At 36.7% G+C, this 288,358-nt stretch overlaps 2 long non-coding RNA genes across 3 annotated transcripts; one reads left to right on the forward strand and one right to left on the reverse strand.

Moving 5' to 3' along the window:
• The first annotated feature begins 40,958 nt into the window (after window positions 1–40,958).
• Window positions 40,959–42,127, forward strand: LOC123383378. Its single transcript, XR_006593067.1, has 2 exons — window positions 40,959–41,022; window positions 41,423–42,127. It is a non-coding gene; the product is annotated as an uncharacterized LOC123383378 (long non-coding RNA).
• A 966-nt stretch (window positions 42,128–43,093) lies between these two features.
• Window positions 43,094–196,149, reverse strand: LOC123383380. 2 transcript variants are annotated; one of them, XR_006593071.1, is made up of 4 exons: window positions 196,023–196,149; window positions 120,116–120,192; window positions 58,521–58,594; window positions 43,094–43,190 (listed from the first exon to the last, which is right to left on the reverse strand). It is a non-coding gene; the product is annotated as an uncharacterized LOC123383380 (long non-coding RNA). The 2 variants fall into 2 exon arrangements; XR_006593070.1 differs by lacking the exon at window positions 43,094–43,190 and adding an exon at window positions 53,762–53,853.
• Between the last annotated feature and the right edge of the window lie 92,209 nt (window positions 196,150–288,358).

The raw sequence follows: 288,358 nt of genomic DNA on the forward strand, positions 1-288,358 counted from the left end.
ACAGAGTAATCCAAACCATAAGGAGGTATCACCTCATACCTGTTGGAATGACCAGTATCAAAAAGACAAGAAACAACAAGGGTGGGTGAGGATGTGGAGGGAAGGGAACCTGCATGCAGTGTAAGCGGGAATTTAAACTGGTGCATTGTGAGGAAACAGTATGGAGATTTGTCAAAAAATTAAAAACATAAATACCATATGACCCAGTAATTCTACTGCTGGCTATTTAACCAAAGAAAATAAAAATTCAATAAGATATATTTATCCCTTATTGCAACATTATTTATAGTAGCCAAGTTATAAAAGCAACCTATGTGTCTTATTGATTGATAAATGGATAAAGAAGTGACATATATAATACATCTACACAATGGGATATTACTCATCCATAGAAAAGAATAATATCTTGCCACTATAACATGAATGGACCGACAGAATACTGTGCTAAATGAAATAATTCAGAGAATGACAAATACCGTATGATTTCACTTATATACAGAATGTAAAAAACAAAACTAGCAAAACAGAAACAGACTTATAAATACAAAGAACAAACTGGTGGTTGCTGGAGAAGAGGTGGGAAGGAGTGGACAAAACAGGTCAAGGGGAGTCAGATTACATTCATTTATAAAATAAGTCAGAGAGATGAAAAGTACAGCATAGAGAATATACACAATAATATCCTAATAACATCATATTGTGATGGATGGTGACCATACTTATCATGGTGAGCACAGAGTAATGTACAAAATTTCAAAACACTATGTTGTACAACCTGAAACTAACATGACATTGTATGTCAACTATACTTCAATAATAGCTTGTAAAAAATGCTATTAACGAATGGCATTCTTAACAATACAAAATAGAGAAAATAATTTTTAAAAGTCTAAGCACTTTTCAAATTGCTCCTTCTGTGCTGGGCCCCAGGGCAAGTGAATCTTCATGCACACTTTTTAAGAACGGTATCTCAGTTTCATACAGCCCTTGGGGTCTCCTGTACATAAATCTGGTTTTCAAAGCTAGACATTTTGGGGGGCTCATCTCTTTAGTGCAGGTCCTAAAAGTTGAGGTGCCTGATATACGACATGGTACCCTTTCTCCTCAGGGAGAAGCTCCAGATTTGTGAGATCCCTCCTGAGTGTGTGTCACTATGCCAGGGGTATGGTTTGTGATAAGACCCTTTCTCTGCATCTTCTGTCTTGATGTGACCCTGTTATCATTTGTTGTGAAGCAGCTGTTCAGCTTGTTTTCAGGCCTTTTTCAGAGGGAATTTTGCATATGTAACTGTACATTCAGTGTGTCTACTGGAGATGAATTCAGGATCTTCTTATGCTCTCATTTTCTGTGTACTTTGTATTTTATCGATATGAGATGATGGATGCTAACTAAACCAACTATGGTAATCATTTTACAATGTATGGAATTCAAACCATGCTATATACGTTAAATTTATACAGTGATGTATTTCAATTATTTCTCAATATAACTTAAAAAACTTCTCGAGTAAAATTAAAAATTTTGACTTCTTCAGGTTTTCTGGCCTCTTCCAAAGTGATTTTTATTTGTTTAATGTTTATTTATTTTCCAAAGAGACAGAGACAGTGCAAGTGGGAGAGGGTCAGAGAGACAGGAGACATAGAATCAGAAACAGGCTCCGGGCTCTGAGCTGTCAACCCAAAGCCCCACGTGAGGCTCGAACTCGTGAACAGTAAGATCAGACCTGAGCCGACATCAGACGCTTAACCAACTGAGGCACCCAGGCGCCCTTCAATGTCATTTTTAAAGGTTTCTTTAAAAAGATGTCAAAATTCCTTTGCATTCAAATTTTGTTCTAAAACAATCTAAAATACACTAAGAAAAAGAATTAAGATTTCTAAGATAACTTCTTAGAATTAAGCTTTATCTTATAATGCTAGAGTGTGTGATAATGATTCTACAAACCTATCTACTACTTGCCTCCATTCATTGTTCGTTCATCCTTTTCCACAAAAATAATGAAAGCACACAGAAAATGATGGGAGAACTGAGCTTAAAATCTCAGAATTAAAGGAGCAAGAGAAAGCAAAAGAACCAATTTCATAAATCAACTATAAACTGAAAGAACTTCTACCTTTGAATTTCTAAAAGAAACCTATAAATATTTAATGAACATTTATTAATTAATCCATGTAAATACATAGATTTAGGGTTAAAAAAGCTGTTAGGATATTTCAGTTTATTGTATCAAATTGCTAGAATATAAAGTTAGCGGTCAGAAAAATACTGAGACAACAAAAAGGAAACAGTGAAATGGAGAAAAGTTTCTAAAAACCCCTTATTTTTATCAAGATTAAAAGTACGAAGCAGTGAATGTCATTTCTATAGAGTTTATTGAAAATGTTCACATAATTGCCAGGTTCTAAATTGTGATATTTGCTATTCTGATTTTCTAGATAAAGGGTAGTACAGTGCATGGAAACTGAGTATAAGGTATGGACAAAACGAGGTCATTCATCTCACACAGTAATTATTCCTAAACCAAGAGCTCCACTAGGGTATTCCCTTTGCAGCAGAAGGGTCATTTTATCTTAAGGTCATGCCTACCTAAATTTTCCCATTCCCTGATGTTAACATCAATAACCCATGCTGGGATTAATACACCGTACCTTCCTAAAATAACCTTCTATTACAAGGTTGGATAGTTTTCAAAACTGCCTTCAATATCAATCTTATGTAATGATGAAAACACAAGGTTAGAAAGTTTAGGTTTAATATGAATCTCTGAGATTCTTCTTCATAACAATATGGGATGATAATGACTCAAAATAATGGAAGAATCCATAGCTTACTATTGATTTCGTCAAACTACAGATAAAATATGTAACTCACAAATTAGGCAAACTCTTCATGGACAAATAGCTCAGCCCTCAGCTTAATTACTGTCGTGGGTATATAAGTAAGCTTGTCGAAGATAGAGTATGGCTTCAAAATTTTGTTTGACTGTATTGTAAAAATGGTTTACTTCATCTTATCTACATAATTATGTATCCCTATTTGGGGAAAGGTATACTACCAGTTATTCTTCATATATAAAAGTAAATGTTACTTAAAACATGCTAGGATAGCAATATAGTGCAATGCAAAGAGAATCACATTTGAAGTAAACACATTTGGGTTCAAATCATGGTAAGATTTTAGAAACGGTCATTATTCAAGTAATTATAACCAATTTGTAAAGGTTATAATGATAGGTCTCTCACAGTACTGATGTGAGGATTTAGTGGGACTGCCTACATAAATCACGAAGCAGGTAATGGTGCTCAGATACCTTGTTCTTTTTCAATCTCATCAGTAGCAGTGTGTGGATTGTTTGAAAGGGTAAATGTGTGTATGGTATTTAATAGCCACAATAATTTAGAATTCAAGACTACTTTTTGAAATGCAGGGGCAGTCTAAAAAGTTCAAAGTGAATTGTGATTAGGAATCCTTCATACGATGTCAGTTCAAGTGAGAGAGAACATATCATCTTCAAATGATATTTATATAGAAAAATATATATTATATCTCATCTGTTTATGAACACAAAAACAGAAATACATTATATATACTTTTTTCTTTTTTTTATATGAAATTTATTGTCAAATTGGTTTCCATACAACACCCAGTGCTCATCCCAACAGGTGCCCTCCTCCATGCCCAGCAGCCACTTTCCCCTCTCCCCTACCCCCTATCAACCCTCAGTTTATTCTCAGTTTTTAAGAGTCTCATATGTTTTGCCTCCTTCCCTCTCTGTAACTTTTGTTTTTCCTTCCCCTCCCTTATGGTCTTTTGTTAAGTTTCTCAGGATCCACATAAGAGTGAAAACATATGGTATCTGTCTTTCTCTGTATGACTTATTTCACTTAGCATCACACTCTCCAGTTCCATCCACATTGCTACGAAAGGCCATATTTCATTCTTTCTCATTGCCACATAGTATTCCATTGTGTATGTAAACCACAATTTCTTCATCCATTCATCAGTTGATGGACATTTAGGCTCTTTCCATCATTTGGCTATTGTTGAGAGTGCTGCTATAAACATTGGGGTACAAGTGCCCCTATGCCTCAGCACTCCTGTATCCCTTGGGTAAATTCCTAGCAGTGCTATTGCTGGGTCATAGGGTAGTTCTATTTTTAATTTTTTGAGGAACCTCCACACTGTTTTTTCCAGAGTGGTTGTACCAGTATTCATTCCCATAAATGTACTATTTTATTCATTACATTCTATATGACACATACATTATATAAAACGTATTCCATACAATATACTGTTATATACTAAATATATACTATTCATGAATATATATTCACTCTGTAGTATGTGATTTTGTTAATATAATTTTTTATCACTTGTAAGTTAATAAGTCATGTACATTGTATTACACATTTATGATATATTACATGTTTGTGTGTGTGTGTGTGTATAAATTTGTGTGTGTGTATAAAATAACCCCTTACTGCAGTTACTGCTCTTATTTTCCCCAATTAAAAAAGGATCTTTTATTGAGTGAGAAGGCCTTTTAATAGATTTTCCAAGAGTTTTATTACTAGCTGCCATGCGTTAGGAAAATTAGGTTGAAGTTTCTTAGAAGTAAAAATAATATCAGAATAGAATTTTAAAAATTATAATATAGCCCAGTGACATAAACTAATAGAAAAGTGTGTTTATTATTTGAAAACCATAGTTCGGCTTTATATGGTTTTATTTTATCTCTCTTATTTTTTTGTCTCTGATTCCAAATTTTATATGTGATTTTAAACAGGAGTGGTAGAATAGAATACCCATTTGTGTATCAAAGGTGATAACTCTGTGAGCATCCTATTTGAATCACTTTAATATTACCAAGTACTCTCTGTGATTACAGAACATCTAGACAAATTTAGTTTTATGAACACAGATTTTGTGTTCCTAAAACAGTAGGTAGTGATAAAGTACTCATATTTTTACTTTATTCTTATTCAGCCATGAAATCGCACTTTTGATATTGTAATGTACAAACTTATTATAACTTTTGAAGAAAGTAAACTTTGTTTTGTTTCTTTAGCATTGTAGTCGTAGGCTTTCATAATGACCCTGACTCTAGGGTCAAATATTAGCTTTCTGTCTATAGAGACGACACTACAATGTATCTAAAATTGGTGAATATAATAAAAACTAATGAAAAGCCAAATAGTTTTTCCAAACTACTGTAGTTATCAGCTCACAAAATTTCTCCCGTGCATCTCTGCAAACTCACACCGAGTACAAAGGAGGGAGCCAAGTGAGGTAGGAAAAGCACAGGCTGAAGAGTCAAATGGACCAATGTTATAGTCTCATTCTGGCACTTAGAAGATGTGTGACTTTGATCAAGTCATATCCTCTCTCTAAGCCTCCGGGTCTCTTAGTTTGTTTGTTTATTTGTTCATTTGTTTTTCTGCAAAATTGAGATAGAGCTTACTGGAATATTTTAAAGTATAAAGTATAAAGTAATATTTTAGTATAGAGCCAGGCCTATATTCTGGAACTCATAAATTGCTGTACATCCCCATCTTACTTTGCAAGAGCCTTCCATCTGGTCTCCTTGCCTCTAGTCCTCCTCAGTGATCCATTTTTTGCTGAAACTCCTTACTCTACAGGGAATTCTTAATAAAGTTGTACCAACCAGCCAGAATCTAACTTTAAACATTTTTCCCCTCACAACAAACTTTACATTGAAGTACATAGGCCTACTCACTTTTCTTTCATTCAGGTAGGCAGTCATGGCCCATGCAATTCAGATATAAATACTGAGAAATTCCCCAAAAGGAATTTATGAAAATAAACTCTATGTACTAGCACTATGCTAGACACTAAGAAATGATAAAGATACATCAGAAATAAATTCTGTTTTCAGGGACAGGCAGATTTCTAGTTATGAAGGATAGGTCTTTTCTTTTAAACCTAATTTTGTTTTTAATTTGGATTATCTAGGACAGAAAATCAAGTATAGTTGAAAATTTTCCAAATGTTGGTAATATTCTAATTATCCAGGCCTCCGTTCTATTAATCTTAATAATATTAAAAGCAAGAATGTTTGAAGGGTTAAGCTTGATTGTCCCTTTATAGTCTTTAAGTCAAAAAGCACAGAGTTTAACATTTATTTCACAATGACAACCATTGTAAAGCAGCAGCAATGACAAGCTTTCAGCACATGGTAATGTAAACAATATATGCATGAAGCTATATAGGTTCATAAAGACATTGTTAAGTGCAATTAAACTCTTATTAAGTAATTTGCTCCATGTAATCAAAAACAACAGAAATAAAAGAGAAAAATTAAAAATTTACAGAGTTAATATTCTGACCTCTGAGATATAAATACAGCGGGAATACTACAAAGGGAAATATTGTTTATAAGCATGTGCTGTTTTTAAATGTGTTACCAAAAATTGCCATGTGTGTGACAACACTTGGGTGGCAGAGAGAAGGAAGGCAGAGTGCAGAGGAAGCTTATATGTATATATTTTGGATGTTGACAATAAATAAATTGAAAAGCCAGACTTATTCATTATAATATAGATAAATTACAAAGAAAGTTTGGAAAGTGAATTCTTAACTCTTGCCAGAAATATTGTAAAATGTGTCCAGATTGCTCCAAATTAGTAAGAAGATTTGTTGGAAATACTATATTGCCTTTCCATATGCTGAGGCTGCCCTCTTAGCAGCTTAACAGAAAAAGGAGGCAGCATGGAAATTTGGGTTAAAATTGGCTATTCAATTGAGGCCTGTATTCTGCTTATTTCCTTGTCTTCCAGGACTCTGAAATCAGTTTAAAGACTGATATGCCTTCTCTGCTAATGGAATTCTACTCTAGTCCTTATTTGCTCCTGGACCATGTAAAACCATTTTTTAATAGCACCTTGGACATTCTCAAGTGCAGCTTTAGCTTTTACCATCTGTGGTCTCTAACACTTTTTTACCTAGACAGGGAGCCTGAAGTGTACAAGAGTCAGGCCTATGTCCCAAGGAAGTTTGCAATCTCTGAGGACTGCGCCAAGGTAAACCTGACAAAGGGATTAAAAGTCAGAAGGGTAATAGAGAGCTCATCTAGACTAACTACTGAACAAAACCAGCACCTCCATTTACAGATTTCAGGAAGATGATAAACTCACTAGTTAGTTTTACAACTAGTTTTACTAGTTGTACTTTTACAGAGAGGACAAGTTCAGTTCCTCATTTCATTGTTACATACCTTCAGTTACTAGAAGACGCTAGTTTATGCTGAGCAGTAATTATCTTTCCTGTAACTTCTACTCTTTGGTAGTATCTTGCACATCAAAGGATTATTTTCATCCTCTGTATTACATTCTCAAGTAGTTATATTTATACAAACAGAAGCTTGTGCATTAACATCTCATATGTTTAGCATCAGGGAGTAATTTGGAATCAATACTATGTTTATTCAACTTTAAGAAAGTATTTTTATATAAAATAGAAATTCAGGCTCTTAAATAGAGTATTCTGAACATAATTTATATTTTGCTCAATGGTTGTAGGTGATCACCATTATTAAAAGAAATTGTTGTGTTGTGTTTTCATATGTGATACCTTCAGGGTTTATGCAAGTTGGTAGAAAAATTTGTCCCTGTACTGTATGTTCTTAGGATGTTTTCCTTTGGGACTTTGTAGATTTCTTTCTGTAGATTTTTCCCTTATGTGTCTTAATAACAGATTGTGAGATCTTGATCCTGCCACTGTGCCTCCCTCTAACTGTAAGCGTGTGTTTCTAATCTTACGTGACTTTGGAAATTAGATAGCCAGATTCATTACAAAGTTATGTAAAAGTGTCTCTGAGTGAGACTTTCTTATAAATAAAATATATAACTTAAATTCATGCTGCAGTGGACAGACTCTGGTCCCTTCCCCTTCGTATTAAAGCCTTTGTGTATTCCCTCTCTCTTGAGTGTGACCACAACCTCTGACTTGCTTCTCAACAACTGAATATGGCAAAGTAGAGAGGATGCCACTCCTTTGATTAGGTTACATTAGTAGGACTGTGAAGGGATTTTGTAGACGTAAATAATGATGGTAAATTGGTTGATTTTGAGCTATCAAAAGGAGGGTTGTCCAGGATGGGCCTGGCCTAATCAGGTGAGATCCCTTTCAAGAGGAACTGGACCTTCTCTGACGTCAGAGACTCTCAGATGCTGGCTTTGAAGACACATGCTGCCATGTTGTGAGAAGGGCTATGGTGAAGACCATGTGACAAGAAACTGCAATTAACCTCTGGGATCGGAGGGTAGCTGACAATCCGCAAAACTGCTGAGACTGTCAGTCTGAGAACTGTGGAAAAATGAGTTTTTCCAACAACTTAAAGGAGCTTAGAAGCAGATCTTTCCTCAACGAGAGTGCTGTCCCACTGAAACTGTAAGATAATAAATGGGTGCTAGTTGAGGTTGCTGATTTGTGGTAATGCATTCAGTAATAGATAACTAAAACATAGGTGCTCTAAGCCATTCATTTTGTATGTACAGAGAAACTTTTGGTCATTTTCTTATCCTTTCGTAGGTTCAAGTTGGTTAACTCTATCTTGACTGATTAGAGCATTAATCAAAATATCTAATATGCACATGTATGTTGTACAGATGAATGTATGCATATTAGGTACCTTTTTCAACCAAAATATATGCCATGAAAACATGAGGTTTTTCTGAATGTGCCTTACTTGCTTAAGGGAATATATATTGATGGAGTGAAAGCAAAGAGGCTCTTTCAGCACAGGTATACATGGGTATATGGCACCTTATATAAAGGTACTCAGTAATACTGAGGACATAATGTAAATAATAACTGAATTTAGAATACATAAATTATGTCACAAATTTCATTTCCTACGAAGGCCCAGCATTTTACTACATAAGTGAATCTGGCCATGGAATAAAGAATAAATAGTGGTGGAGACTGTGGTGAAAATGTCCCAGCCCAAACAAGCAACTATTAGCCCTTAGCCCTATGTGAACCCAATTTCTCCAGATATGCTAGTTTTTCAAAAAGAAGGTAAAAATTTAGATGCTCATGTGGTATCTCCATATTTTTAAAAGGTGCTTACAAAATGCAAATTTTAAAAATAAACAACTGTACTGGCTATCCATTTGTGACTTCAATTAAAATTAATAACTTCTATGCAATAATCATGGAGCATACATGTCTAATTTCCTTAGTACTAATGAACATGTCACTGGACTACAGAAGGTCCACATGGGCTTTTACTGATATTTTAATGAAAGATACAATATTCTTTGCCTTTTGTTATTCCCATTTGTGTTTTATTTCCATTGGAATGCATGGGTAAATCAAGTTTGTGTCTGACAAAATTTGTCCATTCTCAATTTAGTATTTTGGTGACTGTAAATGCAGGGACGTGAGAGGGAATTAGTAGGAGCAATGAGAAGAAAGATAAGTTACATTCTTTAAAATTCCTTATTCAGTTCTAGAAAGTGATGGTCTACACCTGACTCTCCTTTTCTAATAAATTTTTATACTATATGGAACTCCATATTAATGGATTTCAGACAGCAGTTTATAAGGAGAGGATAACCTATGCTTCTTGAAGTCTTATTTGCTCAGGGCTTAAATGGTATTAGAGTAACAGTAACTACTTGTGCTTCTATAACCCTTGCCACAAGCTGCTATTATAGCCATCCAGTCTACTACAAATTTCACTATCTTCCCCTACTGCAAGTTATATATGGGAGTTCCATATAGCTGTTTAATGGCAGCTCATGCAAAATACCCTGTCAACCAAAGAGTAGCTTCCAAGTCCTTCCTCTCTTGCTTCAATGGCATCTCACCCTAGGCCCAAGAACCCTACTGTTATTTGAACACACATAAGCCATAGTTACTATTGTTACCTCCCAGTGCTGGTGCTCATACAAATCAGTGTGTTCTAGAACTGGCACTGTGTCAACTACACAATGATTTATATGTACCTTGAGTTCCTCCCTGGCATGGTGTTCCCCAAGGAGTGCTTAGCACTTTGCAAACATCTTATGCAGACCTCAGTTAGTGCTTAACGTTTCTCTTGCCAGAGACCTGAACTTCTGATCTGTGAAGTTTGAGTAAAGCCACCCCCCCCCCCCCCACTGGAAGCACCAGCCTCACCTGGGATCTTGTTAGAAATGCAGAATCTCAGGACCTATTCTGAAACTGTGGGCTCAGAACCCAGATTTTAACAGGTGATTTGTGTTCATTTTAAAGTCTTCACTAAAGGACCAATGCTGGAGACAGATATACTAGCATCCTCGAAATCTGTCATAAATATGTAACCTCCTCCTACAACCTGTATTCCCCTTACCCCTTTAGATCACCCAATGTCTTCCAGAATTTTACAATCAAGCCTTGTGAAACAGAACTTGCATATCTTTTTTCACTATACAAGGTCACACTGGAAGCTGTTGGATTTTTCACTAGAAACTTCCCTTTGTATCTAATATAAAATTGAACATATTACCTCCCATTATAATTACAAAACCACCTTTTATCTCCTTATAAATCCCCATGAAGAAGATTTAAAACACGCATACCTTTTAATCCAGCAGTTATACTTCAAGGAATTCATCCTGAACATATACTCACCTAAGTGCAAAAGGATATAGGTTCTTGATGATCACTGTAACAGATTGTTCATAGTACTGACATCTAAATATTTAAATGCTAATCAATCAGGAACTGGTTAAATAATTATATATCCATATAATCTGTGCCTTTACAAAGTATGAAGAAAATGTGCATATGGCCAATAAGGAAGGATATCTAATAATTAAGGATCCCAACCAAGTTATAAAATTTTATATTGCATGCTGTCATGTGAATGCCGTACATTAAATGCATGTCTGCATGTATGTGTTTTGTGTGTATGTACACAGAAGCTATATAATCATCGTATCGTGGCTTACCTAACCTCATTTTCAGTTCTCTTCCATCCTACCTGCCTCTTCTGTGGAGGTTGCAAAAGATAAAATCGATTTCCCAGACTTCCTTGCAGCTTAGGTTACTCCCTTGCAGCTAAGGTTGAGCATGTGAAACTGCTACAGCTAGTGATCTGTATTCAAAAATCTCCCATTGCTGCCTCTTCCTTTTCTTTTACCCTGCCTGGAATACTACTGTGAAGCCTGGAGGTGCAGCAGCCATTTGGCGACCATGAGACAACAAGCAGGAGGACCAAACCCAACACCACAAAGAAAAATATTTTTGAGTCTCTTATGGCATCTTCAGACAACACCAGCCAACAAACAGAAGTTTTTTTGGCTAGTAGTAGTGGTGGCGGTGAAGGGGCATGACAAACAGATTCAAGTGTTAACTCTGGAAAGTGGGCAGAGGCACTATTTTTACTTTTTAAAATATTTACTCTTGGGGCACCTGGGTGGCTCAGTTGGTTGAACGACTCACTTCGGCTCAGGTCATGATCTCTCAGTTTGTGAGATTTAAATTTAAAAAAAAAAAATTTACTCTTTTTTGATGTCTGAGTTCTGGAGTCAAAGAAATGACCCACAAACAAACATAAACTGATTTTAAAATGTAATTAAAGTCAGTGAGTTTTATGCATAGTTGTTTCAAGCCCAGGCTTAAAAGAGAATTGTTTTTTCACAAAATTGTTTTTGGTACTTATATTGGATGGATAATAACAGAAACAATTTAATATGTCATCCTATAACAGAGTGGTTGCTAAAAGGACAAATATAATTACATTAGTGATCACATGATTTAGGTGACAAATAGTTACTCATCTCAGAGAGAGAGGAGATAATTTCTCTTGTTTTAAAGAAAATTAGTTAACTATCCCTATTTATACAAAATGATAGTGACAGGGTTGAATGATTGATAATGCCCTTCACCTTTTTGTTTTTGTCGCTTCTTGATGTTTAGAGAAAGAAGAAAACAAAACTCAGAAAAAACAAGAAGTATTTAGTGGATTGGTCTTCATGAAGCAGTTTTTTAAAGCAGAGGTCACAGGGGGCAACTGGGTGGCTCAGTCTGTTAAGTGTCCAACCTGTTCAGGTCATGATCTCGCAGTCTGTGAGTTTGAGCCCTGTATTGGGCTCTGTGCTGACAGCTCAGAGCCTGGATCCTGCTTCAGATTGTCTCCCCATCTCTCTCTGCCCCTTCCCCACTTGTGCTCTGTCTCTCTCTAGTAAACATTAAAAATTAAAAATAAATAAATAAACCAGTGGTCACAGGATGTGTTCATGTGTAAGAAAGGATTAAGTAGATGTGGATTGCTTGAACTCTACACATTCTCAAGAAAGGCCTGTTTTTAGGAATGGCCCATGGCTGCTCCTGGCAGCTGAGCTGTGAGCTCTTGGAATGTTCTGCTTGGATCATTTTGACCCAAGTTTATACAAACAAAGTGATTTATAGTAAACACTTTTTTTGCTCTGGGAGTGTGGAGTCTAAATAGCTGAGGTCAGTTATTCAGGTACTGCATGCCCACATGACTGACCCCTGATAAAAACACTAGACATCGAGCCTCCAGTGAGCTTCCTTGGTTGACAACACTATGCATGTATGGTCACATCTTTTCAGGAGAATTAAGAATATCCCATGCCAGGGGTGAAGTAGGGAGGGATTCGGAAGCTTGCCCCAGCTTTCTGCTGAACTTCACCTCCTAAGCCTTTACCCTTTGTTGATTATCATCTATATTACTTTTACTATAGTAAGTCGTAATTGTGAATACAGCAACTTCTTAGTCCTGTCATTCCTTCTAGTGAATCATTGAGCATGAGGGTGGTCTCAGACACCCCTGACACAGTTCCTTAAGTAGCCAGAGCTTTAAATAACTACAAAGTTGATTGATGATAAGTCGTTATGAACTTATAAATAGCCCCTGAAAATATCATTATATTCTGGGAAATCAATGAAGATATAATGGCATATATTTTAAAAATATATAAATGTGTGGTAGAACCAGGAGTCAGCAAGTAATAATTACTGAGAATAATATCAATTATGTTTTCTGAAACTTTAGTTTAACTCTTTTTTAATGTTTATTTACTTTGAGAGACAAAGTATGAGTCAGGGAGAAACAGAGGGAAAGTGGAAAACAAAGATCCCAAGCAGGCTCCATGCTGTCAGTGCAGAGCCCAATGCAGGGCTCAATCCCACAAACCATGAGATCATGACCTGAGCCAATTCAAGAGTTGGATGCTTAAATGAGCCAACCAGGCGCCCCTGATTTAACTCAATAAAACATTCAGAAAATAATTTTATGGGAAAATACATTATTCCTTTAGTGATTAATGTCAATGGTAAGTAAAAGAGAGTCTTTGTTCAAGGTAGTTGAGATCATGAGTATTTCCAGACCTGCAGATGGCCAACAGGTAACATGAAAAGGTACTCAGCATCACTAACATCAGGGAAATGCAAATCAAAACCATGATGAGCTATCACCTCACACCTGTTAAAATGGATATTATCAAAAAAAACCCAATGTGCACATGGGTGGTTCAGTCAGGTGAGCATACAAGTCTTGGTTTTGGCTCAGGTCACAATCTCTCAGTTCGTGGGTTTAAGCCCTGAGTCAGGCTCTGTGCTGACAGAGCAGGGCCTACTTGGGATTGTCTCTTTCCTTCTCTCTCCATCTTTTGCCCACTCACACTCTCTCTCTCCCTCAAAATAAATAAACTTAAAAAAGAAAAAGAGAACTAACAAGTGTTGGCAAGCATGTGGAGAAAAGGAAATCCATGTGCACCATTGGTGGGAATGTAAACTGGTACAGCCACTATGGAAAACAAAATATTCCTTAAGAACAGAACTGCCATGTGGTCCAGCACTTCCACTTCTGGGTATTTATCCAATACAAAATGAAAACACTAACTCAAAAGATATCTGTACCCCCAATTTCACTGCAGCATGGTTTACAATATCCAAGGTGTGGAAGCAAACATGTTCATCAATGGATAAAGACAATGTGGTATATACACACAATGGAATATTACTTATCCATAAAAATTGAGGACATCATACCATTTGTGACCACATGGATGGACCATGAGGGCATTATGCTAAGTGAAATAAGTCAGAGAAAGACAAATACCATATGATCTCACATGTGGAATCAAAAAGAAAGACCAAAGAAGCTCACGGATACAAAAATAGATTGGTAGTTCCCAGAGGCAGGAGTGGAGGTACATGAAATGGATGAGGGGGACAAAAGGTACAAACTTCCAGTTATAAAATAAATAAGTCATAGGGATCTAATGTACAGCATGAGGATGATAGTTAATAATACTGAACTATGTATTTGAAAGTTGCTAAGAGAGATCTTAAAAGTCCTCATTAGAAGAAAACAGTGACAGATGTTACCTAGACTTACTGTGATCATTTCACAATATATGCAAATACTGAATCATTACATTGTACAAATGAAACTAATATAAAGTTATACATCATTTTTTCCTCAGTAAAAAAGACAATAGGGCAAAAAATTTAAACTGATAAAACTGTGCCTAAATGAAAAATAGTTTCATAACTAGTCTGAAAATAAAAAAGGCTTAAATCTTTTAATTTTCTAAATTTTTATGCTGCTGACAATCTCTTTACTTTTGTCATTCATATATATATATATATATATATATATATATATTTAGCGAGAAAATCTTAAAATATGGATAGTGTGAATATTAAGAGTATCTTCCCCTTAGCCTAATAAAATTATTTACTTGTTATTTTGTTTGGGATTTATTTATATTTCTATCTGGCCTTGTTCCAAAAAGTTTAGCAGTTGGTTAAAACATTTGCAGATTCTATTTTTACTCTGAATGTGGGGAAGCTGAGAGATATGATCCTTTAATGAAAAGTATTAAAATACTTGGATGGGCGCCTGGGTGGCTCAGTCACTTAAGCATCCAACTTCAGCTCAGGTCATGATCTTACGGTTCGTGAGTTCAAGCCCCATGTCGGGCTCTGTGCTGACAGCTCAGAGCCTGGACCCTGCTTCGGATTCTGTCTCCCTCTCTTTCTGCCCTTCCCCCAGTCATACTATGTATCTCTCTCTCCAAAATAAATAAACATTAAAATAGTTTTAAAAAATAAAAATAGAATACCTGGAAAGAACACTACAATACTGGTTATAAACTATAGAAATAAATAATTTTCCAGCATGTTCTCAAAGGCTGGTATAAAACAGAAGCTTATAAAGTATTATTTCAGGAATCAAAAGATAAGGGGTCAAAGTGTATGAGTTCATTTAGTCAACGGTTATTTCTTCTGTTCCAGCTGTGTGCCCAACCTTTCTCTAGCATTAAAGATACAAGAAAAAAGATTTTTTCATCGTGGAATTTACATGCTTTGGGGGGGACACAGTCAATGAGTAACTCTTCAAGTAAATATATCAGATGTTGCAAAGTGCTATCTAGAAAAATAAAGGAAGAAAGAGGTTTAGGGACATGGTGATGTGGTTTTGCAAATTTAAATGACGTCAAGATACACTTGCCATGTATATAAATCTTCAAAGTCCTCATCAGAAGAACATCTGTATATACAGTGATGGATGTTAGTTTACTATAATGATCATTTCACATATATTGAATCATTACATTGTACACCTGAAACTAATATACAGTTATATGTCAGTTATTCAATAAAAAGACAGACAAAAGTGATATATATATATATATATATATCCATAATACATATGCATAAGTACTTGTAAAGGTTATCAGAAAATACAGTGTCACCTGAAATTACAACATAAAGTCTGTATCATGAGTCAGATCAAGTTTGGTATATGATTTGCCAGTAAAATCATATGAGAATAAAGTTAAAGAAACATTTTTGGAATGGAGGTAGAGAAGTATTGTTTGTTAGATAAGTTCACTGCTTTTTTGTGATGATGTATGCAGAGACAGCATGAAAGCATCTCTTTTATAAATCAGACCAATGTCAACACATACATCCTCAAATAACAACTATATTACAACTGAATATTTTGAAAAAAGAAGTAATTTTGTTCAAATAAAATTCCTAAATGGACCTACCTACATTGTTATTAAACTGAAAAACATGAAGTACATATCTGTTAAACTGCCTTCTAAAATGGTGCCTAATGCTCCCTCTTCCACCTCCCAGTGTTTATGTCCTTGTATAACACTTGCCCTTTGTGTGTGGGGTTGAACAAAGTGATTATCTTTTAACAGAGTATAGCAGAAGAAATGGCATATCACTTCTGAGATTAGGTTACAAAACTGACTTGTGTCTTACTGGTACTCTTTTAATCTCACTTGCTCACTTTGATAAAGTAATGTTATGAGCTATCCTACGGAAAGACCCATGTGGTGAGGAACTGACCATAGCTTCCATTCAAAATCCAGAAAGAGGAGCACCTGGCTGGCCCAGTCAGTAGAGCATGTGACTCTAGATCTCAGGGTTGTGAGTTTGAGCCCCACGTTGAGTGTAGAAATTAATTAAACCAAATCCAGAAAGAAACTGAGGCCCTCAGCTCAAAAACCTTCAAGTCAGTCAGCCCTGCCAACAACATGGAGACAGCCTGGAAGTGGATAATTAATGCCCTAGTTTTGCCCTGGGATGACTAAGGCCCCAGGTGACAACTTGATCACAGCCATGAGAGGCTGAATTGGAGGATTCAGCTAAATCATGCTCAGATTCCTAACCCATAGAAAAAGGAGATAATAAATGTTCTTAGGTCACTATGTTTTGGGGATCATTTGTTAGGGAGCAATAAATGAGACCTCACTATTTTCTGATATTTCTAAGGCAATATCTAATTTCTTACACCTGGAAATTTAATACAGTATTTCTACTGGCTATTACAGTGATTCAAAAGATCACTGGTTAAAAGCAAGTTAAGCCTAGCTTAGAATTTGTTACATGAATCAGTAATTTGGAGCCTGTAGCTCCCACTAAATGACCCAATCAAGATTGGAATATTAAGTTACAAAGTTTAAACTATTAAACTGTACGATTTTTGTCATCATTTTTTATTAAATGCTTCCTAAAATTTCAGTAAAGAAGGGGAGATTAGCACAGGAAGAGAGATGAATTGGTAGAAGACTTTTCACCTTGTGAGGTCAAAAATAATAACTAATAATTTATAATAGTAAATTAATATATTCTAAAATTATAATTCTATAATAATATATTCTATAAAATCTATAGGAAAATTCATTTTGAAGTGGACACACTGAAATAATATTGTGGTGTTGAAAAAGCAAAGAGGAATGATAAAATAGTATATATACGCTTACAGACTGTTGAAGACAGAGGATGTGGAAAGATTTTTCCTGACACACACCACAAAAGTGACCATGAAAGCTATAGTAGTATTGGCTACTTTAATATTCACACAGTGCCTACTATTTTAGACAAATAGCGTTTTTGCATTCTTATTTCCAAGATTCTTAACCTGCCTTGCAGCCTATGCCTGTTACCAGGGAAACAAATTGGGCTTTTGCACAAAATACAATCTCTCATATAAGGTAAACATGGGATTTGCCATTCATACTATGATTTATTCATCCTCTGTATTCACTTATGTCTTCTTCTGACCTATGATATTTTCCAAATAATAGAAGACCCAACTGCTACTTTCATTTAAACACTAGCCTCTTGTCATCCTTTCTCCCTCATGCCCTAGTTTGGAACAATCATTAGTAAATGACTTCAGTTTCCCAAACTCATCATTGTACATTATTCACAAATGCCAGGCCAAGACATGGAAACAACCTGTGCACATGAGTGGATGAATGGACAAAGAAAATTGTGAGAAATATTTTCCAACCTCAAAAAAAAAAAAAAAAGAGATCCTGCCTGCAATCTCAACAATGTAAATGAACCTAGAGTACCTTATGGTAAGTGAAATAAACCAGACTCAAAGAAAAAAAAAAGCTGCATTATTTCATTTACAGGTGGAATCTAAAAAGAATCAAATACAGAGAAGTACACAGTAGAATGGTGGCTACTAGAGGTGGGGAGGTGGGGAAATGGAGAGAGATAGGTGAAAGGCTACAAAGTTGTAGTTATGTAAGATGAATAAATCTAGAGACCTAATGTACAGTATGATGACAATTACTATTGTACTGAACACTTCAATTCTTCTGAGAATAGATTTCAGGTGTTTTCACACAAAAGAATTCTAACTGTGAGGAAAAGACAAGCATAATTAGCTTGACTCTAGTAATCATTTCACTATGTATACCAAATCACGTTGTACACCTTAAAAATATACATGTAAAAAAAATAAATCTTAAAACTTATTTTCATTTCCAAAATAACCTATATTAAACATACTTTAATTTTTTCTGGGGTCATCATCAGTTTTCTAAAGTCCTGCTGAGCTTCTGTGTGGGATGCATGAAAATTTATAACATCAACTGTATTAATTTTCTATGGCTGCCATAATAAATTGCCACATATTTGGTGGCTTAAAACAACATACATTTGTTCAGAGTTCTGGAGGCTAGAAGTCTGAAAGTACTACCAGTAGGAAGAAATCAAGGTGTTGAGGGGGTCACACTTTCTGGTAGCTCTAGGAGAGAATCTGTTCCTTGCCTCTTAAAGTTTCTCCTGGCTGCTGGAATTCCTTGGGCACTTCTAGGCTTGCAGCTACATCACTGCAATCTTGGATTCCACAGTCACAATGCTACCTTCTCTTCTATGTCAAAGTTCCCTCAAAAGGATACTATGGCGCTTAGGTTCCACGTGTATAAACAAGCATAATCGCCCCATCTCAACATCCTTAACTTAATCACATATGCAAAGATTCCTTTTCCATATTTACAGCTTCCAAAGATTAAGACTTAGTATCTTTAAGAGCTGTTATTCAGGCTACCACATCATCTTGATATTATAAAATAGTATCCTTTAACAACCTGATCCATCACACACTTACATCAGTGATTAAAAAGATGGAATGGGAAGATACAAGCTTTAAAATAAGTCTGGCTTTCATCAATTCATGGGGAAAAATGAATTCCATAAATGGAAGCGCTTCATGGGAAACACCTGTATTGAAGGTCAAATCATTACCAATTTAAATACCACAATTATTTCAACTGCTGAATCAGTGCCCCAAGGACATATTAACTGGAATGAACCAAGACCATGAGCTTCTCAATTGCTAAATTAAGATCATCGACTTTTATCAGAATGCAGACGCAAACAGGTAGCTTCTTCACTCTCAAAAAACCCACACTGATTAAACAGTATTAGATGTAATTATCTCTGTATTAAAAGGCAGCTGTTTACATTCACCTTTTAGTAAGTCATGTCATGATTCACCACACAATTTCTTTAAATCTAAATTTTCCATCAATTTTATTTCTGGTCATTATGATAATATATTATTGACTTTTGTAAGAAATTATCAATGGTAAACTTGATGTCTCCTTCCATATTGAAAAATGATTTCAATTTTTCTTAAGTTTAAATTATGTTTTTCCTGAGACTTAAGATATTTTAAGACATTTTCCTGCAGAATTTTTAAAGAGCTGTCCACTATCTTCTAAACCTGTAAATATAATATCTGCATCCAAATGTATAAAGGAAACTAGTCTACTACGATTTTTATTGGTACTGTTTTATTATATTTTTGTTTAAATATTAGCCTTGCTTCACAAAACCAGGCAACTTCAAACTATTCTATGGTCTACAAATTTTAAATGACATCTGAATCATCTTTTTTCAAGGTGAAGTGTTAACTGATCCAATACTGTTATTTCAAATAATACATTAATAAGTTTTCAATGTCTTCCATGACAATTTTTTAAACAATTTTGATAATTTATGTACTGTTAAAAAATAATCCACTTCAGGGTGCCTAGATGGCTTGGTTAAGCATCTGCCTCTTGAATTCAGCTCAGGTCATGATCTCATGGTTCATGACTTTGAGCCCAACATTGGGCTGTGTACTGGTAGCATAGAGCCTGCATGGGACTGACTCTCTCTCTCTATCTCTCTCTCTCTCTCTCTCTCTCTGCCCCTCCCCTGCTTGTGCACGTGTTCATTCACTCTCTCTCTCAAATAATAAATAAATAAATAAGGGCGCCTGGGTGGCGCAGTTGGTTAAGCGTCCGACTTCAGCCAGGTCACGATCTCGCGGTCCGGGAGTTCGAGCCCCGCATCGGGCTCTGGGCTGATGGCTCGGAGCCTGGAGCCTGTTTCCGATTCTGTGTCTCCCTCTCTCTCTCTGCCCCTCCCCCGTTCATGCTCTGTCTCTCTCTGTCCCAAAAATAAATAAACGTTGAAAAAAAAAATTAAAATAAATAAATAAATAAATAAATAAATAAATAAATAAAATACACTTCATTTGGTTTGTCAAATTTCTTAGTTTTATGTCACATTATTCTATAATTATTTTAAGCTCTGCATACAGCTAAATTTTCTTTCACGTGTGTGTGTGTGTGTATATATATATATATATATATACTTTTTTTTTATTAGGCTCATGACATATTATTCTACTCTATGTGGCAAAGGCACAAATTGGAATTCATCTTGCTAAAGCCTGGGTAAATGCCCCAGGCTTTTAGATGAGACCTCTGAAGGACTACATTCTGGAAGTAATAGCAAAGGAGAAGAAGACTAACTTGTCCAAATAAATCCAGTCTCAAATAATCTGAGATCCTCTGGATCATGGTAATAAATATCTTCTTTCTTGCAAGAAGAAAATTAAATTATTCCAGTAGTAAGATAACATCATCTAGGGATTATAAGATTTGTTACACATTATATCTTGAATTTGATCAAAATTATCAGATATGTCTACCCATGCAGTGGAGCACTATTTATCACTAAAAAAGCTATAGACCCATTAAAAGAAATGGGGGAACTTTGTGGGGTTTTTTTTTCCTTCCACGTTTTTATTTAACTTCCAGTTAGTTAACATACAATGTAACATTAATTTCAGGTATAGAGTCTAGTGATTCATCACTTACATACAACACCTTGTTCTTATCACAACACCTGCCCTCCTTAATACCAATCATTCATGTAACTGGTTTCCCCCTAGCCCTGCCCCTCCTCCCCTGCAGTAACCCTCAGTTTGTTCTCCAGAGTCTGTTTCCTGGTCTGCTTCTATCTTTTTCCCCATACATATATGTATGTATGTATGTATATACATACATACACCACATCTTCCTTATCCATTCATCAGTCAATTGACATTTGGGCTCTTTCCATAATTTGGCTATTGGTGATAATGCTGCTATGAACATCAGGGTGCATGTATCCCTTTGAATCAGTATTTTTGTATCCTTTGGGTAAATACTTAGTAGTGCAATTGCTGGATCACAGGGTAGTTCTATTTTTAACGCTTTGAAGAACCTACAGAACACTTTGAAGAACCACAGTGGCTGCACCAGTTTGCATTCAACACTAGCTCCAGCTGTACCCCCAAGGCAGCCCCAGTATAACACACTAGGACATCCCTGGCCCACAGCCACTTCAGTTCCAGTCATCCTACCAGAGCATGCTGAGCACAAAGCACTAGAGGACCCCCAACCCATGCCTGCTTCAGACCCCACTGTCCCACTAGGGTAGCCTCGGCACAGAGTGCCATGAGATCACCCAGCTTGGCCCTCTTCGGCTCCCGTGGTCCCACTGGGATGACCCTTGCACAGAACACCTCATAATCCCCTAGCCCTTTCCTACTTCATCTCCAGCTGTCCTACCAGGATGCCCCCTGTGCAGAGCACCCAAAAGTCCCATGCCTAATACCCACTTTACCTCCAACCATTTCACCAGGGTGGCCCCTGTGTGGAGCACCTTAGAACTCCCAGCCCATACCTGCTACAACTCCAGCCAGCCAGCCAAAGCTGCCAGACACATGCAGTCTACACAAGGCCACTCATTCAAGGCTGGGAGACGTAGATGTTTCACCCAATCACAAAAAGTCAAACAAAATGAGGCGGAATACAAAGTAATGGTCATAAAGATGGTTACTAGAATTGAGAGAAAAGTGGGTGAACTTAAGGAGAACTTTAACAAAGAGTTACAAAACACACACAAAAAGAGGTAATCGAAATTGAATAGTACAACAAATGAAGAATATATTAGAAGGAATCAATAGCAGATTAGAGAATACAGAAGAACATATCAGCAATCTGGAAGACAGGAGGAAGGAAAGCACCCAAATGGAGCAGCAAAAAGAAAAAAGAAAAAAATAATAAGGTAGGTTAAGAGACCTCTGTCACAACATCAAGGATACCAGCAATATATTATAAGGGTCTCAGAAGGAGAAGAGAAAGACAAAGGGGTGGAAAATTTATTTCAGGAAATAATACCTGAAAACTTCCCTTAACTGGAGAAGGAAAAAGACATACAGATCCAGGAAGCACAGAAAGCCCCAAATAAGATTAACGTAAGGAGATACTCCCCAAGACACATAATAATTAATATACCAAACATTAAAGATAGAGAATCTTAAAAGCAGCAAGAGAAAATCAATTAGTTATGTACAAAGGAAACGTCATAAGGCTATCAGTGGATTTTTGTGAACAGAAACTTTGCAGATCAGAAGGGAGTAGCATGGTCAAAGTAGTGAAAGAAAACAAACAAACAAACAAAAAAAAAACACAACTAAGAATTTTCTACCCAGCAACGTGATGATTCAGAATTAGAGGAGAGTAAACGAGTTTCCCAGACAAAGAAAAGTTAAAGGATGTCTTCACCACTAAACCAGGCTAACAATAAATGTCAAAGGGACTTCCTTAAGTGAAAAACAAAAGACCATAATTAGAAGAAAATTGTGCAAGAAAAAAATTTCACTGGTAAAGACACACATATAACAAATGCAGCATATCACTTATAAAGCTAGTAGGAAGGTTAACAGACAAAAGTAGTACAATAAATTCTATCTAAAACATTAGTTATGGGATTCACAAAATGAAAAGACAGGAAATATGACAACATATACATAAAATGTGGAAGGGGAAGTAAAAATGCAGTGCTTTTAGAATGTGTTTGAACTTAAGCAAATATCAACTTAATGTAGACTTATATACTTATAATGTTATATATGGGCCTCATGATAACAACAAAACTAAAACCTCTAATGTAGACACAATAAATAAAGAGAAATGAGTCCAAGCATAACCCTAAGGAGTGTCCTCAATCACAAGGACAAAGAACAATGAAGAAAGGAACAAAGAAGAATTACAAAAAACAGAAAACAATGAATAAAGTGGCAATACATACATACCTAATGGTAAGTGTTTTAAATTTAAATTGTCTAAATATGCCAGTCAAAAGACACAGGGTGACTGAATGGCTAAAAAATAAAATGTATCTGTATGCTGCCTACATGAGAGTCATTTCACGCCTAACGACATACAGACTGAAAGTGAAGAGATGGAAAATATTCCATGCAAATTGAAGTGAAAATAAAAAGCTGGGTAGCAATACTTGTATCAGACAAAACTGACTTTAAAACAAAGACTGTAACAGGAGACATTGGAGGGTATTACAGAATGATACAGGGATCAATCCAAGATGATAGATGGTAAATATCTATGAACCCAACAAAGAAGCACTTAAATATATAAAGCAAATATTAACAGACATAAAGAGGGAAATTGACAGTAATAAAATAAGAGTAGAGGACTTTAACACCCCACTTATATCAATGGATAGATCATTCAGACAGAAAATCAATAAGAAAACAGTGGCTTTGAACAATGCATTAGATCAGATGGACTTAAAAGATAATGTACAGAATATACCATGTAAAAAGAGCACAACAGAAGGCACATGGAACATTCTCCAGGATAGATCACATAATAGGACACAAAACAAGTCTCAATAAATTGAAGAAGAATGAAATCATATCAAGCACCTTTTCTGACCACAATGGCATGAATCTGGAAGTCAATTAGGAGGGAAAAAAACTAGAAAAAATACAAACGAGGAAGCTAAACAACATGCCACTCAACAACCAATGAAGACATTAAAGAGGCAGTCAAAAATATCCGGACACAAATGAAAATGGAAACACAACAGTTCAAAATCTTTGGGACACAGCAAAAGTAGTTCTAAGCATGAAGTTATAATGACACTGGCTTACCTCAAAAAATAATAAAAATATTAAATGAAAAATCTAACTCCACATCTAAAAAAACTAGAAAAAGAAGAAACAAGGTCTAAACTTAGTAGCAGGAAGGAAATAAGAAAGATCAGAGAAAAATAAATGAGATAGAGACTAAAAAAATAAAAAAATATTAATGAAACTAAGAGCTGGTTCTTTGAAAGGATAATATTAATAAACCTTTAGCCAGATTCATAAAGGAAAAAAAAGGAAAGAGGACTTAAATTTAAAAAATCAGAAATCAAAGAGAAGTTGCAACCAACACCACAGAAATACAAAAGATTATAAGAGACCAAAATGAAAAAATTATATGCCAAAAAGTTGGACAACCTGGAAGGAATGGATAAATTCCAAGAAACATACAATTTTCTGAGATTGCATCAGGAAGAAATAAAAATCTGAACAGACGAATTTCTAATTTCTTATAATAAAATTGAATAGCTAATCAAAAAGCTCCCAACAAATAAAATTCCAGGACCAGATGACTTCATATGTGAATTCTACCAAACATTTAAAGAAGAGTTAATATCAATCCTTCTCTAACTCTTCTAAAAAATAGAAGAGGAAGGAAATTTTCTATGTTCACACTATGATACCGTCATTATCCTGACAGCAAAACTAGACAAAGAAACTGCCAAAAAAGAAAACTCCAGGCATATATCCTGAATGAACACAGTTGCAAATATCCTCAACAAAATATTAGCAAATCAAATTCAATATACATTAAAATGATCATTCACCACAAAAATGTGGTATTTATTCCTGAGATACCAGGATGGTTCAATATCTGCAAAACAATAAACATGATACATTACCTTAATTTTTAGAGTATCGGCAAGACTGACAGCTTACTGTTAAACAGAAACAGAAAAATGTAGTGAAGATAAACTTGAGTGAGCTACTTAAAGTCCTGAGAGTGTGTAAATGCTACAATTGTGTGACTTTAAAAAATTTCCTCCAGGGGCACCTGGGTGGCTCAGTCGGTTAAGCATCCAACTTTGGCTCGGGTCATGATCTCACAGTTCGTGGGTTCGAGCCCCACCTCAGGCTCTTTGCTGATAGCTCAGAGCCTGCAACCCGCTCTGGATTCTGTGTCTCCCTGTCTCTCTGCCCCTCTTCCAGTCATGCTCTGTCTCTTTCTCTAAAAAATAAGCAAACATCTAAAAAAATTTCCTCCAAAAGAACAAAATGAATGACATTTATGTTTTAAAGCAATCCAAGACTTAGGGGAGTATGGGGTTAGAAAATGTTCATTCAAATATTACTAAATGGAATTATTTAAGCAGAAGAAAAACGATTCCATACGGATGGAAGTTCAGTAATGCATAAAGGAATAAAGTGCTCCAGAGAATATAAAGGGACATTTGAATGAACATCAGTGTTTTCAAAAGACAGAAGTGTATTTCTTTGTTGCATCACAAAAGTGCATATGGGGTAAGAACTGCAAGGCTGGTAGGCAATTCCATGGATCCCACTCTATCTTTCTGCCCCATGACAACCAACATTTCGCAAACATTAAAATGAATGAATTAATCCATTCATCACACCCATGTTCTTTCCAAGATAAAGGAGGGATGAAAAAATTACTTCTCCCTTGTACTAACTGGAACAGAGCATTAACCTGTCCTAACTAGAACAAACAATTTTTATTTATGTCCCATTGACCAGAACTTGGTTATAAAGACACATTCGGCCATAAGGAAGGTGAGAAATGTAGTCTCTATACCGGACAGCTCTGTGCCTCACTAAACATCAGGGCATCTAGTACCAAGTTAGAAATTGATAATAGGCTGATCTGGGGGAACACCTGGCAGACCTGCAACCCAACTATCCATGAACTTTCTTTCTATAAAATCATATCAACCTATTTCCAAGAGAACATACTCAAAAGTACCATATAGTTACTACATCTCAAAATCCAAGCTCAGTCAGTGATAATCACCTTTTCCCTCAGATTCATATCTGGTATTTACTTTCTAGACATGTTTCATGACCTCTGATTATTTACTATAAATGGATGCAGTGTTAATAGAACTAAAATGAAGTTCCCATTCAACAATAGGAAAATAAGAAACACAAACTAGTCATTGATTCTTAGCCATTATCAAAATCAGCAGGGCAGGGACTACAAAAATTGCATATCATAACAGTGCAGTGGCTCCAAGTCCCCTTGGGTGTCTTCTCAGAGCACTTTTTTTCTCTATTTTCCTCTACGGCATCTGTCTTTTCCCTTTGGGGGCTCTTTCTTTTCTTTTCTATTATCTTCCATGGCCAAATTTGAAGCATAGTGGGAGAGCTTTTGCAGCTAGCTTCATGCTGGTGCAGCTTCACTGGCCTGGGGATTGCTTTATGGGTTAAACAGTTACAGCATGTTTTCAGTCCTAGCTTGTATTTTGTGTTTGTTTTCTTTTAACATTTTATAGTAAAAAAAAAAAATTTCAAAACTGTATGATTTCTGGCCTATTTGCTATAGGCCAGCTCCAAATCTAGACATGTATTTAAGCCTTAAGACTCTAGTCTTTTATTTACTGGCCTCCAAATTATTCTCAACCCCTGTCACTCTGATTAACAGTATGGCTATTAACAGAGTGGCTATGTGAAACCCCAGACTTTGATAAGAAGGAAATATCCTTAATCTTCTCCTTGTTTAAAGGTTCACTGCCCTTGTGTCAGTATATCCTTCTAAAGCTACCCTTTGGTACTACCCCTTATACATAATTTTATTTTTCTAATATGTAAACAAATTCTGGAAAAAAATAACTTAGGGCTTTTTAATCTTCAGGTATTCCAGCACTTTCTATCTTATAACACTTTAAACTCCATGTGTGGTTTCCAACTCATGGTCTAAAATAACTACTGAGCTTTAGCCATCACATCTGCATCCCAGCCAGAAGAGACAACTTTACTGAAAATGTAACCTTGAAGTTAGAAAGCCATTGAAGATTCTATTATTTTTTAAAAATGGGAGCATCAATGAGCACTGGGGAGAAAACTAGCAGTCTTTCCCACTGTTACCCTTTGTTTTATGTTGTTTTTTTTTTATTCCTTTTTAATATTTATTTTTGAGAGAGAGAGACTAAGAGTGTACACATGAGAGGGGGAGGGGCAAAGAGATAGGGAGAGAGAATCCCAAGCAGGCTCCGCTCTGACAGCTCAGGAGCCCCACAGTGGGGCTCAATCCCACAAACCATGAGATCACTACCTGAGCTGAAATCAACAGTCAGAGGCTTATCCAATTGAGCCACCCAGCTGTTGCACTTTTTTTATTCTTAATTGATCTAATAGAAAATAGTTTCTTCGAAATTATAATAGCAACAATGTATTCAATTGCATGTGCTATTACATGTAATCAAATTTTCCCCATTCTACTTATTCATTTCATTTCCTCTGTTTTGGTTTTTCAGTTAATAAAATTCTACATTTTAATTTCACCTTATCACTAGTAAAAGCTTTATCAATATTGTATTTAAAATACATTGTTTTTCTAATTTCTTATGATTTTTACTTTCTCAACCTGGTCATTTATTCTTTATTTTTGAGTATTCTTGATTAACAATAAAGGCATTTAAAGTTTAAGTGCAGCTTTTGCTGTTTTCAGTATATTCTGGTATGAAGTGTTCTACATTATTTTACAGGTACTTAGTAATTACCCTCCTTATATTTACTTTTTGATAAAATAGTTATCTAGGAGTATATGTCTTCACTTCAAAGTTGCTAAGAATTACAGGAAACAGATATACATGGGAAGAAAATATTTGTAAACCACACATCTGACAAAGAACTGGTATTGAGACTACATGAGGAACTCTTCAAACTTACCAGTTAAAAACAAGCCAATTAGAAACTGGGGGAGACACAAAGAGACATTTCACCAAAGCGGATATGCATATGGCAAAAAACTCAATACTATGTGTCATTAAGGAAATGCAAATTAAAACCACAATGAAATTTCACCATATACTTATCTGAATAGTGAGAAAAAAAGCCCCGAAAAGCATAAAACAAAAAATAAACAATGACAGCACCAAATATTGATGAATATACTGAGAAATTGGATTACTCATACATTAATGGATCACTTACACATTACCACTGCTGGTGGGAATATAAAATAGCGCAGCAACTCTGGAAAACAGTTTGGTAATTTTTTTATAAAATTAAACATGCAACAATCATAGAACTCAGCAAATATATTCATGAACATTTTTACCCTAGAGAAGTAAAATCTTACAGTCACACAAAAATTGCTACACAAATGTCCATCAAATCTTTATTCATAAAACCAAAAATTGAAATAACCCAGATAACTTTCAATGAGTGAACAATTAGACTGTGATCGGTCTATACCATGCACTACCACTCTCTAATGAAAAGGAACAAATTATTGATAGGCACAACACTTTGGATAGATCTCCATGGATTTAGCTAAATGAAAAAAGTCAATGGCTAAATTTGCATAATATAACAGTCCATTTAGATAACAATCTTGAAGTGACAAAATTACTGAAATGGAGAACAGACTTGTTGCCAGAGAATAAGTATAGGTGGGGTTGAGAAGAAGGAAGTATGAATGGTAACAAAAAGACAGTATGAGGGATCCTTGTAATAACGGAAACTGTATCTTGACTTTATCAATGTCAATAACCTGATGATGATATTGCACTCCAGATTTGCAAGATGTCATAATTGGGACAAACTGTGTCAAGACTGCAAGGGATCTCTCTGTATTTAATTTCTTACACTTACATATGAATCTACACTTATCTTTAAAAAAAAGCTTTAATTTTAAAAAGGCAAAGAATTATCCTGATGAAATTTTCATCCTGCAAAGATAGTAAAAGTTATATAAGGTCTATAAGTTTAAGGCTGTGCACAGCATGATGGTTTGATTTACATATATTGTGAAATGATTACTACAATAGGTTTAGTTATTCTTCATTTCATATAGATAAAATGAAAAGAGAAAACTTTTCTCCTTATGATGAGAACTCTGAGGATCTACTGTCTTAACTTTGCTATATATTACGGAAGTAGCTATAGTCGTCGTGTTGTACATTATACCCCTAGTACTTATTAATCTTTTAACTGGAAGTTTGTGCCTTTTGATCACTTTCCTCTAATTCCCCTTTACCCCACCCCACCTATGGTAACCACAAATCTAATCATTTCTTTTTATTAGTTGTTAGTTTGTTTTTAGGTTCCACATATAAGTTAGATCAAACAGTATTTGTCTCGGGGCGCCTGGGTGGCGCAGTCGGTTAAGCGTCCGACTTCAGCCAGGTCACGATCTCGCCGTCCGTGAGTTCGAGCCCCGCGTCAGGCTCTGGGCTGATGGCTCAGAACCTGGAGCCTGTTTCCGATTCTGTGTCTCCCTCTCTCTCTGCCCCTCCCCCGTTCATGCTCTGTCTCTCTCTGTCCCAAAAATAAATAAACGTTGAAAAAAAAACAGTATTTGTCTCTAATTTATTTCACTTAGCATAATACCCTCACGGTCCATCCATGTTGTCACAAATGGCAAGACTTCCTTATTGTTTTTTTTTTCACAGGTGAGTAATATTCTATTTATATATACCACAATATATACTATCTATTTATTTAGCCAGTCATCAATAGACACCTACGTTGTTTTCATGGAAGAAGTAAAACTTACCACTATTTGCAGATGACATGATACTCTATACAGAACACCTTCAAGTCTCCACCAAAAAAAAATGCTAGAACTAATACACAAACTCAATTAAGTCACAGGATACAAAATTAATGTCCAGAAATCTGCTGCATTTCTATACACCAATAATGAAACAACAGAAATAGAAATTAAGGAATCAAGCCCATTTGTAATTGCACCAAAAACAGTAAGATACCTAGGAACAAATCTAACCAAAGAAGGAAAAGACCTATACTCTGTAAACTATGAAACATTGATGAAGGAAATTGAAGATGACACTAAGAAATGGAAAGACATTCCATGCTCATGGAATCAAAGAACAAATACTGGTAAATGTCTATGTTACTCATGTCTTGACTATTTAATACTGCTGTGAACAAGGGGATGCAGATATCTTTTCAGATTAGTGTTCACATTTTCTTCACAAATATTCCCAGAAGTGGGATTGCTGGATCCTATTAGCTCTATTTTTTAATTTTTTGAAGAACCTCCATCTGTTTTCCACAATGGCTGGACCAATTTATATTCCCACCACAGTGCACAAGGGTTCCCTGTTTGCCACATTCGTTCCAGATAGTCAAACTATTTAACATGATATACAAGGCCCCTTATAGCCTGAAATCATCAAATTTTTCTCCTTTCCTGACATCCAGTCCACCAAATGACTGATTTTTCTCTCATCAAGGTAAACCTTTTCCCTATCATTATTTCTTCCTGGAGTGGTACTGTTCTTGCCCATCTCCCTAACCCATTTTCCTACTTAGCTTTCAAGACTTATTCAAATGTTATTACTTCCTCAGTAAAAGTCTTCTTCAGGCACCCTAGGAAGTAACCAACAGTTGTCCTCTTTTTCACTGCGCTCCTATAGCATTCTCCACATTGTTTTTATGGCTTATTACTTGGTACTAAAATGATTTATTTGTATGACACTCCTAATAGATTGAGGGCAAGGGTCTTGTCTTAATTTATCTTTGCGTATTCAGGATATAATTTAATGTTTAATTCAGGACTTAATAATTAATTGATTAGTCCATACATTGTCTCAGGCATCATTTTGAATATCCATGTCTTATTTAGTACAACCATACAGGTAAACGGTGGAACTGAACTGAATCTTTATTTTGCAAACATACATTTCAATCAGTGATTGCAAATGATGTTGGTTTTCTACTACCTCTGTTGGACAGCTAGTTTCTTTCTAGAGTATGCTTGAAGGTGCCACATCTTGATGAGAAGGTGAAAAGTACTCTGTTTAATCAGTGATGTTATGGATATGGGGAGTGTGATAGTTGGAATTTTGCAAACAATTTGCTATTACCAGTCTTGTTTTCCGAGATTTGTCATATCAATTTCTTTTATGTTGTATTTGTGTTTTTACAGATGCCAAATCCAAGAGACAGAAGAGAGAAATACAGCTAAGAATTTCTGATCAAAAATATGTTTAAATTGAATTTTTCTAACATGTAAACTATGCATATGTTGGAAAACACGCACAGAATACACATTTTACAATCAAATTGTGCTATAGTCATTTCTGTTCTTATGTGATTGATCTAACATCATAAAATTCTAAATGATTTGTTACCAAGTGATGGTTTGTGAAAACAGAAGGTTTATTAAAATAAAAATTCCTAACATTCTTTTCAAAAGTACAAGTAGGAAAAAGAAACCAAGTAGAAACCAAGAAAATGACAAGAAAAAGCATGGCATGCCCATAGATTAGCAACTTTTTATAGTCATTTAAATGCCATAAGGATGAATTATTTATAAATACTCAAAATCCCTTATCTGTAGGTTTTTCAGTTTATATTCCCTTGATTCACTGCCTAAAGGGAATATGATAGCAAAATAGTAAAATCCCTGGATCTACGGCCATGCAATAGTTCGCACAGATAACCTGTGCATTCCTTATGGGTAATATGGACTTCAATGGAAGTCTCAAAAGACTACCTCTTGCGAGTGTTTCGATTTCCATCCACTTACTTCACAATCTAAGTTGACAACAAAATGTTATCTCTTCAGGAATATTTAGAATGTGTCCTTCCATTTAACATTTGCTTTTCTTTCTTGCTTTTTTAAGTACAACTACAGAAAATGGAGAAAATCTTCAAAAGCAATGTTTTTAGTTATCAAAAAGTAAATGGAAGGGTACTTGACAACATTCATAAATTTGGACTAAATATTAAAAGGATACGGCCTCTAAGTGAAGAAATATTTATAATGGAAAGATTAAGTGAGGCTTCTTCTTTGTCATTTCTTCAAGTAAAATATTAATTTTGAAATCCACTCAATTCTCAATCATATAGTATGTAGTAACCATTTAAGAAGTACCAGTATTGTTCATAGTACTATTCTATATAGTTAATAGATGTTTAAACCAATTAAAAATGTATAAACAATGTAAAAAGTAGCTGTATTTATAACTGGTTCTCACCTAAACATCCTCCACATACCCAGAAGCCTGATGGAAATTTACAAACTGAACATGTTTACAATCTGCTGACCTCAAGATTTCTGTTTACTCTGAGGTCTAAGGCACTACCCTCATTACAATAAAATGTGAAATTCCTATTAATAAATTTGCTATTTCTGCCGAAACAACAATCACAAGGATATGGTATTTAATTATATTGAAATAATCCAGGATAATATACTAGACTGAGTCTAGCTATAAATATGCCTTCATAAATACATTAACACAATCTCATGGCTTGTTTTATTGGCCTATCTAGCCGTGACCTTGGAAATTAGAGAAAATGACCCCAAACTGATCACACCCAAAGCAAATAGTTTTTGATGGTAAGAGAAAAAAAATGAAGCAATAGGCTATGCCTCTGAAAAGCAATCAAAGTATGATTTTTTATAGAGGTAGGGCCATGAATAGTCCTGTTTTGAAAACTGGATAAGTATTACAGAACAAATTTGCATATGCTTGCAAATTTTGCATATTTGTATACATTTACCACACGTCTTCTAGTATGTATTTTCTAGGCTAAAAGGTGACTGTGTTAGCACTATAGTGTAGTAAATAAACTTTACATTTGATTTAATATCAAACCTTACAGGATATTACATCTGGGAAAAACATTTCACATTATTCAATCACATTCTCCCATTCTACACATGGAAAAATTATCTTCACATTGCCCTTATCCCAACAAAGACCATTATTGCAGACATAATGGTCTGCAATTTTTTAGCAGATATAAAACATGAAGATAGCAACAGACATGAAAAAACCTTAGTCTAAATAAATACCCCTTCAAAAGGTTTTTGTGATATAGTACGTATCAAAAACATCTCATTAAAAGTATTTCTCATTTATAATGAATTCAACATTCTTTGTTACTGAATTTTACTCTGGGCCAGGCACAGTGCTAAATTCTAGAGATTTCGTGTGATTAAATCAGAATTTCTTTTTTCATTTAGCTCAGAATTTAGAGAGAAAAATAGACTTCTATCCCCTTATGATTTTTCAAAGTGCGATGAGAATTCAGATGATGTAACATTTAATTTCATAAAATGTATCTGGTAACCTTTATTGCTTTATGATGTGCAAAAAACTTTCACATACATTCGTGAAATTCTCACAACTCTGTGGAGTTGGTACTATTGTCATTGCAAGAATTATAGATAACCAAGAATGTGATTTAAGAATAGACATATATGAAATTGAGAATACCACACGCTTATCAAGAAAATAATGTATATTTAACAGAAAAAGAAGTTTTTAATTTCTAAGAGGTTTATATCATTAAAAGTTTAATTAATATTATACCATATGAATTATGACATTATTTTTAGAAGGCTATTTTCTACTAAAACAAAGAAATCTCCAACAATTATCAAGGCATTGTTATTACATTCTAGGAAATGGTTAGAGAATGGGGTTTTAGTTAAACTTAATTACCATTTAACTAAGAATCCCCTGTGTGTTAAATAGAACAGCCTAAGGCAAGGACACTGATGCAAAGCTATGAGAGCATGTGGCCCAAAACTCTCTCATGAGTGGACAATTATATTGCTTGCTCTCGCAAGTTATTTCTTTTTAGAAATATAGCACTTACCAACCACAAATCTTTAATATACTGAACACAGCATCAACCACAAAGTTGAAAGAGAGGTCAGAAATCATAAAGCTTAAGTTATTGCTTCTGGCATTCTAGCAGACTAAGTAACCTGAACAAAACCTTTCAGTAGAAAAAAAAAAAAAAACGCAAAAACAAAGGCACTGGAGACAATATTTAAAAATATTTTTAAATACATCCAAGAATTGAAAAACTGGCCAACAAATATCCAGAGGCCAATAAAATAAATGTAAGCTAGAACTGACAAGAAAAGTAAGTTGAGGGATGGCTTTCAACTTCTTAACACTTGACCAAAAGGTCATCTTGAACTTTGGTTTTCAGATCCTCTCAAGACCCAAAGGAGAATAGGCAAATCCTAGGAGTCAGCCAAGTTGGGGTATCTAATAGGAAATAACCCCCATATAGAGCTAGGGCTCAAGGAACTATACCTTCAAAATAAGACTATGCTGGCAGGAAGCCAGCTTCCCTCCCCACTCCCTGCCTCAAGAATGAAAGAAAAATGTCCCACTGAGCTCTGGCATTGAATGCAGGGAAAGAAAAATAAATCCTCCTTGAAAATTTGTAGCCAAAATCCAGCCCTTATGTGCATTTGTAACCTGAATTCCCCTACATGAGTAGTCTGAAAAATCTCTAACCAAGAATTTAAGGGGTCCAGAGCTGGTAAAACCTCCTAGGTAGTCTGCAAAAGAAAATGAAAATGCTTTTTGGATAAGCTCACCTAAAACCCAAGTTTCAAAGGATTTCCAGAGGTAAAATTTCTAGAATTATGAGCTCAAACTCAAAAATGACAAAACGCAAAATGAAACAAAGAAGGCATCAGACAGTGGAGTCGGACCTGTTGATACTCCATACACTTGAATTATTACAAAGAGAACAAAAATAAGTATGATCATAGATTTAAAAAATAAGTGATTAAATGAGATAAATGAGGAAATATAAAAATGAACAGATCTAAAAATATCTGTATTTAATGTGAAGATTTAAAAAATATAATATTGAATATTAAGAGTTCAATAGATGGGAAAAACATGCTTGATAAAATTTAACATCAATTTTTAATTTAAAAGTGATCTCAAAAAAAGAATAGAAGGAAACTTCCTTACTTCAATAAAAGAGAGCTCCAAGATTTTTACAAATCCTATAGTAAAAATCACAATAAATGGAAAAACATGAAGACTGTTGCCTTTAGATTCAGGAACATGATATGACTCTTATTTACACGTTATACTGAAGTTAAAAGCCAGAATAATTAGCGAAGTAAAATAAATGATTAGAAAGGGAAAAACAAGATTACTCTTTTTCTCTGATAATAGCACTCTGTTTATAAAGATCACCATCTACAGATTTTTTAATTACACATAAGAAAGTTTCTAAAATCCTGCTTGATAAAAATATAAAAATCAGTTGCATTTTTAAACAATAAGAGTAAGCAGATACAAAGTGGAACTTTTTCCATTTTCACATATATATTCAAAGTAGAGCATACACTTCTATCCACAGTTAAACAAATATTAACAGAGTAGAGAACCATATAACTAACGTTTAGTCACAAAGTAGAATATGAAAGACCCCTGCTTAGCTTAATAACACACCCCCACCCTATCTTCAGTTCCGTAACGCCTCACTTGCAGGGCTTGCACTTCCACCAGTTGACAAACAGGATATCTGCAGTTAGACATCCGTACCCTGGGAGAGCTGTACCCCCCACCTTTCCCTACGCAAGACAGGAACAGGTTTTCACATAAATAACGATGACCGCTTTCATCTCGCTTCTGTAAACCTGCTTGCGCTCCCAAACCGGAGGTCCCCTGCCGCTTCGCACCCGGGCTCCAAGTTGCATCTGCCGAGAGAAACTCCATTTCCCAAGCTTTCCCAGGACGAAATTACCCCCAACCCTAACCACCACCGAGCAGAGAGCCTACCACCAGCCTGTATGCAAATGTAACTCAAAATGGTATAAAAGACCTGTAACCCCGTATATCGGGGCTCTCCCGCTTTCCAACACTGGGGAGCCCTGGTGCACCAGTAAAGACTCTCTGCCGACGTCGGAGTGCCGTGTGGTTCTTTGCGCCAACTCTCATTCCATAGGGCTTAGGAGCTTGGCTCCTAACATTTGGTGCATTGGCCGGGAAACCGAGGGAAGGCAAGAGAACCCCGGCCCCGTCGGTGGATGACTCTCCGGCCCGGGCCACTGACGGACTGACTGAAGACAGACTTCTGTGCCTTTGTCTACACACAGGTATTGTGTTCTATGTTTTGTCTCTGAACTGTGAATTCTGAGGCCGGCCGGCCACCTCAGTAGGAGTGTTGAAGGAGGACAGACGTGTCCTGAACCTTCACACCCCAGCCCCGAGGGACGCCTCGGTGGTGTTTGTAGGGGAGAGCTGACAAGTTCGTCAGACTCCCCAAATCCGTAGGCAGGCCTCCCCTGCCATCTGAATCTGAATACCTGGCCGCGGCTCCTTGGTTGTTGTCTAGTCTGTGTTGTCTGGTCTGTATCGACATTGTAGTCATATTCGTGTGTGTGTGTGTAAGTGTGCGTGTGTGGACGCGTGGACAGGACGACACAGCCATGGGACAGACACTGACTACTCCTCTATCTTTGACTCTGACTCATTTCTCGGACGTCCAGGCAAGAGCTCGCAATCTATCCGTTGAGGTTCGAAAAGGTCGATGGCGAACTTTTTGTTCATCGGAGTGGCCCACCCTATCTGTAGGGTGGCCCCGGGACGGGACTTTTGACCTCTTTGTTATATTACAGGTTAAGACAAAGGTAATGGATCCTGGACCACAAGGTCATCCAGATCAAGTGGCCTATATCCTCACCTGGGAGGATCTCATCCGGAATCCTCCGGCATGGGTGAAACCCTTCCTTCCTTCCTGCCCCACTTCTCAGTCTACCCTCCTTCCCCTGAAAACCTCCAAAAACCGAGCCTCAACCCAAACTCCAGATCCGCCCAAACCGGTTTTTCCCGATGAGTCCCAAAGGGACTCCCTCCTCCTAGACGCTTTGTCTTCGCCGCCCCACGCCCCCGAAGAGACTTCACCGCCCCACAACCCCCTCTTACTACCTCCACCCTATAATTCACCCCTGGCCCCCGTCTCCGTCCTGTCCCCGGTGCCCCCTACTTCCCCTCCTGCCTCCAGTTCCTCCTCCCCCTCCCCAACTTCTTCCCCCGCCTGTACGTCAGCCCCATCCTCTACTCCAGCCCCACCCGATCTAACTCCCCAGACCCCACCTCAGACCCCCCGCCTCCGTCTCCGGCGATCGCGATCGGACGACCCGAACGGCCCTCCCACTTGGCAATCTTCCCTGTTTCCTCTCCGGACAGTCAACCGGACTGTCCAATATTGGCCATTTTCTGCATCCGATCTCTATAATTGGAAAACTCATAACCCTTCCTTTTCCCAAGAACCCCAGGCCCTAACCTCACTAATAGAGTCTATCCTCCTCACACACCAGCCTACCTGGGACGACTGCCAGCAGCTCTTACAGGTCCTTTTGACTACCGAGGAAAGGCAACGAGTTCTCCTGGAGGCCCGGAAAAATGTGCCGGGGCCTGGAGGTCTTCCAACTCAGCTTCCCAATGAAATAGATGAAGGGTTTCCCCTCACCCGCCCGGACTGGGACTATGAAACGGCTCCAGGTAGGGAGAGTCTCCGAATCTATCGCCAGGCTCTGTTGGCGGGTCTCAAGGGGGCAGGGAAACGGCCCACCAATTTGGCCAAGGTAAGGACCATAATCCAAGGAAAAGAGGAGAGCCCCGCAGCCTTTATGGAACGGCTTCTAGAGGGGTTTCGGATGTATACTCCATTTAACCCCGAGGCTCCAGAACATAAGGCTACCGTGGCCATGTCATTCATAGATCAGGCAGCGTCTGATATAAAAGGAAAGCTCCAACGGCTAGATGGGATTCAAACCTATGGGTTGCAGGAACTAGTTAGGGAGGCAGAAAAGGTATATAACAAAAGGGAGACCCCAGAAGAAAAGGAGGCTAGGCTAGCAAAAGAGCAGGAAGCACAGGAGGAACGAAGAGATCGAAAGAGAGATAAACATCTAACAAAAATCCTGGCAGCTGTAGTGACAGAAAATAGAACAGGAAAGTCAGGGGAAACGAAGAGGCGGCCCAAAATAGAAAAAGACCAATGTGCCTATTGCAAAGAGCGCGGGCACTGAATCAAAGACTGCCCTAAGCGCCTTAGAGACTCAAAGAAATCTACCCCCATACTCACCTTGGGCGAAGAGAGAGAGTAGGGGCGTCAGGGCTCTGGAGCCCCCCCCGAGCCCCGGCTAACTTTATCTGTAGGGGGGCATCCCACCACCTTCCTGGTGGACACAGGAGCTCAGCACTCGGTCCTAACCAAGGCAAACGGGCCTCTGTCCTCTCGTACCTCTTGGGTTCAAGGAGCGACAGGAAGAAAAATTCACAAATGGACTAACTACCGTACGGTTGATTTAGGGCAAGGGACAGTGACACACTCTTTTCTGGTAGTACCCGAATGCCCATACCCCCTTTTAGGACGAGACCTCCTAACCAAGCTTGGAGTTCAGATCCATTTCTCCAAAGCGGGGGCCCAAGTGCTAAACCGGGATGGCCAGCCTATCCAAGTCTTAACTGTGTCCTTACAAGACGAACACAGACTTTTTGAAACCCCGGTCACCACTAACCTCCTCGAAGCCTGGCTGCAGGACTTTCCCCAGGCCTGGGCAGAAACGGGAGGGCTTGGTCGAGCCAAATGCCAGGCCCCAATCATAATTGACCTAAAGCCCACGGCAATGCCTGTATCTATCAGGCAGTATCCCATGAGCAAGGAGGCTCATATGGGCATTCAGCCACACATTACCAGATTTCTAGAGCTTGGGGTCCTGCGACCTTGCCGCTCACCTTGGAATACCCCTCTCTTACCAGTGAAAAAAACCTGGTACTCGAGACTACAGGCCTGTCCAAGACTAAGGGAGGTCAACAAAAGGACTATGGATATCCATCCTACGGTCCCCAATCCCTATAACTTGCTCAGCACCCTGAGCCCAGACCGTACCTGGTACACAGTACTGGACCTAAAAGATGCATTCTTTTGTTTACCCTTGGCCCCCCAGAGCCAAGAACTGTTTGCTTTCGAATGGAGGGACCCTAAAAGAGGAATCTCAGGCCAATTAACCTGGACCCGCTTACCCCAAGGGTTCAAAAACTCCCCCACTCTCTTTGATGAGGCTCTTCACAGGGACCTAACTGACTTCCGGACTCAACATCCAGAAGTAACACTACTCCAATATGTGGATGACCTTCTTCTGGCCGCCCCCACAAAAGAAGCCTGCATACTAGGTACCAGACATCTGCTCCGGGAATTAGGAGAAAAAGGATACCGGGCATCCGCCAAGAAGGCCCAGATTTGCCAAACCAAGGTAACCTACCTGGGGTACATACTGAGTGAGGGGAAAAGATGGCTCACCCCTGGGCGAATAGAAACTGTGGCTCGCATTCCGCCGCCCCAGAACCCCAGAGAGGTACGTGAATTCCTGGGAACTGCTGGGTTCTGTCGCTTATGGATACCTGGGTTCGCTGAGCTAGCCGCCCCCCCTCTATGCCCTCACGAAAGAGAGTGCACCCTTCACCTGGCAGGAAAAACATCAGTCAGCCTTTGAGGCCCTAAAAGAGGCCCTCCTCTCCGCCCCGGCTCTCGGGTTGCCAGACACCTCCAAGCCCTTTACCCTTTTCATAGACGAGAAACAAGGAATTGCCAAAGGAGTTCTAACCCAAAAATTAGGGCCCTGGAAGAGGCCAGTAGCATACCTGTCCAAAAAGTTGGACCCTGTGGCAGCGGGGTGGCCCCCATGTCTTCGTATCATGGCAGCCACTGCTATGCTGGTCAAGGACTCTGCCAAATTAACCCTTGGACAGCCACTAACTGTTATCACCCCGCATGCTTTAGAGGCCGTAGTGCGGCAGCCACCGGACCGATGGATAACCAACGCACGCCTAACTCACTACCAGGCCCTCCTACTGGACACAGACCGCATCCAATTTGGACCTCCGGTTACCTTGAACCCTGCCACGTTGCTACCGGCACCGGAAGACCAACAGAGCGCACACGATTGCCGGCAAGTACTGGCTGAGACCCATGGGACACGGGAAGACCTTAAAGATCAAGAGCTCCCAGATGCGGATCACTCTTGGTATACGGACGGGAGCAGTTACATCGACTCAGGTACCCGGAGGGCGGGAGCAGCGGTAGTAGATGGCCACCACATCATATGGGCACAATCACTACCTCCTGGCACGTCTGCCCAAAAGGCTGAGCTGATAGCGCTCACCAAGGCCCTAGAGCTATCCGAAGGGAAAAAGGCTAACATATACACAGATAGCCGATATGCCTTTGCAACGGCTCATACACATGGGAGTATTTATGAAAGAAGGGGCCTACTAACCTCAGAAGGAAAAGAAATTAAAAACAAAGCTGAAATCATTGCATTATTAAAGGCCCTTTTTCTTCCTCGAAGAGTAGCCATAATTCATTGCCCCGGGCATCAGAAAGGACAAGGCCCAATTGCAACAGGAAATAGACAGGCAGACCAAGTAGCCAGGCAAGTCGCTGTGGCAGAAACGTTGACCTTGACCACAAAACTTGAAGAAACCGATCTTACGACCAACAAATATGCTTACACCCCAGATGACCAGGAAGAGGCAAAGGCCATAGGGGCTGTACTGAATCAGGACACTAAAGACTGGGAAAAAGAAGGAAAGATAGTCCTTCCCCGAAAGGAAGCCCTGGCAATGATCCAACAAATGCACGCCTGGACACATTTAAGTAATCAGAAGCTGAAGTCACTGATTGAAAAAAACTGACTTCTTAATCCCTAAGGCAGGCACCCTCATAGAACAGGTAACCTCCGCCTGTAAGGTCTGTCAACAGGTAAACGCTGGGGCTACCCGAGTGCCAGAAGGAAAACGGACTCGTGGTAACCGCCCAGGAGTCTATTGGGAAATAGACTTTACTGAAGTAAAGCCTCACTATGCGGGGTATAAGTACTTATTAGTGTTTGTAGACACCTTTTCAGGATGGGTAGAAGCCTACCCCACCCGACAAGAAACGGCACACGTGGTAGCCAAGAAGATTTTAGAAGAAATCTTCCCCAGATTGGACTTCCCAAGGTAATCGGGTCAGATAACGGGCCGGCCTTCGTTTCCCAGGTAAGTCAGGGGCTCGCCAGGACACTGGGGATTAATTGGAAATTACACTGTGCATATAGGCCCCAGAGCTCAGGACAGGTAGAAAGAATGAATAGAACAATAAAAGAGACCCTTACTAAATTGACCTTAGAGACTGGCTTAAAAGATTGGAGACGCCTCCTATCTCTGGCCTTGTTAAGAGCCAGAAATACACCCAACCGTTTCGGGCTCACCCCATATGAAATCCTTTATGGGGGACCCCCCCTTTTTGTCAACCTTGCTCAATTCCTTCTCCCCCTCCGATCCTAAGACTGATTTACAAGCCCGACTAAAAGGGCTGCAAGCGGTGCAGGCCCAAATCTGGACACCCCTGGCCGAACTGTATCGGCCAGGACATCCACAAACTAGCCACCCATTTCAGGTAGGAGACTCCGTGTAAGTCCGGTGGCACCGCTCTCAAGGATTGGAGCCTCGTTGGAAGGGACCTTACATCGTCCTGCTGACCACGCCCACCGCCATAAAGGTTGACGGGATTGCCGCCTGGATTCACGCATCGCACGCCAAAGCAGCCCCAAAAACCCCTGGACCAGAAACTCCCAAAACCTGGAAGCTCCACCGTTCGGAGAACCCTCTTAAGATAAGACTCTCCCGTGTCTGACTGCTAATCCACCCTGTCCCTGCACGAACCCAAAATGAAACCCCCAGCAGGAATGGTCTTTCTGTGGGTCCTCACAAGCTTGGGGGCGGGAATTGGAGCTAAAATTGTCAAAGAGGGGAACCCACATCAGGTTTACACCTTGACTTGGCAAATCTACTCCCAGAGTGGGGAAGTTGTCTGGGAGGTCCAAGGTAACCATGCGCTTAACACTTGGTGGCCCCCACTTACCCCTGATTTTTGCCAGCTGGCAGCTGGACTAGACACTTGGGATATCCCCCTGGTTTACCACTTTAGTCTCCTCCCTCATGGGCCCCTTAATACTCCTACTATTAATACTGGTGTTCGGACCCTGCATCCTTAACCGCTTGGTACAGTTCATAAGAGAAAGACTCTCTGTCATCCAGGCCTTGGTTCTAACCCAACAGTACCACCAACTAAGACAATTTGATGCAGAAAGGCCAGATACAATCGAATGAAAGGTTTCATTCGACGCCAAAAGAAAATGGGGGAATGAAAGACCCCTGCTTAGCTTAATAACACACCCCCACCCTATCTTCAGTTCCGTAACGCCTCACTTGCAGGGCTTGCACTTCCACCAGTTGACAAACAGGATATCTGCAGTTAGACATCCGTACCCTGGGAGAGCTGTACCCCCCACCTTTCCCTACGCAAGACAGGAACAGGTTTTCACATAAATAACGATGACCGCTTTCATCTCGCTTCTGTAAACCTGCTTGCGCTCCCAAACCGGAGGTCCCCTGCCGCTTCGCACCCGGGCTCCAAGTTGCATCTGCCGAGAGAAACTCCATTTCCCAAGCTTTCCCAGGACGAAATTACCCCCAACCCTAACCACCACCGAGCAGAGAGCCTACCACCAGCCTGTATGCAAATGTAACTCAAAATGGTATAAAAGACCTGTAACCCCGTATATCGGGGCTCTCCCGCTTTCCAACACTGGGGAGCCCTGGTGCACCAGTAAAGACTCTCTGCCGACGTCGGAGTGCCGTGTGGTTCTTTGCGCCAACTCTCATTCCATAGGGCTTAGGAGCTTGGCTCCTAACAAATACTGTCAGCAGTGAAGCAACCCCTTACATACCCCTCCTTAATCATAACTACTTCCTTCCCCCTAAGTGTCAACACTGTCCTGGTGTGGAGCCAGGATAATAAAATAATTAAAAATAGAATTAAAATAATTATAATATAAAATATATAAATTATGTATACAAATATAACTAAAATAATTAAACATTTTAAAAATATTTTTTTAAATTAAAAAATAATCAAAAAGGTAATTAAAATAATTCTCTTATTTTCACTAGTTTTAACATATATGTAGGTATGTGTAGACAATATAAATTAGTTTGCCTGGTTTTCCTCTTTATGCAAATATAATCATATTAACAAATTCTTTCATGTTTTACCTCTTTTGTCACGGTATCAATAAGAAAAGGATAAATAATTCAGCTGAAGAAATGGGCAACATACCTGGAGAGGGACTTTGCAAAAGAAGAAACTCAAGTAATGAATAAACCTATAAATAATCAGATGATCAGTCTCATTACTAACCAATAAAATACAAATTAAAAACATGAGATGCCATTTCATACCCAACATAGTAGGGAAAAAATATCAAGCATATGTGGGGATATGAATTAACTAGAACCATTATGTACTGTGGTGAGAATGTAACTTGGTATAACCACTTTGGAAAATGAACCAACTTTATAAAGTGCAACTGGAAATGCACATATTCTGTGTTCCAACTTTTCTACTTTTAGGTAAATAACAAGTAATAAGCAAGTAAATTCTTGCTTCACTAACCATGATGTATTCATATAAATTGTTCTTAGCAGCACTGGTTTTAGAGCAAAACTTAGAAAGAACTCAAACGCAATAGTAAAATACATAATTAAAATAATATATGAATTACAATATACAAATACTATACAATTGAATACTATACAAATACGACAAAATTTATGAATTATAGTTACAAATCATGATGGTTAATATCAATACTAACATTTCTGGGCCTCAGACTCTTTGTCTATAAAATTAAGGGTTTTCATAGAAGAGTGATTTGTACTGTCCCTTTCACGCAAACTGAAAAAAAGATCCTCTAAGAACAAATTGTTAATCATAATAAAAACAGATTCATTAAAGAAGAATTCAGGATGTATTATCAGAAGTTCAGTGATATCATTTATGTAATTTTTCACTGAACCCTCTTTTTAGTGGGATCTTTTGTCTGCAGATGGAGGAAGAGTCTACAGTGCAAGGTTATGCCCATGCAGAATACTGGCCAAGGTGGGTTAAAAATGTAACTCGTCACAAGATTTTACCAAGAAATGCTAATCATTAGAAAACCATCTCGAGGAAGTGTCTTGTCAGGAGAGAAAATCTAAGTCCAAAGCTGAATAGAACAAGAGTGCTGAGAGGACAGAGAGGAGTTGATGAGTAACATGTGAAGAAGGTAATCTCAAACACCCTGTATGCTTTTGTCGAAATATACTGAAAGAGGAAGCTCAAAGTCTGAGTAAGCTCGTCTTATTTCTGTTAGGCGTTTTTCCTTATATTGGAAGAACAACACTACACATCTTACATGACTCTATATAAATAAAATCAACTAAATCCATTTGAGAGGTTGGGGTGGGTAAGGGGAAGGATTTTCACCAGCATTACAAATTGAAAATTAATTTCCAATTACCTCTCCATTTTTTTTTAAATTATTTTTTAATGTTTATTTATTTTTGGGACAGAGAGAGACAGAGCATGAACGGGGGAGGGGCAGAGAGAGAGGGAGACACAGAATCGGAAACAGGCTCCAGGCTCTGAGCCATCAGCCCAGAGCCCGACGTGGGGCTCGAACTCACGGACCGCGAGATCGTGACCTGGCTGAAGTCGGACGCTTAACCGACTGCGCCACCCAGGCGCCCCAACCTCTCCATTTTTGAGAAACTGATTACATGATCAGTAGCAGAGGGGAGGCACTAGAATAACATAGTAACATGGAGATTATATTTAAACAATGGAACAGGGACCATTGCAATAAAATATCTGCTTTCTCCTTTATGATTTTTTTTAAAGTATTTATTTATTTATTTATTTATTTATTTATTTGAGAGAGAGAGAGAGAGAGAGAGAGAGAGAGAGAGAGAGAGAGAACACGAACACACTAGGGAGGGGCAGAGAGAGGGAGAATCCCAAGCAGGCTCCGCACTGTCAGTACAAAGCATGAAGTGGGGCTCAAACTCACGAACCTTGAGATCATCACCTGAACCAAAATCAAGAGTCAGACACCTCTTTTATGACTTTTAATCAAGTATCAATAATTGTACATTCAGGTCAATTTGATTCTTTATACTAGGACACAGGGATCTTTGTAACCTTACATTCTAAGGAATCTCTAACTCTATTTCTCAGCTGCTGGCGACTAGATTACCAGGCCATACTTCATTGCTTTGCACCTACAACCATCTTTGACCTTCATCATTGTGAAAGCAGTTGGTTTCTCTAACCTCGTCATTCTCTCTCTCATTCCTGGGTCCAGACCAAAGAGGTGATCTTCGAATTCGCCATTCTGGACCATTTTTGTAAAGTGATGATGGTCAGATCAAATTATATAAAATCCTGTACCAGACACCATGATGTATCAAGTCTAATTTACTATTATCCTTATCCTAGGTAGACAGTATAGATATAGTAATTCAATATCTTCATCTCTGCAATAAAACACTGGAAGATAAAAGCCAAATTTAAGTAAAAAATAATTTAATATTTAATTTTTCAGGAGTGTTAAGTTAATTTCCCCAAAGGCAGAGACTGAGATGGGAATTCTTGAACAAGTAATCTAGGGAGGAGTGTTCTCAGGTGAAAGGAAGTTAAGGAAGCAGACACAGCAAGTAAAATAAAAATTAAAAAAAGCAAGAATGTGGTTTAAGCTGGAATCTACATTGAGCATGAAACTTACAGGGAGTCCTGGAACAGGAACTGCACCACAGAGTAGGTACTGCCATTTGTATGCCCATATCAGGCTGCTTTTGGGTATGAGGGTGGCACTAAGTTTAGGAGAGTAGGTTCATCTCTCCAACAAGATGAAGGCAAATCTTCAGAGACAGGCCAGCTATAAATGTTAGCAGCCAAAAGTAACAGCAGCTGAAGGGTAGGAGCAATAGCCAGACAAAGAGGATGTTGATATGGTGCCACGAAGGTCTACTAGAAGCAGAAAGAAATTTTCTAGAAACACTTTCACTGTTTACTGGACCATGGAATTGGTATAATAAAAGTGGCCAAGTTTGAATTCTGTACAATATATTGCTTGATACTTCACAAGCATATTTCAATTTATAAGAACAAAAAAGACTAGATTTTTAGAATAACTTCAGTTTAAAACCAGATAGAATCTACACTTTTAGGGCATAACTTCTAGTAAGATTGCACTGAGTAACAATACTTGTAAACTGAATCACTGACGATTGCCAAGTGGAAGAGACTGTACCAATACAAATTGCAACATTTTGAAAGAGTTGACAGAATAATGAGGATTTGCAACAGTTTAAGATTCTTGTATAATTTCTGAAATATTTTATTTATAAAACACAAGTAAATCAAATTTATCTGACCAAAAAAGGGGAAAACTTCAGGAAGAGAGGTATTTCCTCTGAGAACTCTGAATAGAAACATGTATCTTTTCTCTCAAAAAAAAAAAGTCTAAAATCAACATTTATCAACGATCCCAAATCACATATAGTTTTAAAACCACCTACTAATGATAAGTTTTGTAATCATATATGAGCAAAAGAAAGCACTAATTATTATACGTCAACTTAAAGCGAAGCAACAATCTTTGGCTGCGGCTAAGGCTACAGGTGCTACCCAGTCTTACTGCAAGGAACTTGACTCAGCAGTTTTCCTTTCCTCCTTCCTCATGTAAATGAGTGTGGTCATCTTGCCACACACCTAAGTTAAGGTCTGGGAGATTTGCACTTCCGCTGTTTCTGACGACACCCTAAGCACTGCTCCATTCTACTGTACTCACTTCCACACATTCTTGAAAACAGTAGTAATTTCATTGCAAGGGGAAAGTGGAGGGCATCAATATTTGTTGAGTGTCTTTTAGAACATAGGAAATGTATATATGTTTTCACCAAGCAGTAACTTTTCACATCCATTATCTTTTAAAATAACCCTATAAATTGTATCCTGAAATAGGATAACTCGAAATAGATCATAGAGTTAAATGTAAAATTCAAAGCATGTAATTTCTAATAAGAAACATAGGATAAACCCTAGTTGACTTTGGGTTTGGTGATGACTTTTTAGATATAATACCAATGACACAATCCATGAAGAAATAAATGATAAGCTGGACTTCAGTAAAATTAAAAATTTTTCTCTGTGAAAAGTAACATCAAGATAATACGAAAACAAGCCACAGACTGGGAGCAAATATTTGCAAAAGACACATCTGATACAGGACTGTTATCAAAAATGCACAAAGAACTTTTAAAACAATAAGCAAACAACCTTAAAATGTGCCAGAGACCTCAACAGACCCCTTACCAAAGAAGATATACAAATGGCAGATAAAGATATAAAAAGATGCTCCACATCTGGAGCACATGGGTGGCTCAGTTGGTTAAGTGTCAGACTCTTGGCTTGGGCTCAGGTCATGATCTCATGTTTCCTGAGTTCGAGCCTTGCATTAGGCTCTGTGCTGACAGTGCAGAGCCTCTCGGACTTCTCTCTCTTTCCCTCTGTCTCACCCCTTCCCCTGCTTGCTCTCTCTCTTTCTCTCTCTCTCTCAAAATAAGTGAACTTACAAAAAAACTTAAAAAAAAAAAGATGCTCCACATCATATGTCATCAGGGCAATGTGAATTAAAACAATGAGAGAGCATGAAGCACACCCAGGAATGGCCAAAATCCAAAGCACTGACGACACTAAGTGCTGATGAAGTGGAATATCAGGAATTCTCATACATTGCTGTTGGTAATGCAGAATTGTACAGCTACTTTGACAGTTTGGCAGTTTATTACAAAATTAAACATTGTTTTACCATACAACCTAGCAACTGCACTCCTTGGTATTTACCCAAAGGAGGTGAAAACCTATGTCCAGACAAAAACCTGCACATGGATGTTTAGAGCAGCTTCATTCCTAACTGACAAAATTGGAAACAGTCAAGAAGTCCTTCAGTATGTGAATGAATAAACTGTGGTAAGCCCAGAATGTTTTCAATATTAAAAAGAAATGAGCTTTCCATCTGTGAAAAGACATGGAGGAATGTTATATTCCTATTACTGAGTGAAAGAAGGCAATCTGAGACTATATATTGTAGGATTCCAACTCTAGGACATTCTGGAAAAGGTCAAACTGTGGAGACAATAAAAGGATCACTGGTTGCTAGGGAGAGGGGAGAGATAAATAGGCAGAGCACAGTGAATGTTTAGGGTGGTGAAAATACTCCGTATGATATTATAATGATGAGTCTATGTCATTATACATTTGTCCAAACTCATTGAATGTACAACACCAAGAGTGGACCCTAAGGTAAACTATGGCCTTTGAGTGATTATGATGTATCAATGTAGGTTTATGCTTGGTAAAAAATGTACTACCCTGGTGAGTAGTATTGATAATTAGGGATGGTATGCATGTGTATGGTCAGGGGGTATATGGGAAATCTCCATTTTACTCAATTTTATTGTAAACCTAAAACTACTCTAAAAAATAAAGTCTTAAAAAACTTAAAAAGTCCTATTTAAAGAGGAACTTTACATCCCTTAACAATCAGTTTCTTCCCTAGCATTTCTTTCGCCAATGTGAGTGTGTGGGAAGAGGAGCTGTTTTTCTTAAAGGCTTCTAAATGATAATTTTTTCTAGCTACAGATTTTGAAAAGCATTTAAAAGCAGTTTCCTAGTGTACTCTCCTGGATGACATCTTTCTCTTGATGTAGAGAGAGGAATGACTTTCTTAAAAAGTATGTTTTTAACCAGTTGCTCTCCCCAAGGCAAAAATACCTCATTCTCATTTCTTTTCAGCTTCCAGCCCCTTTTCACCCTCCATTTTTCCCAAGTCTTTCAACATCACTGATACAATTTCCCAATATTTTATTAGGTGGGCTGGATGAAATGAAATATTTTATTCTATATTGCCATCCATTTTGAAATTATAAAGAAAAATAGGGGCCTGGGGGGCTCCGTTGGGTAAGCATGATCTCAACGGTTTGTGGATTCAAGCCCTGCATTGGGCTCTGTGTTAACAGAGCTTGCTTATGAATCTTTGTCTCATGTTCTGCCTGTACTTGCTTGTGCTTTCTCTCTCAAAAATAAACATCAAAAAAATTTTAAAAAGAAATGATAAAGAAAAATATTCTAGGTAATAAAACTCATTTTTTTTCTGGGTTCAATTCCATTGAACATTCTAATTAACTCAACCATTTCTGTTTTCCTTCTTTTTTAAAAGAAACACAAAAAGCACAAATCCACATGGTTGGATATAGAGATATTAAGATTAAAAATGGATGTGCTTTAAGTGTGCAACGATTAAAAATAAAGAAAATAAACAGTGTCCTGGAGTTTTACTGTAACACCCAGAGTACCAGGAGAGAAGTGTGATATTTACTACGATCTTTCTTGATATTTCACCTAACTGTATAACATAATTTGAATTTCCCAGGCCTTGTTAATAATGCAGGAACCTCATATTTGTTCATAAACTTCTTTCTGAAGAGTTCAAATCTCTTCCATAACATTTTGTCTAACCATGACAACATTCTACTCAGAAATCTTAGTTATTTATTTCTCCCCAGTGCTACAAGTGAGAAAATGAGACCTAAAGACTAAGGATATCTGACAGCCTGCAAAGTTGTTGAATCAAAGCTATGATGCATCACTTAAGTTCCAAACCAATTATCAAATCAGCTTTGATTCTTTCCTAGGTTAAAAGTTAACATTTAGTCTTTAGAGGGTGAGAAACTTACTCTTCTTTCCATGACTGGATATAGCTTCCTGTGTCAAACAACTAAAAACAAGGCAAAGTGTGTATTTAAAAAATGGTTTAGACACTGTATAGCAGTATCAGAGAACAATGATCCCTAAGATAAGGAAAACCAATGGGATAATACCCTGAGTGTACCAGCTTCCTACCAAGAGAAAGTTTCCTGGCTATAACACAGGGATTGAGAGCACTTGCAGAATGCAAAGGCCACCATGATTTGAGGAGATGGAGCTAGAATCTGGTGATACTAGGGCAGCGAGAGTCTTCAGACAGTATACCAGAAGGGAAGAACTTCACAAAGAAATTCAGAGACATGCAGAAGGTCCCCAAGTCATCTTCTAAGTAGAGATCGATGCACATACATGAGGAATTATCTGAGGTCAGGCAAAGACCTGTTCAGAGACAATTCTCTATGGGTCTCTTCATTAGTCTACCAAGGTTTGCATAACAAAATACCCAAACTGGGTGATTTAAACAACAGAAATTTATTTTCTCACACTTCTGGCAGCTAAAAGTCAGAGATCAAGGTGCTAGCAGGCTTGGTTTCTCCTAAGGCCTCTCTCTTGATTTGCACATGGTCCCCTTCTTGCTGCATCCTCCCATGGTCTTTTCTCTGTGCATGTATATTCCTGGTATCTCTTTCTCTTCTTTTAAACACATAAGTGATACTGGATTAGAGCCTTACTCTTAGGACATCATTTAATCTCTATTATCTCTTTAAATAGATATAGTCCAAATATAGTCACATTAGGTATAAGGGCTTCAATATATAAATGTTGGGGGTTCATCATTAAGTCTGTAACAGTCTCTTCAGGTCTTCCAAACAGATTCACTAACTGCCTCTGTTAGGCATTTTGAGGAGGTTTAAAGAGTGAACTGTCTTGTAAGACAGAAATAATGTCTCCCTTGGAAGTAAAGGAAAGGTATACTTATTGTCCAGTACAGAATATCTAAATTCACCAAACTTAGAGTTCGCCTCCTGTAATGTAACCTAGTGCATGTGCCGTAGTCACCTGTTTCTCTGTACACTGTGAGAATTGGGGCTCAGAGAGGTTAACTGTGTTCAGGATCTTACAGCTCCTGACAACATTTATGATACTCTGGCAGCTAAGTCATCGGCTTGAAGTAGAACAAACGCTCAGATTCTTCACACATCTTCAAAAGAACTACCAAAGAGAATTAGAACAATCGCCATATCTCCCCAGGGCCAGAAATAGTTTATGGTCCTACCAGTCAAAATGGAAATCTGTAGGGTTTAGGGGAGAGGACTCAGAATAACATGGATACAATAATGGAGAAAATTTAGCCTTAGATGAAAGACTGCTCTAGTCCCAACTAACAATGCTTAAAAGCCTTGAAAAGATCAAAGAATTTCAAAGTAATTTAAGTGCAAGTCAGAAGAAATTTCCAAGAAAATCCAGGGCCTGACAAGGTAATATTTGGCATTTCTGACATTCAAGAAAAATATGAGTAGGCTTGCAAAGAAACAGGAAAATATTAGCCACAAAAGGAAAAAAAATAGATCAATGGAACACATCCAGAAAGTATACAAAATGTTAGAATTATGAGATAAGGACTCTAAAACAGTTATCATAACTAATGCCAAATGTTCAAGAAGACTGAAGAAAAATTTAGCATATCAAATAGAGACATGCTTACAGAAATTAAAAATGCAATATCTGATGCAAAAAAATACATTACATAATATTAAGAGATTAGCCACTGCAGAAAAAACACAAACAATAGTGAACGTGAAGACATCCTGTAGGAAGTGTCCCAAATAACACAGAAAAAGACTGAAAAAAAATGAGCAGATTATCACTGAGCTGTGGTACAATATCAAGTTATCTATATATAAATGGAGTCCTCAAAAGTGAGGAGGAGTAGGGTGAACAGAAAAAGATATATTTGAAGAAACAGTGGCCAAAATTTTTCTAACTTTGAGAAGTATAAACCCCAAATCCACAAAGCGCAACAACCCATAGGCAAAAGAAATATCAAGAAAAATATACCATGGTACAACACAGTCAAATTGTATAAAACCAATGATAAGGAGAAAAATCTTAAAAGGAGCTAGAGACAAAAAAAGACATTGCATACAGGGGAACAAAAGTAATAATTACAGCAGAATTTGCACGGGATTCAATGCAAATGAGAAGACACTGGAGCAGCATCTTTAAAGCAATGAATGGAAAGAAGGAAGGAGGGTAGGAAAGTAGGGCATAAACCCTGAATTACACACCTAGCCAAAATATCTTTCAAAAACAAATCTGAAATAAAGACTTTCATACTTATAAAATCTGAATGAAGTAAGTCCCCATCCAGACTTGCATTGCAAAAAAATGTTAAAAGAATTTGTCAGGTAGGATGAAAATAATACTAAATAAAAATCTCTATTTCCCCAAAGGAATGAAGAGGACTAGAAGCGGCAAATACAAAGATGCGAAAAATTATTTTTTAATAGTCTTTAAAATATAATTGTCAATTAAAGGCATTAATGATAATAATAATAATAATGTAGGGTGTCATTTACAGCATATATAGAAATAAAATCCATAAACACCATAGCATAATGACTGAGACGGGTAAATTTTTGGAAGGTTCTTATACCATAGATGAAATACTATAGTGTTAACTTAATGACTAGGATAAATTATATGGAGATATATATATAGACACACACACACACACACACACACACACACACACACACACACATATATACACCCTATAAACCCTGAAGCAATCACATAAAAAGAAGAAACATAGCTAAATAGCCAACAAAGGAAATAAAATCATAAACTCATTCCCCCCAAAAAAAGGAAAGGAGAAAAATAAGCAAATAATTGATGCATGTAAACACAAATAGAAAGATGGTAAATTTGGGGCGCCTGGGTGGCGCAGTCGGTTGAGCGTCCGACTTCAGCCAGGTCACGATCTCGCGGTCCGTGAGTTCGAGCCCCGCGTCGGGCTCTGGGCTGATGGCTCAGAGCCTGGAGCCTGTTTCCGATTCTGTGTCTCCCTCTCTCTCTGCCCCTCCCCCATTCATGCTCTGTCTCTCTCTGTCCCAAAAATAAATAAACGTTGAAAAAAAAATTAAAAAAAAGAAAGATGGTAAATTTAAACCATCAACAGTATCAATAATCACATTACATTAAGTGGTCTAAATATCACAATAAAAGATAGAAGACTGAATAGTGTAAAAAGGTAGAGTAAACCATAAGCCAAACCAAGAAATCCACTTTGAATATGAAGATAAAAGTAGGTTCAAAGTAACAACAAAAGATATATTATACTAAAACTAATCAAAAGGCTAGAGCAGTTAATACGTGAACAAGTAGATTTCATAACAGAATATTCTTTAGGGTGAATAAGAGGCTGCTTTGAATACTATATCCCTGAAGAATAACAAAATGTGGTCAATTACTAACTCAACTTTGAATTCTGGTCACTATCCTTTTTCTTTTCTGACCTTTATTTTCCTCAGATGTGTGGTAAGGGATTTAGACTAGAAGATTTTTAATTCTTGTATGTTATTAGAAGTCTGGCTTCTTAGCAAGTTTTCCACTACTGAAAATTATCTAACTATATGAAAACTCATGGATAATGCCTTTGATGATATTTATGAATGGTATAAAATATGGCTGTTACTGTCATGAAATCTCTTATAAAAGTGGAATTCTAAGTTTTTATATCAGTAACCACATTTTTTATAAAAGTTTATGAACTACTGAATAAAATAAAGATCTTACAACAACTCCACGGGAGTTTTGCTGGTGAGTCCAAAAAAAATTGAAAGTCCAATTAAATATTTAAAAAAGTGTTCGCTTTTAAATTTATACATTGCTAGGTAGACCTAGAAGGAGATGAGGAAAACCTGTTTCAAGACTAAGCAACAAATGGGATATCAAAGATACACCCTCAACCAGGCAGGATAAATTGTTCAAATGTATTTTAGCAGCTGCTAAAGCAACTAGAGATACAGAGGAGATAAAACAAAAGAATTTCAAATGATCTTATGAAGACTAATTAATAAATTGTATGGTTTTAAGGTTATATATTTCTGTGAATTCCAGCCTTGTCGAAGTTCTTAATTTTTCTTTTTAAACTTTTAACACATCAGGGAACTGTTATCTTGTGTCCTGGTGCTCTGCCCATCTCAAAGAACTACCAGAAAGTCCAGAGCTATTTCCTGGGGAAAAGTAAAACTCATGTTAACCAAGTGCAAGTCAATTTCTAGTTAAAGAAATGATTGTTCTCGACACTGGAATATATATCCTAATTGACTTATGGAATTGACTTGGCAGGCTAAAAAGTTTGAAGTCAGAGTGACGGATATGGTTGTGTACTGAGAATAATGGTTCGGAAAGCAGGAGACCAGTCTTTGTTACGATAGTAACAGTTATGGGGGCCCTGAGAAGTTGCTCAGCATCTCCTGGCTCAATTTCCTTGTTTATACACAGGGGAAATCATTCCTGCCCTGGCTATCTCAGAGACCTTTTATACGGATCAAATTATACAAATTCTATAAAGTATTTAAAAATAGTAAATAGAATAGAAAGAGAAAAGGGGCAATAACCAGTGGAAATTATTCGTGAATTATTCTAAGTATTTTAAAGGTTATAGTGCCTAATATTTGATAAATTTGAGATGTATCACTTATTTTTATTATTTTACCACTTCATTATTTTACCATTTATTATTTTATTATTTAAACCACCTTTTGAATTATGTAAGGAAAATAGGTAATTTTCTAAAAGAGAAACTGAAAAAGGGATTGTCCAAGTTCAAACTTAATTCATAATATAGTCATCAACCTATCTTCTGTGTAAGAAAGATACCTCCCAACAATTTAAGGTGCCCAGAAAATGGAACAAACTATCTGCTAAAGGAATAAGTTCCATTTCTGTAAATATTATAAGAAGGATTATTCCTGCCAAATAGGGCCAAGTCTCAAAAAATGCTAAAGACTCCTAGGGCCTAGTGATTCTCCTACATAATGGGGTTTGGCCTTGATGTGCTGGCAAAAGCAAGATTTGAGCAAAATGTGGGAAACAGAGGAAGGAGAGCCTTGCACAAGTCTGGAAAAATTCTGGTTAGATGCACTAATGGCAGTCTTAAGGTTAACATAACACATATACATACACACAAACATACAACACATGTTATGTCAGGGTAATCTCCTGTTTCACCCTATTTCAAACATCAAATTGTATACATTTCAATGTCAATGGTTTTTTTTTAAATAAAAAGTCACATTTAAATTCCCACATCTGTGCATAATCCAAACCATGAAACAGATCCAAGGTTAAGTATAAGATATTTACATTAATTGAATTAGAAAAATGTTCAGCAATTATATTTCAGAGGAAAAGCAAATATTCCCTAGAGATATACATTCTATTTAGTTTTTTTTTTAATTTTTTTTTCAATGTTTATTTATTTTTGGGACAGAGAGAGACAGAGCATGAACGGGGGAGGGGCAGAGAGAGAGAGGGAGACACAGAATCGGAAACAGGCTCCAGGCTCTGAGCCATCAGCCCAGAGCCCGATGCGGGGCTCGAACTCACAGACCGCGAGATCGTGACCTGGCTGAAGTCGGTCGCTTAACCGACTGCACCACCCAGGCGCCCCACATTCTATTTAGTTTTAAATACCACTTTACAATTTACAAACTGTCGCAAAAACATTGAATTTTTCACTGAGTTTCTAAGAAAGATAGTAATATATGAACGATATTATAAAGATATTTATAAGAAAGATACTAACAATATATTAAACAACTACTAACCCTCACAAGAACCCTATGAGGTAGGTACTATTCTTATCTCCATTTCAAAATAGGAGCGTGGGTTTTAGGGAGATTAAAGTATTTGCCCACAAGTCACAAAAATGGAGAAGCCTGGATTTGAACTAACTCATTTAGAATCAGATCATTGCTGTATGCGATGGCTGTGTGGCAGGAACCATGGTAAGGAATTTGCTTACATGGTTCCATTTAATCCTCTATAACTCCATTAATTCAGTAGTATTATGATCCTCTTTACAGATAGGCAAACTGAGATTAATGAGATCTAGAGTCTCCTAGCTAGGATATTGAAGATTTGGGATTCTCCCCAGGCAGTCTGACTCTAAAGCCAATGTGTTTAATTCCTGCACTCTACTGCTTTTGCAAAGTAAGAGAGGTACTTAAAATGACTTGTGCATAGAAATACTATAATCATCTTATCCTTTATCACAATGCAGGAGCATAAATCCTTCCAATTCTTCAAACTTGATTCTATTTTTCATTTGTATTGAGTTACTTTCTTAGGAATGTGGTACACGTTACGAATTTTAAAAATATCCATTCACTGGAGCCTCATGTTAGGTTATGTGGACCTAAGTTCCCTCAACGTGTGAGTGCAGTACCCTTTTAGATAGAGAACTCTGTGCTGTTAAATCCAGCCACACAGTAAAAACCTCTCCTACTTAAAGGGGGGAAACCCCAAAAAATTAGACAATGAAAAGACAAGTAGACTGCAAAAAAATGCATTCTCACAATATTACTTATGCTCATTTCACTTTTTCAAAAACAGGAAGGGGCTACAATTTGGTAACATTTCCTGAAAATCCCAAACAACGGTTTATCTAGTACTTGCTTCTCCTAAAACGTCTATCACACAAAATCTCTTCTGTGATATTCCTGCCAAAAATGCATAACCTGAAACTTAATCAGAAGGAACCATCAGACTAACTTAAATAGAAGGGCATTCTACAAAATAACTGCCCAGTAGTCTTCCAAAATATCACAATCATGAAAGGCAAAGAAATCTGAGGAAGTAAGTGTGCTAGATTAAAGAAGACTTAAGAGATACGACAACTTAATGTAACATGCGATTCTGGACTGGAACATGAACTAGGGTAATTTTTTTTTCTAAAGAAGATTTTGGGTCAACTGGCAAAAATTTGAATCAGATCTATGGGTTAGCTGATAGTATTACTTCAGAACAAATTTCTTGATTTAAATAATTGTGCTGTGGTGATTTAAGAGGTTGTCTTTAAGGAAATAATTAGAGGTAAAGAAATGGTATTTTTATAAATCTCAAATATTTCAGAAAAAAATATATCCAAATCCACTGTTTTTACAAAACCAATTTTACATGCTTTTACCCTCTATTAAATTATACATGGATTCAGTGGATGCCAAGAGCCAGTTTGTTCATTTTTGAAGGATTGGGCATGCATTAGCATTTTAGAAAACATGAATAAAATATTGGAAATGATGTTTCCTATATTCGCTTTAGGGAGAATCTGGTTTGGGACGATTATTACTCTATAAGCCATATGTGTGGCTTGAAACCCTCTTATATCTAGAAGTTGGCTTGGCTTCTGTAGGTCACATGAGAAAGGTAGGTCTGATGATAGGCAATCAACACAATATGCCTGTCAGTTCTCAACCTTGTCAGCTCTAATCCCCAGCATTACTGGTCACTTCTTAGCCAGTCCTGAGCATCTTGGAAGCCCAGGATGTAACGGACTCTGATCCCTTGGTGAGTTAGACTCTGTCACTATACTAATTTGCATGTGCTTTCTACCACATTGCAACTCTCAAGTTCTTGAAACTCTCTCTCTATGACCTCAAACTAACCCATGACATACTGTTTCCAGGAATATATGGATCCTCAGATTAAAAGAGGCACATTCACACTCCCAACCCTCTATACTTCTACTTTTAAAATTGGAAAAATTAAAAATTTCCACTTTCATATTATTTTGATTTTTTTAATGCTAGATTAAGCCTTAAGCCCTGATGGTTTCTAAGGGATAGCTTTTTGGGAGAAATATAGCATAATTGATCAAATTAATTATCATCCAAGCAACATAAAAGGAGAATATTAAATAAGAAGCTTACATATTCTTATATATTATAATAATAAGTTGATTTTTCCTGATTCACCCTTGGGGATGAAAATCTTTTCTTAAAATAATCCTCAGATTTGTTCACTATAAATTTGATACCCCATATAATGTGAGCATTGATGAAAGAGGATTTTAAATACTTCCATGATTTGTCACTGGGGGAAATACTCCATTTTACAATATGCTGTACAGTGCAAAGCCCTTAACTGCCCTTACTTTGAAAACCAGAGATATGGTCATCTAAACTCCTCACTGATAAGGACCGTCAAAAGACCAATAACTAAAAGCAAACAATAAAAAGCTAAACATAGACACAGTCCATTGAAATGCCTCAAATACACAATAATTTATTATTTCAGTATAAAGCTTTACTGTTTGTAAAAGTTTTCACCAATGTTTTCTATAACTCAGAAGCATCCCTTAACTCCATGACCATTCCAGCCTCCACATCAGGATATCTTTCTTTTTATTCTACCATAGTTTCTGAGCATTATATATCCCTTATACTTTCACATCTAGTAAATTGTGCTATTTTGACCCCTCAACCTATAATTCCTTCATCAATTACAACCTCCCAATTTCCTGGTTTCTGCCAAATTCTTATCTGCCTTTTAAGCTACAAGTACAATATCAACTTCTCACTCACAACCCTCTCAGTAAGTTAAAATTAAATGTTGTCTCATAAGCACCCCATGGCACTTTCACAAATACAGACTACGGAAGATCTCACATGGCTTTTAATAATATTAGGTTGATGTGGTAGTTATTTTTACATGTCAACTTGGCTGGACTATCGCATTCAGATATTTGATCACACATAATTCTACAAGTTTTTGTAAAGACACTTTTTTATGGGAGATTAAAATTTAAATCAGCAGACTGTGAATAAAGACTACCATCCATAATGTGGGTGGGCCTCATCTAATCAGTTGGAGGACTTAACAGCACAAGACTTACCTCCCGCTAGGAGGGAATTCTGCCAGAAGCCTTCAGACTTGAACTGCTTTGCTTTTCCTCCCTTGTCACTCCACCTAGACAGAGATATGAATATAAATATATACACACATCTTACTGGTTCAGTTTCTTTGGAGAACCCAGACTAAACTAATATAGCAGAGGATACTGGCATGCTTTATTTTGGTTCTCTGCATTTTTCTGCATCTATAAATTTTTCCGTAACTGCAATCCCACTGATAGTTAGATATAAAAAAATTCAGAGGCCTTCTGTTAAATTGGATGCACATACTGTAAAATGCTATGATCTTATTGTGTCTTTCATCATTTTTTCTTTACATGAGACTCTATTTTCAAGCATTCTGTAAAGAACTGTATTACTTATGTTAAACAAAAAGTTACATTCAGTGACAAAAGCATCAAAAATCCCTTTAAGTGAACTGGAGATTCCATTTATCTCTAGGGCTCCATGCACCCTGATTTGAAGACAAGTGAATAAATACTTGAGGTCAGCCATTTTGGAAAGTCAATAAGAAATGAGAAAAACTATGGTGAACTGGAGAATGTATACCGCATCAACAAACGGCATTAGCTATAGGCCCAGTAGATTATAATTACAAGTTTTAAAACTATGTTAGCCTCTTATTTTGTTCAAAACATAAGAATTTTAAAATGATGACAACTAAGTAAAAAAATAATAATAATAACCACTTTGCTTTCCAAACAAAGAAACCACTGAGGACTCTGGTTTCTGGCCTCAGGCTGATTCTCTTTAAAAACTGATTTAACTTGTCAGAAATAGATTGATTTTAGTACACTCCACTGAGAATATCATCTTTCAGAATGGTATTGAATACTTATACATGTTGACTATGATATGAATTTCAGAGGCAGAATTAAAGAACTCCACATATCTATTGATGAATGATAATTAACTGCACTTAAAGCAGAGTGGTTCTATGATAATCTCTCTCACTTCAGGCAATTCAAGGGATCTTCCAGCTAAAAATTACTCATTCACATAACTCTAGGCTATTTTAAAAATATATATGAACAATAAATTTAAGAAGTATCAAGGAGATCTCTTGCTGACATAGTTCATTTAGATCAGTAGTATTCTAAGGGGGCCTGTATCACTCACTCCAGGGGAACATTTTAGGTTATCAAAGTGATAGGGGTGGAAAGCTACCAGAATCAAGTACACAGAGGTCCATAAATGCTCCAGATTATACCAAATGTAAAGAAATATCCTGCCCCTCTGTGACTTTCAAACACCCCCATGAATGTTCATGAACACGAAAAGCCTCTTTATCTGTGAGGACAGATAACCTCATCTCATTTTATAAACACAAAGCACTTTTGGAAAGTTTTAAAATAACCTGAATTTTCTGGAAATCCAACTTCTAGGTTTATTAAGGAAGGGTGTGCTTTGCTCTCCAGAATGTTACCAAGAATTTCTCAGTATTCCCAAAAATTATGCCAGTGAAGTCATTGCTGCTTATAGTATTTGAGTAGCCCACATTACACATCTATGTCTATTGGTATGAACAGCTGTGACAAGTCCATAGACTCTATGTAGATGACATACAAGTATGTGAATATTTCATCATGTCTTCTAGAATAGTCATACCTAAGAATTTACATAATAAAAATATCTTTCTTAAAAAATAAAGTGTTTGGTATTTAATGTCTCCTTTATATTACAGCACTTTTGAAAATTTATGTCAGTAGGTCCTATTACCTATTAATTTTATTTCAAGATATTAAATGAGGCATTAAAATATTAATATTAAAAGAGACTGTTAGGTCCAATTGAGTTGAAAAACACTAATTTAGAATATATCCTGATTGATGAGCCTAATCCATATTCATGTCCTCAAGGTGAGAAATACAGCGCAGTCATTCCACCTCTGAAATGAAATGTTTTCGTTTTGCCAAATTATGGACTTATCACAGAGTGGAGCATCATTTCATAAAACTTTGTGAAAGCTTTCTTGTTTAAAAATTCAATGACTTGATTTCCCACCTAATTTTTCATAATCATCGAGCAGGATTTAGTATACTTATTTTACCACTCTTCACTGTTATGGTTTGTGCTGTCTCAAAAAAGAAATAGTAAAACACACTTAGAGCACTCATGAAGCATTTTTAAAATTTTGTTTCTGTGCACACCATTACTAAACAACCTGTTACTAATGACACTTCAAACACTATTACAGCCTGTTAGCAAAATCAGATCCCTGTGAGCTACGGTGCCGTCCTCTACTTTTAGACTGTGTACAAGACACTTGGCATCCCAGGCTTAAATTGTTAAACTCTCCTCTCAGTGAGATCTAACTAATAATCCCATTCTAGGAGAAATAGAGAAGCCTTTTTATTAATGATTTAAGAAGGGATAAATTCTCCTTTAAATTGACCTTCAGAACTTTTTGGAAGTTCTACCTGGAGGTGAGATGTAGCTATATGCTTATCAAAACCACTTAAAGTCAGTCATCATCTTAAATGAAGCATGCAGCTTCTGAAAGAAAACAAGGGGAGTGGTAAATATAGAAAGGGGCCACACACCTGGCCAGCCAGATGAGCTAAATTAATTCTGGATGAATCAACAGGTTGAGGTAGCTATAACACAATTTCATCTGCCAGAAATATCTTCCTACAGTGTCATCTCAATCTACTTAAGCTATTCAAGTCTTCAGTAGACATTCTCCTCATTATGTTGTTATGCTCTTGAAAATCCAATTAGAATGCAGCATAATAAACAAATGACCAACAAGTAAATGAATGAAGATATTCTCCCTCCATCTTTTGCTTTCTCAGGGCTACCACCACTGCCCCAGTAATTTTAGACAAGACTATAGCTCTCATTTCTTTCTAATCATTTCACATAACATCTAGTTCATTCCTGTTTTCATTAGCTATTTAAATAAAAAAAGTACCCTATCCCATTTCCCCCTTTAAATGTATTCTCTGGCATCTCCAAATAAATCTCATTGTGTCACTTGTCTGACCTACAAAGTCAAAACATCTTCATCTGACATTATTGAAAAAGTTGGAATGGATGAGTTAACATACTGAAACAGCTTTAACACATTATTTTCATAGTCTTACTGAAATGTAACTCATATACCATAATTCATTTAAAGTACACAATTCAATCCTAAAAGAGACCTCATACCCATAAACAGTCAATCCAAAACCTCCCTCCCCTACCCTAGCCCTAAGCAATATTAATTTTCTTCCCGTCTCCATTAATTTGCCTACTGTGGACATTTCATGTAAATAAGTCATACGATAAATGGTCTTTTGCAACTGAGTTCTTTTACTTAACATATTTTCAAGATTCCTCCAAGTTTTAACAGGTATTGGTACTTCATTTTTACAGATAATCTACTATACGGTTATACCACACGTTATCCATTCATTAATTGATGGAAATTTTGGTTTCCACTTTTGGCTCATATAAACAGTGGTGCTATAAACATTCACGTACAGGCTTGTGTGCGGACACGTTTTCATTTCTCTTCAGTATAGGCCTAGGGTATGTTGCTAAATCATATGGTAACTACATTTAACCATTTGAGAAACCACCAACAACATTCCAAAGTATGTGCACCATTTACATTCCCACCAGCAATGTACAAAGATGCCAATTCCTATACATCCGTGCCAAATCTTGTTCCTCTCTTTTTCCTTATAGTGATCATAAAGGAGTTAAGCGGTTTTGATCTGTATTTCCCTAATGACTAAGGATGTTGAGCATCTTTTCATGTTCTCATTGGTTTGGGTACACCTTCTTTGGAGAATTATCTATTCAAGTTCTTTTCTCAATTTTAAATTGGGTTATTTGCCTTTCTAATCAAGTTGCGAGAGTTGTTTATATATTCCATATACTAGTCACTTATCAGCTATATGATTTACAAATATTTTCTCCCATTCCGTGAATATTTTTCTTACTTTTTTGGTGATGTCCTTTGAAGCAGAAAAGTTAATTTTGATATAGTGCAATTTATATTTTCTTTTGTCATGTGTTTTTGATATCATATCCATGAAATCATTATTTACCCCAAGTTCATGAAGATTTATGTTTTCTTCTAAGGGTTTTATGGTTTTAGTTCTTACATTTGGGTCTACTATCTGTTTGGAGTTAATTTTTTTGTGGGATCTTTGTAAGATGCTGTTGAATTTGTTGTGAGTTAATTTATTATATGCTTTATTTTAAAAATGGTCATACCAGTGGGTAGAGAAAATGTAACAGCGAATGCAGCCTCCCTTAAAAAGTGCTAATTATGGTGTGTCACCATTCAGTGTTTGCCTTAAGAACCCCAATCCGGGTTTTAATTTTCACTGTCACAGATATTTTTAAGGATGATAGTGGCCACTAAGTTCCATGTCCTTTATATGGCACATTAAGAGGAATCCTTGGATGTCTACATGACACTGGGCAACTCATCCTTTGGACTTCAATTTCCTCATTCATGAAATGGTGACATAATAGGGCTCTTAAAGGAGTGTAACAGAAAATAATAAAAAGCATGTAAAGTGTCCAGAATTGTACTTGGTACATAATAAGCATATTAATTCTCTTTAACAAATACCGTTCTTGTTGTGTTAATATTATTATTATTATCTCATTTAATCCCCACAACAGACTCTCTTGCACCAGGTTGTGCCAGTTATGAAAACAAATACAGTAAAACCTTGGTTTGCAAGTATAATTCATTCCAGAAACATGCTTGAAATACAAAGCACTTGCATATCAAAGCAAATTTCAAGAACCATTGGCTCAGTTGTGATCATGTGATGTTCAGTGTCACATACTACTCATACTGCATGACATCGCTCGTTTACCAAATTAAAATTTATTAGAAATATTTGCTCATCTTGCGGAACACTTACAGAACAAGTTACTCACAATCCAAGGTATTAATTGTATTTCAAAACAGGTCACTGAAAACAAAGACCTAGATGCAGAAGTAATAGAGAGGGTGACAAAAGGGCAAGGTGAGGTAACCCAAAGAATAAAAATTAGTCAACTGCTGCCAGTTCTAAAGCTGGAGGAATAAAAAGGCTCAGTTATGTTAGGTGATCTCAGAAGATACAATTACCAATAGAGCTTGGAAACTTGGAACAGGTGATGTCTGAGAGGCTATCCAAGCAAGGACAGGAAACATGGAGGAGGGGGCGACCCTAGAAAGGAGGGCCCCAGTGGAAATGGGACTAGAGAAAAGAAAATATTCTGGTGTAATGACTCCTCACTCCTGTCCTCCAGTGTCCTGACAGTGGTATCCATTGGCTAAACCTAACCAGAAGGAAGCCCCGCCCCCGCCCCACCTCCAGGAAATGTAGTATACCTGGGAAAAGCAGTATGCAGTAAAGGGCTGAGAAGAGATCTGAGCGCAAACAAGCAGACATCCAGCACAGAGGCTAAGTATGTGTTAAGGATCTTGTCTCCTATGACTGCAGAGTAAGGATTCGGCCTGGGAATTCTCTTTTCACCATAATATAAAAACCTCTCTAGAATGCTTAAGAAAAAAGCACTGGAGGATGGCTGGCATAATCCCAGGAACAGTAATTTGACAGTAATTAATTTAGTAATTTAGGTGGCAGTCTGCTTTCCCTTTAACGGAGACTCAGATTGTTTCACTAGTCCTAAAATCATACAACTACATTGATTATTTCTGTCACTGCTTGAAAGAGCCATTATTCTAGCAGTGGAGAGACAGAGAGAGAGATACCTTGAGTTTAGTGAGTTGATTGTTTTACTCAGTTTGTGGTATACTGTCCCACACAAGGACCCAGTTTTGTGTCTTAATTGGTTGAATAATTGAGTAATACTCCCTTTTCTCTACACCCTACTCACTTTTCTCCTCTTGCCTTCAGTCACCATTTAAATTGTTTTACATGTTTCTTGCAAAATGTACATTGCTTTATGTACATTGCTTTATGTAAACACACTTGTTAGTGCATGTAAAGGTAGTAAGTTTTAGTTACCATTCTGCTTAATTTTTTTTTAACGTTTATTTTTGAGACAGAGACAGAGCATTATTTTTGAGACAGAGAGAGACAGAGCATGAACGGGGGAGGGTCAGAGAGAGGGAGACACCGAATCCGAAACAGGCTCCAGGCTCTGAGCTGTCAGCACAGAGCCCGACGTGGGGCTCGAACTCACGGGCTGTGAGATCATGATCTGAGCCAAAGTCGGCCGCTTAACCCACTGAGCCACCCAGGCACCCCATCATTCTGCTTAATTTTTATCACTAAACTCCATCCATGCTCTTAAGATCTATGTAAGTTGCTTCTTGTAAGTTGCTTCGAACCTCTCATAACGTTTTCAGTTGTGTATCTGCAGTGCTTTACCTGAACACTCTCTCAGAGATACACACGCAGATTGCCTGTGTCTCCCAGGCATACAATCGACACTTCAATAAACATCCCGCACATATACTCTCATGTGCCTTGATGAAAATTTCACTGCAGTAGAAACACAGTCACAAAATTGCTAAACCTTAGGTATATATGTACATATGTGTATTTATATACATATATTTATATTTATACATATATACATATGCATATATAAATATGTATATGTATACACACAAACACGTATATATTTAATTTTACTAAGCAGTGCATAGTGCTTCCCTGAATGGCTGCACTGGGCTACAGCTTCAAAAGTAATGATGAGGATTTCTAGGTCCCCAAATCTCTGACTGCACTTGGCACAATCCAGCTTTCTAGTTATTGCCCGTCTAACAGCTGTAGAGTGATCCCGTTTTCTTTCCATTTGTATTTCTCAAACAATAATTTAGACAATCTCACCACAAGCTTGTTATTTTCTTGGGTTGTCTCTTTAGTAAAGTGCTTGTAAAAATCTTTGATCCATTATTTTCTGGAGCTGGAGTTCTATTTTCCTGCATTATTTGCAGGAGATCATTTTATATAAAACATAAAACACGTTTTGATTTTAGACATTACAAATCTATTTTTCCATTTTTTAACTTTGAATTAAATTTGTCTAACGTTCTTCACTGAAAAAGAACAGAAATCCTTAACTTTTATACAAACTCATTAAATTTTGCCTTGTGGTTGGTATTTTTGAAATTTTAAAAATGTTTGCTTATTTATTTTTGAAAGAAAAAGAGGACAAGCAGGGGAGGGGCAGAGACAGGGAGACAGAGAATCCAAAGCAGGCTCCAGGCTCTGAGGTGGGGCTTGAGCTCACAAACTGTGAGATCAGAACCTGAGCTGAAGGCAGGTTCTCAGTCAGAACTGACTGAGCCACCCAGGCGCCCTGTAGTCTTGAAATTTTAAGGAGTCCTTACCTCTCAATCATACCCTGATGCCTTTTCTATTAACATTATTGTTGTACCATTCAAATTTTGGCCTGTACTCTAGTTACAATACACCTCTCGCTGTGGTGGTAGATAATAATCCAGTTTTATTTACTCCATATAGGGATCTCTTTGGCCCACCACCATCTTTGAAACAATCCATTTTCCCCATCGATGTGTGTGACACATGTATGAAACTCCGATCCACGTCTGTTTCTGAACATACTTTGGTGTTTCATTTGAATTTTTTCTTGTTTTGACAGCGCACTCTATTTCTATGACTTTGTTTTTTATCTTAATATCTGGCATGGTTAGTCCTCCATCCTTACTCTTATTTTTAAAGATTGGCCTAGTTATTCCTGAATTTTCATTTATCCATACACTTTTTTAAGGTAAAAAATGAGTTCAGCAAGTTCCTCAAACATTATACTATAATTTTGATGGGTATATTATTAAATTTTTGAATGAATTTGGGGAAAATGGGTATCTTTACAATATTTTTTCATCTCAATCAAGAGCATGGAATATTTTGTGTTCTGTTAGTTTTAAACTTCAGCTATAAAGAGCTATTTTTCTTAAACTAATCCCTATATTATTAATGACAATGTGTTCTGGGGCACCTGGGTGGCTCAGTCGGTTAAACGTCCGACTTCGGCTCAGGTCATGGTCTCACGGTCTGTGAGTTGGAGCCCTGCGTCGGGTTCTGTGCTGATAGCTCAGAGCCTGAAGCCTGTTTCGGATCCTGTGTCTCCCTCTCTGACCCTCCCCCATTCATGTTTGTCTCTGTCTCAAAAATAAATAAATGTTTTTAAAAAATTTAAAAAATGACAATGTATTATTTTATTAAATATTCTAATTGGTTATTCCTCATCATTTTTATGGAATAATCTTGTTATCAGCAACATAGCAGGTGAACATTTTAAAAATTCTTAATTCTGATAGTTTGTGTGGAGTCTGCCAGTTTTTCTAGGTAAATCATTTATCTACAAAAAAAGTGTCTATTTTATTGTTCTGTATTCCAATCCTATTTCTGGTTTCCTTCTCTAATACTGGCTAGGTCTTCCTATCCTAGATTAAAATGCAGTAGTGATAATAAATATACTTGCTTTGTTCCAAATCATAAAAAGAACACATTTCAGTTACTACAATAAGTGTAATATTTGCTGTAGGGTTAGAACACAAATTTACCAAGATAAGGAAGTTCCTTTATATTCTTGGCTTAATAGAATTTTCTATTTTAAATTGATGAAGAGCTGTATCAAATATTTATTCTATACTGTTTAAGATAATTGTATAAATCCTTCTTTAATCGACTTATGTGGAAAACAATATTGATAGATTTTCTGAATTGGGGACATTTTTGCATTTCTTGGATAACCTTACTTGATGATGATGATAATGATTATTATGTATTTTAGATAGAGAGTGTGAGTAGAGGAGAAGGGCAGGTGGGGGGAAAGAGAATCTTAAGCAGGCTCCACACACAGCATGGAACCCCACTTGGGGCTTGATCCCATAACCTTGGGATCATGACCTGAACCATAATCAAGAGTCAGATGCTCAACTGACTCAGGCACCCAGGTGTCCCATGTTTTATTATTTTAATAAGGTATTAGATTTAATATGTTGGATATTGTCATCTATTTAAGAGATAGGGAAATTCTTCTATGTGATTTTGTAATCAACATTATATTATCTTCATAAAACAACATAGGCACAAGTGCTCCTGTTTTTGTATTCTGGTCCACGAGAAAGGAAAAAAAATAAAAGATCCCTGACCATTGGTAGGACTCACACGTAAAACCATCTAATCCTGGAGCGTTTTCAAAGAAGTGGGTTTATCAACTTCCCAAAGAATCAATTGGTTTGATTCTTATTTACCTAGTGAAGTTCTTCTCTGTTTCTCTTTGCACCAATTTAAACATTATATATTTTTATAGATGATATACTTCACATCTTCAACTGTATTTGCACATGCAGTTATGTTATTTTCTCAATTATTTGTTGCATACAAATTCTTTATCTCACTTTGCATTTTATTTACATCCTCTTTTTGTTTTGACTATGTTACCAATGGTCTATTTTATTAACCTTTTAAAAGTATAATGTCTGATCATGGTAATTTTCTGTATTAATGTTAGTCATTATTTGATTTCTACCCTTATATTTTCTTTTATATATTGAAGTATAATTAATATGCAGTATATTATTTTATAATACAGTGATTCAACAATTCTATACATTGCTCAGTGCTGATCACATTAAGTTTACTCTTAATTTCCTTTATCTCTTTCACCCAGCAGTGTCTACAATAGCCAAGCTATGGAAGTAACCCATGATCTTTTCTCATTTTAAAAAATGTGCGGGGCGCCTGGGTGGTGCAGTCGGTTGAGCGTCCGACTTCAGCCAGGTTACGATCTCACGGTCCGTGGGTTCGAGCCCCGCATCGGGCTCTGGGCTGATGGCTCAGAGCCTGGAGCCTGTTTCCGATTCTGTGTCTCCGTCTCTCTCTGCCCTTCCCCCATTCATGCTCTGTCTCTCTCTGTCCCAAAAATAAATTTAAAAAAATGTGCAAGTTTTCCGTGATTTTTTTACATTAAGTATTTATTCTATTGATTCTGCCATTGAATCAATGGCTTTAAAGGATTTACATTTATATTACAAATTTTAGAACATATTTATACTATTCCTTTTTTTTTTGTTTGACTTTGTCCTTTACTTTTACACTTTCTTTCATTTTTATATTGCTCTTTGTGTTTTCTGGGTTTGTTTCAAGTTTTTATTCAAATTCTAGTTACTTAACATGTAGTGTAACATTGGTTTCAGGAGTCAAATTTGGTGATTCATCACTAACATGTAACACCCAGTGCTCATCACAGGTGCCCTCTTTAATACCCATCACCCATTTAGCCCATCCCCTGCCTACTTCCCCTCCAGCAACCCTCAGTTTGTTCTCTATAATCAATAGTCTTTTATCATTTACCTCCCTTTTTTATTTCCTTTCCCTATGTTCATCTGTTCTGTTTGTTATATTCCATAAATGAGTGAAATCAGATGGTATTTGTCTTTCTGTTGGGTAGATCAATATTTCTCTTCTTGGTTTAAAATTTAAATATGCTACCATGAAGAGATATCTATACCCTCATTTTTATTGCAACAGTTTTCACAACAGCCAAGATATGGAAACAATCTAAATGTCCCTTAATGGATAATAAAAATGGGATATCTATACACAATAGAGTATTATGCATCCATAAGAAAGGAGGATATCCTGCTATTTGCAACAACATGGAAGGATCCTGAGTACATTATGCTGAGCGAGCTAAGTCAGAAAGAGAAAAGTACTGTAGGACATCACTTACATGTGGCATCGAAAAAAAAAAAAAAAGAACCCATAAAAAACAGAACAAACTGGTAGTTGCCAGCGTTAACAGAGAATGGGAAATGGGGAGGGAAGACATTTGTTTAAGGGTACAAATTGGAAACAAGTGGTAAATAAACCACAATAATCTAATGTACTGTGTGATAAATAAAGACAACAAACAATATTGCACTACAATTTTGTAATGTGATACATATGGCTACAAAGGTAATATTATAAATATAAATGTATCAAGTAACACACTGTGCACCTGAAATTCAAGGTTACAGGTCAAATATATTAAAGAAATAAATAAAATTGAAGCATTCTGTTTTGCCCTTACATGTTTGCCCTTTGATTAAGATGCACGGCATATTTATTTAGCCCTACTGATATTTAAATTTTTAATGTTTATTTGGAGCACAAGCAGGGAGGGGCAGAGAGAGAGAGAGGGAGACAGAGAATGCAAAGCAGCCTCCAGGCCTTTCTTTTAATTCTTCTAGAATTTTTCTTAGATACAACTCATTTTTACCAGATATTGATTTGCCCATGATTAACATACATTTTTTCACTTTCTCCCAAATTTGTTTAATTATAAAAAAGCATTTGAAACCAGTTTTTGCATTTCACTCATAATTACCATGGCAATTTGGTCAAAATGTCCTAAAAAAGACTTGCCCTTGCAAGCAAAATATAGTACAGAAGACAAAAAAATAAAATCCTTTTTTGTTTCCAGAATTTCTTACTGTACAAGGGAAGGATGTATCTTGATATAATAAATAAAGGGTTAAACTCTCTCTGAAAAGTCATAAATTTTAGGTCTTCCTTTTCAACAGATGAATTCAGCATCCTTTTGCAAAACTTAAAAAATTGCAAGAACCTTTTATTTTAGAATGACGTCAGAACTTTCACCAGAATACGAACTGAAAGTTTAACTTCAATTTGAAGATGTGGCAGAATTTGTTTTAATAGGAGTTTTAACTGAAGTAGGTAAATTGAAGTAGTCATCAACTAAGGGCTTATACGTTACCAATTCAGGATCCTGAAATAATCATATTGTTCAAGAAATAATCAACCTTTAAAATTCAGGAATGTGTACAGATACAGCAAAATCACAAGAAGTCCACGGATATAATTACACTTTTTAAAAAGAGTAATTTAGAATATATCTATTTTTTATCAGTTTGAGAGACATAGTTGAATAATAAAATATGTATCTGAGGCAACAGGGTGTAGATGAGAACTTTATTTTCTGATCAATTTTTCTGTGCACTTAAAATTTATTTAAAGAATAAAGGTTATTAACTTTTAAAAACTAAATTAGTGACTGGCATCATCATGCCAAATATCTCCACTAAAACTGGACCTAAAAATATCCTTAAAATAATTGCATTATCCACTCTGCAAAGAAACACAATAGGACAAAGCGATTTAATAACTCCTTCACTGATCTGTACACATTAGAGTGCTCTTCCTTGGAAGAGGGATTACCAGTATAGACATGAATCTTCCTTTGTTCAGTATGCACAGATTAATGACTATATGCTCATTCATAAAATATTTCATAAGAATAATTATGTGACATTACTCTGGGGATTCAGAGCAAACTGTAATGGTCATAAAAGATACCTGGAATCAGTTAAATTTATAGGTAACAATCTAGTGCAGAAGCATTCAGTACCACTAGGTATTTCAACATTTATCATTTCTTTTTTAATTTTTTTAAAGTTTATTTATTTTTGAGACAGAGAGAGACAGAGCATGAGTGGGGGAGGGGCAGAGAGACAGGGAGACACAGAATCAGAAGCAGGCTCCAGGCTCTGAGCTGGCAGCACAGACCCCAATGTGGGGCTCGAACCCATGAACCGTGAGATCATGATCTGAGCTGAAGTCGGACGCTTAACCAACCGAGCCACCCAGGCGCCCCTCAACATTTATCATTCCTTAAGTAAAACTCTGTTAAATTACTTCCACAGATTAAAGTTCTCTTAGTATGCAGCAGCTTTAAATAACCTCAACAGAATAACCAAAATCTAATACTGTTAACCCAGGCCCCACCAAATTTAAGGACATAAGATTATTCTGTCAGTAACCTCTTGGACTCAATGCTCATTATGCTGTACATATTCAATAGTTTAAAAAGGGCTTATTTTCCAGCTTCAGGAAAAAGAAGTAATGGATTTAAATCCCATATCCACCATCTGGGCTCTAGGTTTTCCTCCTTCACACGGGAGGTTGTTGGTGTCCGGGGGGCTACTGCCTGTTTGAATCCCAGCCATAGTGTTTACCCAACAAAAGTTCCTGAACACTCTTGAGCTGTGATTTCCTTTTCTATTAATAGTAGCTGACACTATAGTTATACAATGTGCCAAGAATTCTTATGGATTTTGACCTTGATTCTTATGGAATTTGACCTTCATAATAAACCCATTCTTATATCCTATTTTTATTCCCATTTTTTTAATAGTGGATACCAAAGCACTGATAGTAAAGTTTCTTGCTCAAATCACACACTAGGTCAGTGACTGGCACTGATACTGAGGGAGTCTGATTTCAGAGTCAGCGTAAGCTTTCCTACAGGATTGCTGTGAAGATTAAGAGACATCAACTCTTTAAGCATTTATGAGTTATAGGTTTTCAGTAATCACTGGATAAATGTTAACTACTAATCAAGTATAATAATATGTGTTCAAGAGATGGGAGGGTTAGGCCTTAAGTTTAGACTTTTGATGTAAGAAAGTATGTTTATTCATATAGGCATATAAGTTTACATCTTTCATGTGTTTTTTTACAATTTCATGAGAAAAATGAGTGGGGGAGGGGCAGACAGAGAGAATCTCAAGCAGGCTCTGTGCTGTCAGCACAGAACCAGATGCCAGGCTTGAACCTCAAAATTGCTAGATCATGACCTGAGCCAAAACCAACAGTCGAACACTCAATAGATTGAGCCACCCAGGCACCCCTAAATTTTCATCTTTCTTTGCAAAGATATTAATTTCTTATAACTAAGAATTTAAATTATACAATGGTTTTGGTAACCATTTTATGACTTTTTTTTTTTTAAGAGAGAGAGAAAGCACAAGCAGATGAGGGGCAGAGGGAAAGGGAAAGAGGATCTTAAGAAGGCTCCATGCCCAATCCAGATCCTGATGTAGGGCTCAGGACTGTGATATCATCATCTGAGCCAAAACCAAGACTTGGACGCTGACTTGACTGAGCCATCCAGGCACCCCACATTTCTTCATTTCTTTAAATTTGTAAGATACATTAAAAAATGAAGACCCAGACAATGAAATATGATTTGGCAATAGAAAGGAATAAAGTGCTGATCCATGCTACAAGGATGAACCTCACAAACATCATACTGAATCAAAGTAGCCAGACACAAAGACCACATATTGTATGATTCCATTTATATGAAATATCCATAAAAGGAAAATCTATGCGGACAGGAAGTAGATTAGCAACTGCCTGTGACTGGAGGTGGGAATGAGAGTGCATGGAAATGGGCATGAAGTTTCTTTTGTAAATGATGGAAATGTGGCACATTGTACTACAACCTAATTTTATTGTGGTATTTAGTGTATTTTATGGTATGTATTTTTATATTCCAATAAAGCTATTAAAGAATATGGAAGTAACCTAGGTCTCTCTTTTCCTCTGTGAGCACCCATAATTAAATACTTGAATGCCCTTAAGCAATTCTCTTTTGTTTCCTCATTCTATCTAGGCTACTTCCTTATCTTTTTTTGTTTCATTTTTAACAGTTTTACTGAGGTATAATACATAAAAACTGCATACTTAACACATACAATTTGATGAATTTGAACATATGCATACACCTGTGAAACTATCACCCGAGTTAAGGTAATAAACATATCACCTCCAAAAGTTTTCTCCTGCCCTTTGTGTAGTGTATGCGGTAAGAAAACTTAAAAACAGATCTAGCCTCTTTAATTTTTTAAGTGTACATTATGTTAACTATAGGCACTATATTGTACAGCAGACCTCTAGAACTTACTCTACTTGTACAACTGCAGTTTTAAAATCACTGAACAGCAACTCCCCATATAACCCTCCTCCTAGGCCCTTGTAACAAACATTCTATTCTCTGCTTCTTTAAATTTGACTTATTTAGTATAGTTCCTATAAGTAAAAGCTCTATGTGTCTTCCAGGTTTATTCATGGTATTATATATGGCAGAATTTCCCCTTCTTAAGACCAAATAATATTCCATTCTATGTGTATACCACATTTTCTTTATCCATTGATCTGTCAATTGACTTTACTTCCTCATCTAATATTCCTATCCTTGATGACTGATACCATGCCTTTTTTAATCATTGTATTTCCACTAGGCACTTTGCAAACATCTGTTTAATAAATGAACAAAGGGGGTTCGTTTTTTTTTAATTTGAGACACACACACACACACACACACACACACACACACAATCTTAAGCAGGCTCCATGCTCAATGTGGAGCCCAATGTGGGGCTTGATCCCCCAACCCTGGGATCATGACCTGAGCTCCAATCAAGAGTTGGACGCTCAACTGATCGAGCCACCCAGGAGCCTCAAAGGGTTACTTTTCTTATGGTTCTATATACTTAATACTTTCATCAATAAGCCCTGAGTGATTTTTCTTCATTTTGCACATGGAAAAATAAAGGCTGGGGCAGGTGAACTCAACAGTATCAGATTATGTAATGTGTAAATATTTGCAGGCAGAATTTGTCCTAAGAATGATGATTGTGTCTAGAGTGTATCTGAACAAAAGCCTTAAGTGTATCTTTTTTCCAGCCCAGAATTGACATACTCTGCAGGAAAGACACATATCCCTAATTTAGTCTAAACTTCTGAAGGCTGTTCAGTTTGACTTTAACCTTCCCTGAAATGCAGAAGCCACTTGTCTATTACAAGCAGTACTATTTCTTTAATTTCCTAAGTCTGACAGAGGCTTTATTAGTCTATGTCTGATCATGAGCCAAGGTCAGCATCCTTCAACATCCAAACTAAAGACAAAGTGACACAAGTTCTAAAAGAGATAAAAAGAGAATTATAAAGCATCCATGTCCTGAAAATGCTGATGCAGATTTCTTTAGTGCTTTTTTAAACAAATGTTAAAATGGTTTAGGAATTTTTAAGGAAATTAGCCAGAATTTTTGGCAGCTTTGGTTAAGAGAGTAAACTTCTGTGGAAGGGTAAGAATAAATGTATAATGAAATATAGACATTTCAGCTCTAGGGTATGGATGGTGAGTATTTACATCACTTGGAATTAAAAAAACCCTCTTATCTCTGTAGATATATAAAATTGGGCTTTTAAAAGAAGAAAAACTATATAGTTTGGATGTGAAATAAAGTAAGGATTAATGTAACAATTTACAATCTACCCTTCTATTAGGGAAATCTCCCAAAATGAGAATTACAATCTTTATTTAGAAATCTAGCCCCATGTGTTTTTTTCTACCTTAATAAGCTCATCTCAACTATTTTTTAAGTACATTTGAAAAGCTAATACCAAAACAAAGAGATAACTGAGATCAACAAAATAAAGTGGTATTTCCAGAACTCTAGGTAATCGAGTAATCCAAACAAGGTGGTAAAGATAAGGTTAAGAAACAAAACTTCCTTGTATTTCACCTATGTCAATAAGAGGGGTGACTCTACATGTTTAATGAAACCCAGTAATTTGACAAAACACAAAGATTAAGTCCTGTTAATTATTACATCAAATCAGCTATTTGTGTTTTTGATCAAATTCTTCTATGCCTACAAAAAAATAAATGACATCTATTCTTTCAAGTAACTTTATATATGTTAGCCCAATGTTCCAGAATCGGCTGCCATAAAATCATAATGCATAACCAGCCAAGAATGATATTTTCCTTTTTGGTGTTTCTTGAGTACATACCTCCTGTATCACTTATCATCTAGTCTTTGCAGACATTCTTTATATTCCTGTCTAGTTTTATTACTGGTTCTTGTACAGTGATTTCTCATCCACTGTCATGACTTAGGCCCAGTCTAGATTGACACTTCCTATTGAAAGGGACTGGGTATTATATTTCTGAGGGTCCTCTACTGCCTCAAAATCAGGTGCTACACACTTGGCAGGCCATCAATACTATTTGCTGAATGACTGCAGTGAAGTTTCTGGGCTGAGCATTCCTGTTCAATTGCCTGAGACAGGGTAACCTGATGCTGCAGCCCTTTTATACTAAGACATATCTTCCATTCCTAGTTGCATGTTCAAGAGAAAAGTACATTCTTGTTTTTTGTTTTGCTTTACTCCGATGTTTTTCTTGTTTAAAATCAAAGAAATTTACTTTAGATATTTGCTGATTTGAAAAAAAAAATGTATTTCTCACACACTAATATGAGAAAAACTAAAAATTCTAATACATTTCAAGCCAAATTAGAAACGTGACTTCTCTGTTTTCTTGAGACCTACTTTCAGACTTTAATGCACATTAACTCGTTCATTTCTCTATCATGGAAATGATGGAATTAAATGTTTTACCCAGAAGGAAATGTCATTTGTAACCAATTAGGACCTTAATTTGTGAATTGTTTTGTTTTACATTGTCTAATTTCAAAGTATTCATGAATGTGAGCTCTAGAAATTATGTTTTCAATAATTGCTTCAAGTTTCTTGCTTTCTAGAGTTTGAAAGATGAATAGTCATTTTTGTTCATAAATACATATTTATGTAAGTACATTTAATAAGGACTTATAAATATTCTAGTAGAAATACTTATGTTTTTAAAAATATTTTTTAATGTTTACTTTTTGAGAAAGAGACAGAGTTCGAGTGGGGGGAGGGGCAGAGAGAGAGGGACACACAGAATCCGAAGCAGGCTCCAGGCTCTGAGCCGTCAGCCCAGAGCCCGACACGGGGCTCAAACTCACAAACCATGAGATCATGACCCAAGACAAAGTCAGACGCTTAATCGACTGAGCCACCCAGGTGCCCCAGAAATACTTATGTTTTAAAATTATTGGTATACTTTAAGTATCTCCTATTTATACAAGCATGAAATTCAGTATATTATCACAAATTGAATATATCATCAATAAAAACATCAATGATTTCTACCCCTTAGAAGTAGATGAACTTTTTATTAAATTTTAATTAAAAATTATGTTAATAAGCCGTTGTTTCAAATTCAATAGTCTGCCTTTTGAAATATTTAACATGTATTTATGAGAACATATGAAATACCTTTTCGCTTTAAACATTTTTTTTTAAATATTTATTTTTGAGGGAGGGGTAGAGGGGCAGAGAGAAGGAGACAGAGGATCTGAAGGGGCTTCAAACTGACAGCAGACGGCCTGATGCGGGGCTGAAACCCATGAACCTGGAGACTGGGATCTAGGCCAAAGTCGAACCCTTAAGCGACTGAGCCACCCAAGCACCCCTCTTTTCCCTTTTTTGAAATGAAAACAATCTTTAATCTTTGTCTAAGATTTGTATAAGTCAGAAAGGCCCTCAGAAGAGACAAAAATTATAAAATGGCAGTTTCTTTTTTTAATTTTTTTTAACGTTTATTTATTTTTGAGACAGAGAGAGACAGAGCATGAACGGGGGAGGGGCAGAGGGAGAGGGAGACACAGAATCTGAAGCAGGCTCCAGGCTCTGAGCCATCAGCCCAGAGCCCGACGCGGGGCTTGAACTCACAGACCGCGAGATGGTGACCTGAGCTGAAGTTGGACGCTTAACCGATTGAGCCACCCAGGCGCCCCTAAAATGGCAGTTTCTATATCTCAAAGTACTAATCAAGTAGGTATAATTTTAGTAACTGACAGTTCAATAGACGTACTAAGAAAACATGAAACTTGGCTTACTTCCTATTTATTTCTATCTGTGTTTATTTATAATTTGGAGTGCATGAGCATTTTAATACAAATACTGAAATATGAGGCTTTCACAACTATGTTATGATAAACATGAATTATTAAATACTGTGTCATATTACATTACTTAATGTTTCTCCTTATCTAACCGAACTATAAATCTTTTAAAGGCAATGTATCTTGTACTTCTCCATTTCTCACAGTTTTTTGCATGAGCCAATGTTCAATATCTGTTGATTTGATTTTGATCACAAATCTCACAAGAAAAATTTTCTCTTATTTCATAATGAGGATGAATTAGTAGAGAATGTGTCATTAAATAATGAAAAAGGTTTTTGTCTTCCCTTTAATTTGCTAAGGTATTCCTCCGAACAGTGTGACAAACTATTGAACAATGTAATTATGAGATCTCCATTTAGAATGAGGTGAAATTCTAAACTGAATAAACATATTATTCTGAAAGCATTATGCTTAATTCTAGGTGCCATAATATATGAAAGATGCCAGTCAGATTGACAATGAATCTCAAGGGTTGTTGTGAAAGCCAAGGAAAACAAAGAAATGAAGAATTCTACATTTTCTAGCATGATGAAAGGCAGTAATACATCCAAGTATTCAGAACAATCAAAACTTGGCAGATGAAAATAGTTCTTTAAAGCAAGAGTATTAATACCACCACTGGATGTGTATTTCTACCCCTATCCATGGCTTTGGCGTTTGTGATTATTACTTAACAGATGAATACACATGCAATAAAGATGACTTTGGAATAATAAGAAACAAGGATTTGTGCAGAGAACCAGGATGAAATCACAGACTGGCACTATTACAGAACCTTTATTTCCAGAATGCAAATATCACATCATTAGCTTGTAAACACTGCTAATACAATGCTTTTAAACTTGCATTACTGGACACTGGGTAAATATTTTTGAATGAATTAGACGTATTAATAGATTCATTCTTCTCTGTTGGTTTCACATGTGAACAATTATAAAACCATCTCTAACTCATGTGCCTTTCGATGTGTACTGTAGAAAATCCTTTAATTATAAAATAAATGCCATGTATGCACACATGCCATGCACACACCCTCCCATCATATAATAAATCAGTGCTAATTACTGCAAGAAGTAATACATTCATGAATGTTAGATGTAAAATATTGTCCTTTCATGTGGACAAAAATATTAACTCATCCACTTAATTAAAAGCCCATATTTAATGCATGTGCATCATTTGACAGTTTGCACATCCATTCATTCTGAAGAGATTTACCAGGTGAAGATATTTCATAATATGTATTAACTTCTAATGGGAAAAAGTTCCAGAGAAAAATTACCCCCAGAGTATATCTTTAAAAGTCATTATTAAGACATAAATTTATTTATAACAGGAAATGAATTTGAGTTATAAATATTCTTTCAAGGATGGGGAAGTTTATTTATAGCTTTAAAGTTTTTTAATACTCAAGTCAATTCATAGTTCAAAGGGGAATTTAACAAAAAATATATGAACGGACTTAAAAAACATCCATACTCCTAGTCAGCAGATCTGATTCTGAGTTCTACCTAGTTATGTGACATTGAGCTTATATTCAAACCTGTTAAACTTCATTTTCTCACCTGTAAAATGGAGACATTCATAACCCCTATGATTTCTGCTTTTTCTCAGGTTCTCAATAGTTCTGGAAATAGATCAAGCTTTCACTAAACATAAGACAAAAGGATGCTGGTCCCTCAAGATAACTTCTCTTTGGGGCACCTGGGTGGCTCAGTGGTTAAGCATCTAACTCTTGATTTCAGCTCAGGTCGTAATCTCGCGGTTTGTGGCATTGAGCCCTGCACTGGGCTCTATGCTGACAGCACAGAGTCTGCTTGGGATTCTCTCTCCCCTTTCTCTCTGCCCCTTCTGTGCTCATGCTCTCTGTGAAAATAAATATTTTTAAAAAGGTTAACTTTTATTAATTTTTCTTACATGTGATGCTACATTTTCAACTAGCTTTTCTTTAAAAAAACTTAATCATAAATGCAACACACATGTAAAAACTGCATGAAAAGTCACAGATCAATTATGTGCCATAAAGCAAGTGCCTATGAAACCACTCTCCAGTCCAAATTTAGAACAGTATTGCTACCCAGATGCTTCCTCTTGGGCCACATGTTACTCTACCTTGCTCACAGGTAATCACCCTCCTGATTTTCATAACAATTACATTCATATTTTTCTTTACACTTTATCAAATCTAAATGCATCCCTACATTTTCCTATACTTCAAAATTTATATTCATGTAATTATATATCATGTATTTCTGGATCTGCCTTCTTTAATTCAATACTATATTTGTGTTCCATCTATGTTTCATGTGTCTACAACTCCCCTTTTCATTACTTCATAGTATTCCATTGAATAAACATGCAGAAATTCAGGTTACATCCATTCTACTATGGATGACTGTATCCATTTACTGATACGATGAATAATGAACATTCATGTTCATGTGTAATGGTAGTCATGTGTGTACATTTTTGTTAGGTGTGTTTCTAGAGTAGAACTACTGAGTAATAAAGATAAAATATTTCTCCCAGTCACTAAGACCAAAAATGAGAATTCTGTTTTTTTCTGTCACTTTGCTAAGATATTACACTATAATTTTAATATTAGCTATTCCTGGAGTACATCAGCATTTCATATGTAAATTTGAATTTCCCTGATGACTGAGGAGTTTGAATCCCGGGCTAAATGTTTATTGGCCAACTGGATATCATCTTTCAAACACATTTTTAAAAACCTATTCTCTAATTAAAATGATTTTCTAATTGTTTACTGCTGTCCAAAGGGGGAATCAAAGACCCCAAAATTCATGCCTGTTGGTCTCTGGCCTTCACTTCAATCAGATATCTTTGGCCTTCAAGAAGGTACGTTCAATAATTTTGCCCTGTATGTTATTTTAAGTTAGGTAAAGTTTATTTTTTAAAGTGTATTTGTTTTGAGAGAGAGAGAGACAGAGAGACAGAGAGGCAGTGTGTGCTGGGGGGGAGGAGAGGGGCAGATAGAGAAGGAGAGAGAGAATCCCAAGCAGGCTCAGTGTTGTCAGGGCAGAGCCTGACCAAGGGCTTGATTCCATAAACCGTTAAGCACAAATTAATTTTAATTACCTACTCCACCGTTTCTAGAAGACTGTTACCTCATTTGTTACATAGCAATATCAATATAAAGAACTTGCAGGATCACACATCATTTTCCATCTTGTACCATACTAAATCTACTTTATTTAAGGCCATCCTGTTTTCCCCAGTTTGAAGCTCCTATATTTCTGTACTCAGTATCATGGAGCTTCCCAGCTGCTGATTTTTCATTCAATACGTGACATCTACTAAAGCCAACCAAAAGGAGAAAAGAAGCTCAAAGTAGAAAGGTTACTAGAATCAAGCTTCTATCAATATTTCTGTTCTCTGGGCCAGTTGTTTTCCCTTCTCTATGCCTGATTCTTGTCAGATTTTATTTGTCAAATAAACTCACCCTACTTGGCTTTAAATTGGGCCCCCTCAACACAGATCTTCAATTTTTTCCTTCCCTCAATTATCCACAAACATCTTGGAACCATCTTGCTTCTCAAACATTCCAAATATTTTTGTCTTCTAGCCCTTCTAGGACACTGCCTTCAGTTCTACTGGTCCATGAAACCAGCTCATTCACTTCACTCTTGACATGCCCATGTTCTGACACGACACAGACACTTACGGTGTTTAAGTCCCCTAGTCTGACATTTTGGTGGTAATATATTGTCCTAGTTCCATCTTGCATTTCAGAGTTCTTTTTACTCCTTCAATTGTGTTTCTTTCTTTTCTCATACCTTAAATGTACATTTCTCTACATACCAACTCCTTTGAATAGCAACAAGGCCAGAATTCAGTCAATTATTTTTCTACTACCTAAACCTGCATTCAAAGTTCAGATTTCTTCCAAAATTACAGCTAATTCTAATTGCCAGTGGGTCACAAAACCCAAAACTGTTACATCACTTACATTTCTCAATTCAGTATTTTAATGCCATCATTCTTCTTTCTCATTGTCCCTCAAGATTGTAATCTGAAAATCTTAATGCTATTTTTTTAACATCCATTTTTTTTTTTTTTTACTTTCCACACACACTACATGAAGTAGAGTGTGTGAGCTAGAGTTTTTATTCAATGGTCCATGGAGTTATGGGGAAATGACAATCTCTGAATCCACAGGAAGAATGCATTATTTTGTATATATCTATGTGAATTTATAAAGAAATACCATTAGTTTTTATTAGTTTATTAAAGGATTAAGAACCAATGTTTCAGATTGTCATCACCTTATACTAGGATTATTGTAGTAACCTTTGGCTTAATAGGCTTATTCTCTAAATTTGGCTGATCTAAGTGATAAATCTTTAAAGAAATATTTTCATACATCCAATATTAATTCATTCGTTTAATAAATATATAGTGAGTATCTCCTATGTACCAAATACCATTTAAGGTTCTGGGTCACATTGATGAACAAGATAGAAACAAAATTCTTCTCACAGAGCTCACATTTTAGTGAATAAAGAAAAATCCAATCTATTAATAAACAAAGAATCAAGAAAATATCCATTAACCCTATTTGCTGTCCATGTAATTAAACAGGAAGATTTCACAGTTACTGGGTAGCTATGTCCGAAGAGATGGTCATGAAAAGCTCTTCTAAGAACCTGACAGCTCTAAATGAGAAGAAGCAAGCCATGTACAACCAAGGAAAAGCACCCCAGAGGTGTGCGTTAACATAAAAGCTGAAAGGTGGTAATGAACCTGGGATTTTTGCAGGAAAAAAAGAAGAGGCCAGTTTTGCTAATGCACAGTGAGCAAGAAGGCAAAGTGGGGATGAGGTCAAAGGGATAGGTAAGAGCAGATAATTTAGGATGGTGGAAATGAAAACCGAGTTTGGATTAAGGGTAAGCATGATGAAAATTTAAGTAGAAGACATGGAATCTGGTTTATTTTCTGTAAAGAAAAAAAGGATCTTGACAAAAGTAGAAGAGAGGCAAGCAAAGCCGCTAAGTTGATCATGGAGGTCAAGGTGCTGGTCTCTGCAAAACCTACACTATTTTCCTCTTGGGTCCCTCTGTGTAGTCATGGTGATGCTACCCATGCTTCATGTGTCTCCCCTCGCTTTTGCATACATAACCTCCTCTCCTGTCACCACAGTGCCACAGTATTAAACCCATTACACAAACAGTATTAAGAAAAGAAAAACAGGGGTGCCTGGGTGGCTCTGTCGGTTGAGCTCCCGACTTCGGCTCAGGTCATGATCTCACAATTCATGGGTTCGAGCCCCGCATCAGGCTTTGTGCTGACTGCTTGCTCAGAGCCTGCAACCTGCTTCAGATTCTGTGTCTCCTTCTCTCTCTGCCCTTCCCCCGCTCATGCTTTGTCTCACTCTGTTTCTCAAAAATAAATAAATGTCGGCGCGCCTGGGTGGCGCAGTCGGTTAAGCGTCGGACTTCAGCCAGGTCACGATCTCGCGGTCTGGGAGTTCGAGCCCCGCGTCAGGCTCTGGGCTGATGGCTCAGAGCCTGTTTCCGATTCTGTGTCTCCCTCTCTCTCTGCCCCTCCCCCGTTCATGCTGTCTCTCTCTGTCCCAAAAATAAATAAACGTTGAAAATTAAAAAAATAATAATAAAAAAAATAAGTAAATGTAAAAAAAATTAAAAAAAAAAAAAAGAAAAACACCAGAATGGTTGAGACTTACGTTGAAACGATCAAGTAGCCAAGTGAATTGGTTATTATTTACATGATGTGTTCTTTAAATTATGTCATAGCTTTAAGTACATCACAGAAAGAGTCTGGCCTCTATATTATTCATACTAATCCATGTATTCGGCACTATGGTAAAATATAAAGTTCAGATTTTTGAAGTAACCTATAAAAATAACAGTCAAAATACTGTTTTATCCTAAAAATGCTGATTACATTGTAAAAAAGAAATATTTTCAAATCAGTATTAATCAATGTCATTTTTAAAAGCAATCGTACATCATGAGTCATGATTCTAATTGTATGGAAACGGCCATTGGCTAATCAACAAGCAGGAATAAAGTAAAATGTTTTGAGTATCAAACTGATCTGTGCTAATTTGTATCACTTCTACTCTCCCTCCTCAAATACCATTCTCTTCTTCATGTTTCTTTAGATACCATCGTAGCCCCTTTTATTTCAAACATCAGTGCCCAATCTTGTCTCTAAACATATTTTTAAAACCATGTTAGCTATCAGCCAAGTTTAAATACTGTTTGTCAGAAAGTGATACAAAACTACTGAGGAAAATAACCACCATCGAACTCTTCTAGTATGTGCATTCTTAGCAGAGGGTCATTATGACATTTGTCATTGGAGAAATGCAAGTTCAACAAATGCGTTTGTTTTTCTTCTAATTTCTAGTTAATCTTTTTACAAAGAAAAAACTTGTTAGAATCCCTTGGCCAAACTGGGGCACCAGGAGGGCTCAGTTGGTTAAGTGTGTGACTATCTGGGCTCAGGTCATGACCTCACAGTTCGTGAGTTCGAGCCTCACATTGGCTCCACTGCTTGGGATTCTCTTTCCCTCTCTCTGCTCCTCCCCTGCATGCATGCTCTCGCATGTGTTCTCTCTGTGTCTCTATCTCGCATAAAACAAACAAACAAACAAACAAACAAACAAACAAAAAGGTCTTGGCAAACCTAAGGCTTAGAATGTCCTTAAGGCATGCATCAGGCTGAAAAGTTAGTTTTATGTAGGTAATATTTGCACATTATCTTGAACATACAGAGGGAAGATACTAGAATAAGTGAAAATTCCATCAAATTAACATCAAACCTGAACATTCCTGACTCCTACATGCAAACCAACTATCTCAGATAAAATTCAAACTGGGGCACAGTTATACTGAACTTGTGATTATCAGAAATAACCAAGTTCTACCAGTAAAACATCATTTCTCACCTCATTCACTTTCCAACTTCTTGAAAGTTAATTACATGTAATACAACAATCCCACTTCAGGTTATTTATCCAACATAATTGAAGCCTGTATCTTCACAACATGTTAGCACTCCCACATTCATTGTCATACTACTCATAGTAGCCAACTTGCGGAAACAGATGAATAGATTTTGTTTTTAAGTGTGGTATATACATACAATGTAATATTATTTGGCTTTAACAAGGAAGAAATTCTGACACATGTTACAATATGAATGAAACTTGGGGGCAATATGCTAAGTGAAGTAAGATCTAGAAGGACAAATGCTGCATAATTCCACTTATAGGAGGTAATAAAAATAGTCAAATTCACAGAATCAAAGAGTATAATGGAGGTTTCCAGTGGCTGGGAGGAGGGGAGAATGGGGAGTTTGTAATCAATGGGTATCAAGTTTCAGTTTAAGCAAGATGAATAAGCTCTAGCGATCTACTGTACAACATCGTGCCTATAGTCAAAAATACAGCATTAAACACTTAAAAATTTGCTCATCTCACATTGTGTGATTTTTGCAGTAAAATAAAAATACTTATCCCCGTATAAAAATTGACCATTGTCATAACAGTTATTCCTATGGTACATTGGTTTTAATTCTAATTCTATTGTTTACTTATTTCATTATAGTTACTAGTTCATATGCCTGTTTTTTCCATTCAGACGAAAAATTTTGGCCATTACATTTTATCTCAATCGTCACAACATCCTACTCAGAAACAACTGTGATCCCATGCTATATATTAAGAAAGCAAGGCTACTTCATCTAGCTGTCAAGAACAAAGAGGAATATAAATCTATTCTCTCAAACTCCAAAGCCATTTTGTATTCACTCTTCTATACCTAGTAGTCCTTGTGGTAAGAACTCTTACCCAGACGGAAGGAGGGACTTACATTTGCTTTAAAAGTCCCTTAACACCCTCAACCTATGGGTCTAGAGGTCATCATTTAGGTGTTATCCTAAGTTTCAGAGATAAATCAATCCTGCAGTGTTTTATATGAGATGCAGGGGGAAAGTTAGAAAACTGTATTATGCAACCTACAGAAACTAGGCTTCATCATCTCTTCAGTTATCATCAATTGAAAAAGTTGCTTTAAACTACTTTTCAAGATGTACTTGTGATGAGTGTATGACAAATGAATTACAAACAGAAAGGCACTGGGGCACGTGGGTGGCTCAGTCTGTTCAGCCACCGACCTCGGCTCAGGTCAGGATCTCGCAGTTTGTGAGTTGAGCCCCACATCGGGTTCCGTGCTGACAGCTCAGAGCCTGGAACCTGCTTCAGATTCTGTGTCTCCCTCTCTCTGCCCCTTTCCAGCTCATGCTCTGTCTCTCTCTGTCTCTCAAAGATGAATAAATGTTAAAACAACAAAATCAACAACAGAAAGGCACCTTCCTGAATAAAGAAATTAAAATTGAACACCAAAAAAATTCAATTATGTCAAATGATAGGAACATTTCTTTAAAAATCATATGTTACATGAAATACAGAGTTCGGCTTTTAGAGCAACTTCTTTATAATCTTTATAAAGATTAACTGTCAAGACACTATTTTTGCCTTAAAAATACCAGTACATGTGCATATACAAATGTAAAACAGAAAAGATTCCTAGACAATATTAATCAATGTCATTTGTTAAAAAAAAAAACAATTGGTGCACATCATGAGTCATGAATGTAAATTTATGCAAACTGCCTTTGGCTAATAAACAAGGAGAATTAAAATAAAAATGTACTAAATGTCAACTGGATCAATGATAACTAATTTGTATAGATTTAAATTATATCTATCTACCTCAGGCAATCACCAATTTCTTTATTAACTGTGTTGGAACATTTTTGAGCAATTAGAACTCAATTGCTATCAAATAGCTAAGATTTTAAAATGGCATTTAAAAATTACATGCTTGAACATTGAGAAGAAATTAAAATCCTGTTTATTTCTGATTGCTTATTATACAGGTCAATGAACATTTTCTGAGTTCAATTTCAATAATTTCCTGTGGTATTTTCTAACATTCTTGAAATTTCTAGGTTTTAAGAATGAGGGTTAAAAAAAACTGCTCCTTTGCTGCAAAACCATATTAACAGGATTAATTCCTATCAAATAAAACACTGACTATAAGTATATTGTCTTTACTTGAAAACTCCAGAGATCAAATTAAAGAATCCATTTGATGGAGAAATGTCCAGGTTAATTTTCTTTCTCTAAATTTCTGGAAAAAAACCACGAGAGCATGTTCTATGTCATGCACAAGGGAAGAGATCTTCTAAGACCATCAATGTTCTCTGCTGCAATCAAGTTCATTAAAAAAAAAAAAATCAGTTACATCTATACCACCCAAATCCAAGTAGATATCAGGACATAAGTGGTTTGAAAGTTTTAGGCTCTAATTTCCTATGAAAAATTTCTCTTCTTTCCCATAAGATTCTCTTTCAGGGCCAGTATTTTTATGCCTCAATTCAAGAGGATGGTTCCTGAGATACACTCTTATTCCTTGTAAATCATGAAGAGATAGAGGCCAGCATCTGAAACCTGACCCATGACAGTGTCTCACGTATCTGTGGTGAGAGCTGACCATAAAATTGTCTTTCTATTGCAAAGAAATGATCAGTGAAAATATAACTTTAAAACCAATGCTGTTTAGATTTTCACCTCTTGAAATTGAAAACTAGGTAAAAGATACCAATTCTCCCTTAGAAAACAACTTAACAAAGGTTTTAAATAGCTCTCAACATCAAGGAGACAATATGATAGTGAAGAATATACAGATGTGAAAACCCAGAAGAGTTAACGGAGCTTTCAAAGCTCCATTTTCTCATCTAGAATAAGTATCTGAAAAATTAAGCTGCAATTTTGTTAACATCACAGGGCAAAAGGAAAACACAAAGCCCAGGACCTTCCTAATGTAGGACTCTGACAATCCACTCATTGAGAATAAATGTATACATATGTATGTTTAGGTATGCTTATATAAAAGCAAAATGAATGACAACAATATTACAAGGAACAGGAGGAGAAAATTTGGATCATTTTCTTACAGTAACACACTCACACACCCCTGAAGGTGTCTACTGTTAGTTCAAAGTAGTCTAGTTATAAATGTATACTGCAAACTCTAGACTAACAACTTTAAAAAGCCAAAAAAGTATAATTGATATGATATGCTAAGAGAGGAAAGAAAAGGGACTTATATAATATTCTTAATAACACTAAACAAGGCAGAAGGGTGGAAGACAAAACTAGGAACAACAAAGGAAACAAATAGCAAACAGTAACAAATAGATACTAATCCAACTATATGAATAAATACTTTGAATGTCAATGGTCCAAATGCATCAATTAAGACACAATGCCAGAGAGGATGAAAAAAAACAACACTTTATATTGTGTACCAGAAATCCACTTTAAATATAAACATAAATATAGTGTAAAAGTAAGTGGATGGAGAAAAATTTATCAGGCTAACGCTATTGAAATGAAAGAAGTAGAGATATTAATTTCAGACATAACATACTTCAGAGCAAGAAAAGTTATCACCCATTATGAGGGACATTACATAATGATGGGGTCAATTCTCTAATAAGAGGTAACAATCTTAAAATGTATGCAATTAACAACAGAACATGAAACAAAACCTGATAGAACTGCAAGAATTAACACACAAATCCACTATTAGAGTTGAAGATTTTAACAGCCATTTCTAAAAAATGGACAGATTCAGCAGGCAAAAGTCTAAGATATATTTGAACTCAATAACAAAATCAATCAACAGAATGTGGTGGATACCTATACATTACTTAGTCCAACAACAGAACACAAATTCTTCTAAAGTTCACATAGCACATTCACCAAGACAGACCACATTCTGGACCATTAAACCCAACAACTGCATAAGAATGGAAATCATACAATCTCAATCCATAGATCACAAGAGAATTAAACTAGAACAGCAGAAAGGTAGCTGCAAAATCCAACATCACTGGAGCTTAAACAACATTTCTAAATAACATATGGGACAAAGAAATCTCAAAAGAAATTTTAAAATATTTCAAACTAAAGGAAAAGGAGAAACAACTTACCAAAATTTGTAGGATGCGGTGAAAGCAGTGATTAGAGGGAAATTTATAGCATGGAATGCATAGGTTAGATGAGAATAAAGATCTAAAATCAATCATCTAAGCTTCCCTTTAAGAAACTAGAAAATGAAGAGCAAATGAGACACCAGTAAGCAGAAGAAAATCAGTAATAAGAGGGGAGCTTAGATGTTGCATAGTAAGAGGACCCTAGCCTCTTCTTGCCCCTTGAACACAAGATAAATATCAAATCCTTCTCAATACCCCAGAAATTAACCTGAAGACTGACAGAACAAACTCCACAACTAAAGGGAGACAAGAAGTCATATTGAAGAAGGTAGGAAGTACAGAGATGTGGTTTGGGAGAGAAATGGATCACTAGTGCTAAGAAGGAGAGGGAGCCCCGGTGGCAAAGAAGGGAGGGGGGAGATGAAGAGAGGGGAACTAATTGGGGGGAATGCAAACTGGGGCAGCCACTCTGGAAAATATTATGGATGTTCCTCAGAAAGTTAGAAATAAAACTACCCTATGACCCAGTAATTGTACTACTAGGTATTTACCCCCAAAATACAAAAATACTAATTCAAAGGGATGCATGCACTCTGATGTTCATAGCAGCATTATAAACTGTAGCCAAATAATAGAAAGAACCCAAAAGTCGATCAACTGATGAAGGATACAGAAATTGTGATACATGTACAATGGAATATTACTCAGCTGTAAAAAGAATGAAATCTTGCCATTTCTGACAACAAGGATGGAACTAGAGCGTATTATGGTAAGCAAAATAAGTTAAAATGAGAAAGATAAATACCATATGAGTTCACTCATATGTGGAATTTAAGAGGCAAAACAATTACAAGGGGAAACAGAGCGGAAAGCCAAGAAACAGACTCTTAATTTTAGAGAACTGATGGTTACCAGAAGGGAGGTAGGGAGATGGGTGAAATAGGTGATGGGGGCTAAGGAGTGTACTTGTTGTGATGAACACGGGGTGTTGTATGGAAGTCTTGAATCACTAAATTGTACATTTGAAAGTACTATCACACTGTATGTTAACTGGATTTAAAGGAAGAGCAGTAAAAAGAATCAGAGAAGAAACCAATCAAATTAAACAAAAGAATCCAAAAGAGGCAAATAATAAAACCAAAAGCTTGTTCTTTGAAAAGTATGTAAAATTGATATACCTATGCCATGCTAATAATAAAGGGGGGGAACACAAATTACTAATATGATGCATGAAATACAGACCTCACCAGAGATTTCATGGACACTAAAAAGATAATCAAGAAATAACGGAGCATCTGGGTGCCTCAGTTTGTTCAGTGTCCGACTTTGGCTCAGGTCATGATCTCGCGGTGAGTTTGAGCCCCACTTTGGACTCTGCTGCCAGTTCAGAGCCTGGAGCCTGCTTTGAATTCTGTCTCCCTCTCTCTCTGCCCCTACCCTGCTCATGCTCGCTCTCATGAATGAATAAATGTTAAAAAAAAATTTAAAGAAATACTATCAAGTACTCTATACCCTCAAATTTGATTATCTAAATGAAATTGATCACTTCTTCGAAACAAACAATATTCCAAAATTCACTTAAGACATAGAATTGAAGTTATTTTATTCACACAAGAGGGAAAAGACAATCTGAACAGGACCACATTTGTTAAATGAATTGAATCAAAAACAGACTGCATCAAGCCTAGATGGGTTCACTGGTGATTTCTACGAAATATTTAAGGATGAAGTTCTATCTATTCTCTACAGTCTTTTCCAGAAGATACTGGCAGAGGAAATATTTCCTAATTCTTTGTATGAGGCAATACATCAACAAATGATGTTGGATATCCACATGCAGAAAAAAAAAAGAATCTAAACAAAGACCTCAGATAGTTTGCAAAAATTAAGTGAAAATTGATTACATCCCTAAACATAAAATGCAAAATTCCTAAAAGAAAACATAGGAGAAAACCTAGACAGCACTAAGTGTGGTGAGGATTTTTATCACCAAAGCTATGATCCATGAAAGAATGAATTAGTAAACTGGACTCCATTAAACTTACAAAGTTCTGCTCTGCAAAAGACAATGTCAAGAGAATGAGAAGACAATCCAGACTGAGAAAAATATTTGCAAAAAACACTTTTGATATATGGCATTTATCCAAAATATAGAAAGAACTTTCAAAACTCAACACTAAGAAAACCCTTATTAAAAATGGGCCAAAGATCTTAACAGACACCTCACTGAAGAAAGTATACAGATGGCAAAAAAGCAGATGAAGACATGCTCCACATCACACATTATCCGGGAAATGCAAATTAAAACAAGATACCACAAAACACCTATTAGAATGGCCGAAATCCAGATCACCGACAATACCCAACTCTGGTGAGGATGTGGACCAACAGCTCATGCAGTGCTGGTGGGAATGCAAAATTATATGGCTGCTGTGAAAGATTGTTTTACAGTTTCTTTAAAATTAAACATACTTTTTACATGCAATCAGTAATCATTCTCCTTGGTATTTACCCAAATGATTTGAAAACTGATGTTCATATGAAAACCTGCACATGGATGTTTACAGAGGGTTTTTATGGCAATTCAAGTATTCTGTAGAATACCAGGATGGTGGATAGTGTTATTATATATTTGTTACAATTCTTAGAGTGTACAATACCAAGAATGAACCCTGATGTAAAATGGGGACTTCAGGGTGATAATGCTGTAGCAGTGTAGGTTCACCTACTGTAACAAATGAGATGATGATATGGGGTGCGGGGCGGATGTGCATCTTTGGGAATAGAGAGTATATGGGAATTCTCTGCACTTTTTGCTCAATTTTGCTGGGAACCTAAAATTTTTCTAAAAAATAAAGTTTATTAATGAAAAATATTATTTGATCAAAAAGAATATATGAGAATAAATATTTTTAAGGCTGACTTTTTTTCTGTGGGGAGGAGTATGGATATAGCCAGATAGCAAGTGACTCCCCAAAATCAATCAATAAAATGTATTCACATAAAAAACTGTCCATAGGAGGGGCGCCTGAGTGGCGCAGTCGGTTGAGCGTCCGACTTCAGCCAGGTCACGATCTCGCAGTCCGTGAGTTCGAGCCCCGCGTCGGGCTCTGGGCTGATGGCTCAGAGCCTGGAGCCTGTTTCCGATTCTGTGTCTCCCTCTCTCTCTGCCCCTCCCCCGTTCATGCTTTGTCTCTCTCTGTCCCAAAAATAAATAAACGTTGAAAAAAAAATTGTCCATAGGAATTTATTTTTGTAGATATAGTCAAGAAATATGCTATATTTTGTTAAATGTACTTATTCTTTTTGTATTGTAGTCTTTAGAAACAAGAATGACAAATAGCTTCTTATAAAAATCAATGTCTAGATCATACACATATACAGGAAAATATCACATAAGTGAGAATAATCTGAATTAATAAATCAACAGCACAAACCAAACCACAGAAATTTGAGCTACTGAAATTAATTGGAACTCCATATTTACAGTAGAAATGAAATCCAAGTTGCAAAATATGGACAGGAAATTCTAAAGTGTTGGAGTAATTTTGGAGAAGAACTAAGTAGATATTGCAAAAACATTAAATGTAATGAATGAAATAAAAACTCAATGTATACTTTTAATGGTAGATAAATACAACTTAAGACAGAATTAATTACTAGAAAAATATCCATAATTCATCCAAAAATATAAAAAAAAGGAAGGAAAATACAGAAGAGGCAGAGTTACAATGACAAGGCCTACCTTACATTTAGTTGATGTCCCAGAATGAGAGGAGAGAAAAAAATGCAGAAGAGAAACTTCTGGGACATAATGGCAAATAGCCAAACCTTATGCAAGACCCTAATCCACAGTGAAATATGTATCCTCCAGTGGGGAGATAAGTTAAATGGGTGATGGGTGTGAAAGAGAGCACTTGTGATGAACACTGGGAATTGTATATAGGTGAAGAATCACCGAATCTTACACCTGACACTAATGTTACACTATATGTTAACTGATAGTTAAATAAAAATTTGAAGAAAAAAAATTCACATCCACAAATATTCACAGAAACACTGTAACACACTCAAACAGAAAACACCACAAATGTCCATCAAAAGTAGAATGCATAGGCAGTGCACCCAGCAGTCCCCTGGATCTGTGTCTTGCTTCAGCAGGACGGAAGAGACTCGGGGAAGCCCCTTCTACCAGTCTCTGATCACACTCCAAAACTTTTTCCAGGTGCAACCTTCAAAGCCATCTTTGCTGCCACCCTCTGACTCCAGGATCAGCCAACACCCAATTTTGAGCTTAGCTCCTCAATACTGATCAACCACGAGCTCCCTCACTCATATTATTCCATGAAAGTTGGAGGCCACCCACAACTGCCTAGTCAACATGCAACTGCAGTCTTCCTACACTTACCTTTCTTTGGGCTTGTATTTCAACAGGGACAATGTGGCTCTGGAGGCCGTGGGCCACTTCTTCCACAAGTTGGCTATGCAGAAGCAGGAGGGCACAGACCATCTCCCGAAGATGCAAAACCAGCCTGGCAGCGTCCTCTTCCAGGATGTGCATAAGCCTTCCCAAGAGAAGTAGGTAAAACCCTGGAGGCTGTGGAAATCATCCTAGTTCTGGAGAATAACCTGAACCAGGCCCTTTTGGATCTGTTTGCTTTGGTTCTCTCTACCGAGACCCCTATCTTTGTGACTTCCTGCCCACTTCCTAGATGAGGAGGTGAAAAGCACGAAGAAGATGGCGACCACCTGGCTCACTTCTGCAGGCAGGCTGGCTGGCCTCCAGGCTGGGCTGGGTGACTATCTATTAGAAAGGCTCATCCGCTGGGTGTCGGGATGGCTCAGTTAGTTAAGACCCTGACTCATGGTTTCAGCTCAGGTCATCATCTCACGGTTTCATGAGTTTGGACCCTGTGTTGACAGCATGGAGCCTACTTCATATTCTCTCTCTCTTCTCTCTCTGCCCCTACCCCCACTTGTACTATATCTGTATCTCTCAAAATAAATAAATAAACTTTAAAAAATAAAGAAAGGCTCATCCTCAAGCACAACTATGAGCCTCTGACGCCCAGCAGCCTTTGAAGGGACGCTCTGGCATCACCCTGGTGCCAAGGCTTGTGCCTGAGCCTCTCCCAGCAGCCACCAGGCAGCTTTGTAACCACCCTGGAGCCCTTTCCCAAGCTGTGGACCAAACGGAAAGCAAGATCTTTTTTTAGAAAAAAACAAAAAAGTAGAATGCTTAAATAAATTGTGCATAAGTAAATTGTAGTATATGCATTCAGTGAATACTACAAAACAATAAAGACAGATTTCTACTTTAAGCCTCAACAATTAAGGATCTTATAAACACAAGGCTAAATGTTAGAAATGAGACCTACAAATCATACAAAATGATGAGACAAAAAATAAAAAAAAACACGAACATTTTGGGGTGCCTGGGTGGCTCAGTCCTCTGAACATCTGACTTTTGATTTCAGCTTAGGTCATGGTGTCACAGTCATGGGATTGGTCCCTGCAGTGGGCTACATGCTGGGTATAGAGCCTGCCTGAGATTCTATCTCCCCCTACCATTCATTGTCTGTCTGTCTGTCTGTCTGTCTGTCTCTCTCTCTCTCTCTCTCTCTCTCACACACACACACACACACACACACACACACACACACACACACACACAAGAAAATAGAAAAACAAACAAAATTTAGTTTCATACATGGCATGAAATCACAAAGTAAGTAGGTGTTTTAGCCAGCAGGGGGTTTCACATCCTCTCAGTGCATCCCTTTGGCCCCTTCCATGGCCATGTCTCCTCAGACCTCTTCTGCCAGCCCCTTACACTTACAACGATGAAATCACTGGGTTCTACTCCTGAAGCCAAGACTAGACTGTATGTTAACTTGAAAATTAAAAAAAAATTATTTGCCATAAATAAATAACAATGTTTTAAAAAAGGATCAAATCTGATTACATTGGGTCCACCTGGACAATGCAAGAGAATGTGTTTAAGATAACCTGTAACTTTTATTCCCCTTTACCACGTATCATAGCATATTCATAGTCTGACGCTGGGGGATTAGGAAGTAGGGGTCTCTGGGATGGTGGTTATTCTGACTACCGATTGTATTATTTATTTAAGTTTTGAAACACATTTTTATGTTATCAGGTTTCTTTTAAGCTCACCTAAAGCCACAACTTGAAGTTCATATTCAAAATTGATGTAAAGTCCAATGGCAAATTTCATTACTACTCAACCAGTGGGGCTTTACACATTTACTTTGACAATATGGTAAATACATTTAGTAATTTTCTTTTCCAGCTTCAAGTCATATATAAAATGCAACTAAATAGGTAGATATTTTGTAAAAATACAGTGAAACTCTGGCAATATATATTATTCCTTCATTATCATCAAATTCTGATAAAAGATTTTTTTAATATTTTTCTTTATTTTTGAGAGAGAGAGCAAGTGCACACTCATGCGGGAGCAGGGGCAGAGAGAGAAGGGGACAGAGAACACCAAGCAGGTTCCATGCTGTGGGCGCAGAGTCTGACACGGGGCTGGATCCCACAAACCATGAGATCATGAACTGAGCTGAAATCAAGAGTCGTAGGCTTAACAGACTGAGCCATGAAGGCACCCCTAATATAGACAGAGATACATGTGTTGTTCTCAGAGTAAGTTCTTTACAGTACCAGCAAGTTGATTTAAAAGGTAACTGCCACGTTATCATTTGAGACTTTCTCAGTTAAGCATTGATTAATTTCCTACATTTATAACACATGAAAACTTGTTTTTATTTTTCTACACGTGAACTGGAAGTATTACAAGTATTGTTTTTTTCTTTTTTGGGGGGGGGGGTGCCTGGGTGGCTCAGTTGGTTAAGCATCTGACTTCGCCTCAGGTCATGACCTCATGGCTCATGAGTTCCAGCCCCACGTTGGGCTGTGTTGACAGCTCAGAGCCTGGAGCCTGCTTCAGATTCTGTGTCTCCCTCTGTGCCGTCCCCCAATTAGTGCTCTGTCTCTTACTCATAATAAAATATAAATAAACATTAAAAAATTAAACATTGTTTTCTGTTGTTGTTAAACTTGAAATACTACAACCAAAACAATTACTGGACTGAATTTTTCAGACCATCACATTCTTGAAGGTATTTCTCTATTTTTAAAAGTGGGGAGGTTCTGGCTAATATAACTATTTCACATCACTTATAAGACAACTGAGGTACAGAGAGACTGATTTCTAAACCCAAAGAAGAGTTGCTAGTAGATCTGGGATTGCAGTTTAGTCAATAGCAGTTAAGGTCATACAAAATGTGCTAGATCTTTGGTCATTTGGCAGTGCTTTGGCAAAAGGCGGTACTATATGCAGAAATGGCCAACATAATCCTTTCTTAAATGAGAACAACTTGTCTATCCATCTTCCTATCCATCTCTTCTTTCCTGGCCCCCTCCTTCCCTCTTCATTACAACGCCTAATATCATCTACCAAAGTTAACTAAGCTTTTGACAACATATGTACTCCAAACTTCCATTAAGATGATAATGTGCGTTTGTTTAATTCTTTAGAAAGAACTCAAAGTAGCCTACCCTTTCTTCCATCTTCAGTACTGCTTTCCTTTAATGTCAAAAATTACCTTATTTTAACAGAGAAACTACTTTCCAGTTAGTATACCAAACTGTCAGTGTATGGAAGGCTTTAGGAATTTCCCAACTGCTTTAAAAAGTACATTTTGGGAGTGCCTTTAATCCTTACTGACTTATGCATTCATTCAATAAATGTTAATTGCGCACTTACTACATAAGTCACTAAGATTTAAGATTTTAAAAAATAATCATTGGAATAACACTTAAGAACCCATCTCATTTCGGAGTTACAATCAAATGCACTTTATCTAAAGCTTTTTTCACAGTCTATGATTTTTCAGATTATGAATCACATCTCTAATTACTAGAGACTTGTCTCTAATTAATTACACCCTGAATTTCTACATAAAAAACTATTAATTAGCATAATCCTAAATTTGAAATGTCTGATATTCCCAATTCCTTGATTAGCATTTTTAAATGCCTTTTTATACATTTGTCTCACATTTAAAATTTTATCACCTCTCAAATAAAAATCTTGGTTTGAAGTTGACTTAGAATTCCAATTTGACAATCATTTTCTTCTTGATCATGAACTTCTTCATCTGAATTTCACATAATTGAAATAATTGCAAAGATCAGAACTTAAATATACACTTAATTTTTGAAAAATTACATTTCTTGAGTTTGCATTTAACTGTTGTTCATGCTTTACTAAATTATTAACAGAAGACAAAAATAAATGTATATATATTTGTATGGCAACACGTGTCCCAAGTTCTGTTGTTTACAATCTGGGTCATGGTAGGCTGCTTGGGCTGCCATAACAAAATACCACAGACTGGGTGGCCTCAACAACAGAAATTAATATCCTCACATTTCTGGAGGCTAGAAACCCAAAATTATGGCAGGATTAGTTTCCGGTGAGAGTGCACTTCCCGGCTTACAGATGGCTGCCTCATCACTATTTCCTCACATGGCCTCTCCTTGGTACGTGCATGCAAAGATAGAGAGCGAGAGAGAGCGAGAGAGAGCGAGAGAGAGCGAGAGAGAGCGAGAGAGAGCGAGAGAGAGCGAGAGAGAGCGAGAGAGAGCGAGAGAGAGCGAGAGAGAGCGAGAGCGCGGGCGAGCGTGCGTGAGCGAGCAAGAGAGAAATTTTCTAATGTCTCTTCTTATAAGGATGCTAATCCTGTAAGATCAGGACCTTACCATTATATCTCATTTAATTTGAATTACTTCTTTAGGGCCCCATCTCCTAATACAGCCACACTGGGGGGTTAGGGCTTCAGCATGTGAATTTGGCAGGATAGAATATTCAGGCCATAACAGTCAACTTAAATAACCATATGTAATGGTAATTCATCTTCTAGTGTAACCTGGAGCTCTATGTTAGGAGTGCTTTCCTGGTCAGGAAATGCAGGGATACACACAGGTACCATAAGCCTTTAGGAGTTACACTTCCTCCTAGGATTCTCTTAAAACATCCCTGGAACAGAAATTCATTCAGTCAGTTGTAGACATAGTTTGTTAATGAATTATAGCCCAATACAAGGTCTCCTACAGAAATCTATGCTTTTTAAAGTAGGTCTATCTAGGAGCCATTACTTTCTGGATGTAATCTATGACAAACACAAGACACCAAAAAGAAGGTGACACTGTCTTTTACATGAAGAGTTTCCAAGTTTCCCAAATTTGCTCCAGCTGTACTGGCTTGAGTCCCAGACTCCAGAGCCTTTTATGGTAACAAGCAAGCTTTTAAGGTAGCTGTGATGCACAGTAGTTCTGATTCCAAACAGGTAAGTACTATTTTGTGGGACCAGCAAGTGAAGGAAGTAGGTACAGGACACAGGTCTGAGACTCTGGTGTGGCCGAGGTCAAAGAGGCTCCACTCTTTTCATCAGTTAAGAAGGGGAGGATGGAGGTGGATTAGGGAGGAATTTAGCATTGCAGCCAATATCAAAAAGATGGCCATCTGTAGATGTTTTCTACAGACCACACCAAGTCCTTTGTCAGGTTGGGTAACATTAGAACTATTTTATGTACAAAGCCCTGGGACTCCATTTGGGATCAAGGTCCCAACTGCACTGTGTTGCTGTTGCACTTGAGTTGGACTCAGGCTTCACGTTCAAAACAGGAAGCGTACCAGCTTAATGGGCTGAAAGACCTCAGCTATGAATTCCATATTACAAGTGGAGTGAAAATGGCACAGAGTGAGGAAAACTTTCCCAAAATAACATATTCATTTTCCCAGAAATCTTACCAGAGTCGCACTGTGATTTGTCTTGTTAGCCAAGCACGAAAACCTAAGGAGATTATATTGCCCCTACTGAGAATCTCAAGCATAATGTACTCTCTTGTAAGTGCAAGGGCAAGAAACAGTGGATTAAGATCCTAAGTTATTGGTTGCTACTTCCCTGAGCAGTTTTCCTTCCATGATGAGATTTAAAGGAATTTGGTGCTCTAGTTTTTGAGACTGGAGTCGGTCAGTTGTAGCTGGATTCATTACCATGGGGAGGCACTGTTGAGCTGTCAGATCTCCTTGGACTCCGCCTTTCAAGGATGCTGGTGTGTGAACCTAAGTTCTGTGTTGGGAGCCCAGGGAGTACCACAGTACAATGAGCAAGCTGCACCCCACATAAACAAAAATCATCAACGGCTAGAAGGCAGGTCCTAGCAGAAGACCCTTGGAACCGTTCTTTATCGTCCCACATATATCTCATCACTAAACAAAAAATGAGCACCAAATGCTAAGGATTATTCTAGGCACCGGAGATGTGTCTGAACAAAATCTATCAAAATTTCTCTTCTCATGAAGCTTCCGTTTATAAGAAAAAAAATTCTTTGAACCTAGAAACTTGGTTTTAAGAAAAAACACTCATACTGGAAGCAAGCAGTGGATTACAGGGATGAGGTTCAAAAACCAGGGTTTGGAAGTAGGTTAGAGTACCAAGAACGTTCAGAAGCATCAAGTATTAAGGGATGGACTGAAAGATAAGAATAAGATCAAAAGTGACTACACAGCGAAGACACACAAGGTGGGATTAGTGAGATCAGAAGGCAGAGCCAGGATGGAGACTGAGAGAACATATACAAAAATCCGTGTTTTATTTAACAACTATGGCTTTACCATGAGCACGGAGGATGTTATTAAGAGCACCTATCTCATTTATACAATATTTAAGATTAAGTTTTATGTTAATACCAAGCAGCTACAGAAAAAAAAAAAAAGTCCTGGCTTATGATCCCATACTTTGAAATGTTCCCAGAGCGAGTTCTAGCTTTAACTGTTCACCTTTATTTGTTCTTCCATTTTAATTGAGTAGCTCGCTATATAGACAGAAAGGCTCTACAGTTTGTCATGGGATTTATTAGACATTCCTTTAATTGTCAGTCTCTCTTTCTAAACGGTAAGTTCTTAAAGAAAAACTACCTTGAGGTCATTATCCTTATATTCATTCCTGCAACCCATCACAATGCCTCATTTCCTATTAGGCAGGGCCACCTTATATAGTTGTGCAGCTTGTGCACTGCACAACTCCAGGAGCACCACACATACGAATAGGATGTAAATGGCACCCCTGATGTCACACAGTGCACAACTTCACAAGCATTTATGGTTGCCCTGGACCTCATCAGTGTTTATTAATGAAAACGTTTTTACTGCTTACGATTTGTTGTCAGATGTCAAATAAATATGCCAACTTGTGACACACTTAAGTGTACGTGGCAAGCACAAAGGCATTGTATAATAAATGAAATGGATTTCTATTTTAATCTTAGACTAAAAGAGATAGCTTTGAAAATTTGTGTTGATTACTTAATGAAGTGACAGAACAAGAACACACACAAAAAAACAGACTTCTAGTTTGAGAATAAATGGATTCCAGTTTCCTATGAAATGGATGATTTTAAAAATTGGAACTTTGAATATAGTTAAATTAGCAAACTAGAAGATTCAGTTACCTGGGTGAGCAAAAAGTCTGAGATTTTTTATTTTAATGGAATGCGGCCTCCTTGAAACATCCCCACCAAGTAATCTTAAGAGTTAGATATGCTTTGATAATATAGCCACCATTTTTTTCCACATCATACAGGTTATAAAGGTAATATACTTTTTTCTCCCCTAATGATCTTCAGGTTCCCTGTAACAGATACAAATTAGCAATCAAACCCAAGTGATGAGTGTCCATGTGTAATTTAACAAACAATAAGCCTAGGTGAGGTGACTGAAAACTCCATCAATTCGATTTGTGCAAGAACTTTTGCAAATTTTGATGTCTTAATTTTTACCTATGATTTCTTGCTCTTTTGATGAGTCTCCAGTTTGTGTACACTGTGAGCATAGATGTATGTGTGTGTGTGTGTGTTTAAAACAGTAGTCAGATGTAGACTATTAGTTTGTATCCAGTCACGCTGTCCATCAATGTTTATATCATCTCAAAATGAACACTCATGATCCTTTCTCAACTGTGACTATAAAAGGTAACTTAAACCCTTGCAATTAAAACAAACTGAAGTTATTTTATTCACCAACACCATGCCTGTTAGAACAACTTGACATAGGGAGCTTTTGAATGTGGTGTCCTCAATGGTCTATAATTGATGTCATTGAAGAAACATTTAAAAAAATTTTTTAACGTTTATTTATTTTTGAGAAGACAGAGACAGAACATGAGTGGGGGAGGAGAGAGAAAGAGGGAGACACGGAATCTCAAACAGGTTCCAGGCTCTGAGCTGTCAGCACAGAGCCCAACATGGGGCTCGAACTCACAGACTATGAGATCATGACCTGAGCCGAAGTCAGATGCTTAACTGACTGAGCCACCCAGGTGCCCTAAAGAGACGTTTTAATATGGCTGACCAGTCACAGGACCTGAACATTTTGAATGCAGGACTTTCTTTAGTGAAAAAATTATGAATGTACCAACTGCTATTATGACTCTAGAATTCCATTTAAAGCAGATACTTTTCAATACCAGTAGAGAGAAATTTAATTACTAAAGCAACAAAAATAACTGGTAATAAAAAATTGGACCTCAAAGCAAAGACCACTTGGGACATTGGTTACACATTTAGACCTGTGCAATCAAAGCCAGAATAAAATCTCAGGTGGATGGAGCTGTGGCAGACGTGTGATTATTAGACAAACTCCCAGGATAGTCCAGCACATGCTACATCTTGAGAACCAGTGACTTAGAGAATCGTTTTCTAGTTCATTTAATAGTTTTATTTAGTTCTTGTGGCCTGAGAAGTTTGGACACCTGCTTTCTAACATGAAAATATTAAAGAGGCCATGGTATCTAAAATGAGATTCATGTTTAGCTCTGTTTATGTTATATTTAGGCATGTTCACTAAAATGTTTGAATTCAATTTCCAAAATAAGAGTCATATTTCAAGAATGAGGCTTCACTCTACTTGCAAGCTAACAAGTTAGTCAGCCAGTTTCAGGGATACGGGTAGACAGGTGACTACTGGCTCAGCGACCTTGGGAGACAGGGGTGGGGAGTGGGGGTGGGGGGTGGGGGGGTGGGGGGGTGGGGGGGTGGGGGGGTGGGAGGTGGGAGGGTGGGCGGGCTCTCCTGGATGTTCAGGTGGGCCTGGTGTAATCACATGAATCCTTGAGAAACTTTCCTGGCTGTGGTCAGAGAAAGAGATGTGAGGATGGAATCAGGGCCGGAGGGCTACTAACTTGCTGGCTCTCAAGATGCAGGAAGGAGGCCATGATCCAAGGAATGGAAGTGTCAGCCTTTAGAAGCTGGAAGAGGGAATTAAATTAATTCCTCCCTGCAGTGTCCAGAAGGAGCATTCCCTGTTGATTTTAGCCCAGGGAGACCTGTGCCGGTCTTCTGACCCCTGAAGTGTAAGATAATAAATATGTGTTGGTTTAAGCCACTAACCTTGAGGTAATTTTTTAACAGCAATGATTGAAAATTTATACAAGCAGGAGCCAGAGTCTCAGCAATTTTGTGCCAAGTCTCCAAAGCTCCAGTTCTCCAAGGGCAACACAGAGAAAGCCAGGTGATACTCGCACACACAATGGATTCCTTACAGGAGAAGAATCCGGAGTTTAAGGAACCTGAATTCTTTGTAATGAGAAGTAAGCAAGCCTTTCACTCCACAGGGAGACACTATGCCTGTCTCTGAAGGCTGTTTGCTCTACAAATACCCTTGAAAAGATTCTCTGAAACAAAGGGCAGTTGGTGTTTCACTGGCAAGGTTCACAGCAACACAAGAGACCGATACACAATGGTTCTTCCACACGAGATGCCATCCAGATTCATTCCTCATGTGTTCTTTAAATACAGTTTTCATAATCCAAACTGAGTAACTGTGGACTTTTGCATAAATAGGTGATGAAATTGATAAAGGTTGATACAGCTGCATGAGCAATGTCTGCTAATGAGATTTAAAAAATAAAACCGGCTATTATAAAACCAAAATTAACACAAACATATTGTTCGTGTTGTGATATTACACATACACCAACACATAAACATACTGTCATTATTGAATTTGCTACAGGTAAGGAAATTTCATTATTGCTGCTCTCGAACTTTTTGGACTGTAAACTGCTTTTCCACTTGAAACAATTATTTTTATTATGGAATTTTTTAATACTCTGAAGTTTTTTAGTACTCTATCATATTATGGCAAAAGGAGACTGTGCTTTTTTAGGTAAGATCTATTTTTCTATAAAACTTAGAAACAGATTTTTATTGGAATCTTGGTTAAATTGGCACGAGATGCAAAGGGATTAGTATAAATTGCATTTTCCAGTCAAAACAGCTGAAAATACCAGTGTATGATCAACTTTCTTGTCCTTCTCGACTTGATAGGCTAAAATGAACCCTAATTACTCATTTAAAAGAAGTACTTTACATCTTCTAGATATTATTAAATGAAATATTATCTACAAATGGAGATAGTTTTCAACAGCAGTAGAAAATGTATGGAAACATACTGGATCCCACAGTTTGCCTCATAAACATTATAGTCACCATGGTTACTATTATAATCCCTGAATCACAAGGTCCTCTATTCTGCTCAGGTTAGCCAATGTTTGTGAAATCTCCTCTGTGTCTCCTATCAAAATACACTCCCTTACCCAGGTCTGCTCCTGAGGATGTCCAGGAAGCTCCAATTTCATCTCAGAACTTACAGAACATTCGATTTTGCCATTTGGTCTCTCTGAAGACTAAAATAATACTCAAGAGAGCAGTTTAAACACTGACCCTTAATCCCTTTAGAAGAGATGAAAAGGGTTATGCTTCTGAATTCTAGTTCAGATACCGCTTCCCAATTCCCACCGTGCTGCCTGTTAAGCTGTTGCCTCTCAACCTCAAGCATACCCGTCTGTATTCTGCTTTGTGGAGCTCTGGCTGAGACTGGAGACCCCACTGCTCCAATTCCAGCTGCTCAGTGTCAGGCTCTACCAAGAAAGAGTTCCCTCAGGAGATCGCAGGGCTCAACATGGGAGGGAGAAATGCGGCTAGAAGAGGCGAGGCGGAAGAAACTCTTCTGTGGGAACCCACCTTCCAGCCTCTGTATCTGAATATAATAACCTCTTTCTTTTGTCCCCCAGGAGTAAGGATAGCAGCTACTTTCTGTAGCTACTACCCCTCTGAGTCCCTTTTTGGCTTTTTCAGTTCTCTGATAATTTAAAAATATTGATTACTTTAAGTGCTTTCTTTTAAAATAACTGGTGGACTTTTGCACTCTGGCCCCTGACTGATAAAACCCTTACCACTCACGTTAAACATCTCAGAGTTAACTCTGGGCACAAACACCTAATATCTTGGGGGAAGCAAATTCCAGATCACATAGCCCTTGTAGAGCCCACATATTTTTAGTTGATACAAGGAGTCACGTGTTCAATAAAACCTGAACGGAATACCAACATTTTCTGAGACACCATGCTTAATGAGAGGTGAAATCTGCTCTCACGTAAGTTACATCCAGGTTAATGATGGAGGCAATACCAGAAAGGCTAACATGTGGTAATACTAAGTTGCTGACAAAAGCAAAAGAAATCGTAATAGCAATATAGAAGACACATGAGATAATAAAAGAGACCACTGAAGACTTCTTTTAGAAGTCTGACCAGAAAGTCATCACGCAAAAGTAGAAGCAATTTTAGGAAGAAAGGACCATGTATGTCCAAGCCAGGAGGTGTGCAAAAGTATGGCCACTGAGGAAACTGAAAATCATTCCACATAGGTTACAGGCAATAAGGCCTTGCTAAAGATGAGGATAGAAATGTGGACAGGAGCCATATCATAAAGAGACTGCTGCCTTGCTGAGAAGTTTGGCATACCAACATACTTGTTTTCTCAAAGCAACTTTTTAATCAAGTACAACATATTAACAGAGAAGCATACAGATAATAAATATAAGGCTCAGATTTTTAGAAACCAAACACACCAATGTAACAAACACCCAGAAAGAGAAATCAAACTTTATCAGTACATTCAAAAGACCTCACCTACACCTACCCACTCACTGTCCCCATCAAAGGAAACTGTTATCTTGACCTAATACCATGGGTTAGCTTGGGATATTTTTTAAATTTTATAGAAGTTAATGAAACAGTGTGGAACTCCTTGTTTCTAGCTTCTTTGGATCAACATTACTTATGGGATTGATCCATGTTTTGTATAGATTTGTTCGTTCTCATGGCTATGTAGCTTTCCACTGTATAAATATTACACAAACTATTTGTATTCTATTATTGATGGACATTTTTTTCCAGTTTGTAGCTTTTAAGTAGTGCTACTATATAAACTTATGCTTAAATATACTTGTACACATGTATGTTCACCTTCAGTATATGCTAACAAAAGGCTTGTCCTAATTCACATTCACACCAATGTTGTGAGAGCTCTATTTACCCCACATACTTGCCAATACTCACAGCATTCCTTTTTTTCCTGTTTTTTGCATTTTAGCCACATGACAGGTCTTTGGTTATATCTCATGATAGTTTTAGTGTGTGTTTCCCAAATGTGTAAGTTTGGGCATATTTTCATACTTTATTGGCTATTTAATTTGGATATCCTCCTTTATGAAGTGATTTTCAAGAAATTTCCTATATATATATATTATATATGTATATATAATATATACATATATATGCATACATATCTAAGTTATACATATATATAACTTAAGTTATACATATATATATAACTTACAAAATATCACCCTTAACATCTAAATATTTGATTTTATAAATACCTATTGCTACTGATTTCGTATTTGATTACGTTGCAATCATAAAATATAACTTGTATTTTAGTCATTTGAAATTTACTAAAACTTGTAGTATGGCCCAGAATGTGTCCAAGGGCATGTTCCACATGCGCTTTTTAAAAAGGTATGTCCTGGGGCTCTTGGTTGGCTCAGTTGGTTAAGTGTCTGATTTGGCTCAGGTGATGATCTCATGGTTCTTGAGTTCGAGCCCCACATGGGGCTCTCTGTTGTCGCACAGAGCCCACTTTGGAGTCTCTGTACCAGAGTAGTACCAGCAAAGCTTCAGACAATCCCACCCCAATGCCTGGAATGTGCACAGTCCATACGGATTGTCCCCTGTGACTCAAAGTCTTTGATCAGGCATGAAATATAGAACCTTACTATAATTAACACTTGGTTGTGGGTTGCCCACGTTAACAGGCATACTCTGTGGCTCTCTACAACTGAGGCAAAATCTGAGTGAACAAACAAGTGAGGGAACAAATTCTTCCTTAAAGAGAATAAGGAACCCACCTTTATTCCTTTGCATCCACCAATATTCTTTAAATCTGCATTCATACAGATATTTTGTTATGAAAGTTTGCTTCATGTGTTTTAAAGCTCTACTGTCATATATAAACTTATTGTTGAATTGGCCCTTTTATGATTATAAACTGAACTCTTTTATCTCTTTTATCATAGTTCTTGTTTGGAGGTCTACTTCATTAGTCTAGCCACAGCATCTTTTTCCTACTTAATGACTGCATGGTATTACCTTTTTTCAGTTCTTTCATATCAACCAGTTTTTTGTCTTCAAATTTAAAATGTTTGTTTCCAAATTCCATGTAGATTTATCTTGGTTTTTTTAATCAGGTTGCAAATCAATTTTCTGAATTTTTAGAGCATTAATAATTCATTTAAATGTTGCTATGGCTGAATTTGAATCTACCATGTTAATATTTGCTTTCAATGTGGCTTCTATATTATTTCTAGGCAGATCACCCTATTCTAACCAGAGACTGAATATACTAAGAACAGGTTGCAGTTTTCATGAAGTTCCATCTCTCACTGCTCTATGTTCACTTTTGGGAGTGTAGCCTGGCACAGATCCCAATTTAGAGGTGAGTGGGTTCACTAAGGAGTCCCCTTTGCTCAGTCCTGAATTCCAATTCCAATTCTCTCCTCTCAGCACTGTGAAACAGATATAAACTCTGATCTTCTCTTCTTCAGTGAGACAAAGTATTTTTCAAAGATGAGCACACCAATGTATCCTATCCCATATGATGTGCTTGCAATTCAAGGCTGACAGCAAGAGGTAAAATCCATGTTGTTTGAATCTGGGCGAGCCTGCTTCTACAGGGGAAGTGATACTTTATCACTTCTGTAACTAAGTCATAAAAGGCAACATGACTTCCTTCCACCTGGCCCTTTGGGGATATTCTTCCTTGGAACCCAGCCACCATGCTGTGAAGGAGCCAAAAAGTCACCTACAAAGGCCGTAAGAAAGTGTTTGGGTCACAGCTCCAGTAGAGATTCCAGACAATAGCCAGAATCAACTGGCAGACACTTAGGTGGTGATGAAATGAGCTTTTGTATTATTTCAGCCTCCAGTATCAAGCCGGCCCAGCTGACAATGAGTAGGGCAGAGACAATCTGTCCCTTCCAAGCCTTGCCTCAATAGCAGCATCATGGAAAATTAAACATTGCTGTTGTTTTAAGCCACTTAGTTTTGAGGTGGCTTGGTACTCAGAAATAAATCATCTCAACATGCACCTTTCTGTTTAGCTTTTTAGCTGCTGATACAATATGAACAAATGCCTGAAGAAGACTGTCAAGTGCTACAGGTCACTAGTGTGCCTCCATTTTCACCAGGATCTCAGCCCCATAAATCCTGCTTCCAGAACCCAATCTTTGTTTCTCACGCCCCAGAAGGTTGCCAAACTCTGTTGGCTTCTCTGCTTCTGTTTTCCAGGGGATGGGAGGGGGAGGTTGCAGCCCTGACCCCGGGACATCTGTTTTTCTTTCTTCCCACCTTTACTGAGGCATAATTGAGAAATAAAGTTGTATACGTTTTGCTCTACTTGTTCATTGTGGCCTTCTGACAGAATTCTCAACCCTTTGCCCAGTGCCAAGAAATAGCAGGTGCCACAAGAGGGAAAGGAGCTTATAAAATGTTGGCTTACCTGTCTGCACTTCCCTTTGCACAGGGATCTTAACTGTTTAAGTGGATATTTCTTATTTATGTTTCAGATTTTTTTCTGGTTGTTATCAATACCAACACTGGCCTCCCACAATTATTTCATCAGAAATGAAAGTGGAAGCTCATAGTGCATTTTTCAAGATCTCTCTAGTGTTAATACAGAGAATGGATTTGAGGGAGACCAACCTGGAGTAATAGGAAATAATCTGCGTGATAAATGATGATGGACAGAGCTAAAATTAAACCATCAGGGCTAGAAAAATGTTACAAATATTTAATGAATTATTAGGGCATGTACTTTGCAGTGTTTGGTATGGGTATAAGTAAAAAGGAAGTATTGGGGAGCTTTGTAGGATTCTTGCACGAATACTGGGGTAAAGGGTAAGGTCTTTCACTGAGAAAAAGAGTATTTCACGCCATACAGTGATACACAGAGTTACTGTGTTAAATGCCATTAGGATATTTAGGTGGAGATGATTAAGTACCAATGAATTAACAATTCAGAAAAGAAACCTCGACTAGAGATAAGAAGATAATTGGGAGATCACAGTGTATCAGTATTATTTTAACACACTAAGTGGATTAAAACCACCCAACAAGAATGCAGAGAGAAGAAAAAAGATGAGCCCTGGACAGAACCAACTTGCTTTGGCACCCGTTGGAAGGAAATCAAATAGAATAAAACCAAGAGCATTGATTTCATGGCTCTACTTCCCTTAATTTTCCCATTTATCTATATGTTTCTCCAAAATAGATTTAAATGAATGTATCCCAAACTGTAGAACACCCTTTTTTTGAAATGAAAAGAGGGGAAAAATTTGAAAAGTGGTATCAGTCAAAGGCAAAGGGAATAGTTTCCTGTGGCTCTCCGTTTTAAATAACATAAAATGACTAACATAACTTGGGTAAACCATTACATGCGCATATTACAAGCCATGGTTATGATCTTGATTGACAGGGAAAATCAAACACTCCAGAAAGCACACAACCATAATTTCACTGGATTCATTAGAAAAAAGCAGAGCTAAGTTAATAGAAATTTCATGAAATATAAAGAGTGACAAATGTAGGAAGAATGTGTGACATTATCAGAAAAGTTTATCACTTACAACTAAAATTAAAGCTTTTTGAGAAATAACAATATAATATGTACTCCTCACTGTAGTCCAAAACCTCAACCATATGTTTTTAACTACTTGATGACAAATACATTAAATGCTATTTTAATTCTGTTCACATTGGGACATAATAATTCAACAGGTTATGAAGATAAAAAAAAGTACCATTTCTAAAAAAATAATCAAAACAGTATGAGATAAATGAAATAATATATACATTGTATACTGCAGACATATTTGTTTCTTAACCTATTATCCATTCCTTCTCCTTTTGAAAGTAGGGTATTCCTGTTCCTTTAGACAACCAAAGCTGCCCACTTAAGTGTTTCTCGAATTTTTAACCTTACATTAGTTCTAGAAAAGAGCAAATGTCCTGTGCTGGCCTACCAGTGTACTACATATTTCCTGCCACAGATTTTGGTTCAAGAATGCTCAAGTACCCCAAAATGAGAATCAACTACATTGTTTTTGTGGAACATTAAGTCAGAAATATTTCCAGTGGGGCTTCAAAGTGGAAATCGGTAAGCCTCGAGTTACTGGTGTTCATCTTGTTATGGCCTCCAAACATCTCAGTTACCCAGGACAGTATGAGCTTATACTTGCAGTCTCACTAACATTAGTAATAAGACACTGTCTTGGTTCGAACAATCAATTATATACTAACTTTATTCTTTCAAGGAAACCTTCCTAGGAATAAATTTTAAACGGAAAAAAGGACACTTGAGAGATGAAAAGCAATCCCAATCTAGTTATCACCTGCAACCAGGTCTACCCTTGGAGTTTTCGGTTATGTGTAATAAATAAATAACTCATTTTGTAATGGGGTTTAAAATGAATTTCTGCTACTTGCAACTGAAACAGGAATGATTGTTACTATGTGCTATTTTAAAAGCTTGCTTAATGACAAGATAAAGTATACATGTATAAAGAGATTTACTTATTACAAGTGAGTATCCCAAGGAGAAGAGTCTAAATCTTCTTTATTCTATCAAGAACCCAGAGACACTAACCATTCTTCTGTTATGACCCAATCACTAAATCCAAGATTAAGTGCATTATTTATTTTTCAGTGATTTGCAGGAATCTTTGGGCTGAAATACCATTCTTTTTAACTATCAACATTATTATCAACAACCATATTCATCTTTCAAGACTTATAAAATAAGCTTGTGCCCTCAGGGATGCCTATTTGAACAGTCAGGTTGGAGAACACAAACTCCTTTGTACCTACATGCAGCAGACTTCTGTGGCCTCCACCATGACACTATGCTATTTCTTAATCAGTTTTATTGAGGTATTATTTTCCTATATTCAAATCCACCCATTACAAGTGTCTAGTTCTGATAAAATGTATACATTGTTGACAAATGCATACAATCATCTAACTACCACCACAGTAAATATGTAACATACCATCTCCTCTAAAATTTCCTCCAGCCCCTTTGCATTCCGTCTCCCACCTCAGTCCCCAGCAATCACTGATCTTTCTGTTACTCTGATTTTTCCTTTTTTAGATTTTATATGAATTGAGCGAGAAAACATGTAGGCTTTTATGTCTGGTTTCTTTCACTACACGTAACGCTTTTGAGAGTCCTCCACGTTTTTCCATGTATCAACCCTTCTATGTGAATATTATTTTACTGTATGGATGGAGTGGAATTTGTTTAACCATTTACCTATTGATGGACAAGTGGGGTGTTTCCAATTTTAGAGTATTTTACACAAGAGTGATTTGAACATTTGAGATTACATCTTTGTATTCACGTGCTTTTTAATTCTTCATTGGTTAATACCTCACATATGGTATAAAAATGTACCATACAAGGGAAACGTCAGAATAAAAAGCTTCTGCATAGCAAAGGAAACAATCAACAAAACTAAAAGGCAATGGATGGAATTGGAGAAGATATTTGCAAATGACATATCAGATAAAGGGTTAGTATCCAAAATCTATAAAGAACATATCAAACTCAACACCCAAAACACAAGTAATCCAGGGAAGAAATGAGCAAAAGACATGAAGAGACATTTTCCCAAAGAAGACATCCAAATGGCTAAAAGACACATGAAAAGATGCTTGACATCACTCATCATCAGGGAAATACAAATCAAAACCACAATGAGATACCAACTCATGCCTGTCAAAATGGGTAACATTAACAACACAAGAAACTGTAAGTGTTGGTGAGGATGCGGAAAAAGCAGAACCCTCTTGCACTGTTGGTGGGAATGCAAGCTGGTGCAGCCACTCTGGAGAACAGTATGGAGGTTCCTCAAAAAATTAAAAACAGATCCAGCAATTGCGCTACTAAGTATTTATCCAAAAGATACAAAAATACAGATCTAAAGGGGGTACATGTTTCCCAATGTTTATAGCATCATTATCAACAATAGCCCAACTATGGAAAGAGCCCAAATGTCCATCAACTAATGAATGGATAAAGAAGATGTAGTATGGATATAAAATGGAATATTACTCGGCCATCAAAAGGAATGAAATCTTGCCATTTCCAACAAAGTGGATGGAGGTGGAGGGTATTATGCTCAGTGAAATAAGTCAGGCAGAGAAAGACAAATACCCTATGATTTCACTCATATATGGAATTTAAGAAACAAACACATTAACAGAAGGGAAGAGAAGGAAAAATAAGATAAAAATAGAGAAGGAGCCATTCAAAAGGTATTCTCTTAAATACAGAGAACAAACTGAGGGCTGCTGGAGGGGTGTTGCATGGGGGATGGGCTAAATGGGTAAAGGGGATTAAGGAGGGCACTTGTGGCAATGAGCACTGGGTGTCATAAGTGATGAATCACTAAATTCTACTCCTGAAACCAACACTACACTATATGTTAACTAATTTAAATTTAAATAAAATTTTGGAAGAAAAAAAGAAACCCAGTATGGATTAAAGACTGGAACATAAGACCAGAAACCGTAAAGCTCCTAGAAGAAAACATGGGCGATGAGATGCTTGACATCATTCACTCTTAGGTATAATTTTTGGATCTGACTCCAGAGGAAATGACAACAAAAGGAAAAATTAACATATGGGCCTAATCACACTAATAAGCTTCTGAACACTGAAGGAAGCTATAGACACAATAAAAAGGCAATATGCTGAATGAGAGAAAATATTTGCAAATGCCCTCTGCTAAGAGAGTAATATCTAAAATATATTAAGAAATCATACACCTCAATATCAGACAAAACAAAAGCAAAAACAATCTGATTTTAAAAAATGGGTAGAGGATCTGAATAAACATTTTTCCAAAGAAGACATCCAGATGGCTAACAGGCACATAAAAAGATGCTCAGCCTCACTCATCATCAGGGAAATGCAAATGAAAACCACAATGAGTTATCACCTCACACTTGTCAGAGTGGCTAAAATCAAAAAGAGAAGAAATAGCAAGTATTTTCAAGGAGGAAAATGGGAACTCTCATGCACTGTTGGTAGGAATGTAAACTGGTGCAGCCACTACAGAAAATAGCACTAAGTTTCATCAAAATATTAAAAATCGTACTGCATGATCCAGTAATTCCCTTTGAGTATTTGTCCAAAGAAAATGAAAACACTATGTCAGAAAGATAGATGCGCTCTCATACTCACTGCAGCATTATTCACAGTACCCAAGATATGGAAACAGTCAAAGTACCCATCAATTGATGAGTGGATAAACAAGATTAAACACACACACACACACACACACACACACACACACACACACACACACTCACACACACAGGAGTATTATTCAGCCATGAAAAAGAATTAACTCTTCCCATTTGTGACAATGTAAATGAACCCTAAGGGTATTAAGCTAAGTGAAATACATAAGAAAGATAAATATTGTATGGTTTCACTCACATGTGGAATCTAAAACACAAGACAGATAAACAAACCAACTCATAGATGCATAGAAAAGATTGCCACAAGGCAGGGGGGTTGGGGATGGGCAAAATGGGAGAAGGGGTCAAGAGGTGTAAACTCCAGTCATAAAATAAACAAATCATTGGAGATAATGTACAGCATGATTATTATAATCAACATTATTGTATTGTATATTATGTAACTTTATATAGTGACAGGAAAAATTAGACCTGAGATCATCTTGCAGTGTATACAAACATCCAACCATTATGTTGTACACCTGAAAATAATATAATCTTATATGTCAATACTTCAATAAAAGACCTGTTACTTGTCAACTTAAAAATGTGTAATTGTAAGCTGAAGGGAGTTTTAATGTTATATCCTCTGTAAAACAGAAAAATTAAAGACAAAAAAAGAAAAAACAATTTATACTACCATCATTGGTTAAAATAGTATTTAAATATTTAAACTGTGAATTTTCACTGTAGTTATGTACAAAGAAAAATTTAAAAGAGTGCTCAGGTTCAGTGTATTGTAGTTAACATCATTTATATTCCTTTATCACTATAATTTTGCCAAATAAATGTACATTAGAGAAAAAGAAAGAAGTATCTTATAGTTTATAAGTGATTTTATTCTACTTAAAATTTTTGAGTATGGTCAACACACATTACATTACTTTCAGACGCACAACAGTGATTTCACAAGCTTATACATTATGCTGTGCTCACCACAAGTGTAGCTACCATCTAAAGGTGACTTTATTCTTTATCTAGTTCACTCTTTATGATGATATTTTGGTTTTGGTTTTGCTTCTTTAACATCATTTTATAAAGTATCAGTTTTGTGGTCAAATATTCCTAACACTTTTTTTTTCCTAACACTTCTTTGATAATTGCATTGACATGAGTCAATAGTATGCCTTTACTGATCTAACAATTGGGCACTTACACTGATTGGGTAAATCAGAGAGGGCTGGGGCACCTGGTTAACTGAGTCCATTTAACTTGGGACTCTTGGTTTGGGCTCAGGTCATGATCTCATGGCTTCATGGGCTCGAGCCCTGCATTGGGCTCTGTGCTGGCAACGCAGAACCTGCTTGGGATTCTCTCTTTCCTTCTCTTGCTGCCTCTCCCCCACTTATGCTGTCTCTGTCTCTGTCAAAATAAATAAACTTAAAAAAAATCAGATGGGGCTTACTTGTCACAAAAGGAAATCTGTGTAGTCACAGAGTAAATGGCCAAGTTACCTGAACCCAAAATCCATACCAGGCAGATGTACCCTAAGGATGAGAATATAAGTCAGAAGGTCCCTTTAGAGATTATGTAAGCCAAAATACCCTATTTTATGACCAGTTTTATAAAACTAACTAAACCTGCATGTAGTTATGTCTGCATATGTAAGGAATATAAATTCATTTGGATCAGGAGTTCCTCATCAAACTCAGTTATATAATATACAGCAAGTTCACCGTGGCCATTACATTACAGGAGTAAACATTTCTGCTACTCTTAGGTCCAGCAAATAATTACAGCCATGTCCAAGAACATTCCTGAATTTTGTATGCTATGTAACTACATTAAGGATCAATTATCTCTGGATGTCATAAACCAGCCCTGAGACTTTATCTGTAGCACATCCTGAAATAGGTTATCTCAGATTTTCCCAAGGTTTTAACAGTATACCTTCAATTTTTCCTACTTCAATCCCGAGTCTTCATGTTTTGAAAGTTTTTCCTCCCAATGAAGTGCTTGGTAATAACTTGTTTTCTAAATTTGCTAACACTCAAATAGAAAAGCCAGAGTTTCAAGTAAGCTGAGATAACCAGTTAACAGGCAGTATGGAAAGACATCCAGGAAAAAAAAAAAAAAAAAGAAAAACAAAGAAATGTCAGGTTTCACTTGAGATTTGGCTTTTCAAATAACTAAGCATAACACAAGGGTCACCATTTTTGCTCTATCTTCACCCAGGGATACAAGTACCTGAGATTAGAAACTCCTGCATCAGTTCATATGGAGGAACGTTTAGGAATAAATGTTTTAATGACTAAGTTTCAAAACGTTTTTGGAGCATCGTCAGTGAGGTAGACGGCATGAGGGAAGAGATGCTTAAGTATGTAAATCTGCATAAACAAAGAGCTTTGAATAATTAATTACAGCAGAGCTGGGTTACAATAAAATGTTTCCCTTTATAATTCTATCTGTGTGTCCTGATTCAGGCCAGAGGTTGGAATCGGTATAAGAAAAACGGTTGTATGAATGAATACAATTAACTTGCATAAGAAAAACTACATGCAACCGTAACTTATAAATGCAAAAAAATACTAATACACGGATTCATATAAAGCTGGGCTTGTCTCAGTAAAAACTCAAATGACTTATTTATATGAGACAGGATTAGCAAATAGCATATTCCACAGTCCATTGATTAAACTGATGTTATCTAGTTGGGAATGTGGAAATCCAACAATTGAACCTATTTAAGTCTAATCTGACAATGATGGGGAAAATGTTCTGCACAGTTAAGGATTTTGATTAGAGTTAGGAGAATAAAGTGTTGGGGAAAGTGATTTTAGAAGCAATTTTTTTGCTTAATTAGTGAAAAGTAGAGAGGTCAACAAGAGCCGCACACGATCAAGCCCTTGCCTGTCTCGTCTGGAAGACCAAAAAGTGACAAGTATTAGAAATCATACAGATAAAAGAGGGAGCGCTTTTAGACTAGAATTCAGAAAATATGGAAAAACTTACGAGGCTTCCAAGGTTGCCTGCAAAGAGACAATATTGAGGCCACAGTGTCAGCTACAAGTAGAAGAAAAAAAATGCATCTGTTAAATGTTAAAAGTGCTGCCTCAAATTACCTGAAAATAGGATTTTTCTTTCTTTGCATTATTCTTAGTATAATGTAGGTCTTGATTTTTTTTGTGTGTTTTGTCATTAGGGCTTGTATATATTTTAATGAATCCTATAACTTGACTCTTCAGTCAAATGGACATTATACAATTATGAGAGAACTGTTTCTTCCTGAGACTTAGATTCATTAGTGCTTTTGAAATAATTGAAAAGCAAGTTTTCAATATTAATAACATTTCTTTATAAAAGCCTGTATTTGCAAATCAGTTTGCAAATGCCTCAAAAGGAACCAATAGACAAAGAGTGTGAATGACTTGGTCAAACTGAGCTCCTGGTTGTTTCTCAGATGTTATTAAATTAGTATACGGAAGGGACAAAAGTCAATTAAATCAGCAAATATTTCTTGAGTGTTCATTATGTACCAGACACTGTACGAAGCATTAGTAGCTTCTACCGAGTAGGACATTCGGACAGTAACGAGTTGTGTTAAAGCAATCAATATTCTGCAAAAGGTGTTACTTAAGTTTGCTCTTTCAGGCCTCAGATTAACAACTGCATTAGCCAAGTGGGGTCTGGAGGTCCAGATCTAACATCCAAAGTGTGCCTACCTCCACACCAACTCAACTATACTGCACACCTATAGGACTTACAAGACACTGCTGGCACATACCACAGTTCACATTACTAATTTTTATAAAATAACTATTTTCCCATTGTTTTAAAAAAGTGTGAGCATCAACATGAATGACTTTTAAATAACTTGTCCATATAATAGATGATACTATACACTTAACCTTGTGTGTGAACTCCGGACAGTGGTTTCTTACAGTCACTGCTTTTTCCAATATACTATAGTATCTTTATAACTGTATACAATGCTTAATAAATATATGTCACATAATTAATGAGGAATTATTGAGTATCTTGAAACAGGTATACTTGAGCTAACTGTCTCCATTTTTCAGCAATTATTTTTTGCTTTGTCTACCTAAGTTCTATCGCTCCTCTGTTCTGGTTTCAAAAATGCTTTGCAATGGGATATTTATTTTCATGAATATTAAAACATACAACATAGTGCAACTTCTACAAATATAATTTTTCGTGTTGACTTTTAAAATAAAATGATAATCAATTAAATTATTAATGAGGCTTTGCTTTTATATGCTCTGCACAGTCCTTCCTCTATTTCTTCATGACCATGGAATGAACTCACCCTACAAATATCATAGTGTAGATGCTATACTCTCTATTGGATTCTCATCTGCTTATATAATAATCTGTTTTGTGTGTTCTAATCAAGATGCCTTGATGGAAGCATTTTTATTATAATTAAATTTGGGGATGAAATTTAAACTGTCGATTGAATCCTGGCTAAGAACAGATACACTGATAAGCAAAAACATAAATGTTATGATACTTCTTGTTTACTGCAATTAAATATTCCCTCTGGCTCTCAACTTAGGTGTTCTCTATTTTTCCATTTCCCTCCCAATACTATGTGAGCCCTGCTATTTTATACAAAGAATCCACATACCTCTAGGTAAATATTTCTGAGTAAGTGCATTTATCTCTGGTTCCTGCCTGAAACTCCACTAAAATGACAGTGATACAAATGAAAATTTTATAAGCCCAGAAATTGAGAATGGAAGAAGGGATAACAATGGACAAGATATGTCACCCAATCTTTGAAAGAGCAAAGGCAGATGGAAGAGTTACACCTCATTAAGGGAAGCTGAGGAAGCTAAAACCTAAGCTTGACACACACACACACACACACACACACACACACACACACACACACACAGTGTTGAGTGCTAAGTATATATGCAGAAGGCTGGAGGGCATAGGACCTTCATGGTCACAGCTCATGTGAAGGACTGCAGTAAAGCAGTCAGGTGAACATCCCAATCATTCAACTTTCAGGTGGTAGAGTCTTTTACAGGAAGAAAACAAACATCAGAGAATTTAGATTCTGGGAGGATGAGAGAGATAAATAACCTAAAAGTGGCAGTTGCCTACAGACTAAATATTAAGAAATATAGCTACCACTACCAGTGTCTCAACATATGATTCAAATACCCTCAGACAGGAAATTAGAGGATTTCTTGCCTGGAAAAAACTGAATATCCACAGAGAAAATGCTTACCCATAAGGAAGACACCGTTCATCCTCTAATTACCATAGAACTATACCCTGTAGGCCAAATCTGGCTGGCAGCCTGTTTTTGTATATAAACTTTTACTGGAAATCAGCCATACTCATTCATTTGCAATTGTCTATGGCTATTCTCCCATTTCAACAGCAGAGTAGAGTGCTTATAACAGAATATGTACCCCATGAGGCCTAAACTATTACTTTCTGGCCCTTCTCAGAAAAAGTTTGCCAAATGCTTTAGAGAAAACCTGTACCAACAATTCCCATGTATATTGAGATAGCAATTGTTTTTTTTTTTAGTGCCTTAAATGAGAGAGAGAGATGAACAAGGATCACCATGTATTGGAGACCATTTTCTAACACAGATGACACAGATTAAAAGCCAACTATCTGGGGCACCTGGGTGGCTCAGTCAGTTAAGCATCTGACTCTTGATTTCGGCCCAGGTCATGATCCCACTGAGTTCAAGCCCCTCATCAGACTCAAACCTGCTTGGGATTCCTGCTATCTGCCTCTCCTGAGCTTCTCTCAAAATAAATAAATAAGCTTAAATAAAAAATTGCCCAATGAAAAATAAAAAGTTGCAAAAAAATAAGAGATACAAGAAGAAAATGAAAATAAAAATTCTCTCAATATAACTATATGCACAAGAGGTGGCATTTCATGGGTTGAATGACAACAGGAAGTTGAGCGAAAGGATTATCAGAAAACAAGAGTTTCAAGAAGTTTCAAACCTGATAAATATAAAGCAACAGAACTTGTGCTAGACACTTTTTTTTAAATTCTCTTTTTTTTCCCTGTATTTTCTCTTTGGCTACTTACATACAGGGAATGGCTAGAGAGGACATAACTCCTCTGTTATTATCCTCTTGACCTTTATTCCCTACCCTTCTCTGTTTACTTTTCCTTTATCCTATCTGCAACATCGATCAAGATCCTTAAGAATTGTACCCGAAAAGATGAAAAAAGCCTCTGTACCTGATGACATCATTGCACTTGTTTCCATTTTGGACTGCCTGGACCCAGACATCTTGTCAGAGAGGGAAAAGGCAAAGAAAAATAATGTTTATTGAAGCTAGTATACAATTGTTATTTGCAAGAGAATGCAAACATGGATTCCTAAATGACAGGAACAGGCTAGAAAATAAGCCATCTCCCAAAAAGCAAAAGAAAAATATCATGGGATGGAATAGAGGAGGAAAAAAGAGGTAAGAAAATTAGAGCATCAATATAGGCAGTTTAATACCTGTGGAAAAAGTGTATGACAAAGAAATAGTGGAAATGGGAATGAAATTTAAGAAATGAACCAGGGAACATTCCCAACAGAAGGATATGGTCTTCAAATGAAATCATTCTTTGAGTGCACAGCATAATAAATGAAAAATTTTCATAATACCACAAAAAAGATAAAATAAAAGGTAATTAAAAATATTTATTTTGAGAGAGAGAGAGCACAAGCAAGGGAGACACAGAAAGAGATGAACAGAAAGAATCCCAAGCAGGCTCATGCTCGGTGTAGAGCCCTATGCAGGGTTTGAATCCACAAACTTTGAGATCATGACCTGAGTTGAAATAGAGTCAGACACTTAACCAACTGAGCCACGCAGGTGCCCCTAAAAATTAAAATTTAAGATTAGAAAAATAGCAGAATGGCGATCAGAGTGGAAAAGGGCTTCTCAAAAATACTATCTAAAAAATGTATATATCATCAGAAATATTGGGAAAAAACCTTATTTTCAACTGTAAATTTTACATAAATCCAAACATTCAATTTTACAAATGATTTAACAAATAGTGAGTACCTAGTTACTTAGGATAAAGCAATAAGCAAATAAATTAAAAAAAAACCCTGCTCTCATAAAGATTACATTTTAGGAGGAAGACTGTAGACAGTAATTATAGAAAGAGCCCAAATGTCCATTGACTGATGAATGGATAAAGAAGATGTGATGTGTGTGTGTGTGTGTGTGTATTATTTTTGAGGGATGAGTAATATTCCATTATAATACACACACACACTCACACACAATGGAATATTAGCCCTCAAAAACAAAGCAATCTTGCCATTTGCAACAGCGTGGATGGACCTAGAGTACATTATCCTAAGCAAAGTAAGTTAGGCAGAGAAAGAAAAATGCTGTATGATTTTACTCATATGCAGAATTTGAGGTAAAAAAAAAAAGATTAACAGAGGGGAAGGGAAGGAAAAATAAGATAAAAACAGAGAGGGAGGCAAGCCATAATGGAATGAAATATGTCTTGCTGTTATGTCCAAATGATATAACTGAAAATGCTTTCAAGATCTCTAGGCCCTTCAAAATAAAAAGCCTCAAGACAATCGTACTGTGGCTTTTTATAAAATAAATTAACTTTTTATTTTTGATGGCTACTCAGAAAAAATATACTGATTAAAGAGTAGAAAACGATCAGAAAAACATTCCCTGTCTTATTAGTAAAATATGCCTTTATAGCTTTCTTTTATTGCATTTTTTGTTCATGTGTGTAATTAAATAAGAAAGTTATGAGCCCACATATTCATATGTAACACTCCTACTAAACAGCTGTGGCATGGCAGGCATCTGTGAGAATTCCTAGACTTCAAGTTTCTCCTTTTTAAACACAAGATTATCTTCATACTTTCTGGATTCTGTCCATCTCTAAAGGTCAATGTTTCTAGCTCCTGTAAGAGAGCCACTGAAGTAATCTTGAAGATAAAAATCATCAGTATGTGAGGTTAGACTAAGTTGATGAGGCCTCTGTAAGGGTAAGGATGATATTATTAAAGATTTATTTTAATTTTTAAAAGTAAAAACAAATTTAAGTATAAAAGACACTCAATTCTTCTACCCACACGCTCTCTGCCAACCCAGAGGCTGCCTCCATCTTTCGTTGACAGTTCCTATATATACTTAGGGCTTCTTACCTCAAATACTTGGGTCTCTCTGGCCAAGAAGTTTCTCCAAACAGTGAAGCATGGCTGCCAGAAGTGATAATTAATACCTTCAGACAACAGAGATGGAGAATGAATACCCAAACATCTTCACTCATTGGTCAGACAATTCTGAAATGTGTTCTATATAGGCACTTAGATAGTCCCCAGGAAATTTAAGCACTACTGTCCCACAAAACTACACAGTTTGCTAATAAATCCTTCAATGGATTTCCTCTTTTGCTCTTCTCCTTTCGCTACTCCCTCTCTGAATTTCCTGGGATCACCTTGTAAATGAAATATTTCCACCACATCTTCATCCCAGAATGTGCTCTGGGAACAAAGCTATCTAAAATACATGGTCTGAAGGGAAGCCCTGAATTCTTAAATGTTATGCAATGTGTAAAAAAAGTAATGCTTTAGATTCAAGGCAAGAATCATCAATGGCTTCTAAACCTAGTGTGTGAATGTTTAATGAGCAACAAAATATTCACACAGTCTCAACTATATACTGCAATACCATGTTCAAATACACAGGGGAAAATGGTAACTTTACAGTAAAGAAACATGGCAGACACCACCTTAACAATAGTAGGCACAATCATGCCCCATTCACCAAGAATATCCATATTCTAATCTCCAGACCTGTATCTGTTCCTTACATGAAAAAAGGGATTTAGAGTTAAGATTAAGGTTGAAGATCGAGAGATTGGAGATTATCTTGGATTACTCAGGTACACCCAATATCATCATACAAATCCTTAAAAGTAGAGAATCTGTCCCAGCTGTGGTAAAAAGGGAGATGCTGAACACAGAAAAAAGGTCAGAGAGATGCAGCGTTGCTGGATTTGAAGATGAAACAAGGTGCCATGAGCCAAGTAATGTTTCCCAGCCTCTTGAAGCTTGAAAAGACAAAGAAATGAATGCTTCCCTAGAGTGTGCAGCAGAAACACAGCCCTACCAACACTTTGATTTTTGTCAATGTCTGACTTCTGACATATAGAGCTGTACCATAATAGATTTGTGTTGTTTTAAGCCACTGAATTTGTGGTAATTTGTTAAAGCAGCAAGAGGAAACTAACGCAATAACCAAGTGACTAAAGTTAACAAAAAAAGTCATGGAGAAAATCAACAGCATATGAAGTCTGGAGTGATAATATCATGCCTATTGTACTTCTAACATAAAATGCATAACCTGAATCTCATCACAAGAAAAAATAAGACAAACTCAAATCGATGGATTTTCCATAAAATAGTTTACCTGTACTTGTCGAAAGCAATCAAGATCATAAAAGACAACAAAAGACTGAAACATCTCAATTAAAATAGGTAAAGAAACCTTATAACATTGTGCAATACATGATCCAGGTTTTTTTTTTTTTTACCCATAAAGGACATTATAGAAACAATTGGTTAAATTTAAATAAGGTCTTCAGAGAAGCTAATATTACTGTATAAATGGTAATTTCCTTTTTGATAATTACACTATGGTTATGAGTACGCTTCTAAATATTTCAGTATTTATATGTATTACATGAATGCACAGAGTTCATGCATTCTCAATATTTGGAGAATTTGAAGAGTATACAAGAATTATTTGCAACATTCTGTCACAACTTGTTCGTATGTCTCCATATATGTCAAAATATTTTTAAGTTTTAGATGTATTAGCTGATTATAAAAATACATAGGATAACGTAAATTTAGAGATAATCAAGATGTATTCTATTCTAACCCTAAAACATAGTGATCATCTTTTTAATTAATTTTTCAACGAATATGTATTTAGCACATATTCTGTGCCACATCTACTTCTGTGTTAGAAATTTAATTGTGACAAAATTACAAACTCCAGCATTCCCAAAACTTACACGTATGAGAGTTTAGATCTGACTGTGGCAGTCAACTGGGCAAACAATTTGTCTAAGTGAATCATTTTTCAAGTTCTTAGTTACATTTCAGTAGTTTGAAATATTTTTCCAATAAAAAGAACTCAAACAATTGCTTTAGCCTAAACATTGTCCCTTGACCCAGTTTCCACAGTTGTGATATGTAATTTGAATCATTCAAAAGATTTTTGGAAATGTATTGATCATTTTTCAAGTTGATTAGTGAGAATATATGCTTTACTATAGTATTTTCTTCCTTGCATCAGATTGCTAACTCCAAAACACATTTGTCTTTAATTCTACAATGTGTTTTATATATTCAGAATTTTAAACCATATTAATATGGTTAGTTTAGTATTGTTACTTTTACTATTATTGCTACCTTTGAAAAAAATTCTCTTGCCCATCACATGTAGTTTAAAAGTCGTTCGCTTGGCTAAGAAAAATATCTAAAACAAATGTAATTTTAAAATAAGTGTTGGGAGGAAAAAGTCATTGATAGGTTCGGGGGAAGAATCCCCAACAGAGATCAGTGGTAAAGATAGCTCAGAAAACAAAGTGTAAAACTATCTAAGGCAAAGATAAAATGGATTTTTTTAAAGGTCAGACAAACCACATATGGGTCAAACTGGGTGAAACTCAAGGAGATAATGGAAAGAAAGGAACATGGGTTCTATATGAAAGAAGAAATGTTAATGCCATGCTTGCCTGGTTACTGCCCAGAGCTTCAGTGCCTACTTTGGACAACAGATGAAGAAGCTGCAACTATTGTACTTAAATCCGAGACACCAAGCACCAAACATCACTAAGAGAATGTTTAGGCAGCAATGTGTACTTAGGGGTCAGTGTGGTAGGGTACTAATTAACCTTCAGAAATAATTATGCAGCTTTCCAGTGTTGACACATATTGAATACCATTTGTCTGTTCACATCTATGCTTCCCACAGAATAGAAACATATCTAAATCCTCTGAGTGACAAAGGAATCATCATCACCATAACCATCATCATTCTCGCTAAACTTTGTGATAGACTCATGTGACATTAACTGTTTTAAGTACTTTACACACTACCTATCCTAAAGCTGAAAAGAAACACTATATTCATTTTAAAAAGAAAAATATGAATTGCAGAGAAGCAACTTACCTACTGAGGGTCAGGGTCCAAACATAGGCACCAAAGAGTTATCTTATAGATGAACTTAATCTCTACACTACACTTCAGCATCAGTGCGTTCTGAGGGTATTATGAGAAACAAGTCAAGAGAATCTCTGAGCCACTGATGTGGAACCCAGGCATAGCAAGCCTTTAGTCTGCCCCTGTCTATGACCTTCGCCTTAGGTGAGATCATAAATTTGTTTATTGTATTTATTTGCATTTGCCGCAAGGTTTTTATCATCTACAGCTGAAGAAAATTACTCTTCCTAGATTTCCTTGGGCATACTTCCCTGCATTCCTTCATCATCTTCTTTGCAGAGCTGAAAATATACTTGTGGCTTGGGCATCTAGTCAGGGTTACTGAGAATAATAATTGTTTTTTTCTTTACATGCCTCAATTTCCTGGTGTATAGAAAGCATCCTTTGCTTACTATGGACACCACACTGCCTACTTCCATTCCATCTTCTATCTATGCTCCAGTCTCTATTAATGCCACATTGATGTTTTGCTTTCAATATTCTCATTTTTCATCTAACTTCATTCTTTGCAATACCACAATATTTTACAATGTTTTATCATTCTACTAGTAAACCTTAAAAAATAAGAAACTCCTGTAAGATCTATGTAGTTTTAATGCTTTTTAAATTTTTATTTTATTTTGATTTCTGGCAGACATTTTCTTACTGGATTTTGTTATATATTTTAGTCATATTCAGTGATACTCATTTTGGTGTAGACACTCCTCACTGCAACATCCTAGTTAGCAATAGAAACTCACCATACATTTAATTAAAGGATTATAAAAATCTGCATCCTTTTTATGGGTCACTAACCTCGTCATTTTTCTTCATAAACATATGAAACAATGACAGATCCTTCAAAGAAGGATTTTAGTTGTGGGTTGAGAAGTTTTTTCTAAATTTTCATAGCATTTTATAAACATGTAATTCTCTGCATTGGGCAAACAAGGTAGAAATATGTGGCTTATTATGCAAATAGCAGTGTCATGCCAGATAATTGCATAACTTTTAAAGCAAAATAACACCACCTACCTACTACTAACACCTTGCAAGTAAATAAAACATTTTTTCATACTAAGCATTCAAAAAGCATTTAAAACTGATACCAAGTTATTTATGAAGAAAAGTATGCATTGGTAACTTAAACTCTGAGTATTTCGATGGTGATTCTGTAAAAAGCAACCTTCAAACTATTTTCTGTTTTTGACACTTCAACAAAGCTAATACTTGGCCCAATTGTTCTAAAGTGAATTTTGGTAGCACAATTGTCATCAAGTAAGGTTGTATCAGATATTTGAAATGCTAAGCTCAAGATCCACATCTTATTTTAAAGAATTATCTTCTAGTGTGTACCTAGACCAAAGGCTATGTACAACTTCTAGCCTTATTTTAAAGGATTGTAGCCATTCTGATCTCCCTGTGAGAGTTGAAAGCATTTATAAGAATGAGAGACGTGAAGTCAGGCTTCCTCAGTTCTTTGCAGCACAGTATGATCTAAGCCAGTGGTTTTCAAAGTGTGGTCCCCAGACAGCATCATCAGCATTTCCTAGAAACTTGTTAGAAATGGAAATTTTCTGACCGCTGTCTCAAACTTACTGAATTGGCAACTCTGAGGGATGGGGCCCAGCAACCTGTATTTTAACAAGCCCTCCAGGGGATTCTGATGTTCCTTCAAGTTTGAGGAACTCTGATATTAGACAACTTAATTAGTCCTGGTCTGTTGTCTTGACTTCCAAATTTATTTAACTCTGAAAAGCTGTTACTAATCTACAATCTGCATTCAACCTGATGTTTTGCTGACTAGGCAGATTTCTATTAGAGTTTATTTTGTTTCTGTTTCCTTAGTAGAGACCATCCCCATCCTTAATTACTAGTATTATTTGCTTTTTATAACTGTAAGAACCAGTCTCTAATTTTCCTTCTAGAACCTTTATATTATCCATATGCCATACATTCACTCACGTGTCTAAATAAATGGCATATGCACACAGTGGATCCATCTGATTTTCCTCCCTATTGCCTATTTATTAAAGGCAAGTTCATGTGCCATTTTTCTATGAGAACTAGCTCGGAACTGCATTGCATTGCAAAGGTTACTTTTATCTTACTTCTCACCATATTCCTAATAGCTGAACAGTAGGTCTGAAATGATGTTACCATTTTCTGAACCTCTGCCAGGCTGCCCACTCCAGATCCAAGCAGTAAATTCTTTTTATCAGGTTTTGCTTCTTGATTTCAGTCTACAATGTGCTGCATCCTGAGAGGTCCACATATTCTCATTGAATTACCAGCTTTAACATTATACAGGCATCGATTTTACTTTTCCCGGAATGATTTGATCATACTAACAATTTATGAGTGTGAAATTGAGGACAAACAGCCTCTTGAAGCAGCAAATTAATAGAGTCATACCTCTCCAATTTAGGCATGTTTATTTTTTAACAGAGCTCAAAATCAAGTATGTATAGATTCACTAGGTTAATGCATTTTACTTCCTATTGCAGACTTCCACTTTCATAAACCATTACATACTAGTAAGGGGTGCCACGTGTTTTAAAACAAGATTCTATGTATTTTCTTTCATCTTTATATCCTGAATAAAGACCATTCAACAGAGTACTGAACAAGGTATCCAAATATCGAATTGTTACTCCATGTCTCTCTCTCTCTCTCTCTCTCTCTCTCTCTCTCTCTCTCTCTCTCACACACACACAGACACACACACACACACCTGGTGGCCAATGCTGTCACCATTCTTCACATGAGGAAAACAAAGTCTCAGATTAAATGATAGCTCAAGGTCACAGCTAATAATGGATTTAAAAACGTGGAAATTTTTCTCAAAATGACCTTTTAAAACTATGGGATAGTCTTATACTGTAGATAAGGGAGCAGCAATTTTTTTTTCTATAAAGGGTTAGACAGTAAATATTTTAGACTTTGTGGCCCGTGTGATCTCTGTCACAACTGTTCACTTCTACCATTGTGATGTGCAAACAGCCATACACAACATGTAAATTAATGGGCATGGCTGTATACATATAAAATCTTATTTACAAAAATAGTGGACCAAATATGACCTGTAGGCCAGTAGTTTGCTGATTTTTATTCTAGAGCCCTTGGTTCTCAATTTTTAATAAGTATACTAATCTCCTTGGGGATCTTATTCCAATGCATATTTTTATTCACTAGATCTGAGTTGAGGCTCTAAATTCTGGTCCCATCTCATGCTGGACATTGCTAGTCTGAAATACTGTTATTTGAGTAGTAAAACTATACTTTATAAAGCCTCTTGTATTTTGGGATTACTTTCTCTTATACAACATAGTCATGATGAAAGAAGACAAATTAGCCTGAAACTACCTTGGTCACAACTCCTTCAGGAAGTTAATATTTGTGAACAGATTTAGTATTTATTAGTGTATAACCTCACAAGAACAATTATTGGGTATGTTTGTAAATAAACATTTTATAACTCACTTTTTAAAGTCCTACAGAAGTGTTTGTGTTGTGAAGATCACAAGCATAGACTTATAGGATAAATAAATTGAAACTCTCTATTAAAGTTGTGAGAATGGATACTTAGGCTAAGGAATAAAAATTTTGGTGACAATTCATTCAAAATCTCGGAAGTAGGCAAAGATGGCAAGAAATGGAAAATGGATGACTCAAAAAACGATTGTAATAAAGCTGTAGATGGCCTTTCAGTTACTTATGGAAAACCAAACCATCTCTAAATTTAGTAGGATGAAACACAACTCTTGTTATTTGCTCAGGATTCTGCAGTTGGTGCCAGTTTGTTGGGGATGGCTTGTCTCTTGCTCCATGTGGCATTTCCTGGAGTTGCCAAGCACCTGGAAGCTTGGCTGTGGTTCTACCATCCAAGATAATCTCTCAGCTTTATCATTCAATAGTCTGGGGCAAGCATTATTGCAGCAGGGCATTTGGCTTCAAAGAGTGAGCTGTCCAACAGGAAAAGCCTAAATATTCAAGTATTCATCAAGCCTTCACCTCCATCACACTTGCTAAAGCTCCATTAGCCAAGGCAAGTGACAAGGCCAAGCCTAGAGGAAAATGATACTAAATGATATATAAAGGCAAATGGCATGGTATGTCAGGGGTCACAAATCTAACAGTCTACCACTGCTAATGATGGCTAAGATATATGTGAATAGTTGAAATAAATTTCTTTCATAAAATATGAAGAAAAAACCTCCAATATATCTAAATCAGTATTTATACAACATCTATTTAAATATATAATTGAATTGTGTAAATATGTCAGAAACTTGGCAATTTCATCTACAAATTACTATATATTCACAATTTTACAAACCTAAGACATATTCCTGTTGGAAAAAATGGGGGAATGATTTACATGCAGGATTCCTTTCTAGACTGAGCTTTATTTAAGATAAGCTACTGATCTTTTGTTACCTCATTTCTAAATAGGGATTAACTTGTATTTGAGATGGTGGTGGGGATTAGGAGAAAGCAAGTATAAGAACTAGATTAGGAATAAGATGAAGATAGAAGCAGGTTTTACAGTAAAACAAAGTACGCATTTTATTTTTTACTTTGTGTTTCCATGTATCCATGCTATAAACTAGTCAATTAAGGTAAATTCAGTGAGTATGAGTGATGGTGATAATAAACGGGATGCTATTTGTAAATGTTATTTACTTTTGCAAAGGGCTATGCAAAAGTAAATCATTATTATATAACTTTGGGAAAATGCTTACAACATCTTTGGTTTAGACTTGAGCATAATCATACCATGGTCTTTTAGGGCAGGGATGGTCATATTCATTGCCTCCTTTAATAGAACATCTGTCAGAGGAGGTAGTCACTATTTATTTGCTAGAACAAAAATAGATACCACAAAACTTATAATCCTATAAAATCGTTTTCCTGTTTCTAGAAAGCACACGTGATTTGTGTGTTCTCACTGAAGTATAATTTAGAATTACAAACACAAAGAAAATATTGAAGAGTTATTTCTCCATTAGAATTGCCTTTTAAATGACTAATCACTTATATTAACTCATTGTTTGTAAAAGAGTTTATTAACCAAATAATAAATAAACATTAATACTGACAAGAGAATCATGAGGACATTGAGATCTGCAGGATTTTTGTTTAAATTTACCTTCAAGGTTCTCGTGCACTTCTTAACCAAATTAGGTGGCAAGAGGCTGTCAAATAATCTTGTTAAGAATCATCCCATTAACTTACACTTAACTCAATTATACCTGCATTATTACTGAATACGGTGAAGACCTCTGTTACTGTTGGTAATGAGAGGGCAAGCTTTCAATTTGAAATACAATGGAGTTGATTTTTCAAGAGTAGGTAAGTATGAAACTTATTTAGGTATTAAATTTTGTGAGGGGACGTGCACACATGAACATACATTCCATATCAAACACCTAAATTTAGGAGTAAGATTTTTTTTAATCTTGTTTTCAGGTTTTTTTCCAGCACTTCTTCCATTCCCCAAATATATTCATTACTCATGTATCAACTTCCCTCTTCCTTAAATCTCTCATACACCACTTGTTATATTTCCTCCTCTATTTGACATTTCTTGTTGATCCTCGACACTTGCACATGAATTCCCATGTGTACTTTGACCTAGTCACCACTACTTAAAAGTAGAATAAAAACATTTAAAAATATTAAAACAGTGAAAATAGTTAAAACAGCTTAGTAATATCCTAATTATATTAACACAATACTATGTCTTTTCTATTTTTATTTTTTTAAAAAGTTAAATCCAAGTTAGTTAACATGTAGTGTAATAATAGTTTCAGTAATAGAATTTAGTGATTCATCACTTACATACAACACCCAGTGTTCATCCCACCAGGTTTCCTCCTTAATGCCCCTCATCCCTTTAGCCTTTCCCCCCACCCAACAACCCACCAGCAATGCTCAGTTTGTTCTATTTAAGAGCCTCTTATGGTTTGTCTCCGTAGGTTTTCATATTTTTTTTTGTTTCCATTCCCTTATGTTCATCTGTTTTGTTTCTTGAATTCCACATATACGTGAAATCATATGGTATTTGTCTTTCTCTTATTTCACTTAGAATACATTCTAGTTCCATTCATATTATTGCAAATTGAAGATTTCATTCTTTTTGACCACTGAGTAATATCCCATTGGATATATATACCTTATATTCTTTATCCATTCATTAGTCAATGAACATTTGGACTCTTTCCATACTTTGGCTATTGTTGACAGCAGTGCTATAAACAATGAGGTGCATGTGCCCCTTCGAAGTAGCACTCCAATATCCTTTGGATAAGTAACTAGCAGTACAATTGCTGGATCATAGGGTAGTTCTGTTTTTTTGAGGAACCTCCATACTGTTTTCCAGAGTGGCTGCACCAGCTTGCATTGCCACCAACAATGCAAAAGAGATCTTCTTTCTCCACATTTTCGCCAACATCTGTTGTTGCCTGTGTTGTTCACTTTAGCCATTCTGACAGGTGTGAGGTGGTATCTCATTGAGGTTTTGATTTGTACTTCCCTGATAATGAGTGATGTTGAGCATTTTTTCCTGTCTCAGTTTGCCATCTGGATGTCTTCTTTGGAGAAGTGTCTATTCATATCCTTTGCCCCTTTCTTCACTGTATTAATTATTTTGTGGATGTTGAGTTTGTTATGTTCTTCATAGATTTTGGATACTAACTCTTTATCTGATAGGTCATTCCCAAATATCCTTTCCCATTCTGTCAGCTGCCTTTTAGTTTTGCTGATTGTTTCCATTGCTGTGCAGAAGCTTTTTATCTTGATGAGGTCCCAATAGTTCATTTTGCTTTTGTTTCCCTTGCCTCTGGAGACCTGTCAAGAAGTTGCTGTGACTGAGGTCAAAGGGGTTGTTCCTGTTTTCTCCTCTAGGATTTTGATGGCTTCCTGTTTCACATTTATGTCTTTTATCCATTTTGAGTTTACTTTGTGTATGGTGTAAGAAAGTGGTCCAGGTTCATTCTTCTGCATGTCGCTGTCCAGTTTTCCCAGCACCATTTTTGAAGACTGTCTTTTTTTTCATTGGATGTTCTTTCCTGCTTTGTCAAAGCTTAGCTGGCCATATGTTTGGGGGTCCATTTCTGGGTTCTCTATTCTGTCCCAATGATCTGTGTCTGTTCTTGTGCCAGTACCATAGTGTCTTGATGATTACAGCTTTGGAATCCAGCTTTAAGTCCGGAAATGTGATGCCTCCTGCTTTTGTTTTCTTTTTCAGGATTGCTTTGGCTATTCAGGGTCTTTTCTGGTTCCATGCAAATTTTAGGATTGTTTGTTCTACCTCTGTAAAGAATGCTGGAGTTATTTTGATAGGGATTGCATTGAATATGTTGATTGCTTTGGGTAGTGGTAACATTTTAACAATATTTTTTCTTCCAATCCATTAGCATGGAATGTTTTTCCATTTTTTAGTGACTTCTTCAACTGATTTCATAAGCTTTCTACAGATTTCACTGTATAGGTTTATTCTTAGATGTTTTATGGTTTTGGATGCAATTGTAAATGGGATTGATTCCTTGATTTCTCTTTCTGCTGTTTCATTATTGGTGTGTAGAAATGCAACCAATTTCTGTACGTTGATTTTATATCCTGCAACTTTGCTGAATTCATGAATAGGTTCTAGAAGTTTTTGCTGGAATCTTTTGGGTTTCCCATATAGAGGATCATGCCATCTGTGAAGAGTGAAAGTTTGACCTCCTCCTGGCTGATTTGGATGCCTTTTATTTCTGTGTGTTGTCTGATGGCAGAGGCTGAGACTTCCAATACTATGTTGAGTAACAGTGATGAGAGCAGACACCCCTGTCTTGTTCTGACTTTAGGGGGAAAGCTCTAAGTTTTTCCCCACTGAGCATGATATTAGAGCTGGGTCTTTCATATATGGCTTTTATGTTCTTGAGGTATGATCCTTCTATCCCTGTTTTCTTGATGGTTTTTATCAAGAAAGGATGCTGTATTTTGTCAAATGGTTTTTCAGCAACTATTGAGAGGATCATGTGGTTCTTATCTTTCTTTTATTAATGTAATGTATCACATGGATTGATTTGTGGGTATTAAACCACTCCTGCATCCCAGGAAGAAATCCCACCCAGTCTTGGTACTAATTCTTTTAATGTGTTGTTGGATCCAGCTGGCTAGTATCTTGTTGAAGATTTTTTTTTCATCTCTCCTCTTTTATTCATGATTTTATTTATTTAGATCCTTTCCTTTTGATCAATCTGGCCAGAGGTTTATCTTTTTGATCAATCTGGCCAGGGGTTTATCAGTTTGTTAATTCTTCCAAATAACCACATCCTGGTTTCTTTGATCTGTTCTGTATTTTATTTTGAGGTCATTGATTTCTGTTCTAATCTTTATTATTTCCCTTTTTCTGCTAGTTTTGGGCTTTATTTGCTGTTCTTTTTCCAGCTCTTTTAGGTGTAGGGTGAAGTTGTGTGTTTCAGACCTTTCTTCCTTCTTTAGGAAGGCCTGATTGCTATATACTTCCCTCTTAGGGCCACATTTGCTGCATCGCACAGGTTTTGGGCTATTACACTTTCATTTTCATTGGCTTCCGTGTACTTTTTCTCTTTAATTTCTTGGTTAACCCATTCATTATTTAGTAGGATGTTCTTTAACCTCCAAGAATTCATGGTCTTTCCCAATTTTTTCTTGTAATTGATTTTGAGTTTCATAGCATTGTGGTCTGGAAATATGCATGGTATGATCACAATGTTCTTGTACTTGCTGAGGGCTGATTTGTGACCCAGTATTTCATCTATTCTGGAGAATGTTCCATATGCACTTCACTTCAGAAGAATGTGTATTCTGCTGCTTTAGGATGAAATATTCTGAATATATCAGTAAAGTCCATCCAAGTCCAGTGTGTCATTCAAAACCATTGTTTCCTTGTTGATTTTCTGGTGCAATGGTATGTCCATTGCTCTAAGTGGGGTGTTCAAGTCACCAGTATTGTGGTATTATTATCAATGAGTTTAAGTTTCTGATTAATTGATTTATATATTTGGGTGCTTTCACATTGGAAGGATATTTACAACTGTTAGATCTTTTTGGTGGTTAGATCTTTATTAAAATATAATTCCATTCTTCATCTCATTACAGTCTTTATTTTAAAATCTAATTTGTGTGATAGAAATATGGCTCCTCCAGCTCTCTTTTGATTACCACTAGCATGATAGGTATTTCTCCATCCCCTTACTTTCAATCTACAGGTGTCTTTAGGTCTAAAAAGAGTCTCTTGTAAGCAGCATATAGATGGGTTTTCTTATCCATTCTGATACTATATGTCTTTTGATTAGAGTGTTTACTACGTTGACATTTAGCAAGAGTACTCAAACCTATGGATTTAGTGTCATTCTGTTGCCTATTTAGTTGGTATTATTGGTAACGTTCTCTGGTCCTTCCTAGTCTTTGTTGCTTTTGGTCTTTTTTTGTTTTGTTTTGTTTTGTTTTGTTTCTCCCCTCAAAAGGACCCCCTTAATATTTCTTGCAGGGCTGGTTTAGTGGTCAGGCACTCCTTTAGTTTTTGTCTGGGAAAATTTATGTCTCCTATTTCGAGTAACAACCTTGTTGGATAAAGAATTCTTGGCTGCATATTTTTCCAATTTTGCACGTTCAATCTATCCTGCCACTCCTTTTGGGCCTGCCAAGTTTCTGTGGATAGGTCTGCGGCATGCTTGATCAGTCTTCCCTGATAGTTTAAGGACTTTTTCCCCCCTTGCTTTCATAATCTTTTCCTTATCTGTGTATTTTGTGAACTTAACTGTGATATGCCTTAGTGATGGTCGGTTTTTGCTGAATGGTGTTCTCTGTGCTTCCTGGATTTTGATGTGCACGTCCTTCCCCAGATTAAAAAAGTTTTCTGCTATAATTTTCTCACAGAAACCTTCTGCCCCTTTTTCTCTCTTTTCATCTTCTGGGACTCTTATGATTCGTATGTTATTCCTTTTTAATAAGTCACTGAGTTCTCTAAATCTTGTATTGCGATCTTTTGCCTTTGTTTCCCTTTTTCTGCCTCATTTTTCTCCATAATTTTATCCTCTACATCACTGATTTGCTGCTCCCCTTTGTCCATCCTTGCCATCGTGGGATCCATTTGAGACTACATCTCAGTTATAGCATTTTTAATTTTGGTTTGACTAGATTTTATTTATCTCCACGGAAGGGGATTCCATGCTTTTTCAATCCCAGGTAGTATTCTCATTATTGTGATTCTAAATTCTAGTTCAGACATCTTTCTTATATATCTGTGTAGATTAAGTCTCTGGCTGCCATTTCTTCCTGTTTTTTCTTTTGGGGTGAAATCTTTCATTTTGTCATTTTGATGAAAAAAAGATTAATAAAAAATTCAAATTCAGAAATTCAAAACAAAACAAAGAAATCAAATAAAGGAAACTATATCCTACATGTGTTTTGGTCTGCTTGTTGAAAGAAGCTTCATAGAATAGAGAAAAAAAGGGAAAGGAAATAAAAAGAAGAAAAATTAAAAATTATATAATACAATAGAAGAAAATGAAATAAAAAAATTAAAAAAGAAAAATTAAAGTAAAAAAAATACAAAAAATTTTTCTCTTTCTATATCCAAGAAAGAGGAAGAAAAGAAAGACAACAATTTAAGCAAAAACAGAAACAAAGAAAATGAACAAATAAACCAGTAAACAAAATGGAACCCAAAGGAAGTTAACATCCAGTTTCCCCTAGAATGAAGAAACTCTGAAGACTTCTATACTAAGTCACTATGCAAGTGGAGTGACTTGTCCTGGTCTTCTAGGGGATGTCCTTGGAGGGTGCAGTTGGGCAGGACTTGGTTTAGTGGCTCCATTCTCCACCAGCGCTGCTTAGCTTACTGGGGTGATAAGTAGCTGATGCACATGCGCATCACACGCGCATTCCACAGAAAAGGTGGAAATGGCTTAACCCAGCACCCTAGTCTCTGGCACAGGACCTTCATGCTCTCACGATCAAGTACCCCTCCTTTGTCTCAGGCTTCTGTCCACTTCCCACCTGTACCCTGTTCATGTCCGAGCTGTGCGCTTGCCAGGTAGCACTTCCCTCCAGAGTTTCATCTCAGATGGGGTTGTGTCTCAAAACCCCACACTTTAGAGATGCCCAAAGGCTTGCCTACTCTCTACGGAAGGGTCTTGCTGAGCAATGGCTGGGTTCCAGCCTACCCCAGAAAACGTTTGTGTGATCACACAGCAGCATATATTCAGAGATTAGGGCAAATCCAAACACAGAGCCAGCACCAGGTTTTGCCACACTCTGGCATCTTTGTCCTAATACCAGCAAACATGGCTGCTCCCTGGGGTCCTCTGGCACCTTTGCCTGTGGGGAGGCCATATGGCCTCTACCAAATGCATTCCAAGCAGGGGAGCTGCTTCTCCCCATGTGGCACATGGACCCCTCAGACCAGGTTGCCTTCTCCTGGGGATTCGCCCTGCCTCCTTACAAGAGGATAACCAGGCACTGAGCTCTGAAACTTCAAACTCTGCACTCCAATGTTTACAGAATTCTAGTGGTAATGAATACTCTCCTTTCTTCCCATCAATAGTTTTGGGGAACAGATTTCTTTTTCAATCCCCATGAGTTTTCACTCTTTCTCTCTCTAGCTACTTTTGGGGGAGTGCTTTTTTTTTTGGCATGATCTCAATGTGCCACACTCTCTTCCTTTCTCTTTCTCTGTCCTCTCTCCCCAAAAATAGCTCCTACCCTCCACAGCTTTTCTCTCCCTCAGTTCCCCTCTCTGTACCATGTAACTGCTGATTTCTGTGGCTCAAGTTATGCATATTGCTGTGTTAATCCTCACATCAATTTCCTAAGTGTTCAAAATAGTTTGGTGCTGATGTGTTTCAGGGATGAGATAATCTCAAGGTCCCCATGCTGCTCTGTCATCTTAACTCCCTCCACCCTATTTTTATTTTTAAATACAATTATTTACTTTTATGAAAAGCAAATTGAGGGGTGCCTGGGTGGCTCAGTAGGTTAAGTGGCTAACTTCGGCTCAGGTCGTGATCTCATGGTCAGTGAGTTCAAGCCCCGCATCGGGCTCTGTGCTGACAGCTCAGAGCCTGGAGCCTGTCTCAGATTCTGTGTCTCCCTCTCTCTGACCCTCCCTTGTTCATGCTCTGTCTCTGTCTCAAAAATAAATAAACGTTAAAAAAATTGTAAAAAAAAAAAAAAAAGAAAAGCAAATTGAATACTAAAGAAAATCTACTTTACATCAAATAAATGATTCTTCTCTGTCAGTTATCATACCCTAAAATACTCCTCTAAACTTAATACATTGTAGAAAACAGTAAGAGGCTAAAATCATTACTTATTTTTTAAACCATGGTTCAATCAAAATAACAATGATCAACTCCCTGCTTTGAAAGATCACAATACTAGTGCTCACATTTTCCCACACATTCTATGCTATTATCTGACCAAGATTTGTTACTTTTACATTTTATTCTATGACCCCAATGACTGTTTGGTATTAATTCTATTATAATGTCATTCAATCCTTTTTGTAGGTTTTATTCATTCCTTTCAGGAATTTCAATTTTTTTCAAAGCCTAGATTTTAATAATATAATGAAATGTAAATTAATTTTACCCTAAACACAAAAGACAAAGGCTTATGGCTATTCTCCCTCACTTCTTTTATAATTAAAATGGTTGCTTGCTACTGCAAGGGTCCCATGTCTGGCAATCCATTTTTCAGTTAAAATTTCCTTCAAAAATATCTGGCTCTTAGTCTGGATTTTTCTTCTTCAAAGTGATTTTTCTGTCTGGATGACTAAAGATTTTTTTTAATACTTCCACTTCAGTAATTTAACCATGACATGTCTCAGTGTTTCTTGGAATATAGTGCTTTTTCCAAGCACTTTAGATTGCTTTTTGATTTCAGAGAAATTTTTATATGTTTAAATCCTTGTTAATTTGGATACTCTATCAAATTATTTTTTACTTTGAATCTTAGTTATCCACATTCCACATCTCATAGTTTTTTTCTAATGGTTTTAATTCCTTTGTTTTTAGTTTTATCTGCATTGACCGTGATTGTATCAGCTATCTCTCTAGGTTAGTAATTCCATTTTCTGTCATTTTTATTCTGTTCCCTTCAGCTTATTTATTCTTAATTTATTTGTTCTGAATGGTATTTGTTTTGTCCTCAATATGTTATTTCTTATGTTCTGCAATCCCCATCTTAATCTCCTATTATTCATCTCATCTTTGAGCTCTAGTCTTATTGAATACATATGTTGTATTACAGTGCAAAGAACATGGGGAGAATTATCTTCTCTCCCTTGGGTTATGTTTGATTCTAAACTGAGCAATTTATATTTTGCGTTGCCTGCCTGCCTTCCTGCCTTTCCTACTTTTCTTTCCTTCTTTCTTCAATAATTACCATGCTGTTTCTTTTCAAATTGTTGGTGCTTTAGGATCCTTTAGATATGTTTTTTTAGGTATTGTGTAGATGATTGTTTAACTTCCTTCCCACCCTACCAGAGACATGTGTGTTTCACTCTTAGCTGCACTTTGAAGACATGTTATCTGACCCCTCACCACCTCCTTCTCCCATAACTTGAGATCAGAGAAGGGGAGGAGACAGGTTAGATCGGGATTTATCTTTGTAAAACTTTCTTAGACTCAGGTTCACGCCTGTGAAAGTGTGTTAAATGCCTTGTTAGGGTTCACTCCTTTTAGTTGGAGAGTAGTATAATCCACTGACATGGAGGAATAAGCCTGTCAAAGATAAACAAACCCAGACCTTTGTTCAAGCAGTGAAAACTTATTTAGTAACTTCTCACAGTAATGGAGAGAGCAGGGCTCAGTTCTAGTTTTCACAGAGGTCACTGGGCATTTTAAAGGTAAGGGGAGGGAGGTGGAAGGGAAGGACATGGGATAGAGGTTGTGAGGGATGGCTCAAGTAGAGTCAAGGAAGGGAAAATTTACAAAGGCTTGGTCAGTGTATATGTGATTAGACCAGCTGTGTCTGCAAGCTGGCTGAATATCAAAGTTAGGATTCTATCCTCCTGCAGAGGCTGGGAGACAGAGGCCCTATCCTTACTGATGGTTGCATTTCAAAGAAATGGCTTTCAGGTCCTAGAAAAAAAAATTTCTGACTTATAGAAGACACATACACATTACAAAGAGATAGAGGAAGTGTTCTAGTCCAAGATGTCAATGCAGAAGGACCCTGATTTGACCTTCTCCATGGAATACAACAAATTACACCTATTTATAGAGCGCTTCCTCTTGAAGAACTGAGGACTGACTGAACAGATTCTGCACAACAAAAGGTAGAACAACAAAAGAGAACAGCAAAAGAAACAGAGACACAGCAACAAAGAGAGTGCCCACCCCTGATCCTGCACACTGCAATGGGGAGGGATTGTGCTGAGGGACTGGGAGAAAGTTCCTCTGTCCTTGGACACAAAAAAGAAGAGCCGTGATTTAAGAGAGCAACTAGTACACAAAGGAGCCAGCCCTAGAACTTCACCAATGGTGGAAGATGAACCAGAGTTCTCTCTGGGTCAGAGGGACCCAAGAGTGACAGGATTTACACTTTCCCTTCACCGTGAAACTCCAGACAATAGCAGGATGCAGATGTCACAGCCAGCTTGCCCCTTCAGGGAGCCCCAACTTCCCTAGCCCACACCAGCCCCAGACACAACGGGGCACAGAAAAGAAGACTTGGCTTTGAAAGTTCAACTAGTCTATGAAGACATCAGCTCTAGAACTCTTACAAACTAGTGGAGGGGAAAGAGCTGATAAAACACTCTCCAATGTGAGGGGATGGTGGATACCATCTACCTCCCCCTACACCTTAATAACATGAATGAGAGCAGAGCCTCCATGCCCTAACCCACCTGCTACCTCAGCTAGCACCCAGTCCCCTAGCCTACACACATTAGCCCCAGAAGCCCTAGAATACAGAAAAAAAACAGCCTCATTTGAAAAGAAGGACTAGCATATAAAAGACCAGCCCTGCAACTCTGCCCAACAAGGAGAAAACTACTGGAACTCTCTCCTTGTGGGAGGTACTGATGGACAGGGTCAATGTTCCCTTTACCTTGAAAGCACAGATCAGTGTGTGTGGTGTGAATACCCTAATGAACCTGACACCTCAGTGAACCCCAGGCCACTAGCCTACACTGGCCCCAGCCATCCCACCAAGGTGGCAACAGGGCAACGTATACTGGGATAACCCTGGTAAGCACTCACTAGAGCTCTAGCTTTCTTTCCAAGGTGATACAGAAGCAAAGCACACAAGAATGCCCACACTGCCTTGACTTCAGATGGCTTGCTAGAGTGACCCAGGTGCAGAGCACTCCAAGGACCTCCCAGGTGAGGTCTGGGAGGAATAAACTGATGGTTACCAGAAGGGAGGTGTGTGTGTGGGGGGGGGGGGATGGGTTAAACAGGTGATAGAGATTAAGGAGGGGACTTGTGATGAGCACTGGGTCATGTAGGGAAGTGTTGAGTAATGTACACATGAAACTAATATTACACTATATTAACTGGAATTTAAATACAAACTTAAAAAATTAAAAGTAGAATCAATAAAGAAAATAATTATCTTTCAGAATAGAAGGAAGGATAAAGTGTTTCCCAGATAGACATAAGTAAAATAATTGATCACCACTAAACCAGTCTTACAAGAAATGTTATCAAGGACATAACATGTAAGTGGAAAAAATGGCCATAATTAGGCACAAAAACATTACAAATAAAAAGATGAAAGCATATACATAAAACATGGACAAGGGAGTAAAAAAGTTTGTTTTAAATGTGTTAGAATTTAAACAATCATCAACTTCGTAAAGACTACTACTTAGGATGTTATATATGAAAGTCATATTAACCCACAAACCCAAATGTTTGATAGATACACAAAACAAGCAGAGAAAGTAATTCTAGAAGAATTCTGGAACTCATGAGAAAGAAAGAAAGAGAAGAACAAAGGAGCAGAGAAGTACCAAAAAAGCGAGAAAAAGATTAGTAACTACATACCTATCACTATTTTAAATATTAATAGCTTAAATGATCCCTTCAAAACACATGAAGCTGTGAAATATTAAGACCCATCTATATAATGGCTATAAGAGACTCACCTCTGATATTAAGACACATACAGAATGAAAGTGAAGGGATGGTAAAACATTTACCTTGCAAATGGTAGCAAAAAAAAAAAAAAAAAAGCAAGCCAGGGTAGCAATACCGAGTCAAAATAGACATTAAAACAAAACCTATAGTAAGAGACAAAGAAGGGCATTACATAATGATAAAGGGATTAATCCAACAAGATGATACAACAATTGTAAATATTTATACACCAAACACAGAAGCATGGAAATACATAAAGCAATTATTAACAAAAAAGAGGAAGAAATTGAAAATAATACAATAATATTACGGGAATTGAACATACCATTTACACAAATGGATAGATCATTAAAACACAAAATCAATAAGGAAACAATGGCTCTGAATGACACTTTAGACCAAATGAACCAGAGATATATTCAGAACATACTATCCACAAACAGTGGAATACACATTCAAGTAGACATAGAACATTCTCCAGAAAAGATTAAATGTTAGGCCACCAAACAACCCTCTATAAATTCAAAAAGAATAAAATCATACCATGTATCTTTTCCAACTACAATGGTATGAAACTAGAAATTAATCTCAAGAAAAAATCTGGAAAAACACACAAATACACAGACTAAATTATCTGCCACTAAACAGTGAATGAGTCAACAAAGAAATCAAAGAGGAAATGAAAACATACATGGAGACAAATTAAATTGAAAACACAATGATCCACAATGTGGGGGATTCAGTAAAAGCAGTTTTAAGAGGAAAATATAAAGAAATGCAGGTCAGAAAAAGAGGAATAACGAAAGCCCAAGGTATGAAGAAGGAAGGAAATAATAAAGATCAGAGCAGAAATAAGTGATACAGAGACTATATATAAACATATTTAAAACATTTACATATTAAAACCTATATATATATAGTATAAATATAAATTTATTTGTAAATATATTGTATAAGTATATATATGTGTGTATGTGTATGTATGTATGTGTGTGTGTATGTGTATGTGTGTATATGTATATATATATATATATATATATATATATATATATAATATTCTATTAAAAGCAATAAAACCAAGAGCTGGTTCCTTGAAAAGATAAGAGTGATAAACCTTTAGCCAGACTCATCAAGAAAAAAGACCAACGACCCAAATAATTAAAGTCAGAAACAAAACAGAAGAATTAACAAGAGACACCAAAGAAACACAGTGGATTATAAGAGAATGCTATTAAAAATTATGTACCAACAAAATGGACAATGTAGAAGAAATGGAGAAATTCCTAGAAACATGTAATCTTCGAAAACTGAACCAGGAAAAATAATAAAATCTGAACCTATTACTAATAACAAAACCAAATCAGTAATCAGAAAACTAAAAACAGTTTTTTTAAACTCCATGACCAAATGGATCCATGGATGAATTCTACTGAACATTTTAAGAAGAATTAATTCTGAAACTATTTTGAAAAAAAGAAGAGGAATGAGAGCTTCCATGTACATTATATGAGGCCAGCATTAGCCTGGTACCAAAACCAGACAACCACAAAAAAGTAAAAGAAAACCAAAGCCAATATCCCTGATGAACACAGTCACAAAGATGTTCAACAAAATATTAGCAAACTACATTTAACAATACATGAAAAGGATCATTCACCACCGTCAAGGGGGATTTATTCTGGACATGCAAGGTGGTTCAATATTCACAGATCAATGAATGTAATACACTGAATCAACAAAACAAAGGATTTTGACATTTGACAAAATTCACCACCTGTTCATGATAAAATTCTCAACAAAGTAGGTTTAGAGGGCCCATAACTCAACATAATAAAAGCTGTTATCTGAAAAACTTCTAGCTAACATCATACTCAACAGTGAAATACTCATAAGTTTTCCTCCACAATCATGAACAAAACAAGGATATACACTCTCACCACTTTTATCCAACACAGTACTGCAAGTCCTAGCCACAGCAATCAAACAAAACAAAGAAATAAGAGACATCCGTATTGGTAAAAAAAAGTTAAACTGTCATTTTATGGAGATGACATAATACTATACATAGAAAACCCTAAGGACTCCCCCCCCCAAATTTTACAACTAATAAATGAATTCAGTAAAGGTGCAGGATATAAAATTAATACCCAGAAATCAGTACCATTTCCATACACTAATAACGAACTAAAAGAAAGATGGATGAAGAAACCTATTCCATTTATAACTGCACCAAAAATAGGGGCGCCTGGGTGGCTCAGTCAATTAAGCGTCTGACTTCAGCTCAGGTCATGATCCCGCGGTTTGTGGGTTTGAGCCGTGTTGGGCTCTGTGATGACAGCCTGGAGCCTGGACCCTGCTTGGGATTCTGTTTCTCCCTCTCTCTCTGCCCCTGCTCTGCTCACGCATACATGTTCGTTCGTTCGTTCTCTCTCTCTCTCTCTCTCTCTCTGTCTCTCAAAAATGAATATTACATCAAAAATAATAAAATATCTAGGAATAAAGTTACCCAAAGATATGAAAGGCCCCAACTCTGAAAACTATAAAATGTTGACCAAAAAAGTTGAAGACACAAACAAATGGAAAGATATTCCATGCTCATGGATTTTAAGGATTAGTACTGTTAAAATGTTCCTAACATCCAAAGCAATCTTAACATTCAATGCAATACCTATCAAAACACCAATAGCATTTTCCAAACTACTAAAAAAAAATACTGAAATTTATATGGAAACACAAAAAACCTGAAACAGATAAAGCACTCTACATAGAGAACAATGAAGCTGGAGGTATCACCATTCCAGGTCTCAAGATATACTACAAGGCTGCAGTGATCAAAACGGTATGGCACCAGCACAAAAACAGACATACAGATCAATGGAACAGAATAGAGAATCCAGAAATAAATCCACGCTTAAATGATTAATCTATAACAAAGAAGGCAAGAATACACAATGGGGAAAAGACGGTCTCTTTAAAAAATGGTAATGGGAAAACTGTACAGCTACATACACAAGAATGAAAATGGGGCCACTTTCTTGTACCACACACAAAAATAAACTTCAAGCACATTAAAAACCTAAATGTGAGACCTGAAACCATTGAAATCCCTGAAGAGAATGCAGGCAATAATTTCTGTCATCAGTTGTAGCATTATTTTTCTAGGTATATCTCCTAAGAGAAACCAGAAAAAAATAAACTATTGGAACCATATCAAAATAAAAAGCTTTTGTACAAGGAAGTAACCATAAACACAACTAAAAGGCAACCTACTGAATGGGAGGAGATATTTGCAAATTATATGTCTGATAAGGAGTTAATATTCAAAATATATAAATAAGATGTATAACTTGACAAGATAAAAACAATCTGATTAAAAAACGGGCAGAGGACCTGAAGACACATTTTTCCAAAACAGACATATGGGCTACAGATACATGAAAAGATGGTGAATATCACTAATCATTAGGAAAATGCACATCAAAACCACAATGAGTTATCACTCTATACCTGTTACAATTTGTAAAATCAAAAAGAAGTAACAAGTGTTGGTGGAGATGTGGAGAAAAAAGGGCCCTCATGTACTTGGTGGGCATGCAAACTGGTTCAGACACTGTGGGAAACAATACAGAGGTTCCTCAGAAAATTTAAGACATAAACACCATAGGATCCACTAATTCCACTTCTGGGTTTTTACCAGAGAAAATGAAAACAAAAATTCAAAAAGATGCAGGCATCGCTATGTTTATTGCAGCATTATTTACAATAGCTAACATATAGGAGCAACCCAAGTGTCTACTTAAAAATGAATGGATAAAGCCATAAGAAAGGATGAGATCATGCCATGTGTGACCACATGGATAGACCTGGAGGATACTATGCTAAGTGAAATAGGTCAGTGAGAAAAAGACAAATACTGTATCATTTCACTTATATGGCAGAATTGGACCTAAAGATACAAAAAACAAACTGATGCCTTCCAGAAGAGAAGGGAAGTAAAGAGATGGGCAAAATGGGTGAGGGAAGTGAGAAATACAGACTTCTAGTCATGGAATGAAGGAGTTACTGGAATAAAAAAGCACAGCAGAGAGAATATAGTCAATAACATTGTAATAGCTTTGGAGGGTAACAGATGGTAGCTACACGTGTGGTGAGCATAACGTATAGAGAAGCTGAGTGACTATGTTTTATGCCTGAAACAACGGAAACACTATTGTCAACTATTCTTTAAATATTAAAAAAAAAAGAGATAAAGGAAGGATTCACAATTCCAAGACATTTTTAGTAAATGCTCTAAGAAAAGTAGGTCAGTGGACTATCTTTAGTTGTTGTCTAGAATGAACAGTGAATTCTTTTGACAACCCTAAGTTTTCTGAGACAGGAACTCAAAAGGGGATTGGGCCATGCCAGGGATCACCTTAGGCACCTACAAAGCCTTAGTAGAGTTGGTCAAGTCTCTTAGTGCACATTTTGGATGCAGTGGTTACACTCCAAGCTTTTGCAGTTCTCAAACCTCAGAATTCAAGTTGCTTTCAATTTGGTAAATCCTGGAAATTTGATTCCCATTAAGAACTGTCAACTCTGCCTTTCCCTTTCTTCCCAGTGATCTTCTGCCTAAGTCCACAGTCAGAAGATGAAGAAGATAAAAACACCCACATTCCTATTTCCAAATTTGAGTGTTTAAGAATTCTCACAATGTTTTTTAATTTACCAATATATATAGTTCCTTGGGAGTGGGATAGTGGAGTGGAGTCAAAGTTGTACACCTCAAAGCCAACCTAGAATTCTTTTCTTCTTTCTTTGGCCACTATCTTGGATTATGCTCTTGACAATACTGAACTTCACCTGATTCCTGAGCTCTCAAAAAATAATGATTAAGAAACCTCCCACCTTGGGGTGCCTGGGAGGCTCAGTTGATTAAGTGTCTGCCCCTAGGTTTAGGCTCAGGTCATCATCTCATGATTCATGAGTTCAAGCCCCACGTTGGGCTCTGAGCTGGCAGGACGGATCCTGCTTGGGATTCTCTCTCTCTCCCTCTACCCCTCCTGCATTCATGCGGTCTCCATCTCTCTCAAAATAAATAAATAAACTTAAAAAAAGGAAACCTCCCACCTTTTGTCTCCCCAGAAACGGCTAAATGCAAAGGATCAACCCGCCCTTGCATCCTCCAAGGTAACTCCCACCTCCACATTCCACAGTAACTCTCCTGCTTTATAAAACCCAAAGTTTTCTTCCACTTTTTTTGAGAAGTTCTTCTCTAATAAGTGTTCTCCCTGCTGTAGTAGCCTGAATATAATCGCTGTATTAGTACATTATGTCTTTCATATCCCTTACCTTATATGGAGTACTACTTGTGACTTTTAAACCTTTTGTTTATATCCTTAGACATTGGGAGAGAGATTACATGATAAGGTATTCTTCTACCAGTTGAAAATGAAAATCCTGCTGGAGCATTTAAGGATTTGTGTTCTAAATCTTTATGTTGGCAAAGAACATTCGAGGATAACGCAAACTAGCTAGGCAACACAAACTATTAGCCTGGACCACATGCTACTGAAATGTACCTAAGTCTTGCGATCCATGAGCTACTCAAGCATTCAGTTGTTTGAAATAAAAATACATTGATTTAACAGAATGAGTCTCAAAAATGGAGGGACCCAAGGACCTAGCGAGATACCAATGATGATTACCAAAGAAGACTTTATTTCTGTATTAGGGAATGTATGTATATCCATCCATCTCCTCTCCTTGCAGAGCATCCTGCCCCTACTACATTGACGCATTGGTGATTTCTAAAATATTACAAGCACATTACTACCTCACTCTGTACTTTGTTATGGACTAAATGTGCCCCTCCCATTCTTGTATAGAAATCCTGATCTCCAAGGTGATATTAGGAGGCAGGGCCTTTGGGGAATGATTAGGTCATGCAGGTGGGGCTTTCATGATGGGATTAATGCCTTGTAGCAGAGACCCCAGAGAGCTTTCTTAGCCTTTACATGACTTGAGTACACAGAGAAAAGATTATGAACTATGAGGCTCTCACCAGACACAATATCTGCTGGCAACTTGATCACGAACTTCCCACTCTCCAGAACTTTGAGAAACACACGTTTTTGTTTAAGCGACTCAGTCTATACCATTTTTGTTATAGCAGACCAAAGAGACTAAGACAAACTTTCCCGGAATGCTCTTTGGCTAGATATTCTCAGTACAGACTTTGGTAAGCAAAGAAGTTATTTAAAAGCATTACTTCAGCAGGGAGAGCAGGACAGAGATCTTCAAGTATCTCCAAAGTTAGGCAGAAAAAGGCTTTATAAAAAAACAGGGACAAGTCAATAAGCCTGGAATGAACCAGGTAGTGCAAGCATGAATGAGGGTGGCATGATGGGATCAGAGTATGATTTGTCCTGAAGTCAGCCTATACTTGGAGGGGGCAAGTAAGGAGGGGTTGTATGCTTGTTCAGGTTGAGGGTGGGTCAGAATTCAGGGATTTGGGAGTAGAGAAACTCAACTTCATTCTGGTTAACAGGTATTCAGTTCTGACTGTTAACAGGTAAGTGTTCAATTAATGATTTCTGAGGTGAAGAATGAGAAATCTTGGGGCTCTGTGTCTGGCCTTATCATAGGTAAACAAGGCAGGATATCTGTGAGTTTTTACCTAAGACAGGAGGAAGAGTGTTTCTTTTCATTAAGCCATTGTCCAGGATACAAAACACTGAAGGACTTTTTAAACACTGCTGTTTTTCTAGGATTACAGGGTTTACTTAAAAGCACTCTATATAACCAAAGAAGTTTTTCTCCTTCATCTCTTGGAAAAAAATGTGTGATTCACATGCATCTACTCTCTTCCCTATCAGAGACTTTTCACTTGCTGTTTCCAGTACTGGAATGCTCTTCCTCTAAATAACTACATAAATACTCTCCAATTCCTATACTCAAATGTTACTACTTTAAAAAGATAGTTCCTTCCACCGTATATAAAATAGTGACTTTTCCCCACAATGAAATCCCCTTTTCATCACAAGGAACGCTTGTGCACTGTTTGTGGTAAATTGGTACAACCACTATGGGAAACAGCATGAAAGTTCCTCAAAAAAATTTTAAACTGAAATACCATAGGATTCAGCAATTCCTGTATAGTGTATCTACCAAAAGAAAATGAAAACACTAATTCAAAAATATACAGGCACCCATATGTCTACTGCAGCACTATTTACAATAGTAAGCTGTGGAAGCAACCCATGTGTCCACTGATTGATGAATGGATAAAGGAAATGTGGTATACATGCAGAATGGAATATTATGCAGCCATATAAAGGAATGAATTCTTGCCATTTGGGACAATATTGATGGATCTAGAGGTTATTATGCTAAATGAAATAAGTCAGTCACAGAAAGGCAAACACTGTATGATTTCACTCGTGTGGAATCCAAAAACAAATAAATTAAAAGCAAAAAATAAACCGATTATATAAAGAACTGATGGTTTGCCAGAGGGGAAAGGTAGGGGGGCAGACAAAAAGTGCAAAGGGAGTGGGAGATACAGGCTTCCAGTTATGGAATGCATAAGTTACTGGAATAAAAGGTACAACATAGGGAATACAGTCAATGACAGTGTCATAGCGTTGCATGATGACAGATGGTAGCTACACTTGTGAGGACAGCATAATGTATAAACTTGTTGAATCACTAAATTGTATACTTGAAACTAATGTAACATTGTTTGTCAACTATATCCAACAAATATTTTTTTAAAAATCCCCTTCTCATTTACTCTTTTTATCTAATACACAGTAGGCACTAAATGAGTGTTTGTTGCATGACTACATCTTTTGTACTTACCATCTGTCTCTTTATCTTCGACAAATCTTGTTTGAGTCAAATACAAAATATTGGGATGATTACACATTTAAGTTAGAGTAGTATTTTGTAACCCCGTAAGTCCAATTAAAAGTATAAAATTCTGAAAACTAAAAATGATATGTAGTGAATATCTATCCTTAATGATGATTTAAGCTTACAGCCAAAATCTAATTTTAGCCATGTAAAACTTTTATAAAATGACAGAAAAATCTGTGTTTGTATGAGAGTATCCAGATAGCCAAGAATGTGATAGAGGATTCTATTCAATCTGGCTCTCTCTATTCAACATATTCTTTTTTTTCCTTCTGAAAGTGCTATTTTAAGATCATTTTTTTATAAAGCTAGAAAAAATTATAATGAATGAAAAAATGTTTGAAGATAAGAAAAAGTAGGCGACTTGTTTGTTTTTATTCAAAGAAAGTAAGGCTGGCCACTCATATTAAGCATAATGCATTTCTAATTACAGCTTTTCTTGAAGTTGAGTACTTATAACCTGCAGATTTAAAATCTTTCCCTTCTTGGTTAATTTTACATATTTTATGAATAGTAAATGTTATTTTAAAAAATTTACAAATGTAACACTTGCCAAGTTAAAACAGTTGACTAACTCCTTGTCATTTCTACGCTGATACCAATATTAACTCCTGAAGTCTAAGAAGCAAGCAACATTTTGAAATAACTGTGCATTTGTTTTTAAGGACATACTTTATTTTTCTCTGAACAAGCCTGTTGTAAGAATTAATGAGGACATTTGTAATGCAATTTGTTCTTCCTCAGAGAAGGTATTATCTCTTAAAGGAGCAAGAATGAGATGTAACTCTATTCATTAGTTCCAATTCTCACAAAAGTTGTGAGAAGAACTCTCCAGACAAGGGCTTACAGAGAGAACATTAAATGGATAAAAGAGTTTATATCCCAAAGTGATTGAGGATATAATACGGGCTATGATTATCATCCTTTAATAGGACTTGCCTTCCAGGAATATAAATTCTATACAAATATGAACTAACTAAAACCTTCCAACTACTCTTAGGAAATCCTCAAGTGCTTTGGCCTTTGTTTAAAGCTATGCAAACTAATGAACTTAAGGCAACAGAAAAATTCATGGCCACTTAAAATACTGCTGCCTAAAATGGTTTCCAATATGTTTTAATAGCTTAAGGGAGTTGTACTTACATACTACAAAATTCACCCATTTAACTGGTATGATTCAGTGACTTTAGTTAATTAACAGTGCTGTATAAACATCTCCATAAACCAATGTTAGAAATTTCCACCACTCCAAAAGTTTTCCCCATCCCCATTTGTGGTTAATCTTTACTCCCATGACCAGCCCTAGGTTACCATTAATCTCGTTTCTGTCTCTATGAATTTTCTTTTCCAAACATTTTCAAAGAGAATCATACAATATGTAATACTTTGCATCTGTGTTCATTCACTTAGTGTGATGTGATGTATCATGTTTCAGGAGTTTACTTTTGATTGCTGTGTAATATTTTGTTACATGAATATAATACATTTTCTTTTTCTACTCAAGACTTGATGCACAATTGGATTATTTCCAGTTTTTGGTATTATGAATAATGTTGCTATGAACACCTATGTACGGGTCTTTTTATAGACATGTGTTCATTTTTCTTGGGTAGATTCAAGGACTGCAATTACTGAGATGCATAGTAAGTTTATGTTTAATTTTTTTTTAAAGAAATCCAATTGCTTTTGGGATGCCTAGATGGCCCAGCCAGTTAAGGGTCTGGTTAAGATTCTCTCCATCCACCCCTCCCTAGCTTGTGCCTAGTCTCTCTCTCTCTCTCTCTCCCTCTCTCTCCCTCAATAAATAAATTTTAAAGAAAGAAACTCATCTTATTTCTAAAAAGTAGAAACCACCAATACATGAGGGTTCTAGTCTTTATATACTCTTGCAAGGAGTATGTCTGTCTTTTGCCCTGTAGGCATTCTCAGAGGTATAAAGTGGTATTTCATTGTGGTTTTAATTTTTATTTCCCTACTAAGCAATGATGATAAACAACTTTTCATTTGGCTATTAGCTACTCCTGTGTCTTTGGTGAAATGTCTATACACTTTTTGTTCATTTTCAAGTGGGTTATTTGTCTAATTACTGAGTTGCAACACTACATATCTGGATTTACATCCCTCATGATATACAGGATTTGAAAATATTTTCTCCCAGCCTGAAACTTGTCTTTTAATTGTCTCAAAGGTGTGTTTTGAAGCATCAAAGTTTAGAGTTTTATTAATTCTACTTAATGAGTTTTTTTTTCTTTTATCATGATTTTGGGATAACTAAGAACTCGGCCTAACTGAAGGTCACAAAATTGTTCTCTTATGTTTTCTTCTAAAAGTTTAATAACTCTAGTTCTGAAATTTAAATCTGTTTCACCTTGAATGAATTTTTATGCATGGTGTGATGTAACAGTGTCTATTCATTTTATGCACGTGGATATTCAATTCTATCAGCCTCATTTGTTCAAATTATTATTCTTTCCCCTGTGAATTGTCTTGATATAGTCAATGAAATTCAGTTGGCCATAAATGTAAGGGTTTATTCCTAGACTCTCAATTATATTCCAAAGGTCTATGTAACTACACTATGCCAATGCCAGTTGGCATAGTTTTTGATTGCTGAAACTTTGTAGTTAAGTTTTGAAATGGAGAAAAGAGAAGTGTGAGTCCAACTTTGCTCTTCTTTTTTAAGCTTCAAACATAACTTTATGAGGGCAGTCCAAAATGGCAGGATAGGAAGATCTTGGACTTACCTCCTCCCATGGAGACAGAAAATCTCCAAGTACATAGAGAGCAATTCTCTCTGAAGACTAGCTGCACAGCTCTTCCACAAGAAAGGATAAAAGGGCCACATCAAGATGGGTAGGAAAGGCAGAGATGCAGTCCAACCAGAAACTTGACCCCTAGCTCAGTGACCCTGAATATGGAGGTATCTCACAAGGCAGGAATTTCTCCCTGAGGAGTGAAGGGTTCATGTACCACGGCAGACCCCCATCTTTGGGACCTGTACAAGATAGATGAGCCCCCAAAGCATTTGGCTTTGAAAAGACAGTAGGCTTTACCTAAGGAGATCCAAAGGCTGTAGGGAACTGAGATACTGCTCTCAAATGGCTCACAAGAGATCCACTTGCTCCAGGGGCTGGCGCAAAAGCAGAAGTTTTAAAAAGTGTCTATTCGGGGCGCCTGGGTGGCGCAGTCGGTTAAGCGTCCGACTTCAGCCAGGTCACGATCTCGCGGTCCGTGAGTTCGAGCCCTGCGTCGGGCTCTGGGCTTGATGGCTCGGAGCCTGGAGCCTGTTTCCGAATCTGTGTCTCCCTCTCTCTCTGCCCCTCCCCCGTTCATGCTCTGTCTCTCTCTGTCCCAAAAATAAATAAACGTTGAAAAAAAATTTTTTTAAAGTGTCTATTCCTGAAGGAGATCAATTTGCCAATCTTAAACTATCTGCTGAAAAGGTAGGAACCTCTTGAAACTCAGTCTGAGACAGAGGTACTGGCAGGTGCCATCATTGCCCTCTCTCTCTGACTTGCTAGTGCCAAAGGATATACACAGATCATTAAATCACCTGCTGCTCTGCTCATGTCACAGCATGAAGTACATGCAAACTTCCACTGCCCTGCTCAAGTCAGCAGTTGCACCTGCCCCTGGACTCCCCAGCTGCCGTACTGAACCCAGCAGGGGTGCACAGTTCCTGCACTCGTGCACTGCCCTGCTAAAGCTGATGGGCATGCCCTGACTCTACATTCTTCAGGTGCCCATGAAAGTCAGGGGACATGCGTAAACGATACAAAGGACTCTCTGCTAAATAGCCTGGTTCTGGTGCACTGGTGAGTCTCTCAGAATTGTAACAATCAGTGAGACAGTTCTTGGCAAGTTACCATGTCCAGGGCACTGCACGGGCAAATGAATGAAATACACCCCCACTCTTCCTATTTAAAAGGCTCACTTACTTGTCCTGGAGCTTCATCCTAAGCGGGCAGGCTTCAGGTGTGCTACATATCTAGAGAATACAGAGGTGCTCTCAGGGAACACAGGCTGGGGAACACAGTCTTTGTTCTCTCCCCAGGCCCCACTACAGCTTCCTTGTACCTCCAATAAAGGAGCATATACACTTGTCTGGAGCAACGATTTATCTAACTATCACTCAAGGGACACTTCCAGATCCCCTTGTCCAAACACCAGTAGAATTGTCAATTTTGGTTCAACAGAAACGTGTGGCTTTGAAAACCAGCTAGGTTTAACTCTAGGAAAGCTGGAGAGTTATAGGAAATGGAGACTCTGCTCTTAAAGGGCTCATACGCTTTATCAATCACTCCAAGAACTAGCCAAGAGGCAGCCATTTAAAGCTTTTTAAAAAATTTTTAATGTTTATTTTTGAGAGAGAGAGAGGATGAGAATGAGCAGGGGAGGGGCAGCGAGAGCAAGAGCAAGAGCGAGAGCGAGAGCGAGAGACAGAATCTGAAGCAGGCTCCAAGCTCTGAGCTGTCAACATGGAGCCCGATGCAGAGTTAGAACTCACCAACTATGAGGTCATGACCTGAGCTGAAGTTCGAGGCTTAACTGACTGAACCACCCAGGTGTCCCTTAGATGCAGCAGTTTAAAAAGAATCTGGGCTAGGGGCACCTGGTTGACTCTGTCAGTTAAGCATCTAGCTCCTGATTTTCACTCAGATCAAGATCTTACAGTTCATGGGTTCAAGCGCTCCCTGCATCACACTCCATGCTGTCAGCAAGGAGTCTGCTTGGGATTCTCTCTCTCTCTCTCTCTCTCTCTCTCTCTCTCTCTCTGACCCTCCCCCGCTTGCCCTTTTAATCTCTCTCTCAAAATAAACTATAAGAATCAAAAAAATATTTAAAAAGAAAAAGAACCTGGGCTAAACATGAAAGAGATATTGCCTAATTTTAGACTGTGTGCCAGAGGTACAAGGATCTATAGGAACTTTCTCTGGAAATGGAAATGCTGGTAAGTGACATTTTGTGGCCTTCCTTCAGTCTAGCTGGCCCAATGCCAATGGGAATCTGTTCTGCCACTCCCCATTAACTTGTTAGCACTACTCAACCCACCCCAGCATTCTCTTGCATCCCCATCCCTCCCAAACTGCCCATCTTGGCAGGCACCCCTTCAAAGTGGCTCCCACTCTACCATCCCAGGTAGGCAGACTTAGTCAGGACCAGCATCCATCCTTCCAAAGTGACTACTGCCCTAACACATGTGGTGGGCAACGCAGTCAGAACCAACACTTCACCAAAATGACTCGTGACCCAGGGAGGGAGGGGGGTCAGCCCCATCCACCATCACATACACAGAAGCTGCAGCCAGGCGTCTCAGCCAAACCTAGCATGTCTGCTACAGCTAGGCCTTTCAGCCAGATGTGTCAGGACTGGCTATGCCCACAGTGCACCCACAGTAGGCACAGCCAGTCACTGCAGTCATCTGGGCTGGGGGTCATCCCTTTCAAAAAAGTCATGCCTCAGTGAAAAGAGGAGAGTATATGCAGCCCACACAGAAGTTACTGGTTCTGGTGACCAGGGGGACTGTGCTAGCCCCTACGGGACACTTAAACAAGGCCACAATTGTCAATGCCAGGAGACAAAGCTAACCTACCAAAAACAAACACAAAGAGTAACACAAAATGAGGCGACAGAGGAGTATGTTACAAATCAAAGAACAAGACAAACCTTCAGAAAAAGAACTGAATTAAATGGAGCTAAGCACTCTGATTAAGAGTTCAAAGTAATGGTCATAAAGATGCTCACTGAATCCAGGAAAATAATGGATGAACATAGTCAGAACTTGCAACAGAGACACAGAAAATCTTATTTAAAATACCAATCAGGGGGCGCCTGGATGGCGCAGTCGGTTAAGCGTCCGACTTCAGCCAGGTCACGATCTCGCGGTCTGGGAGTTCGAGCCCCGCGTCAGGCTCTGGGCTGATGGCTCAGAGCCTGGAGCCTGTTTCCGATTCTGTGTCTCCCTCTCTCTCTGCCCCTCCCCCGTTCATGCTCTGTCTCTCTCTGTCCCAAAAATAAATAAACGTTGAAAAAAAAATAAAATACCAATCAGAGATGCAGAATACAATAATTGAAATGAAAAACACACTGGAAGGAATCAACAGCAGATGAGAGAACACAGATCAGTGATCTGGAATATAGGGAGCAGAAATCATACAAGGTGAACAGCAAAAAGAGAAAACATTTAAAGACAGGATAGATGAAGAGACCTCTGGAACAACATCAATCACACAAACATTCACAGTATAAGGGTCCCAAGATAAGAGAAACAGAAAAGTGCAGAAAGCTTATTTGAGGGAATAACTGAAAAATTCCCTAACCTGGAGAAGAAAAGAGAAATCCAGGTCTAGGAATCAAGGAGAGGCCCAAATAAGATGAGCTCAAGGAGGTCCATACCAAAACACATAATTATTAAAATGTCAGATATTAAATATAGAGCAAGAACCTTAAAAGCAGCAAGGGAGTTAAACTTTCACTTTTTGCAGATGACATGATATTATACATGGAAAATCCGACAGACTCCACCAGAAGTCTGCTAGAACTGATAACATGAATTTAGCAAAGTCGCAGGATACAAAATCAATGTACAGAAATCAGTTGCATTCTTATACACTAATAATGAAGCAACAGAAAGACAAATAAAGAAACTGATCCCATTCACAATTGCACCAAGAAGCATAAAATACCTAGGAATAAATCTAACCAAAGATGTAAAAGATCTGTATGCTGAAAACTATAGAAAGCTTATGAAGGAAATTGAAGAAGATATAAAGAAATGGAAAAACATTCCGTGCTCATGGATTGGAAGAATAAATATTGTCAAAATGTCAATACTACCCAAAGCTATCTACACATTCAATGCAATCCCAATCAAAATTGCACCAGCATTCTTCTCGAAACTAGAACAAGCAATCCTAAAATCCATATGGAACCACAAAAGGCCCCGAATAGCCAAAGGAATTTTGAAGAAGAAGACCAAAGCAGGAGGCATCACAATCCCAGACTTTAGCCTCTACTACAAAGCTGTCATCATCAAGACAGCATGGTATTGGCACAAAAACAGACCCATAGACCAATGGAATAGAATAGAAACCCCAGAACTAGACCCACAAACGTATGGCCAACTCATCTTTGACAAAGCAGGAAAGAACATCCAATGGAAAAAAGACAGTCTCTTTAACAAATGGTGCTGGGAGAACTGGACAGCAACATGCAGAAGATTGAAACTAGACCACTTTCTCACACCATTCACAAAAATAAACTCAAAATGGATAAAGGACCTGAATGTGAGACAGGAAACCATCAAAACCCTAGAGGAGAAAGCAGGAAAAGACCTCTCTGACCTCAGCCGTAGCAATTTCTTACTAGACACATCCCCAAAGGCAAGGGAATTCAAAGCAAAAATGAACTACTGGGACCTTATGAAGATAAAAAGCTTCTGCACAGCAAAGGAAACAACCAACAAAACTAAAGGCAACCAACGGGATGGGAAAAGATATTTGCAAATGACATATCGGACAAAGGGCTAGTATCCAAAATCTATAAAGAGCTCACCAAACTCCACACCCGAAAAACAAATAACCCAGTGAAGAAATGGGCAGAAAACATGAATAGACACTTCTCTAAAGAAGACATCCAAATGGCCAACAGGCACATGAAAAGATGTTCAGCGTCGCTCCTCATCAGGGAAATACAAATCAAAACCACACTCAGGTATCACCTCACGCCAGTCAGAGTGGCCAAAATGAACAAATCAGGAGACTATAGATGCTGGAGAGGATGTGGAGAAACGGGAACCCTCTTGCACTGTTGGTGGGAATGCAAATTGGTGCAGCCGCTCTGGAAAGCAGTGTGGAGGTTCCTCAGAAAATTAAAAATAGACCTACCCTATGACCCAGCAATAGCACTGCTAGGAATTTACCCAAGGGATACAGGAGTACTGATGCATAGGGGCACTTGTACCCCAATGTTTATAGCAGCACTCTCAACAATAGCCAAATTATGGAAAGAGCCTAAATGTCCATCAACTGATGAATGGGTAAAAAAATTGTGGTTTATATACACAATGGAGTACTACGTGGCAATGGAAACAATGAAATATGGCCCTTTGTAGCAACATGGATGGAACTGGAGAATTTGATGCTAAGTGAAATAAGCCATACTGAGAAAGACAGATACCATATGGTTTGACTCTTACGTGGATCCTGAGAAACTTAACAGACACCCATGGGGGAGGGGAAGAAAAATAAAAAAGGTTATAGTGGGAGAGAGCCAAAGCATAAGAGACTCTTAAAAACTGAGAACAAACTGAGGGTTGATGGGGGGTGGGAGGGAGGGGAGGGTGGGGGGTGGGTATTGAGGAGGGCACCTTTTGGGATGAGCACTGGGTGTTGTATGGAAACCAATTTGACAATAATCTTCATATATTGACAAAAAAAAAAACAGCAAGGGAGAAGCAACAAGTTACACACAAAGGAAATCCCACTAAGCTATCAGCTCATTTTCAACAGAACCCTCACAGGCCAAAAGGGAGTGGCATGACATATTCAAAGTGCTGAGAGGAAAAAACCTAAAAAACCAAGCTTACTCTGGCTGGCAAGGTCACCATTCATAATTGAAGGAGAAAGTGTTTCTCAGACAAACCAATGTTAAAGGAGTTCATCACCACTAGATGAGTCATTCAAGAAACATTAAAGGAACTTCTTCAAGCAGAAAAGAAAGGCATAATCAGAAAAAGCATACAGTAAAGATACTAGGAGCAATCACTTATAAAGCAAGTATGAATGTTAAAAGCCAAAACTAGTAAAATCAATTATATAAAAAAATTTGTTAAAGGACTCACAAAATAAAAAATATGTCAAATACAAGAACATAAACATTATGGAGAGTAAAAATGACAGTGTTTTAGAATATATTGAAACTTAAGCAACTATCACTTAATATACAACAGCTATATAGTTAGGATATTATATATGAATCTCATGATAACCACAAATCAAAAATAAATAATAAACACACAAAAAGTAACCAGAAAAAATCTAACATTTAAAAAAATCTTTTTATTTATTTTGGAGAGAACAAGACAGAGAAAAACAGCAAAAAAGTGAGCACAAGCAAGAGAGGGGCAGAGAGAGGGGGACACACAGAAACTGAAGCAGGCTCCAGGCTCTGAGCTGTCAGCACAGAGCCCAATGTGGGGCTCAAACCCAGGGACCTTGAGATCATGACATGAGCCAAAGTTGGAAGCTTAACCAACTGAGCCACCCAGGCACCCCTAAGTATAACATTGAAGAAAGTCATCAATCACAAGCTAAGAGAGGAAAACAAAGAGAGAACTACAAAACAATCAGAAAACAATTAACAAAATGGCAATAAGTTCATAACTATTAATAATTACTTTAAATGTAAATTGTCTAAATGTTCCAATCAAAACACTTAAGGTGAGTAAATGCTTAAAATAAAAAATCTATGTGCTGCCTATAAGAGACTCACTTCAAAATTAAAGACAGACTAAAAGTGAACAGATAGCAAAAGACATCATATGCAAATGGAAGCAAAAAATAAAGCTTTCATAGCAATACTTTTAACAGAAAAACAGACTTTAAAAGACTGTAATAGAACTGTAATATACTTTATTACAAAGACTGTAATAAGAGACAAAGAAGAGCATTATATAACAATAAAGGCATCAAGCCAACAAGAGGATTTAACTATTGCAAATACCTAGGAACCCAACAAAGAAGCACCTAAATATAGAAGGCAAATATTAACAGACCTAAAGGGAGAAATTGACAGTAATATAATGAGAGAAGGGGATATTATGATTATGATTATTTTAGAGAGAGGAAACAAGCAAGAGAGTACACATGAGTGGGGGAAGAGGGCAGAGGGAGAGAGAGAATATCTTAAGCACACTCCATGCTCCGCATAGAGCCCAAAGCAGAGCTTGATCCCATGACCATGGGATCAAGACCTGAACCAAAATCAAGGATCACTCAACTGACTGAGGCATCCAGGTACCCCAATGATAGTAGTGGATTTTAATACCCCACTTCTATCAATGAGTAGATTATCCATACAGAAAAGCAGCAAGGAAATAGCGGCTTTGAATGACACATTATATCATATGGACTTAATAAATACATACAAACACTAAGTGTAGATCTATACTTAATAGATATATTCCAAAGACAGTAGAAAACAAATTATTTTCAAGTGCACATGGAACACTGTTCAGGATAGATCACATGTTAGACCACAAAACAAGTCTCAGTAAATTGAAAAAGATTAAAATCATATCAACCATCATTTCCAACCATAAAGGTATGAAACTAAAAATCAACTATGAAAAAAAATGGCAAAAAAATACATGCAGTTAAGCAAATGCTACTAAACAATCAATGAGTCAACAAAGAAAGGAGAGAAGGAAAAATTACCTGGAGGCAAATGAAAATGATTCAAAACAGTGATTCAAAACAGCAGAAACTATTTTAAGAGGGAAGTTTATGGTGATCAGACCTACCTCAAGAAACAGAAGTCTCTAACAATCTAACTTTACACCTCAATAAACTAGAAAAAGGACAACAAAGCACTGAGTTCACAGATGGAAGGAAATAAAGACCAGAGTAGAAATAAATGAAATAGAGACAAAAAAAACCCAGAAAAATGAAACTATAACCTGATTCTTTGGTAAGATAAACAAAATTGATAAACTTTTTGATAGACTCAAGAGAAAAAGAGGACTCAAAAATCAGAAATAAAAGAGGAGAATTACAACTGATACTGCAGAAATACAAAGGATTATAAGAGACTACTAAGAAAAATTATATACCTACAAATTGGACAACCTAGGAAAAATGGATAAATTTCTAGAAACTACAATCTTCCCAGACTGAATCAGGAGGAACTAGAAATTCTAAACAGACTGATTACTAGGAATAAAACTGAGTCAGTAATCAAAAAACCTCCAACAGGGCTCCTGAGTGGCTCAGTTGGTTGAGCATCAGACTTTGATTCAGGTCATGATCTCATGGTTCATGGGTTCCAGCCCCACATTGGGCTCACTGCTGTCAGCACAGAGCCTATGCCAGATCCTCTCTTCCCGTCTCTCTGCCCCCTTCCCCCAAATTAAAAAGCATTAACAAAAATAAGAATAAATGAATAAATAAAGACAAAAAACCCTCCACTATGAAGTGTCAAGAACCAAATGGATTCATAGGTGTATTCTACCAAATGCTTAAAGAGTTGATATATATCCTTCTCAGGTATTCCAAAAAATTTGAGAGTAATAAACATTTCCAAATTCATTCTATGAGGCCAACATTACCCTAATATCAAAATCAAAGACACTACAAAAAAGAAAATTAAAGTACAATATCCCTGATGAACATAGATGTAAAATATTCCAAAAAATATTAAAATTAAAATTCAATAATACATTAAAAGTTGAACTAAGTGGGATTTATTCCAGCGATGCAAGGATGGTTCATTATCTGTAAATCAATGTAATATGCCACAATAACCAAATGAAGTATAAAAATCCTGTGTCTTAAGAGATGCAGAAAAAGCATTTGACACAATTTAACGTCATTTTACAAACTCTAAACAAAGTGGGTACAGAGAGAATAAACCTCAACATGGTAAAGGCCTTATGTGACAAACACAGTTAACATCATACTCAATGGTGAAAAGCTGGAAACTTTTCCTCTAAGATCATGAAGATAAGGATGCCCATTCCTGCCACTTTTATTCAACATACTATTGGAAGTCCTAGCCACAGCAATCAAAACATCAAGGACATCTTCTAAGTTGGAAAGGAAAATGTAAAATTGTCACTATTCGCAGATAAAATGACACTATACATAGAATTCACCATAAATCTATTTGAATAAATGAATTAAGTAAAGTTTCAGGACACAAAGTTAACATGCAGAAATCTGTTGCATGTCTAAACAGTAATAATGAAGTATCCAAAAGATACATTAAGGAAACAATCCATTATACAATTGCATCGAAAAGAATAAATTACCTAGGAATAAATCTGACCAAGGAGGTGAAAGAACTGTAATTTGAAAACTGTGAGATATTGACTAAAGAAACTGAAGATTACACAAATAAATAAAATGATATACCCACCTCATGGATTGAAAGAATTAATATTGCTACAATGACTAACCCATTTTATTTGGACAAATGCACAACCCAAAGCAACCTACAAATTCAATCCAATCTCTATCAAAATGTGAACATTTTTCACAGAACTTTAACAAATAATCCTAATATGTGTATGGAATCACAAATGACTCCAAACAGTCAAAATAATCTTGAAAAAGAACAAAGCTGGAGGTATCACAATCCCAGATTTCAAATTATACTACAAAGCTATGGTAATAAAAACCTTAAGGTACTGGCACAGAAATGAACACAGAGAGCAATGGAACAAAAAACAAAGTCCAGAAATAATGTCATGCTTAAATGGTCAATTAATCTATGCCAAAGGAAGCAAGAGTATACAATGGGAAAATGTCTCCTCAATAAATGGTGTTAGGAAAACTAGACAGCTATATGCAAAAGCATTATAGTGGATCGCTTTCCTACATCATATGCAAAATAAACTTAAAATGGATTAAGACTTAAGTTTAAGACCTGAAACCATAGGGGCGCCCGGGTGGCGCAGTCGGTTAAGCGTCCGACTTCAGCCTGGTCACGATCTCGCGGTCCGTGAGTTCGAGCCCCGCGTCGGGCTCTGGGCTGATGGCTCAGAGCCTGGAGCCTGTTTCTGATTCTGTGTCTCCCTCTCTCTCTGCCCCTCCCCCGTTCATGCTCTCTGTCCCAAAAATAAATAAACGTTGAAAAAAAAATTAAAAAAAAAAAGGCCTGAAACCATAAAACTTCTAAAAGAAAACATATGCAGTAAGCTGTTTGGCAAGGTCATAGCAACATTTGGGGAGATTTTCTTTAAGGAAGAGTAATAAAAGCAAAAGTAAGCAAATGGGGCTACATTGAACTAAAAAGCTTTTACAAAGCAAAGGGAGCCATCAATAAAATGGAAAGGCAACCTACTGAATGGCAATAAATATTTGAAAATTATGTATCTGATGTGCATTCATTAATATCCAGATTATGTAAATAAAACATACAACTCAACGCCAAAAAAAATATGCTTAAAAATGCATAGAGGACCTGAATAGACACCTTTCCAAAGACAGATGGCCAACAGACACATGAAAAGAGGCTCAACATTAATCATCAAGGAAATGCAATTCAAAACCACAGTAAGATATTATCTTACACTAGTCAGAATGGCTATTATCGAGAAGATACAACAGGTGTCTGTGTGAAAAGGAACCTAGATGTGCTGCTGATACAAAACGAAAACTGGTGCAGCCACTGTGGGAAACAGTATGAAGTTTCTTCAAAAAATTAAAAATAGAAATGCCCTATGAACCAATACTTCCACTGCTGGGTATTTACCCAAAGTAAATGAAAACACTAATTTATAAAGATACATGCACCCCTATGTTTACCGCAGTATTATTTAAACTAGTTAAGAAAGGGAAGCAACCTAAGTGTCCTCTGATACACGAATGAGGAAGATGAAATGAAGTATTATAACTATTGAAATATCAGCCATAACGAAGAATGAAATCTTGCCATCAGGAAAACATACATGGACCTAGCAGATACAATACTAGATGAAATAGTCAATTAAGAGAAAGACAAATATAAATAATCTTACATGTGGAATTGAAAAAATGGAACAAACTCATAAATACAGAGAATTGATATTTGCCAGTGGAGAGTGTTGGGGGGGATGGGGAAAATGTGGATTAAAGGATAAAGGGGATTAAGAAGTACAAACTTTCAGTTATTAAATAAATAAGTCACAGGGATTAAAAGTACAGCTTAGGGAATATAGCCAATAATATTGTAATAATATTGTAATAATATTGCATGGTGGCAGATGTTAACTACACTTATGGTGAGCATTTTGCAATGCATGTCTTTGTGTGTATACACACACACATACATACGCATACACATTATATATACATATATATATATGACAAGTCACTATGTTGTACACCTCATACTAATATTGCATGTCAACTATACACCAACTAAATTTTTTTTTTAAGATGAAGATGTACAATAGAATACTACTCAAATATTAAAAAAAAAAGAAATCTTTCCATTTGTAAGAACACAGATGGACCTTGAGGGAGCCGAGCTAAGTGAAAGAGTAGCTTGGCGGGTGGGTAAAATGGTTGAAGGGGGTGAAGATGTACAAACTTCTAATTTTAAATAAGTAACTGATGCAGAAGTGATGTACAGCATGGTGACTATATTCAGTAATATTGTATTGCATACTTCAAAGTCCAAGGGGAGTACATCCTAACAGTTCTCATCACAGGAAAAAAAGTTAATTTTGTCTGTTAATGATTGGTAACTACACATTGTGGTGATCATTTCACACTGTATACAAGTATCAAATCACTATATTTTGTTCACTTCAAACAATGCTGCATGTCAATTACATCTCAATACAAAAAATCTACAACCTTGAGTCATATCAATATATTAAGAAATCATAATGATCTGCTTTGAACTAATTATATATCAGAAGAAAATTAAATTCTATTAGTGTCAGGCATTTCATGGAAAATTATAGCTCATTTCAGGAAGACAAAAATAACCAAATACAAACAGAAAAAAATCATATACAAATGGAAAAGATAAAACAAATACTGGTTTTAGCACACAGATTTTAAGATAATGATGATTAATATATTCAACAAAATAAACGACAATGTAGAGAATTTTTCTAAGAAGCTAAAATATATATACAAATACATCAAATACCAAATTTTGAACAGAAATATACCATAATCAAAATTGAGAAATAGGTCGTTTTAACCATGGAATAGAACGTCTAGAAAAAATATAAGTGAACAGAAGACAAATGATATTTCAGAAGGCCACAAAGTGAAGAATATTATGTAAATATGGAAAAGAACAGGAAACTTACGGGACATGATTTTTAAAGATCTAATATTCCTACAATCCAAGGAAAACAAGAGAATGGGGTACAAGTATTGTAGACAAGGTGATTTTATTACCCTGTCTCATAAACAAACAAAGCTCAAAGAGGCTAAACAATTCTTCCAAAGTTACATGAGATTGTATCTCAAACAATCTAGTTTAAAACTAGGTGTTACTTCAAAGCTTAAGCTCTTTTTTGTAAGCCGTAATATGCTACAACATTTAAAAGTGATTTTTGCAGTTTTGTACTACCAAGCTTTCATGAGGTGTCATACTTTTAATTTGTATGTGAAAAGATGCTCTAGGGAAAAGAAATTCACACAAAAAGCATAACCCCCACGTGACAGAATGTTCCATGGCCTATTAGAAGTGGCCTACCCCTCTCTTAGTTCTTCTCTACGTAACTTAGCTCTGACAAACCCTGTGGTCATGGAATCTCTTTCATCTGCTTTATCCTGGTGCCTTCAAGCTTGTTTGAACTCAGATTCCACCCCTCCTCTCCCACCACATACACCTTTTTGGGGGGGGGGGCATAAATCCAGTAAGTAAACACTAAATCGTGAAAATTGTAGGATTATTTTTTCTCTTCATCTGGAGACCTTCCTTACTAACAGCATCTTTCCTAGTATAATCATGTCACTTTACTTCAGATAAACAATTTGCTGACTTTTCCAGTAAGAAATTATTTTTCCAAATATTATGTTATCTTGGGGTGTGGGAGAATGCTAGAGGGAGTGAAGAGAAAAATGCTACCTATAAAAGTTGCTTAGGGAGGGCCTGTGGCTTTATGCCTCCTTCCACAGAGAGTCTTGATGGTTGGCAAGGAAAGAAAGATAAGGGAAATTTTGTAAAAGTTCAGCCCCAAAGTAGACTAGTGGATTGCAATTATTTTGATGGTCATGTTTTTGTCAATTTTCCAACTGCCTATTGTGAATCTACTACATTTGTCTCTGTCCCACCCTCAATCCTCCGCTGTAATTTTACATAACATTTATCTCTTCAGAAAAATGCACTTGAATAGCAGAGATCATCTGAAGATGTTTCTGTATTCCATTATGTCTCTGTATTGACACAGCCACCCTGGGGACCACTTTTAACTGATTAGTTTCACAGAGAAAGAAATTATTGTAAAATCTTGATGACGTGCTGGAATTTTTTTACATTTAAACATTCAAAAACATTTTTAAAATAAAGCTATCGTTTACAGAAACCTTACATTTTTAAATTCAATTACCACAAAACAATCCAAAACTTCAAATGAGAGTCATGAGTGAGAAAATATGGTGTGCCAAAATGAGTTCACAGGAGACAGAAACACAGACTTACAAGAACGAAATGAAAACATTTCTAGACAAAAGAAAGAGTTCATATTCAAAGTCAGAAAAGGCAGTCTTCTCTCAAACACATTTTTAAAAATTTATCAGTCAGAAAAAAGTCAAATCCAGAAAATAGCATCAAATGCATTGTAATCCACGAGAAACTCATGAGCAGAATTATTCAAATTGACTCCTACCTTTCAGCTCATAAGACAAAATAATTATTAGTGATGAATAGTCTGAGTCATCTGTTCTAAATTAAACACAATGTCCTACTTGAGGTATAGGCATATACACGCATGCATGCTTGCGTGTGCATGCATGCACGCACACACACGCACGCACACACACCAGTAGGTAGCTTTGAAATTGATCCATCGCTGATAGCAGTAGTGAGGAGTATACGATTGACTGTTCTGAAAATTCAAAGAACCGTGTCATGATTTTTGATAATGAAACCCCTCTACAAGTCATTGTTTCAATTTAATTATGTACACTTCTTCAGTTAATCCTAGTTTATGTACATCTAGGAAACAAGCTTTTCTCAATCAACTTAAAGGGATTCTACACTTTCTTTGCATCTCTATTAATTCAAACATATTCAGTAATATTTAGCAGTAGCTGGGGGGCTCAGTTGGTTAAGCCCCTGACTCTCGATCTCAGCTCAGGTCTTGATCTCAGGGTCGTCGGTTCAAGCCCAGTAGTGAGCCCCACTTTGGGTGTGAAGCCTACTTAATAATCATATTCATAATCATAACTTAAAACAGCTATCTTTCAAGCGCCAGGCTATTATGGGAGACAAAGAAAAAGAAGGTAGGGGGGCTGCCAACAAGGAGTCATAATCCACTTAAATCTAGTGAATTCATCTTAATTGGAATTGAGGTCACAATGCACTAGAAACTGTTTCAAGAGGATTTTAAAAGCAGAAAAGAAAACTTTTACTTTTGGAAATCTTTTGGGCTTCATGAACATTGTGTCACAATTTTTTTTAAACAAGTTATTCAAATGCTTTCAAAGTATGAGTTGGTCCAAGTATTTAGTATATTTTCGAATCTGAATTGCATAGAAATACTTGATTCTTAGGTTTTTTCCCCTATCTATCATAGTAAAAGGCATGTGAAGGTGAAAGACTTGCATCATGAATAAACTCAATTGTTCAGCAGACAGCTCTTTAATTATAAATCTTTAAATGTTTTGGAGGACTGCATTTTACTTGAGTTCCTTTCACACAATGACAAATTTTGAAATACAACTTTTGTATTCTATAATTAAGAGAAGATATTGCTAAAGAAGGCCAAGTGGTAAATTCTTTCTTTTCAAGTGTGCATAATGGCACATGTTTACATGGGGTCTTTTCCATAACATTTAAAATCATATTTATGCAGTGAAGATGGCAAAGTGTCTATTAAAAATATATTTTTTCTGCAGTGCAGAATGCCTTAACAAAGTAATGCTGGATATGTTTCAAGTCAGTAACTCTAATGGCATTCTTCAATTTCTCATATTACCAAGCCCTCAGAACAAAAGTGCCACTATCAATAGGGTGCAGATTTTCTCACTAACTCATTTTGATTTCCAGTGAAACCTTTTCTTCATAGTTACATGGAGTCTCTAAAAAGTCTTCAAGCTTTTTAAATATTGGATGTGAAGACTAAAGCCAGAAGCTATTTATTTGGGAAATGAATTATCCTAATCTCTTGCAGCCATTTCCACACTATAAAAATGTAGAAAAGAAACGAAGAATAACAATGGGAGGGACAAATGAGCAGTGACAAAACCGAAACCCAGTTTGAAGGAGATAGTTTGAGAGGTCCGAATGAGGATGTAATGGTAAAATTCAAGAGTGTTCAAAAGTAGGTATCTAGGGTGTAGTTGTTAAAATGTGATTCACTTGCCTTGCAAAATTGGCTTATGAATGTATAATATCAAAGTCTTAAAAATTAAAACCTCTATGAGAAATATATATATTTTTAGTCAAAGTATCAAGTGTATTCCTCTAATCCCTCAACACACACAAATATACTAATGTCAGGTCAGGAGTTCTCAAACTCCTGATTGCATCAGAATCCTCTGGAGGGTTTGTTACAACACAGACTCCTTAGCTTCAACTCCAGAGCTTGTGGTCCGGGATGGAGCCCAAGAATTTGAATTTCTATCAAGTTCTCAGTTTTATTGGTCTGGTAGGGATGCCATAACAAAATACCACTGACCCGGTGGCTTAAACAGCAGCAATTTATTTCTCGCAGGTCTGAAAACTTCCAAGTCAAAATCAAGGTACTAGCAGGGTAGGTTTCATTCTGATGCCTCTTCTTTGGGCTTATAAGTAGCAGGCATCTTGCTGTGTGCAAGAGATCTCACATGTCTGTTCTTCATCTTGTAAGGACATAAATTCTATCACATTAGTTCCCATCCTTATGATGTTTTTTTTTTTTACCTTGATAATCACTCTCAAGACTCTATCTCCAAATACAGTCACATTGGGGAGTAGGGCTTCAAGATGCGAATTTCTGGGAAACACGGTTCAGTCCCAACATCAGGTGATGCTGATGCCATGGTTTCAAACACACTTTGAGAACTAGCATGTTAAGGGCTGTGACGAGTAGAGAAGTGTATTTGTGGGGCACCTGGGAGGCTCAGGAGGAGCTCAGCTCAAGTCATGACCCTGGGGTTCCTGGATTCAGGCCCCACATCAGGCTCACTGCTGACGGCTCAGAGCCTGGAGCCTGCTTCAGATTCCATGTCTCCCTCTCTCTCTCGGTCCTTCCCCGTTGACACTCTGTCCCTCTCAAAACAGAAAAAAATTGAAAAACAAAACTGTGTTTGCAAAGGCTACTGCCCTCAGTAAATTTCCATTATTTTCAGGGACAAGTCTAATACACAAAATATTAAGAAACTAGGGCCATATACTTAACTTTGTGTATGTGTCAAAAAATATATATGAGAGTTACAGGCAAGATGGCAGCTTAGGAGGACGCTGGGCTCACCGCGCGTCCTGCTGATCACTTAGATTCCACCTACACCTGCCTAAATAACCCAGAAAACCGCCAGAGGATTAGCAGAACGGAGTTTCCAGAGCCAAGCACAGACGAGAGGTCCACGGAAGAGGGTAGGAAGGGCGGCGAGGCGGTGCTCGCTCCACGGACTGGCGGGAGGGAGCCGGGGTGGAGGGGCGGCTCGCCAGCCAAGCAGAGCCCCCGAGTCTGGCTGGCAAAAGCGGAGGGGCCTGACAGACTGTGTTCAGACAACAAGCACGACTTAGCGTCTGGGAGGTCATAAGTTAACAGCTCTGCTCGGAAAGCGGGAAGGCTGGAGGACAAAGGGAGGGAGAGCTGCTGAGCCCCCTGACAACAGAGCTCAGTTTGGTGGGGAACAAAGGCGCTCGCCAGCGCCATCTCCCCCGCCCATCCCCCAGCCAAAATCCCAAAGAGAACCAGATCCTGCCAGGGAACTTGCTCGCTCCGCACAAACACCCAACTCTGTGCTTCTGCGGAGCCAAACCTCCGGCAGTGGATCTGACTCCCTCCCGCTGCCACAGGGACCCTCCTGAAGTGGATCACCTAAGGAGAAGCGAGCTAAGCCTGCCCCTCCTGCCCCCGTGCACCTTGCCTACCCACCCCAGCTAATACGCCAGATCCCCAGCATCACAAGCCTGGCAGTGTGCAAGTAGCCCAGACGGGCCACGCCACCCCACGGTGAATCCCACCCCTAGGAGAGGGGAAAAGAAGGCACACACCAGTCTGACTGTGGCCCCAGCGGGGGGCTGGGGGCAGACATCAGGTCTGACTGCAGCCCCACCCACCAACGCAAGTTAGTCAAGACAGCACAGGGGAAGTGCCCCACAGTCCTGCACCACTCCAGGGACTATCCAAAATGACAAAATGGAAGAATTCCCCTCAGAAAAACGTCCAGGAAATAACAACACCTAACAAACTGATCAAAAATGATTTAAACAATATAACAGAAAGTGAATTTAGAATAATAGTCATAAAATTAATCACTGGGCTTGAAAACAGTATAGAGGACAGGAGAGAATCCCTTGCTACAGAGATCAAGGGACTAAGGAACAGCCAGGAGGAGCTAAAAAATGCTATCAACGAGCTGCAAAATAAAATGGAGACAACTACGGCTCAGATTGAAGAGGCAGAGGAGAGAATAGGTGAACTAGAAGATAAAATTATGGAAAAAGAAGAAGCTGAGAAAAAGAGAGATAAAAAAATCCAGGAGTATGAGGGGAAAATTAGAGAACTAAGTGATGCACTAAAGACAAATAATATACCCATAATTGGTATTCCAGAGGAGGAAGAGACAGGGAAAGGTGCTGAAGGGGTACTTGAAGAAATCATAGCTGAGAACTTCCCTGATCTGGGGAAAGAAAAAGGCATTGAAATCCAAGAGGCACAGAGAACTCCCTTCAGACGTAACTTGAATCGATCTTCTGCATGACATATTAGAGTCAAACTGGCAAAAAGGATAAGGAGAAAATTCTGAAAGCAGATAGAGATAAATGTGCTGTAACATATAAAGGGAGACCTATAAGACTCGTGACGGATCTCTCTACTGCAAGTTGGCAGGCCAGAAAGGAATGGCAGGAGATCTTCAATGTGATTAACAGAAAAAATATGCAGCTGAGAATCTTTTATCCAGCAAGTCTGTCATTTAGAATAGAAGGAGAGATAAAGGTCTTCCCAAACAAAAACTGAAGGAATTCATCACCACTAAACCAGCCCTACAAGAGATCCTAAGGGGGATCCTGTGAGACAAACTCCCAGAGACATCGCTACGAGCATGCAAATTGGTGCAGCCACTCTGGAAAACAGTGTGGAGGTTCCTCAGAAAATTAAAAATAGACCTCCCCTATGACCCAACAATAGCACTGCTAGGAATTTACCCAAGGGATACAAGAGTACTGATGCATAGGGGCACTTGTACCCCAATGTTCATAGCAGCACTCTCAACAATAGCCAAATTATGGAAAGAGCCTAAATGTCCATCAACTGATGAATGGATAAAAAAATTGTGGTTTATATACACAATGGAATATTACGTGGCAATGAGAAAAAATGAAATATGGCCTTTTGTAGCAACGTGGATGGAACTGGAGAGTGTGATGCTAAGTGAAATAAGCCATACAGAGAAAGACAGATACCATATGGTTTCACTCTTATGTGGATCCTGAAAAACTTAACAGGAACCCATGGGGGAGGGGAAGGAAAAAAAAAAAAGAGGTTAGAGTGGGAGAGAGCCAAAGCATAAGAGACTGTTAAAAACTGAGAACAAACTGAGGGTTGATGGGGGGTGGGAGGGAGGAGAGGGTGGGTGATGGGTATTGAGGAGGGCACCTTTTGGGATGAGCACTGGGTGTTGTATGGAAACCAATTTGTCAATAAATTTCATATATAAAAAAATAAGTAAATAAAAAAAAGAAAATAAAAAACTATTTACATATGGGAAAAAAATATATATGAGAAAATCACGTTATTAGGCTCTTGAGAACACATCACAGAACTAGACAGTGCTGCCAGAATTGTAATATTTTGAGAAATGAATGTGGAAAATTGTGTTCTAGGTATAAAGTATTTGGAAGGAAAGAAACTTTGGAATAAGATTATATATCTGGGGGTGGGGGGAGGGAGGAGTTTTTGTCTGAAGAAATTTGTGGGGAATGTAGCGGGAGATGAGGTTGAAAAATTGGATCGGCCTATGGAAAATAAGAATTACAGTCCGAACAGTCCAAAGAAAAACAAAACCTATTTAAATCAGAATAAACAGTGAAAATTGAGTAAGAATAATATCTAGATTACTCAGAGGAGTATCTAAACCTTACCTCCACTTATACTTTGATGTATTTTACGATTTTTTAAAGACTTTGATTTTTATAAAGCACTATTAGTATCACAGAAAAATTGAAGGGTAAGACAGAAATTTTTGATGCACTCCCCGCCCTGAGACATATCGAGCCTCATTAGCAACATTTCCCAGATTAAAAATGTGTTATAAGTGATTAACCTACATTTACATATCATTATCACCCATAGTCTATAAGCTACATTAGAGCACACTCTTGGTTTTTTATAGTATAAGGATTTGGATAAATGTATATTAACATATTCATCACTGTATCATACAGACTATTTCCAATTCCCCCCCAAAATCCCATGTGTTCCATTCATCTCTCCACCCTATCACCCACTGCAACCATGCATTTTTTGTTGGTTTCCAGAGTTTTGCTTTCTTCCAAAACATCAGAGTTGGAAAACATGTTACCGTGTCAGATTGCTTCCTTCCACTTTGAAGATTCCTCCAGGTCTTTTCATGGCTTGATAATTCATTTCTTTACAGTGCTGAATGATATTCCACTGTCTGGAAGTACAACAGTTTATTCATACATTTGCCCACTGAAGTATATCTTGATTGCTTCCAAGTTTTAGCAATTAATAATAATGCTGCTATAAATATCCACACGCAGGTTTTTGTGTGGACAGGTTTTCAATTCCTCTGGATAAATACGAGACAGAATTACTGCTGGATCATACAGTAAGAGGTTTAGTTTTGTAAGAAACTGCTAACCTCTCTTCCAATGTAGTTGTACTATATTCCATTTCTATCAACAATGCGTAAGAATTCCTGTTCCTCCACATCCTCAACAGCATTTGGTATTGTCAGTGTTCCAGATCTGGGGCATTCTAACAGGAATGCACTAGTACCTCATTTTTTTAAGTTGCACTGCCTTCAAGACAGAACATGTGGAGCATCCTTTCATATGTTTATTTACCATCTGTTTATCATATTTGGTGAGTGGTCTGTCAAAGTCTTTAGCACATTTGTGAATCACGTTTTCTTATTGTTGAGTTTTAAAAGTTCCTGGTATAATTAAGGTAACAGTCCTTTATCAGGGACAACTTTTGCAAATATTTTTCTCCCAGTCTGTAGCTTGTCTTTTTATCATCTTGATGTGGTCTTTCAGAGAACAGAACTTTTTAATTTTACAAGAGTCCAACATACTCTTTTTGTCATGAATTGGGTCTTTAGTGTTGTATCTAAAAGATCATTACCATGTCCAAGGTCATTTGGGTTGTCTCTTATGCTCTATCTACGTGTTTCATAGTTTTCCATTTTGCATTTTGGTAGGTCTGTGATTTAACTTAATTTTTTGTGAAAGGTCTAAGATCTGTGCCTAGATTCATTTTTCTCCCATGTAAATGTCCATTTGTTGCTGCACCATTTTTTGAAAAGATGATCTTTGTTCCATTTTATTGTCTTTACTCCTTTGTCAAAGATTAGTGACTATATTTATGTCAATCTATTTCTGAACTACCTATCCTGTACCACTGATGTGTTTTTCCATTCTTTTACCAATAGCACACCGTGATAATTACTGAAACTTTAGAATAAGTTTTTAAGTCCGTTAATGTCAATCCTCCAACTTTGCTCTTCTCTTTCAACATTGTTTTAACTATTCTCAGTCTTTCTCCTCTCCATATAAACTTTAGAAACACTTTATTGATATTCAGAAAATAACTTTTTGGGATTTTTATTGGAATTCCATTGACTAAATTGGGAAAAACAGACTTGTGAAAATATTGAGACTTCTTATTCATAAACGTGGAGTACATGCTCTTTCTTTAGCTGTTTTTTTTTTTTTTCATCAGTTTGGTAGTTTCCTCAAATAGATCTTGTACATACTGTGTTATATTTGTATGTAAATATTTCACTTTTTGGGTGGTAATACAAATGGATATGGTGTTTTTATTTCAAATTCCACTTGCTCATTGCTGTGTTTGGGGATTTTTTAAATTGCAAAATATTGGTGACTAATGACATTAAACCTTAGAACCACAACACATGAAAATCTTGAAATTTTGGCTCATAAAAGACAATCTACAATGTTACTCCATATTACAAATTAGATAATGCCCAACAGCAAAGCTCCAACTAATTACTGACAGAATTTTATCTCTTTCATGTGTTCTGTGTGTTTATTCAACATCATCAAATCACTTGTCACAAACGAGCAGACACTTCAGAAATACATACAGCCTAACTTGTGTAAGTTCAAGTATTTCTAGTGTATATAAATTATGACTGTATTTATTTCTTCTTTGTCCATTCTTAGTATAAAGAACATATTATTTTCCATATTATATTTTTAATTGAATGAAAGATTTATGTTTCTATAGTTATGGTATATATATTTCAAACTTTTTTAGGTAAGCCTGGAAAATAATAAATATACTAATTTTCAAGGACTGTATCAGTAAACTTTATTTTGCACTGTGTTAATTTGGATTAATTAAAAGTATACAGGTCTTAACTACTCCACTTTGTAATTACAACATAAAAACCTAGTTCCCAAATGAAACTCAAGACTTTTATAAAGACAAGGAGAAGGCAATGTCACAGTTTATCTGTGTGCTCAGAAAAAAATTCACTTTAACGGAAACAATTTCACAACGCATGAAGAAAGCCTGTGCTTCCTGTAATCTATTTCCTAGGGCAGTTAACTTCTATGAATAGAAGTTTCTAGTGAGGATGCGGTCATAATGTTTGTAAGGGGAGCCACAATGGTATGAAAACATATAGATGTTTATTGAATGTGGGAATAAAACTGATAAGATTTTTGCCAGGAAAAAGTATAGGGATTATTTGCCATGCAATTCCTTTTTTATTTACAAACTCCTTTGTTCATGTAGCTATGTATCTTTCACTCTGGTTATCTCATGTTTCATCTTTAGTTCTTTCTTCTAGGTCAGCATTGGCCAAGTTTTATTGAATTCATTGTTCAAGTTCTAAATTCTATTAATTTAGCATTTTCCAATTTATTTTAACTGTATCGTTTCATCCTCTGCTCTTTATAAAAATTTTACTATTCTTAGTAATGTATATTTTATTCTATTTTTAACATTTTTGTAAATCATAATTTTTTACATGAGTCAAAAATTAAAGGTAATCTATAGAACAAGTCGTAGGGTGAAAAATCTCCCTCCTTCCCATCTGGGTAACAACCCACTTCCTCCTACCTGAGTAGTCACTATTAGTAATCTTTGTGTATCCTTTCAAAGATTCAAAAGCAAATGTGAGCAAATATGAAGATGTATTAACCTCTTCCTGTTCTATTAAAATAACTTCCATGCACCACTTTTGTTTCACTTAATATTTTTGGGTATCTTTCTCTAACAACTTATAAAGAGCTTTTGTATTCTTTTAATCAGCTTCATTTTATTGATGTATTTACCACGATAAACTTATTATGTTACTGACAGACATACTCATCTTTTTCATTTTTGATTTTAGTATTTTTTTAAACAATGGATGAATAAAGCCTTTTTACATAGTGAATTTTCCTACAGGATAAATCCCCAAGAGTGAAACTGCTGGACCAGAGGGTATAATTCTTAGTTATTGCCAGACGCTTGTAGAAAATTTAATTCCAATTCAAACTAAGTGCATATTACCCTGTAGCCTTGCCAGGGCTGTGTTCAAAGCCAATTGGTGAAAAATATCTCAGTATGTTTTAATTTACATCTACTTTTAGGAGTGAAACAGAATCACTCTATATATTTAAGATTTATTTGCATTCCCTGTTTTTGTCCATTAACCATTTTGGGGGGATAGGTGGTATTCACTTATTAGGGAAAATATCTTTTCACTTGGTGTATGAGTCTTTTGTCTTTTAACTTTGCTTATGGTATTTTTTGCTGCAGAGATTTTTAAATGTCCTTGAATTACCAGACTTTCATAGGTGGCTTCTACATTGTGGCCAAAGTAGGAGGTTCCTGATTGTATAAGAATTCTTTCAAAGGTCTGCCAATTTTGTTTTTTGTTATATTTTGTACAACTAAGTCTTTCTTCTTTTGTAAAATGGTGTACAGTATGACAGAGAGTTATTTCTTCCCTTATAAAATTACCCAGTTATCAAAACACTGTTTTCACTTCTTTTATACCAAATTTCTCCAGGCATTTTTGCTATCCCTCCCCATATCTATGCTGTCTCTGGCTCCTCTGGTAATAAGGAAGGAGGGAACAGAGTGATTAGGGGTCCAGAAAGGGTTCACTTGACTGGTCTTCATGTGTCACTAGCTTTCTATGGCTGTGTGAAGTACTCACTCTATCTAAAAGGTATTTTTTCGTAGTTGTCCTCTAAGGAGATTACCTACTAATAATTCCCTTGAAGCTTGTGAGGGCTTCTCCACAGTTGTCAACTCAATATCCTTCCCATTGTCCTAAACCTTATTTTTGCAGAGGTTTTCTTGCTTGCCCATAAAGCTCTGTAAATTCAGAAATTCTCTCCCCCTTAGGTTTCCCTTATCTGTTCCTCTAATAATGCACATCACTGAAAAAGCATAACAATTACATCTTTTTTTAAAAAAAATAATCCTCTTGGTACTCGATATATTTCTTGTTTACTACATGTGGATGAGAAATTCCAAGTAATATAACTCATTATTTTTAAGTTTCTTCTTTCTTAACTCTGTATGGTCATTTTGTGACTCACCCTGAGCATAAATGGCACGGAGATTAAATAGTTCAATTTAATATCCTGTTATATAAACGATTCATTATGTTATTTCCTGTATTTCCTTATAACTTGGTCTTTCAAAACTTAGTGCCGTGCTTTAAATATTTTGCCATGACTGTCATTTTCTTCAGTTTATCCTCTATTTCTGTATTAGTTTTCCATTACAGCTCTAACAAATCACCACAAAATTAGTGGCTTAAAAAATACAGTTCCATTATCTTAAGTAAGGGCTAAAGAAACTGTAGCTACTATAGTTTACTTTTTCCTATCTTTGTTCTCTCTTTATGGAATTCTTATTATATATATTGAATTTCCTGTATCTGTCCTCCAGGTCTCTTATCTTTTTACTCATCACCTTCATTTTGTTAACTTTTTCCTCTGACTTCTGAGAAAATGTCTCAGGTCAATCTTTTAAATTCATTATATGAACTTTTGCCATATGGAGTCTGTTGTTTACTGTCTATTGTATTTTTAAATCTGATCAGCATGTCTACTGATCTGTAAAGGCTCAAAGAGACATGTTAAAATTTCACTCTGACTGCGGTTTTGTCAATTACTTTGAGGATAATCATTTTGGATTTCTGATTGATTCCTTTCCACGTTAAAATTACATGGTTCATTTTAAGGCTAAAAATTGCCCCAGTCTCCTTTTTCTCCTTGTTCATCCTCCAAATTAAAGATAGATTTTACAAAACTCTTGTGTTTATATATTCAAATGTTATAGTATTAGACAAAGAAGAATAAAGTTCATTTTTGTTTTTATTTTGCTCAAGTGTGACTGACAGCAATGTAACATAGATTATTACTTTGTCGTACAGTTAATTTTCAGCACTTCCTATGTAGATACCATTCGGTGAGATTCCCTGAACCTTCTTGGGATCAAGATTCCCCTCTTGCCAACTCTTTCAGGCAAAACTTTGCCTCCTGCCTTATCAAGTCTTAGCTTGGGTGCCCTATATTTGGCCAATGCTCTAATGGCCTTTAGAAAAGTGGAAGTAACTACCACACAGGTACAGTGTCTTTCACTTCCTTTTACGCATAAATGTCTGCCAGAGTGAGTAGCTGAACATGAGGCTGAGTACTTGAGTCATATTTCCTGTAGAAGCCTGACAATGACATTGTCTGCGTTGCCACAAGTGCTTCTGTGAATGAGGTGTCCATCACCTATGAATGACACATTGGACTGCATGGACTGAGAAGACATTTACAGAGTATTCCATCCAAAAACAGTGGAATACACATTCTATTAAAGTGCACGTGAAACATTCTCCAGATATATCACATGTTAGGCCACAAGACAAGCCTCAATAAATTTAAGAAGAATAAAATCACATTAAGCATCTTTTATGATCACCATGGTGTGAAGCTTGAAACTAATTACAAGAAGACTGGAAAAAACAAAAACGTGGAAACTAAACAACATGCCACTTAACAACCAATTAATCAATGAAGAAATCAAAAGCACTTGAGACAAATGAAAATGGAAGCGCGATGGTACAAACTTTGGGGAAGAGAACAAATGCAGTTGTAAGAAAAGTTCATAGCAGTACAGGCCCATCTCAACAAACAAGAGAAATATCAAATAAAACAACTTAACATCTAAAGGAACTAGAAAACAAAGAACAAAGTCCAATGTTAATAGAAGGAAGGAAACTTAAAGATCACAGAAGAAATAAATGAAATAGAGACTAAAAAATAATAGAAAACATCAGTGGAATGAAGAGCTGGTTCACTGGTTCTTTGTAAAGAAATAAAACAGACAATCTCTTAGCCAGACTCACCAAAAAAAAAAAAAATAGCAAGAGCCCAATAAATAAAATCATATCAAAGAGGAAAAATTACAATCAATACCACAAAAATACTCTTAAGTTAATACTATAACCAATTATTTGCCAACAAATTAGACAATCTAGAATAGATCAATTCCTAGAAACATACCATCTTCCAAGAAATCATGAAGAAATAGAAATTCTGAACACATGAATACTAGTAAAGAAATGGAATCTATAATCAAACCTCCCAAACAAGAGTACAGGACCAGTCAGCTTCAAAGGTGATTTCTACCAAACATTTAAAGAAGAGTTAAAACCTGTCCTTCTCCTATTCAAAAAAAAATACAAGAGGAAGAAATGCTTCCAAATTCATTCTATGGTGCCAGCATTACTCTGATACTATAACCAGACAAAGACATGAAACACACAAACACACACACACACAGACACACACACACACACACACACACACACACAAACAGACCAATATCCTTGATGAAGATAAATGGAAAATTTCTTGACAAAGTATTAGCAAACCAAATTCAACTATACATATGATGCCAAGTAACCTTTGTGCTTTGTTGGGAGGGATGTAAATTGGTACAGTTCCTACAGAAAACAATATGGATGTTCTTCAAAAAATTGAAAGCTAGAACTGCATCATCAAGTAATTTCATTTCTGCATATTTATCAAAAAAACTCCCCAAAACACTAATTCAAAAAGATATACATACCTGTATGTAATTGCAACATTATGTATGACAGCCAAGATATGGAAACAATTCAAGCATCCATCAACAGATGAATGGTTAAAGAAGATATGGTCCATATACATACAATGGAATATTACACAACTAGAAAAAAGAATGGAATCTTGCTATTTATGACAACATGAGTAGACCTAAAGGGTATTATGGTAAATGAAAGAAGTCAGACTGAGAAGGACAAACACTGTATGATTTCACTTACATGTGGAATCCAAAAAAACAAATGAATGAACATACAGAATCAGACTTATAGACAGAAAAATCAAACTGCTAGTTGCCAGAAAGGAGGGAGGTAGGGAGATCAGGCTCAATAGGTAAGAAGGATTCAGAAGTACAAACCTCCGGTTATAAAATATTCAAGTCACGGGATGTTATATTCAATACAGGGAACATTGTCAATAATATTGTAGTAATTCTGCCTAGCCAACAGATGGTATCTAGATCTATTAAGGTGAACACTTAATCTATAAAAATATCCCATCAATATGTTGTATATCTGAAATAATATTCTATGTCAATTATAATTCAATAAAAATTTTCATATAAAAATTAGGGTAAGGGTCGATCGTTATTTTTATAAATTTCTACGAAACTGAGAAGGACTTGGATAGGTATATACAGTGCATCACCTCTCCACAACAGTGTCAAGAGAATAAAAAGTGATCCACTTTTTGGAAGTGTTTCCTTCTACAACTTACTTCATATTCTTCCTAACCAACTGTATCCTTGACTAAAACTGTAGGAAAGAATTAAAGTTGTATTTGATCTTTTATAATGCTGTTCAGATAAAGAAATACTAAACCAGCATCACTAACAGCAACAAACATTTATTGCCCCAACTATTATGGATGGATCACTAAGGTCAATGGAAAGGATTTGGATCAATCAGCTTGCTAGAAATATATTCATGGAGAGCATAAGGCATTTGTCCAAACTTTCCATGATAGCTTAAAAAGAAGATACATGCCAAGTAAATCATCTCTCCAAAGCTTTACAAATTTTAAAATAGTATAGTAATGGAGGCATTTGGAATAAACAATGCACACTGAGATTCCAGCAATGTGACTATTTGGGAAAGAGCAGGTTTCAGGCTAAACAGAATAGTGGGGGTGAGGAAAATAACCTGTGTGCAGATACTGACTCATTATTAAGAGCTGAAATTGTGTTGATATTATAAAAGGGGAAGTACGTGGGGCACCTGGGTGGTTCAGTCGGTTGAGTATCTGACTTTGGCTCAGGTCATGATCTCACAGCTCATGAGTTCAAGCCCTGCGTCGGGCTCTGTGCTGACACCTCAGAGCCTGGAGCCTGCTTCGGATTCTTTGTCTCTCTCTCTCTCTCTGCCCCTAACCCACTTGCACACTATCTCCGTCTCTCTCAAAATTAAACAAAAATTAATATATATAGATGTATATGTATGTATGTATATATATGTACATATACATATACACACACTCATATATATATGTATATGTATATATATATGGAAGTACAAAAGAGCTTGGAAAACTGTTGTGTGTCTATGTTGCACATGTGTAGAAGTCTATCCATCTCCAGGCCCTATGTTTAAAATAGAAAAAGGACAATGATAAGGAATATAAGGAGGAAGGGAAAGGAAAGGAACGAAGGAGGGAGAAAACAATTATGCCCCTTATTCACATTCAAAAGCATATTTTACTATTCCAAGCAATTAATTATATTTAAAATGTGTTTCTGACATTACTGACCTATTACATTTTTATTTAACTTCAAACAAGAAACAGCCTCCAATCAAAATAGAACTTGCATGGAAGCATTTGAAATGGGTACCTCCTGTGCTAATTGCCTGGTCCTGCTTCCAAGGACTTCCCATTGTCTAAAACTTGCCTGCTTTCTGGGAAATTCACTTGTATTTTGTGACCCCAGATCTTCAGTTATACCTGAATGATCTTTGGGTGGAATGAGGACCAAAACTAGGCCCATCAGCTGTTTTTCCCCTGGTAATTTCAAGAAAGGAAGAAGGTAAGAGTCAGTTGAAGTATGCTATTTGAATTACTCATATTGATTACCTCCTCAAGCTCTTTCTGCAGAGGTCCACTGGGCTCCTTGGTTTCCCTCTAAGCTCTTCTTGCATCCTGCTGATGAATCATCTTCTACTGGTGATGCTAGCCGGAGTTACGGTCAACCAAGACAGACCGAATTCAACTCACTCTGTATCACTGATGCTAAGAACAGTTTGTGGCAAAGCTGTGGACTGTGTAATTTCAAATAATAAAATGACAAATATACCACATGATGCAATTTGGTTCGAGCAAATGTGTAAATTTTAGCACACGTCACTCAATTGCAAGCATTTCCAAGAGTATCAAACATTTTGCTCGGGTTCTCTTTGGGGGTTTGACCTCAACTTATAAGAGTAGTCATTCATTTCTGGAGAGCGAATCAAAATTTATTTTAAATATTTTGTAATAGCAATTTTTAGAAGAAAAAAAATCCATCTACTTTGTAATATTAGGACTTCACAATACATTTTTATATTGCTTCATATTTTCAAAACCCCTAACCAAAATTCCTAAATTAATCCTGACCAGGCTGGTTAATATGGTCCCAAGTAAGTAATTACATACAAGGAAACTCAAGCAGAGAGAAACAGCCTTACTTCAGGTTTTTAATCATGATTGTTGCTGAAGCAAGAGAACTCCCCAGCATGTAACTTCTTGGGCCTGTGAAATTGAATCTAAATTATAATGGCTTCCTTAAAACTTAACAAATACCCTCAGTTAAAATTCAAGGGCATGTAACATCATGGGAGTTACTTGTCCAAATATATTTTTACATGACCCAACATGCACAATGCTCTGTGAAGAACATGAGGGTTGTGAGTCAAGAGCAGATACATGGTCTATGAGTTACAGGCACTGCTGTGTCTCCAGCACGGACTTGTTTTCACAACCAGAAAAATAGTCACAGACTCCATCGCTACATCCACCATTATATTAGGGAAGCTACCAGAGCCTTCTCTGAAGATTTTGCTTCCCCTGTGATTTGCTTTTACAGGCTTTGAGACTAGATAAATCATAGACAGTTTTATCAAGGTATGTAAATATTTAAATACTTGAACAAAATCACAGGAACAGGACATAAGAAGGCCATTTTCCTATCTTTTACCACATAATAACTACTTTCGCTTTTCTAACCTTGTGAGGAAACATCACTTAGGCAACAAGTCCAAGTCTGAACTCTAACCATCTTATGCAATTGCTGGTTCAACTGTGATAATTCCAGGATCGTTCTTAGACTGACATCCCTTACTCTCCTTATATGCTGTAAAAGCATCAATTACAGTTCTGTAGAATATTCAACTCCAAAATCTCAGTGTTTCACAAAAAACATTTCCTGACCATGGATCCATAGGTTAGCTGCGATGACCCAGTTCCAGGTCGAAGTTCAAATTACTTCTCATTCTGGGACCCAGGGTGAACAAACTTCTCCAGGGAGTGTTCTCATGAAGAGGTGGGAGTTTAATAGGGCTTACAGAAACTCAGATACCTCTTAAGGCTTCCTTTCACGACTGCTGTAACTTAAAACTGGCACACTGTCACTCCGCCTCCCATTCCACTGTTCAAAGTAATGACATGGTATGCCCATCATTAATGGGATGGGGAGGGATATTCCTTTTATGATGGGATGAGGGAGAGGAATGAAGATTGTCTCAACAATACCGTAATCTATTACATATTTTCTGCCCAAGACCCTCCAGAAACTTAATATCCTACTCAATTTTCACGCGAGGACAAGGAACGACAGAGAAGTGGCAGATTTGAAAAGACACTTTAAAATTTTTTTTAAGTTTTTATTTTTGAGCCAGAGACAGACAGACAGATGGACTAAGCATAAGCTGGGGAGGGGGAGAGATAAAGGAGGAGACACAGAATTGGAAGTAGGCTCCTGGCTCTGAGCTGTCAGCACGAAGCCTGAAATGGGGTTCGAACTCAGGAGCTGTGAGATCATAATCTGAGTCAAAGTTGGTTGCTTAACGGACTAAGGCACCCAGGGGCCCAGGACACTTTTAAGTAAAGGAAAATGAGAAGGTTGGAGAAGCTGCATGAACTTTGGTAAGATTTTGAAATGGTCAATGTCCAAGTGATCAGCCTATGTGTAAATCGTTAAAATCTAGCCTCATTTTGGTATCTTGATCTATTATCAGCTCTCAATTTATTAGTTTATTCAGCATGTATCAAAGATATCTAATATACTCTAAGGAATAAACTGAATATATATTTTTTAATTTTTTTAACATTTATTTATTATTGAGAGACAGAGAGACGCAGAGCATGAGCAGGGGAGGGGCAGAGAGAGAGGGAGACACAGAATCTGAAGCAGGCTCCAGGTTCTGAGCTATCAGCACAGAGCCCGACGCAGGGCTGAAACTCACAAACTGCAAGATCATGACCTGAGCTTCTAAAGTCGGTCGCTTAATCAACTGAGCCATCCAGGTGTCCCAAAACTAAATATATTCTTAAAGTTGAATTTTAAATAAAAATTAACACGTGCTCTGGGGCTCCTAGGTGGCTCAGCCTGTTTGGTGTCTAACTCTTGATTCTGGGTCATGATCCCCCAGTTTGCAAGACCGAGCCCTGCTGTGGACTCTAGGCTGATGTTGCAGAGCCTGCTTGAATTCTCTCTCTCCCCCTCTCTCTGCCTTCCCCTGCTTGCATGCACACATGCATGAACTCTCCCAAAATAGATATTTTAAAAAATACATGTGTTCACCCTTTATCATGCTCTCTGAAAGCTAAAATTAACATGGACATTCCCTCAAAAGGTAATATTCTTGTGCCAGGCATCTTCCTCAGAAGTATGTCAGTTGACAGGATGTGCGCACAGAGCTGAAGTTTAGTATGCTGTTAAGTGCCATTTTTATTTTTTCCTGCTTTAATTAAAGCTTTCATTGATGGTGAAATTATTGGTCCTAGAATGATCCTTGACAGTGTATTTAAAAAAAAACACTTAAACTCATCGTTATATGGTGCTTTTGAACTAGCTTAGTACAAAAAGAATAGTTGCACAAGACAATTAAACTTTTAATAATTGCCTCAAGGAATTTAACTAAGACCCTAAAGTATCTGTAGAGCCGAGTTTTCTGACAATGTATATTTTGTGTTTTAATGCAGAGGATTCCATCTAGCACTTCGTTCTGTGTTTTCCATCTGTAGGAAAGAAACAATACTGTGCATGATTTCTATTTTGTTTGAATTTTAAAAGATTTTTACTTAACATGACGTTATTAAATTTTACTTTTTGTCATCATGCAGCTTTTAGTTTTTAATAATTGAAGCTTTCACTTATTAGTTTCGTTGGGTTTGGGTAGGGTTGGTTTTTTGTTGTGTTTTGTGGAGCTTTTATTGTTTTTTTGTTTGATGTTGTTACAGCCACTCCATGTTAGGCACTACTTTTTTCCTTCAGTGAGTTTGAAAGAGATTTCCTGGCTCAGATGTAACTTCAAAATTCCATTCATCTTCCAATTCCAAGTATGTTATTATTAAATATTTCAGTGAATTTCTCTGAACTCTAGATATTTGTCTCTTGAGAACAAAACATGCAAAGCAAAGTTAGAGTTTGCTCTTGGATTTGTAGTAAAGCAAAGCAGAGTAACTATGGTTTTAAAAGATACATGGAATGCCACCAAATTAAAATTGTGAAGCCGCCAACCTCCTGTTCTCCTTTTCTCAAACATGTGCAGCAGGATTAGATAAGCTACCATCACCTGAGTGGTTTCTTCTAATTAAGGCAGAAGCCCCACAAGGCCACATAGGCCGTTTCTGTTAGAAAAACAGTAACACAAACGCTCTGTCCTACCTTCAGAATGCCGACTTTGTGTCCCTCTAAATTTATTTGGAACCCCACCATTTTGAAGTTCTGCATGACCAGATAGCCGGCCTGACAAACCTACCCCTTGCTCAGACTGCCTCGGACGATCCTCCTCACATATTTCTAGTCCAAGAGAAAGGCAAGAACATAAAGCATAAAGGGGTTTGGGCTGAGATCCTGACATTTCCACTTTACATATCCCTTTTTGATAAACAAGTTGGCTCATGGCTCACAGCTGCAGAATCCAAATGTCTGTTTCCAACGGCTGTTTAACGTATGGGCTGTAGAAAACAGATTCTAAGTTTGACTGTGAACTCTGCCTATGTGTGATCTTTATCATATTACTTATCTGTGCCTCTGAGTCCATGTTAATAGAAGCAATGTATTCAGAGTATTCCTAGGATCCAATGAAAGGATATATAAAGCATTTCATATAGCATTCAATTCAAAGTAGACAATAAATGATAATTTATAAATATCATTAGGTGAAATTACAAGACATCCAGGAAGGAAAAACAAAACACACTAACCAGCAAAAACGTTGGTCTCCACTTAGAGATTTTACTTCAATGAGAATCCAGGTGGTCATTTTGAAGGACACGAAAAAATCATAACCTGGGTTGACCACCCCTTCTTTTAAATATGCTATTGGTAACATGACTGAGCTGTACGGAAGGAATTGTAGCTTTTAGATTCCTCTATCCTGAGAAACAGTGAAAGGACGAGAGGCATGCCTTTTGACAGAACTACAGTGTGAGCCATGTAGGCTCACACTACATTTTAAATATTTTAGTAGCCACATTAGTAAGGTAAAAACAGGTGAAGTTTATTTTAATGTATTTTATTCATTCTGATTTATCTAAAATGTTGTAACTCATAACAATTGTTGCTGTATTTTACATTTTTTTCCTCTCCATAATCTGGTATGTATTTTCTACCTACCGTACATCTCCCTTCTGACCAGCCTGACACATTGCAAAGCGCTCAATAGCCAGATATGGTTAATGGCTACCATACTAAACAGGGAAGGTGTGGAGAATAGGGAGGATGAGGGAGAAGAATTGAGAAGGTGAAGCGGGTTAGGAGGCTGTGACGTGGCATTCACATCCATTTTGTGACTAAATGCTTCAACTGAAAGCTGAATGAGATCAGACAATCATTTTCAAGGCTGCAATAAGCCACATTAACCAAAGATGTGGGTCTGGGTACTAAGATCACTTGACCATCTATCTTTTTTTTAAAAACTTTTTTTTAACATTTATTTTTGAGACAGAGAGGCAGAGCATGAACTGGGGAGGGTCAGAGAGAGAGGGAAACACAGAATCTGAAACAGGCTCCAGGCTCTGAGCAGTCAGCACAGAGCCCGACGCGGGGCTCGAACTCACGGACCGCGAGATCATGACCTGAGCCGAAGTCGGATGCTTCACCGACTGAGCCACCCAGGAGCCCCTTGACCATCTATATTAAGACGACGTAAGTCAGTCTTAGCAGTTGAGAATATCTTTTGTTGCCTACTTAATAAATTTTAAGAGCTACAACAGCTTCAGACTACTCACTTTTACCATGAAGGGTCTAATAAAAAAGGAATACAGTTCCTCAAAATGGTTTATTAAAACTCTATTGTATTCTCACCTAGCCTTATCTTAACATTCTTTTCAAAACACACCGAGGATGGCTCTGTAACTGAGCCTATGTACACCATGCTGCAGAGAAGAATATTGATCAATTTTATCTTGGTCCCTTAAGAATTGCACATTTTATTGTACTAATGCTTCTTACAGTAACTATCATATTAAATCAAAACTTTAACATTATGATTCATAAACATCATAAAACTTGGCACCCATAAATCACAGCACTAAATTGGAAGTTTAAAAGGTAAGATTTATCAACTAACATACTAAATCACAACTTTAAAATTTAGGATTCATTAATAAGAACTTTTATATGCATGATATATAAATCAGGGCACTGCACCTGATTCTTGGATGTTAATGCATGTAAATCAGAATTCTGAAAGTTAATATTAATAAATCAAGGAAATGTATTTTACTTGGTAAATTTCTTTAATGGAATACATAATAGGCACTATCTTCTGAAAAATACACATTTGAGAATTTCCTTTGATAGCCATTTCCAGAACAGATTTAATTTTATTTAAGCCCATTGCTCTTATGTGAGCGTGGAAGTGTCTGACATGCACCTTTTTCCTACAAAGCTCATATTTTTGAAAACAGTAATTAAGTCACGCTACAGGTTCCTCATTTCTAGGCTAAAAATACCTGCAAAACTTAGCCTTCCTCCATAGGAGTTATTTTCTGCACCTTTGATCACTTTTAACAAGTGACTACGAGTCCTTTTGAAGATGATGTGAGCAAACCTGGACAAAATGTCCTTCCATGGGTCCTAGTAACACAAAGTGTGGTGGATGAATTACCTCTAGACCCTAATATGTCATGCCTGGTTGTAGCAGTCCATTTATATCTCACAGCCAAAATAACAGGAACAGCTGGAGTTTCCCATAGTCAGGTGTTGTTGTGAGCTCAGAGGCTGAACCACTTCACTCCCTTCATGCTTTAGATTCCCTGGGCTTCTGAGTAGCCCAAAGCCAACTAGATTCTGTCTTTTGCACTCCATTAAAAGAGTTCTTATTAAAGTACTAAAGACCTACATGCCACCAAAGACCAAAAACCGAGTACCTATCATAAAGGAATATTCATCAACAGTTGGCACTGGTGTTTCCTCTATCACCAGTACCTGTGATCCTTCCTTTCTCCCCCTCAGTACATGAGCTCACCTTTTCCCACACGATCCACTACCACATAAACGTTGATTATTTATGGACTTTTTCCAAATATCTAGGAATTATTTACCAGGTTTTTTTTTCCTTATTACAATACCAGCTACTCTAAATTTACATTCTCAAAATGAGATTCCTTAGTTCTTTTGCCAAAGCAACTTCTTTTTTCAATCCCTAATGGCAATCCCCAACTCGGAACAGTTAAGACTTCTCTCAGATTTCACCCATTCATTCCCTTTCTACAGCTACTATTTTAGTTTAGGCCCTCATTAATTCATTCTTAAACTGTTCCATTGTTTCCTAACTGCTACTCAGCACTGCAGAATGGAAATCCAATCATGTAACTCTCTTGTTTAGCCATTTCCACTTGCATTCTACTTCTTATTCAGGTGGCCCTAATGACCCGTTTCTACCTTCGCAACTCTATCTCTGCCCCCCATCATATTCTACACACACATTAAATGAGTGGTTTCCAATTTGGGGAATTTTGGTTCCCAGGGAACATTGAGAAGTGTCTGAGGGCATTTTTGGTTGTCACCATTAGGGGTGGCAACGCTACTGGCATACAGTGGATAGAGGCCATAGGTATTGCTAAACATCCTCCAATGGACAGGACAGGCCCCCACAACAAATAATTATCCATTCCCAAATGTCAATAGTGCAGAGGTTCAGAAACCATGCTCTAGATGAACTAAAGATGCAGATTTCACCAAGAGAATGCAAGTGTTGTGTGGATCTTTAAATATGCCATATAGTCACTACGTCCTTCACCAGAAGTGCCCTTTCCTCATTCACACTCAGGCCCAGAAATCTTCATCCTGTAAGCCCCAGTTCAACGGGTCTTCCTTCATGAAGAGGCTGGCTCATCCTTTGATGCATGAGTGACCTACCAATATGGTTTTGTGGAAACAACATACGTGGGATTCAGAGTCAGAAAGACATTGCTTTAAAATAGCACTGTACCTTACTAGTGGCGTATACTTGGGCCAATTAACCTCTTTGAATCCAAGTTCCTTCTTAGAATTGTGAAAATACCAAACCAAGAACTTTATCATTAGGACATAAACAGATATTGATGCAAGGGAAATCCACCTCCACGTTTGTCATCCCCCTGACCACTCATATCCAGTTGGCTCATTTTACAGGTTGTCACCTACACACTAAACGGAAAGAAAGGAACATCTCACATAAAGGATGCACATTATTTAATGAAGGGAATACGAGTAGCTTGGCTCCCCAAATAGACTCTCCAAAGATGCTTTCAAAGTCTATTTTCAGGTAAATGCACAACAAGAAAACTAAGAGCAAAATGTGTCTTATCTGTCACCAACTACATTTGGATAAGTGGGTTGTTCCAGGAAGAGAATTGTATGGCACCTGATACATACACTTTTGGAAATATGCTAGTTTATGCGGATTATATAATGAAATATCAGTATCTGTAGTTCAGATGGAAACACAAGACTGGAATTTTAAAGTGAGGAGCAAATAGAATGCTCTAGTTTATAATCAACTCATAAAATTATGGCACAGCAAAGTACTGCATACTTTTGTTTGCAATTTAGGTAGTGAAAAGGCAGTACTTGGAACGAACATATAAAACTGAAGATAGTGTATCCACCAATGTGTGTGTGTCTGTGTGTGTCTGCGTGCATGCATGTATTTTTACTCTTTTCCTCTACAAAAGATTTTTTCATTCATTTTGTACCTTGGAAGATGCAATATGCACACTCTAGAGCATTCCTATTTACCAGGGTTACAAATATAAATTCATCAGAGTGATGTAGAACTCTAAGGAAAACATATACAAATGTATTTGAAATAATTGTCAACAACGTGGTGATTAATTCTTCCACTGGAGCTCCCACAACAAATGTTTCCTTGAGAATTTTTTGAAGTGTGTTTTTAAAACTTCAGAGAAATTCAACATTACAGTAAGCAGAGCCATCCTGTCTGCAATAAGGCTCTTGCATCATCCAAGCTATTCCCAGAGGAAATAATGGGTGAAAGGAAAAACAAGTAAAAAATAACTTTTATCAGATCTACTGTAAAAGGCTTTTCCGACATCAAGGGCATATACAGATTTCCTTGATAGCCTGACTCCATGTGATTTAGTTTAGTCATTTGCCTACTTCCCATCACTTACCTTATCTAAGTAATTTGCCTTCTGAATATATACTTTTATCCATTAGATTACACACATTACAAAGGAATACAGCATCGATACCATTTCAAAAACAACACAATGCTGGACTCTTGAGAGTTTAGTAACCTATTTGCAATTCTGAGAGAATCCTTTGTCCCAAAATTTAAGAAGGATTGGTTCTCATATTTAGCTCCTAGTTTATGTCAAGTACGTCATTCAACTCACAAAGATGTACAGTATTACGTGAAAATGTCTGAAGCTATCTGATTTTTATCTTTAAATGGCATTTATAACCAAGTGAAATAAATTAAAATATTACCCCCTCAAGAGTTAGCTTGCACTACAGAATCACAATCAAGAAACCATCTCAAAATATAAAGTGACAGGTTTCATTATTAATTTCTAAGAAGCCTGTATGCCATGAACATTTTGAAATGAAATGCGAATTATAATCTAAGAGAAAAAATTTAGCATTAGGACAAAGCATTACTATTTTAATACATGAATGTTCTCACCAACAAAATGGCAAAAATTACCTTTGTATAAGAAATATTGTAAGATAGGAATAGGTAATTTAAAAAAAGCAAAGATGGCCAATAATGTAAAAAATAGTGTTAGGTTTACCACTTAGTAAGTAATTACAATTGAAGCAATCACAGTATTTACCGTTTACATGGTTCATCTTTTAATGCACTGTTACTATCCAGCATTGACCGTCATGTGAATAAAAAGGAAAGGTTGTTTTATATACTTCTATTAAGTATATAAATTCATACAATTTTTTAGGGAGCAATTTGTCTTTAAAATGGTATTAGCTTTTGACAAAAAAAAATTCAAGGAATTTATCCTAAGGAAATGCCTATAGCCACAATATGTCCATTGTAGCATTATTTAAAATCCACCATCAGAAATAATGAAAGTATCCCTTCACCCAAAAACAGGGAGAGGGACAAAACATAATAGACTCTTAAATAGGGGAACAGAGGGTTAAGGGAGGGGTTGTGGGAGGGGGGATGGGCTTAGTGGGTAAAGGGCATTAAGGAATCTACTCCTGACATCATTGTTGCAGTATATGTTAACTTGGATGTAAATTAAAAAATAAATAAAAATAAAGTATGATGTGATCAAGAAAAAAAATAATGTGAGTATCTAAGGAAAGGGTATGATTTGAATACATTATGGCACACCCATGAGAAGAATTACTATGCAGCCACGATCAAGATACTCTGAAAATATGTTTACTGATTAAATAACATGTTCATAACTCACGGTTGTATGGGGGGAAAAAACTTTCAAAGAATGCAAATCCTGATTCCGTGTTAGAATCTGTTAGCCATAAAAATTACTTAAATTTACAAAGGTAATAAGATTTTATGATAGTGTATGCCCAGCAAGAGGAGGAGCCATGGAAAACCCTGGTCAACACATTCCTATTCAGGACTCATGAATAAACAAGACAACAGTCCTTCACAACTCAGGATAGGAAAGCAGTTCTGAGAATCAGTTGTTTCAATACCCCTCCATAAAGAGGTACCTATTGTCTTCTCCAAGTAGTCTCCTTTTCTTGCCTTCCCTCTCACTTTTTATTTCTATTTGTCTAATTTTTACCCATTATTTCTTTCTTTTCCTATGTACTCTGCTTCTGTCGTTGTTACCACTTTGGTTTGTGTACCACAACTCGCCAAGTGAGACGATCCTGCTGAGCCTGGTATTTAGACCCAGGAGGGTGTTCCATGCCCACACTGGGTAGAGTTCTTATGGTAGACTACCTATTTAGCTCCTGGTCCAGGCTTTAGTTATCTTTGCTTTCACAATTGATCATGATCCCATCACTTTTGTCTGGGACAGTAGAGTCACTTCTTGCTTACTTCAAAAGGGAGTTGGAAACCTGGAGGACACTTAGGGTTACTGGTCTGTGATAAAATTACAGACTCCATAATGGAGTCTGTAACAAACATCTTTTTATGTTGTTCTCATTAATGGTTCAATTTTTTTATATTAAGCATTTCTATAACCTGCCTCTAAGAAAAACATTAAAGTAAGTTTTGTTTTAGATTTTAAATCACTTGATCCAGTCTCCTGCCTAAAGGCTAATATAACCCTACCGGTGTTTGTTTATAAAAATCTTCAAAAACATCCTTTCTATCTCATGTATCATTCCATGAGCTATTCTTGCTCCTGTTTCAATCCTGACTCCTTTAATAATCTTGTGAATAATGCTTAGTAATGTCAGTGACTTCCAAGTACTAAAACACTCCCATTACCCACTTTGTTTCATTTCATCTTTCTCTAAAAAGTATGTGGATATTACAGCTGAGTCATCTTGTAGAATCTTGGAGAACTCAGTTTGGAGGCCATAGGAACCAAGATTAAGTGGCCTTTTCAAAATGTGGTAGTGCTTTTCTATCTTAAGTTCTTCATTCCCAAAACCTTCAACTTTCCAACTTGATCCTTTCCTGGCTTCCGAAATAATTCTCTAAAAATTCCCTTATCTGTAGGGGTATTATTTAATATTTTACTTATCGTCACCCTAGTCTATTTTAACTTCTTATGCCTGCTATTATGGTTCATTTTTTTCCTGCTCCAACAGACAGTGTGTAGTCGGTTTCTTTATTTGACCTTTTTATTCTATCATCAATCTAATCCTGTTCTTTAGAGACATTCCATAATTTAAATCATGTATATTAGTACCCACTCTACACAAAACTTTGTGCTAGAGTCTCTGAAGCATAAAGGCCCACTGCCCATTAAGGAATGTGTGTAATTCAAATATGGGGAAAGGGGGCAAAGAAAAGAACAGGGAACTAAGGACTACAGTAGAGAGGCAGAAAAAAAATCCTGAGGTGTACAGAAGTCATTGATCAGGAGTACTATAGTTTTTTTCCTTTCTATCTCATGCACATAATGAGATGACTGGTAGATCATTTCAAATTGAAATCCAGTGATTCAGAACAATGTAATATCAGGATGTCAGAGTGGGGAGAGGGTGTAGAAAATTGTTAAGGTAGGATGAGTCATGGTGCAATGTACAAGAATGAAGACTAAGTAAGGAAAGCTCTTAAGAGAAGCCCTTAAAAAGCAACCTCAGGAATGGCCATTCAGTAGAATCCATGTATACAAATGCCATGCTCCAAATAAAATGGTGGCAAGAGTGTTACCCAAGCATCTCAGCATTTTTGGTAGTGAAAAGACACAAGGAATCATAGAGGAGGAAATAAAGGACAGAAGACTACCCTAAGAATAAATATGATTAAACGCAGGGCGACCAGTCTCCCTCAGAACAATGTTGGACAGCTCCAAGTATGAAAGGAGATTTTTTTTTTTTAAGTACTCTCAAAAAAAAAAAAAAATACTGTCAACACCAAAAACTTTAAGCAATTTTCAAATGTTTACATAAACCAAATATTAAGAAAGCAAAGAAATAAAAGGCCATTTTAAGAACCTTTACATTTTTTGTTAAATAAAACAATTATGGGGAAAGGAAGGTGTTCTAAACATGTTGTTGGGAAAAATGGATATCCATATCCAAAAAAATCAAATTGGACCTTATATTACATACACAAATTAACTTGAAATGGACCAAAGACTTAAAAGTAAGGGTCAAAAAATATAAAACTCTTTTGAGAAAACAGGAGAAAAGTTTCTTGACAGTAAATTTAGTAATGATTTGTGTATTGTACTAAAGCACAGGTAATTTAAAAAATAGACAAATATCACCATTTAAAACTTTCTCTTTGAAAGGACAGTCAACATAGTGAAAAGGCAAGTGGAGGAATAAAAAAATATATATTTGTAATCATCTGCCTGATAAGGAATATCCAGAATATATGAAGAACTATACCTCAAAACCAAAACAAAATGGACAAATGACTTGAATAGACATTTCTCCAAAGATATACAAATTGCCAATAAGCACATGAAATGAAGTTTAACAATAATGATTAAGAAAATGTAAATCAAGCCACAATGAAAACCACCTCACATCCATTAAAATGGCTAGTATAAAAAAAAGCAATCAAAAAACAAAACAAAAATGTGTGGGTGAGGATGTGGAGAAATTCACACTCTTATGCAATGCAGGTAGGACTATAAAATGGTGGAGGTATTATGGAAAACAGCAGGAAGCTTCCTTGTACAATTACAAACCTAATTCCCATCTGGTTTAACAATTCCACTTCTAGATATACAACCAAATTAACTGAAAGCAGGCTCTCAAAAAGGTATTTCTACACCCATGTTCATAGCAGCATTCCCAATAGCCAAGAAGTGAAAGCAACCCAAGTATCCATTCACTGATGAATGTGTAAGCAAAATATGGTATATGCATACAACCAAATATTACTTAGCCTTAAAATGGAAGGAAATTATAACACATCTTACAACATAGATGAACCTTAAGAACATTGCACTAAGTGAAATAAGCCAGTTACCAAAGGGCAAATACTGCATGATTCCACTTACATGAGGTATGTAGTAAAGTCAAATTCATAGAAACACACTTAAAGCCAGAACATCAAGGAGTTCAATGCCCAAAACTTGGGCAAAATCTTCATGGCCCAGGCTCTTTGAGAACACAACAACTAAGACAAGCAAGTTTCCAGAAAAGGAGTTAACATGGACTCTTGAGATCACCCTGGGGGAATTCTTGGAAGAGATACACTTGCATACTGAAAAGTCTTTCTAGCTAATAATAAAAAAACAAAAAACAAAAAAAAAAAAACCTGAACAAAGTAAAATGATAGTTGCTAGGCAACAGGGGAGAGGGAAATACGGAGTTGTTTTTAAATGGGTATAAATTTTCAGTTGGCGAAGATTGAAGATGAACAAGTTCTGGACACCGGTTGCACACCAATGTGTATTTAACACTACGAAACTATACACTTAAAAGTGGTTAAGAGAAAATTGTATGTGTATTTTACAAAAATATATATATATCTCACATAAACAATTAACACAGTAATTCCCATGTTATGTGCATTTTATCACAGTTAAACAAACAGAGCTCATCATGTGTTAGCAAGGCTTTCCACCCTCCCTTAGCCACAGAGCTTTTTATGATCCCATGAAGCCTCCAGGATCTTTCTCATCTCCAGCCCCTGCTTTTGTTCTCTTGGCCTGCAACCTTCTTCCTCCCTGCTCCTTCCTCCCCTTCTTCTTCCTTGACAATCTCCAAAACTTTCAGATGTTACTCTTTTAGGATAAAAAAAACTGTTTTGACCCTCCAAACCAAAATTATACTCCCTTGTTTTGTTTTGATGCTTTATCTTACCTATTTTTTCCTACAATAACCTGAAATAAACATTTTAGAATGATTTCTTATAGCCCGTCTTCACTTGAGGACAGGGACTACAGTGTACTCAATACATAGCTGCATCCTCAACAACTGGGAACTTGCCTGGCATAGTGTTAGTTCCCAGTAAATAGGTCTGGTGAGTAAGGGAAGCCAATTGCTAGTAAAACCTGTTGAGTATTTAGGTTAAATATCGTGAAATAACTTATCGTCAAAGGTGACAGAATTCTAAACAAGGTGTTGGTAACATTTTAAGAATAAAAGTGAGATAAATACAGTTGATTAATAGCTGTAATTTATTCCCTTTTATATGCCTTCATATACCACAATGCAGAGAGCTAAAATGATGTTCTCATACTCTCTTCGAACTAGGTCTCTGAATGAGAATAAGGCTCCACCAGTGAGACCCACTCAAAGGATCAAAATGGCTCAGAAGTCATCTTTTTACTACGGCTGCTGTCAATATTTGTAAAACATTCATAAAGACATGCCTGTTTGTGGCCTGAGACAGTCTCTGTGACAAGTCAGTAACTCATAGGTATGAGAGACAGATGTGACACAGCAGATATCATGCCAAAAACATCTTCCTCATGTTAGGATCTCAGCTACGTTGAGTCCACTGCCAGGCTGCTCACCAGTACTCCTCCATTTTTAAACACCTAAATCTCTGTATTAAATCCCTTTCTCCTTCAAATACATAGAATTGTCAGCTCACTGGACTGAACCTAGAAAGATACACAAAGTTTTAAAGAGATCAGAATTGCAAAATGTTAGGTTTTTGTATTATCGACCTACAGCTAGAATCTTGAGCCATGGCAAAATTCCACAACAACTAAATCAACAAGAGGCGATCATGTTCAAGTGGAACAAAAGTGATCATGCAAAGCTGGCATTCAATTACTAAATGCATGTCATGGCAGGCTAACATTGTTTCTTAACAGAGACTTTACACCACAAAATCAGTCCAATCCCATACTCATAGTGTACTTGCAACTCAGCAAACATTGAACAAAATTCCCTCCTGTAACTTCCTCTGAGAACCCTGCCCTGACCACTCAAGTAAACCTGATATCTTCTATGCCCCATATCATTTTGTTTATTCTTATATGATAATTATCCCATCAGTTTACAGTTACATTTTAACATGCCTGTCCCTCATCCTGCTGAATTTGGAGGTCTGAATGTCAATAAACACATTTTTCCATAGAGCCCTAAGACCTATCACAATGCTTGTCACACTGCAGATGTGCTCAATAAAATTGAGTAACTAATGTTGTATTATGACATGGCTAGGTAAACTTAATTGACTAATATTAACCACAAATGCGCCAATTAATGGGTCTATACAAAATGAAGATCATGCTCAATTAGAATCACCCTGGGATGTTTTATTCTGAGCAACTTTTTTAACCCTAGAAAGAATTGTCACCTTGTCTTGTAACACTGGATCAGAATATATTCAATTGGTACAGTAGGACTTTTATTTTGCTTCTCAATTGAGCTCATCATTTTGTGTGGGTGGTGTTCAAATACATGAACTAGATGGATAAATTTCTCAAAAGTTCACGCTTTATCTACTTCTTTCCCTCTGCCCATATCACCACCTTCAGAGCTATGCCCACAGTGAGTGTGCCCTTTACGCATGATCATTTTCTTGTTACTGGTTCCCTCCCTCTTAACTGATACCTCTGCTGGCCTCTAAGCCTCTAAGACAGGTTTTTTCAATTTGAGAATTAGTAGGGGATCAACAGAAACTATTGTATCGTGCCTCTCATTTTATCCTTTAAAATAAACTGACTTTTTTGGGGGGGACAACACCCATATACTTAAGACGCCCACATATTTGGAGTAAATCACTGTAAATAGGCGATCAGGAGAAAACAACAGCCTGCACAACACATTACTAAGGAGCAGCAGGCAGCCAAGTTTCTCTTAACTGGGCTACTAGCCACCAATTTAAAGCTTTCATCTGAACACACTTTCACCACACAGAAGTCTGTTTTTCTGCACAACATAAATGGAAGGGGACAAAACACTGCTGCTCTAAGTTATATTAAATTGACATTGTTAAACAGAATCCGGGCTTTCAGTTGGTAAACATGCTTTGGAAATTGCATCTGCAAAAAAAATGAAGGATGCTAAAAATCAAAGAATGTATGTAAATACACATGAGGAGGGGTCTTTTTTGTAAATGACTCTCACCCTGGCCATCACCCCTCTACTTCTTAGCTTAAGATGAACTTGAAACTGCTTGGGGGAGGTATTGGAGTTGCTCCTTACATAATACCACTGCATGTTTTCTCTGTCATTCAGTCTCTAACAACGCTATCTGCCAAAGGGAAGGCATACAACCACATTCTCCTTCATTTGAAAGCTGGAGAGCCTTTTTAAATGTTTCGTATTTTCAGTTCCAAACTGAAAACAAGCATTTTCCAAGGGGGAAAAAAAACTATTTTGGAGGTGAGTTATTGAGAGCGTTCTATTCTAATGCTATTCTACCATAGAGCAACGAATGTGAACTTATCATCATAAAAATACTTGATGATGCCTTTTTATCCCAATATCCCAGAGCATTAAAGGAAATTAAAATTCCATCTATTTGCATACTGCTTCTGACAGAGAATAAAATAAACCAGCAGAAAATTGTTTAAGGAGTTTATGTGCAATTCATAATATCAAAATCATTGCCAAGAGTATTTCTGTTTCCCTGCCACCAAGACTAAGCAAATATGCCATTTTCCACTGAAAACTTACATGCGACCTAAAACCTATATTCTTATCTTAATCGTCAGCCCACTAGGTAAATTTTGCCTCTTAAAAAATTTCTTTGTAGATATTGTTTCCTTCTTACCCCCTTTTTCCATCCCTATGCTCCCCAAATTTCAAAACCTTATCCTGAGATGTACCTTCACAGGGCTTTCCATACAAAACCTTCCGGGATTTCAAGGAACCAGTTAACCTATTGCCTATTCTCCCTGTGTATAAATAAAATACTTTTAAATTAATGAAAAGATCTACTTTCTTGAACAGAAGAAAAAGCAACATCAAAAACGGCGAGTTACCGGCCTAGGCGAAGGTCAACCCTGTGGTCTGGGAAACAAACGGCCCAGATCCCGCCCCAGGAGACTAGCTTTTTGTTTTCTTTCCAACCCCTCAATTCACAGAAAATTGAGAAAATCTCCTTCGCTCAGACAGGATACATTCTTTTTTTTTTTTTAAGTCTTTAAAGTTTTTGTTTAAATGCCAGTTAGCATACAGTTTTGTATTAGTTTCGGGTGTACAATATGAGACAGGATATATTCTTGTGGTTCTACTTACATGCGGCAACTGGAGTCAGAAGACTTGCAAAACACCAAGGCCTGAAAAAATCACCAAGAGTAACTTTACTTTAAGAGCTTGGAAGATTCGAGAGCTAATCACGTTCTTTTATGCTCCTCATTGAGACCACCTGTTCCCTTCCCCTGTTCTCTAGGCCCTTGCTATTTAAAGTGTTGACCAACAGCATTGATATCACCTGGGAGCATTTTAGAACTGGCCCAACCTGTGATCTCTAAACCAGAAACTGCATTTTAGCAAAATTCCCAAGTGGTCCAAACCCACGGTACACTTGGGGCAGGACTGGTCTCAAAAGTGTGTTCAACTTGTAATGATATCATTTGGCAAAATGGTCCTTAGACCAGAAGATATTTAAAGAACTTTTAGCTCTGAGAAGTTTTGGTTCTATACATTTAAGGCTTAGATTGTGGCAATATTCTGCAAGGCCCTATCAAGTCTTTGACCAAAGAGGCTGAAGTGTGAGGGCCAAGTGGGCTTAAGTCTCCCTGGTCCTGCTTCTAACTCACTCTTCTCCAATTCAGACTTTTGGATAATAGTTTTAAGGAAAATTTCAGAGCTGACACACCAAGAAACACAGCCTCACATGAGGGAAGGAAAGAAGACACAATGCTCAGTTCTTACTGGCGTCTAATCAATTACCTCAATCACTTTGAAACATAGGTAGTAAAAGATGTGGTCTTCAACCAGTGGGGATAAATGTGTCTGGGACATAAGGCTGGAAGTGTTAATCTTGAAAAAGCCCTTGTAAGTGAACTTCCTGATGTCTTTTAGGGTATCTTCTTCATTTAAAAAAATCACTTATCAAGCTATATATTTGAATGTACAAAAATCCAATTTCAACCAGAAATTATTATGAATTGTTTAATCATTTTTTACTTAAAAACATGTTAGAATAAATACATGCCTAAGTTTCGTAAAGCTTAAGACATCTCTACAGAGAAGAAAATACATATTTTTGTACTAAGTAGGTAATTAATAAGCATTTCTTGAAATGAACTATGATGGTAAAACAGAAAAGATGTTAGTATATCCTTGTTCAGAGATTTAAGATACAGTTACAGATTGTGCTGGGAAAGTTTCAGGAATGGAGCTCAGTTACTAAGAATCACTATGATTTCTAAACATTTAAATTGGGTGTTTATCATGTGAATGAAAAGGTGATGGATTGGAAATGCAGACATTTCAATTCCTATTCCACCTTTGTTGCTCACTGACTGTCTGACCTCATCATGCCTACTGTTTTCCCATCTGTGTCTGAAGAAGGTAAACTAACTTAGGAGACATTTCCCACCCCAGCCTGCTGTAAAAATGTTTCCAATGACTTAGAAGACTTAAATATGATTAGGTGCATTATACATAAAAGAATAAGCATTAGCAATTTTTTGGACTGCTTTGCTCATTTTTTAAAAATTTGGGACAATAAGCAACTGCCCCTAAGTTAGCATTATGGAAAAGGATGAAGACTTCATGTTATTAAAAATTCCATCAAAGTTTTAAAACCACATTTCCCAGGAAGCTTTGCATAAAACAATAAATGCTGTGTGTAAAAAATGGATTCCCCTGTCAAAAAAGTTGGGAAATATTGGGTTAAACAAATGAAAAAGTGCTATCTTTATGCACTGGCAATTAGAGCTTTAACATGTTAATGAGATCTTAAGTATGGTACAGTTACAAAATCCCCTACATTTATTTGGCCAATGGAATACTTCTGGGGTGAAATATTCCAAGGGACTAGTAGTCAAAGGGCAGTGCTAAACTTGAAGTGGAAGCTGGACCCTTATATATACCAAGTTTTTCAAGTGGGTCACCTAACTAAATGAGGAAAAAGCTATCATAATTTAAATCTACTTTATGCCTGGAGATTTCTTGCTCAAGTCAGAAAAACTGACCTTTCCCAGCATGAAGAAAAGGATCACCATGGGGAATTTCTTGCCTACATAAAGAGACACACTGCAGAGGATTTATCCTTAGTGGCTAAACCAACACCATTCCAATACATAAGAAGAATGACCTACGGATTTGGGAACTTAACAGTGGAAGTATTTGTAGATATAATTCAATACTTGAATTAAATGCAAAACATAGCTGACTATATAGAAGCTTTGAAAGCTCAGCATTTACAATCAAGTAAGCAAAATGCAGCATTCTGCACCAGCATCAAATTCTGAACACTTTTCACCTGGCTATGCTTCTGCAATTCAGCTTAAATGGTTGAAAACTAAACGTCACATATTCCCAAATAAGGGTGGACGCAGAAGAAACCAAGAATGCCAAAGAGACAATCAAAAATCCATGATGACCAATAGGTTACATTATATTAAAATCGTTGCTTCACAATAAGGCACATTTTTAGATAAAAAAATATTTATGTCATGTTAAACATTCATGCACTCTTTGAGAAAGTGAAGAGTTTGTTTACAAGAAAACCTACTGAAATGGAATCATATGTTTTGATCTTTGCAGGGTAAAAAAATTTTAAAAATTAAAATGTTGCCTTAAGGCCCCAAAGACAGCCATATGCTTTTGCATACATTTTCACAACTCAGCAGCTGCTCACTGAACCTCTTCCATTTCAAGTTTTCCTGTTGACCACTCTCTTCTGCAAGGCTTCTGTGACTGCCGGATGGAAATATTTATGAAAACACTGGGGCAGCCAGGATCGTCCAAGTGTTTTCAAAATGTTTGCTTGGCAAAGAGTTGCTGGCAGGCAAAATGTGCTCCTACAAGGGTTTCAGTAAGTGTTTATGCCTCCTCAGTGTATTCCATTTGTAAATGTGGGCAGGGACCTAAACTGTGATCTCTAGAAGCTTTAAATGAAGAAGCTGAAATTCACTTTGCCTTAAAGAGGCTTTGCACCTGCCAATCCTACCCTTTCTAGATCATGTTAATGGATTCACAAGCAGGCTTTGTTTTTAACCACCTCTATAATCACAGGCATAAACTGAGAAATATGAGGCTCCCCATGATCTCCATGAAAGAAATCAGAGTATTTGTTTCAGAAGAGATGTTTCTTGAATGCTTGACATAGACCATTAAGGGCTAAAAAAGACAATGAGGTGGATGGAGAGATGTGGGGGTTTCCACATAAGAGGGAAAAGACACAGAAGAACTGGAGAGGATGATGCATGCAAGGAACAATAATAATAGATGATGACTATTAGAACACTGGTCATCAGACGGATTAAGTAGGGGATTAATCTGGAGAAGCAGGCAAGACCTACATCCCAAAGAACTTTATGCAAGACATACCACCAGCAATTTCACTAGCTAACACAAACAATCCTAAAATGTGTATGGAACCATAAAAGACCCTAAATAGCCAAAGCAATCTTGAAAACGAAAAGCAAATCAGGAGGCATCACAATACAAGACTTCAAGCTATATTACAAAGCTGTCATCAAGAGAGTATGGTACTAGCACAAAAAACAGGCACATAGATCAGTGGAATGGAATAGAAAACCCAGAAATGGACCCACAGCTATATGGTTAACTAATTTTTGACAAAAAAGAATGAATATGAAATGGAAAAAATGTCTCTTCAAAAAATGATGCTGGGAAAATGCAACATGCAGAAGAATGAAATTGTAACACTTTCTATACCATACACAAAAATAAATTCAAAATGGATTAAAGACCTAAAATGTGAGACAGGAAACCATCAAAAATCCTAGAGGAGAACACAGGCAGCATCCTTTCTTACATTGGCCATAGCAACTTCTTACTAAACATGTCTCTGGAGGCAAGGGGGAAAAAAAGCAAAAATGACCTATTAGGACTTCATCAAGATAAAAAGCCTCTACACAACAAAGGTAACAATCAATAGAAGTAAAAATCATGCTATGGAATGGGAAAAGACTTCTGCAAATGACATATCTGATAAAGGGTTAGTATCCAAAATCAATGAAGAAAGTATCAAACTCAACACCCAAAAAACAAATAATCCAGTTAAGAAATGGGCAAAAGACATGAATAGATATTTATCCAAAGAAAACATCCAGATAGCTAACAGACACATACAAAGATGCTCAACATCACTCATCACCAGGGAAATGCAAGTCAAAACTACAATGAGATATCACCTTACCTGTCAGAATGGCTAACATTAACAACATGAGAAACAACAGGTTTTGACAAGGATGTGGGATGCTGGATGTGGCCCAGCAATAGCAATACTAGGTATTTACCCAAAGGATACAAAAATTCTGATTTGAAGGGGTACATGTACCCTAATGTTTATAGCAGCATTATCAATAATAGCCAAATTATGAAAAGAGCCCAAATTTCCATCAACTGATGGATGGATAAAGAGGCTGTGGCAGATAGATAGATAGATAGATAGATAGATAGATAGATAGATGGAATATTACTCAGCCATAAAAAAGGAATAAAATCTTGCAATGACATGGATGGAGCTAGAGTGTATTATGCTAAGCGAAATAAATCATTCAGAGAAAGACAACTACCCTATGATTTCACTCACTGTGGAATTTGGAAACAAAACAAATGAATATAGGAGAAAAAACAGAAAGTGAGGCAAATCATAAGAGACTATTAGCTATAGAGAACAAACTGAAGGTTGCTGGAGGGGAGGTGGATGGGGGATGGGTTAAATAGGTGACAGGGATTAAGGAGGGCACTTGTTGTGATGAGCACTGGTGTTTTATGTAAGTGATGAATTACTAAATTCTACTCCTGAAACCAAAATTACACTATGTGTTAACTAACTAGAATTTAAATAAAAATTTGAAGCAAAAAAAAATCATATGTAAGAACTTGTAGAATCATTGAAATGGTTTAAGCAATTTTCTGGTATGATCTTTGTTTTTATTTTTAAAGACCATTTGCTTTAGGGTGCTTTGGTGGCTCAGTCAGTTAAGCATCTGACTTCAGCTCAGGTCATGATCTCACAGCTTATGAGTTTGAGCCCTGTGTCAGGCTCTGTGCTGACAGTTCAGGGCTTGGAGCTTGCCTCGGATTCTGTGTCCTCCGCTCTCTCTGCCCCTTCCCTGCTTGTGCTCACTCACTCTCTCTCTCTCTCAGAAATAAATACAAATTACAAAAATTAAACAAACAAACAAACAAACAAAAAGACCATTTGCTTCACATAGGCCAGAAGCTATTTTGGAAACTGGAGCAGGACTGAACTTGAACCAAAGAACAAAGAATTGGAATGTTCAAGCAAAGCATAATAATGGTATATAGATAGAATCTTACAACATGCAACCTTTTGAAACTAGACTCTTTTACTCATCATAATGATTGTAAGATTCATTCAAGTTGTTGTATCAGTAGGTACATCCTTTTCATTACAGGGTAGTATTCCATTACATGGATGTACCAAAATTTGTTTATCCATTTACCCATTTAAGGGCATTTGGGTTGCTTCCAGTTTTTGCAGATTGTGCATAGAGCTGCTTTAAACATTCATGCACAGATGGAACTGTTTGTTTTCTGATTACAGTGGGAGGTACACAAATCTATACATGAGTGAAAATTAGTAGAACTATGTACCATAATGTTAATTTTACTATATGTTAATTTAAAAATACATGTTTAATTGATAATGAAGTTAACTAAGTGGCAATGAGACTAAAGAAGATTTTATTTATTTTTAAATTTTTATTCATTTTTGTTTATTTTTTAAGTTTATTTTGAGAGACAGCATGTGTGTGAGTGGGGGAGGGGCAGAGAGAGAGAGAGAGAGAGAGAGAGAGAGAGAGAGGGTGGTGGGGGAGAATCTCAAGCAGGCTCTGCACAGAGCCGAATGTAAGGCTGGATCTCAAGAACCGGGAGATCACGACACGAGCTGAAATCAAGAGTTGAATGCCTAAACACTGAGCCATCCAGGTGCCCCTTAAATTTTTATTTAAATTCCAGTTAGTTAACACAGAGTGTAATATTAATTTCAGGTGTACAATATAGTGATTCAACACTTCCATGCGTCACCTGGTGCTCATCACAAGTGCACCCCTTAATCCTCATCACCTAATTCACCCATCCAGGCACCCACCTCCCCTCTGGTAGCCGTCAGTTTGTTCTCTATAGTTAAGAGTCTGTTTCTCAATTTGCCTCTCTGTTTTGCCCTTTTCTTGAAAGATTTTAAATAATTCCAAGCTGGGTTCAACAGATTTAGTTTTACTAGAATACAGAAATTTCAAGGAAGTAGATTTCAGCAATTGCAGGGACATTAGTGAGCTTCATCATTTGTTCTCTGCATTTGATGAGATTTTAAGAAGAACAACAAAAAATAAATAAATAAGAACTAACCCAGAAGGCTCTTAGGGAGTTGGTATTTCTGTTGTCAAGGCTTCCTGGGAGAAACACCTTCACAGTTGATCGAGTCACAGCTGCCACACCAACCCATCTGGACTCTGGAGCTTGCATGACACAGGCCCAATAACTTCTTTGACTCTAATACGCATACGCATATGTGCCCGTACAATTGTTGCTTTAAAAACAAGTAACACCTGGATAAAGAAACAGAAAGGAAAAATCTTATGTCGAAAAAGCAGCCTGCAGCATATGGTGTCTTTTGTCCTCAGCTAAGCTGTGTTAGAAAGAGTTCAGAAAAGAGTTGAGATAACACCCCGTTAGTAATTCCACATGGCTGAGGCTTGTTAAACCTGGAATCAAATATTGAAAAAGCAATTTGTCAAAATTGTTAGACATTTTGCCATTAAAAAGTCAATATAAGTGAGGGTTGGAGGCGAGCAAATTTTCACTAGGTAAATAGCTATGAATTCAAGTGAATTGATTCATTAGAGATTTTCAAAAACTAATAGCCAACAGTGGGTTATGAAAAACTTATCAGCATATGGGTATTCTACAGAGAGAGGAAATTAGGAGATGGTTTAGGGGATGGCCAAATGTAGGAGCTGACAAATCAGGTGAAACTCAAGATAAATGTTTTTCCAAGAGTGTGCATTGATTACAAAAATAACTCCAATTCTTCACCTCTCTGTATCCACACCGTTTACCATATGACAACAGCATCTCCCACTAAAAAGTGAAGTCTGTTTCCCTAACTACTAAAACATGGGCTTGCCTTGTGACCTGCCTTGGCCAATAGCATGTGGTGTACATGATACTGTGTCACTTGTGAGCTTAAGCCTCAGGAGCTCAAGCAGCCTTCCTGTTTTCTCTCTTGGAAATCTGGCCAACCCACTATTTGAACAAGCTTAAGCTAGCTCTTCTGGAGAGCAAACAGAGATGAGTCTTCCCTCCCCAGCTAAGGCCTCCTTAGACCAGCCAGCACACAGCATATCTGGCAACGTGACCTGACATGTATGAACAAGCCCTCTGAGATCAGCCAATCCCAGACCAGAACACCAGAGCCCTACAGCTTGCAATCTTATAGGCTAAATAAATGCTTGTTATTTTAAGTTGCTGTGATTTAGGGTGCTTTATTACATAAACTAACAGATACAGACCTCATATGAATTCATCTCTACCTGCATTAGTTTCTTGTTGCCACTGTAAAAAACTACCATAAACTCGGTGGTTTTAAGATACACAACTTTATTCTCTTATAGTTTTGTAGGTCAGAATTCTTAAATTAGTCTTCCTGAGCTAAAGTCAAGGTGTTGGCAGGACTGATCTCTTGTGGAGGCTTTAGGAGAGAATCTATTTCCTTGTCTCTCCCAGCTTCTGGTGGCTGCCTATATTCATTGGCTTGTGGCCCCTTTCTCCATCTTCAAAGCACATCACTCCAATCTCTGCTTCTGGCATTACACCATCTTGTCCTCTGAATCTAACCCTTCCTGTGTCCTTCTGGTAAGTACTTACATGAGTACATCAGGCCCAGCTGGATATTCCAGTATCATCTCTCAGCAAAAAGTACTTCATGTAAACAGATCTGTAAAGTCACTTTAGCCATATAAGACAACTTTTTCAGACTCTGGAGATTAGAACAGGATGTATTCTAAGACCATTATTCAGGTTTCACACTACCTTTTCCTTAAAGCTACGACAGTTCGTTTTCCTCTTAAAAAGTTTTTTTAATGTTTATTTATTTTTGAGAGAGACAGAGACAGAGTATGAGCGGGGGTGGGGCAAGGAGAGAGGAAGACACAGAATCCAAAACAGGCTCCAGCCTCTGAGCTGTCAGCACAGAGCCCCATGCAGGGCTCCAACGACGAAGTCGGATGCTTAACCAACTGAGAAACCCAAGGGCCCTTCCTTTTCCTCTTTTAAATTAGCAGTAGAAAGTTCACATATGGGAAGAGACACGAATACCAAGTTCAATTGCATCAAGATGGGGGAAAGGAAGAATTATAACATCAGATTTAGTTGGAAGAAAAGTCAACTTCATAATAACAATAACTACTACTTACCTCCTACTATGAATTGGAAACTCTGCTGGGCATTTTTCCTTTAATTTTCATAATTATTAAGGTCTTTCAAAGTGGTTCCTTGCCTACCTGAGGCCGAGACTGGGAAATTTAAATAAAACTTGTCTGCAGCTTCTAAGTGCCTAAATTGGGATGTGATCCCAGATCTTTCTGCCTCCAAAGTATATTATCCACATTGCTTAATTAAAATCTCCCTTACTCCTTGATACTGGTCCCTCAACTTTCAAATATAACATCTACAGGTAAGATTTATACAATAGAAATCTCTCAAGGCAATGATGAGGAACATTCTCAAATTTCAGGGTTAGAGAGGGTTCTACCATAGCTTAATTTAACTAGAAGTCAAAGGCATCTTTAGTCATTTTTTAATGTTACTGGATTTTAGCCTAATAAACTGTCAGTAACTAAAAGCTTTTCTGATATTTTTAAGCAAACTTTCAAATTTTTATCCATGGCATAAATTGTTTTAATTATCCTATTAATCATATGTAGTATTATTATAAGATTGCACTCAGTTTAATTTACTTTCACTTTGGCCTAATTTTTGTTCAGGCAACAAACTTCTAAGTTTGGGTTACTTTACAATTTCTCTGAATTTTTTACTTTGAAAAGTAAATATGAAGAGTCTTTCTGATAATGAGGAAAAACTGCTGCTTTGCTGAAAAACATTTCATTTGTAACTGAAAAGTTAAAAGCTTTTCTGACTGGGTATGTGTCACTGGCAAGAAACACAAAGTGCAAATGCATGGTTAAATGAAAACAATTTAAATATGTGCATACTAAATGCACCCTTATTTTAAATATTTGTTAATAAAATATTCATGCACGATTGTTACCAAATACCTGACTTCAGTGTATTTTTAAAGATTTTAAGCTATTTTGGAATTTACAAAATCATTATAAGGGGAGAATGTATCCTCTGTTACATTCCAAACTAAAGGCCACTGATTATTTTTTTTAATGTTTATTCATTTATTTTTGAGAGTGAGAGAGTATGAGTGGGGAAGGACAGAGAGGGAGACACAGAATCCGAAGCAGGTTCCAGGCTCTGAGCTGTGAGCACAGAGCCTGATACATGGCTCAAACTCATGAACCACGAGATCATGACGTGAACCAAAGTCAGACACTCAACCAACTGAGCCACCCAGGTGCCCCAGGCCACTGATTTATTTTGTGATAGAGGCAGGATTCTTCACATCTTTTGGTGTATTCGTTTGTTAGGGCCTACCATAACAAAGTACCACAAACTAGGTGGCTTAAACACCACAAATTTATTGTCTCACAGTTCTGGAAGTTAAAAGTCTAAGGTCACCAAAGAATGCTAGCAATCTTTGGCATTCCTTGACACATCATCTCAACCTCTGCTTTTATGTTCCTATAAAATTTTCTCTGTGGACATGTATGTCCAAATTTCTCCTTCTTATAATGACAGGAGTCATATTGGATTAGGAACCTACCCTAGTCCAATATGATCTTATCTCAACTAGTTACCTTGTCCTACATCCAAATAAGGTCACATTTTGAAGTGCTGGGACTTCAACATATGAATTTGTTGGGGGGATGGTATAAAATTCACCCCCTAATACTTGGTAATAAGTGAGTTGCAAGGCTGAAACTTGAGCGTAGCTTTGAAAATAAGACCAGCAATAAACAAAGACCTACCATAATGATGAGGAAAAAACCTGCTGCTGTTGCAAAGGGAAGGGACTTTCAGAAACAAAAGGTTTTAATTTGGGCACAGAAAGAACCAAAGAAGTTTGAAGCTAACTTCCCAAACATTTTCATTACATAACAGGCACATATATTTATAAATTTTATGGTGCAAGGTTTCAAGTATATCCATCTAACCAAAGATGAGAATGAGTAATAAAGAACAGGGCAGTGGCAGACATTAAGTAATATTAGAATGATTGGCTCCTCTATTTCTACTCTTGAGCCCTCAACTTCTATTTCCTCAAAAATCTATAGTTACCTGTCTATTTTAATCATTAACAAATCTCTCACCAATTCATAATACTAAATGCAATAATAGGAAAGCTTCAAGATGTGTGAGCTTCGTAGAAGAAAATAATCTTTGATTTGAAAGAAACATGAAAAACATTGTAGTTCAAACTTCCTCCACTTACGAAAATCTCCTTACAGCACCCGAGACAGTCAGCTATGTCTGCTAAAGTTCTTACAAAACTGATTCCTGCCAAAGACAAGCCATTTTATTTGTGACAGTTCTTATTCTACTTAGCAAAAATCTACATATTTATAAGTGTGCCTATTGGAACTTCTACTGCACTCTATAACAAGCTAGAGTCAGTTAATTAATGTTCCATACAGCAACTCATAAAACATTTGAAAACATTTGGCATGTGCCTATAAAGTTTCTCTTCTGGAGTTAAGTATCTTCACCCCTCCCTTTCATAAAATGTTCCATTTGATAATGTTCCAGGAGGATCTCCCTAATGCAGCATACAGTTGGACTGTCTCTACTACTGATAGTTTACTCTTCTAAGTGCACACCAAGATTGAAATAGCTATTATATATACTAGATCATATTCTTGGTTTAATCTACCATATACTAGAGAAAATAAAAGTCAACTAAAAGAATGGTTATGGAACCAGAAAAGACCCTGAATAGCCACAGCGATCTTGAAAAAGAAAACCAAAGCAGGAGGCATCACAATCCCATACTTCAAGCTGTATTACAAAGCAGTAATCATCAAGACAGTATGGTACTGGCACAAAAACAGACACTCAGATCAATGGAACAGATAGGGAACCCAGAAATGGACCCACAAACGTATGGCCAACTAATCTTTGACAAAGCAGGAAGGAATATCCAATGGAATAAAGACAGTCTCTTCAGCAAGTGGTGCTGGGAAAACTGGACAGCGACATGCAGAAGAATGAACCTGGACCACTTTCTTACACCATACACAAAAATAAACTCAAAATGGATGAAAGACCTCAATGTAAGACAGGAAGCCATCAAAATCCTTGAGGAGAAATCAGGCAAAAACCTCTTTGATCTTGGCCGCAGCAACTTCTTACTCAACACGTCTCCAGAGGCAAGGGAAACAAAAGCAAAAATGAACTACCGGGACCTCATCAAAATAAAAAGCTTCTGGACAGCGAAGGAAACAATCAGCAAAACCAAAAGGCAACTGACAGAATGGGAGAAGATATTTGCAAATGAAATATCAGATAAAGGGTTAGTATCCAGGGGCGCCTGGGTGGCACAGTCGGTTAAGCGTCCGACTTCAGCCAGGTCACGATCTCGTGGTCCGTGAGTTCGAGCCCCGCGTCAGGCTCTGGGCTGATGGCTCAGAGCCTGGAGCCTGTTTCCGATTCTGTGTCTCCCTCTCTCTCTGCCCCTCCCCCGTTCATGCTCTGTCTCTCTCTGTCCCAAAAATAAATAAACGTTGAAAAAAAAAATAAAAAAAAAGGGTTAGTATCCAAAATCTAGAAAGAATTTCTCAAACTCAACACCCAAAAAACAAATAATCCAGTGAAGAAATGGGCAAAAGACATGAATAGACACTTCTCCAAAGAAGACATCCAGATGGCCAACCGACACATGAAAAAATGTTCAACATCACTCATCATCTGGGAAATACAAATCAAAACCACACTGAGGTATCACCTCACACCTGTCAGAATGGCTAACATGAACAACTCAGGCAACAATAGATGTTGGCGAAACTGTGTAGAAAGACGATCTCTTTTGCACTGCTGGTGGGAATGCAAACTGGTGCAGCCACTCTGGAAAACAGTATGGAGTTTTCTCAAGAAACTAAAAATAGAACTACTGTACAACCCAGCAATTGCACTACTAGGCATTTATCCACAGGATACAGGTATGCTGTTTCGAAGGGACCCATGCACCCCATGTTTATAGCAGCACTATCCACAATAGCCAAAGTATGGGAAGAGCCCAAATGTCTATCGATGGATGAATGGATAAAGAAAATGTGGTGTATATATATATACAATGGAGTATTACTCGGCAATCAAAAATAATGAAATCTTGCCATTTGCAACTACGTGGATGGAACTGGAGGGTATTATGCTAAGCGAAATTAGTCAGTCAGAGAAAGACAAATATCATATGACTTCACTCATAAGATGACTTTAAGAAACAAAACAGATGAACATAAGGGAAGGGAAACAAAAATTATATAAAAAAGGGAGGGGCACAAAACATAAGAGACTCATAAATATGGAGAACAAACTGAGGGTTACTGGAGGGGTTGTGGGACGGGGGGGTGGGCTAAATGGGTAAGGGGCATTAAGGAATCTACTCCTGAAATCATTGTTGCACTATATGCTAACTAATTTGGATGTAAATTTAAAAAAATAATAAATTTTAAAAAAGAATAGTTGGGGTACCTGGGTGGCTCAGTCGGTTAGGCGTCCGACTTCTCAACAGCTCGTGGGTTCGAGCCCCACATCGGGCTCTGTGCTGACAGCTCTGAGCCTGGAGCCTGCTTCGGATTCTGTGTCTCTCTTTGTCTCTGTCCCTCCCCTGCTCATGCTCTGTCTCTCTTTCTCTCTCAAAAATAAATAAACATTACAAGTTTTTTAAAAAAAGAATGGTTATGATTTAAGCTGGAAGCTCTAAAAATACAAGAATTGCAGTTAGATGTTCTGGTCTTTGCTTTGGAAGATTACCTTCATTAAGGCTTATAGAAAAGATTCATTTGGAAGATAGGAAATATAACAAATTGATCTGCATAAACAAGGAGCAGAAATTTAGAGCTAGTCCTTTGGCAGTTAGAGAGGGAGATAGTTAAGTCCATTGTGAAAAGATAACAACGAAAGTTGAATAAAAACAATAGCAAAAACAAAATCCTAAAATCACCTGGGAATCCTGGATATAACAACAAAAAAGTTAATGCATAGCTGATCTCATAAGACAGAGCAATTCCACATTGGAATTGTCAGAAATAAAGAGAGAAAGGAAATTGCTAATTGGTTCAGCTGTTATTGCTACTTCTACTCTGAAAGAGGGTGGTTGGATACAAAAACCAAGGTCTTTGTTTCTTACCTCAGATGGGAGATGACCTGTATGAGACAGAAAGTTGGAAGCTAGGCCCCAGGAAATATTAAGGACACCCCAAAATTTGCATCCTTGATTAAAGTATTTTTTGGAAAAAAAAATCACTAGCCAGCAAGGAAACTTTGGCTGTCTACTGGGTGTTACAAAGTATCTCCTCTAAAAAATCAAAACCTGTTCCGTGGGTCAGTGTTGACTTGGCAAATTAAAACTTAAATTTACAACTTTTCATATAAAAATATGATCAATTAAATGCACGTATTTGTGTTCAAAAGTAAGTTAGACCCAGCTGAAGAGAAAAGTGGTGATCTGAATAATAGGTGTGAGAAATAATTGCTCCAAACACCATATAGAGAAATAAAGATGGAAAATAGGTAAGAAAGTTTAAGAGCAATTGGGGATAAAATGGAAGTACAATATATTTTTAGTACATGTTCCTGAAGGAAAGAAGAGTAGAGAGAATGTGCATTAGGCAATGTTAGAAGGGAAAATGGCTGACAGTCTTCTAGTATTGACTGAAGATATTGATGCTTAAAAAAGAAAACCATAGTCCTGAGCAGAAAAAGCAAAAATTACTCCACAGTTATATGAATAATATGGATTTATAGACCTGAATGAATGAAATACCTATCACCAAATCTGTATATCAATACTTGAAGAATGGAGCTAAAAAGCACATGGAAGGACATTTTAAAAATTAAACATATATATTAGAGAAGAAGAAATGTCAAATAAACAGAGCAAGCAAGTCAAGAGTTCAAAAAAGGAAAAAACAAACAGAAACAGAAAGAAGTAAATAAAATAATCATTAATGAAAGAGAAAACCAATAAAAAAATCAATCAAAAATGTTATGTATCAAAATAGACTAAAAATAGAAAAAACTCTGAAAAGTTTGTTCCATTTGGGAGAAGGGTGCGGTGTGTGCGTGTGTGTGTGTGTGTGTGTGTGTGTGTGTGTGTGTGTATGTGTGTGTGTGCACGAGAGAGAGGGAGAGAGAGAGAGAGGATGAGGGAGGGAGGGAGAGATGGTGCATATTCAATATTAAAAGTAAAAAGAACACATGAGTGCAGTACTTATGGCAAAAATTTTTAGGTAAAAATATTTGTAAATCATATATCTGATAAGGGGTTAAAATGCAAAATATACAAATAATACATTCTCATCTCGACCTCAAAAAAACAGCCAAGTTAAAAAAAAAATGGGTAAAGGGCTTGAATAGACATTTTTCCAAACATGATTTACAAATGGCCAGCAAGTTCATGAAAAGATGCTCAACATCACTAATTATTAGGGAAATGCAAATCAAAACTACAATGAGATAATAGCTTACATCCATTGGGAAGACTAGAATCAGGGAAAAAAAAAAACACAAAATAAACAAAGAAAACAATGCCCAAGTGTTAGTAAAGATATGGACAAATTGGAATCTTTCTGCGCAGTTGGTAGGAATGTCAGATGATGCACCCTCTATGGAAAACTGTATGGTAGTTTGTCAAAAACCCCAAAATGGAATTGCCATATGATCTAGCATTTCCACCTGTGGATATATATCCAAAAGATTAGAAAGCAGGAACTTGAACAGATATTTATACACCCAAGCTCACAGCAGCATTATTCATAGAAATCAAGTGATGGAAGCAATCCAAGTGTCTCTTGGCAGGTAAATGAATAAGCAAAATGTGGTATATATATGCAACGGAATATTATTCAGCATTAAAAAGGTAGGAACTTCTGATATATACTACAACACAAATGAACCTTGAAGACATTATTCTATTAAATAAGCCAGTCACAAAAAACAAACATTGTATAATTCCGTTTACTTGAGCTGTATTGATTAGTACAATTCATAGAGACAGAACGTACAAGGGTGGTTGCCAGAGGCTAGGGGAGAGGGTGAATGGGGAATTATTTTTTAATGACATTGAGCTTTAATTTTAAAGTTTAATTTTAAAGTTCTGGGGATTGGCTGTATGACAATATGAGTATAGTTAACACTACTTAAATGTACAGTTAAAACAAATTACGATGGTATGCTTTATGTTTTGTGTTTTTTACACCACTAAAAATAATAATCAAAATAGAGAATATCATGCACATCTTTATGTCAAAATGTGATAAAGTGGACAATTTCCTGGAAAAAAACGTAATGCATTAAAATCCATTCGATAAGAAAAATTTAAAAACCTGAACCAGTCCAGAAGTTTTCACATAGCAGTAAAATTTTCAGGGATCATTCTTATTTTAGAAACACAGTTCCAAAGAATGGAAAATAGACAAACCACCCAAATAAGTTTATCAAGTGAATATAACCTTCATACAAAAATCAGCTATGGCAATATGAGAAAGAAAAAAATACATACAAATCTTGCTTATGTATATACCAAAAAATGAGAAAATCAAGTTCAGCTATATATTTTAAAATAAACAAAAGTTTTTAACAACTGTTTTATATGAGAAATACAACGATGGTTTAAAATTGGAATTTTGATTATACTTCACATTATTATCTCAAAAATATATGGTCAAGTCAAAAATTTGCTCATGAAAATAAATATAATGATATAATTTTCTAACTTACTAAATGTAGAACAAAAAAGGATGTACTTTTGTGGGCACTTAGATTTGTAGTAAAAGAACAAAAAAATGTTTAGGACAAAATATATAATGACTTTAGGGCAGTGGTAAGTTTTCGACAGAAAGGGGCAAGAAAGGAGGGGTTTAGCACTTTAGCTGTGTGTATTGTAATTTATTTCTTTTAAAAAGGAGATCTGAAATAATTAAAACATCTTTATCCTTTTTTATAGGTCATACGCATGTCTATTGTAGGGAAAATTACATACATCTCAGTGGAAAACTATACATTTTCTACACTACATTTCTGAGTTATCAGATTGTAGCTCTGTTCACTGTCTTTGAGCTATTTTGCACCTCTTTATAATCCGTAGATAACTTACAGGTACAATGGTCAAATAAAGTTCAACTTTGTCACATTAAATTTTGGCAGTCTATTAAACTGGTAGAGATTTAATTGACTTCCTCTCCCACAGCCAAAAATAAAAACCACCATCCTCTCTCCATTTAAAATCAATCTCTACTTTACTCTGTATAAATGTGTGATACTTTGAGTTTTCCTTTTTTACCCATTTTATTGAAGCATAATGACATACAAAAAGCTGCAAATATTTAATGTATAAAACATGATGAGTTTGAAGATAAGTATACAGCCATGAAATCATCAATACAATCTATGCCATGAACTAATGAACTGGTTATAACATCTCTCTGGTTCACTCATAGCATATAAATACAATAAATTATTTAACCTGTGTCCACTTATATATCTGTATAGGAGTCATGCTTTTACTATCTCTGAAAATCATCTTTTAACACTATTTTCTGTATTTATAACATTTCACAACTTGTAAAAATTAAGTGAGTGATCTAGAAGGAGAAGAAGGAGGAAGCAGAGTTATCCTAGGGCAAGGAACATTGGACAACAAGAGAAGTACAACCAGTGAGGGGCTTTCCAGAGTGGGGTTCACAGAGACATTTTGTGACAATGATTTTATTACATATTTTAAATTTAAATTGTCTTCCACTTCCTGTTTTACTCTCCCTCCAATTTTCCCAAGCCTTTAGCAAAATATTTTACTCAAAAGACCCTTGTAGGACTGCTTTCAGAATAAACAAAACGGCAAAACTAGTTAGAGAAGACAGCAAACACTACACAAACACTCCTGTACGCACAGGGGTTATTTCTCTATGGTGACTCGCATATTTTCAGCTCTCCATGGCAATGGTCACTTTCTTTTTGCCTATGGGGACGATTAAATGACAGCTAAAGTCCTTTGAGCCAAAATTTTAAAATAACTTATCTCCTTTTTAGTGAATTATTTCACAATATTTATAGTGTAAGATTAATTGGATTAGTGTAGAGTGACATTAATTTTTTCTGATAAATGTCATGAATCATGAGAGTAAAGGTGTTATTTTCTACCTAAGAGTCTTTGCTCTTGCCTATGAAATAGGATGTGTCACTTTATTGGATCTTGACATTTGTGAAAGATAGAATGCACTGGACAATTAAACAACTTATTCTAATCAGCCTATTACAAGAGGGAGCGTGTTCATTAGTAAGAAACATCACAAAGAAAAAAAGGAAGCCTGGGGTTTTAGAGATGCAGGTAAACAAGAGAGTCATTAGTAAGTTTTATGAGAGTCATAGAAAGGATGGAGAGGAATGACTCTTAACTGCATCAACGAGAAAGGGTAGAGGTGGTCTTATCTCAGAATATAGGAGAGCAGGGGCGTCCTTCGTGGTTACCATATTCTCAGAACACAAAAGTGTGGAAGATTTTTCAATATTCACTGCTTCCCAGGATCATAGGGCTCAGATATATGTTAACATTGCTAGTCCTCTTTTTTGTTTGTGATGGGTGAGTATCATTGCTGTTGAATAACTCAGAGGCATTCATAAACCTGAGTGGGGCAAGTCAGTGTTTAACATAATAGATTCCTCAGGACTTTATTGACATTGTTCCTGTAACACCTGAGAGTTCGTGGCAAAGGTCAGTTGTTTCAGAGCACTGGAGAACAGGCATCTTAAAAGAAGATTGCCTAAATAAAAAAGAAGAAATACACAAATGGTTGCATTTAAGTAAAGATGCAGAGACTGAACTCAGAGTAACTAGTCTAGCAGATTCCAAGAGGCTGGCAGAAAATCTTTCAGTTATGTAGCACTGAATTTCTTGAAACTCTCAACAAGGATGTCAACGCTCTTAGTGAGGTTGCCTACCATCCTGGTTACTACTCATATAAGTACATGCATGAACAAGCATCTTGCTAGAATTCTTCAGTGGTTCAGATAGTGGTTTTCCTAGGGAGAATTCCAGCCCAGGCATAATCTGTTATGGTGAAGAGATTTTCAAAGTTTACAGCAATTCACTGACCTTCAGCTGGCAAGTCTTCTTCAGATCTTGGAGGAAAAAGTCAGCTACAAGGCAACCTAGAATTCCAATGATAACCTGGATGGGGAGATTTTAATTCTTAGTGACTCCAAATCAGGTGGTGGGGACAAAAATCAGAAATATTAGTTTGGAGAAGAATTATAACCAGATATTGGAGGAAGTGTGAAAAATTAAAAATCTGATAAGGTTTGACAATTTGAGCAAGATAACAGAATCCATTCCAATTTGCAGCTAGATACCAAAACTGGGTTTTGCAGAGTAGGAGAAGCCCATACAATCTTCACCAGGCAAGAGACTTGGGTATCTATCCATTACCCATAATTTACAAAATGGTGCAAAATAGCTCAAAGACAATGAATATTATTAAAATCTGATAACCAGAAGATTATACTAAAGACACTGCATAGTTTTCCATTGAAAATCAAAATTCCTCTGTATAATCTCTACCTTTTTCATCAAAAATAATATCAAAGAAAGATAATTCTTGATCACAGAATAAGACTGGTCTCATTAATCTAATTATTTACATAGGTGAAGCGAAATTAGTAATTGACTATATAGGCTTCTTATTTATTTTCTTTTCCTGGAAATTTTCATAAGGAAACTCTGATTGGACTTTTAAGAGCCCCTGAGGCAGAGAAGTCAAGCCAAGAACTCACCATACGATTCCATCTGCAGTAATATAGATTTGAGCAAATTCCTTTCTTCTTGAAGTCCCCAAAATATCCTAAGTTTTCTGTGTCCGCCTGGAAGTGCCCCCCCCCACCCCTCACTCACCTGAAGCCTATAAGCCAGGCACCAAACCAGTTTTCCCCACTAGGACTTTGTAAATGTTGTCTCCATAAAGTGAACCCTTAGTTCATCAAAAGCATATGGTAACATTTAATTATATGAGTATCATTCTTGAATATCACAGTCCCCACAAGGCCTTGATGGTATAACCAATATTTCCATATATGTCCTGTTGTTGTCTAATATCAATCAAAGCAATACCGGGACTCTGATAAATATTAAGGACGGTTGGGGCATTGCCAATTCCTTAGAATTCTCTAGACATTTCTCATACTGTATACACTGTCTAAAGTATGTTTATAATGTTTTACCCATATATATTTAACCTAGAAAAGGCTAAGCAACTCTTCTGATTTGACAATGCTTCCCATGAAACTTATCAATCAAATAAATCAATAATCATACAATCAAATCAAATAAACCTAATTATTTTGAGTACCTTTTTGCAATGTGAAGGAACAAATCCTTTGTGATTTTCTAAGGGCCTATAGGAAGATAATGGTATGAGTAAAAGATATCAATTAGGATTTTATTTAGGGAAGACAAAATATCAAATGGTGTCAGGAGATGTGAACACTTGATTAAGATAGGACCATAGGTTACTATGAAAAAAATACATGGATACCTATTTCAGCTGAAGGTACAATAATATATTTTTTAAAAGTAAACATAGGAGATAAAGACCCTTAGCTTTTTCCTAAGCGAGAAACCTTTGTTGTCCTAAATAAGTAAGGATTTGATAAGGTCAACACAAACCATAAATGGTTATTCTGTTAAGACACTGAATCTTTCCTGTATGCTGAAAACTATAGAAAGCTTATGAAGGAAATTGCAGAAGACCAAATAAATGGAAAAGCATTCCATGCTTATGGATTGGAAGAATAAATATTGCTAAAATGTCAATACTACCCAAAGCAATCTATACATTCAATGCAATCCCAATCAAAATTGCACCAGCATTCTTCTCAAAGCTAGAACAAACAATCCTAAAATGTGTATGGAACCACAAAAGACCCCAAATAGCCAAAGTAATATTGAAGAAGAAAACCAAAGTGGGAGGCATCACAATCCCAGATTTTAGCCTCTACTACAAAGCTGTAATCAAGACAGTATGGTATTGGCATAAAAACAGACACATAGACCAATGGAATAGAATAGAGAACCCAGAATTGGACTCACAAATGTATGGCCAACTAATCTTTGACAAAGCAGGAAAGAGCATCCACTGGAAAAAAGACAGTCTCTTCCACAAATGGTGCTGGGAGAACTGGAAAGCAACATGCAGAAGAATGAAACTAGACCACCTTCTTACACCATACACAAAAATAAACTCAAAATGGATGAAAGACCTCAATGTGAGACAGGAAACTATCCAAACCCCAGAGGAGAAAGCAGGCAACAACCTTTTTGACCTCAGCCACAGCAATTTCTTACGTGACACATCTCCAAAGGCAAGGGAATTAAAAGCAAAAATGAACTATTGGCACCTCATCAAGATGAAAGTCTTCTGCACTGCAAAGGAAACAATCAACAAAACTAAAAGGCAGCCGACAGAATGGGAAAACATATTTGCAAATGACATATCAGATAAAGGGTTAGTATCCAACTTCTATAAAGAACTTCACAAACTCAACAGCTGAAAAACAAATAATCCAGTGAAGAAATGGGCAGAAGGCATGAAGAGACACTTTTCCAAAGAAGACATCCAGATGGCCAACAGACCCATGAAAAGATACTCAACATCACTCATCATCAGGGAAATAAAAATCAAAGCCACACTGAGATACCACCTCACACCGGTCAGAGTGGCTAAAATGAACAAATCGGGAGACTATAGATGCTGGAGAGGATGTGGACAAACAGGAAACCTCTTGCATTGTTGGTGGGAATGCAAACTGGTGCAGTCAGTCTGGAAAATAGTGCAGAGGCTCCTCAAAAAATTAAAAATATAGCTACCCTATGACTGAGCAATAGCACTACTGGGAATTTAGCTAAGGGATACAGGAGTGCTGATGCATAGGGGTACGTGTACCCCAATGTTTATAGCAGCGCTTTCAACAATAGCCAGATTATGGAAAGAGCCTAAATGTCCATCAACTGATGATGAATGGATAAAGGAGATATGAATAATATATTCAATGGATACTACTTGGCAATGAGAAAGAATGAAATCATGTCATTTGCAGCAATGTGGAGTGAACTGGGAAGTATTATGCTGAGTGAAATAAGTCAGTCAGAGAAGGACAGATATCATATGTTTTAACTCATATGTGGATCTTGAGAAACTGAACAGAAGACCATGGGGGGAAAGAAGGGAAAAAAAATAGATACAAACAGAGAGGGAAGGAGGCAAACCACATGAGACTATTAAATACAGAGAACAAACTAAGAGTGGATGGGGGGATAGGAGAGAGGGAAAATGGGTGATGCGTATTGAGGAGGGCACTTGGTGGGATGTAAGCCAATTTGACAATAAAATATATTCATAAAAAATAGATAAATAAACCAGCAGAAAACAAAAAGACACAGAATCTTTGCTAAATAGATAACATAGCAGGTAAAACACCAAGCTCATAGGTACAGAGAACAGATTGGTTATTGATAGAGATTGGGGGTGGGCGATAGGAGTCATGGGTGAAGGGGGTCAAAATGTATAAGCTTCCAGTTATAAAATAATTAACTTCACGGGGACATAAGGTGCAGCAGGGTAACAACTGTAGTTAATAACACCTTATTGCATATTTGAAAGTTGCTAAGATGAAGTCCCTACCACAAGAAAAAAAATTGTAACTATGTATTGTGACAGATGTTAACTATAACTAGGGTTACTGGGTAATCATTTCACAATATATACAAACATCAAATCATTATGTTGTACACCTGAAACTAATACAATGTTGTATGTCATTTATACCTCAATTTAAAAAAATATTTAAAAAGAATAATATTTTACAATCTTTGAGTGAGAGGAAATCAATAATCTAAGAAATTTTTTTCATTTTAATAGAAAGAAACCAAACTCCAGTTTTCTATCAGTATAATATTTAACATCAAACCTCTTTTTTTTAAATATATTATCTTAAAAACCCATTAAATCTTGGCCAGCTTTGAACACAAGAGATAAAATTCCCTTTCTTAAAATCTCCTACAGATGTCTATATCCATACATATTCTATATTTATGTCTATATCTTCTCAAGGTGGGGACAATGAATGTGTTCATTTGCAGATTCAAGTATCTATAACCCCTCAGTAGTATATATACATAATAACAAAAGTATATAAAGTTATGTTTACTAATCAATATTTAAGTATTCTATTTTACCTAGGAATGAACTAATTATACATTTAGTATCCATTAATTAACCCAATTTAGTATCAGTACAAGACTTTTTGTTGTATTACTACAGGACTTTAAATTACCTAGAGATCTTGGAAATTATGTTCAAGCTAACATAATACTAACAAAGCTTGCCAAATAGTGATATGACCTGGTTAAATACAAATTTATATTTTTCATAATCTTAAACATTTAGTACAAGAAATACTAACCTATTCAATTAGTAAACATGTATAATTATAGGAAGAATATACACAAGTATAGTAATAGTTTATAAGTATATCCCTATACTTACCACTCATAAATTAGAGAAGATAAATATATCCCTATATCTAACATTCATAAGTTAGAAAAGGTAAAAATTTTTATTAAACCAAAGATATCAAGCTAGGGTCATTTATCAAAGACTTAACTAAAGTAGGTAAATTTTATTTCTTAACATATTTCTATAAGAATACATTTTAAATCAAGCAAACTGAAAGTTGTGAAATTTAAATCAACTCATATTCTGAGACTTTTAAGAATATTCTATTTCCATAAATTGTTTCCTTTTAATCTTTAGAAGCCAATCAGAATAGAGCTCCTTTAAAAGGTTTTATAGTTTTATTTACTTATTTATTTATTAATACCATGTGGAGGTAGGAATATATTACACAGTCACACGATTAAGGCTAAATTCTATGACTTACAGACATACAAACATATAGAAAGATACAAACAAAGAGAAAGCATATAGCTTCAATTCTAAAATTTCAGTCATAGGTTAAGCATAAACACATAAATCCTTACCAGTCTAGGTATCTACTTCCTGGTGAACATGAAATTCTTCACTGATTTGGACCTAAAATAGGCAAATAGACAAACGGAAAAGACTAACAGACCAGATTTCTGCCATCTTTCACCCAACAAAGATCTCTATAAATTAGTTAGTTTCCATAGATATCAAATTGTCAGACCATGAAACCAAAAGAAGCTGGCAGCAGAAATCAAATCAGAACAAAAGGAACAAAAGAAATCAAAAATCAAATACTTACAGTGGACAAGAGTCTGAAGCCCTAGGATACAAATCACACTCATCATTGGGTGGCAGATCTCTAGCCAGGGATGACTAGAAAGGCTCTAAGATGACCTTTTATTTGGGTGGAGTAAATGAGGATCTAGAGGCAAAGTCCAATTCCATGGTCTCAAACTAGGAAAGATAAAATGTAGTGGACAATTAAGGAGATTATTTTATTCAGGGTATTGCAATAGGGAGCACATTTGTTATTGAGGAACATCTTAAAGGAAACCTGGAGTTTATGGGGAGGCAAGTAAAGAAGTCATTAGTGAGTCTTAGAGAAGCCATGAGGAAGAAAGGAGATGGATGGGTCTTATCTGAATCACTAAGAAAGGTGAAAGTGGATTTTATCTCAGATATTCAAGACAGAGTGGTCCTCTGAGTTTAGAGGTTTTTCAGAAAACAAAAGGGTGAGGATATTTTTCAACCACCCATGCTTTTGAAGTTCAGCATTGTGACATTAAATGTCTTTAATCTATTAAAATTGTCATATAAGTATAAAATACTTTGGACTTGGAATTTGATTTATAATTATCATTAAGTGTTCATATGTTATTCTGTCAGAAGGGGAAGGTGCTCCCTTAATATAATACTGTGTATATGGTATAAATTTAATAAATACTATTACCTTACCTATGGGCTAAACTTTTCAATTTCTTCTCATTTCTCCAATCACAAATTCTGATCTACTTTGACCAATTTTCAGATTTACAATTCTGCAAGTTACATGGTTGGTTATTTTCTTGTTAATAAACAACCAATACTTTAATTCATGCATGTAAATATAATGCTAGAAAACTCCTATTTTGATTTTATAGCAAAGAAAATCCAAGTATATAATATCAGGGAGTTATTCCACAGAAAGTAAAAAAAATAAGTTGGCATGTCAGAGATGTGTATGTACTTTCTTCTTCCTTGAACAATACTAATATTATACTAAACTACAAGCAAATATCTTTTTCCGTTTTTTTAAAGTTTTTATTTAAATTCCAGTTAGTTAACATACAGGGTAGTATTAACTTCAGGGGTACAATATAGTGATTCAACACCTCCAGACCACACCCAATGCTCATCAGGACAAGTGCACTCCTTAATCCCCATCACCTATTTAACCCATCCCCCCACCCACCTCCCTTCTGGTAACCATCAGTTTGTTCTCTATAGTTGAGTCTGTTTCTTGGTTTGCCTTTCTCTCTCTCTTTTTTCCTTTGCTCATTTGTTTTGTTTCTTAAATTCCACATATGTATGTATTCTTATGGTATTTGTCTTTCTCTGACTGACTTATTTCACTTAGCATAATACTCTCAAGCTCCATCCATGTCATTGCAAATTGCCAGAATTCATACTACTTTATGGCTAGGTAATATTCCATTGTATATTTATATACCACATCTTCCTCATCCATTCATCAATCATTGGACCTTTGGGCTGTTTCCATAATTTGGCTATTGTAGGTAATGATGCTATAAACATCAAGGTGCATGTATCCCTTTGAATTAGTATCTTTGTATTCTTTGGGTAAATACCTAGTAGTGCAATTGCTAGATATTAAGGTAGTTCTATTTTTAATTTTTAAGAAAACTCATACTAGTTTCCACAGTGGCTACACCAACAGTGCAAGAGGATGCCCCTTTCTCCACATCCTTGTCAACACCTGTTGTTTCTCATGTTGTTGATTTTAGCCATTCTGACTAGTGGAAGGTGATATCTCAGTTTTGATTTGCATTTCCCTGATGATCAGTGTTGCTGAGCATGTTTTCATGTGCCTGTTTACCATCTGGATGTCATCTTTGGAGAAATGTCAGTCATGCCTTCTGCCCATTTTTAAATTGGATTATTTATTTTTGGGGGTGTTGAGTTTTATAATTTCATTATGTATTTTGGATACTAACCATTTATCAGATATGTCATTGGCAAAAATCTTCTCCCATTCTGTAGGTTGCCTTTTAGTTTTATCAATTATTTCTTTTGCTGTGCAGAAGCTTTTTATTTTGATGTAGTCCCCATAGTTTAGTTTTGCTTTTGTTTCCCTTGCCTCAGGAGACATATCTAGAAAGAAGTTTCTATTGCTGATATCAAAGAAGTTACTGCCTGTGTTCTCTCCTAGCATTTTTAAGGTTTCAGGTCTCACATTTAGGTCGTTCATTCATTTTGAATTTATTTTTGTGTATGGTGTAAGAAAGTGATCCAGTTTCTTTCTTTTTGCATTTGCTGTCCAATTTTCCCAACACCATTTATTGAAGAGACTGTCTTTTTCACATTGGATATTCTTTCCTTTTTGTCTCTAGGACTAATTGGCCATATAGTGATGAGTTCATTCCTGCATTTTCTATTCTGTTCCAATTATCTATGTGTCTGTTTTTGTGGCAGTACCATACTGTTTTGATCACTACAGCTTTGTAATATAACTTGAAGTCCAGAATGGTGATGCCTTCAGCTTTCCCTTTCTTTTTCAAAGTTGCTCTGGCTATTCTGCAATTTGTCTAAGTCTGTCTTCTTCTCTGTGAATGAAAAGACAGTTAGGTCTCCTGCTCCTGAAACTAATGACCTTACAAAGAGGTCATGTAGTGCCTGGAGCTTCAGGTAGTGTCTCCAGTATGTGCTGCTTTCACTTCGCTGTTGTATTTTGGCTATTTTATCAGTCCAGTCATCTGCAGAGGTTCTCCTTGTCTGAGGTGGGCAGTGTTTGGTCCTTGGCCAGAATGCGGTGAGTTTTAACTAGGTATTCTCTGGTCTGCTTGTGAAATGAGACCTGATACTACTTCAGCCAGAACTGAGGTTCTGCAGAAAACTCTGGTCAGGAGATGTGTGGGCAAGGGTTTCTGCTGATCTTCTGGGGAAGAGGCCTGCCACACTGACACTGAGGCAAGCTTTACAAATCAGGGAAGTACTACCAGAGCCAGAGGTGTAGGACTTGGTACAAGCAGGCTAGGCATTCAGTGTCAGGGCCCAGCTGCCCTATGCAGGTGGCTCAGCATTTATGCTGAGGTGTAGGGGAGGGAAATGGCACCAGCTGGCTCCTTTGTCCCTGGAGAAGCATCTCCATAAATGCTACCTTTCAAGGATGTACTTTGAGAGAATATTCTTTCCCCTGTGTGCCCTGGGTGTTCCTCAGATAGCTGTTGCCACACCATCTACCCCCAGGGTTGTTTGCCTGCCTTTTCTCTAGGAGTAGGGCTACGCCCTCAGGGCCCTATCCCAGCCAAGCTTGCAGACCTTTCAAACTTCTGTCTTCAAGCCTTTCTGGTAGCAAGAACTCCAGAGATTCAGCCCCACTCATTTTCCAAGCCCACAACTTTGGGAAATGTTCTCCCTTTCTGTTCCCCTGTGTGCTCCTCTCTCCCTTACCTTTCTCTGCGACCATGGCTCCCTCCCCTACACAGCGCCTGAGATCCACTTCTCCCCAAAACCACGTCTCTGCACTTCGTGCATTCTTTGATGTGGCCCCTTCTCTCCCTATAGTTGTGGAGTTTGTTCAGTCAGTCCTCAGGTTGATTTCCGAGGTATTCAGAATGATTTGATAGTTATCTAGTTGTGTCCCAGGGATGAGACTAGTCTAGAGTCCTCCTACTCTGCCGCCATATTCCTCTCACAAATATCTTTTTCAACCAAATTACTTTATAATTTGCTTACTACCAAAGAAGAAGAACATTTTTGTCCACTCCATGGACACTACAGATCACCTAAGTTTAAATTCTGCCCTAGGAACCCAGGTTTCAGTCTTTTCAAAATTTACAATTTATTCTGGTTCCTATTATGGGACATCATTCAGTATAGGAAAAAAAAAATGCTGGAGGGACCACATGTTTTCTACCCATATGGAATCATTAAAATTAACTGAATTAATTTTATTTTAAACACTGTTTATTTGACAAATTTCTTTTATAAGGTATATTAAGGTTGGATGTTGAAAGGTAAGCAAGTAGAGGGTCAAGGAAATCCAAAACATTCATTGTCAGTCCTTGAAGAAATAAGTATATACATAATCAAAACTCTTATTTTTCAACTCTTCAAAGAGTTAGATTTATGAAAATCTTTTTTTAAGTTACAACTCCTTACATTGACTCTACATAAATTAATTAATTCAACCTGTGATTTTTTTAATTGCAGAAAAATCAGTTTAACCACAATTTATCATCTTCACAATTTCCTGAGATGTCCTCTGGATAGATATATTAGGAATTTACAATATATATTATCTGTAATATGAATGCTTTTTATAAGTTTCATATGATTAAAAACATTCATAGTAAAGCCCCATAGTTTTTCTTTCAAAAATCTTTTCAATATTTTGAGTGATGACTGAAATGTAAGACTCACCTGCAGACTATCTTTTTTTAATGCATATGAATAACACATATTTTGTTCCCATATTAAAATTGCTTTTTTAGGAAAAATATACAATAGACTGGCATTATTTTTTTGTACTTCTATTAGAAATTTTTCCCTACAACTGTTCTCAGAGATTCTTACCAACATAAACATATGGCTTCAGGATGCAGTGGACAACATAGGGGAGGTCACAAAACTTCCAGAACTTTTATTTTCATGGCTCCTACTTATGTCTTTGCATTCATAAACTTTGTCTTTGAAATTTCTGAGTGAATGATGAGTTTTACCCCTCCCAACCAGCTTAATGAATTAATTTAAAATTTTCTCACCTCTTTGGCATAGTGGCCAGGATCCATAAATTTTGTGGTGATGTGATTTAATCCAATTAAAAGGTCCCTTCTTTCCTGCTGTGAGGTAAGCTGCACCTCCTTTTTGTTCCAATTTTTTGGTATTCTTCCCAAAGGGTGCCAGCCCTAGATTAATTAACAACTTTGTAAAGCCTTCCTTCATTGAAGTGACTTCAGCACAACATGCTGAGTCTTTCTAAGGTTAGAAGACTTAGAATTCCATTCTTTTTTGTCATATTGAAATGTTGGAGTTGTATATGTATGTCTTTTTCCTGTCATTGGATATCATAGGTCTATATGTAAAGATTATAAAAGCATGTCATGGAACACCTTTCCTAATACGCCATTAAACCTATTGAATAATACTGTGAGGCAGTTCTGGCTCAGGATGATGAAGGAGAACCTTACTAGGAAGTTATAGGACAGTATTTTATCTACATTAATTGGTTGAGTTATAGCTTTGCTAAGAAAAGTCTGTTAGCATTCAACAATTCACGAATGTGGTTGTTAACAGTGTTCCATTTATTCTATTCAAATGGAAGATACAGCTCTACAAAGCATGAGATTTGAACACCTGCTAAGTCTCTGTTCCTTAGAAATGTATGATCTTCCCTGCAGTGGTAGTCCTTAACAAGGATGAGGATTTTCTCAAGTTTTGTCAAAGGTGAGAGTGCTTTATAAAATTATCCTCTCCTCATAATATTAAAGTTAATTCTTTGTATTTGCTTGATAACATTAAAAGCTACTGTTCAGAAAAAGGTAAAATCATGACTCTCATACAGATATAAAAATGAACATGTGGTAAAGATTTCTCTTATTCACATGAGGGAATCAGGCAGATGTCCTATGTAGCTCAAAAGAAAAGCCAAAAAGCACAAATCCGTACGGTGTAATAGAATTTGCAAAATGAGGCAAAGCAACTTTTTCCAGGAGTAGAAGAGTGAAAGTGTGTGTGAGCATGAGTGTGTGTGTGTGTGGTAGGGAAGGGCTGTTCATTAAACCTCTATCAGAGAGGGCAAAATTTACATGTGTGTCAGTTATCTACAGCTCAAAAAGTTGTAAAATGGCTCAAAGGTAAGGAACAAAGCTAGAATCCAAGAGCCTAGATGTATAGTTTTCTATGGAAACAATATTTTTCTACAGCAACTTCCTAATCCTGTTTGCTTTTGATAATTTCCTTACTGGATTTATATATCATGCTCCACTTATTGGAGTTAGAGTGAAAAAGAAGAATTATATATTCACTACTGGGTCCTAATCCCCTGTGCTACTTATTAAACCTATCATAAAAAGGAGGGCTGCTTTCAAAGATTATGAAAATTCCTTGACAAATCTAAAAAAAGAAGGATTAATTTTAGGAAAATAATATTGAGTGAAGGAAGCATGACTTAATACACTGAACATTATTTTATTTTAGTGGTTCTAAAAACAGGTAGAACTAAACTCTTTTGTTTATCAATTTACATATATGGAATTTAACTATAAAGAAAACTAAAGAGGAGCACCTGGGTAACTCAGCTGGTTAAGCACGCAACTCTTGATTTCAGATTGAGTCATAATCTCCCTGTTTGTGAGCTCAAGCCCTGCATCAGGCTCCATGCTGACAGGATGGAGCCTGCTTGGAATTCTCTTTCCCTTTCTCTCTGCCCCTACCCGGCTCACACTCTGTCTCCTCTCCTCTCTCAATCTCTCTCTCTCTCTCTCTCTCTCTCTCTCTCTCTCTCTCTCTCTCTCAAAAATAAACAAATAAACTAAAAAAGACAACTACGGATATAAGTATCATAAGATTTACACATAAGAGTTCTTATTTGAAAAAATGTTCCTGCTGATAAATTATTTTTTTTAAATACTACATCAAAATAGAGTGGCATATGGGGCCCCTGGGTGGCGCAGTCAGTTAAGCGTCCGACTTCAGCCAGGTCACGATCTCGCGGTCCGTGAGTTCGAGCCCCGCGTCAGGCTCTGGGCTGATGGCTCAGAGCCTGGAGCCTGTTTCTGATTCTGTGTCTCCCTCTCTCTCTGCCCCTCCCCCGTTCATGCTCTGTCTCTCTCTGTCCCAAAAATAAATAAACGTTGAAAAAAAAAATTAAAAAAAAATAGTGGCATATGAACAGCACAAATACACCACTGCCCAGTCCTATACCCAAGTACTATTGTTTCTTTTAATGTTTTTGCACTATTTCAGATCCTGCACATGTCTGAAGCTGCAGTATTTATGGGTAGGGATAGAGCAGAAGTTATTTTACCCAATCAGGAAGTATTCTAATGACTCTCCCTTTCCTCACATATTATCTGCTACTAGTGTAACAGAAATCATATAGACACAGAAGCACTCAAGCCTGGCCCTAAAACATTCTGCTACAGAGTTTTCCTCCACAAGGAGTAGAAGCTTAGATCCAGGTATATAGGTAAGGGTCCTACCAGGAACGTTACGTGAAAGCCATCTACATACTGGCTTTGAAATTCATTAAATTCTTGGGGGAATTGAGTCCAATATGTTAACAAACTTGAGTTATTTAGAATTTCTCAATGGGGGTGCTATTGGCATTTTGAGAAGGACAGTTCTTTAATAGGAATCACCTGTGATCTAAATATTGCATGATATTTAGCATCCTTGGCAGTTGGGTAGTAAATGCCAGTAGCGCTCAAGTCATTGTGACATCCAAAAACTTCCTACACATTACCAATTGCCCTGGGGAAACGTACCATGTCTGGTTGAAAATAATACCATCTACACGATAGGATTATTCACAATAGCCAAGAGATGGAAGCAACCCAAATGTCCATAGACAGACGGATGGATAAACAAAACATGCTATATACATACAATGGAATATTATTCATCCTTTAAAAGGAAGGAAATTCATATACAGGCTACCACATGGATGAACTTTGAGGACATTAAGCTAAGTGAAAGAAGCCAGTCACAAAAAGACGAATACTGTGATTCTACTTATATGAATTATCTAGAGTAGTCAAACTCACAGAAACCAAAAGTCGGATAATGGCTGTCAGGAGCTAGGGAGAGGGAGAAATGAAGAGCTGTTGCTTAATGGATATATCATTTCAGTTTTGCAAGAGGAAAAAGGTCTGGAGAATGGTTACATGATAATATGGAATATACTTAACACTATTGAGGTTTACACTTAAAAATGGTAAAGATAGTAACATTTATGTTACGTGTATTTTATCACAATTTAAAAATGCTGCTACCAATTTGAAATTTTAAGAGAACATGATGTTAATGTATATAATATTACATAGCATTATGTAAGCGGCTACCTGAATGGTGACTTTTCCAAGGTTTTTTTTTAATAATTTTTTTAACGTTTATTTTTTATTGACAGACAGAGAGAGACAGAGCATGAGCATGGGAGGGACCGAGAGAGGGGGAGACACAGAATCCAAAGCAGGCTCCAGGCTCTGAGCTGTCAGCACAGAGCCCAACGCGGGGCTCAAACTCATGAACCGTGAGATCATGACCTGAGCCGAAGTCAGACGCTTAACCGACTGAGCCACGCAGGCACCCCTGAATGGTGACTTTTTACAAATAAACTATAACTTTAAATTTGCCAGGGAAGATAAGCATACTTTTCAACATTTCAAGAAAGATTTCTTTTAAATATATTCTTTACAATAAATCAGTTCTCTACTTGGTGGAGTGGCCTGGAGAAATATTTTATAAAAGTCCTAGGATTTTTCGATGCAAGTTATTTCATCGAACTTTTGCCCAATAAATGTATCCAGGCCTTGTCTGGACAGACATGTGAAGTCGTGTCTCAAATTAAAATCTATTAACACAAATTTCAGAACTTAACAAAATTACTAAATAGGATTTCAGACTCTGAAGAACCTTGTATAATTTTTTTCATGCCTCAAATCTTATCACGGTTGTATGTACTTGTAAGCTAGGTCTGCATGTATCATACTGCTTGTGCAGAAACATGCTAAAGAGTAGTATTTCTTTAGGATGGAACATATTCCTCAATTCATTGTCAGGTCTCCCAACCAGTATTTCACTGAACCAAATAATGTCAGATCTTTAGTATTCTCGATGCTGTGGTAAGAGAGAAACAAAGAACGCACTTAAAAAACAATAAATCTTCATCAAGAGATTCAGGTTTACTTAAGTAAGATTATGTTAGGTTAAAGTTTAGGCTAAAAGTAAATTAAAGGCTTACCTAAGATATCATTATCTGAGTAAGACAAGGCCAAGATAGCTCCATAATGTTCAATATGGAGATATGAACTTGGCTGCAACATGGTACTAAAATGTGTGTACTAGCTTTTCTAAGAAAAACATTTTTATTCTATATATCTGGTTCCTGTCCTGATACATAGAATATCCTTCTTCATGTCAACCCAGATTATATCCTTTATTATACTCCTCATTTCATGTAGTGGTGCAAAAATGTAGATGTAGGGGAAGGAAAGGTGTGATCATAAATGTGTTTTTTTTTTTTTTTTGGAGAAAGAGAGAGTGCATGCAAGCAGGCGAAGGGCAGATGGAGAGGGAAAGAGAGTATCTTTTTTTAAAGATTTTTTTCAAGTTTATTCATTTACTTTGAGAGAGAGAGAGAGAGAGAGAGAGAGACAATGCACGTGTGAGCTGGGGAGGGCAGAGAGACAGGGAGAGTGCAGAGCCCCACACGAGGCTCGAACTCACAAAACATGAGATGATGACCTGAGTTGAAATCAACAATCCGAAGGTTAACTGACTGAGCCCTCCAGGCACCCCCAGAAATGCTATTTATAAGAAGTAATTGAATTAAGAACAGAAAACCAATGTGGTGTTAAATAGCAAACAAGTAGAGATGTAGGTAAAGAGAGACTTTATTCAAAGAAAAAGATGATTGCAAAAGGAGGAGGGGAATTATTGCAATAGGGAGAACACTGACTCCATGGTCAGTAAGCACCTCAAAGGTCAGGCACATGGCTTTTCTTTTACTGGAAGGAGTGAACAAGTCTAGAAAGAACTGAGCATGGGGACTTGGGATAAGCAGGTGGAATGATAGGGCAGTTAAGCAGGAAATATTTTTCTTTGAGGTCAGTATATTCTCTGGGAGGAATCACTAGATGAGTGGCTTATGCATTCAGTGTTTGCTGAAGCTTAAGGACAGGCCAAAGTTCAGTGGTCTGGGCAAAGGAGAAAAGCCTAAGAAGTTTGCTCATGTCAAGTTACCAGGCATTTATCCATCTGTCAGCAATTTCAAACAGTTCAGCTAATCATTTAGGACATGAAGAATGGAAATTTCGATCCTCTGTGTCTGGTCTTGCCAGAGGTAAACAAGGGGGGCACCTGGGAGTCTTATCTAGGTCGTATGCAGAAGGGTGGTTCTTTGTACTAAGCTCTTTCCCAGAACACAGAAGAGTGAGGGACGTCTTAACTGTCAGTGTTTTCTTGGAGTGCAGGGCTCAGGGAAAGCTCAACACTTGGCAGTAGCATAGTGGAAGGCGTACAGATTGTCAAATAAAGCATTGGGCTGAAGTCTGAGCTCTCGAACCTACTGGTAAAATTTTTAACAGTTTTTTATGGGATTAACTGTTGCAGATATCACCTGCCCATTAAGCATAATACTTTATTACTTTAAAATGTGCTTTACCTTCACTCAAGCTGCTTGTGGCCTTTCAATTTCTGGGCCATTCTACTCCCGTTACTCTTTACTAGGGGAGATTAAGTAGGCAAGGGTATCTTTCTCATTCACAGTTATGTTCCTGAATTGTCAGCTGACAGTTTCTGCTAACTGGGTCTCATGGAAGCCCGAGCTGGTCTGCAATTTATAGTGTCATTTATAACATCATAGAGTGTTCATCTGCAGCTGAAACGAATCAACTTCAGGGATGTCGGTGTTGTGCTCAGAATTTCTGCCATTGTCACTTGTCTTCCTCTTCCTTTTATTTAATACACTCTGGATGGTTTGACTCTACCCAATCCCCTTGACATCTCTGGGCCTTGCCATTGTTAAAGATAACTGTACATGTTCAACCCGTTTACACAATTCTTGCAAGGATCGAATGAAAAGAATAGGTAATGCACTTTAAGGGTTTCAATATGGTTGCTACTATTAAGTCATCTAGAGTTAGGCCATTTGAGGAATAAGTGCTTCACGGTTATCATTTGTCTCTGAAAACATCAATTACCTGTTCAAGTTCTGTACTGCTGCCATGAAACCCAACTCAGACTTCACCATTACAGACTTCCAGGGTTTTGGCTCATAATTCTCCCGTGCTCACTGTGCAGTAAAATTCTTCTAGGGTCATAAACACTGGTAGGACTGGCTTTTCATATTTATCCATTTATTCAATTATCACACTTTCATGGGTCCCGGGGAGAAAGGCTCCTAGACACACAGGAGAGAAGTGACCTCTGTGGCTCATCGGTTGGGAAAGAAACAGCAAGATTACAGGTGCCATGGTGGGGCCACCCCATATTCTCACCCATGTGATACAGTTATATGAAAATTTCACATGGTATTTATAACAAAACACATAAGTGGTGGCACCGTAATGATTTCATACATTAAAGTAGGATACCATGATATAATTTGAAATAAAATTGATATTTATCAAATTTTAAAATCAAAATTCATTTGTTTTCTCTGCAGAACTACCAAAATCTCAATAATTAATAGGATCAAAAGTTGCTCCAATGTTGTAAAAGCTCATATCTTAATATATCTTGGGTTATTTGGGGCCCTTTTTTCTTTCCTAAAAGTAAGCACCAATATGTCTCTTGAACTTATTACTGTCAGGGACAGCAGTTGATGGAAACTTGGCAGTGAAGGGTGGCAGAATATGCCATTCCAAATTACGCCACTTTGGCATATTGATGATCTTGAGCTAAAGACACCTGAGAAGAAGCACATTTAAGAAAACCTCCCTGCTTTCCTCATATATGCCTAAAAGCAGGACATAAATTTGTAAATGTGTTCCTTCTCCTCTCTCTATCAGGAAGGACAGAAGTTAATTATCAGAGGCAACTCTAGACCATTGTCATCCCAGAGACACCATTGAGGGATGGGCATCACAAACCTTGTGTAAATTAGCCCGTATCTACCAAGAGTTTTCTCATATATTTGCCTTGCTACAATTTGCCACTCTTAGAAGCTCAAAGTCATTTTCATTTGTCTTGTCACCTCAATACAAAATTATTGTTCTTTGCTGAGCTGTTATATAAACTCAAGTTCTAGCAAGCCCTTTGAGTTACTCATCACTGAGTATTGCCATGTGTATCTGTGATGTGAGCTTTAAAAAACTTTTGTTTGTTCTTGTCTTGTTAATCTGTCTCTTTTCAATCTAATTTTCAAGCCACAGCCAATGAACCTAATATGGGTAGAGGAAAAAAAAATTTCTTCCTCTACAGCAGAAAGAGAGCTCAGAAAAAGTTAAAGAATTACACATCACATGATTATGACATGCTGGGGCGCTTCTGGCCTTCACTTCTGGATCAGCTACCCCTGGGTACATTCTTCCTTAGACTTCCTTAGATCTTGAGTAGCCGCTCTTCCGAGAGGGTATAATCTGTCTCTTATCCTTATGAATCATGGACACAGTCTAGTGCTGGTTTCTTCCTTTTCAACCCCATTCCAAGAAATGAGAAAGTATTTTGTAATAAACCTTAATATGACCTTTTCTGTACTCCAACCAGGATAAAATGTAATTGCTACTTCAGAAAGAATAAAAGGAAAGCCAAGTCCCATCCAAACATTGCTCCTTACGCAGAACATTTTCTACAGTTCGTTATTATAATCACTTCCTTAAAAAAATACTCCCAACTCCCTTACACTCCCTCACTCCTATAATTACTCCCACTTGGCAAGTCTCAAACATTCAACTATTTTCACCCAAGCAGCTTAATATTTCTGGGAAAAATAAAATCTACACAGCCTTGCTGACCATTCCCACTTAAAATTCATAACAACAACCTGAGAAAGGGCACTGAAAGGAAGTGTATTTTCTCACTTTCCAAAGTGGCCAGTTTACAGCTCCTTCTCTCTCTTCAAACCTCTACTCTCACATGGCACCCCACTTTCAGCTGCTCAAGTTGCCTCTTACTTCATGAGTGAAAGAGAAGCAATCAGACAGTAACTCTTTCATCCTGTGAGTTGACCAATATCTCAGTGTCTCCACTCTTTTTACAAGGTAGTAATATCCCTCCTTCCATCAAAAGCCATCATTTGCATTTGAGCACTGAGTGGCATCTCTTCTGTCTTCTCAAGGTCAATCTCTCTAAGGAAAAAGAAAGGATTTCCTTTCCTACATCCTCCTCCAATGGCTTTTCCTCTGTTCTTCACATAAAAACTTTTCACATGCTCTGTGGTTTTGGATGCTTCCACTTGATCATCACCCATCTCACCAGCTCATCAAAACTACATTTGTCAAGGCTTCTAACAGCTGCCATACTGCTTTCCTCAAAGGTCCTCATCTTTGTATCCCTGGACTCTGCTGACCTTCTTGAAATAGGTCTATTCTTCTCAAAACACTTCACTCTGTGGATTCCACAGTCTAGCTTTATCTCATTGTTTACTCTTCAGCCTCCTTTTCTGTTTTCACCTCTTCTCCACCTCCACATCATGGAGTTGTTCAGATAGTACAGTCCTATCTATGCTCTCTTCCTAGACCAGTGTTTTTCAAGCCTGACTGTCCTCTCAATTCACTTATAAAGCTCTTTAAAAATATGATACAGGGGATACCCCTCCAAAGATTCTAATTTAATTGGCCTCAGGCAGAACATGGTGTCTGTATTTTTTAAAAGTTTCCCAGATGATTCCAAGGTACAATCAGGATTGTGGAACACTGCTCTAGAAAATACTGAGGCCCATAGCTTTAAGTACTAACTGTATGCTGCTGATTCCAAAAAGATATCATCAGCTCAGACCTCTTTCCCCAAGCTTTAGACTCCACCTACCTATATGATATCTCTGTTCAAACATCATACATCTCAAAAGCAATATATTCAAAATGGAATTTGATGTCCTATATTCTTCATTCTTACACAAGCAACCTGTCAATAATTATTGAGCTCCTATCCAAAATATATCTTGAATGATCCCTTTCTCTCCATTTTCACTCCCACTTCCCTAATTCAAGCAGCCTTGATTTGATTCCTTCACTACCACAATAACTTTTCAACTGTTCTTACTTCCATACCCCACTCCCCTTCATTCTCCATACAGTAAATAGACTTTGTTAATGTAAGTCAAATCATTTATCTCCTTTATTTTAATGTCCTTTAATTTACTTGCATTGCTCTTACAATAAAATACAAACCTCCTACCAGGATTCATAATGCCCTATATGATCTATCCCAATGTGCTTCTCAAAGTAATTGTCATATGATTATTTTCAATTACTCACTGTAATCCAGTCCAAATTACTTTACATTCTGCAAACACATCATTATCCTTCTTGACTTAAGGTCTTTGTTCCCTCTGTCTATAGTTTATCCCTTTCCATACTCTATACCTCATCTATCTGTGAGGGAACATGTAATTGTCTCAAATATAGAATAGTGGTAACACTGCCTCTGTTCAACCTACATAGGTTCAAACCCCATCTTCATTGTTTCTTTTGTTTTGTTTTGTATTTTTTAGTAAAGTTTGTAATTCATTGGACACACAAAACAAAACTGCACTGAGGAATCCAGATTCATAAATTAGTAAGCATTAGAAAGATGGGGCAGAGGTCAAAGTAACAGAAAAGGGAAAAACAGTCTTTTTGTACAGTCTTTTTGTGTGTGTGACACTTCCAAAACACAGGGGCCCATGCTGTAAGAAAGTACACTTATACAAATGAGTGACAAAACAAAGTCTGAGTATGTAAATGAGATTTTCTCTGAAAACATTTTTGGCACAGAGTAAAAAAATGTATGTCAGGGTAATTGGATTTTTTTTAGTCAGTATTCTTTCTATATATATATATATATATATATATATATATATATATATTATATGTATACATTATATATATATACATATATATATACATATATATATATAATGTACTTATATATACACACATGCCAAGTTCTACATATTGCACCTAGAAAGAAAATCCTTCTGCTTGCTCTTTTTCTATTGTACATTCAGGTACAATCAAAGATGGTAGCAGCAGGGGAATAAAGAAAAGTGACATCCAGTTGAGCAAGGGGAATGGCGAGGTAGGGACAAAACAACCCAATGAAATATTGCTGAAATAGCCTACTTTATGTAAATAGTCAACAGAGAGCTACATGGTACAATGTAAATGTCCAACAAATGTTAACTATCATTATAATTCTCTATCCTATAGAAAATAGGGTATCTAGTCAATCACCTTGTTTTTTTGCCTTCAAAACACTTAACTCCTTTTCTTGATTAATTCTTTAAGTAATTTTATGTTTATTAATTTTTATTTTATGTCTTCCCAAACCACACTCACCACCACAACCCAGGCCCTTCTAGAATTTAAATTCCATGAAGTCAGGGATCTTACCTGTCTTGGTCAGTACTGATTACACAGAACGTAGAAAAGAACCTGGCACAGAGCATGCACTCAGTAAATAATTGTTAAATTAATGGTGATTGGCATAAATAGAGCATATTTCAGTGAGTACAGACAGTTCCCATACTTTTTCTTTGGGTGCAATCCTTTGGGTGTAAACCAGACTATATACCCGTTTCTAAATCAAGACTTTCAATTACTCAAAAGTGGAATATGGCAGATTATCCCAAATAGAGATCCAAAATAGGGACGCCTGGATGGTTCAGTTGGTTAAGTGTCTGACTCTTGATTTCGGCTCAGATCATGATCTCACAGTTGTGAGACTGAGCCTCTCATCAGGCTCTGCGCGGACCATGGAGCCTGCTTAAAATTCTCTCCCTCCTTTTCCCTCTTCCCCTCCTCTGCTTTCTCTCTCTTTCTCTCTCTCAAAAAATTTAGAAAGTAAAGGCACCATATCAAAATAAATCCAACTTCTGGTTGTCAAAATGAAGTATTTTAAGGTAATATTTTCTTCTGAAAGTTATGAAATCAATTCATTTTTAATACAAATTAACTACATGTTCAACAAATCCACAATGATCTCATTGGAAGAGAATACCTTACAGCTTTTCTTTTTCATAATATCAAGACAAATATAATCTTTAAATTATTTTATAACTAATTTTTTAAAATAGTGTAAATTTCTGTTGATTATTATTACTTCATCCACAGCAACCATATTTTACCAGCTTAGAAAAGGATATGAACAGCATAAGGCAACAAAAACTCAAATGAATAGAGAAGCAGTCACACTGAAGGGGGCTCACATTTTCACAAATGAGTTTTCAAAAGACACCATATTCTTCATCATATCCTCATCATTTAGTTTGAGTAGATTCTGAAAAATCAGATGGGGATTTCAAGAACAAATGTCTTTTTTATTACCTTGTAAAAAACCCTATAGGTTCTTTCCAAATCATCATTCTATATTTTTATTGAACTTGAAAAAGTGAAGTGAAACAGAATAAAATTTCTTTGTTGTGACACTATTCTTTCAAAACCTAGACTTATAGATTGTCACCACATGTCAGCATTGAGACTAATGGATCTCTGCTCTCCTCATTGTACTCTTGGTGTAATAATGTGGAATGGCCCAGTAGTCTCGACTGTTCATTTACTTGAATCACAATGGTTGTCTAAGAAAAACCCAAATAAAGATAGGTTAATGTATGAATTTTCTGTTCCCATACTGTTTTCTTGGATTTGCCGTCATCTGGTAATTTCTGCCAAGAGGAAATCCCAAAATGAATTTGAATAATATTGCATACTTAATTTCATTTCAAGGACTTGTCATCTCACTAAAAACCATGCAGATCTACCTAAACATTAGTTCTGTATTTCTAATGATCCATGAAAGGTGAATTATCCATACTTGTACATATATGAAGTGATTCTTTTATATCAAAGTTGTTTTCAAAAACTTTTAAAGCACCAGATTCTAATGCACTACACTGATGACAATTGGGAAGAAACTGGTTCACACAGATTTGGGTATTAACTGCCCAATGGTTAACAACTAAATGTTACTTTAGAAGAATTCATATATTAGAATAACTTTATAGTTATTCTTCATATATAGAATAACTTTATAAAGTAACTTTATAGGTTACTTTTTAAAGCACTGTTTTGAGAAGAAAAAACAGCTCTTTAAAAATAATAATAATTAAAAATTTTATAAGAGCCCAAATGTCCATCAACAGATGAATGGATAAAGATAGTCTGATTGATATATATATATATATATATATATATATATATATATATTCATTCCCACAATGGAATATTACTCAGTCATAAAAATGAATGAAATCTTGCCATTTGCGACAACATAGATGGAGCTAGAGAATATTATGCTAAGTGAAATAAGCCAGAGAAAGACAAATGTCATATGAGTTCACTCATATGTGAAATTTAAGAAACAAAACAAATAATCATAGGGTGAAAAAAGAGAGAAGCAAACCAAGAAACAGACTCTTCACTATAGAGAACAAACTAATGGCTACTAGAAGGGAACTGTTCGAGGTGATGGGTGAAATAGATGATGGGGATTAAGGAGCGCGCTTGTGATGAGCCCTGGGTGGTGTATGAAAGTGCTGAATCACTGAATTCTACACCTGAAACTAATATTGCACTGTATGTTAACTAAATGGAATTTAAATTAAAACTTAAAAAAAATAAAAACACTTATAGCTTACAAAATTATAATTTATATAAAAATATTTACAGGGGAATGTGTCCATCATCTGATTCTAAATAAGTTATCAAGTTCCTCACCCATCTAACTCCATTTTGTCCATGTACTATTTAGTAAATGTATACTTGAAAATCCATATTAAATATCACAATGTCAATACATAGGAGGTTTTACATGTTAGTAGACTAGATGGAAAGATGCCAAAAGACACATTCTGCCTCCAGAGATATCTCCTATTTTACCTCATCTGAGGCATAAATTACTTGTCAACTAACTAATTGATCACCTTACCCAGGAGAACTTGGTTATATCCACCTATTGCCCCTTGGAATCAAGAACACAACTTATCACTACTTTAACAAAGGTACATTTCTCAGAGTAGCTAATTTGAAAATCCAGGGAACTAATCCAAAATGTGTGTTACCAAAAGAGAAGTTCCCATGCATTGCATGTAGGAAGGTTCAGATATTAAGTTTAGATTCAAAAAAGAAAGCAGAATGGAATATTTCGGGCCATGCTAGTATCTATTGGACAGGTTTACAAGAGTCATTTCTGTGACCTTATTGGAGAAGTCAGTTAGGAGATAAGTCGTGGAAACAAAATACAAGTATATGAAAGAGAAAACACACAACTCACAGGGAGGGGCACCTGGGTGGCTCAGTCAGTTGGACATCCTACTTCAGCTCAGGTCATGATCTCATGGCTCTTGAGTTTGAGTCCCACGTTGGGCTCTCTGCTGTCAGCAAGGAGCCTACTTCAGATCCTGTCTCCCTCTCTTTGCTCCTTGCCTGCACTTTCTCTGTCTCTCTCAAACATAAACATAAAAAAAAAAAAACAATATGGGGGAAAAGCTTCTGCAAGGGAAGGGAATAAAAAGAAATAAAAATCTGAAAGAGTCCAGAGAAGAGATGTTTCACTAGGAATTGCAATGACAGTGAATTTCAACAACCCTACTTTTTTGATACTTGGGCATGCATCTACTGCCAATGAGACGACTTTTTAGACAGATAAAGCTATTCAGAGAGTTTTGAAGGTTATTCTAAAATAGTGGTTTCCACGCTTGTTAGAGTGGCTAAAATGAACAAATCAGGAGACTATAGATGCTGGCGAGGTTGTGGAGAAACAGGAACCCTCTTGCACTGTTGGAGGGAATGCAAACTGGTGCAGCCGCTCTGGAAAATAGTGTGGAGGTTCCTCAAAAAAAATAAAAATAGATCTACCCTATGACCCAGCAATAGCACTGCTAGCAATTTACTTAAGGGATACAGGAGTGCAGATGCATAGGGGCACATGAACCCCAATGTTTATAGCAGCACTTTCAACAATAGCCGAATTATGAAAAGAGCCTAAACGTCCATCAACTGATGAATAGATAAAGAAGATGTGGTTTATATATACAATGGAATACTATGTGGCAATGAGAAAGAATGAAATCTGGCCATTTGTAGCAACATGGATGGAACTGGAGGGTATTATGCTAAGTGAAATAAGTCAGGCAGAGAAAGACATACCATATGTATTCACTCATACGTGGATCCTAAGAAACTTAACAGAAGACCATGGGGGAAGGGAAGGGGGAAAAAAGTTACAGAGAGAGAGGGAGGCAAACCATAAGAGACTCTTAAATACTGAGAACAAACTGAAGGTTGATGGAGGGTGGGGGATAGAGGGGAAAGTGGGTGATGGGCATTGAGGAGGGCACCTGTTGGTATGGGAATCTGTTGTATGTAAACCAATTTGACAAAAAATTATATTTAATAAAAAAATAGAATAAAATAAAATAGTGGTTTCCAACATTTAGACTGTGGACTCCTGGATGACCTTGAGTTATTTCTTTAATGACTGAATCCTAAAATCTCCACTATGTTAACTGGGGAGCCATGAACAAATTCAATATGAACAAAAGTATGCACAATCAAAAAGTTCAGAAACAACTTCTATGGTGGACAATCAATCACTAGATAGGATTCTGAGGTCAAAAACATGATCTTTTTTTTTGTAACTCTGAAGTCCTATTCTCAAAATCCAAGCATGAAAGTGAAGCATATCAAGGACATGATACCAAATGATTTTTTTCTTAGGATCCCAGGAGAGGAATTTCTAAAGGAACATGGCAAACACAAAGGCTGGGTTGATGTGCCTGTGGATGCATAGTGGGCTAGATTGTTATTGTAGGTATTCATTAAAATTGAGTTAATGGCCCAAAGATGCAACAGTACCTATAATAAAATCAGTGTATTTGCTCACAAGTACCTAAAAAATTGAATTGTGCCTTTGTCATGAGTTGAATTGTGTCTTCCTACAAAAAGATATGTTGAAGTCCTAACTTCCAATATCACAGAATGTGACCTTATTTGGAAATAGGGTCATTGATATAATTAGTTAAGATGAGGTCACAATGGAGTAGGGCAGGGCCCTAATCCAATATGATTGATGTCCTTTAAAGAATAAAGCACTGTGGAAATAACCCAAATGTCCATCAATAGATAAGCGGATAAAGAAGATGATATATATATATATATATATATATATATATATATATATGTAATAGAGTCATATATGTATCTATATCTATCTATCTATCTATCTATCTATCTATCTATCTATCTATATAATGGAATCAATCTATATAATGGAATATTACTAAGCCATAAAAAAGAATGAAATCTTTCCATTTGCAACAACATGGATGGATCTAGAGGGAATAATGCTAAGTGAATTAGCCAGCCAGAGAAAGACAAATACCATGTTCTTTCACTTATATGTAGAATTTAAAAAACAAGACAAACGAACAAAGAAAAAAGAGACAAATGCAAAACCAGACTCTTTAAATATAGAAAACTGGTAGTTGCCAGAGGGGAAGTGGGGAGGTGATATGTGAAACTGGTAAAGATAATGAAGAGCACATTTATTGTGATGAGCACTGAGTAGTGTATAAAATTCTTGAATCGCTATATTGTAAACCTGAAACTAGTATAACACTGTATGTTAATTATACTGAAACAAAAATAAAATTTAAAAAAGACAGCTATGTGAAGACAGATAGATACACAGGGAGAATCCCATGTGACAACAAAGGCAGAGACTGGAGTTTTGCAAGCCAAAGAATGCCAAGGACTGCAAGCAGCCAGCAGGAGGTAGGGAGAGGCAAGCAAGGATTACCCTCTGCAGGTTCAGAGGAAGCATGGCCCTGTCAACACCTGGATTTCAGACTTGTAGTCTCCAGAACTGTGAGAAAATCAATTTATGGTATTCTAAGCCAGTGTGTGGTACTCTGTTACGGCAGGCCTGGGAAACTAACGCACCCTCCTAGGTTGCAGGAGAAGAGGTCTTTGAAGACCCCACTCTAAGCACCTTAGCATGTCTTCCAGATCGTCCACACAATGTGAGCCTCTGAGACAATGAAAAATTTAGGGAAGTTATTTTCAAAAAATCATTATTTTCTAGGTGGTCTCACCTTGCCTAACTCTTCTGATCTCTCACTTTATGCTTCAAAAATTCCTCTTTACCTCTGGGTCCTGAACATGTGGTGTTCCTTCGTACTTTTCACTTTCGTGATATTGATACGTTTAAGTGAAATGCTCTTCCTCTGCACTCACCTGGGTCTCCCTTCCACAATCCTGCCCCCAAATAGTCTTTTATTTTTAAGTTTATTTATTTACTTTTAGGGGGAGGGAGGGAGTGAGAGAGAGCATGTGCTTGAGCACCACAGGGGCAGAGAAAGAGGGAAAGAATCTTAAGGAGGCTCCACGCTACCAGCACAAAGCCTGACACAGGGCTTGATCTCAGGAAACATGAGATTATGACCTGAACCAAAATCAAGAGTCGGAAGTTTAACTGAGCCACCCAGGTGCCCCAAATCTTACTTTAAGTGTCATTTCTTCATATTATTTGTTGAATATGTAAATGAATAAATTTTACCAAAATATTTGAGACTTACATAGAATGCCTTATAGTATAAATGATCACTCTGATCTAATAAAATTAGAAATAAATCATAAGGTAACTGAAATATTTACTCAGTTTTTTTAAAGGAAAGCAAAACCTGAAATTAAAAAGCTATCTAAAAGGCAAACAAAAGGAAAACACTCCTCATGAAAATAAATGGGAGACATCAAAAGTTGTACAGGAGATTAGATAAAGATACAGATATATAGATTACAACTATTTATATCCTTAAATGCTTTAGCTATTTTTGAAGAAAGAATTTTTGAAGGAACTATTAATACTCACGGAGAAAATTAAAAGCAAGAGGAAACACAAGAAATGAGAAAAAATAAATTAATATGGGTAAAATGTAGTTAAGAGCTTAAATTAATTAAATTAAAAACTCAAAAGTTATGAATAAAGAGATTCAAAAAAGCAGATTATTTGCAAAGATTTTTAAAAGTCTTACAAGTCTGAGTCAGAAAAAATACAAAGCCATTATACGTAAAATTAGAAATGACAATTGTGAAATAACTAACAGAGATAAGTGATTTCAACAATTATAACTTTATTACACATGTAATTCTATGTCACCAAATCTGAAAATCTAGGGGAATTACAGGATACCTAACAAAATTTAAGGTCGAACATCTAAATAAACTTATTACTACCAACATAATTGGAAATATGACTTAAAATCTATCATTAAAAAGGACATTCAGGCAAGTTGATTTTACACCTGATTCTAAACTTCTGAAGAATAGATCATTTCAAAGTTTTTAAAAATATTCTGATATTTGGGACACCTGGCTGGCTCGGTAGGTAGAGCCTGTGACTTTTGTTCTCTGGGTCATGCGTTAAGGCCCCACATTGGGCATAGAGATTACTTTTAAAAAATCCAGTATTTAGGGAGGGAAATCTCAAATTTAATTGATCTGACCCATATAAGTTTGATAGCAGTATCTTTTAAAGATGGTGCAAAAATATAGAATACAAATGCTACAACTCTGAAGAAAAGAATAACATTTAAAAAATGAGTGTGTAAAAAAGAATAATATGTTATGATCACGTAGGGTTTGTTCCAGTAATCTGGTAATTATTTATCTTTATAATATGATTTAATTTCTGGAAAGGTAAATCTCATTTCCCTGCTATTCTTTTTTCAAAATTACCATAACTTTCCATGAACTTTTATAAGTGCACAAAGGATTAGAATCAATTTGTCATATCCCCCCAAATTTTCTACTTGAAGTTTGAACGGCATTCCATAAAATGTAAATATTAATTTGGCTTTTACAATGTTGCTTTATCATTCATTAACCTAGTATATTTTTCTATTTATTCATACCTGCTCTTATATTCTATTTAGGAGAGGTCTAATATTTTCTCTATAAATGTGCTGTGAATTCTGTTAGATTAATTGACAGTTACATTTTGAATCCTATTGCTCATGTATCCTAGTTTTGATTATATTTTATAGGTGGATGTTGGTGTTTTACAGGAATGCTTTACCCATATTATTTGAAAAACGTGACAAACTTATCTCTTTCAAATCTTTATAAAAGTATTTTTGCTCTTACTCAGTTGGCAAGAGGTCATATATAAGTGGCATCCTTGACTTAATGACCACAATAGAGGGGATGCATCTTACCATAATTCATTAAATGTAATAGTTGCTGTTGATTTGAGGGGTTACTACCCATTAGCTATTATCTAGTTAAGCAATAACCTTCATGTTCTCATTTTCTTTTTTTATAAAAATGTATTGGATTTATCAAATGCTTTGCCTCCATATATCGAAAATTTCATGCCTTTTTCCCCCTTTAGTTCAAAAGGTGTTTAATACCTAAGCGACTGAATACAACACAATCTCTATTTATTTATGACATACGTTTTTGAGCCATTGTTAGATTCAAATGCCAATATCATGTAGGATTTTTCCAAATGTGTTCATAATTAAAATCAGCCAATAACGGTTTTTTGTACCCTGTTTTTTCTTTGAATTGAGCAGTGGTTTTTCTTTCTTTGTATTATATGAAATAAGATTATGTAATTCCTGAAATTTTGATAGAACTCACAAGTAAATTCATCTAGATTGGAGGTTTTAGGGAAAAGGGATCATAAGTGAACATAAGGGCAGAAGTAGATAAATATTTCCATTTTTTATGGACTTCTGCTCCATGCCTATTTTCTACATTTCATCAGATCTTCAAATATATTTGCTTATGATTGTTTATAACATTTTTCAATGATTTCAATGTCTTATATAGCTTCAGTTATTTTCCAGTTTTATTCTATATGTGCTTATTTAGATATTTGCTTATTTTTATTGATATCATTTAAGACTTGTCTATCTTCTTAATCTTTTCAGAGAGCCAGCCTTTTGGTTTTTGCTCTCATTTTCACCGCTTTTTGTTTCTGAAATTCATTCACTTCTGCCTTAATTTTTTATTTCTTTTCTTTTTTTAATTTTTATTTTCTAGCTTCTTGAGTTAAATGCTTAGCTCATTCATTAAGATTCTTTTGTTTTCTGATACATATATTTAAATAAATCGATATATATATTTCTTTACTAAAGGGGTTATGCAGTTTCTCTAAAAGATGACACATTTAAAGGCTGTAAAATTGTGTGTGTGTGTGTATAGTGTGTATATGTGTGTGTGTGTGTGTGTGTGTATATCAGTTCAAGTTTAATAATGATGTTTATCAATTGGCCTTTTGTTGCTCACTGTTTTTTTTTCTTAAAGTTTATTTATTTATTTTAGAGAGAGAGAGAGCATGAGCCAAGACGGGGAGAGAGAGAGGGAGGGGGGAATCCCAAGCAGGCTCCACACTGTAGGACAGAGCCTGACGCAGGGCTGGATCTCAGGAACCATGAGATCAGGACCTGAGCCAAAATCAAGAGTTGGATGTGCAACCAACTGAGCCACCCAGGTGCCCTGCCCATCCATTTCTGAAGTTGCTTCATATCTAGGGTTTCCTTCTTCTAGATAAAATAAGTAGCTAAGCATACTCTCTCCTCCCTCTGCTCTCCTCCTACCTTAGCACCCTTCCTACAGTCTTTTTGGGGCTTCCCAATACACTTTGAAAACATCCGCAAGATCAAAATTATTTTCACAATAACACTAAGTATTCATTTGCTTTTTTCACTCTGCTTCTTTCATGAGTACACAGTGGATTTTTACAGAACTCACGTCTGTTGTATCACAACAGACTAAATGCAGAAGCACAGATGAGAATCTAGCTGTTTCCTAAAAATGTCCACGTTAAAGAGATTTGCAAAAACATAAAACAATGCCAATCCCAAATTAGTTTTGTTTTAGAATTTTTTCATAAAAGATCTGCCATTTATGTTAATGTGCAATGAATTTATTATTGTTCATTTTAATAATTAAATAGTTTACATTTTTGTTTCAATTTTTAACATGTTAAATATTGATGGACATAACCCACATAAACAAAAAATCTTTGGCATGCTTAGCAATTTTTAAGAATGTAAATGAGTACTGTGGTCAAAATAGTTGAGAACTGCTGGGTTAGAATTTCATTTCTAGGTGTTTGAGAAATACAGTTTAAAAATTATCCTTGCAGGGGTGCCTGGGAGGCTCAGTCGGTTAAGCCTCCGACTTCGGCTCAGGTCATGATCTCGTGGTTCCTGAGTTCGAGCTCTGCGTAGGGCTGGGAGCCTGGAGCCTTCTTCAGATTCTGTATCTCCCTGTCTGCCCCTCCCCTGCTTGCACTCTGTCATTCTCTCCCTCAAAATAAATAAACATTATTTAAAAATTTAAAATTATCCTTGCAAATAGCAATAAGCCAAACCAAGTTATTCACTTCCAATCACACTGGTCATTTCTTTTTTCATGGAAATGCTTCCTTCAGCAGCACTTGGAAATCCTGTGTCTGAGTAAGTAAGTGTTATGAGCATTTTATTCCTAAGATTCTTTTTTACATTCTCATATTTATATGATATGTTAGTAGAAGTGAAATTCTAAGCTCAAGTCTTTTCTTGAACTCTTTTATTGTCTCCTTTCACCTAACATTTCTCTTGCAAGGTTTGACATCAGTTCTTGATCCTTTAAAAATTTACATCGTGCAAATTAGAACTGAAAAAAATGATCTTAATATTGTGAAAATAGAAAATATTTATGGAAGCATAGAAGACAGAAAGGATGCCCAAAATTATTATAAGTTTTTATCTTTAGTTGGTATGAGTGTATGGATTTTCATATTTTCTTAAGCTTTTCTGTATTTCAAAGTTTACACAATGAACATATATCTCTTTTATAAGAGCAAAAGAAAGTTTCTCTACAACCTTCCTGAACAAGAGGAAAAAAGGGAAAGGGATAAATAAGCATTATTTTTTGGGGAGCTACAATATGTTATGTGCTCTGTACCTACCAAATCCTTTGAAATTTTACATCCTTTGATCATCACATGAAGATTGTGAAACAGTTACTGTTAAGCAACATTGCTGTCATTTCCTATACTTGGGATTTTGTAGGCTTTTGACCCAAGTTATGTATTTTGCCTTTTACCCACAAAATTAAAATGGCCTAATTTTGGATAATTTTTTAAAGTTTTTTTTTTTTTAGAAACAATTATTGTGATGGTGAGACCTTTAGAGTTTTTGTTTCCTACTTGGCAGTTTTCTTAATGTGACAGTATTGTTTCCATTGAGTCACAATAATGTATATTCATGTCCCCCCAAACAGAAGTTTTAAAACACTTTGAAAATGACAAGGATAGAACTGCTAAACATCATTTTGTGCTCCTAAACGTATAACTGTCATTGTCAATATCCCCACAAATGTAAATAGAAATTTATGAAATAGGAAAAAAATTCATCCTTTTTAAACACAGGAATGAATAACAAAACAGAGGGGATGTAAAGCCCTCAATCTGCATTTATGGCCCGTATTTATGTTCATTTATATATAGGATCATAAGATTGACAAAGAAAAGTGATTACAGCAGCAAAAATGCAGAGAAAACTTCTCACATGTCAAAGCAAACTTAGGAAATTAGCAGCTGTAAGACAAGTGAAGGTTGGTAAAATCTTGAAGAGCAATCTTTACATGATAATTAGGCAGTGAAATACATACGGAAGAGGAATAAAATCAAAAATAAATTCTCTCAACTGTCAATGTATATTGCACATTACTAAAGAAAGAACTGAGAAAAGAATAATTTCTTGGAGTAAAATTGAGCAGCCTTAAATCCAGAACTCCTATTCTATTCCTGCTATGAACCTGAGTCATTGTTTTATGGCAGGCAAGTAAGTCATTTTGCTTCTTTTTGCCTCAAATTACTCATCTATAAAAAGGTATACTTCGAGCATTCTTACAGACCATCCCATCACGCGTCTTCTTTATTCACTGAATGCTGGATATCAAACCAGAAAGCAAATTTAGGAATTAATTCAGAAATACAAAATCTGACTCCAAAACACAAAAGTAAAGATGGAACATAACAAACAAGCTAGCTTGTTTATTTAGTTGTATATTTCATTTTAGTTCTTGGATATGACCGACCTAACCTTTAAAAAAGTATTCCTCGCTGTAGTTCAGATTTAATATAACCTATGTTGAATCTAGATTATAGATACAGAGAGAGCCCACAGTATCATCATCCTACCCTGAGGAAAATTATTATATATTGAGTACTAATGAATTTTTTATTTAGTTTTTGCCGTTATTATTTTACAAACAGTAACAAACACCGTTCTAGAACATGTCACACTGAGCTTTTTTTTTTTTCAATTTGAGCTTTTTATAAATGGGGAAGAAAAGATTTTTAATGTAATGGAAATAAGCTTTCATTTAAGAAAAGAAATTTAAAATTATAACTACAAGACATCACATTACATCTGTTATTAGTACTGCTATTATTAAAAAAAAAAAAAAGGTAAGTGTTGGCGAGGTTGTGGAGAAACTGGAACCTTTGTATACTGTTGGTGGGAATGTAAAGTGATGCAGCCTGTATAGAAGACAGTATGGAGATTCATTAAAAAATCAAATACAGGGGCGCCTGGGTGGCGCAGTCGGTTAAGCGTTCGACTTCAGCCAGGTCACGATCTCGCGGTCCGTGAGTTTGAGCCCCGCGTCAGGCTCTGGGCTGATGGCTCGGAGCCTGGAGCCTGTTTCCGATTCTGTGTCTCCCTCTCTCTCTGCCCCTCCCCCGTTCATGCTCTGTCTCTCTCTGTCCCAAAATAAATAAAAAATGTTGAAAAAAAATTAAAAAAAAAATCAAATACGGATAACCATTTCACAACATATGGAAGTCAAGTCACTATGCTGTACACCTTAATCTTTTATAATGGTGTATGCCAATTACATCTCAATAAAGTTGAAAGGGGAAAAAGGACATTTCAAATTCTCTTTTAGAAAATAAAATGCATGGAAAAAGAGAGAAGGTGAAAGAACCTAGAAATAGCCACTAATCACAATGTGCACACTTTTTTGGATTCTCATTCAAACAACACACAAAAGAAAGTCATTTACAGCCTTTGTGTTGGATTGATTGTGATAATAAAGCCAATCAATCGTTTTCCTGATTTCAAAAAAATTAAAAATAGAAATGCCATATGATCCAGCAATCGTACTTCTGAGTATATATGCCCAAAAGAATATATATATTCAATTCTATAAGTATAAATGTATATACATAGTATAGTCAGATAAATAGATAGATAGATAGTAGAATATTATTCAACCTTTAAAAAATTTTAGAAGAAAATCCTGCCATAGGAGAGAATATAGATGAACTAGAAAGATGCTGTGCTAAGTGAAATAAGCAAGAAGGACAAATACTGCATGATTCCACTTATATGCGATATCTAAAAAAACCAAAGTCATAAAAGCAGAGAGTAGAATGATGGTAGCCAGGGGCCATGGTCTGAGAAGATAAAGGGGAGTTGTTCAATGGGTTTAAAGTTTCAATTATACAAGATGAATGAGTTACCAGAGATCTGCTGTACAACATTGTGCCTAGAGTTAACAATACTGTATTTTACACCTAAAAATTTATTAAGAGGGTAGATACCATGCTAAGCATTCTTGCCACAATAAAAAAAATAAGCTGTAAGGAATTATTGCATGGGATTGTTAAATATTGAAAGAATAAATAATGGGGAAAAAAAGTGAAATTGCTTCTAGATTTATTCTCCACAATCCCATTGTCAGGAAGACGGCAATGGCCAGAGCGTACTTGGATATAACAACTAAGGATGACAGAACCTCCTGGATAGCCCTAGATCACTCACTTCCAAATGATTCTTTGTGAAAAATTCAACATCTGGTCTCTGTATGAAAAAAAAAATCCATAGGAAATTAACTACATCAAAGAGGCAATGCTGAATCGTGAAAGGATAATTGAAGAGTTACAAAGTTTGATTTCATCATTGATCTGCTGCTGAATAGTTATGAGACAAATCTACTCACATCTGTAAACTTCTGGTTCCTTGTCTGTACAATGAAAGCGTTGGACAAGGTTGGTTGTTAGCAATTTGTGCTCAAAGACTATTTGGGGTAACAAAGAATTTCCCTAAAACATCAAAGGGAGAGAGCATGGGAATTCAAAATTGCAAGAATAAGACTTCAAGTAGACCAACTTTCACTTGTCCACTATATTATATTGGTACTCAGTTAAACTACTTTTAAATACTGTGAGGTATTACTACTAAAAGGCAATTACTTCCATGATACTGAAATTTATAATTACGAATTTCTTAGAAAATTAAGAATAATAGTATACTACTATATACCAATAATAATAAACAATGTGTATAAGAGTTATTTCTGAACACTGTAGTCTCATGCATATCCCTACATGTGTTAGGATATTTTATCTGTAATCAACAATACAGAATTTATTTACTCAATTAGCTAGGCATCCAGAGTTGGTAAGGAAGAAGGTAACACTTTCAGTAATGTACCCATGAGAGGTAGACTCATTGAGAAGTTAAAAAAGCTTAAGCTTTAGAGGAAATCACTGGCATGGACCCCTTTTACAGCCCTTCACCTAATTTTGTACACATATTATTAAATTAATTTTCTTAATGAGACCCCACTCCCCCATAAAGCGTTAAATCTATAGGGCCCAGAAAACCTGGATCAATGCCTAATTCTGACATAATTTCCCAGCAAGTTTCCTAGTAGTGTATTCCTGATGGGGCCGGCTTTGTTCACTGGACAGCTTGTTTCTGGATTACAAAATGGCTTCCAACAGCTAATCTGGTAACATGACTTCTTATTTACTTGGAGGCATTCACTTCCATGCATTGTGTACTTCAGACAAAGTAGGGAATATGTTCTTCCTTTTGTAATGATGAACTATGTCCCTAGTTTCTAGGATGATGTCACATGCCAACCGACTTAGCCTGGATTTCATAACCAACTTACTGGAAGAGAAAAGGATGTTTCCCAATAGGCTCAAACAAATATGAACCCACCTCTAGAAATGGAGTTGGAGTTGTCTCACCTAGTGAGACGTGGATTACGTAGGAGGACATGATGAGGTTGGAGTTGGCTTACCCAGTAGGACATTGGCTACATAGAAGGGGGTTGACACCTGAGCAAAATGCAAATGTGGACTGGTCTCAGCTAGTGTGGGCCAATGACATATGAGAAAATCCTTGCCCAGATGTTCCTGGAAGGAACATTTCTCAGTCAATCTGTCTCTCTCTGTCTCTCTGTCTCTCTTTTTCTCATCTCATAGGTATGAACATGGAACTACCTTACCTTAGTGACTGCCAGCAGCTATTCTGCCATCATGAAGTAAGCTAAACAAAGCAAAAACTCACCTATACTAAAAGGCACAGTTTAAAACCACACACACACACACACACACACACACACACACACACACACACGCATGCACACATGCACACATGCACGTAAACAGTCCTAGAGCTCTGCCGTTTTCTGTACTAAATCCACTCAACTTCTATACTTTCAGTTATGTGGGCCAATATAAATTTTTTTAATGCAAATCAAAACCACAATAAGATATCACCTCATACCTATCAGAATGGCTATTATCAAAAAGACAAGAAATAATAAGTGTTGGTGAAGATGTGGAGAAAAGGAAACCCTAATGCACTATTATGGGAAAGTAAATTGGCGCAGCCACTATGGAAAACAGCAGAGTTTCCTTAAAAACTTGAAAATAGTACTACCACGTAACTCTGCAATTCCACTCCTGGGTATTTATTAAAAGAAAATTAAAACACTGACTTGACAAAAATATCTGCGACCCTATGCTCATTGCAGTATTATTTAGAATAGCTGAGATATGGAAATAACCTATGTTTATTGATGGATGAATAAAGAAATTGTAGTACACACACACTCACCCACCCTCCCCTCACCACACACACACAATGGAATATTATTCAGCCATAAAAAATATGAGAGGCACCTGGCTTAACACTCAGTCCATTAAGCGTCCCATTGTTGATCCTGGCTCAGGTCATGATCTTCATGAGATTGAGTCCCAAAATGGGCTCTGCACTGATAACACGGAGCCTGCTTTGGACTCTCTCTCCTCTCTCTCTGCCTCTCCACAGCTCATGCTCTCTTTCTCTCTCTCAAAATAAATAAATAAATACACTTCAAAAAATGTATTAAATCCTGCTACTGCAACAACATGGATGGACCTTGAGGGCATTATGCTAAGCGAAGTAAGTCAGAAAGAGAAAGACTTATGATCTCACTTATGTGTGGAATAAAAAAAAAAGCAAGCTCATAGATATGAAGAACAGACTGATGGTTGCCAGAAGCAAGGGGTGGGAGTGGGTGAAATGGGTAAAATGGTTAAAAGATACAAAGTTCCACTTATAAAATAAATAAGTCATGGAGATGTAATATACAGCATGTTGGCTATAGGTAATAATTACTGCAATGCACACCTGAAAGCTGCTTAGAGAGTAAATCCTAAATGTTCCCATCACAAGAAAAAAATTTGTAACTACACATGGTGACTGATATTAACTAGACTTATTTTGGTAATCATGTCACAATATATACAAACATCAAGTCATTACACTGTATACCTGAAACTAACATGATCTTTTATGTCAACTATGTCTCAATTTAAAAAAAAAGATTATAGCCTTTATATTAATATCTTTTTTACTGTGCCATGAGTTTCATCATGCTACCTTTTAGATATCCATGTGAAGCTGCTGGGAAAACTATTGGGCGGAGGAGAGAGCAAAGTTTAGAAAGTGCTCTGGGAAGATACATAAATTTAGGAATCATCTGTATATAGATGGCATTTAAAGTCAGGAGTTCAGATGAGATGACCTAAGATGTGAGGGCAGAAAGGAATTAGAAGACGTCCATGGACTGCATCTTCCAGAGTAAAATAAGGCAATCTGGAAACCCCATCACAAAAAGTGACATCATCATTAGTTGAGTTGAGTTAACCTCTGGGTCCTCCCCATAACAGATACATTTTCAAATTTACTCTGAATGCAATCAGAGCATAATCTTCTCTCCCTGACTGCCAATCATAGGGGTGAAATTACTGAACAGATATTGATTTAGTCCTTACTACGTGCCAGGTCTTTAAGAAGTTCATAGGACCTTTGACAACGCCAGTGATAGCAACAGACTAAAAGAACCCTGTACTTAAAGAGTGCTGACATTTCTAAAGGAGCAAGGTGGAGGAGAAGAGGACAGACAGAAAGCAGTGTGGGGAGACAGATAAATGCATTAAACTGCTGAGTAGCCATCAGTTGTCTATCCTTCTGGGGATGCCCAGGGCCTACTAATGAGGAATTAATTAATGATGCTTTAAAAAATTCTCGACAGCAAATGTGGGGTTTTTTTGGTATTTATAATAAAATATATAAAAGAGGACTTTTAAAAGTCTGCTTTATCATGTAAGAAATTTGAAATAGGATTTAAAAAATAACATTCTCTTAGGTGGTATTTAAATCTTCTGTTGCTGCCCACCTTTTTAAAGAAGCAAAATGGCATTTCAGAGAGGCAACTGAAGCTAGAAAGCAAAGGATCACAAAACAGGTTAGCAACAGCTAGAGTTCATGATTATTTTTCTAAAAATAGCTACTTGTATTTTAGAAATACACAAAGGGTAATTTAAGAGGCTTTTTTTAAATAATAAAATATATGTCAAGCCCACATTGCAAACCAGATTTAAACTCAGTGAAATGATCTTTCATACATTATACAGTGGCAATTACCATGTAAATAGATTTTAAATAAAGTGATGTATTATTTAAAACCTCAGTGTTATATAAAGCAAGCATGGGGAAATGCTTGATGTCTATTTTATTTTCAAATCAGCAACCCCTTTCCACACAGAAAAAGGGCAACGATTGCACTAGATAATTTTAATTATATTTCTCATAATAAAGTGCTGTAGCCCCTATGATTATATATTTCCCCAAAATTTGTGGGAAACATTATAATATCCCCTATATAATCATAAGTCTCACATTTTTTTCCACGTAAAGGCATTCTCCTTTCAGAAAATTTTAAATGAGAACTCCTAGAGAATACATTTAATTCAGACTATTATAAATGACCTAAAATAATAAAAATCATGATGAATGAGAGTCAGAATTTCCTCCCAGATTAGAGAAATTTTTCAAGGTGTCCTTGCAGGAGCAGGTTGGAAGGGAAGAGAGGATGGGAAGAGAAAGGATTTCAGAAGGATTACACGGGCCCTACAGACCAGACTGGATTTGAGAGACCCAAGGCCAGAGCCAGAGCTGGTTGACCACTAGGCCTCCTGTCAAATGGATGCCATTCACACTAACATCTAAGGGTCACACGGGAGTTGAGTAAGTGACCACCAGTTAAGCCAATAAACCTTCAGGCTCACCTGGTCTCTATTTGAGTAGGAAGCATAGGGATTTGCTTCTCTTCCTGTGACTCTTAATCTGCTTACCTGACTCTGGGCTCGCTGCCCACGTGCCTTACCCATTTAGGCCATGACCACAAATGGAAGGTGAAGGAAACTAGGGACGAATGTGTTCCTGAGCACCCACTGAGTTGCTAGTGATGTAGAAGGGAGGATTCCCACACTTTACCCGAGGATATTCAGCTTGAGATTCACCTCTTCCACACACTTCCACTCCCTAAAGAGTCAGAGACAAGGAAAAAAACACATAAACATAAACACATTCCGGAACATATATTTCTCAACTCAATGATCTAGTCCCTTTTAAGCTAAATAAATAAATAAATAAATAGGCACTCCGCTTACTATTTGGAAAATGCAAACATAACTCTAAAAAGTACTCAGTTAATATTTATCATCTAATAACCCCTGCCTTCTCAGTGTCTCTTTCTTCTCCTATTCATCTTCGCAATTTTCAACTGGATTCCGTTTTTGTTCCCAGCAGTACCCTCCTATCCACTTCATATCAGATTACTTTAAGGGCCCACTACCCATTTCCCTGACATCAAATGCCCTTTCACTCAACAAACATTTCTGGGCTCCTGCTCTGGAGATCCTGCAGCAAAGAACGCGCAGCAGGAAGGACTCTGTTCCTATAGTCGGTCACAATTCTCATCCTTGCAAACATGACCGTAGTTTTCATCCAGCTTCCTTACATCACTTTTCCACTTAGTTTAACTCTATAGTGCTTCTTAAAGCAAATGTAAACACTTCATCCTTGAAAATCAAACAATCATGGGCTTATTCATTCTTGTCTCCAAACGCTAAACTCCAGACCATTCACTAAGCAAACTGTAATTTGGTTGAAAGTGCCAGGCATTGGTATGGATTCTCATTCTTGCTCTGGACACAGGACTAAGCTTCGCTGAGATACAGTATCCCAGAATCTAAAACTCGAGGCAATAGTTCATTCACAACATTTTTGAAAGACTGCAATACCATGATGTCAATGAAATTATTTTATGAACTACAAAAACCCTTATCAAGAGATGTTATTATGTTAAATTACCTTTCACCCTAGGTGTTCCCTAACACCGACCTCAACTATTTTGGAACCATGATTGCCTGTTCTTTTCTTCCCACAAAATCTAATGTAATCTAGTATAAGTCTAATAACAACTTCAAAATTAATTTCAAGTACTATTCCCTCAACATTCACAATAACAATAATAGATAACCCCTACTGAAAGTTTACTATGTGCCATAAATAAAGCATTTCTTTTTTTTTTAATTTTTGTTAATGTTTATTTATTTTTGAGAGAGACACAGTGTGAGCAGGGGAGGAGCAGAGAGAGGGAGGCACTGAATCCGAAGCAGGCTCCAGGCTCCAAACTGTCAGCACAGAGCCCGATGTGGGACTCAAACCCATGAACCATGAGATCATGGCCTGAGCCAAAGTCCAACGCTTAACCGACTGAGCCACACAGGCACCCGAAGCATTTCTAACACACTAACTTATTTCATCTTTTCAACAAGAGGTCATAAATACTGTTAGAATTCTCATTTTACATGAACAGAGTGAACATTATGTGACCTGAGGAACTAGACCACAGCAGCACAACTAATATACAACAGACTCAGGAGTCAGGTATGCATAGGTCTCCCTGGTTGAAGAGTGCACGATCATACCTGTACATGATACTTCACTTCTAAGGCTTTCTATTAAGTCTCTTTCTCACCTTCTGCTTCACATTATGTTTTCCCACTTCTGGATTTCTGTAGCAATGAGTTTTTATTCAATGCTTCACTTTGCAAAGCTTCTACATAGTAAGCTTGATTTCCCCATAATGGTTAACACCTCCTAAAGGAAAGGCGCTATGGATTCTCCTTCAGTGATGCTTTGTTCCACAGTTCATGTACTTCCCTTCATGAAAAGCAAAAAAGTTAATAAACAGACCTTGACTTCGAGACAAGAGAAAAGAAAAATAGTGGGGGCACCTGGGTGCCTCAGTCGGTTAAGAGTCCGACTCTTGATTTCAACTTGGGTCATGATCTCATAGCTTGTGGGTTTGAGTCTCTCTGCTTCTCCCCCACTTGTGCTCTCTCTCTCTCTCAAAATAAATTAACAAACTTAAAAAAGAGAGATAACGTATACAATAAAGAATACGTAAATAGCAGCACCTAATTACAATAAAGAATACTGAAATAGCAACACTTAATAATGAAACTATTTAAAAATTAGAGTCTGAGGGCTTTTCATTTTATTCTTCTTTTATCACCCAAATCTCCACAAAAATACATGTTTTTTCCCTGTCTAGCATGTGTAAGCAGTATATCTCTTGAGTGAGTGGGCAGTGGCCCACTTAATGCTAAAATTCTTTTTGGTGACCTGTTAAAGAGACTTGGTGAGAGATTGTGTTTAGTATGTTAGCGAAGTTGTAACTTGTCATGTTATTTAAATGCCTGATTTGGTAAGGTGTGTTAATGCGTGTGCTTGTGTGTGTGGGACAACAAACTGTGTGGAGCTGTTTAAATTGAGTTAGTTATCGCTGAAGAAGGGGTAACTAGTGCCCTCAAGGAAAAGCAGGGAAATAGTTTTTTGATTTTTCATGAGGCCTGGGAGATTTAGAAGAAACAGCTGTTTGTTTGAATTGAACATTAAGCTCATAAAAAGGAAATTCCGCATAGTACATTTATTTCTAAATCTTCATGTACACACAGTTATTGAGACATAAACATACTTATAGCAATGGATTATCTTCTTAATTAAAAGATGTGTGCAATGTAGCCAAGCTAATTAATGAAAGAAAACACCAAATTTCACATATTTTAACCTTTCTCTGAGTGTCAATTTTCTCAACTTTAAAAAGCAGATGTTAAACCACACCACACAAGACTTTCACAAGAATTCCATGAGATAAGAAAACAGTGACTGGCATGTATTGGGCATTCAATAAGTGCTGATTCCTTGGTTTCCCCCAACCAAAAAAATGTTTATAAATCTCTCACACTGAGACAAAAAAATCATGGTGAAAATTGTAAATAAACAATTACTCCCCGCTTAGGAAAACAAAGAATAAGGAAACAAATTGATAAACTCGCACATGACCTTCAACAGCAATTTTCCATGCAAACACAACTATACTTAAAAATCTAGAAGTCACTAATGATGTCTCTAGGAAACAGCTGAGAACAATAGTATTTAAAAGGAGCAGAACCAAGGGAACAACCTGTAAGACGATATCCTTAGAGGTAGAAGATAGGTACTTAGCTCATTTGACTTGATTCCTTCTCCTTTGTTCCACCATGGAATATGAGGAATAAATACCAGGAACTGGGCCTCAGAATTAAAATACATACTTAAAAATCAATGTACATAATTATTACAAATGCCACTTTGTGATAACTTTTACCTATCAAATTTTCTTACTTCCTAGGCTGTGATTAAGAAAGTGAGGCATTAATTAATAATTAGGCAAAAGACCTTTTTAGTGAATACTTCCCTTCATTAATAATCACCCTAAGCACTGTGAGGCATAGTGAAGTATAAGCCAGAGTTTAATGTAGGGAAATAAACCCAACAAAATTCCATCCAAACCAACACACATGCAAGGAGACAGTGATAAAATATTCCATGAGACATCCAAAGACAAACCAAAACATTGCCTTTGCCCTCAAGAAGTACCTGCCCCTATAATGAATTATATGAATGCTATTTAACACAGGTTGTAAGTGCTATAGATTTTGAAAATAGAAAGCTATCACTGAGCCCAAATGGGATTTTGTCATATTTCATTAAGCAAATGGGAATTTAGTTTTATTTTAAAACATGGAAGCATTTGAATGGATGAACTAGATAGGGCATGGTAATGGGTTAGTTACCATGGGAAAGTGAACAAGAAAATAAATCTCATGGAAACTTCATAATTGCTGACAACTCTTTACAGAAAGATTTGGTGGAAATGTTTAGTGATTTGATAAAAAAGTGTGAACCATGGGATGTTTTGTTTTATTTTGTCTTGTTTTCTAGCAGCCAGATTCCATCAGCCAAAGAGTAGTAACTGTCCATCATTGCCATGATCACCTGAATTCAGACACATCTAAGTATCCATAAAAGAAAACTACCTACGTGAGCCAATATCTGACTCCAGAGACGACTCCTCATCAGAGGACTTATCACTTTAATCTTTCAGAATTCATCTTGAAAGACTTCATCTTTCAGAATACACAAACTAAGTTGAGTTAAGGTGCACCATATGATTTTAGGACATAGTTAATTTTCAAGGTTGCAGAAAAGAAAGGTGGTTTTATGTTTGATTATATCCACATATTCTGACCTTCATCCCTGTACAACCATTTAAAGAGAAATATTTTGTGTTTATAGTAAAACACAGTGTATATTTTAAATGAGCAGAAATGTGAATTATCTTCCTATTTAGTCTTAATTATATTTTTATTTTTATTTTTTTTAATATATGAAATTTATTGTCAAATTGGTTTCCATACAACACCCAGTGCTCATCCCAAAAGGTGCCCTCCTCAATACCCATCACCCACCCTCCCCCTCCCACCCCCCATCAATCCTCATTTTGTTCTCAGTTTTTAGCAGTCTCTTATACTTTGGCTCTCTCCCACTCTAACCTCTTTTTTTTTTTTTTCTTCCCCTCCCCCATGGGTGTCTGTTAAGTTTCTCAGGATCCACATAAGAGTGAAACTATATGGTATCTGTCTTTCTCTGTATGGCTTATTTCACTTAGCATCACACTCTCCAGTTCCATCCACGTTGCTACAAAAGGCCATATTTCATTTTTTCTCATTGCCACATAGTATTCCATTGTGTATATAAACCACAATGTCTTTATCCATTCATCAGTCGATGGACATTTAGGTTCTTTCCATAATTTGGCTATTGTTGAGAGTGCTGCTATAAACATTGGGGTACAAGTGCCCCTATGCATCAGTACTCCTGTATCCCTTGGATAAATTCCTAGCAGTGCTATTGCGGGGTCATAGGGTAGGTCTATTTTTAATTTTCTGAGGAACCTCCACACTGCTTTCCAGAGCGGCTGCACCAATTTGCATTCCCACCAACAGTGCAAGAGGGTTCCCGTTTCTCCACATCCTCTCCAGCATCTATAGTCTCCTGATTTGTTCTTTTTGGCCACTCTGACTGGCGTGAGGTGATATCTGAGTGTGGTTTTGATTTGTATTTCCCTGATGAGGAGCGACGTTGAGCATCTTTTCATGTGCCTGTTGGCCATCTGGATGTCTTCTTTAGAGAAGTGTCTATTCATGTTTTCTGCCCATTTCTTCACTGGGTTATTTGTTTTTCGGGTGTGGAGTTTGGTGAGCTCTTTCTAGATTTTGGATACTAGCCCTTTGTCCGATATGTCATTTGCAAATATCTTTTCCCATTCCATTGGTTGCCTTTTAGTTTTGTTGGTTGTTTCCTTTGCTGTGCAGAAGCTTTTTATCTTCATAAGGTCCCAGTAATTCACTTTTGCTTTTAATTCCCTTGCCTTTGGGGATGTGTCGAGTAAGAGATTGCTGCGGCTGAGGTCAGAGAGGTCTTTTCCTGCTTTCTCCTCTAAGGTTTTGATGGGTTCCTGTCTCACATTCAGGTCCTTTATCCATTTTGAGTTTATTTTTGTGAATGGTGTGAGAAAGTGGTCTAGTTTCAACCTTCTGCATGTTGCTGTCCAGTTCTCCCAGCACCATTTGTTAAAGAGGCTGTCTTTTTTCCATTGGATGTTCTTTCCTGCTTTGTCAAAGATGAGTTGGCCATACATTTGTGGGTCTAGTTCTGGGGTTTCTATTCTATTCCATTGGTCTATGTGTCTGTTTTTGTGCCAATACCATGCTGTCTTGATGATGACAGCTTTGTAGTAGAGGCTAAAGTCTGGGATTGGGATGCCTCCTGCTTTGGTCTTCTTCAAAATTACTTTGACTATTCGGGGCCTTTTGTGGTTCCATATGAATTTTAGGATTGCTTGTTCTAGTTTCGAGAAGAATGCTGGTGCAATTTTGATTGGGATTGCATTGAATGTGTAGATAGCTTTGGGTAGTATTGACATTTTGACAATATTTATTCTTCCAATCCATGAGCAGGGAATGTCTTTCCATTTCTTTAAATCTTCTTCAATTTCCTTCATAAGTTTTCTATAGTTTTCAGCATACAGATCTTTGACATCTTTGGTTAGATTTATTCCTAGGTATTTTATGCTTCTTGGTGCAATTGTGAATGGGATCAGTTTCTTTATTTGTCTTTCTGTTGCTTCATTGTTAGTGTATAAGAATGCAACTCATTTCTGTACATTGATTTTGTATCCTGCAACTTTGCTGAATTCATGTATCAGTTCTAGCAGACTTCTGGTGGAGTCTATTGGATTTTCCATGGATAATATCATGTCATCTGCAAAAAGCGAAAACTTGACTTCATCTTTGCCAATTTTTATGCCTTTGATTTCCTTTTGTTGTCTGATTGCTGATGCTAGAACTTCCAAAACTATGTTAAACAACAGCGGTGAGAGTGGACATCCCTGTCGTGTTCCTGATCTCAGGGAAAAAGCTCTCAGTTTTTCCCCGCTGAGGATGATGTTAGCTGTGGGGTTTTCATAAATGGCTTTTATGATCTTTAAGTATGTTCCTTCGATCCCGACTTTCTCAAGGGTTTTTATTAAGAAAGGGTGCTGGATTCTGTCAAAGGCCTTTTCTGCATCTATTGACAGGATCATATGGTTCTTCTCTTTTTTTTTGTTAATGTGATGTATCACGTTGATTGATTTGCGAATGTTGAACCAGCCCTGCATCCCAGGAATGAATCCCACTGGGTCATGGTGAATCATTCTTTTTATATGCCGTTGAATTCGATTTGCTAGTATCTTATTGAGAATTTTTGCATCCATATTCATCAGGGATATTGACCTGTAGTTCTCTTTTTTTACTGGGTCTCTGTCTGGTTTAGGAATCAAAGTAATGCTGGCTTCATAGAATGATTCTGGAAGTTTTCCTTCCCTTTCTATTTCTTGGAATGGCTTGAGAAGGATAGGTATTATCTCTGCTTTAAACATCTGGTAGAACTCCCCTGGGAAGCCATCTGGTCCTGGACTCTTATTTGTTGGGAGATTTTTGACAACCGATTCAATTTCTTCGCTGGTTATGGGTCTGTTCAAGCTTTCTATTTCCTCCTGATTGAGTTTTGGAAGAGTGTGGGTGTTTAGGAATTTGTCCATTTCTTCCAGGTTGTCCAATTTGTTGGCATATAATTTTTCATAGTATTCCCTGATAATTGTTTGTATCTCTGAGGGATTGGTTGTAATAATTCCATTTTCATTCATGATTTTATCTATTTGGGTCATCTCCGTTTTCTTTTTGAGAAGCCTGGCTAGAGGTTTATCAATTTTGTTTATGTTTTCAAAAAACCAACTCTTGGTTTCGTTGATCTGCTCTACAGTTTTTTTAGATTCTATATTGTTTATTTGTGCTCTGTTCTTTATTATTTCTCTTCTTCTGCTGGGCTTGGCGTGTCTTTGCTGTTCTGCTTCTAGTTCCTTTAGGTGTGCTGTTAGATTTTGTATTTGGGATTTTTCTTGTTTATTGAGATAGGTGTGGATTGCAATGTATTTTCCTCTCAGGACTGCCTTCGCTGCATTCTAAAGCTTTTTGATTGTTGTATTTTCATTTTCATTTGTTTCCATATATTTTTAAATTTCTTCTCTAATTGCCTGGCTGACCCATTCATTCTTTAGTAGGATATTCTTTAACCTCCATGCTTTTGGAGGTTTTCCAGACTTTTTCCTGTGGTTGATTTCAAGCTTCATAGCATTGTGGTCTGAAAGTGTGCATGGTACGATCTCACTTCTTTTATACCTATGAAGGGCTGTTTTGTGACCCAGTATGTGGTCTATCTTGGATAATATTCCATGTGCACTCGAGAAGAAAATATATTCTGTTGCTTTGGGATGCAGAGTTCTAAATATATCTGTCAAGTCCATCTGATCCAATGTATCATTCAGGGCCCTTGTTTCTTTATTGACTGTGTGTCTAGATGATCTATCCATTTCTGTAAGTGGGGTGTTAAAGTCCCCTGCAATTACCACATTCTTATCAATAAGGTTGCTTATGTTTCTGAGTAATTGTTTTATATATTTGGGGGCTCCAGTATTCAGCGCATAGCCATTTATAATTGTTAGCTCTTCCTGATGGATAGACCCTGTAATTATTATATAATGCCCTTCTTCATCTCTTGTTACAGCCTTTAATTTAAAGTCTAGTTTGTCTGATATAAGTATGGCTATTCCAGCTTTCTTTTGGCTTCCAGTCGCATGATAAATAGTTCTCCATCCCCTTACTCTCAATCTAAAAGTGTCCTCAGGTCTAAAATGAGTCTCTTGTAGACAGCACATAGATGGGTCTTGTTTTTTTGTCCATTCTGATACCCTATGTCTTTTGGTTGGCGCATTTAATCCATTTACATTCAGTGTTATTATAGAAAGATACGGGTTTAGAGTCATTGTGATGTCTGTGTGTTTTATGCTTGTAGTAATATCTCTGGGACTTTGTCTCACAGGGTCCCCCTTAGGATCTCTTGTAGGGCTGGTTTAGTGGTGACAAATTCCTTCAGTTTTTGTTTGTTTGGGAAGACCTTTATCTCTCCTTCTATTCTAAATGACAGACTTGCTGGATAAAGGATTCTCGGCTGCATATATTTTCTGCTTAGCACACTGAAGATCTCGTGCCAATTCTCTGGCCTGACAAGTTTCAAAAGATAGATCAGTCACGAGTCTTATAGGTCTCCCTTTATATGTGAGGGCACGTTTATCCCTTGCTGCTTTCAGAATTTTCTCTTTATCCTTGTATTTTGCCAGTTTCACTATGACATGTCGTGCAGAAGATCGATTCAAGTTACGTCTGATGGGAGTTCTCTGTGCCTCTTGGATTTCAATGCCTTTTTCCTTCCCCAGTTCAGGGAAGTTCTCAGCTATAATTTCTTCAAGTACCCCTTCAGCACCTTTCCCTCTCTCTTCCTCCTCTGGGATACCAATTACGCGTATATTATTTCTTTTTAGTGTATCACTTAGTTCTCTAATTTTCCCCTCATACACCTGGATTTTTTTATCTCTCTCTCAGCTTCCTCTTTTTCCATAACTTTATCTTCTAGTTCACCTATTCTCTCCTCTGCCTCTTCAATCCGAGCTGTCATCATTTCCATTTTGTTTTGCATTTCGTTTAAAGCGTTTTTCAGCTCCTCGTGACTGTTTCTTAGTCCCTTGATCTCTGTAGCAAGAGATTCTCTGCTGTCCTCTACACTGTTTTCAAGCCCAGCGATTAATTTTATGACTATTATTCTAAATTCACTTTCTGTTATATTATTTAAATTCTTTTTGATCAGTTCATTAGCTGTTGTTATTTCCTGGAGATTCTTCTGAGGGGAATTCTTCTGTTTGGTCATTTTGGATAGTCCCTGGCATGGTGAGGACCTGCAGGGCACTTCCCCTGTGCTGTGGTGTATAACTGGAGTTGGTGGGCGGGGCCGCAGTCAGACCTGATGTCTGCCCCCAGCCCACCACTGGGGCCACAGTCAGACTGGTGTGTGCCTTCTCTTCCCCTCTCCTAGGGGCGGGATTCACTGTGGGGTGGCGTGGCCCGTCTGGGCTACTTGCACACTGCCAGGCTTGTGATGCTGGGGATCTGGCGTATTAGCTGGGGTGGGTAGGCAAAGTGCACGGGGGCAGGAGGGGCAGGCTTAGCTAGCTTCTCCTTAGGTGATCCACTTCAGGAGGGGCCCTGTGGCAGCGGGAGGGAGTCAGATCTGCTGCAGGAGGTTTGGCTCCGCAGAAGCACAGAGTTGGGTGTTTGCGCGGAGAGAGCAAGTTCCCTGGCAGGAACTGGTTCTCTTTGGGATTTTGGCTGGGGGATGGGCGGGGGAGATGGCGCTGGCGAGCGCCTTTGTTCCCCACCAAACTGAGCTCTGTCGTCCGGGGCTCAGCAGCTCTCCCTCCCTTTGTCCTCCAGCCTTCCCGCTTTCCGAGCAGAGCTGTTAACTTATGACCTCCCAGACGCTAAGTCGCGCTTGCTGTCGGAACACAGTCCGTCAGGCCCCTCCGCTTTTGCCAGCCAGACTCTGGGGCTCTGCTTGGCCGGCGAGCCGCCCCTCCGCCCCGGATCCCTCCCGACAGTCCGTGGAGCGGGCACCGCCTCGCCGCCCTTCCTACCCTCTTCCGTGGGCCTCTCGTCTGCGCTTGGCTCTGGAAACTCCGTTCTGCTAATCCTCTGGCGGTTTTCTGGGTTATTTAGGCAGGTGTAGGTGGAATCTAAGTGATCAGCAGGATGCGCGGTGAGCCCAGCGTCCTCCTACGTCGCCATCTTCCGTCTCTCCTCCTCTTAATTATATTTTTAAACAGGGCAAGTGCTTGGCAAACCTTTCATTAGTGAATACAATAAAAGACTTAGATAAAAAGAACCTGACAATATAATTATGAACTCAAATTTCTTGTAGACATTTTTAACGTAGGTCATGTAAGAGGTCATCAAAAGATCTGTCAAAAAAAAAGATAGTCATGTGGAAATAAACAAAGACCACTCAGATGAGAACAAGCAAACATTATTTACTTAGTGCTTGCTATAGCTGGGACTCAGCCACCATCACTTGCATTTGGAAGACACTCAAAGTCAGGCAAGGAAGTGTGAAAGCTTACAGTGGAAAAAATGCAAGGCTTCAGATGTGCTCTGACTGGAGGATGTGGACAAGGGGAAGCTGCAGGTGGGCTAACTGTAAGTAGGGAATATTATATGATAGGTGAAGAAGCATATTTGGCATTCTCTGCTTGGTCCTAAGTTGTAAGTAGGAAGAAAAATAAGGGCATCTGGCAGTTATTGAGCAAGTCTTGACTATTTGGGACCGACTGCTGAAGGGGTTATGGTTTGGCTTCTTGGATTGGTTGCTCCATAGGTTGTGTGTCAGAGATCTATTTTATTTATTTATTTGTATGGTCTGGCCAGTGTTCTTTTATGTATTCAGTCTCTCAACCATGGGTTTCAAATTATTGGGACTTAATGTTATAAATAAGCCCTTACTTGGGTGAAAAATATGGTGATACCTTCATCATGATATAATTTCTTCTTTCATCCAATATGTTTCACAGTTATAAGCCCCTATTACATGAAAGGTAGAATCCAATCACTAAACCTTCCTCATATCTGAATCAATGAAATGTCAGCAGTATGACAAAATAGTTTACAATATGCTTGTTGAAGGAAATAAAAACCTGACAACAATAATTTGTCCATTTAATTAAAAAATATAAATTTATGAAAAATAACAATTCATCAATCTTGCTTTGAGTTTGCTTTAACACCTACAAATATATTAGCACTTAACTTGTCCTCAAGTAACAATATATTGATGTAATATTTTTATTTATTTTCTATTATAAAATACTTTCATTTCTTAAGGGGCAAAAAATAAATGCAAGGCAAAGAGATAACATTTCACAGCTCCAAATTATTAATTCCCTATGTATAGTACTTCTCTGAGACAATAGAAAGGAAAATCACTACCATTTGAAAGTTGAAAAAACTGAGGATCAGAGAATCATACTAACTTGCCAAAGATTTACATCAGTCGATGTTATGAAATAGATTTCCTGAATTCTAGTTGCATGTTCTTTTCTCTACACTCTTCACCTTCTATATAATTGCTGAAGTGAATGCAATTTTATTGGCCCTGGAATAATCTGAAATCTGAAGAAAACAAGAAAAGAAAACACACCAATAACACACCTGACATGGCAGGCAAATCAAATGCTAAAGAAGTTATATACAATAGTGAGTTTTTCTTTCTCGTCTCTCAAGACCATGTGTAAGTGTAAACAAAGTAGTAATCTTGACTATAGAGAAATGGAATGAGGGATTAACAAGAACAAGGCAGTGGTCAGAGTAGGAAAGAGAAATTTTAGAAGGAATAAATCTATATAACTAAATTATAATCAAAACATTTTATAGAGGAGGGCTCCTTGAAGACATATCTTATTCCAAGGCTGTTAAAGAAAAACACATCTAGAACATTTTTCTAGTTCAGAAAGTGCAGAAATTCTCAAAGAAAGATAAGAACAAATCAAAAGGAAACAGCAGCTAGCTTGAATAAACTTCCAATGGCCAAATCTGGTATTAATAATAATAAATATGGTAACAACAACATTCATGGATTTTAACTCATTAAATAAAATAAGAAGTTATGGGTCCATAATGATAGCAAAGAGAGAGAGAGAAAGAGAGAAAGATACAGTGCCTCCTTACTGTAGAATATCCACTAATAAAAATAGAAAGAGTGATAGAGTAAAAGTCAATGTTTTTTATTATAACAATTTTAATTGATTTAAGTAAAAATATCATTGAGTGCTAAAACTAATGCATGAAAATTTAAGAGGGAATAGGATACTCATACGTCTTCAAAGCATCTCCTTGATATTTTTATTACAAGTGAGAAAATAACAACCGTACCATGGAGAAACCTGGTAGGAATCAGCATATCCACACAATCAAAATGAACATCACCAATAATTAGACAAATCAACATCACATGGCTCCTGTACAACGTACTAATAAAAACACAGCATCTGAAATGTAGTATTCCTGCCAAAAATACATAACCTGAATGTAATCAGGAGGACATTTTAGATGATCCAAAATTGAAGGATGTTCAATAAAATGACTGGTCTTAACTTTGCAAAATGTCAATGTCATGTAAGATAAAGAAAGCCTTAGGAACTGTGAAAAGTAAAGGAGCCAAAGAAATATGAAAACTGAATATAAATCTAATCCTGGATTGGATCCTGCACAGGAAAAAAAAAGTTGCTGTCAAAAACATTTTTGGAACAAAAGAGTAATTTGAATACACATGCAGTTTAGATGATACTACAGTATCAATGTTAAGTATCCTGGTTTTGATAATTTTTCTGTAATTATATAAGATGACATTTTTGTTCATAAAAACTGTACAATGAAATGTGAAATGTTTAGGGGAAATGAGAAATGATGCCTATAAATTACAAGCAGTTCAGAGAAAACTTAAACGGAAAGATAGATATAGATGAAAAATTTCTCTGACTTTTCCCTCTCACTCTCTCTCTATATATGACATCATATATCTACCCACCTATTGAAACAGAGAAAAAGCATGAGTGGCAAACTATTAACAGTTAGTGGAAAGATAGGAAAAAAAAGATTAACTATGGTTATAAATTATTTGCATTACTTTTACCACTTTTAAATAGTTTGAAATTATTTCAAAATTTAAAAATTAAAATGTGAAGTAATAATAAAAATTACGACATAAAAGCTGTTTCACAGAAGTTAACCTTCTGCCAGTAGAGCTCCTGAACCTTATTAAGCTAACTAAGTCTTTTCCAGTCTCCAACCTTAAGATCCTCTAATAATAGAGTCCTTCTCTCAAATCATTGCTATCCTGTGGATTCTAAAGGGGTGAAATAGATTATTAGAACCCAAAGTGACACAGTGAAACTATTCACTACACAAAATATCTATCTCTGATCAGGTGAACAGGAGAGCTGTACTACTATTTTTTCCACCAGGGGGACACAGCACTGGGATTACTGTACCAGGCCTACCACGGTAATTTACCTGAGTTGTAATTAACTTATTTTCATGTCTTTCCTTCCACTCTAAAAGCTAGTCCTTTATTTCTTTCCTGTGTATCTAATCTTAATGATTGGACAGTTACTCATAATTCTCAGCTCTTTCTCAGATGTAAAAAGCAGACCAAAATCAATTTGATCATTCAGCAAACATTGGGGAGCTCTCTTTAACTTTGATAGCTATCTATTACCTTCTCTACTATTTCCATGCCATGTAGTATAACAGTGAAATCAAGTCTCAGAACAAATATTGCTATATATATACAAAGTTCACTCATAAGGAGGCATGGAGTTTGTTCAACAGCTAATAAAAGGATCATTCTCTGACTAATAACTCAAACAAATGGCTTTTTAGAATGTTGACTTTATAATTTCATCTCTTCTTACAAAAGACTATTGGCCTGTGTAACATTGCTAACTACCAGCCACCCATCTTGAGTTCTCTCTCTCTCTTTCAGTCTGTCTGTCTCTCTCTGTCACACACACACACACACACACACACACACACACACACACACACATTTCTGGAGCTGGGGGGAGGAAGTGGTTAAAAACAAACCAAAAAAAAAAAAAAAAAAAACCCAAACAAACAAACAAACCTAGGTTAAGACATTCATTCATTCAACAATGATGTGGATTGCTTCCTACATGGCCAGCCTAGCACTTACAAACTCTTAAGCTAGTTTGTCTTAGAATAGGGCTTGACAAACTTTTCTGTAAAGGTTCAGGGAGTAAATATTTTAGGCTTTGTGGGTCAAATGGCTTCTGTTGCAACGACTCCACTGTGCCCTTAGAGTGCAAACGCAACCAAAGACAAAATGGAAATGAATGGGCATGGCCATGCTCCAACAAATTGCATTTATAAAACAGGCAGCCAACCACAGTTCACTGGATAAGAGTACGAACACAGACTCATACACTGTGAAGATTTCAGTGATGGGCTGAAATAGACCGGGCTTTCTTCAAAGTTTTCTCTCAAGGTCCTCATCTTTCCATAACTTATCCCATTGTGCTTTTGCCGCTTCTTGGTCCCCTATTCTTGCAAATATCACATCGCCTCTACAAAACTGAACCACAGCAGAACACTTTAGAAAGCACAGGGCACGGCAGCAAAGTAGGTGATCTACAGAAATGAATCTGCTTTCCTTATTCTCAAGTAGTCAAATAGTTTGTTCTCTTCTATATACTGCATACTGACTAAATTATCTCTTTCATTATCAGAGTTAAATAGACTCTTTTAAAGAATAGAAAATACCTTTATGTGTAAGTTATTTTTGTCTATTCCCACAGCTTTACTTTATTAATAATTAAAATACTGCAAATATGTACGGTTTCACAGCTTGCAAAGTATTTTCACATACATAACAACTTTATGTGGTAGAAAAGGTTGGTAGTGCTGTTATTCAAAAGATTATAAAATTGAGGTTCTGAGACATTCAGGAATCTTCCCATGTCTAAAATTAGAGACCTAACCTGTGTTCAGGTCTTTCCACCATAATTTAGAGCACTGCAAAGCTCACTCTAGAGATTAAAGATAAGCTCAACAGAATTTCAAATGTTTAGAACCTTTTATCCACCAAAACTATGATGAAATCAGAAGTCAGAAGAGAAAACTTCAAAGACCAAGCTCCAAGAAAAGCAGAAGACACAAAATCTAATTGTTTCTTCTTATTTGCAAGAACACAACTTTTCAGTTGTACGTGACAGTATCTTTAGTTTTGCTCATGATAAGGTTTCCCCTTAGAAAAGACATGATACTGTGCAAAGGAGCCTCAGTATATATTCCCCAAAACAATCAATACAAAACAGAAACTGAGTTAAAACCAAAAAGGAAGCAAAGAGATATTGCTGTTGTAATGACAATATTCAAATATTACTAAAAAGTTGAAAGAATAAAGGCAAGACAATATCATTTTTAAGTAAGAAAAAATAACTTTGAAGGAAAATATTTTATAATTTGGTTCAATAATGCAATTATACTCTCCAAAGAGTATAGGGATTAAACTGCTTTCTTTCTCTCTCTTTTTTTTTAATTAATGTTTATTTTTGAGAGAGGAGAGACAAAGCACGAGTGGGGCAGGGGCAGAGAGAGAGGGAGACACAGAATCCAAAGCAAGCTCCAGGCTCTGAGCTGTCCGCACAGAACCCAGTGCAGAGCTTGAACCCATGAACTAGGAGATCATGACCTGAACCGAAGTCAGACATTCAACCAAATGAGCCACCCAGGTGCCCCTCAACTGTTTTTTTAAAAGACACTTATAAAGTTAAGTAAATCAGTTAGGCATTCAAGAATATAGTTTCTTTTTTTAATGTTTATTTATTTATTTTTAGGAGGAGGGGCAGAGAGAAAGGGAGAGAGAGAGAATCCCAAGCAGGCTCTGCACTGTTAGCACAGAGCCCAACACGGGCATCGATCCCATGAACCATTAGATCTTGACCTGAGCTGAAATCAATAGTTGGTCACTTAACCAACTGAGCCAACCAGGTGCCACAAGAATATAGTTTCTGTATGTCTCTTATGGCCTACAGAGATTCAAGCAAATAAATCACATATTTGCAACTGATTAATAAAATCTCAAATTGTATTCATTAAAGGAGTAGTGTTCATTAAGGGTAAGTTGATCTTCATTGAAATATTTTCCACTCAAAGAATTTAATTAATTTTTTAATGTTTATTTATAAATTTGAGGGGGGAGGGGCAGAAAGAGGGAGAAACCGAATCCTAAGCAGGCTCCATGCTGCCAGCACATAACCCAATGTGGGGCTTGAACTGATAAAACTGTGAGATCATGACCTGAGCCAAGATAAAGAGTCCAAAGCTTAACTGACTGAGCCATCCAGGTGCCCCTCAAAGAATTTAATTTAAAATGCTATATAAAAGGTTGTCCTTTCATCATCCAGAAAAAAGTATTATCATTGGAGAGGATCTCATTTACTAACCATATCAAGTATCTTCAATGAATTGTTTACTTTGTTCATTATTCATATCAACAAAAGATTGGAAACTAATGATTAATGAATACTTTGACATTCCGAAGTATATATGGATTCTCTCAATAAATCAGGTCATTCCTCCTATCTTTTTTTTTTCTTTTTGGCTTTCTTACCAAATTTTCTTAACGCATTTTGTATGCATTTGGGTTGTGTTTCTATTTTACTAACCTGGATTGCAGTCTAGAGAAAACATAGTTACTTGCCTCATTGGTAAGACACTGTTTTGCCTAACCTAATAATCTTTTTAGATCTCAAATGCATGGATTCTACCTGGGGATTTTTTTTTGGCACACTGTTTTTCCCCCCCCCCCAACGCAAACTCGCTTTGGATCAAGAATCCTAGGGGAAGAAATACCAAAAAGCTGTAATTAAGAGGTCAAAAATGCTGCCTGCACAATTTTAGATAGATTCCTTGCTTTTTCGATGCAATAAAAAACATTTTAAACAAAGGAAGGACAGAAAAGTGGATTTTCACAAAGATGTATTGTGAATTTTATCTGGTAAAAAATGGTTTTCAAAGTCATTTTTATGAGATACATTCACTTAAGAAGTACAATATATATTATTCAAATACTCCAGTGTCTCATAGGTTTCAAATGCTTTCGTCCACATTCTCTCATCTGATCCTTGCAGCAACCCTGTATTGTCCTTAGATTCCTTTGTCAAATGAGAAACTGAGGCCCAGAATGGAAAAAAAAAAGTCTTTGACAGAAGTAACAAAATTAACAAGGTGTTCAACTGAAAATGGAAAGTGGAGGGTGCATTTTGCTTGAGTTGTGGGGGTAAATTGCTCATAAAAAAGGCCAGGCATATTAAAGCAGCCTCAAAATCAAGGGTAATAAGCAGGTTAATTCGTAGGTGCCAACTCTGATTGAACCATAATGGCTCTCTAGACCAGAGGTCATCAAACTATGGCCTATAGATTAGACACTTGGTTTTGTAAATAATATTTTAGTGGAACACAGCCATGTCCATTTGTTTACATAGTGTGTGCGTCTGCTTTTGTGCTACAAATTGTCCTCCAGCTGCAGAGTAGTTGCAATAGGCACCGCGTTGGCCACCATCATAAAATATGCACTATCTGACCATTTATACAATGTTCACTGCTCTAGATCACTGTGTTTAGGAGGATTTTGAAGTTATATTTTAGTCTTCATGATTGATTATCATTGTCCTCCATAGATAAGGGAAGAGGGAAATTGTTACCCTTGCACTGTCATAGACACAAATGTCACCTTGATTAGGCTGACTCTCATTTGCTGGATATTCTCTCTCTGCTCCAGTGTTAGGTCATCAGGTTTGCATTTTCAAAAACTCACTGGATTAGGTTCATGCAGCAATAATAACATCTGGTGACTTGATTCATGCTAACTCATCAAAACCACATTTTAGTGTCGGTTAATTCTAGCAAGGTTTGATGCAGATTGTGAACTATCCCAAGTATATGATTCTCTTGTATCCTTATCTATACCACAGTTGATCCCAGTTTCTCTTTCACGTTATACACCTATTTTTTTTCCAATTGAAAGAAGAGAATCCCTCAATGAGTCCATAAGTTCTGCACAGTTAAAAACCATTTTTCACAGGTCTTTTGTTATCCAAGCATAGGACTAGGCACAGTACTCCTAGGCATTTAACAAAAATACATTGGTATAAACCATATCTTCCTAGAGGAAAAGGCAATGTATCACTGAGTGAAAGAGATCCCAGGACTCACTTTAGCAATAGTCTTTCAATTAAGCAACCAAAAGGAAGTAATTTCCGACTGACAGTTCTAAGGAGCTATTTTTTGAGAATCAAGGCTTTGCTTGCACTTCTGTTCATAAAACTACAGACTTTCTTGTGTGTCAAATCCACAGGAGGTGTTAGGAAGTGACCATTTTTTTGTCCATGATCTAATAGCATAATAACACTACATTGCATGTTAATAACATCCTTCTGTTGATGTACTCAAAGCTTTTTCAGAGATAATTATCTATTTTATCAACAAAACAGTCCTCAGAGAGAAGGAGTAGGAGAAGGTACTGCTATTCTATTGTTACAGGGTGAGAGACTGAGACATCAAATTATTTCATAACTAATTTTGTTTCAAAGATTTTTATTCAAGTAAACCAGGTAACTCTGATTTAATATAAATTTTACAATATCTATGTTCTGGGCATAATCTGTGTTTACCCTCCTCAGTTGTTTAGACTGAATGGCAGTCATATTTTTTGAACTACAAATGGAAAAAGTAAGAAGTATATATGACTTATAAACTTAAGTTTTATATAGTTAATTCATATATATTACATATATGATACATATATAGATACACATACTCAAATGTCTATTTTGCTTTATATCTTCAAGTTAAAAAGTTATACCAAATATTCTTTATATATTTTTATATTAGTGCTTATTTTGATTTTCTCAGCTAAAATGAATATGACAAAAGTTTAGTTTGCCCCAAAACTAAGATTTTTCACTTTCACAAATCTCTAAAATGTCTTTCTACAAACTCTGTAAATCTGTATTTCCAGATTTGACAACTCAAAATTTACTTCGAAAACTGTGATCTCCTTGAGAAAACAAGGTACCAATTATGGCAAAGAACTAATATATGCTTAATTTGTTGCTTCAAAAGTACAAAGTTCCTGTTGTCAGGGCATGCAAAATATGTATAGCACATGTAAACAAAAGAGCAAATTGTATTGGGCTAGACAAAAATTGGGAAAAAAACAGATTCCCTCTTCTTAAAGATGAGTAGCCTGAGGCCTAATGAAGTTATCAAGGTGTGAATGAAATAGGCTGGATCAAGTAATCAGGCCATAGGGAACAAAAATATCTCTGACTCAGCTAGGCATGGAGAGACGGAAACTGAATAAAAACAGCACCTGAAAGAAATACATCCGTTGGAAAAATAATTTCAAAGGCAACAAGAGAATGGACTCTAGTCCCAATCTGTTAATAAGTGGCTGGTAATCTCCACATCTCTCATGTAACTTTGCTTATAATATGGGGATTCTTCTACTAGCATATTCAGCGCCATGTCAGGATGCTATATGGCACGTGGGTGAGCTCTTGCTCTTTAGGAATCTGGGACCAACCCCCTTGAGATTCATAGTCCTAAATACATTGGTCTTTCTTGGGCCAGCTTTCTGCCATTTGCAAAAATGGTTTATGGAATTCATCTTTCCACTACTGACAAAACTCTGAGTATTCAAGGAAACTGAGTCCTGGACTCTGAACTCAAACGACTTACATATAAAGTGGATAAATTATTAACTCTCAGTTGCTTTTGTTTTCTCACATTACATTCCTAGACTCACAACTAATTTTAGCCATAGCTGTTGCTAGCAAGTTCAGTCTCCCCCCTGTTGTGTATCATTTCCAGAAGTTGTCTAATGCTGCAGGAATCCACTCAATCTAACTGCAAGTCCAGGCCACAAGTGCATGGTCAAGGCTCCTAGAGGCAACAGTCAACCAGTAGTGGATGGAAACTAGTAGATAAATACTCCCACCTGCCACCCTTCAGGTACACAACTGGGGCAGCATTCTGTATGTCTCTTGGATTCTGGTAGAATGGAGTTCTGGTTGCCCAGAGCAGTGACCTTGATAAAACACACTTCTATTGGCTTTTCATTCTTCTCATCCTTTCCTATTTTGCTCCTCCCTCCAACTAAGCCTGGGAATCACCTAACACATGCATGCGAGAAACTTGCCTCAGTCTGTACTTTCAGAGAAACCTAGGCTAATGAAATTAAACGTGTTATTTTAAGCAATTTACTTAAATTTAATAAACCTCAATTTCCTCAGCTTTGAAATGGAAATGAAAAGATCTGTTATAAGACTCAGGAGCCTTATATGTCAAGTGTTTAGCACAATATTGTACTAAATTCCCTGAGAGCTATGATGCTGAAGATAACAATGATGGTGATAAATGTAAAATGCAAATTTAAAAATTCTATGTGCAAGTACCTTGGAAATTACCTTGTTAATCTAATGTGATACATCAATGCAATCATGCACATGTTATATATCAACACTAATCATTGGCATTGAGGTCACTAAACAAAAACCTAGAATTGTCCTGTAGTTTCAGAATACATCTATTACCTTCAGGCACTAATCTAAAATCTGAATACCATCGCTGACAAATACAGTACCATAAAAAACTATCCCATGAAAATAGTGCTAAAAATTGACTCATAATTATAGATAAAACTTTAACAAATAGACTCCACCAGTCTAAAAACCTAGTATGGCATGATAGCTTATTCCAGAAAAGTAAGAATGATTCAGTTAGCAAAAATATTCATTTTAGATACCATATATGTAGGTTGAAGAAGAAAAGCCACATGATCAGATCAGTAGATATGAAAAAGTTTTATGATAAAATTAAATATCAATTCCTGATTTTTAAAAAATACTTACTAATTAGGAACAGGATGGTTCCTTTGCATGATAAAGCTATATGCATAACTCAAAAACATTCTTAATCTAAAAAGACACTTTGTCATTAATATCAGAAATAAGACAAATATGCTTCATCTCTGTTATTTAAGCATTGTTTCAGAATTACTAGCCAAAGTAGTCAAATAAAAGAATGAAGTAATGGTAAAATATTGGTTATATATATAAATTCATGATTTTAAGATGTTATTATTTCCTATCTGTAAAGTCCAAGAAGATCAACTAGAAAAAAGAAAAGAAAAAAACATGACAACTTAGTAAAATTGGAACTACAAATAACTCAGCAGAATTCAATACCATTCTTTTCTGTGAGCAATAGATGATAAAATAGGAAAAAAAAATTGTTCCATTAACACCACCAAAGTAAAGTAAAATATCTGAGAATACATTTAGTAAGAAATGTGTAGAACTTCTATGAAGAAAACTACAAAACTATACCAAAGAACCTAAAAAGAAGTTAGAAGAAAATAGAGATTTGTTCTGTTTTTGAATAGCAAAAATTCAATGATGTGAAATATCACTCTCACCCCATCAATATTCCCTATGCTAATCTGTACATTCATTGTAATCCTAACAGTCGGTTAAGTGTCCAACTTTGGCTCAGGTCATGATCTTGTGGTTTGCAAGTTTGCGCACCACATGCAGCTCTCTGCTGTCAGTGCAGAGCCTGCTTTGGGTCCTCCGTTCCCCTCTCTCTCTGTCCCTACCCCACTTGTGGTCTCTCTCTCTTCAAAATAAATAAACATTTTTATAAAAAATTCAAGTAGTTCCTACCGAGTAATATTTAAAACTGGACCAAAACAAAAATGAAGAAAAAATAATTTTCATGTGAAAATAACTAATACACATATGAGATGCAGTTTTCAAAAGTAAGGCTCACCAAAAATTAGCCTTTTCTGACACCCCCACACAAAGTGAATTCCCCATGTTTGATGTCCTCATGCTATCTCATACATTTCCAGTATAGAAATCATTGCAATTCGTAATTATATATGTTATGTTTATCTCTGTTACTTTATTAGTCCATTTTTAGTACTGGACTTTAATCATCAGAACTACAAAATCCTACAGTACTCATTTAGCACAACATTTTTTATTGTGGATAAATATACATAAAATTAACCATTTAGCCATTTTTAAATTTATAGTTCACTGGCATTAAGTACATTCACATTGTCGTGCAACCATCTCCACCATCTATCCCCAGAACTTTTTCATATTTCCCAACTGAAACTCTATACCCATTAAACAGTAACTTGCCAATCCCCCTACCCTCAGCCCTTCACTCATCATTCTTCTTTCTGTCTCTATGAATTTGACTACACTAGGTACCTCAATAAGTACAATCATACAATATTTGTCTTTTAGTGAATGATTGATTTCACTTAGCATAATGTCTTCAAGGTTCGTCTATGTTGCAACATGTGCTGAATTTCTTTCCTTTTTTCAGATTGAGTAATAGTTTATTGCATGTATACACCACATTTTACTTATCCATTCATCTGACAGTGGACACGTGGGGTTGCTTCTACATTTTGGCTGCTGTGAATAAGGCTGATATAAACATGAGTGTACAAATAGCTATTTGAGTGCCTGCTTTCAACTCTTTTGGATATATACCCAGAAGTACAGTTGCTGGATCATATAGTTATTCTATGCTTAATGTTTAAAAATTTTTTAAGTTTATTTATTTATTTTGAAAGAGACAGAGAGAGTGAGCAGGGGGTGGGGCAGAGAGAGGGGGGGTGAGAGAGAATTCCAAGCAGGCTATGCACTGTCAGCACAGAGCCTACGCAGGGCTCAAACTCACCAACAGCGAGTTCATGATCTGAGACGAAACCAAGAGTTAGACACTTAACCGACTGAGCTATCCAGGTGTCCCCTATGTCTAATTTTTTTAAAGAACTGCCATACTGTTTGCCACAGAGGCTCCACCATTTTATACTCCTACCAGCAATGCACATGTTCCAATTTCTGCACATCTTCACAGCACTTGTCATTTTTTTTTAATAAAAGCCATCCTGAAGGGTATGAAATGGGATGTAATTGTGGTTTTGATTTCCATTTCCCTAATGATTAATGATGTGGAACAGCTTTTCATATGCTGATTGGCCATTTGTATACCTTCTTTGGAGAAATGTCTATTCAAGTCATTTGCACATTTCTTTTTTTTTTCATTTGTACATTTCTTGATTGGATTTGTTATTGTTGTCAGATAGGAGCTCTTTATATATACTGGATATTAATCTATTATTAGATATATGGTTTTCAATTATTTTCTCCTTTTCTGTGGGTCTTCTTATCACTGTGTTGATAATGGCCTTTGAAACATAAAAGTTTATTTTTGGCGTAGTCCAATTTACCTATTTTTAAATTTTGTTGTTTGATTTGAGTGTCTTTGCTCAACATTTTATTTCCAGGGTCTAATTCATAGGAAGCACTTGATAAATATTTATTAAACCAAGGACACAAGAATATAGATAGAGTCATAGATATAGATATAATTGATTCTCATTATTTTCAGTAGTTACAGTCTATAAAGTCTCCACAAACATCAAATTAGTAAATACTGAAAGATTCCTCTTAGGGGAAACATATGGCTAAGTTCTTGCAAACCTCTGGTTTTTCATCAACCAATCAATAAATAACCCTGATTTATGTGTGTTTCTGTCTAAAGACAACCTACTGAGTATATTTTGCTGATTTATTAACATTGGCCAACATTATAATTTCTACCTAAATAATGCTTATCTAACACACAAAATTTTTTCATAAGATATATCAAAACTTTCTTGCACTTTAGAACATTAGACACTACTTTAGCTGTTTCCTTGGAGGCCAGTTTAAGCAGCAAACTCACCAAGAAAAAGCACAAAAATGCAAAACACACAAACAAACATGGCATTAAGAAACCATGAAAAGGACACTTATTTACACTGTGATAGCTGAAACAAGTAAACAAGACATCACCTTGTTTGACCTCAGTTGAGAATATATGTATAGGGTGACTCAAATTTTTCACCATTCTGTGCATGTCCATAAAAACACCACAAGTATTGATTTTGGGGTCACAAATAAATTTAGGAAGTAAAAAAATTTGCATATACAGAATCCATGAATAATGAAGATTGACTGTATTTATGTAGATACATAGGCATAGACATAGTCACAGACATTTACAGATACAGATTTAGACATTCATACACATAAACACAGATATATAGATATAGCCATAAGCACAGACACTAACACATAGAGACTCAGACATCATACATACACATATGTATACCAGACTAAGATTGATAATACGAAATATTAGAGGAAATGGTTAGTTAACAAGCTCTTTCATACAATCTTAATGTGAATGCAAATTACTACTAAAATTAGGAAGGGTATGTGGAAAGGTCTATCAAAAATTTAAGAGTACACATACTTCATCAAGAAATCCACTTTTACAAAACTGTCCTATACAATAATTGCAGAATTGAGCAATTTTGCAAGTACAAATACCACCAATCTGGTATTATTTGAAATCATAAGAAATTAAAAATAATCAAAACTGCCCTCAAGAGGAACTGGTCAAATACATTACGGCCCATCTATACAATGAAATATTAAGTGGTTGTAAAAAAATACTTATCTGCATGTGACAACTTAGAATGATGTTCATAATATGTGTGAAGAAAAGAAAATTGTATTATGGTATGTAAATTGTGAAATAACCTTGTAGAATTCAAATATGTTTATATATAATTCATTTAGTGTGAATATTTTATTTTATGCAAACAAGATATCTGAAATGATGTTATCATTGGTTATCTCTGAGTCCTATGCTGGGTTTTTGCTCTCAGATCCCTCCCCACCTGTCTCTCTCCTTTTCTGCATCACAAGGAACTACATTTACCTTTCCCTTTGTCTTCAAGGTAAGCTTAAGTATAGGGAGGCAGCATTGGAAGACTAAAGGTTGGGAGGAGGGGAAAAGCCAGGGTCTTATCTCCTCTTACTCTCTGTTTTGGGTTGTGTCTCCAACAGGAGTAACTCCTCTGAAACCCTCTCACTAGCAAGATTTCTATGTGGCCCCATGTCCTACCAGGCTGACTTAATATAGTTCCAACTTGCACCTTAATCTCCTCGTCTTCGGTAATGCTGCCCTCTCCCTTTATCCCTTCAGAAGCACTGCTTCTGCTGATGTCTGCATTGCCTTATGCCTCCACTTTGGATCCTCAGTTTGTCAGTGACTTTCATAAAGTCCTGCAGAAAATGTCCCCTGTTTAAAATATCTAGAGTGGCTTCTCTTTTCAGGCTGGAACCTACCTGACAGGTAACCAGGTAGAGAAGAGGGAAAACATTGTTTTCCATTTGTTTGTTTGACAAAGTAACCAGGGAGAAAGGGGAAATTTTTTAATTTTTCTTCCAAAAAATGAAAGTCTGAGGAACCTCCACATTTTATGGAAAAATCACAGAGTAATAAAATGAATTCTTTTTCAACCATGCAGCAAATTACCGTAGTTCATGATCCTTCGCCATCTTAAATGAACTTTCCACAACATTCATTGCCATTTCGTAGTAGAGTTTCAATTCAAACTAGAAACAAATCAAACCTTATACTCTTTGGGTCTGTTTTAATTTGTGGCAACATATTTTCACATGGTATGTTGCTCTGTTTTCCAATTTGGCTACTTGTTGACTTTATGGGAATGACCTACCTAGCTATCCCTAGAGGGCCATATCAGATTGGCTAAGATTAAAATGATGGATAATATCTACTCTGGGTGAAGGTATGGGAATATGTATTACTCTCATTTGGCATCTTTCCGGATTGCCCTTAGTTACCACTATACTATAAATTCTTACAGGGCAAGGATTACTTCTTATTTTGTTTTGTAAACCCAGTTTACAGTACAATATCTTGGACTTAACTAGGGGTTCAAAAAGATATTGTCTTGGTGTTCCCTGTACTTCACTAAGACATTGTTTTATTCTTGACAACGAAAAGGTTCACATTTCTCCTCTGCTACTTTAAGGGCTTAAATAAACACAATCAAAATTAAAATGGACTGGAATGGGATACCCTATCCTCAGCCTTAGACCCCATCCATCACACCTTGAAATATTGAAGTATCTCTAAACTTCCAGGCCCTGCTTACATTCTACCTATTCCATGAAATATTGCTGATTATCTTGGCCAAAACTCATCTTTCTCTGTTCAGTCTGAATTATATTTATAGAATTTATCACAATCTCCTTTAAATAATTTATATACTTCTCTCCCTTACTGAATTATGGCATATTCCTATGACTTAATAGAGACAGAAATCGTTCTAATACATTATGAGACCTCCTAAGTGCAAGGACGCTATTTGCAAATATAATTTGTTTGCTAGTTGTAAGAATGAATGAATGACCAAGAGAGGGATAGATTAATCCAAACAAAATGAGTCCAAATCCTGAAAGATAAGAGATCTGTTATATTTAATTTAAACCTATACAACATTTTTATTCAGTAAAATATTTAATCATTTTAGTAGCATGGTTTTTTCATAATTGCATGAATTTTCACATCTTTTTAATGCTGTTAACTTTTTGAAAATATTTTTAGTATCATTATGAAAATGTCACAAAGTGAAAATTGTTATTACCTCCTACACCTATAATTTCTAAACATGGTTAAAATTATAATAACAGGATTTTCACTGAATTTGGATTATAGTCTGTAACAATTAAAACATAATTTCTATCATAAAATGCATTTTATATATTGAGTTGAATATTTCATAAGCATTCTTCTCTGATTTTATAGCAATGGTGATAATTGTAATGTATTTCCTGTCATTTAAAAACACTTTATCTGATTAACCATAAATCAATATGGGCCATTAGCCTGGAAATATGGAGTACATCATGGACATCACTTACCTAATTCTAGCCTGGTATTGGATAATATTTTTCATGCTATTTTTATAAGCAAGATGAAGGAATGCAGTTTGGATGAAAATACAGTTAAGTTGGATTTATACTGGTTGAACAATCAGACCCAATGGATATTGATTCCTGGAATAGACATCATAGAGAGAGATCTCTGGTTATCTGTCCAGTCAAGTCTACTATATAAACAGGCTTGATAAATACATTAACAAAATACATATTGGTTTGCAGATGACATAAAGTTCAACATACTTAATGACAAAAGAAGGTTTTCAAATATCTTATTAATATTTGAAAAATAACTGTAAATCAAGATGACAAAATTTTAACTGTATATAGGAGGAAATCCATTCCTGATGTTTGGTACAAGGAATTGACAATGCTCTAACTTGAAAGCAATGTAGTATGGAAGGGCCTCAGTTAGAACTATATCCAAATACCTGCTTTTACATAGACCACTGCCTTTGTGAACCTGTGAACTGGGCAAGTGTTTAACTCTAAACTATGTTTAGACAACGGAGAAAAAATTCCTGCTTTAAAGAGTTTTTAGAAGAATAGGATTCATAGTGTACATGGCCTGTAATAAGTGTTTATTGATGGTACTGTAATTATTGTTGTAATGCCAAAAATAAATATAAACATCACCAAAAGTAGTTAGAGTCCAGCTCCAGGGAGGTGATATATGTTGGCCTGAATACATCCAGAGAATTATGCCCCATTTTAGACACCACACTTCAGAAGGATTCCTGGAGAACATCCAGAGAAAATCTAGACAAATCCATTTACATAAAGAACTTTTGAGGAAACTAGATATTTTTGTCTTGAGAGGGAAGCCTAAAGAGACATGATAGCTGTCTCCAAATATTTTGAAGTACTAAGTTGTGGAGGAAGCAGTATTTTTAGTCAGTGTTACTCCAGGAGGCAGAAGAAAGACCAATACTTGGAAGTTTTAGGAAAATAAATTCCATTATGATCTGAAGACCCTCTCAACAATGACATCTGTTCAATGGAGCAGTCTGCTTCAACAAACACCATGCTCACCATCTTTTAAATATCAAGGAAATTATAAATAAAATTCACCGTACAGCTGGGAAGGCATTTTTAGATGTGTTATATTACTTAAAACCTCTCATGAACCCTGTAAGTCATGTATTATCATTCTTTTCCATTTTTCAGATGACAGACTATGTTTGATTTGCCCCAAATCACCCTGATAATAAGTATGAGGGCCATATTCTCAAAGTTCAAAGTCTGTGCTTATTTCAGAATATAAATTTGACTGAGGGATTCATAAACTGGGTGTGAGTTGACACAAGAAGAAATCTTACAGTGTCTTAAGAATCATGAATTAATAATCAATATACTTAAGTTTTCAGCCTGCATCCAGTCTAATTCCATTCTCCCTTTATCTATACTGTGTCAGGCATGGAACATTCATTGTTTCCTTTGATTTGTACAGCAATCCTGTGGGGCAAGAAGCCAGGTATTATTCCTGTTTTATGTATAGGGAAACCAAAATTGTGAGAAGCTAAATGATTTAACCAAGGTCATAAAGCTCAATAATGACAAAACCCAGGACTTCTGAATCCATGCATACTGTGCTTTCTACTATACCAGTTACCATGAAATTACTTAAAGATTCAAGATTTCTATAATGGACTAGGATGCATAAGTATAGATGTGTGTTGCAAAAAAAAAAATAATGAGCAACCAATGCCCTCATCTAAAATTATTTTTGTCAGTAAACTCTGTATAGGCAATATACTCAACAAAATTCCAAATTTATACAACTGCAAGGTAATTTTTCAATTAAATATAAAGTTATATAAATACTCCCTTAAATTTTATTAAATGATATGATGTATCTTAATAACATATTGAATATTTCACAACTCTGATAGTCAGGAAATGCTTCCTAATTTATGACCCAAATTCCTGCTGCTCTAGTTTCCATCACATTCCCTCATGGCCTGCCCTCTGTGGAAAAAGAAACAAACAAAAAAGCTGCTTGTACATTTCCTTTCATCTCTATAACCATCACTAAATTATTGAAAGAAGGCTTCACTATGCTAAATCTTGCTTTCATATTCTGACATTGTCACCTATTCTGCTTAGATCTCTCTTTACAAAAACAATATTTTATTCGTTCCATCCTTACATTACCTGAAAGACAAGGTCATTTGAACCAAATTTTTAATTAGTTATGTACTTTCTTCCCTCAAGAATGTCACAAAATAGTAATCATGTTGAAATAACTTCAGCTTCCCTGTATGACTGTAAATATTTGAATAATGAGTAAAGATTTTTAGAGTTTAAGTTCTTAATAAGAACCTTTTTATTAAACTGAGAACTACAGAGTCAGTCTTCACTATCTATAGTCTCACTTCCAGATTCCCAAAAGAAACAAACTGTTAAGAACTATATTCCAATTATTATGATTGTGTAACAAATCACCCGAGAGCATTGTGGGAAAAAACACCCATTTATTATATTCAAGAATTTATGGGCCAGGAATCTAGATAGAGAACAAGAAGAGAGTTTGTCTTGCCTTTATAATGTGGAGGCTGAAGGTGCCAGATTGGTCTCATCTCAAATGCTATCATCTGAAGGCTCCCTCACTCAAAGATGTGGTATTGGATGCTGTTGGTTGGGAGACTCAGTTCTGCATTTGGGCTCTTCATGTGGTCTCTCCACATGGGCTAGTTTGGACTTTCTCACATCATGGAAGCTGAGGTCCAAGGACAAACATCCCAAAAGTGAGAGATAACCAGGATTAGCTGTAATATTTTCTGACTCAGTCTTGAAAGTCACACAGCATTACTTCTACCATATCAATTGGGTGGAGCAGTTACCAGCTCCTGGCCAGATACATGCAGAAGGAATACTCTTCCACCTCTTTGTGGAAAGTATGTCAGTCACGTTGTAAGAAGAGCATATAGAAAGTATGTATATATAGGTGTAGCCATCTGCCACAGTGAACCATCTGGCCATAATAGTTTATAACCCTCTCACATGCAATATACATTCATATCTTGCCCAAAGAGGTCCCATTATGGTATCAGAGCCAGACTCAATGTACAGAATGTCATTATTTAGATTAGGACCAGGTACGGATGACACTCTTCAGGCATGGTTCAAGTATAGATCCTCCATTATTGTTTCTCTCAGTTTGAGGCCCTACAAACTATAAACAATTTATTTGCTTTCCTACACACCCAATGTGCAATGACTGGACGAATATGAAATAGTCACTATAGGTCATTTAGTTTTTTTTTTTTCTTTTTTTTAAAAATTTTTTTTCAACGTTTTTTATTTATTTTTGGGACAGAGAGAGACAGAGCATGAATGGGGGAGGGGCAGAGAGAGAGGGAGACACAGAATCGGAAGCAGGCTCCAGGCTCCGAGCCATCAGCCCAGAGCCTGATGCGGGGCTCGAACTCACGTCGGACGCTTAACCGACTGCGCCACCCAGGCGCCCCTATAGGTCATTTAGTTTAAAAATGGGTGGGAAAATGGGGGAAATTGGAGACACAGGAGAGGCACAGGTCCATAGCAATTCTGATATTTAGGCAGGCACATGTTGCTTGTTTTGTTTTGTTTTGTTTTGTTTTGTTTTGTTTTGTTCTTAAAGTAAGGACTCAGTTCTACTTTAGGGAATAGTTCTTGGCTCTGCCCTCTAGGTCCTGAGTTCCAGCCTCTGAGTCATCCTTCCTTTTCTATATACAAAAAAAATGTACCCTCTGTCGGCATATTGATAGTTTTTGCACCTTGTTTCCTAGTTATAGATATTTGGAGATCAAATTGTCTCTCTGGTCTCTTTTCATTTCATTTAGTACTTTCTCCATCCCTTTCAGTCCAAAGTGATATAATTCTTTTAAAAACATTGTACATGTCTTGTGAATCAAGATATAATCTACCCAACAAAAGCCACACTCACAAATCTCAGTGAAACGAGCCCTCTCTACTTTGGATAGGTATAATGCCCTAAAGATTGTTAGACTCTTAGCCCTGTTTAACAGAGAGACTGACTGGTCCTCAAAGACTCCGCCTTAGATCTTTCTGAGGTCTGAAAGTGTCTTATAGTCCCACTTTAGATATACTCTGCCCCAAAACCTTTTCTTAAGTTAAGAATCTTGGGGAATCTTGAGCTAAGAAACATTTTTTTAAAACCTAATAATTTCTGGCTCTTTTATAATAGTACTTCCTTCAGTTCAACTTTCTCCTTTTGTATTTTACAATAACCATTTTTTAAAAGCCAAATGATACCTTCAACAGTATTTCTGGAAATCTCTTGAGCTAGATCACTCAATTCATTGTCATTTTCAGCTTTCCATGTTATTAGAGGTGGTGGTGCTAAGTTTTTTTTTACCACTAATAACAAGGATCCTTGTTAAAAGAAAGGAACGTCTTTCTTCTAATTTCTAGCAATATTTTACTCACTTTCTCCTGGGTCTCACTGACAGCCTCCCTCAGGACCATAAAAATCTCTTCAAGGGTCTTCCAAATTCTGTCTTCTGGTTCCAAATCCACTGCCACATTTTAAGGTTTTGTTATAGCAGCACTCCACTTGGAGGTACAAAATCCTATTCCAATTATCTAATGGTATAATACAAATCACTCCAAAACACAGTGGTGCAAAACAATCATTGATTATGCTCATGATTACTGTAGACAAAATATTTGGTCAGGGTCCTAATGGGCCTTTCTTGTTCAGGGTTTCTCATGCACTTGCAGTTAGATATCGGCTAGGGCTGCAGTCACCTGAAGGCTCGACAGTAACTGGTAGGTTCACCTGTCAGATGGCTTATTTACTCACATGGCTAGCAATTTGGAAGAGGGCCCAGGTCTTCTCCACATTTTCCATGGGCTTGCTTGGGTATGACATCTGGCTTTTCCCGGAGCAAGGGAGCCAAGAGGCTAATTTTTATTACCTAAGCTTGAAATTGGCAGCATTATTTCCACCACATTCTACTGGTCATACTAAACTTGCTCTGATTAAGTTTCAGAAGGGACTATACAAGGGCCTGAATACTAAGATGTATGGATCTTCTTGAAGGTTGGCTACCACAAATTAAAACTGACAGATAAATATTAAATGTGATTTTCTACGCCCACTAACATACCCAGCCATAGTATTTGCATCAATTGGTAGACTGTCTCCCTCTCTCCCTCCTGACCCTACTTCCCTTGGGCCCTTTTTATTGACTTATATTTCCCTGTCTCCTTAAGTCTATTCTAACATCTGATCTTACATCTAATATTAATGTGCAGCCCAAATTGAGAATCATTGTTCTAAACCAGTGCTTCTCAAATACAAATCACTCAGTTATCTTGTTAAATTGTAGATTCTGATTCAGCAGGTCTAGACAAGGCCAAAATTCTGCATTTCTAAAAATCTCCCAGTTGATGTCAATGTTGCTTGTCACAGACCACATTTTCATGTTGCAAGGCTCTAGATTGGCAGTTCAAACCTACCTGTACATTGGAATCACCTTAGGGGTTTAAAAAATACTGATGTCATGCAGTCCCACATTCAGAGATCCTGATATAATTGTTTTTGCAGTAAAGTCCAGGCATGAGGATTCCTTAAATCTCCCCAGATGACCATAATATGGAAGCAAGTTTGAAAATCATTACTCCACTCTGAAATTAGACCAGGAATGTGAGGAGAAGCAGAATACTGGTTAATATTCCCCAGAAACCAGGAGCTGATAGTAGGGACATGTCCTAAAAGGGGACAATCTCTGCCCAGGAAGACTTAGGTTCTGTGAGATGAGATCTGTTCATGTTTCCAGGAAAATGGTAGAACTGAGTCATTAGAATATACTAGCTGTTCCTCTAGTCAGCATCTATTGACCATTTTGCCTGGGAAGTATCCTGTGTCTTGCCAGAGGGCTTTGTGACTTCTATTATGCTATGGCTTTACCTGGACCATCTCCAATCACCCTGAATGGAAGGAAACACCCTCCCATATGACAAATAAGGTATCAGAACATCTAAGACCAAGAGAAAAGGATAAGGACAGAACATTTTCTGCAATGGTCAAACTTAACCAGTACAAGATTCCCTAAACTGGTTACTTGCCATGTACCTCTACCATGCCATGCTAATTGTTTTATATGCACTATCTCATTTATTCCTCCCCAAAACACTGTGTGGTGAGGGTTATCCTATTCTACTGATAAGGAAATTGAAATTAAAGTAGGTTAGCCAACAGAACCAAATTGCCTGGCTCAAAAGTAGTAGAACTTTTATCTCTATTTACTTTCAGAGTGTGCAACTTCTTAACCTTGGTGTTGTAATATGTCTTCCAAAATACTTAAGTAACTATTTTGGGTAACTCTAAATAGAGATAGACATATTTTATATTCAACAGGAAAACCGTGCAAACTTGACTGGTAGTTTATAATGTTGACTCACAGCAAAGTGTCTAAGATAATTTTCCAGGTTCTATCTTGGGAATTGTGTAGATAGTGGTTTTTGTTAAATGAAGTAGGAGAAAATGTCAAGCCCATTTTCATGTGTTACACCTTGAGTTTGAGGTGCTGACTTGAAGATACCTACCAGTCAATAGCATACTTAGGCCCAGATCTCAGAAGTAAAGTAAATGGAAGGTTTGGGCTTATATGCTATGGTTGAAAATAAGATATGAAAGATTACCCTGGGAGAAACTACCTGGCCTAAAAAAATAAGTGGTCTTCAGACAGAATATAAACCAGACCTTCTAGAGGCACCTGGGTGGTTTAGTCACTTAAGCGTCTGACTCTTGATTTCAGCTCAGGTCGTGATCTCATGGTTATGAGATTGAGACCCATGTCAGGCTCCATGCTCAGCAGGGGATTCTCTCTGTCCCTCGTTTTCTGCCCCTTCCCCTGCTCATGTTCTCTCTCTCACTCTTTCTCTCTCTCTCTCTCAAAATAAAGAAATAAGTAAACATTAAAAAAAAAAAACAAGATTAAACCAGAGCTTCCAAACTTAAAAACAAGAAAGAGAAAAAGGAATCTGCTAAATGACACCATAATTCTAAGAAAAAAGCAGGATGTGGTGACACGGAACAGAGCACATGTTTGAAAATGGGATGACAACTATGCCAATACCTGCACAACGCCCAAGTAACAGGTGAGAGGGTTTACCTTCTAAAGGGAGGTGGGAGGGGAAATATGGGGGACCCATATTTTATATTATTATATTATAAGCACTTCAGAAAGTTATATCTGGTCCCCTTATGATGTGCCCCCCCAAGGTATGAGCTAGGGATCGTTAATGCCCATATGACATAGACGGAAACATACACAGAGATGGAGTGTTTGGCAAATGTTCACACATCTAGGACACAACAAAGTCTGAATACAAACTCAGATCTGTCTGGTTCTAAGACATTTGCTCTTCTTGTATAGGTTTTTTAATTGAGATAAAATTCACACAACATAAAAATCATCATTTTAACTATTTTGAAGTTACTATTTAGTGATTTTTAGTACATTCACAATGTTCGACAACCATCACCGCTAACTCCAGAACATTTTCATCACCCCAGAGAGAAACCCTACACTTATTATGCACTCATCCCCATTACCTCCTCACCCCACCCCTGACAAGCACTAATCTATTTTTTGTCTTTATGAGTTTGCCTATTCTGGGTGTTTCATATAAAGGGTATTGTAGAATATATAGCCTTTTATGTCTGGCTTCTTTCACTTAGCATAATGTTTGCAAGGTTTATGCGTGTTGTAGCATGTGTCAGTATTTCATTTCTTTTTAAGGCTTAACAATATCCAATTGTATAGATATATCACGTTTGTTTACTCATGTCTCCATTGATGGACATTTAGGTTGTTTTTGCTTTCTATCCTTTGTGAATAATGCTGCTATAAACATCCATACACATTTTTATGTGAACTTTTGCTTTTGACTCTTTTGATTTGAATTCCTGGGTCATATAGTAAGTAGCTTCATGTTTAACTTTTTGAGGGACTGTCAAAATGTTTCCCAAAGTGACTGCACCATTGCATGCCACCAGCAATATATGAGGTTTCAATTTCTCCACATCATCATCAACACTTATTTTCTGTTGTTTAGACTCTAGTCATTCTGGTGGGTATGAAGTGGTAACTCATTACATTTTTTATTTGCATTTCCTTAATGATTAATAACATTGAGCATATTTTCCAGTACTTACTAGCCATTTGTAAATCTACTTTGGACAAATAACTACTCAAATCCTATGTCCTTTTGAAATGTCCCATTATTTTAAAGCCACCTTCTTGTTTTCTGGCTTCATCTTATATTTCACCTGCCCCTTACTGAGAATCAGGAACTTCTCCAAGGAGACTTAGTGCTAATTTTTAGGGAGAAAGCTATTCAGAAGCAACAAGGCGTTGAATATTATTGAAATGACATTGCTTCAAAACTTTTCGATGAGCAAAGTTAGGAACATTTAATTTTTTAATTTTTTTAAGTAGCCTCCATGCCTAATGCAGAGCCCAAAGTGGGGCCCAATGTGGGGTCTAACATGGGGCTTGAACTCATGACCCTGAGATCA

Source organism: Felis catus, chromosome X (assembly GCF_018350175.1).
Source record: "Felis catus isolate Fca126 chromosome X, F.catus_Fca126_mat1.0, whole genome shotgun sequence".
Taxonomy (NCBI): domain Eukaryota; kingdom Metazoa; phylum Chordata; class Mammalia; order Carnivora; family Felidae; genus Felis; species Felis catus.